Source organism: Microcebus murinus, chromosome 6 (assembly GCF_040939455.1).
Source record: "Microcebus murinus isolate Inina chromosome 6, M.murinus_Inina_mat1.0, whole genome shotgun sequence".
Classification (NCBI taxonomy): domain Eukaryota; kingdom Metazoa; phylum Chordata; class Mammalia; order Primates; family Cheirogaleidae; genus Microcebus; species Microcebus murinus.
In genome coordinates, this window is record NC_134109.1 from 77,935,073 (window position 1) to 78,223,430 (window position 288,358).

The 288,358-nt window shown below is 40.7% G+C and overlaps 2 protein-coding genes and 1 non-coding gene across 4 annotated transcripts; 2 read left to right on the forward strand and 1 right to left on the reverse strand.

Annotated features, from left to right (window-relative positions):
* Window positions 1-65,296: 65,296 nt before the first annotated feature.
* On the forward strand, window positions 65,297-102,858 carry FAM98B (family with sequence similarity 98 member B). The gene is made up of 8 exons (XM_076004237.1): window positions 65,297-65,400; window positions 79,967-80,112; window positions 81,713-81,847; window positions 86,061-86,239; window positions 88,845-88,925; window positions 89,810-89,926; window positions 98,390-98,557; window positions 102,125-102,858. The coding sequence occupies exons 1-8, from the start codon at window positions 65,330-65,332 to the stop codon at window positions 102,518-102,520; spliced, it is 1,293 nt and encodes a 430-aa protein (XP_075860352.1). The 5' UTR covers window positions 65,297-65,329; the 3' UTR covers window positions 102,521-102,858.
* A 3,005-nt stretch (window positions 102,859-105,863) lies between these two features.
* On the reverse strand, window positions 105,864-176,787 carry RASGRP1 (RAS guanyl releasing protein 1). 2 transcript variants are annotated; one of them, XM_012766377.2, is made up of 17 exons: window positions 176,511-176,787; window positions 172,034-172,215; window positions 138,627-138,732; window positions 131,597-131,659; window positions 130,524-130,655; window positions 128,420-128,573; window positions 125,049-125,222; window positions 123,924-124,040; window positions 120,681-120,956; window positions 119,142-119,222; window positions 116,163-116,267; window positions 115,260-115,369; window positions 114,438-114,582; window positions 113,753-113,789; window positions 112,860-113,012; window positions 111,071-111,456; window positions 105,864-108,711 (listed from the first exon to the last, which is right to left on the reverse strand). In XM_012766377.2, exons 1-17 carry the CDS (start codon window positions 176,543-176,545, stop codon window positions 108,577-108,579), a joined length of 2,391 nt encoding a protein of 796 aa, XP_012621831.1. In that variant the 5' UTR covers window positions 176,546-176,787; the 3' UTR covers window positions 105,864-108,576. The 2 variants fall into 2 exon arrangements, with proteins under 2 accessions (XP_012621831.1, XP_012621830.1); XM_012766376.2 differs by having other exon boundaries at window positions 114,438-114,585.
* LOC142871646 (U6 spliceosomal RNA) lies at window positions 144,321-144,430 on the forward strand. The gene has a single exon (XR_012919878.1). It is a non-coding gene; the product is annotated as a U6 spliceosomal RNA (small nuclear RNA).
* Window positions 176,788-288,358: the final 111,571 nt, after the last annotated feature.

Here is a 288,358-nt window from a genome sequence, read left to right on the forward strand (position 1 = left end):
AATTTCTAAGATCACTTAAAAGGCACCAGGATCTGAACCAAATTCTGTCTGACTTCAAAACACGTTTTTGTTCCTGATACAGTTTTGCCTTTCTGTTACAAGGGTTACAAATGTACTTCGTAGAATAATTATATTCTGTTAAAATCAAATTCTATTTATTATTTTAAGGTGGAGTAATTTTATAAAGGAATAATTTCTTAATTCCTACTCCTTTTTTTATCTCTGAGCCCCTCCCCCCCCATACATTCTACTAAGTTGTGGGGTACTATCCACAGTATGGCATGGGAAATCCTTAAAATTGGGATAATGCTTCAAGATACATCGACCGTGAGCTGATCCAATGGGAAGCACTAAAATGTACATAATCCAGTGTATGGTATTGTTCATTTTGTTCAATTGGTGGAATTTCCTAAGAGGGATTCTTTTTCACCAAAGTGGCAGCAATACTTTCCCTTGAGGCATCAGAAAACAATGCTCTCAAATCAAATGAGTATTTTGTATATGGTACTCTTAACCCTGCCCTTCCCCAGTGAGACAATCTTAGACTTCTACAAAGCCTGCCCTTGGAACCAGAATTGCATGTATTGTCGGGGCTACTTAAATGTGTCAGAATGATGAGATTAGCATTCCCTCTTTCCTCAGACTTAAAATGATTGATTCTGCTAATCTGGACATAATTTACAATAACCAAAATGTTATGTGCAATTAGGAAGGAAGGAGGACAGGAAAAATTCCATCCAGAATATTCAATATTGAAATGATCAAGATAATTATATCTGGACGATAAAATTTAAGTAGACCTATTTAACTTTCATTTCCATCACTTCTTGATTTTATATTTCCAAATCGTAGGATACCAATTTAAATGTGGGATCTTTTTTTCTTTAAAATATTTTGTATACGGAAGATCTGGTAGATTTTAATTGTCAAACAGAAACTTCATTTTTGTGCCCTCTATATTTTCCTTCTTCCTTTTTTTTTTTTTTTTTTTTTTTTTCTGTTATGGGAGTAATGTCTCCACCTTCTCCAAATCTGTTAAGGGGAAGAATTCATGGAGAAGAAATTTTCAACAGAAAACCTGGCTTTAAACCTGGCCCATCATCTTTAATTTTTCATTTTCCCTTACTTTTCACCGTTGATTCTCAATTTCCTACAGTTCTGTTTCTTAAATATCTCTCAAAGCCATGTTCCTCCATCTCCAGTGTCACTGTCCTCCTAGAAGTCGTCCCACACTGGGATACACTGGGAAGCAGGCATAGAGTGAATCGCGTGTATGCCTTCATTTTAAAAAACAGATGGTCTGTGTTTTTAAGTATGATTAGAAGGTGAAAGTACTTTATAGTGCAACAAAATAATGATAAAACATTGTGATCTTCAGATTTAGATGTCCCTAGATAGACAAAATGGTTTATGGTGGGATTAAATGATGGAGACATGAAAGAACAGTTCAGCACCTAGGAATAACTAGGGGATTAAGACAGTTGAATTATTATACCGAGTACAAACTTAACAAAAATGATAAATCTTAAACTGTCATGTTCACCTTTCCTCAACCCCAGTTTTTCTAAGTTTATCATCTTACTGTTTGTGGTGGTTGGTGGTGGTTTTCTGAGAGCTTGGGTGAAAGAGAACGGTCCACTACTGTAAACCTTTGAAATCTTACTACTAATAGCATTATAAGTTAATCAGTAGCTGTGTAATCAGGTGAGCCTATGTTGAGAAGATTGTCTCTGCTTTTTCCAACTCACTTTTTGCTAAAAGCAACATGAAAACTAGCCTACCTGATACAGATCTCTTCACCTTTCACAGTTCACATCTCCAGGCAAGGCTGACTACTTAATGGATGTTGGGAGGTACGGTTTTATGTACAGTAGTCAGCGGAGGCCACGCACATAAGTGGGGAAAGGACCATGCAGGTTAAAGAAGAGCACGTGCAAAGGCTCTGAATAGAAGGGAGCTTGGCTTGTGGAAGGAAAAGCAAAAAGCTAGAATGGCTGGAGAGGCTGGGTGAGGCTAAACTTGAAAGGAGGTAAGACAGCAGGTGCCAGTTCGTGTGGGAACTTAGAGGTCATGGTAAAGTAAAGGGTTCAGGTTTTATTCTGAGAATGCTAGAAGTCCACTGGAAGGTTTTGAACTGGGAAATTTTATGATCTGGCTGTTAGGTGGCCTTTTATTAAAACTAGAAATCCCGACCGGGCGCGGTGGCTCACGCCTATAATCCTAGCACTCTGGGAGGCCGAGGCGGGCAGATTGCTCCAGGTCAGGAGTTCGAAACCAGCCTGAGCAAGAGCAAGACCCCGTCTCTACTATAAATAGAAAGAAATTAATTGGCCAACTAATATATATATATATATATATATATATATATTAGCCGGGCATGGTGGTGCATGCCTGTAGTCCCAGCTACTCGGGAGGCTGAGGCAGCAGGATTGCTTGAGCCCAGGAGTTTGAGGTTGCTGTGAGCTAGGCTGACTCCACGGCACTCACTCTAGCCTGGGCAACAAGCGAGACTCTGTCTCAAAAAAAAAAAAAAAAAAACTAGAAATCCCAATACTGGTTTCTGGGCTTGATGGGCTGCTATTATATTAATTCAGGCTTTGTCCTAAGCATTTCTCTGAAATGAGCTCAACAAGGTCCCCCACTACCTCCACGTTTGTAAGTCAGGTGAAAGTATTTTAGACCTCACCTCACTGAGCAGCCTGTGACACATTTCCCTTGGCTTCCTTGGCAGTGTCTTGGTTTCCTCCTATCTCACCGGTTCCTCCTCTCTTCTCTTTCCAGTCTGCAAGCTGGAATTCCTCGGGGTGCAGTAATAAGAGTCTCTCTTCCTGGCAATACTCCCTTCTTAAGGGATCACATCCATTCTCATAGTTAAGTGTCACGTGTGCTTGTGGGCTCCTCTTAAGGCCAAAACAGAACTCTCCGATTTCCCCCTCTAAACCTGCTCCACCTCCAGTATGCCTCATTTTAAGAAATGATCATAATTTGCCAGTTGTTCAAAGAGTTAATGTTTTTGCCTCATGTTTCAAATCCAGACCTTCAGCAAAAGACTCAAGTTAAAAACATTTCAAGTTTGAAGAGTTCTCACCATGGGTACCACTGCTATCTCAGTCCAAGGCTCAGTGATCTCTTGCCTACCTTTCTGTACAGCTTCCTGCTTCCATTCTTTCACTCCCAGGGGCTTTTCTTTGTACAATGATTCATTACCTTATGTTCACTGAATATTTGTCTTTTCCATTATCATAGTTCAAGGATTAATTATTACTCTTTTTCTTGATTTGACAGTTATTTCTCCTACTCTGTTCCTTTCCTTCCCACTTGTGCTATGCACAAATATAATGAGGAAAGAGAACTTGGCACTTATTGTATGCCTGTTAGGGACCATGTACTGTGTTGAACATATTCACATATACGTGATTTAATTACTCAAAACCTTTGTGAAGTAGGTATGATTACTTTCATTTCCAGATGAGGAAACTGAGGGTGTACAAAAATTAAGAAATTTAATCATGTTCTTAATTAACTGTGGGAGCTAAAATTTAAACCCTGGGCTTTCTGACTCCCACTCTTTCCTGGCTTCTGTTCTGCCTCTGTGGGGTTTGCCTCCATTTGTCCCTTCCTTAAATCCCTTGTCTCTCCTCTGCCTTTCTTTCTATTCCTTTTGCTTTAGCTCAAATCTGCATTGTCTCCTTTTTCTTCCCCATCAAATTCTGCCTTGATATTTTCTATCATTCTGCATTTTCTCTTATACTCACTGACCTCTCTTACCTACAAATGTCACTCAAGTGATACTAAATTTTCAAAGGACAGTCTGTGGGCCTAGCTTCATGACTCTCATCAGTAACAAAGTCACCTAAAGATGTTAACTCTATGCTTTGAAATTTTTAGAAAGAAAATGACTAACTGCAAGGTCAGGGTGAGACTGTAGCACGTTTCTGCAATGCCTCATCTTGTAACAGAAAGGACTCTATTTGCTTCTTGGTAGTGGAGCAGGACTAAGTCTATTGTACTTAGCAACTGCTGGCCCTATTCATTACTTCTGTAGTTTGGTCTGCAAATGATTAAAGTCATCTCTACTTCTGATGACATAATATAAGTTTAAACCATGTGTATCTTAGCAAAAAGTATCTCCTCCTAAGCATTTAAAAATAACTTTCTTGTACATGAATGATGCTTTTCTTGGGTTATTAATTTTTAATTAAGGCAAACTTAATAATGAATGGTAGTATTTTTAACCAGGAATAAATTATTATTAGCAATAGTTTTATATAGTTTCCAAATTCACCTTTTTCTCCCAAGAAGTCATCTGATTCAGAAAATTATAAAACAAAACAGAACCAAGAGCAAGAACTCTAAAAATTATGTACAGGACAATAAGACCACCCTTGGACCACTAAACTTCCTCCAGCAAGACGCAGGCTGAGAAAGCTGTGCACCCTCCAAAGGCCCACTTCAGAGAGAGTTATTAGGATGATAAAAAAGGAATAGCCTCCTGCAGTAGGCTGAACAATGGCCTTCAAATACAACAGGTTCTAATTCCTGAAACCTGTAAATGTTACCTTTTAGAGAGAAATAGCCTTTGCAGGTGTGACCAAGGATTTTGAGCGATTATCCTGGATTATTCAGGTGGACCCTAAGTATAATCACATGTATCCTTATAAGAAAGAGGCAGGCGTGAGGAGGGCAGGGTAACGCACAAAGGAGAAGGCAATGTAAAGACGGAACACAGGGAGATTTGAAGACCCTGGCCTTGAAGATTGGAGGGATGTAGCCACAAGCCAAGGAATGCTGAGAACCACCAGAAGCTGGAAGAAGCAAAGAACAGATCCTCCCTTACCCAGAGCCTCCAGTGGGAGCCTAGCCCTCCTGACACCTTGATTTCAGCCCAATGATTCTAATTTCAAACTTTAAGCCTCTAGAACTGTGGTGCTTTAGAATGGAAAACGAATAAACCTCCCAGAAGGCCAGAGCATTGGGCCACAGGGAGCCATGAACAAGGGAATTTTTCTCAGCAGAAAATCAGAGGCTAATCAATATTCTTTCCCACTTTTAGGGTAGGAGACTTTCCTGGTATCTACTGCGTGGGATGTTAGAATTGCTATGGACTATTGATTGCTTTATAGCTACTATTGTTTCTCTTTTTGAGTGAGAATTTTTATGGCAGTTATTCTACTCTTGCCTCAGCAATGTATTTTGGATGTGTTGGAGGAGCAAGCAAGTAAGTTTACTGTTCATAAATCCCTGGAGAAGAGCCCTGTCTCAAGAGAAACACACAGATCCAGGATGTAAAGCCGGATACAACAAGATGGTACTTTAGGTTGTCTCCCTTGGGAATGGGTTGAGTGTGTTCTTTGTATGGTGTTTAAATAAAAAGAGTATTTCAATGCTCATTAAAGTAGCAAGGCAGACTTTATTCAGTACTATTGTGATCAGTGTAGGGACATTAGCAAAGGTGGTTTTGCAGTGGGGAAGAGAGGACTCAACTCTGAATACAAGGACAAGGTGGGATTTATTGTCAAGAAGTAGGGTGGGGGCCAGTGGATGGAAAATTACTAAAAGGAAACATCAGAAGTAAGGGGGATTCTGGCCAACCCAACTTAACAGAATCCTTGCTGAAGGCAGGCCAGAGATAGGATATTGAGGGTGAGGGATGAGGAATTTGATCAGATGTCAAGGATGGGGGATTTTCACTGAAATGTCACAGCAGGATTCTTGCTAAAATTGGATGAAATGGCCAAGGACAGAGCCCAAGGTTGGGGCCTGCTCCAGAAGAGGGCTCAGAGGAGCCTGACGCCAGTCAAGGGGTGAGTCTTTGCCAGTGAATGGAAAGAATCAAAGGACTAACTGACAACCTGATTGAGGCAGAACTTGCTAGTGCTTTCCGGTCTCCATGTGCTTCTCTACATCTGCAAGCTTCTGCTGGGGACAGGTTCAGGCCACCTGATGACTTCTGGCCAATGAAGTTTAAGGTGTGGTGACATGTGTCACATTTGGGGCAAGGCAGCTCGGAACCAGTGTGCCTGTGTTTCTTTTGCCCTGCCACAGAGATCTTGGAGGTCGTGTGTAACTGGCATAGCTACAAGGTGGAAGAGGACAACCTGAATTTCACTGAACTTTGCCTGAATAAGAAAGAAACCCTTGTTACATCAATCTCGTGATACTTTGGAGTTTTGTTGTTTTTGTTTCAGCAGCTTAATCTAGCATTATCCTAATAAAAGTGGTAAGGATTTTCCTGAATTGTTTTAGAACATTGATTTTGCTTTAGCCAGGGAAAGCAAGTTAGAAAGTGAATTTCTTTCTTTGTGCAATTTGTATTAGCAGACCAGTAATCTATGCCCATCCTTACTAAATAAATCCTAAACTTTAAAGAGGGTCTGTCTGAAGAAGCAGGAACTTTTTGGCTACCTTAGGTTGAGTTGTTTATATGACTTTGTCAAGCCTGAGTGCCATGAAGTGAAGGGCAAGATGCAAAGTTGGAAAGTCTGAGTTTACTGCCCTGTCTCCAGTGCCAGCCTGAGAGGTAATCAGACCTTCTGTTATGACGACTCCTATACCATGCCAGAAAGTTTACACCTTATCCTGGAGATTATGAAATTCCATTAAGTAGAGTGTGTGTGATGATGATCATATTTGCATTTTTGAGTGATTATTACATTATTCAACAAATATTTATAGAGAGCCAGGGGTTTCCAGAGTAAGCAAAGTAGATAAGTTGCCAGCTTTCATGGGGCCTCCATTCCAGAGGAGGGATAGGGTGTTCTTCGAGAAAGAAACAAATAAAACCAAATCAGAGTTGAAAATTAATATTTAGTTGAAACACTAGGTGGCCAATGGCAGCCAGAGAAGGTGACTTCTGAGATGAGACCTGGGTGTTAATAGGAAGCCAGGCACATGAAAATTAGAGGGAAGCACATTCCAGGAACAGGAAATCGTTCTACGGTGGAGACTGTGGTACTCACTCATGTCTGCCTTGCCTCTCCTTTTTGGCACACGGGAGGATTATGCTTTCCCACCTGTGAGGTAATGGAGAAGCAAGTTCTGGAAAGTGGTCTATGAGAGGAAGTGATATAAATAATTTCCAGGCTGATGTAAGATCCAACAGTACTTTCTTCCTCTACCACAACAATCACAGATGAAGCCTCCTACTGACATGGTGAAATCACAGGACTGAGGCAGCCCAAATTACTGACTCCCCTCAGGGACAACAGTTGCCTTGGAGAGCCGCCTGGCCCTGCTAGATACTTTGTGACATTTGGGGGTCGTGTATTACAGAACCCTACCCTATCCTGTCTCGTACAGGGTAGGGTAGACCCTCAGGTGGAAGCAAGCTTTATGTGCTTCAAGAAGAGGTAGAAGACCAGAAAAGGAGCAGAGTGAGCATGGGAGAGATTGCCAGAAGCCAGGTGATGTAGGTGCTTTGATTTTGTTCTAACTATGAGAGGAAATAATTAAAGAGTTTTAGCTGGGGAATGTCAATTGAAAAGATTACTCTGGCAACTATATGGAAAATTGGTTGGGGAAGAGAGAGGCAAAACAAAAAAGCAAGAAGGCCAATTTGGAGGCTATTGCAGTGGTCTTAGTGAGTTGCTTAAGTGTGGATTAGAGTAGTGATAGTGAGTTAAAGAGGAGTGGACAGAGTCTAATATGTTTTGGAGGAGACATCAACACGACTTCCTAATCGATTAAGTAGGGTGAGAGGAGGGAATCAGTGAAAGAGAATAATCTTTGATCTTAAGCGTGGAGAGATGTTGACGTGGGCAAGCCTGAGAATGAGCAAGTCTTGGTGGGGACAGGAAGTGGGAGATGACATTAGACATCCCTGTGGAGATGTTGAATAGGGACTTAAATATATGGGCACAGAGTCTGTAGGAGCAATTAGATCAAGAGATGTAAAATGGGTAAGTGAATGATTTTTGCCTTGATCTTCACTTTTCATTTTGTGAGTCTTATAGGATTACTAATTATTTAATTAAATAAGCTAATAACTACATATTGTATCCCCAAATTGCAGAACATACTCTATTTTTAAATAAACTTAGAATATTTACAACAATTGACTGTATGTTGGGCCATGAAACAAATTTCAATCAATTTTAAAAGATTGATCATAGACACATCTATGATCTCAGTGAAGTTAGGGAACAGAAAGATAATTAGTAAATATATATATATGTAAGGAACATTAGAAACACACTGCTCAATAACTTGTGGTTCAAAGGGGGACTTATAATAAAAATTTAAGATTATTGAGACTAGAACAATAAATAAAAATAACAGGCATCGAATGGCAAAACATGTAAGATGCAGCCACAATGGTACTTAGAGAAAAATTTATAGCTTTAAATTTTAATATTAGAAAGGAAGAAAGTCTTAAAATTAGCAAACTACTAAAGAACCAACATGGTAAGTTAGAAAAAGAATAGCATAATAAAGTCAAAGAAAGTTAAGGAAGGAAATAAGATTAGAATGTAATAAACTAGAAAATAAAACCTACAATGTAGAAGATCAAGAGAGCCAAAAGGTGGTTTTGAAAAGACTAATTCAAGTAAGGAAACCTCTGGCAAGATTGAGCAAATAAAGGGTAAGAGACAAGTAAGTAAGATTAGGGTTCTATATCCAGCCAAAACATATTTCAGAAACAAAGATGAAATAAAGACTTGTTCAGAGACACAAAAGCTAGAAGACTCCATTGCTCCCAGACCCACACCACAGTATATGTGCAAAGGAGTCTTTGAGCTATAATGAAGTGATACCAGATGGAGATCTGGATCCAAACAAAGGGATGAAGAGCGCGGGAGGTAGTAATGACATGATCACATAAATACTTTATTCATATGTAATTCTTTTAAAAAGAATATTGACCATTTAACCAAAAATAAAAACAATATACTATGTGGTTGATAACATATGTAGAAATAAAATTTATGATAACAATAGCTCAAAGACTGGGAGAACAGAAATGGAATTACAACATTCTTAGACTATATGTGAAATGTTACAATAGCAATGAAAGATAGACTGATAAATATTTATACTATAAACACCAACCACTAAAATCGCAAAACAGAGTTATGCAAAGGTTTTCTCTGTCCCCAAAAAGACATAGCCTCTTACATTATGAGACTAGGAATCCTTCATTCTCCTCACTGAACCCTGCAACAAAAAGAGCACTCCTTAAGGTGTTTTCTTAAACAAAAATGCCAACCTCTAGATCTTTGGCTATCATCACTACCAGCAAACTAGGTTTTAAAACAATGGTTTTCTTAGGTAGGGCTTTTACTCCTCCCCCCCAACCTCAGTAAAAGGAAGGAGATCAATAGAAAATTATATGGTCCCAGTCCAGAGCAGCCCTTTCATGTACATATCGAATCTTCCCCAAAAAGTATAATTTGCCTTGAGCAAGGACTGAATGTAATTTAAATGTTGTTTATCCTTCAGCCCCACAGAGTACTCCTCATTTTGATTTGTATCTCTGCGTAGAAGTTCACTAAATATTTGCTGAATAAATGAATGATTAGCTACATGTTATTTAAAGACACGTGGAAATGGTATACACAAATCACAGAGATGGGAGGATCACCCTATCCCCGCCACATTCCCACCCACCCCAGTTCAAAGTCTGCTCACAACTTGTCACATGACCGGAATGCTTTTGGTCCACTTCTTTTGAGCTACGTCAGGACACTCTGCCACTTTGTTTTTCTGTCATTTTCATCCTGACTTCAATTCACAAAACCACCTGTGCTTGCTCCTAATTACCTTGCTCATCAAATGTTACTGCTGTTCTGCACAGAACCTTTATGTGCCAAGAGAACTATCATTTCCTACCCCCAACATTAGATAAAAAGTACATTTATTATTTATTTATCCAGTGTTAGGGCCCCTACTCTGAAGAAGTTCTGAACAGATTTTTGAGGGACTAAAGAGGTAGAGAAAATATACCAAAATACCAAGAACAAATTCCCATCTCTTTCTAAAAGTCTTCTATTTAATATTGAATGTTTCTTCTACAGAAATGTATTTTCCTTCTCAGTAAGATACAAATAAATAATGTTTTCAAATACAAGTTCATGTGGTTAAAACATTTGTTGATCTGTTTCTCCATTTGGTAAATAATTATGACTTATAGATATCTATTATGCCAATACTCTAATATGCAATAATAATGCCCCCTAGTATTTCAATAACATGATTTTATAAATAAAGTTATTGTAATTTTTGTATGAATGAATGGGACAGAAAGGAGTGCGAAGAATGCCTCCTCCACATTCCAAATGTTACATACCTTACTCTCTACCCATAACTTTGGAAATAGTGTCTAAGTGTGGATGGTTTGGGTTGGGGGACAGAGAAAGGTACAAGACTGAGATTTGGGGTGGAGAAAGAAGGTGTGAGGGGCTGGCCTGTGGTCCTCCCTGACCTTTCTTCCTTGGCTTGTCATCTAGCTACCGCTTGGATGCTGGACTCCCAAAGATTCCATCCCAGAATATCTTTACTTCCCACTCAATGCAAACTTCTAGGGACATTTCATGGGCTTTGGGGGCTTCAACCACCATGCAAATGCAGGTAACACTCAACTCTATTGACTCTGACCCAGACATTTTTCATGAGTGTAGAACCTATGTTTCCATTTGCTAATGGACATACCCAACAGGATATCTTTGCAGAAGAGCAAGGGTTGGCAAATTACAGCCTGGCCTGCCTTCCCAGCCTTCAAGCTAAGAACAGTTTTTGCATTTTCAGTGGTTGAAAAAAAACTCAAAAAAATATTTCATGACATGTGAAAAGTACTGGAATTCAAATTTCATTGTCCACAAATTAGTCTTTTTGGAATACAGCCATGATTGTTTGTAGTGACTGTGGCTGCTTTCATGCTACAATGGCAGAGTTGAGTCGTTTGGAGTAGTTGTAACAGAGTCTGAATGGCCTGCAAAGCCCAATACATTTACTATCTGGATTTTTATGGAGGCAGTTTTCTACCCATGTTCTACAGTACAACCAAAGTGGTGCTATGTAATTTCCGAGGCTAGATCATGAAAGACGATGCATATGCTGCCCTGTTGACTAGAATCCTCAACTCTGAAGACTTCAGCCACCACAGGAGCAGTCTGAGTGCCCTGGGATCACCATGTTGTAAGAATGCTCCCGCCAGCTGACATGGAGAGTGCCGGAGCCCACCAGAAAGAGGGCTGCTCCCTCCCTCTGCCCCAGCCCCACCACGCCCTCTCTGCAAGTATGTTATAGACTCCCAAGCCAGAACTGCCCAGCTAAGCCCTTCCTGAATTCCAGACCTACAGAAACCATGAGCAACAATAAAATGGTGGTTGTTGCTTAAAGCTTCTACATTTTGGGGTGATTCATTATGCAGCAATAGGGAACTAGAATACTGCCACTACTTTTCTTTTCCTTTTTTTTTTTTTTTTTTTTTTTTTTTTGAGACAGTCTCACTCTGTTGCCTGGGCTAGAGTGCCATGGCATCAGCCTAGCTCACAGCAACCTCAAACTTCTGGGCTCAAGCAATCCTTCTGCCTCAGCCTCCCAAGTGGCATGTGCCACCATGCCCAGATAATTTTTTCTACGTATTTTTAGTTGGCCAATTAATTTCTTCCTATTTTTATTAGAGATGGGGTCTCGCTCTTGCTCAGGCCAGTTTCGAACTCCTGACCTTGAGGGATCTGCCCACCTAGGCTTCCCAGAGTGCTAGGATTACAGGTGTGAGCCATGATGCCCAGCCTCTGCCACTACTTCTCATCTGGAGTACTACAATAGCCTCTTCCTTCCCTGCACCCCAATCCATTGTGTTCTCATTTCCAATCATTTATTCTCTCTTCTGAAAGAATATTTTGCATTCCCATCCTTGTACGCCTTCCTGTGGGGGCACTGTACTTCCTTATTCCTTTGCTTGTCTCGGCCATGTGGCTGACACAGGCCACTGGGAATGGAAGTGGTTGTGGCGTCTAAGCAGACACTTTTAGAGATCTGGGGCATTTCCCTCATGCCCTCTGCCAGGAGAATGGCACGTCCTTCAGCTTGGGTCCCAGGATGAGGGGACATGTGGGGCTGGTGCATAGTTCCCCTGCAACCTAGAGCAGAACCTCAGCTGATCCACTGCTGACAGGCAGCACCAATAACAAACAACCTTTGTTGTCGTAAACCACAACATTTTTGAGATTGCTTGTTCCTCAGCGTGACTGTAGCAGAATGAGCTTCTGCTCTGTGCCAAGACCCTGAGCATATATGGAATTCGTCGCAGCGGATTGCTTCCGTGCTTTAGCATGGCTTGGAAGTCCTTCAGAATCTGGTCTCTCATCTCTTGTCATCACCTGACAATCTCTTCCCAGCAACTTCATGTTTCTGTGCCCTTTGCACACACTATTTCCTCTGCCTGGCATGCTTTTGGCTGCCTATCAGATTATATGTACTCCTTAAAGCACCACTGAAACGCTATCTCTTTTGTGAAGCCTTCCCCAATATCCTCCAATGGGGATAGTACCTTCTCTAGCACTCGTCCATGCCAGTGACCACCTATCTTTGCACCATGAATGTGTTTACTAGTCTGAGTCCCCTGCTAAACCATAAGCCCCTTGAGGACAGGGAGGGTGTTTTTTCATATTTGTATCACATCCCCAAACCCTAGCATAAAGCCTAGCATTGATCCAGGAACGTTTGTTGAACAAATGGCTGAAGCAGAAGTTATGAAGGTGAGCAATAGGATTCAAGTCTGGGGCAAATCCTATTTAGAACCTCTCTTATTTCTTACCTCCAACATTTTTCTTTAGAACTAATCAGATTAAAACCAACATCAAAGGCAAGCTTGGAGGGTAAAGAAGTCACAAAAATTCATCCCGAAGATGATCGTGGTCTTAGGGGTGTTGGGGTTGATTTTATGTATATAAAGCTTGGTTGGTTGCTTGGTTGGTCAGTTGGTTGTCCTCAAATTCCACAACCGTTAAATTCCAGGCAACCACCTAATTTGCAACACCCTAGAAATACCTGCAAAAAACTGCCCTGGGTCCCTGCCAGAGCAGGCATTTCTGATTCACGAACTCACTTGAACCCTCTGGTGGTCTATTTTGGGGTCCTGGGCATGGCTTTCTAAGAAGGGCAGTTGAGGAGAATGCCTAGTGAGAATCCATCCCCACCCAGGAGGGGCAGATATGAGGGGACTGAGCCTTTCCCATCATCTAGTGCCCACAGCTCATTGTGTTGAGGCACACGCCATTTGCTGGTGGATGAAGACTGCTGGTTAGCAGAAATGGATTGTCATGTTAGCACAATGCAGACATGCCGAGTGACTGCAGGTGACTCTTAAATTTTCCATTTACTTCTTTAAAAACCCTGCAGGAGAGTAACATAATAACTATCAGAGATTGTGAGTATTAATTGGATATGTACTTCTTTTATTTGACTGTAATCCTGGCTCTGCCTCTAGCTAGCTCTTTGGGCTTCAGCAAAATAAGTGGTTTGGAAGGAACTTAGAGCTAATGTTCCCTTAAACCTCTGAGAGTCTAAGATTTCATAATGGATTTAGCAGCTGCAGGATTTTGATGATGTGCCCAGAAATACACATCACAATTGGATCAAGATTGTGAATGCACCAATCTTTAAATAAGGACAGATAGGGGAACTGATGAAATTTTGGTGAGGATAAAATAAAATGCTGGATGCCAACATGCTTTGAAAATGTTTATGCATTTTACGCAAAGTTCTGCCCATACTGAAGAGTAAAACACCAGATTCAGTAACTTACTATCTCCTTAACAAAACTGATGATTATTTTGTACCAATGGTAGCCCAAAGAGGAAAGAAATAGCTGAAAACAGGTCCTATTGAGAGACACATAAGCAATAGAATGTTCCTCACATTACGGGTGGTCTCCCACTCCTTCCTTGCTCTGTGAATCACTGATGATCCTCACCATCTGACCAGTCTGCAGGCCAGAAATTCTGAGTCCTTCTGGACACACCCTCTCCCTCATTCCCATTCCTGGGCCACTGCTCAGCACTGCCCCTGGGTCCAAGCTGCCATCAGCTCTTGCCATGACATCTGCATTAGTCTGTTCCACCAACACCCATCAGTGCCCCAGCCCATTTCCCCTAATCCCTTCCTACGCTTCAAATCTGCTGCAATCCCTTCTGTGACTTCTCATTGGTTCTAGAGCAAAAGTGCCATCCCTTAATCCTGCTGAGTGGACTCCACTCCCCCTGCACCTTTAGGGCTCCAGGCACTCTGGCCACCTTGCAGTCTTTCAGTTCATGCTCCCTCCATCCACTGGGCCCTGGCTCATGCAATTCCCAAGCCTGACAGCAATTCCCACCACAGCTCCCCGCTAACTGAGCATCATGTCCTCAGGAAAGCTCTTCCTGGACTCCCCAGTGGATTTTGCGCTCTTGCTGCTCCTTGCATGCACTCGGCATTTATTCGTGTGATTGATAAAGCATAAACCGTAATTCCCATGAGACCAGGGACCATGTTTATTTTTGTTCATCACTTGAATCCCCAGCACCTACCAGAACAGAAGCTCAAAATATATATTGTAAAGAATGAATAGTGTTCAGCATTGTCCTCTTCCATGGTCCTCCCTTGAGGCACAGTACCCTAGAACAAGAACACCCCATGTTATCAGATATGCTCCCCTCAATGGTAATGACCACCTTGATGGGAAATTGTTTGATACTTGGTGTTGCAGGTAAGTCAGAGTGCAGAGTGAACCGCGCGGGGAAATGAGGAGTGCTGATGATTAGTGAGACACATCTGCTTCCCCTGGTGCCTAGCGCTGCTTCTGTATGTTGGTTTGTCTGATTAGAGATACTGCATGGGAAAAGGGCATCCTCCTACTGGTCCCTGAGCTCTCAGGGCGCTCCCAGTACTGAAAACTAAAAGGGAGAAAATTCAGGTAGCCATGGAATAGTTAATTATCTGAGAGTGACCAGAAAAATCACGGGCCTGGCCTAAATTTCACCCATGTGAGTGAGGCAAAATTAGCCCACTAAAATTGTGAGACAGGGATTAAAGTTGGTTTTTGTTGCACCCTTAAGTATTGAGTAAGTTTTTCTTATTCAATGAAATGGTTACATTTGTGTGTGGTATTTCTCCTATCTCCAAAGATACTCCTATTCAATCTCAGTTTCATTCAGGACAATGGACCAGCCCCTCCTTTCTGGAAATATTCTTCTTTTAGCTCTAGGTATGCTGCTTTCTGCTTTTCCTTCAGAATCACTGGCTGTTCCTTTTCAGACCCCTTGACTATCTCTTCCTCCCCTGATAAACTGCTAAATTATGCCCCAGGGCTCAGGCCTTAGACCTTTTATCTTCTCAGGGAGATTTCATCCAGAAACAAGGCTTTAATGATACTTTATTAACTGAAGAGCTCCTAGATTTATATCTCCAATTTTGACCTCTCCCCTGATTGCCAGATTTGTATAACCAAAAAAGCCCTCTTGACATCTCCCCCTGAGTGTGGTACTGGATATTTTCCATTTCCCCCTCTCCATTCACTCTCCATCCACCTTCTTCCTGTCCTGTGCCCTAAGAGGCTGACCCATAGGTGCTCATCACCAAGCGTTCTTGTCTCCTGGCTTCCAGCTGGGTCTGCCCATTGGAGACACTGGCCATAGCTGGGAAGGCAGGAGAGTGTGAGGTCTGGAATGCATTCCCTTGTCTTCCTCTTTGCCCGCTCATCACGGGTTAGATATTTCCCTCTTTTGGGGTCAGCCCTCCCCAAACAGCTACAGCTACTCTCTCTGGCTTCTGCCAGCCCATCCCTTCCTCCTGTTGTCCCTAAAGGCTAGAGGTGGTAACTATTCTGTGCTGTGGCTTGTCTCAGGGTGCTTCACCACCCCTTGTTGGGTTGCTTTGCCCATGCTTTTAAAGTCCCTTCGTTAAAGTCCCTTCTGTTGTCCAGTTTGGGTGTACATCTGTTTCCTGACTCATCCTGCCTGATATGGACATCTACGGGGCATCTCAACTCTAACACACCTAAACAGAACTTGTATCCTTCCTGAACCTTCCTGTCCTCCCCCTCACAGGACTTGGCACCAGCATGCATTCCTTCGTTCATGCCAAGAACCTAAGATTCAATTTTATTGTAGAATATCAGCATTTTTCTGGGTCCTCTGGGCTTTTATACAGAGGTTGTTCATCTGTGACTCTCCATCTGTAACAATTGACAATGTATAATTAGAAAATTGGGTTTGGCTTGAATGCTGTTTAGGCCATCTGCAGTGAGAATTTCCCAACATTACTCATTACACTTTGAACTCCCAATGGCACAACCCTATTCATCTTTGTATTATTACATAGCTTAGTATTTGAAATGTAGTGGATGCCCAAAAAATGTATGTTGGATTTATGAGCTGATTAAACTTTGTTAGGTATGGGTCTAGTTAATGGGACCCTTCTTGTTCTTGTGTATTTAAACTTTTAATACAAGGCTAAAACTTTTGCCTGATAGTGCTGTATATTTAGTGCAATCTTAACTTATTAATACTTAAAAGTAATTCTTTTTCAGCCTTAATATTCTATAACTTTTAGTTTGATTTCTTTTAAAGTGCAAGGGATGAAAAATTAAGTAGGAATGTTTTTGGCTTTTGAGTTGTTTTTGAGCTGAATGAAGTTTACAAAACTACTGGGAGACTTTTACATGAACAGCTGTTATGTGACCCTGCAGAAGGAAATGTGCATTTTTTAAAAAGGCAAAGTATAAACAATAAACATGCTGGGAGGTCAAATTGAGAAGAGGAAGAGGAAGGCTGGGAATAGGAGAACTGACACCAGGGAATATTTCACACTAGATCTGAAGGAGCTAAGCATTTTTCCTGATGTCTTTGAAAGAAGTTTTAGCCATTTTTGGAGAAGAGATGATTGTGGCTATTTATGAACCTCACGTTGCTAGGTGACACCATGGGATGAGCACCATGCTAACCTATCACTCACTGATTTCCAGAACTTGTACTGAGCGGCTCTATGGGGGTGGAGACAGAATCCAGGGAGGAATACATAGGCACTGGGATCAGAGGAGTCTGGGGTGAATGAATCAGCGTTAGAAAAACCTTCAATTTTCTCTCTTCATTCCGGTAAAATGATCTGTTCGAGATGTTAGCTCCAACCTTTCCCCTGCTTTCTCATTGGGGGGGGGGGGTCCTCGCTGCTAGCAGCCTTTTTCTCTATTATGACATTTGGCCTCCTCTGGGAGAAAAGCAGATCTGCTTCCTGCAGAAGCCAAGTCGGGAAGTCACCAGGGAGGAAGCCGAGGAGGCAGGCTCCCCAGGCGGCGAGCCTGAGAACAGGCATTTTCTTCAGAGTCCGTCCGCACGCGGCGCGGGGGAGCGCGGGCGGCCGGGCGTGCGTGCGGGGGCGGGCGCCGCGCGTGAGGAGGGCGCCGCGCGTGAGGAGGGCGCCGCGCGTGAGGAGGGCGCCGCGCGTGAGGAGGGCGCCGCGCGTGAGGAGGGCGCCGCGCGTGAGGAGGGCGCCGCGCGTGAGGAGGGCGCCGCGCGTGAGGAGGGCGCCGCGCGTGAGGAGGGCGCCGCGCGTGAGGAGGGCGCCGCGCGTGAGGAGGCTGGCCACCTGCCCGGCGCCAGCCGTCTCAGCCACCATTTAAATACATTTTTAGCCATTCGGAAATTATAGCGATTTGAGACGAAGTCTGTCACCATTTTGAAACGCACCTATTGAAAACTAGAGTCCTAACGTTTGTTTGCCCAAGGAGCGTGGATTTAGCTTTGGGATACACAGGTCCGTCCCCACGACTGGCGAGAGCCGGCGAACGGCCACTTCTGGGATGTTAACCGACATCCCGGGGGTGCAAGAATTTGTGAATGCTGTGGGGCAGGATGGTGTGTGGGCATGCGCTACGCAGGCCGCGTTTCCTGAGGCGACTCCCACTTTAAAGGACGAGAGCTTGCCTGGAGTCGCAAGGTGGACGCTTTGAGCCTCGTCCAAAGCGCTTACTGGAAGTGGAACGCCTTTGAGCCCCGCCCTCAGTGAGGCGGCCGTGAAGCTGATGCACCTCCTAGTGGCCGGGACTTCGTGCCGACCGGGTCCCTTCCTCTTGCTGCTGCTGCTGCACTCTGAAGAACTGGTGCTCTTCTGTCTCCCCTGCTCTCACCTGGCTTCTGCTGCTGGTGTCTCCTCTGCTCTGACCGCTCCACTGCAGCTCTGCAAATGAGAGAAGAGGTTGTCCTCACTGGGGCTAGTTCTTGAGTACCACCCCCGTCTACAGTCCCAGCAAGTCACCTTTATGCAAAATTAAAAAAAAAATATTTCCCACCATCAATAGCAAGCAGATGACCTCTCTGAAGGGAACATTGAGAAAGACATGTCCCTTCTTCCTGCTGACGCCAAGGACGAGCGAGACAAATGGCGCGGCAGACAAGACAAGGCTGGGCTTCTGACCACTTATCTCTCAGCCTGGCCGGTGCCCTCTGTAAATCGTATGTGGCGGCCTGTGTTTAAATGAGTCCAGGTGCTAATTTTCAAAAACGTTTTATTACGGAAAATTTCAAACCTGTACAAAGTAGATGGAATAAGAATTAGATAAAGTACTCAATATGCAAATCACCCATCTTCAACAACTAGAAACCTTATTTCTATATACTTTAACTCCACCTCCTACACCAAGTATTCTAAGGAAAATTCTAAAAGGATTGCACTGAATCTGTATCATTTCATCCTTAATTATTTCACTATGTATCTCTAAATGATAAAGACCCCTATAAAAATATAAACAATACCGTTTCATGCCTAAAAATCAACAGCAATTCCTTAATATAAACAAATTGATATATTACCTTGTTTGCCTCACAATTTTTTTTACCAGCCTGCTTGTTTGAATCAGGAGCCAAATAAACTATACATTGTGATTAGCTGATATGTCTCTTAAGTCTCTTTTAATTTACTTGATTTTTCCTGCCTTGCAAATTTTTGTTGAAGAAACAGGTTGTTTGTTCTGTAGTGTCCCGTAGTCTGGATTTTACCGATTGCGTCTCTGGGATGATTTAATGTGTTCTCGTATGTACTTTTCTAAGTTGGAAATCGGATCTACGGTCTTGGTCAGATGCAGGTTTGTGTTTTCAGGACAAGACGACTTCACGGAGGGTGGGGTTTGCCTCTATCAGAGGATGCGTAATGTGTGCTTGTTTTTCTTTTTATGATATTGTCAGCCATCAGTGTTCATTGCATGGTTCCATTAATTCCTTAGGGGCTGCAAAATGATGCTTTTCTAATTCCTTCCTTCCTTGTTTATAAACTGGGATGCTCCTATAAAGGCAAAGTTCTCTCAGCAGTTATTTAGTTACCCTGAGATAACTCATATAGGAAAGGCAGGATAAATACCCGATATTTCCCCGTCATTTATAAGTTTTCGAAACAGTGAGATGGTTTTCTACAGTCCTTCGAAAGGATCCAGTGAGAAACCCCACCTGCGCCCACAGCCGCTCCCCATCACTTTTATCTCCGCCGGAGCCCCGCCCACCATCAGGTCAGCTGGGGCATCCGACTCTTACAGGAGCGCAAACCCTACTGTGAACTGCGCATGCGAGGGATCCAGGTTGCACGCTCCACATGAGAATCCAACGCCTGAGGTGGAGCCGAGGTGGCAATGCTCCCCCACTCTCCCCGCTTTCCGTGGAAAAACTGTCTTCCATGAAGCCAGTCCCTGGTGTCAAAAAAGTTGGGGACCACTGCATTACAGGTATTAATTACAGGTATTATTTTTACTGATGTTCACATTATCCTGTTTTTGCTCAGTGGAAACTCACAATTTGGCTTTTTCAATATTGTCTTTTTGTTGTTGTTGTTATACTTTATTTATTCATTCATCAAAGTCGTCAAACCTACCCTTCTGGTTTTAACGTTCATTTCTACATTTATTGGTTGTTGTTTTTTTTTAATTATTTTGTTTCAGCATATTATGGGGGTACAAATGTTTAGGTTATGTATATTGCCTTTGCCCCACCTAAGTTAGAGCTTCAAGCATGTCCATCCCCTAGACGGTGGTCACCGCACCCATTAGATGTGTATATAGTGCTCCCAACAAGCAAAGTCATAACATTACAAGAAAAGTTTAATTGCTTGACATGTACTGTAGGTTCAAGTCGGCAGCTGCAGTGTTGTCGCCCATTTCAAGATAAATGAATCCATTGTAAGTACCATTGTAAAAAAAGAAAACGAAATTCATGAAACCATCACTGCAGCTATACCAACAGGTATGAGAACTTTGCATTTTGTTAAATAGTTTTTAATCTCATTTTGAAATGCATTTTATGTGGGTACAGGACTGCTATAAAAGAGGCATTTGTATAGACTCAAATGACTTAAGAAAAAGTGAAGTCATTCTATGACAACTTAAAGCAAAAGAAAGGTGAAGTATCTAAAGCTGGAGAACTTCATGCCAGCAAAGGATGGTTTGATAATTTTAGAAAGAGGTTTGGCTTAATGTCAAGATAATAGGAAAAGCAGCTTCTGCTGACTGAGAGGCAACAGATGAGTTCCCAGATACCATTAAGAAAGTCATTGAGGAGAAAAAATATCTGCCTAAATATTTATTTTTTTTAAGGGTGGAGTGTTGTGAGGAAGGGTGTTCAGTTAGTTGCCTTGTTCGTTAGTTTTTGTTGAGACAGAGTCTCACTCTGCTGCCCTGGGTAGAGTGCAGTGGTGGTGTTGTAGCTCACTGCAACCTCCAATTCCTGGGCTCAAAGCAATCATTCTGCCTCAACCTCCCTAGTAGTTGGGACTACAGGTGTGTGCTGCAATGCCTGCCGTTTTTTTTTTTTTCTTTCCTTTCTTTTTGGTGGGGTTTCACCCTTTCTCAGGCTGGTCTCAAACTAGCTGAGCTCAAGCAATCCTCCCTCCTGAGCCTCCCAGAGTGCTAGGATTACAGGCGTGAGCCACCACACCCCATTGTGAATTGGTTTTTAATGCAGGCAAAAGTGCCTTATTCTGGAAGAGAATGCCATGAAGGACATTTATTAATAAGGAAGAGAAGTGAGCACTAGGAATTAAAGCAGAAAGGGCTAAGCTAACTCTACTATTTTGTGCAAATGCATTCAGGTTTATGATCAGGATGGCCCTGACCTATAAAGCTGCTAACCCTTGAGCCTTGAAAGGAAAAGATAAACACCAGCTGTTAGTCTTTTGGTTATACAACAAGAAGGTCTGGACAATTAGAATGCCTTTTCTGGATTGGTTCCATCAATGATTTGTCCATGAAGTCAGGAAGTACCTTGCCGGTAAGGTACTGCCCTTAAAATTTCTTTTGATATTGAACAGTGCCACTGGCAATCCAGAAAATCCATGAGTTCAACACTGAAGGAGTTAGAATAGTCTAGTTGCCCCAAACACAATGTCTCTAGTTCAGCCTCTAGATCTGGGTGTCATAAGGACCTGTGAAGCTTGTCACACATGGGTACTCCATGGAAAGGATTGCCAGTGCTATGGAAGAGAGCCCTGATAGAACATCATGGAAGTCTGGAAGGATTACACCGTTGAAGATGCCATTATTATTATAGAAAAAGCCATGAAAGCTATCAAACACAAAACAATAAATTCCTGCTGGAGAAAACGCTGTCCAGATGTTGTGCATGACTTCACAGGATGACAAAGCCAATCAAAGAAATCATGAAAAAGGTTATGGATATGGCAAAAAAAAAAAAAAAAAGGGAATAAAGGGTTTCAAGATATGGATCTTGGAGATATTCAAGGGCTAATAGACACGACACCAGAGGAATTAACAGAAGACGACTACTCGGAGAAAAATGCTTCCGAACCAGTGCTGGATGATGGGGAATGTCGATGAAGCAGTGCCCCAAAACAAATTGATGTCAGACAATCTGGCAGAAGAGTTCCAATTATTCAAGACTGCTTTTGACATCTCTTATGACATGGACCCTTCCACGATACTGAAACTAAAGCGAATGATAGAAGAAGGATTGGTATCGTATGAAAACATTTTTAGAGAAATGAAAAAGCAAGAGACAGAAATCATGATGTATTTCCACATAGTCATACTGAGTGCGCCTACCTCTCCTGCCTCCCTTTTCATCTCCTCCATCTCTTCCGCCTCTGCTCCCTCTGAGACAGCAAGACCACTTCCTCCTCTTCCTCTTTAGCCTACTCAGTGTGAAGATGATGAGAATGAAGACTTTCGTGATGATCCACTTTCATTTAATGAATAATAAATATATTTTCTCTTCCTTATGATTTTATTGATAACATTTTCATTTCTCTAGCTTAATTTATTGTAGGAATACAGTACATAATATATATAGCATATCAAATATGTATTAAATGACTGTTTCTGTTACTCTAAGGCTTTTGGTCAACAGTAGGATGTTAGTAATTAAGTTTTGGGAGAATCAAAAGTTATACACAGATTTTCAACAGCACAGGGGGTTGCTACCCCTCACCCCTGAATTGTTCAAGGGTCAATTGTATAGAAGAATCTACTGTTCTTGGGTGAGCCTTTATGTAAAATTGTGTTAGAGAATATATGATTTCAACAGTAAATGACATTTTAAAGTTAACAAACATCTACATTCATACAAAATTTATTTACATGTAACAAGTGAATAGAATGGATCCTTTAACTAGAATAAATAAATAAAAGATTCTACAGTTACAAATATAGGACCATATGTAAAACTCATTCTCCTCATGATTCTTAGCAAGCTGTTGCTCCAAAAATGGGTGGAGCCAGAAGTTTACAGAGATCCCCTAGCTGTCATTAATGAAGCTAATTTTATACAAACAAAATTGTTTTAAAAGCATTGGTACTTCACAGAAGTTTTCCAATTGCCTGTGCCAAAAAGTACTTGAATCTGTAGCTTAATGTCTATCATCAGTTGTGGAAAATTCTCAGTCATTATCTCTTCAAATGTTTCTTCTGCCTCATTTTTTCACCCTGCTCTCCTTCTGTGACTCTAATTATAGGTTTTCCCCCCTTTTCTACCACACACCCTATGTCTCCTTTTTTATTTTCTGTCATTTCATCTTTTCATGCTTCAGTCTAAATATTTTCTTCTGATCAACTTCACCTTACAAATTTTTTAAAGCTGTGTCTAATTTACTGTTAAATTCATCCACTGAAGTCTCAATTTCATTTGTTTTTTCAGTTTTAAAATTTTCATTTGATTATTCTTTCCACTTCCCTGCCAACATTCTCAGACTTGTCTTTCAATTACTTTAACATGTTAATCAAATATATTTTAAGATTATATGTAATAATTTAATTCTCTGTATCCCTTGTGCATTTGTATCTACCATGTGTTTTTCCTCTAGATTTTTCAATTATGACTTGCCTTTTCATAGCCTGATTATGCTGAGATTTTGACATTGAAGAAATATTCTAAAACTGTGGATTATGTTATCTTTCTCCAAGAAGGTTTATTTTTGCTTAAGCAGATATCTAGGCTAAGAGTGTTAACAATTACAGATCATCTTAATTCAAATAGGGATTGAAACAATTTGAAGCTGGGAGGGATGTCCTTGAGAGGGATGATTTATTTCTAATCCACCTTACTCCTAGGGTTTATTTTTGTTAATTTATTTGTTAGAGACAGGGTCGCACTCTGTCACCCAGGCTGTAGTGCAGTGGCATGACTTTAGCAAATTGCATCCTCAAACTCCTGATCCTTCTGCCTCAGCCTCCTGAGTAGCTGGGATTACAGGCATGAGCCACTGTGCCCAGCTCTCCTGGAGTTTAGTTCCTGCAATAATTTTCAGAACCCCTCTTCTGAATTTTCCTCTTAGTCCTATGAATCTGTTGAAAGGTTATTTATCCTTTCAGCTATTACTTTTTAGAACATCAGTTGCCTTGAAGGGAAAAAAGTAGCTCCAACTGCTGTGCTCCCTTTTTTGGGCATTTCTGCTCTCTTGGATCTTGGTCCATAATTCTTTACCACCTTAATAGCTCTCTAATACCTTCAAACACATTTTTAAAAATTTTTTGTTGTTTAATTTTTCTAGTTGTTTTAAATAAGAAAATACTTCTGAAACAATCTAGTCCACCAATGCTGGAAGCAAAATTCCTTGAAAAGGGAAGGATGAACTATAAGCTTTTCTTTTACAAAAGATCACACTGTACCAAATTTGCTGATGTTTTCTCTGATGCCACACAGTTATTGATAGCATGCTCCCTAGCAGATTTTTTTTTTTAAATAAGCATTCTTGATCCATTCTTTAAAGGTAAAGGTGAAGTTCTTTTTGAAAAGGCGAGCCACTTTCCAAAAGAGATTTGTGCTATGGAGAGAGAATTTTGAAAGAGAGCATTTGTAAATCATTTCCATCATTTAAAAATTTTGTTGTTGCCTATGATAATAGGTTGTCACTTACAAAATCTCTCATCTGGAAAATGGTTAAAATTTAGAAATCATAGTTTTCTAATGTATTTAAATTTTTCTAGCTGAAAAAATTTTATTGAGTCTTAAAGCCATTTGTTAAAAATATAAAAATACAACACCTTCTAATTGTTTGCCCAACAGTAGCAGAAATGGAAATTTACTAACTAAATTCTCTCTCCTTCCCCCCCCAAAACTCATTGCATAATTGGTAGATGGGATTTAAAAAATAAAAACTGTAGTTTAATAAACATAGCCAATGATAAACTTTTTTCATTTGGATTTATATATCTTTGTGAATTTTTTCTAACCATAATAGCCATTAACATCATATCATAATGATTATAGCATCCATAACATCAAGGATAAAAATAAGCACTTGATAACGGTCTGTTCAGGAATTCTATTTCTTCCTGGTTGAGCCTAGGGAGGCTGAGTGTTTCTAAGAAATTGTCAATTTCCTCCACATTTTCCAGTTTGTGTGCATAGAGGTTTTTGTAGTATTCATAAATTATATCTTGTATCTCCATGGCATCTGTTGTAATTTCTCCTTTATTGTTCCTGATGGAGCTTATTAGAGATTTTTCTTTTCTTCTTTTCATTAATCTAGCCAAAGGTGCATCAATTTTGTTTATTTTTTCAAAGAATTAACCTTTTGTTTTATTAATCTTCCATATAGTTTCCCTGTTGTCAATTTCATTTAGTTCTAATTTGATCTTAATAATTTCACTAAGTGAAGTATCTCAAGAATGGAAAAACAAGCACCACATGTACTCGCCAGCAAATTGGTATTAACGGATTAACACCTAAGTGGACATATGGGAATAATATTTATTGGGTGTCGGGTGCGTGGGAGGGGGAAGGAGGGGATGGGTATGTACAAACATAATGAGTGAGATGTGCAACGTTTGGGGGATAGTCATGCTTGAAGATCTGACTTGAGGGGGGAGGGGGGAGCATGGGCAACATACGTAACCTTAACATTTGTACCCCCATAATATGCCGAAATAAAAAAAAATTTTTTTAAATAAGCAAATTGAGGACCAGACACTTGAGGCATATTCAGTAACTTGCTCATATTACTAATTTCTTAATGACATAAAATATGATTTTGTACTATTTTCATAAATGTTATTTAGAAATGTGAAAAATATTTTAGTTTTTCTTTTTTAGGTGTTAGACTACACACAATTAATAAGTATTGTAGCATACATATAATTTATAAGTAAACTTACATATATTATGAGTAACACTCAAAAATATTAGCTGATGGGCATGTAATAAAAAAATTTGGATGGTACTTCTCTAGGGAATATATATGAGGCAGCATATACTAAAAAAAAAATAGTGTTTATATTTAAAAGACAAAACAAAGTCAAACCATTAAAAAAAAAAAAAAAGACAGCTGGTTAGCATGGCCTTGAATTGCAGAGCCAGGCGGAAGTTGGACTTTCTGCTTCGACTACTTTTCCTCTTTGTTTTCAGACAGGCACCGTGGTTTCCACAAAGCTCTCCTGAGGCCAGCGGAGGCCAATGGAGGGCACTTCCAGCTGTTCTGAGGTAGTGAGGAGCAAAAGTTTTGAGTTCTGGTGAAGTTGTGTGTACTCAGGGAAGTTACAGAAATTTTACACACCTCAGTTTTCTCATCTGTAGGAGGGGCTGATAATAGTATTTTACTTATTTATTTTTTCCAGCTGACATCTGAGCACCCCGTCTGTTTACAGTTGTGGTCCCCTGGCCATTCTGGGAATCTCTATGAAAACCACAGGGTCCGGACGTTCCCTGCCTCCTGGGAGACATAACACAAGTGGCTGTGTTGGAACTGAATGCCCAGTGTTGATAAGGCCAGTGACAGACCCAGCCAGAGCATTACTGTCATCTTACCTTCCTGGTACTAGTTCTTTGCCTTTCTTGTCAATTCTGTGAGCCAATCAATCATCCTCAGATAAAACCCTTTTCTACCTAAGTGAGCTAGAGTAACTTCTAATGCTTACTTCCAAGGACCTTGAGAGATACACTGTGTTTTTGTTGTAGTTGTCATTCATTATATTCTCTGTATGACAATTTAAAATACATACAGTTCAAATACTTTTTTGGTGTACAATGTTATGAATTTAATTTTGTTTTTTTAATTTTATTTTTTTGAGACAACGTCTCACTCTAACCCAGGCTAGAGTGCCATGGCACCAGCCTAGCTCACAGCAACCTCAAAGTCCTGGGCTCAAGCAATCCTGCCTCAGCCTCCCGAGTAGCTGGGACTACAGACATGCACTAACATGCTCAGCTAATTTTTTCTATATATTTTTAGTTGGCCAATTAATTTCTTTCTATTTTTAGTAGAGATGGGGCTGGAGCTCTTGTTCAGGCTGGTTTTGAACACCTGACCTTGAGCGATCCACCCGCCTCAGCCTCCCAGAGAGCTAGGATTACAGGCGTGAGCCACCGCGCCCGGCCAATGATGTTATGAATTTTAATACCTATACGGATTCAGGCACCACCACAGTCAGAAGGCAGAACACTTCCATACCTGGTAAAAATCCCTCCTGCTGTCTATGTGGTTGTGAGTACTATACATTCACCCATGTGTGCGCCCACCAGCAATCGGTCTGCAGCCAGGGTAGTGGTCTACCCTTTGTTCAGTTCTCAAAGTCTTTGGTAGGCCAATTAGTGTCAGATCCACATGTGTACGACTAAAGGGGTAAACATAGTAATTCACATGGGGGCACTTTCCTGAGCTCATTCCTCTCTGCAATATATGGCGTTCTGGAAAAGGCAAAACTATGGAGACAGTAAAAAGATCAGTGTTTGTCAGAGGTGGAGGGGAAGAAGAGACGAATAGGCACAGCACAGAAGATTTTTTTAAAGACTTAATTTTTTAAGAGCAATTTCAGGTTCATGGCAAAATTGAAAGTAGAGATATCACGTATGCCCCATATCCCTACACATGCATAGTCCATAGAGTTCAGAGGATTTTTAGGGAAGTGAAAATACTCTGTGTGATACTATAACACTGGGCATATGTCATTATACATTGGACCAACTCATAGAATGTACAACACCAAGAATGCACCCTAATGTAAACTATGGACTTTGTCAAAGTCGGTTCATCAGTTGTAACAAATGCACCACTCTGGTGGGGGATACTGGTAATGAGGGAAGCTATATATGTGTGGGCAAAGAGGACAATGAGGTTGCTCTGTGCCTTCCTCTCGGTTTTATGGTGAACCTAAAACTGCTCTAAAAAATTAAGTATTTAAAAACAAAGCATACAGATCCCTGTTCTAGATGTGATTGATCATTTGGGCAAATAATTTTCTCTTTCTGGGTATGTCAACTTTCACATTTACAGAAAAAGAAAGAGCTGAATTAGGTGATCTATAAGATCCCATCTATGCCTTACGTGCTATGACTCTGCCACTATTATTAAAAGCCAACTCACCTATGACCTGACAGCAACCAGCTGGTTTATTTTATTTTATTATTTATTTTTATTCTTATTTATTTATTTATTTAAACATGCTTCCCAGGAAAGTACCAACTGGTTGGTGGATTTTAAACATTTACTTATGGAAAATTCTAAACACATACTAAAGTAGAGAGAATAGTATAACACACTGGTATATGCTCATCACCCAACTTCAAAAACGTGAACTCACGGCCAATTTTGTGTCGTCCGTACCCTCCTAGTTCCCCAGCACCACGACCTACCACCACCCTGCTAGATTTTTAAAAAGAAGATCCCAGACATCATTATTTCTTCCATAAATATAGTACATATCTCTAAGAGAAGTGTTCTTTTTAAAAATCACAATGCTATTTAAAACATTTTTTTATTGAGGTAAAATTTCTATAATATGAAATTTACCATTTTAACCATTTTAAAATACACAGTTCAACAGTTTTTAGTATATTCAGAATGTTGTCCTTCACCACTGATGACACTGTCTTTCACCATGGTGAGCATGGAAAATAGAAAATTCCAGTACATTTCTATCACTCTTCAAAAGGAATCCAGTCCCTTACCCATTAGCAGACACTTCCAATTTACTCCTCCTCCTCACAACCATTGGTCTACATTCTGTCTCTATAGATTTGCCAATTATTAACATTTCATATAAATGGGATCATACAATATGCGGCTTCTTTCCCTTAGCATAATGTTGTTAAGATTCATTGATGTAGCAGATATCAATACTTCATTCCTTCCTCTGGGTGAATAATATTCCATTGTATGTATATTTTGTTTATCCATTCATCAGTTGATGGACATTTTGGTTTTATCCTCTACTTTTTGGCTATTATAACTAATGCTGTTATGACAATTTATGTGTAACTTCTTGTGAAGGCATATGTTTTCATTTCTAAAGTATATACCTGGAGTGGAATGACTAGATCATATGATAATTCTACATCTAACTTTTTGAGGAATTGCTGAACTTTTTTCCAAAGTGGCTGTACCATTTTACATTCCCACCAGCAATGTGAGTGGTTCTGATTTCTCCACCTCCTTGCTAACATGTTATTTCTTTGTCTTTTGATTATAGCCATTCCAGTGGGTATGAAATGATATCTCACTGTGGTTTCAATTTGCATTTCCCTAATGACTAATGATGTTGAGCATCTTTTCATGTTCTATTAGTCATTTTCATCAGTGGTCCCCAACCCTTTGGGCACCAGGGACCAGTTTCATGGAAGACAATTTTTCCATAGACAGGGAGGTGAGTAGGTGCAGTTTTTGGATGATTCAAGTACATTGCATTTATTGTACAGTCAAACCTCTCTGCTAGTGATAAACTGTATTCACAGCCACTCCCAGCGCTAGCATCACCACCTCAGCTCCATGTCAGCTCATCAGGCATTAGATTTTTCATAAGGAGCACACAACCTAGATCCCTCGTATGCCTGGTTTATGGTGCATTCAGGGCTCCTTTAACAATCTATCGCCACCGCTGATCTGACAGGTGGTGGAGCTTATGCAGTGAAGTGAGCGATGGGAGCAGCTGTAAATACAGATGAAGCTTCGCTCACTTGCCCACCGCTCACCTCCTCCTGTGTGGGCCTGTTCCTAACAGGCCACAGACCTGGCCAGTGGAATTCCAGGCCAATGGAAATCCAACTCCACTGGTCCACGGCCTGGAGATTGGAGACTGCAGATTTATATCGATACTTTTGAAGAAATGTCTATTCACGTTCTTTGTCCATTTTTTAATTGGATTATTTGTCTTTTTATTGTTGCATTTAAGAGTCTTTAAAAATATATTTTGGATACTCAACACTGTCAGATATATGACTTGAAAATATTTTCTCCCATTCTGTGGCTTTTCTTTTTGCTTTTATAATGATGTTCTTTGAACTCCTGTATAATGATGTTCTTTGATGCACAAAAGTTTTAAATGCTGATGAAGTCCAATTTATTTTTTTCTTGTGTTGCTTGTGTTTTTGATGTCATATATAAGAAACTGTTGCCTAATACAAGGTCCCAATACTGTTATATATATTTACATCGTCAAATTTGTATTCCATGTTCAAATTTCTTGATAGTCTTATAAATGCCTTCCTATACAGTTCTTATTTTTTGGTTTGATTGATTAAAGAATCCAAACAAGGAACACAAATTTCATCTGGTGATAAGTCTTTTAAGTATTTTTAAAACCAGTCTCTCCTATCACTGTCTTTTTTCCTTGCCATTCATTTGTCTGCATAATTTCCCACATTCTGGATTTTGCTTAGCATCCTCAAGATAGCATTCAGCATGTTTCTTCATTTCCTGGGTTTCCCAGTGGATGAATAATTAGAGCTAGAAGTTCAATCAGATTCTGATTCCATATTTCGGCAAGCTAATTTCATAGGTGGTGCCACATAATTCCTACTGCTTCATATCAGGAAGCATGTACTGTCTGGTTGTCTCTTGTTTTGTGATGTTAAGATTAATCAGTGAGTTCAGATGTCAGCTTGACCCATCCATTATACAGTCCCTCATCTTCTTTTAATGGATGGTTTTAGCAAATCATTGATTATTGCCCAGAGTCATTAATTTATTAGAGGTTGTAAAATGCAGCTGATTAATTTGCTCAATGGTATTGTCTACTGAATATTGAAACTTCCAAATGGATTGTTTTCAATAATGTCAAACTACTGATACTTTTCTGTGTTCATTCTCCTCCTCCTCATACTCTGATTTTAAGCTCTTTATATTTTTTGAGCTCAGTTGTAGCTCTGATCATGTGGTTCATATTCCATAGAAGTATCTTGCCATTGCTTTACAACATGGTTTTGGTCACCCCAGGAAGTGAATGTCCTGGCCATTATATACATTGACAGTCCTTGGCATAATTATAAAATCTCTGTAGATGGTCTTTTAAATCTCTCGTTTCTCTCCTTCTTCAGACTACTCAGTTTCCATACCTTTGCCCCCTCCTCTCAACCATATATCTTTTATCTTCCAAAGACTTTTGTAGAATCAAAATGAAATGGCTGAAGGTTTATGCTAAAGTGTAAGGGACTTACACTTATTCCTTTCTTCCCTGAGTTTGCATTTTAAAGAATAAACTTAAAAGCATTTACTTAACCTAGAGAAATGAATCCCTAATGACAGAATGCCCAGATCCAATGCTAAAGATTTTTTTTAAGCCAGAATTTTTCCTGAAAATTATCACTAATCATAGGTCCTTTTTACCTTGAAAACAGTCTTGCTTGCATGTGTGTCTGCTCTTGGTTGGGAACCTCACTGCTCTTTGCTGTCCCTTCTCAAACACCTCCAGGTTTCTTCCATGTGTTGGGAGCCACAGTGTCAAATGGGAAATGGTAGGGAGAGGATGGTTGATTCTGACTGTGGCATCTTAACACCCAGGGTTAAGTTATAGATACCAGAGAATTATTTAGATTTCTTTGCCACTCCCTTGCAAAGACAACTTATAAAAAAAGTTTGTTGGTTAGGATTAGCTTTGGCTGCAAGCAACAAAGAAACTTAAAATAACAGTGGTTTCAGCAGGAAGGACGTTTATTCCTCTCATGTTCCAGAAACCTAGAGTTTGTTAATCCAGGACAATCTGGGCACTGCAAAGTGCCAGAGACCTGGGTTCCTTCCTCCTTGTTGCTTCACTACATGTGGCTTCCATTCTCAAGGGTCCCATGGCCCAAACTGATGACTAGGATGTCACTCATCACTTCTGAATTCCAACCCACAGAAAGGAGGAAGGGGACAGCAAGAGTATGCCCCCTTTTTTAAAGGATATGTTCACAAGCTCACAGATGGCTTCCTCTTTCCATTAGCAGAACTGGCCGCATGACCACACCTAGCTGCAAGGGAGAATATGAAATATCTTTATTCCAAGCAGCTGTGGAGGCAGTTAAAAATCATGGGTTTTATTACTACAGAAGGAAAAGGAAATGGATCAGTGGGTAACTAATATTAATATCAGATACAAATAAACATTAAAATGTCAAATAAGGAGCAATGTGATATTCAGTGTCCCCTTTCCAAATTAAAAAACAGGATACTTAGTTTACTCACTAACTCTAAACTATTATTAATTATTATTAATTATAACGATTATGACTTTACTTTCTACATTACATCAAATAGATGCTCCCTATTCCAAAAAAAAAAAACCACCCCACAACCCTAACTCTTTCTGGTGCCTTTTTGATGTAATTTGAAAGCCCACACTTGATAAAAAACCAAATTATTGTGGCCAGTTGTCTCTATTTCAGTGACTTCCCTTTTTAGGAGGAAAAAAACTTCTAAAATCGTTTCATGTGTATTATATTTTTAAGTTTGGAGTAAATGAGTGTTCCTTGAAGCCATTTAGTACTTGGGTTTATCGGCTTGGGTTTTTGAATTGGTCATGTGGGAGAGGAATTCCTTGAAATCTTTTATTTGTTTTCTGCTTTATAGAAAGCACATCATGTTCCCAGGCTGAAATGTTGTAAAAGAAATCTCCGCTTCCAAAACAACATATTGTCCAAAGTGGTTGCCCTAACTCATTCCTCTGGGTGATGGCGGCTGACTCATGCTGTGCTGGCCAGACCCGCACCTTCCACAAACAGTTTGAATTCTGTGGACATTAGGATAAGCTTCCTGTTTGGTCAGGCAGTAGCTAAGAATCAAAAGAGGGCTGTGGTTTATCCCTCTGCATATGGTATTCAAGATGGAACTCACTGTGGGAGAGTTTAGAGTTTATGGCAGAGAATGACCAGTCATCCCTTGAATTGCTCCAATGGCAAAAATCCACATTCTCATTTCTCACCAGAAGCTTTCCCCTGATCAACTTTCAAGTCCTTCTGCTTCATACCTTGAGTTTCTAAACAGGTAATTGCAAGGAGAGCATAAAAACTCTAGTGCTTGGCCTCCAGAATTTAATCTGTCATCAAAACGTCCGCATTTTCTCTAAGCTGTTCCCTTCCTCTTCAACAATCTCTAGATCCAGTCATATATTCTCACACATTTTCCCAATAAATTTTCTCCACCTTTTATCTCTTTTTTGTTATTGTTGTCATCATTGTTAAATTTGATTCCCCCTGCCCCCCTCTGCCCCCCATGCTAAGAACATGGCTCTTGTTTTGCATTTGTTTTGTTCTGGAATGATCTGGGGGCTACACAGTCTCTCTCCTCCATTTCTACAAGGGCTGTCTAAATTCTTGCCTCATTCAAAATGTCATGGATTAAGGTCAAAAGTCCAAGTCAAAGGGAATCAAGGGGTTGCTTACCATTCTTTGCCATAACTCTAGAGAATAGCAATATTTAAAGGATAATGCACATAAAATAAAAATACAACCCTCCCCTAAATTCTTTGATTCAGGGGAATGTTTCCAGTCCTTTTTTCTCCCCTGCTATTTTGCAGGGTTATGTTAGAGGGGTAGTAGAAGTATCAAGTCAGCTTCTGAATTTTTCTCTCTCTCTTTTTTTGGCCACCACATTTTTTTTTTTTTTTTTTTTTTTTTTTTTTGAGACAGAGTCTCACTTTGTTGTCCAGGCTAGAGTGAGTGCCGTGGCGTCAGCCTAGCTCACAGCAACCTCAAACTCCTGGGCTCAAGCGATCCTCCTGCCTCAGCCTCCCGAGTAGCTGGGACTATAGGCATGCGCCACCATGCCCGGCTAATTTTTTTTTATATATATATCAGTTGGCCAATTAATTTCTTTCTATTTATAGTAGAGACGGGGTCTCGCTCTTGCTCAGGCTGGTTTTGAACTCCTGACCTTGAGCAATCCGCCCGCCTCGGCCTCCCAAGAGCTAGGATTACAGGCGTGAGCCACAGCGCCCGGCCTGGCCACCACATTTTAAAGATTATAGCATGTGCCTATGCCTCTCATTTGATTTTACTTATTTTCAGGTTATTTTTCTTAGGTTTTGGGAGATGAAATTTAATATCCAGCTTCATTCGGCCACCCTATTCTGAAAGGATTTATTATTTCCCAGGTTTTTTATTTTTTTGAAGTGGGAGGATGATTGGTTAACTGATTACTTCTCAAAGTCAGTTTCTCAAGAAGACCCCACCAGTTCTACTACTTATATTAAGGTTGGGAAATAGTGATGATAGCAATAAAGATACAACAAAAGATCGTGGAATACATTAGTGTTCTTATTATCCACTCAAAAAACTCCCAGGCCATAGAAGAAAACAGGATTAAATTCCCCAAGGTAGATACTGATAAGTTACAAAATAATCTCAAGTCTAGCCACTCTTCACCTATTCAAGCTGAACCTTTCCCTTTTCTTTGCTTTTTTAATTGTGGTAAAATACCCAAAACAAAGTTCACCATTTTAACGATTTTTAAATGTACAGTTCAGTGACATAGAATACATTCACATTGTTGTGCAACCATCACCACCTCATCTCCAGAACTCTCTGTCTTGCAAACTGAACCTCTGTACCCATTAAATAATAAGTCCCCATTCTCCCTCCCTTCAGCCCCTGGCACTCAGCCGTCTACTTTCTGTCTCTATAAATTTGACTATTCTAGGTACTTCATATAAACAGATTCATACAGTATTTGTCCTTTGGTGACTGGTTTATTTCCCTTAGCATTATGCCTTCAGGGTCCATTCATGCTGTGATATGTGCCAGATTTTTTTTTTAAAAAGCTGAATAATATTTCCTCAGGTGTATATATAGCAAGTCCTCAAATAATGTTTTGTTCAATGTCATGTCATTATAAAGTTTTTTAAAAAATTGATTCCTATCTAGGGCCACTGTCTGTGTGGAGTGTGCATGTTCTCCCTATGTCTGTGTGGGTTTTCTTCCTAAATCCCAAAGATGTGCTTGTTAGGTGAATTGGCACATCTAAGTTTTCCCAGTCTGAGTGAATTTGGGCACGTGTGAGTGCACCCTAAGATGGGATGGTGTCCTGTCCAGGGTAGGTGCCTGCCTGCACCCTGATCTGCTGGGAGAAGCTCTGCCATTTGCAACTCTGAACTGGAATAAGCAGACAAATAATTATCTTACGTGTTCTTATTAAGCTCATATTTATTTAGCTCTTCTTATTAAGCTCTTCTTATTTATTTCATTGTGTAATATTAGAAGTGTTCTGGTTTTTATTTAGAAGTTTGGTGGTAATTGTGTGACCAGAAATATGAATCAGAAATTTAATTATTTTTATAGCGATTAGCCTATCGTAAAACTGGTTTTATTATGTTGTTTCACTTAAAGTTGTAGTTTCCAAAGACTTATCAACAATCTTAAGTGAGGACTTACTGTACCGTGAACATTCATTCATTAGCCAATGGACTCTTGAGTTGTTACTACCTTTTGGCTACTGTGAATAATGCTGCTATGAACATTGGCGTACAGATATCTCTTCAAGACCCTGCTTCCAATTCTTTGGGGTATATAGCTAGAAGTGGAATATAGCTATATTCTTGGGGTGTATAGCTAGAAGTGGAATTGCTGGACCATGTGGTAGTTCTATTTTTAACTTCTTGAGGAAGTGTAGTACTGTTTTCTATCAACTTATTCCTTTTAACTTAAAATCTCATGTTAGGGAGCAATTTACACTGGATTTGGGTTTGGTTTTGAAGGACTGTTGAAAACAAGATCTAGTGATGCTGGTAATGTAACAATAGCACCTCAAGTTAGAAAAACTGTGTGACAATTAAAATCAGCCTAATAAACAAAAGGGGAATAGAGCATATGAAATAAATGACTAAAATGGATTTAGCTATAAGTCCTCTTTCCCTTCTTGGAACTGTGCTATGGATAAATGCCTGCATTTCCCCTGCTAGTTCAAGTGTCTCTGAAGGCTGGGTGGCTAGCACTGGGTAGAACCTTGGGTGCTCTTCCCAGAGAAAAACTTCCACAGGAGTGAGACAGCAACAGTTTGGAGTCTATTCATCATGATTTGGTATCCTGTGGATTTCATGGAATGAGTCACTAAGTTGGGCTTCCAAGATACTACCCTGAGAAAAGTGGGCAGAGCTCTCTTTGAATTAAAAAATAAAAAAGCAAAGATCTGGAATACATCTTGTGTTCCCCTGCCAGGCGGAGGCTGTCTGCGGAGGAGGCTGAATCTGCAGCATGGTGGGCTTTCTTTCCACAACTGCTAGCAGACTTTTCTGTGAAATAAAAGTACATATTTGTCCAGACTGCAAACTTGTCACTTTTCATAGGCTCCTAGGTTTGGCCTGAGGTTGCCATTTTTCAGGTTCTAGGCTTAGTTTTTATTGACAAAATATAACTTTCAGCTTCATAAGTTGGGGGTGGGGTGGGAAACAGTATGCTTATAGAGGCTTATGTTTAATTTAGAAAAATAAAAGAAAGCACATCAAGCTTCTTAGACATCAAATGGTTCATCTAAAACTGCATTTTGATGGGTTAAGTGTAAGTGATCTCAAAACATGTGGGTTCAATTTTCCAGGAAGCACACACGGATTTAAAAATCAGGAGAAAGGAGACCCTGGAAGTGTTTGTTCTGGGCTTTCCCAGACTCCAAACACTTGGCTGTGCCTGATGGGTTATCATAACCACACACAGTTTTTTGTGATGATGGTGACGCAGAGGATGGTTGACTCAATGGTTGTCTCAAAAATGAGGCTTTGTCAGTGGCCAAATTAAGCACCTCAGACTGAGAACTCTACTTGAGCTCTAATTATTCAGGTTATCTCTCCATGTCATCAGATGTACCCATGGCTCAGCCATTCCTATCCTCTTTGTCATTTGGCACATCAACATAATGATCACCAAGATCTCTGCCAGCGTCACTGCTTCACTGCCACTCAAAGGGCAGCACACGGATGGCTGCACACTCACCTGTGTCCTGCTTCACTCAGCTAAGATGGCGAGGAAGGGGTCATGGAACAGAAAAAAAGCATAGACATTGGGGTTGAGCATGAGTTCAAATCTCAGTGCCACCACTTACTAGTTTGTCTTCCTTAAACTCTACCGCCTGATTTGTATCATAGTATTGTGAGAATAAAGGCAGCATGAAGTACTTTAGAGAGTGCTGGGTACCTAGAAGGTACTTTATAAACGGTAATTGGTGGTGGTAGGCAGGTCCTTATTTCAGTTTCTTTCTTCCTTTTTTTTTTTTTTTTTTTTTTAACAGAGTCTCACTTTGTTGCCTAGGCCAGAGTGAGTGCCATGGCGTCAGCCTAGCTCACAGCAACCTCAAACTCCTGGGCTCAAGCGATCCTTCTGTCTCAGCCTCCCAAGTAGCTGGGACTACAGGCATGAGCCACCATGCCCGGCTAATTTTTTCTATATATATTAGTTGGCCAATTAGTTTGTATTTATAGTAGAGACGAGGTCTCGCTCTTGCTCAGTCGGTTTCGAACTCCCGACCTCGAGCAATCCGCCCACCTCGGCCTCCCAGAGAGCTAGGATTACAGGCGTGAGCCACCGCGCCCGGCCTCTTTCTTCCTTTTTGTGTGCTCCTCTCTACTTCCAGGGGCCTCCTTAACAATTCACTACCTTTTCCCTGGTGTTCTTGTGGTCCTGCTCTGTTCCCCAGGCCAGAGTTAGGAAATGCAGAGGCGTGTAAAAATTACCCTGAGAGCATTTTGAAAATGCAAATCCCAGAGTCCCATGTTTAGGAGCTCCAGATTCTTAGGTTAGAGTGGGAATCTATATTTCAAATGACTGTCTTTGGTGATGCTGATGTGCGTCCAAGGCCTGCCCTTTGCAAACAGTTGCCTCTAGAAAATACTCTTTGCAGCTGTCAGAAACTGTGTGTCCGGTGAACTGTGCATGTGTGGTCACAAATAATAATGGCTCAAATTCGTGTCTTTCCAGTAACGTAGCACTTGATTACACAACAGAATTGTGTTGTCAGAAAATAAATGAGGGACACTCCTTGCCTGGATGGCAATGTTGACAGTGCTATCTGTGTGGAAAGGGGGCCGTCTGGCAGTCCCAGTAGAGGGAATCCTTGAGTGGGCCGTGTCACATCAGTGTCTGCGCTTGTCCTAGGCTCTGTTCTTCTTCATTAAATACACTTGAGTGGGAGTTATTGCTCTGGGACTTTGAAATACTCATTTAAAGCAGTGGTTTTCAAAGTATGGTCCCAGGCCAGCAGGATCAGCAACACCAAGGAATTTATTAAAAGTGCAAGTTCTGGCCGGGCGTGGTGGCTCACGCTTGTAATCCTAGCACTCTGGGAGGCCGAGGAGGGCGGATTGCTCAAGGTCAGGAGTTCAAAACCAGCCTGAGCGAGACTCTGTCTCTACTATAAAAATAGAAAGAAATTAATTGGCCAACTAATATATATATATAAAATTAGCCGGGCATGGTGGCGCGTGCCTGTAGTCCCAGCTACATGGGAGGCTGAGGCAGGAGGATTGCTTGAGCCCAGGAGTTTGAGGTTGCTGTGAGCTAGGCTGACGCCATGGCACTCACTCTAGCCTGGGCAACAAAGCAAGACTCTGTCTCAAAAAAAAAAAAAAAAAAAAAGTGCAAGTTCTCAGGCTCCTCCCCAGACCTACTGAATTAGAAAGTTTGGAGGTGGGGCCCGGCAATCTGTGTTTTTATAATATTCGAGGTGATTCAGATGCGTGTTCCAGTGTGAGAGTCATTAATTTAGAGGAAGAAAATCATTATCCTTGTAAGCAAATGTATAATTAATAACATATGAATATATGTAGTGTTTAGAACTGTGTCCCAAAATGCATTAAAATAATATAGATTCTTTGTAGTATGTTATACATGTACATACACACACACACACACACACACACACACACTCATGATGGTCCACACATAAAGGTATCTTGGACATATACAGAAGAAATCTCTAGGAATTCTGAGAAGTGAAACTGGGAGATGGGGCGAAGAGAGAGAATTTTACTTTTCACACTATACTTTTCTGAACTAGTTGGTGTATTTTCTTTTAAATATGTGCATATATTATTTTTATTTACAAATGTTAATTTATGGACAACTATGAAAGAAATAAAAAACAACTAACATACAAATAAATATTTATTAGATTTTGAGATGGGAAAATATACAAAGAAAGTAATCACAAAGAAAAACAGAATAGATTTACATAACAATATAAAACGTTTATAAATCAAAATGCCACCATACAGACAAATGCATGTAAAAGCAAAGTGACTAAAAAAGTGGATAGTCCCTTGAGAAGACTAATCAAGGGAAAAAGCAGACTGTCACAAATTACTAACAATAGGAGTGGACAGGGAGACATTGCTATCAATCATATAAATTCAAAAGATAAAAAGAGGATATTATACATTTTTGTGGCCAATAATTTGAAATTTTAGATGAGATGCACAAATTACTAAAATAACATGATTTACCAAAACTGATTTTGAAAAGAGTTAGCAAATTTGAAGAGTCCTATACCTACTAAAGAAATTGAATCCATAATTTAAAAGAAAACTACAGGCCACTATAGCATCACTGGTGAACTATACCAAACATTTCACAAACAAAAAAATCCCAATCTTAAAAAAACTAAACAACAAAACCAAAGATCTTCCTAGAATAGAGGAAGAGAGAATACTTCCCAATTTGTTTTATGAGGCCTGCATAATCTTGACATTAAAACCTGCCCAGGATTTTATTTTTAAAAAAATGTGTTTATAGGCCAATTTATCTCATAAAAGTGAAAAAATCATAAATAAAATATTAGTAACACAAAGACTAAAACATCACTGTAAAGTTGGTTTTATTCCAGAAATGCAAGGTTTGTAAACATTCAAAAATATCAATAAATATGTTACCACATTAACAGAATAAAGGAGAATCATATGATTCTCCTTTATTAATAAACTTAACCATCCCTTCATGATACACGTAGTAAATGAGAATTAAAATGGACCTTCCTCATCTCATCAATAGAGCCTACATTTTGAAAACCATCATCAAATGTTGTTTGACCACTAGCGAACCCAGTGCCAGAATCTGGAAGAATTGTACAATAGTACAGCCCGAGAAGCTGATTTGGAAAACACAATTGGTGCTCTATTCTGTGCTGTGCCTGCTGGAACAAGGATGGGACAACCCACCTTTTCGTCTGTCATTCAGAAATGGAAGATCTGTACCAAACAAGAAAAATGGACAACCTTCCCTCAATCTTGTGATGCTGCTTTCTCTTGAAGCAGTCAATGTTGCTCCCATCTCCCATCTGCACCTCTTGTTTTGCACTCAGCAAAATTTTCAAGAAACAACTGGGCAGAAAAACAAATGGGCAAAAAACACTTTCAAGAAACAACTGGGCAGGAAGTAAGGGAGGACTGCATTTCATCCTGAGAGGTTTGATTCCCAGAAACACGATGCTGTGGTAGAAGCAGTCAGGAAGCATTGGCGGTGCAGGGGGACTGTCGTGCTTTGACTCCATCTGTCCCGAGCATCATCCAGTCATGCATGCGGTGGGGCAGGGCAAGACTGCATTTCATTCCGGCATATGCCTGTTAGATGAAATCTTGCTGGAAACTGGAAACCAGCTAAAAGCTGTGTTCATTAACTCTTTGTACACAGACATCAGACATGGATCTGAGAAGGTGACTCGATCCACCCAAACAGATCAAACCACCCCACGTGGAGAGGGCCAAGTGAAAAGTATACATTCTATGTATGCGTTAGCTAACACACGATCTACCCAGAGCTCACCTCATTCTAGGATGAGAGAATAGGGTAAAACGTGAGCCTTATGGGGAAAAAAACTGCTAAGTAAAAGGAAGAAAGCATTATTCTCAAGACTCAGAGTCAAGGCAGACCTCTAAAAAAAAAAAAATGGTTTATCATAAGAACCAGGAGAATGTTGTTTGATGTGCCCCTAGGATGCCAGAAGACATGGCTTTAGAAAATGAATACAAAAAAATATAAAAGAGTGTAGCTGAGTTGAAAAAACAATGGCATTAAATGAAAAGATGCATATGAGAGAAGAAAAGAGAACAGAAAAACAAAAAAAATCCCATAGTAATTGTTCATTATTTATTCAGGAAACATTTATTAAGCATGTATGGTGTGTCAAGCACAGAAATAAAAGCAGTAAGGGGCAGAGTTAACATGGTAAAAATTGAACCATGGATATGGAAGACAAACTTGACAAGATTCTCAGAAATGCAGGGAGACACACCAAGAGGGGAAAATGAGAGAGAAGATGATCAGCATGGAGGACAGAAACTGGAGATCTAGGCCAACAGTAATAGATGCTTCTGGAGATAAAAACGAGGATAATTGGAGTGCAAATTATGATCAAAGATAAGGAAATTTGCCTAAGCTTAAAAAGTAAAAACAAATAAATATGCTATATAAAACAGAACTTGTTTAATACATTCCAGGCAAAATCAATGAAAAGTGAACCACCTTTAGGCAAGCATAACTTGAAATTTAAAAATTAACAATGATTTTCTTTTCTTTTTTTTTTTTTTTTGAGACAAAGTCTCACTCTGTCGCCCCAACTAGAGTGCCGTGGCTTCAGCCTAGCTCACAGCAACCTCAAACTCCTGAGCTGAAGGGATCCTCCTGTCTTAGCCTCCTGAGTAGCTGGGACTACAGGCAGCACCGCCACGCCTGGTTGAATTTTTCTATTTTTGGTAGAGGTCTTGTTCTTGCTCATTCAGGTTTCAAACTCCTGACTTCAAGCGATCCTCCTGCCTTGGCTTCCCCGAGTGCTAGGATTACAGGCGTGAGCCACTGTGCCTGGTCGTTTTTTAAAAATGATTTTAAAATCATTCAAGCAGGGGAAAAAATTGCCTACAAACAAAGAGTACCTAGGCACCATTCATGTGTAAAACAAAATGCTAGATGAAAATATAGCAGAATTGCCAAGGTTTTGATGGTAAATGGTTATAAATAAGTTTATATACAGCATAATTTTGTATAAAAATGCAAAGACATCCTAGCACTCTGGGAGGCCAAGGCGAGAGGATCATTCAAGGTCAGGAGTTTGAAACCAGCCTGAGCAAGAGCAAGACCCCGTCTCTACTAAAAAATAGAAAGAAATTAATTGGCTAACTAAAAATATATAGAAAAAATTAGCTGGATATGGTGGCGCATGCCTATAGTCCCAGCTACTTGGGAGGCTGAGGCAGGAGGATTGCTTGAGCCCAGGAGTTTGAGGTTGCTGTGAGCTAGGCTGACACCACAGCACTCTAGCCTGGGCAATACAGTGCAACTCTATCTCAAAGAAAAAAAAAATGCAAAGACAGTTTAAAATATGTTAGAGTTTGGAAAATAGAATGAAATACTATAGTATCCTGATTTATTAAGGGTTTGGGGTATAGTAAATAGCGTCCCTCTTCTCTGCCCAAGTTCTGAATCAATTGAGAAATAGTTGGGCAAATGGGCAAAAATACACCCCTTGTATTGCTGATAAACCTTATATTGGAGAATGTATCATATCTGTGAACAACTGGATTTCCTAAGTAAAACCTAGGACTAGACCACTGTCCCCAGACATGTCTGCCCCATGTGAGTGTCTGTCCTGGTAAACATTCTGCATGGAGGGGCTGAGCAGAAACAAATGCTTCCTGAAGGTAGGCTTGGTTCAGAAGGCATGGTGCAATTCCAGACATGTCTGATTTTTAGCCCAACTCGCTAGTCAAATAAGTCACCGCTCCACTCCCACTCCTACCCTGGGCAAAGGGGGCCCAGGAGTATTTCCTCCCGGTGCCATTGGGAGGAAAGAAGAGGCACCCCCTTTCCCCCATTACATCCACCCACACCTCCCCTCCCTGCCCTCCCTCTCCCCACCCAGTAATGTGTCTGCCTGAGAAATGAGAGAAAATGAAAAGCCAAAGATTGGGGAAGTTGTGATATAAAAGATCTGGCATTTGTGCTCCTTGTTGGAACCTATACTAAGGGGAAAAAAAAAATCTGAACTAAAGACAAAATTTACATTATTCATTACAGCATTATATATTATTTAAAAATAGCTGTGTACTATTTATAATGGCAAAATACTTAATGCAAATGATTTAAGTGCTCATCTTTAGGAAATGGAAAAAATCATTCTGCCTTAAAAGGGTTTTTTTTAAAAAGGGTTTTTAACAACATGGGGAAATGCAGGAATCATAATGATATATAGTACAGGAATTATAGATAGGTTTTATCTCATATGTCAACTTTAGAATTGACTGCAAGCGCTTTCTTTTTTTTAACGCCAGATAGATTTTTGGATTCTGAGGCCACGTCTGGGCCTCAAAGAATGCAATAGGAAGAAATGGTGTGGACAAGAGTTGATGTATATGGGCTGTGGTTGTTTGAGGGTCAGGGTAGGGAATGGTGTGATACCTGCCAAGTATTTGCCATCCACCTTATGGCATAGGTTCAACTGTGCAGAGAGAAGAATTGAATGCAAATTGAAAAAAATATGGAAGGAAGGTATATCAAACTGTAAATAGACATGGTCTCAGGGAGTTGGGAGCATGTTTTGTGTTTTCCTGCCTCCCCTAAGTGGTCATTGTGAATCTAGAGCTGGGCTCTCTTGGCTTGAGTCCTATCTGTGCCAGTTACTAGCACGTGTTACTTAACCTCCTTGTGCCTCAGTTTCCTCTTCCGAAGAAATGGTGATAATAATCACACCTACCTTGTAAGGTCACTCACTACTCAGGCAGATGGGCCAAAATTAAATATTTAAAATATTAAAATACATGATGTAATTAGGACAGTGCCCAGCACATAGAGAGCCCCATACAAATTTTAGCTATCATTATTATTAGCTGTAGTACAGTGAGCAAATATTACTTTTATAATGAGATAAAAACGAAAAATAGGAAAGAATGCAGATATACGAACAAATGCTTGATAAAATGGTAGGTAGCAAAGGCCTTAATATATGATTTCATGTTTAATTTGAATGTAGCTATGTGAAACTATATAGTTAAAATTGTGCGTGTGGGAAATATTTGAAAGGAATATTAAAAAATGAAAGACTTTTAAAAGACTGAAATTATGGGCTTTGGAAACTATTTCCTTTTAGGTCTTTGTTATTTAAAAATATGTGTGAGATTTTTAAACTCCCCGCCCCTCCCCCAGCCCAGGCCTTACAAACAAATGTCTTTATCTGTAGTAGATGTCTTTAATTTTGTTTGCTCAGCGTCTCTTTGCCCTTGTTCTGGGAAGAACAGCCCCCTTTGCTGGGCTTCATACTCCTTGTTAACCGTGGAGTTTGTACAAACCCTGTCATAGCTGATTGGCCCAAGGGAGGGCGCTTGACCCAAGCTGAACCAGTTAGAGCCCTTCCCTGGGGAATTTTGAACTTGAGTCTAGAGAGTATGATTCCTTATTTCTCTTGGGTGTTAGGAACCATAGTTTGAGAGCATTGGCAGCCATGGAGAGTGAGTCTTTTCTGGTGAGAAAGGGTAATGCTGCACACAGAAGCAAGAAGTGAGTGAGAGTTTTAATATGTATGTATATATGTGTCATATATATGTGTGTGTGAGAGAGAGACAGTTCTCTGATAACATTTATATCTTAGATCTCAATTGTTCCTCTATCCCTACCTTTTCTACAATTTCATTGCTTAATATATTTCCTTTATGGAGAAATCCCAATATCATTCCAAAAAATTTCCCTTTTGCCTGGGATAGTTTGCACTGGTTGCAACCAAGAACCAAAACTAATTTATTATGATAGCTTTACGAATAACAGTAAAAAATAGGGAGCAGTCCAAATGTACAATATTAGGGAATGGTTAAACTGTGGCATATCATGATGGGAAATTATACAGTCATTAAAATAATTCCATTAAAGAGTATTTGAGAAATCATTTGGAATATTATTAACTGACAAAAAAAAAAAGAGACTATATGATATTGGCAGAGGGATGGAGATTAGATGAAATCCAGGAAGAAAGACCAGCACGTGCAGAGACCTTGAGGTCTTATGAACTTGGTTTGTCAAGGTACTGACAGGAGGCTCCTATACTCTAAACAAAGAAAGCCAGGAAGAGCATGGAATGAGGAAAAGATGGAAAGATAAGTGCTGAGAGCCATTGTGAAGGGTTTGGATCCTGTTTCAGGGCAATGAAAAATCATGGCACGGTTTTGAAGAAGGGGAGAAACATGAACAACTTACATGTTTAGCTTCTGGGGAGAGGACATATTGGAAATGGATAAGAGTAGAAGTGGGAGAAATGGTGGGAAGGCTATCAGTTATATTCCAAATCTGGACAGTTCCAATCTGGGGACCTGTAATCATTATACCAGGACCACAGGTTCCAGCCAGGGCTTCCCTGGGCACACTGGGGTAGATGGCCACCCTCGCTATTATATTATAGTAGTAGTCCAGGCAAGAAAGTAGTCCAGTTCAAGTCCAGGACTTGAACTAGAGTGGGAGATTGGTAAGAATTTTAGCCATGGATGGTTTAAGGTTGAAGCTCAGTCCTGGATTGGCTACCTTTGGCATTATCTTCTTTTGATGTTCATTCTTTTGCCTTACTATGTTTCACAGGTAGTGTTTTTTTGGGGGGGGGGTTAAATAGTTTTAGATAAACGGTTCTCAAAATTTAGCATATATCAGAATCACCTAGTGGCCTTGTTGAAACAGATTCCTGGGCCTCACCCCTAGAGTTCATGATTCAATAAGCCTGGGGCAGAGCCTGGGAATTTGCATTTCCAATCAGTTCTTGGGTGATGCTGGTGATCCTGATCTAGGAACCCCACTTTGAGAACCATTGTTTTAGGTGTATATTGACTGTGAAACCTATTCGAGTTCTCTCCATACCAGCTTAAGTCCAGTTTCCGATATGCATGTATTTGTGCCTTTCTTGTGAGTTTCTGGTTTTTTGGTTTTGACATTCATAATGTATATCTGTTTCATTACATTCATGCCTTCATGCATTGCCCTACCCAATTGAGTGGGGAACACTTCTCAGGGTTGTTCTCTGTCAGGAATGCTACAACCAACCATTCTTTTTACCTATTGCACTTTGTTCTTAAATACACTTGGCTTAGTTTTATTGATGATGATGACTTTAAAGCTTTCCCTTGTAAATTATTCCGAACCCCCAATTTCCAGTATCCATTTTTAATAATTCTGCAGTTTTCCTTTGCCGGCCAATTGCTGACTAAGCTCATCTTTGGCTCTTTGTAACTATTCCTTGAAACTGAACTTTTACTTCAGCCATAGTACCTCAGCTCTTGGGCTCTCCCATGCCTGAGGAACCTCATCCTTACCTGCAAGGCTACAAACCCAATGACCTCTTTGGTCCTATCTTCTTGTAGATCTGTGTGGGCCACTTGGCTGCAGTGAGCATCAGACACCACTGACTGCAAGAAACCACCTGTCTGTCACAACGCTCTGGCCAGCTTTGACTCTCTGCTTTGTCTCTAAGTTCTCTGCTGACTTTGGGTCCCACAAAAACCTCTGGATTCATCACTCGTCAATCCTACTAAGTCCATGTAGGAAGGCATTATTACTTCTGAGAACAGTGTTGCTAGGGAGACTTTAGCCTGCAAATAGCAGCCACTTTTCTCAATAGTCTTTTCCTGTTCCCGCTTTCAAAATCTTTCCCCTTTTTCACAGCTTCAGGGTAAGAGACAAAACAGCTGTGCTTTATGTTTGAAAACTGCAACTCCCGCATTCAAAATGCTGCGATCCCAGCAGAAAGCCTGCTTTCAGCACTTTTTTTTGGAGAAGTAGGCAAAGCTTATTTTTTTTAAACGTAACTTTGTGTTTTAATTACACGAGTAATACTTTCTCATTGTTGAAAATTTGCAAGATGCAGAAAGCAAAAATCGGAAAATAACCCTGGATGATCCAAACAATATAAACCACCCAGAGATAACCTTTTCAGCACTTTTAAATCCTCTAATTTGTATTTTTTAGCAGCAAAAACTTTTTTTCAAATAAAATCAAACTGAGAAGCCCAGTATGGAAACTGATGAAGCTGGGTTGAATTGGAGGCAGGAAGCTTGGGCCCAGCTGCTCAATTTGACCCTCACTGTGCACATCAGGCCCCCAGGCTCCCTGCTGGGTGCTCAGCCTCCCCCCAGGCCCCTGTGAAGGCTGCTGCTCTAAGTCATGCCCGTGCAAAGCTTAAGCACTGCAGATGCACTGCCAAAGACATTCTGGGCTTGGTGCTCTGATTGCGTGGGGGTTGGAGCAGAGGCTATTTTTGCCCTGATGAGCCTTTCAACTTTCACATATTCTATCTTTTCTTAGAGCCCATGCTGCCCCCGGTCTAGATCTGTGGTGATTAACGTGGGGCTCCAACACTCTCCAAAAGTATATATCCATGGCTTTAATTAATGTAGAGTTCATGTGAATTATTTTTTTCTTGATAATTAATATTTTTGGAGATCTCAGCAATTTCTAGTTCAGCAATACAGTTGGAAACTTTGAATTTAAATAGTTAAATAATTAAAGGGTTAAATATTTAGAGACAAGGGAGAACATAACTTAAGCATATTTTCCCCTATTGCTCTTAAACTTGACCTTGATGTGTCCATCACATTTTTTTTTTTACAATTGATTGCTATTTGGCTCCCCCAACACCTCAATTTAAATTGAAATGTCTCACATCTAATATGTTAACACAGGCCGGGTGCGGTGGCTCACACCTGTAATCCTAGCACTCTGGGAGGCCGAGGTGGGTGGATTGCACAAGGTCAGGAGTTAGAGCAAGAGCAAGACCCCGTCTCTACTATAAATAGAAAGAAATTAATTGGCCAACTAATGTATATACAAAAAATTAGCCGGGCATGGTGGTGCATGCCTATAGTCTCAGCTACTCGGGAGGTTGAGGCGGAAGAATTGCTTGAGCCCAGGAGTTTGAGGTTGCTGTGAGCTAGGCTGACGCCATAGCACTCACTCTAGCCTGGGCAACAAAATGAGACTCTGTCTCAAAAAAAAAAAAATCATATGTTAACATGACCATTATGAGACAATCACATGACATGTAAAACTAACCTTCGAATAAAAATTAATGGTAATGCCACTAATTTCTTGCAAAGATGATGCTTTTTACCCCTATTGTTGGTATAACTCAGCAGGCCATATTCCTAAAAAGTTATGTTTTAAAAACTTTGGTAATTTCACTTATGTTAAATGTACGAGCAGTATTTCTTTGAAATAAGGTCCTACAATAAGTGCATGCTTTAAAAAAGGGATAGTGCTTTTGTCATGGTAGCTCTTCTAATGTGACTAGAGCTCTGTGTTTTGTTGTTGTTTAGGTTCTCATCTCATAGCTTGAATGTTCTGAAAGTTGGGCTTGTTGTGTATTTATTGGCTGTTCTTGATTAAGTGCTTGTTCATACGAAGGATAAGTCTCATTCTTAGTCTGATAGACATACAGCTAATATAAATTCCTCTCACTTCTAAAACATTCCCTACCCCAGCTAGCACACAGTTTGCTGAATTCGAACCTTTTGATTGTGGCAAATTAGAGCTGGGCCATGTTGCTGATCTCATGACTCCGCCTGAGCATCTTTGCCTCCTTAGAATAGACAGGACATTCTATGCCCCATTTGTCCCTTACTTTGTTTCCAGGATAACATTTATTACAGAATGAAGAGGACAAATTGTGATACACATGTGTTAACTTTCTAAATTTCCCTCTCCTTCAGGAAGACCTGTTAGTTTCATTTAATATACCTTTGCTTTTAATGATTGTTCTTAATGTATAATTGATGCATTGGTGCTCTCCTTTTAATGGATGTTCAGGAGAAGAGGCAAAATTCCACGGTTAAAAGTTTTAAAGAACAAAATTAACGTGGCAGGGAGCACCCCTGTGGCTTTCTCCTCCAGTCCCCAGGCGGCCCCCTCTGCTCCCTGGAGCTGCGGTCCCCCTAGTGGCTCCTCCGAGATGTCTCCTCCCAGGGCCTCTTATTCAGCCGGGCTGTACCGCCCGCCAGCTGCTCGCTCCAGTGTGTCTGTCACAGCAAATTCTGCATCTCTTTGAAATCAGTTGAATTCAGGGCTTTTTGTTCCATGCCGCATGACTTTAAATGGAGGGGGGGGGAAGGGAAGTCCCTGAAGCGTGGAAACAGTAGGTAATTAAAATTCTTCACTTCCCCCTTGTTAGATGCCTGCTCTCTTCAGATGAATCCTTTCTATGTTTTGGCTGAGAGAACCCAAGTGACATCAGGTGTGCAGAGACAGGGACACATGCTTGTTTAGGGTACAGCACCTCCAGTGGTCCTCTCTCCCAGCACGCCTCTGTGTATCTGCTCCACGGTTGTTATGCTGCAAGGAGCTAAGCAGTACTTTTAACCTCTTGACACAATTTGGAAATATCTTAGAGGACCCTGGGCCTGAGAAATTTCTTCTGTTGAATTGGAGACAAGCCCATTGAGTGCTAAGACCCCTTTGTCTTTGTAACCGTGGTTCTGAGCAGAAAATCTTACACATAGTATGTGCTTAATAAACACTGATTGACTAAATTAATGAATAGGTACAGGTGTGTATACAATATCCCATTTCAACTCAGATTTCACAGGAGAAATCCACTCTATCCTTTGGCATACTCTTTTTCTAGAATCACTGAATACTGGGGAATAGTTCTGGAAGAGATAAACACAGTGTTTAATAACAAAGTATTCCTGACTGTTTTTTACCCCTTCTTGAGGGACAAACTGAAACTCTACGGACATAGACCATGTCCACTTGTGGACTGTAACATTGTTTTAATTTAGGATGCAAATCTGCCAACAGTAGTGACATGGGGACATTGAACCCATTAATTTTGGGCTCTTATAGATAGCCCAATAATCTGATCTATACAGAACATGAGTGTGGTCCCATTTCAGGCGTGATATCCAACGAGAGGCTAGAAGAGCATCTGTCAGGGGTGGTGTAAAGAAAAATTCAGCACAGAGTGATGCAAAACTAGATAATCTCAAAGGTCCCTACCAGCTATAATGTCATAGAAGTCTGTGATTCTTATTCTAAATTCTAAAATATTCTGGTCTTTTAAATGGAGAGCTATAGGTCAGTGCAACTAAACAGCAGTGTCTGGCTCAGTCTCCACCAAGGAAATTGTTCCCATCTTAGGCTAGAACCCCTCACGCATGTCCCTATAACTAACTCCAGCCTTCTCCTCCTACCCTTTTGATGTCCTTTCTTTTTCTATTCTGTCATATGGATCTCAGATCATTGCCAGGCACTGCTTTTCCTGGATGAGATGCTCCACATGTGGATTGACATGGCTCCCCCCAAAACTCCTCTGCTGCAACCCCCACCTGTGTCTCTGACATTGTCTGATCTTCTGCTCCACTTTGACAGCTACCCTGCCAAACTGGGGCTGGGGTGGGTGAGAATTAAAAAATCACCCCCTACTACCTAGCAAACTCTGTCACTGCACCATAACATAGTTCTCCCTGTGTCTTCTGATGTTGTTTTTCATTTGGCTAGATATTCTAGTTGTTGCTCTTTGCAAACTAGAAGGAATCAGAACCAGAAAGCTAAGTAAAAGATAGTGCCTTATTTTCTGCTCAAGAAAACTTTTGTGTGTCCTGACAATTTTTGTTCACAGGACGAGTTTCTTCCCCATCTTCCTCAAAAAATGGTTGATGGGTGGCCACTGAACCTTGGCCATCCAGGGGGTCTAAGCCGTTGGGATCAGACATTAGTTCCAATAGAGCCAATTACTAGCTCTCCTCTTCATTAGGGCTCATTAGACTCATTGTAAACAGAACTCCTACTGGACAGGCTCAACACCTAGAATGATGCACCTGTGTTTGCAGTGAGTATGTACGTAGCTGAGGATCTGCAAGTGTATATGATACATATCTGTTTATGTAGGTGCACTGAGATATATGTGTGTATAAAGTGAAGAAATTATGCAAGTTTCTTGCTAACTTTGTAGGTGTGCGTGCGCGTCTGTGTGTGGGGGGGGCGTGCATAGGAGGTGAGTTAGGAACTGCTGAAATTTTGCTTCCCACGTCAAGTACTGACATTGCATCTCTTGTGTTGGAGAGGCAGCATAGTGACTCAAGGACGAGGCCAGACAGACCACATGCCAGCTCTGCCACTGATTAATCCGTGAACTCATCCAGAGTTACTTAACCTCCTTGAGACTCACAGGGCCGTTAGGAGAATTAAATGCAAAGTGCTTAGCCCAGTGACTGGCTACCCAGTAAGTGCTTACAGTAAGTGCTCGCTAAATTGAAGTGCGTCTTGGTGGTTGTGATAATTAGCTATAGACTGTGGAGGTGCTTTAAGCATTTTTTATCCAGGTGGCTTAAAATTTAAGATGCAGAGGGAAGAGTGACATGTTCATGTAGCAGGATACTTTATGAAAAATTTCACTCTTTTTAGGGAAAGACTGTTCTGGCTTCTACTCAGTGTTAAACAAATAATTGCTTTGAAACAAATTTTCCTGTTATTTGAATGGTTTTGATTTGTTATGGAACTCTACCCCAAGTGTGGGTAGAAACCTTGTCCTTGCTGAGTGGGTTAGCAGAAGCTATGTCACTGCGTGGACATGCAAGCCCCTGGGGATGAGGGTACCCATTGGCACAAGGAGGCCAGGTCTACTGGGATAGAAGGAAATGACAGCTCCCTGAAAGAGTCAGGGAGTCCTGACATCTTTGAGATGCACCATTGAGATGGATCCTGGCTAAAGGTTCTTTGAAATAAAATTGCCCCCAAACAAAAAGGAGATGGAATTAGTGGATAAGCACCTGGATCAGGCTCAAGGGAGGTGGTCTGGCTTTTTAAGATGGTTCTGGCCCTCCTGGGAGTGGCCATGTTATAATCTGAAAGGACTGGTGTCAAAGAGACCTTTAAGAGTCTGAAGGTGCCTCTACAGATTACAATGTTGGGAGGATTGTTTTCTTTCGACAAGCTGTTATAACATGATCAGTACCATGTATGTACTGCTGCAACCTGAATTTCTTCAGGTTTTTCTATAACCTAGCATGTGCTGGAGGTAGGATTAAAACAGAGATTTCCTCCACCATGCCAAGTTCTGAAACCATCGTGAATCCCAGAACTGGATGGTGCTGTGTTTTAATGACTGACACAATGTCAAGCCAAAAAGCTGGTTGTGGATGTCTGGTGGAATTCCAGAAGTCAGTGAGTGGTTGAGAATGATTGGGGGCTTGGAATAATGGAATGTTCCTGGCACTTCCAAAATCTAGATGGATAATCAGCGATTTAACATACTCTGTGAAAAATGGAGCTTGATAGAATCTGCATGTAACACGACTCAAAAATTTCTCCAAAATTCTTCTGTGACCCTACCTTCAGGGTGTCCTTTTAATGCTTCTCCACTTATTTCTGATTCCTGGATTGCAGCAAACAACGCCACATAACCCTATCACTCTCAGTGATGGTACCAGCATCTATTTCAGAATTTTAAGAAAACATAATCACTGAAAATTATCACAAATTGTACATAAAGAATGGACTAAGGGAACACCTATGATAAACTGATGCTTTTGTTTAATTCAGTTATAAAGATACTAATTCTGTTTTGAGAGATTACTTCATTTCCAGCAGTGCTAAATCTTATCTAATACCATAAATTTTTCTTAGCATGTGCTTTAGAATGACATGAAAATTACTTGGCTTTTAAAAAATAGCTTTAAATGATGGTTTATTGGAGCAAGGAATAATTTGATACTATGTATTTCTTTTGGGAAAGAAAAAAGTGTACTTTAAAAATATCAGACTCCAAGTAAAATTAACATACTTTCAGAAATCTTAATCATGCCCCCTTCTAGCTTAATGATCATTAAATTTGTCTTGCAATCAATTTGAAATAAATCACAAAACAATAATGAAAGGAACTGGCTATAATTTAGGAAAAACTTGGCATGCTGTGTTAATAATAATAGGATTTATGAGAATGGGATGAAAAATGAGTCCCAATATCAATGGTTTATGATTTACACAGGACTTGGGCTTGAGGGTACTTTGAAGTTATAGGTTAGAGCTAAAGAACTCTTGATAGAAGCTTTCTTTCCTTTTAAATGCATCCATATATTATTCTGTAGCACATATGTCAAACTATAATATTGATTTTTATCATAAATTTAGTTTCAGTTAACTATTTATTGAGTGATGTTTCCATTTGCTTCAGTTGGTTGCAAGCAACAGAAATTAACTTAAGCTAAAAATAAATTATTGGGAAAGTGGAGGTAGCTCATAGAATTGAGGGAAAAATCTGAAAGGGTCAGTACATAAAACCTTCCTCTCCAGAGTTTGGGAGCAGGTGAGAGGTATACATAGGATTTATAAAAATAAAGATTAAAAACATCACCTTTATTACCTATAAAGCTAATTGGATGGTACAACTTTACATGTGTGGCCAAGTGGACTTACTACTACATCACCCATGAATTAGGCCTACACACCCAGATGTTGGCACAGCTGGACAATGCAGGCTTCCCTCACAAAGGTAGGCTCCTTACCGCATGGCACAGAGCAAGCAGAATGCACTCTCCCCTTAGGCAAGCAAAGCTGAAAAGACAAAGTGGCTAACTGAGGCACATCAGGCTGCTTCCACAATCTCACTGATCAAATATTAATAACTCTCTCCTGCAGAGAAGTAAGTAAAGCAGAGCCCAGAAACTAATGGAAGTTTCTCTACATAGAAGCATAAGGCCAGGGAATCACAGTCCTGTTGTGTGGTTTGTACAGTGCCCACCCTAGGCAGCTGTAACATGCAGTCCTGTGAGTAGGTTCCCCTAACAGACCAGGCTAACATAAGAGCCTCATCCCAAAGAGCCTTTTTTCACCTCTGCCTTTTCAAGAGGGTGCTGGTTTTGACTACTCATTTTCTACCCCACCCTTTGGAAAGGATTCTGTCATTATTAGATAGGTTCTTACTGATTTATTTTAAACTTGACAAATATCATAACAATTGTATGTAGTGTTGGCAATGTAATGTTTTGATATATGTATACATTGTAGAAAGATTACATAAAGCTGGCTGGGCACAGCGGCTCACCCCTGTAATCTTAGCACTTTGACAGGTTGGGGCAGGATGATTGCTTTTAGGCCAAGAGTTTGAGATCAGCCTTGGCAACGTAAAAAGACCCCTGACTCTGTAAAAAATAAAAATAAAAAAATTAGCTGAATGTGATAGTGTACTCCTGTAGTCCTAGCTACTAGGGAGGCTAAGTTGGGAGGACACCTTGAGCCCAGGAATTTGAGGCTGCAGTGAGCTAAGATGATGCCACTGTACTCTAGGCTGGGCAACAGAGTGAGACCCCCCCTCACATACATACCTCAAAAATAAATAAATAAATAAATAAATAAAGCTAATTAACATATCTATGTCCTAAGCTTTTAAAATGCAGCCTTGGGAGTAAAGAGGGAACAAAATGGTACAAAGCCACAAGAGAATGAAAAGAAATTTGGGGGGAATTGGGGGAAAGTGGTTCCTGGAGAAGCTGAGAGGCAGGAAAGGAACAGATAGAAAAAAGGGGGATTTCTAAGAGTGTTTCTGAGAACTGTTAGCCTTCACAGTGTTTGAGAAATTCAATGAAGAACTTCAGTTGCTGTGAAATTATCTTTTGCTTGCTCGATTGTATTTCTTTGACTGTAATACACCCAGAAACTGTGTTGCCTTAGGTTGGATATGAAGGGTGAGCTAGGGGGAGGTACAGGGTTTCCAACTTGGGCTACTGAATGAATCATGCTGTTTTCAATTAGAATTTTTAAAAATCAGGAGAGGGAGTGCTTAGGGGACAGAGGCTACTGATTATTAGCTCTATTTTTGCTTTGGGTAACTCAAATTCAACATGTCTTATTATTTTGGTGGAGGGGCAGTTAACAGTTTTATTGAGATATGTGCAACATATACCACATACAATTCACTCAAGTGTTTCTAATATCTTCACAGGCTCATGCAAGCATCATAACAACCAATTTTAGAATATTTTCATCACTTTGAAAAGAAACTTTGCGTGCTTTTGCTATCACTCCCAATCCCCCACAGCTCACAGTTTCAAGAAACCACTAATCTACTTTTTCTCTCCATAGATTTACCTGTTTTGAACATTTCACATAAGTGGAATTACATAATATGTGGTATTTATGACAGGCTCTCTTCACTTAGCATGATGTTTTCAAGGTTTATCCATGTTATAGCATATATCAGTACTTTATTCCTCTTTGTGGCCAAATACTATTCTATTATGTGAATATATCACAACTTGTTTATTCATTCATCAGTTGATAGACATTTGAATTTTTTTCTACCTTTTGGCTATTATGAATAATGCAGCTGTGAACATTCATGTACAAGTTTTTGCACAGACATATGTTTTCATTTCTCTTGGGCATATAAACAAGAGTGGAATCGCTGGGTCTATGCTTACCTTTTTTTTTTTTTTTTTTTTTTAATTATTTTTTTTTATTTTGGCATATTATGGGGGTTATGCTTACCTTTTTGAGGAAGTGCTAGATTGGTTTCACAATGGCTGTAACATTTTATATTCCTACCAGGAAAATGTGAAGGTATCAATTTCTTCACATCCTTGTCAACACTTGTCATTATCTGATGTTTTGCTTGTAGCCACCCTAGTGGGTGTGGTTTTGATTTACATTTCCCTGATGAGCAGTGATGTCCAGCATCTTTCCATGTGCTTATTGGCGATTTGAAGATCTTCTTTAGATAAACATCTATTCAGATCCTTTGCCCATTTTTAATTGGGTTGTCTTTATATTGTTGAATTATAAGAGTTCTTTATATATTCTAGATATAAGTCCCTTATCAGATACATGATTTACAAATATTTTCTCTGTGTTCTTCAAAGTACAAAAGGTTTTAATTTTGATGAAGTCCAGCTTATCTTTTTTCTTAATATGTCTATTTTTAAGGACTAATCAGTTATGACCAAATGATCTTATTTTTGCATTTCTATTATGTACACTTTTTTAACATCTTGCCATTACTGAAAATCTTATGATCCACATATGCATCCTACACCATGATGAAACCTGCCGTTGGGTCTATAGTGCATCCTCTAAGCAGTGTTATATTTTATTAAGGAAATGCAGTACTTTAGAATTTTTCTTGTTAATCATAATTTATTATCAGTTATATTTTAATCTGACTCATGTTTTGGTTCTAGAGTTTTATTAGTATAGATCTTTATAACTTACACTAAATTCTATCAGACTTTTTCAGTTACTAGCACAGGCTTAAAATATTTTTTTATCTAGCATGAAATTAAAAAAAATAAATCTTTGTCCTTTTTCTCGTTTTCCTGAATGCAGTGGCTATTTCAGTTGAGGGACTCAATTAGTATATTTGCTGCTAAAGTCTACTTTTTCTTCCACGTTCCAGAAACTGAAAAATAAATGTTTGTTTAGATGTTAAGCCCTCAAGAAAACAAAATTCCCATTAATGATGTCTTTCCAATTATAAGTTCTACTTTGCTCTAAAAAGTGCGAAACCTTCCTTTTTTCAAAAGATATTTTCAGAAGTTACTCCTGGCTAGGCAGAATTTAAGTAAGTATATGACATTTGTTTTGTTTTTGTTTGTATACTTTTATTGCACCATGGTTGTTTCCTAATTAAGTCAAAATTCTCCTCTAAGCTATTCTGTAATGTAGCTTATTGCTAAATGAAGAGAGCTGCCAGGTAATAGGGTCTTTCCCAAAATGTTCAACTTTTATTTGCTATGTATATAATTTAAAATTAGGTGCACCCTAAAATTCTACACTTACTAACTTCTGAATATGGAATTTTTGTGCTGTGACGACACAGGGTATGGCTACTTTTTCTTGCCTCAGTCCTGATCTTCTAAGGAACTAGAAATGTTAAAAAGGGGATTGCCTTTTTGTTTTGAGTCCCTTTATCTTCCCTCTCCTCACCCTCAGTGAATCTGAGTCACTTTGGGGTAAGCATTTGCCATTTTGTTCATAATCCCTACAATTATAGCTGCATGACTGAGAACGGAAGCTACTACTGGCTGAGGAGGACAAAAAAGTACATGTGTTTCTGTTTCTCAACAGCACCATCCCATATAGTTTCAGTTGAGGGATATCCCAGGAAATTAGCAGTGGCAGGTAGTAGAGCCTATGTTTAACTGCTGTTGGTTTGCAAATGCTCTATGGAAGAAGGCAGTGACAGAATGAGGATGGCAGGAAGTCACGAGGACTGTGCCAGACCTGAACGTTCACACCTTGTCTAAAGAACAAAACTGTCCCTGACCTAGCCCAATGTTACCATGTGGGAATGTGGGTTCAGTATTGCCAGACCTAAAATTTATTTTTGTATTGATGCACAACATGTGTGGATAGTTTCTAGGTACATGTGATAACTAATACAGGTGATCACATGGTTTTTATTCCTGGTTCTGTTAATTTAATGTATCATGTTTATTGATTTGCATATGTTGAACCACCCTTGCATCCCTAGGATGAATCCCACTTGACCATAGTGAGTGATCTTTTTAATGTTTTGTTGAATTTTGTTTGCTAATATTTTGTTGAGGATTTTTGCATCTATGTTCATCAGTGCTTTTCATATATCTGGGTCCTCAGGTAAGATGACACAAAAGTGGGGGGTAATGGTGGCTGGGAGCAAATATCAGCTAGAGGCTTTGTCTTTTGCATGTCTGGCAGTCCATGCTTGCTGTGTGCTGGGACGTCTGTTGGAACTATAGGCCAGAACATGTACATGGGATCTGTTGTGCTTCCTTCTAGCATGGTGGCCTCAGACTTTTCACATGGCAGGTCACAGCACCAAGGGCCAGTATCCCAAAAGAACTGGTTGTGAGCAGTTTTGTCTTTGATGACCTAGTCTGTAATATAGCATCACTTCTACTGTGCTCCAATGGGCTACCAGCCGCAAGGCCTCCCACATTCAAGGGAAGATACGTGGACCCTACCTCTCCATGGAAGAGGTGCCAAAGAGTTTGTGGACATGTTTTAAAACTGCCACATTTAATAACTTCTGTCTCTCCCCTCTCTCTCTATTTCTCTCTCCCTTCCTTTCCCCTTCCCTTCCTCCCTCTCTGTCTTTATATGTATTCCAGTTATCCCAGTGATATCTGCCATGCATTTATGTAGTGGTATAGTGGTGTGGATCCCGGAATTCTTTCTGGAACCCATTTCTTGCTCTTGAGACATACCATATTTGGGATACTTTTCACCATTGGAGTAAATGGAATTCAGTTTAACTGGATTCAACTAAAGCTGAATTTAGTGAGAAAAGTATTCTGTCAAAAGGCTGGGTCTAATTCATATCAACTTTAACTGGAGATTGAAAAATAGAAGGTTGTGTCTTATAGAGCAATCTGAATACAGTCATCCTTGGCATCCATGGGGGATTGGTTTCCGGGATACACCTTCCCCACCTCCCGCAGATACCAAATACTTTAGGTCATCTCCAAATTACTTACAATACCTAATACAATGTAAGTGCTGTGAAAACAGTTGTTATACTACATTGTATATACTGTGTTTTTATTTATATTATTTTTATTGTATTTTTCAAATATTTTCAATCTGAGGTTGGTTGAATCCCTGAGGATTTGGAGGGCCAAGTGTAATGACATTGTCTTCCCTTCTTAGCCATTGCAATGCAATTTTAGTTGAGTATTGGGGTGGGGCCTAGGAAAAAAAGTTTATCTTTGCTGTTAGAAAAGCACCAATTAAAGAGAAAAAGGACTCATGTGTCAGTAACTCTGCCAATTTGAGCCAATAGTCTCCGGACAGTGGGAGAAGATTATTAAAGGATGGGACCAGGTGATAAGTGGTTTCAGGCTTGAATTACACAAGAAATAAAAGGAGAAAAATAACTGGATTTTCATACTGATTAATCAGATTGATTGATTCTGGGAGTCCAAGTATATTTATAATGTGAATAAATAGAACAAAAAGAAATGTCCAATGAGAGTCCTAGGGGAATGCTCTCCTGGGAGAATCCACTTTAGTGTCAAAGAATATTTTAGTGGTCTTCATCCAGAACATTTGAAAGCAGGCAGGGCTTTTGAATCCTAAGCATAAGGCTAAGTAAGCAGTTTGGTGGAAGAAAAATGTTAGGTTTTTTTTTTTTTCTCAAAGATACTCAAATCATTTTCTTCTGGGAAAACAGACTTGATCGGATATAATATGTCTGAGTTTGTTTACCCTGTTAATTATTTGTTAGTGTTGCTTAAAAGATAGGCATACCAATTCACCGAAGTCCCAGGGTATGGCAGTCACGCAACATTGTTTGTGAGAATTTTCTATAGTAGAACCAATGCAGGAAGGATACTATCCTCCATAAAAGACAGCTTTGAGATTTTGAACCCAGACAATTGACAAGCAGGAGGGTGTGCAATCTGACACAAATATTTTATATTTCATGATCATGATCTTTATCATACATGCTTGATATTAATAAAATATGAAGCCAATGTTAATGAATTAGGTAGCATTTAGCATTTTCGTGGCTGTGTGTTACCATGCCTACCATTTAAAATAAATCTGTGCTCCTAGCATTACATATGGACCAAAAAAAAAAAAAAAAAAAAAAGAGGAATGCTTGTGTTTTGAATTGGATAAAAACGAATGCAAAGCCAGTTAATAACTCATTCCTGTGTGAAATAATAAAATGGGGAAAAGGCAAATTTTAACTTTATGATGAATTTTTTGTCATGCCTTTTTCACACTTCAAAGAAATACAAGATAATGCCATAAACAATTGCTGACTTTATGTTTACTCATGTAATAAAGTTTGCCTTCATGTATGGGTATATATTAATATATACATCTCTCTATATATATCTCCTGTATTTGTACTAAAATTTAACACAAAAGCATAAATACAACACTGTTAAGGTAGATCTTTGCTGTTTGGGTTGCCCAGCATTTATTCGCAGTCCTCTCAGTAACAGTTCCCAGTTGTCATTTAATAATTCCCTTTCTACCTCCGTGTGCTCAGAGGATGCTAACTCTACTGTCAGATTCAAGGATGGGTTCTGATAGGCTTAAATCAATCAGCACAACCTCTTCTTCTGGCCACAGTGATTAGTGCAAGAACAGTTTGGACCAGAGAAAAGCAAGGAGATGTGGCTGGAATCTTTTTCCAGGCAATTTTCTTCTTCTGAGAGCATTATCAGAAGAAATCCTCCTTTATGGTGGTGTAAAGATGCAAAAAACAAAAACAAAAAAACAAACAAAAACAGAAAGTCTACATCAGGGAGGATAGAGCTGAAAGAATTTCAGAGAAATAGAACCAGGGCCTTGATAACATTGTGAAGCATCTCTGGATCAAACAATTCCTAAAGCCAGAAATACTCTTGGATTATGAATTCACTTGGGCCAACATATTCCCATTTTAGCTCTAGCCACTTTGGATTGAGGTTTCTGTACTCACAGAACAAAGCATCCTGAGTGTGAATAGGCTGAAACATCTAGCAAAAGGAAGAGCAAGATATTTAGCTGAATTGATCATCTTATGCACACATAAAGTTTCATAAGATAGAATTCATGATATTTCAATGTCATGTTACATAAGTAGCTTTGCTTCCTCACATCCTCCTTCCCTGGTTCCTAGTCAAGAAAGAACATTGGAACATTCTCATTTTGCCCTTTTGAGGAAAATTCTAGGGTCTTAATTCTGGCCAAAGCAAAGGAAACTGTCACCTTTTCGGGTTGTCACCTCTGATAGACTAACAGAGCTCAAAAATGAACCACATTAAAAATAATGAGCTCCAGCATAGGTTTAGCAGAGTAGGTGAAGGCCCAACTGTCAAAGTCTATGGGTACGCAAAGGGGGGAGATCATTCTATCACACCATGCTATAGCTGTGTTACATAAGTTAATTTTTAAAAACAGTTTTATTGAAGTATACATTGAATAATGAATGGCACATATTTAAAGTGTACAATTTAATAAATTTTGACATATTTATACACACACGAAACCATCGATATAATCAAGATAGTGAACATATCAATCACCTTTGCATGTTTGCTTGTGTTACTCTGTAATCCTCCCTCTCTCCCCACCCTGGCACCCCCTACCAGTCTCCAGGCAACCACAGATCTGCTTTCTGTCACTGTAGAGCCTTTGCTTTTTCTAGAATTTTATATAAATGGAATCATATATTACATGTTCTTTTTTGATTGGTTTCTTTTACTCCCCATAATCATTGCCATGGTTGCTCATGGATCCTCAGGTTGCTCATAAGTGTACTGTAGTATTATGCCCATGTCAAAGTCCTGTCATTTTCAACCCTGAGGACTCCATGTAGTTGATGAGTTGCTCATGTAGCCTGGAAATCTAGAGGAGTTGCAAACTTTGACAAATGGGAGACACGAGCCACCTGACAAATTCTTCATTCCTTGCCCAGAGACATGATTGAGAATGCAGTAGCTTCCTAAGACATCACTGAAGAGACAAAGCAGTCGAACTGTTACAAAGCTGTAACCAGCTTGGTAATTGCTATGGTTGGAATGTGTCCACCAAAGTTCATGTGCTAGGAACTTATTCCCCAGTGCAACAGTGTTGCAAAGTGTGACCTTTAGGAGGTGATTAGGTCATCAGGGCCCTGACCTCATGGGGGGATTAATGCCATTGTGTCTGGAGTGGGTTAGTTATCATAGGAGTGGGTTCCTGATAAAAGAATAAGTGTGGCTCCCTCCCTCCCATCTCTTGCTCTCTTGCCTTTCTGCTTTCTGCCATGGGATGACTGCAAGAAGGCCCTCACCAGAAGTGACTCCTCAATCTTCAACTTTCCAGCTTGCAAAACCATGAGCCAAATAAAGTTCCACTGTTTATAAATTACCCAGTGTGTGATATCTGTTATAGCAGCACAAATGGACTGAGACATGGATTTGCTCTCATTCCTGCCTCAGTTTCTCTTTCCATTCTTGCTTCCCGAGGATTGAACTTACCTAATATCTTGTTAACACCTAAGCTTTTGCTTCAAACTCTGTTTTCTGGAGGAGCTGGGCGAAGACAATTGATGCCATTTATTCAGTGCTTACTATGTACCAGACACCATTTTAAGCACTTTACATTATTCTTTTTTTATTGTGGTAAAATATATAAAATGTGTCATTTTAACCAGTTAAGTATGCAGCACTTGAAATTTGAAATTTGTCATTTTAACCAGTTAAGTATGCAACACTTATTTTTAAAGTAAACTTTAAAAAATAAAGTAAAATGTGTATAGACAAGGACAGAATTCATAAGTGTACAGCTCAATGAATTTCTGTAAATTGAGCACATCTGTTCAAGATAGAAGCACCAGAGAAGACTTCCTTGTACCTCTGCCAGTCATTATCCCATCTCATAGGAAATCACCATTTTGACTTCTGTCACCATTTTTCTGCTTTTAAGTCATGCAGTAGAACCCTTTTATGCTTGAATTCTTTTGTTCAATATTGTGTTGCTAAGATTCATCAATAATGTATATAGCAATGGATTGTCCATTTTCATTGTATATAGCATGTCATTGTATGATGATGTCATAATTTAGCCATTATATTTTAGTTAGAAAACATGCCGTTTTGATTTCGATCATTGAAGGCGATGAGACTTACTTTAGAATCCACTGTAAGGTCAAATTTTATAAATGACACATGTGCACTTGAAAAAAATGTGTATTCTGAAGTTTCAGGGGGCAGTGATCTACATATATCAATTAAGTCAAATTCATAAATCACATTTTCAAAGTCTTGTGTATGTCAACTTATTTTTTGACTGCTTATTATATCAGTTCATGAGAAATATAGGTAAAAAAATCTCTGATTATGGTCTTGCCTATTTCTCTTTTAAGTTGTTGTTTTTTAAAATTTATACATTTTGAGGCTGGTTGTTAAGCAAATAGACATTTAGGATTGTTATAACTTTCTACTGTTTTGACTCTTTTGTCATTATGAAATGTCCCTATTTATCTTTCTGTAATACTACTTGTGCTAATAGCAATTTTTCTGATATTAATATTACTTCCCAGGTATCTTATGATTTAATATCTTACTTTCCATTTGTGCCTTCTTTTAGATTTAACAAGTATTTTTCACTAGTTCATTTTCCCTTCTCTTAGTTGTTAGTTGTATAACATATGGTTGTCCTTTTAGTGATTATCCTAATCATGGCAATAAGCAACCTTGATTTGTCACCCTAAATTAGTTATTTTACTACTTCCTGGGCAATGGAAGAGCCTTATAGTTTAACTCTATTTGTTACCCTTCCTCCAAATTCTCTTTATATTTCAGAAGACATTATGATTACTGCTCTGAACAGTCAATATTGGTATGATTTTACTAACACTTTTACCCTTCCCTGTAGTTCTCTTCATGCACTATTGGACTTTCATCTTGGCATCATTTTGTTGCTGCTATTGTTTTTACCTGAAGACTTTTCTTTCATATTTCTTTTGATGTGGGTCAGCTAGAAACAAATTCATATCAGTTTTTGTTTATCTGAAAGCATCTTTATCTTGCCTTCATTTCTTCTTTTTTTTATCTTTTAGAGACAGCCTTTTGCTCTGTTGCTCAGGGAGAAGTACAGTTGCATGATTATAACTCACTGCAGCCTCAAATTCCTTGCCTCAAGCAGTTCTCCCTCCTTGGCCTCTGAAAGTGCTGGGATTACAGGCATGAGCTACCATGCCCTGCCATTTTCCCTTCATTTCTTAAGACTATTTCCACTGTACATATATATATATATATATATTTTTTTTTGAGACAGAGTCTCGCTTTGTTGCCCAGGCTAGAGTGAGTGTGTTGGCATCAGCCTAGCTCACAGCAACCTCAAACTCCTGGGCTCAAGCGATCCTCCTGCCTCAGCCAAGTTGCTGGTACTACAGGCATGCACCACCATGCCTGGCTAATTTTTTCTATATATATTTAGTTGGCCAATTCATTTCTTTCTATTTATAGTAGAGACTGGGTCTCACTCTTGCTCAGGCTGGTTTCGAATTCCTGACCTCAAGCAATCCACCCTCCTTAGCCTCCCAGAGTGCTAGGATTATAGACGTGAGCCACCGTGCCGGCCCATACATAAAATTTTGAATTTGTGGTTATTTAAAGCTTATTAAAGATGTCATTCCATTTTTTCCCATTGTTTCTCTTGAGAAGTCAACTTGCATTATTGTTGAAGTTTGATTTATTTTTTCTCAAGCTGCTTTTAAGCTTTCTCTTTGTCTTTTGTTTTCAGCATTTTTACTAAGATTTTCCTAAATTGTGATTTTCTTTGTGTTTATCCTATTTAGAGTTAGCAGAGCTCTTGAATCAGTGGTTGTTTTGTCAGGAAATTTCTAGCTAGAGTCTCTTCTTGCTTCTGTCTTATTTTCTTGGTGGTTTCTTTGTTGGAGTCCTATTTCTCTATTTACTATGTTAGAACTTTTCACCTTTCCCATATATTTGCCATTTTCTTTTTAATTCTTTTTTCTGTGGTTCAGTTTTGTTATTTATTTAGTTGGTATTTTTAAAGAAAAAACAACAGCAGGACATCAAGGTCAACATTAACAAAAAACAGTTGCCTCATTTCTTTTACAGAGAAATTTACAGAGTCTTTTTGCCAAGATTATTAAGAATAGGACCATCTAAGACTCTCCAACTCTTTGACAGAGGTGATAACCACTGAGAACATACATTCTCTCTCTCTCTTGTTTGGCAATGAATTCAGATACATTAAACTGCCAGTAATTTTACACTTAAGCCTTGTATGCCACTAAGATACATCATAGAATAGCCATTGTACAAATTTATGGGTAAGTTTTTGTTTCTAACAATGATTAGGGAGCTGAGAGCATTACTGGCCTTTATTGGACTAGAGCTAGGAATGTTATATATTCTGCAGTGCAGGGGAAAGTCCCTTATAAGAATCAATGGTTGTACATATTGCATGACTTTCAACAGTTTTGCTGGAATATTCATGTAGGTGACATACCTGCTAATAATGACCTAATCCTGTATCCTTATGTCCTTTTACATATGAACCCTAATTTTTTTTTTGCACTATTTAAATAGAAATTGTATTCTCCATGAGTAGTACTCAGAGGGAATATTGTGTTGCTTGTTTGGAACTTTATGGAGTTAGCCACAATTTTGGAAAATCACATGAACTACCTTATTCTGCTCATGGTATTTTTGTTGCTTATACATGTCATGTTTTGCTAGCAATGAAATACATAGTCCGAATATGTATTTGATGGGATTTTATAGATGCAAACATCTCATTACTTCATTGGTCTTCTACATTTCATGATGAAATAATATTAAATATTACTTTGTTATAAATTATCTTTCCTTTATTTTCTCTTTAAAGTTGTCACATTGTTGGGTATATTTATTTAAAAACAAATGTAAGTACATGATATTACTAATGTTAGCTCAATAAAATTATAATTTCATTGCAGGATTTTTATTAAAAAAGAGGTCTGAAGTCTGATAAATTGAAATCAACCTGGGTAGAATCATGATATTTGTTAAGCTTGATTTCAACACACTGATAAGACTCAATATAAAAAAAGCTCTTTTATTTATTTTTTATTTTAATTATTCTTTTAAAAAATTATTATTGTTACGTAAAGCGGTTGTAGGCACCATTAAGTGTCCATTGCCTTCAGGCCAGGAACCTTTGGGCCTTCGGTTGGAGTTGCCCATCGTCTAGACCCAGACGGGAACCTTGGTGCGGTGACGCTGGTTTCCGGCGGGCTCCTTAGAGCGCCGAACAGCTTTGGCCGAAGGACCATGAGAGGGCCGGAGCCGGGTCCCGAGCCAACGATGGAGGGGGACGTGCTAGACACACTGGAGGCACTGGGGTGAGTGTCCCTGGGGACACCTTTCCCCCGAAAACGTAACCTTTCTTTCTGCTTGGATCCTGCAACCGCCATCCCTTGGGCCTCCGCTGGGCCCGCTTGGCCAGGTGCAGGCCTACTTCCTTGCCTTGCTCCCTCCGGCGCCGACAGAGTTAAGCGGGAGGCGGGAGAGAAATCCGTTTTAGGGGTGGAGCAGGGCTGGAGAGCTGGGGTGCGTGGCCCCCTATTCCAAACTTCTTTCCTCAAAACTCTGCTGCCGGAACCCGCGGGATGGCGCGGAGCGGCCGGGCCAGCCCTGTGCCCGCAGGTGATATTTATGTTGACGTAGTTGTAGCGCGTGGAGGCAGGTGTTGGAACCTGAACTGCGGCTGAGGACTCTTACCTCCTAAAGTGTACAACTTGTGGCTTGCTTGGGACTCAGGAGCGAATCTCTCATACTTCTCTGGCCAGAGAGAGTGTTTTTAGCGCGGGTCCATTCATTCAGTCATTTCATCTGTTGACTAACAGCGTATATATTACCTTGTGTGACAATATTGTGTTACATATTAACTTATTTGATTCATGAATACACAAGTATGTAAATTTCCCCTAGGCAGGGGAAAATGGCAGTTTTCAGATCACTGTTAGTTTACATAATGGGGAGGCTACAAAGAATCTTGTGATATTTACCACTCAAGGTGGTAAATTCTGTGAGAACTGGCGTAGAGGTAGGGTGATGTTAATACTTAAAGTTGTGGGAATCCATAATCTCCTCCTCAGCCTTATCCTGTTTTTCTTCACAGCCCTTGTCTCTACCCAAATTATCCTTTCCTGCCTATTTATTTGTCTCTTGAAGTCCCCTTCTCCTTTTCTCCCTCCTCTGCAAATCAGTTCCTGGAAAACTGATGCCTTGCCTGTTTTGTTCGCTGATGTATTCCCAGCACCACTTCTAGAACGGGATCTGTTACAATAAATAGTGGTTGAATGAATGAATAAATGAATGAAGAAAAGTTCAAAGAGGAGAGTGCAGGGTGGTAAGCATAGGATCAGTTAGTTGAGAGTCAAAATGCACATTAATTAAGAAGTTTGGAGTCATCTGCACAATTGTTTACTTTGCTATGTGATGCAGTTTCTTGATAGGGTAAGGCATGCCTTTGCGGTGTTATTATGAACCTCAAACACCACCTGCTACCTGCTTTTTTCCTGAAATAGCATTTGCTCCTCTATCAACTGTCTCTTTAGATAGACCCTGATAATACCTATTTTGCAGTGACCCAGTGTTACAGAGCTTTACACTTAGCAGATCCTGAGTAAATATTTGTAGAATGAAAGAACAGAGCCATTGATTATTTAGGTGGCATTTTTACTTCTGTGAAATCCCTTGGAAATTCTGAAATAACTTGGTTAAGAAAGTAACCACAACAAGAAATTAAAATACTTAGTAGAAGTATTTAGGCCCCAAATCATTTGAGTTCCCAAGTAACTCTAGATAAGAATAGTGGGATCTCATAGTTTATGAAAAGGGAAAAGTTGGTGCCTTTTTTTCTTTTGTTCCTTGAACTCGTTTATATAATAGGTGTTTTAGAAAATGAAGTTTGTTATCTTGACTTTTATTAAGGAAAATTAGTTTCAGATTATTAAATATGGAAAGTAAAACAGTTTACACACTTTAGAAGCATTTTTTCATGGTGTAACCGAAAACAAAATTTTGAAGTAGCCACAACAAAAATAAGTAAATGGGAATTGATTAAATTAAAAAGCTTTGGCACAGCTAAGGAAATAATCAGCAGAGCAAATAGACAAAGTACAGAATGAGAGAAAATATTCGCAAGCTGTACATTTGATAGAGGGCTAACAACCAGAATCTTCAAAGAACTTAAGCAAATTAGCAAGAAAAAGCCCAAATAACTCCATTAATATTTGGGCAAAAGACACAAACAGAAGCTTTTCAAAAGAAGATAGACAAATGGCTAATAAATATGAAAAATACTGAATGTCACTAATCATCAGGGAAATGCAAATTAAAACCACAATGAGATACAACCTTACCCCAGTTAGAATGGCTAGTTAGAAAGTCCAAAAATAGTAGATCCTGGAATGGGATGCACAGAGAAAGGAACGCTTATACACTGTTGGTAGAACTGCAAACTAGTACAACTTTTATGGAAAACAGTAGGGAGATTCCTCATAAAACTAAAAGTAGACCTACCATTTTATCCAGCAATCCCGCTACTGGATATTTACCAAAAGAAATCATTTTATCATAAAGACACCTGCATTCAAATGTTTATTGCAGCGAAGTTCACAATTGCAAAGATGTGGAAGCAACCCAAGTACCCATCAATTCATGAGTGGATTAACAAAATGTGGTATATGTATACTATGGAATACTCCTCATTTATGAAGAAGGATGAATTAAGGCCTTTTGCAACAATTTGGATGAAACTAGAGACTGTTATCCTGAGTGTGGTATCTAAGGAATGGAAAAACAAGCACCACATGTACTCGCTATTAAATTGGAACTAACTGATGAGCACATGTGTATGGAAGGAAGTAAAACTCACTGGAAATCAAACACGGGAGCGGGGAGGAAGGGATGAGTGAAAACCTGCCTAATGGATACAGTGAACATTGTCTGGGTGATGAGCTCATTTATAACCCTGACTCAAGCATAACAGAAGTGATCCATATAACCAAAAACATTTGTACACCCATAATATTTTGAAATTTAAAAAAGTTTACATGGACTGTTTAGGGTCAAATCTGGATTTAAATCGTATTATCATTGCTTAATTACTTATCTTCTGATCTCACAGAATTGCATTAATATTAACTTAAAGTATTGTAAAGATTGAATGAATTATAAATAAATAAATATACCTTGCACTGTGCCTGGCTGGCTTCTTAAGGTGGGTATCCTAACCTTCTTAAGTCTTCATTTCTTTATATGCAATTTGGGGATTTGAAAATACCTGTACTCATCCTTCATTTGATACAACCAGAGAATTTAGAGAAAAAGAAATGAAAATGGCCTCTAAACATATGCAAGGATATATAGCCTTGCTCATAGGAGATATGTAAATTGAAATTATGCCAGGTGGTCAAAAATCCAAAACTTTGACAACTTTGTTGTGTTATGGGGGAATAGGTATTCTGATATCTTGATGGTACAATCCATACAGAGAAAAATTTAATAGTAGCTAGCAAAATTATCAATACATATCTATATATCCTTTGACCCAACAGTTCTGTCTCTGGGAATCTGTCCTAGATATATATGTTGACAAAAATTTGCCAAACTATAATAGCAAAACACTAGTAACAACCCATATGTCCTTCAGTAGATGCTGATTAAATAAGATATGGTGCATCAAGATAGTGGGGTAGTATATAACTGCAAAATTTGATTGAATCGTATTTCTAAATACTGATTTCTGGTGTATGTAAGAGTGTATGTGTGTGAGAGAGAGAGCAAGCAAGCAAGCACGTATGTGTTTAAAGCAAAGAAAAGAACGGTATGTAGTAGGCTACCATTTATTTTAAAAAGGAGAAAAAAAACGCTTATATTTACATGGAAGAACAACCTCAAACTAATAAATATAGTTACCTATAGGGAAGGTGGGGAACAAGAGTAAGATTACAAACTAGATTTGTCTGAATATATTTTATTTTTAAGGTAGACTTTGAAACTATATTAACATTTTACATAATTATAAAACAGAATGAAACGAAGTCAAAACAGAACAAGAGACAAATCCCTAAATCAGGGTTCCTCAAACTTTTTAAACGGGGCCAGTTCACTGTCCCCTCAGACCGTTGGAGGGCTGGACTATAGTTTTAAAAAAACTATGAACAAATTCCTGTGCACACTGCACATATCTTATTTTAAAGTAAAAAAGCAAACGGGCAAAAACACCCGCATGTGACCCGTGGGCGGTAGTTTGAGAACGCCTGCCCTAAATATTAAAAGCAAGTGAAACAAATGTCTACCACTATATTGAGTAGGAGGTTTAATAACATGGGAAGGAATTGTTTTTCTACACATTACTTGAATATATTCTAAAGATAAAAAAATTAAGCTGTTTTCAGTAAGTTTATTAGTAATAATGCTGGATTTCCTATTCTGAAACTATGCAATTTGTTTTTATATAATAGGATTATATAAATGTCATTAGAAACAAGAATTTTATTTTTGCCCTTGATTTATTTCTTTAGAAAGTACTAATTGAACACCTACTATGTTTCTTTTTACAGTTATGTAGCATTTTTTTTTTTTTTTGAGACAGAGTCTCGCTTTGTTGCCCAGGCTAGAGTGAGTGCCGTGGCGTCAGCCTAGCTCACAGCAACCTCAAACTCCTGGGCTCGAGTGATCCTTCTGCCTCAGCCTCCTGAGTAGCTGGGACTACAGGCATGTGCCACCATGCCCGGCTAATTTTTTTTTATATATATATCAGTTGGCCAATTAATTTCTTTCTATTTATAGTAGAGACGGGGTCTCGCTCTTGCTCAGGCTGGTTTTGAACTCCTGACCTTGAGCAATCCGCCTGCCTCGGCCTCCCAAGAGCTAGGATTACAGGCGTGAGCCACAGCGCCCGGCCGTTATGTAGCATTTTATTTTTATTTTCATTTTTTCAATTTGTGTAAATTTAAGAGGTACAAGTACAGTTTTGTTACATGTGTGAAGTCTGGGCTTTTAGTGTATCTCTCATGTGAATAATGTACATTGTACCTGTTAAGCAATTTGTGATCACCACCCCTCCACCATTCCGAATCTCGAGTGTGTATCATTCTACACTTTATGTCCATATGTACACGTTATTTAGCTCGCACTTATAAGTGACAGCATGCAGTATTTGACTTTCTGTTTCTGAGTTCTTTCACTCAAGATAATGGCCTTCAGTTCCATCCATGTTACTGCAACAGACATGATATCATTCTTTTTTATGGCTGCATATAATATTCCATTGTGTTTCTAAACCACATTTTGTTTATCAGCAGTCATCCATTGGTGAACACTTAAGTTGATTACATACCTTTGCTATTGTAGATAGTGCTGCAGTAAATATAAAATGCAGGAATCTTTTTGATGTAATAATTTCTTTTCCTTCAAGTAGATCCCCAATAGCTGGATTGCTGGATGAAATGGTAGTTCTATTTTTAGTTCTTTGAGAAATCTCCATAGTGTTTTCCATAGAGGTTGTATTAATTTACATTCCCACCATCGATGTATAAGCGTTCCCTTTTCTCACCATCTTTGCCAACATCTGTTATTTTTTCTTTTTAATAATAGCCATTCTGACTGATGTCAGATGATATCCCATTGTGGTTTTAATTTGCCTTTTTCTGATGATTACTAATGTTGAACATTTTTTATATGCTTTTTGACCATTTGTCCTTTTTTTTTTTTTTTGCAAAATGTCTATGTGTGTCCTTTGCCCACTTTTAAGGGGTTATTTGGGTGGTTTTTTGTTGTGGGTGTTGAGTTTGATTCCCTCGTGAATCAGTCCCTTGTCAGTGCATAGTTTGCATATGTTTTCTCCCATCCTGCAGGTTGTCTGTTCACTCTGTTGATTATTTCTTTTGCTGTGCGGAAGCTTTTTAGTTTAGTTAAATCCCATTTGTCTATTTTTGGTTTTATTGCTTGTGCTTTTGAGGTTTCAGTCATGAATTCTTTGCCTAGACTAGTATCCAGAAGAGTTTTCCATAGGTTTTCTTCTAGTATTTTTAAAAATTTTTTAATTATCATGGGTACATAATAGTTGTATATATTTATAGGGTATATGTGATATTTTTGATAAAAGCATGCAATGTGTCATGATCAAATTGGAGTAATTGGGGTATCCATCACCTCAAACATTTATTTCTTTGTGTTAGGAATTTTCTAATTCCACTCTTTTATTGATATTTACAGTATACCATAACTTATTGTTGACTTTGGTCATTTCGTTTTGCTGTCAAATATTATTCATTCCATCTAAGTATTTTACTATATTTTTGCACCCATTAACCATCTCCACTTTATTCACCCTTCTCTGATACCCTTCCCTGACATTCTACTCTGTGTCTCTGTGAGATCAATTATTTTAATATATATTTGGCTTCCACATATGACTGAGGACATGTGAGATTTGTCTTTCTGTACTTGGCTTATTTTATGTAACATAATATTCTACAGTTCTATCTATGTTGTTGTAAACGACAGAATTTTATTCTTTTTCATGGGTGAATAATATTCAGTTGTATATATGTACATTTTCTGTGTCCATTCACCCACTGATGGATATAGAGGTTGATTCCAAATCTTGGCTATTGTGAATAGTGCTACAATAAACATGGGAGTGCAGGTATCTTTTCAATATAATGATTTCCTTTTTTTTGGATATATACCCGGTGGTTGGATTGCTAGGTCATATGATAGTTCTATTTTTAGTTTTTTGAGGAACCTCCATAGTAGTTACACTAATTTACATTCCCACCAACAGGGTCTGAGCATTCTCCTTTCTTCACATCCTTACCAGCATTTGTTATTGACTGAATTTTTGGTAAAAGGCATTTTAACTGGGCTAAGATGATATCTCATTATAGTTTTGATTTGCATTTCTCTGACAATTAGTGATGTTGAGCATTTTTTTGTACACCTGTTGGCCATTTGTGTGTCTTCTTTTGAAAAATGTCTATTCAGATCTTTTGCCCATTTTTAATTGGGTTATTTTTCCTATTGAATTATTGGAGCTTCTTATATATTCTAGTTATTAATCACTTGTCAGATAGGTAGTTTGCAAATATTTTGTTCCATTCTGTGGTTTGGTCTCCTTATTGTATTGATTGTTTCCTTTGCTGTGCAGAAGCTTTTTAGGTTGATGTTATCCCATTTGTCCAATTTTGGTTTGGTTGGCTGTGCTTTGAGGGTATTACTCAAGAAGTCATTGCTCAGACCAATGTCTTGGGGCATTTCCCCAATGTTCTCTTTTAATAGAGAAGTGGAGTGGAGGATTTCCCTCTGACTGGGCTGGTCTGCATGCTCCCTCTGTGGGTGCTGGCAGAATTCTGTTCTGTGCTGTGTTCCTGTGAGTTTCAATGCAGTCCTACAATCACTTCACTCTCCTCCTAAGCAAAGATTCTCCACCCACCTCTGGCGGAGTACTGCTAAGGGATGGGGGAGGGGTGATGAAGGCATGACTGTCTTTCCTGCCCTCTTCAATGCCTCTTTAATTGGTATAATGTCAAAACTATGTACTGTGATCACTCACCCATCTTTGGTCCTTCTGAAAATGCTTTCTTGTGTGGATAGCTGTTGAATTTGGCGTTCCTGTGCAGGTATGATCACTGCAGGGTTCTATTCAGCCTTCTTGCTCCACCCACTCTTCTAGTATTTTTAAAGTTTCAGATCATACATTTAAGCTTTTAATACATTTTCATTTGATTTTTGTGTATGGTGAGAGACAGGGATCCAGTTTCATTCCTCTGCATATGGCAATCCAAATTTCCCAGTACTATTTATTGAAAACGGTGTCTTTTCCCTAGTGTGTTCTTGCAGACTTCATCAAAGATCAGTAAGCTGTAGATATGCAGCTTTATTTCTGAATTCTTTATTTTGTTTCATTGGTCTGTCTGTTTTTATACTGGTGACAATGCTGTCTTGGTTACTATAGCTTTGTATTAATAGTATAATTTGAAGTCAGGTAATGCAATGTGTCCAGCTTTGCTCTTTTTGCTTGAGATTGCTTTGGCCATTTGAGCTCTTTTTGTTTCCATAAGAATTTTAGGATTGTTTTTTCTAATTTTGTGAAAAATTATGTTGATATTTTAATAGGGATTGCTTTGAAATTGTAGATTGCCTTGGCTAATATGGTCATTTTGACTTCATTAATTCCTCCAAACCATGAACGTGGGACTTTCTACCCATTTGTTTTTGTCATCTATAATATTTTTCATTAGTGTTTTGTAGTTTTCCTTGTAGAGATATTTTACCTTTTTCAAATAAATGTATTCCTAGGTTTGTTTGAGTTTTTTTTTTGTTTGTTTTTTTAGTTATTATGAATGGGTTAAACTTCTTTATTTTGTTCTCAGCTTGATCATTATTGGTGTTTAGAAATGCTACTGATTTTTCATTTCTTTTCTTTTTTTTTGAGATAGAGCCTTGATCTGTCACCCTGGGCACAGCAGAACACACCTAGATTCATAAAACAAATATTATCAGACCTAAAGAAAGAAACAAATGCAGTGGCATCATCACTACAGGCACACACCACAATACCCAGCTAATTGTCTTGTCTTTTTTTTTTTTCAGTAGAGATGGGGTCTCCTTGTTGTTCAGGCTGGTCTCAAACTCCTGAGCTCAAGCAGTTCTCACATCTTAGCCTCCCAGAATGCTAGGATTACAGGTGTGAGCCATTGTGCCAGCCTGCTACTGATTTTTATGTTGATTTTTGTATCCTGCAACTTTGTTGAATTCACTTACAGAATCTAAGAATTTTTTTGGTGGAGTCTTTAGGGCTTTCTAGGTATAAAATCATGTTGCCAGTGAACAGAGGTAATGTGACTACCTCTTTTCCAATTTGGATGCCTTTTATTTCCTTTTCTTGTCTGATTGTTCTCACTAGGACTTCCAGTACTGTTGAATAGGAGTGATGAAAATGGTCATCCTTGTTCCAGTTCTTAGAGGGAGTGCTTTCAATTTTTCCCTGTTCAGTATGATGTTGGCTGTGAGTTTGTTGTAATTGGTCTTTATTATCTTGAGGTATGTTCCTTCTGTGCCTGGTTTGTTGAGGGTTTTTATTATTAAGGGATGCTGAATTTTATTGAATGCTTTTTCTGCATCTATTGTGATTTTCATATGGATTTTGTGCTTAATTCCATTTATGCAATGAATCACATTTATTGATTTGTGTATGTTGAACCATCCTTATGTCCCTGGAATAAAACCCACTTGATCATAGTGTATAATCTTTTTGATACTCTGTTGTTTCAGTTTCCTAGTATTTTGATGAGGATTTTTGCATCTATATTCATTAGGGATATTGATCTGTGGTGTGTGTTTGTGTTTTTTTTCCTCCTCTTGTCCTTGTCTGGTGTTAGTATTGTGGTGATACTGGCTTCATAGAATGAGTTAGTGAGGATTCTTTCTTCCTCTATTTTTTACAACAGTTTGGGAGGATTGGTACCACTTCTTTGTACATTTGGCATAATTTGGCTGTGAATCTATCTGGTGCTGGGCTTTTTTTTGTTGTTGTTGGGAGATTTTTTATTGATTTATCTCACTGATTGTTATTGGTCTGTTGAGGATTCCTTTTGCTTCCTGGTTCAATCTTGGGAGGTTGTATGTTTCCAGGAATTTGTCCATTTCCTCCAGGTTTTCTAGTTTATGAGCATAATACTCTCTGATGCTCTTTCGTATTTCTGTGGTGTCAGTTATAATGTCTCTTTTATTTTTAATTATGTTTATTTGGATCTTCTCTCTTCTTGGTTAGTCTAGCTAACTGTTTACCAATTTTGTTTATCTTTTCAAAGAACCAACTTTTTGTTTTATTGATAATTTATATTGGGTTTTTTGGTGTCTATTGCATTAAGTTCTACCCTGATCTTCATTATTTCTTTTCTTCTGCTAGCTTTGGCTTTTGTTTGTTCTTTTTTCTGCCTAGATCTTTGAGGTGTGACATTAGGTTGTTAATTTATGATCTCTGTATTTTTTTGGATATAAATAACACCATAAATTTCTTTCTTAGCATTGCATTTACTGTTTTCCAGAGGTTTTGGTATGTTGTGTCTATTTTAATTCATTTTAAAAAAATTTTACATTTCTGCCTTAATTTCATTGTTTACCCAAAGATTATTCAGGAACACATTGTTTAATTTCTGTGTATATGTGTAGTGTCTGAAGTTCCTTCTGGTGTTGATTTCTAGTTTTATTTCACTGTGGTATGAGAAGTTGGTTGGTATGATTTTGAGTTTTAAAAATTAGTAGGTACTTGTTTTGTGGCCTAACATATGGTTTATCTTAGATAATATTCTATGTGCTGATGAGAAGAATGTTTATTCTGCAGTTGTTGGGTAGAATGTTCTATAAATGTCAGATCCATTTGGCTTGAAGTCCAATTTAAGTCTTTTTATTGATTTTCTGTCTCAGTGATCTATCTAGTGCTGATTAGTGGGGTGTTGAAGTCCCCCACAATTATTGTATTTTTGTTTCTTTAGGTCTAATAATATTTATTTTATGAATCTAGGTGCTCTGGTGTTGGGTACATATATATTTTGGATTCTTATATCTGCTTGCTAAATTGATGACCTTATCATTATATAATGATTTCTTTGCCTTTTTTATTTTTGATTTAAAGTCTAGTTTATCTGATACAAGTATAACTACTCCTGCTCGCTTCTGGTTTTCATTTCTTGGAATATCTTTTTCAGTCCATATGTATCTTTATTTTCAGTCTATATGTGTCTTTACGGGTAAGGTGAATTTCTTGTAAGAAGCACATAGTTGGATAATTTTTTTTATCCATCCTGCTAATCTGTATCTTTCAAGTGGAGTATTTCATCCATTTATATTCAGGGTTAATATTGATATGTGAGGTTTTGTTTTTGTCATATTGTTAATTATCTAGTTTTATAAATTTGTTGCTTTTATTTTCTCTGTTGTTTGGTGGATTTCTGTCATGTTGCCATTTGATTCCTTTCTCGTCCTCCTTGGTGTAATTGTTTTATAAGACCTGTGATTTTGTACTTTCATGTATTTTTATGATGATGAATATTGATCTTTTGTTTCCATGTTTAGCACTCCTTTGAACATTTCTTTCCCTTAGCATTTGCTTATCTGGCAAAAACTTTATTTCTCCTTTATTTATGAAGCTTTTCTAGTTGGATATAAAATTCTTGTCTGACAGGTTTTTTTTTTTTTTTTAGCACTTTGAAAATAGCATCCCATTCTCTTCTGGTTTGCAAGGTTCCTGCTGAGAAGTGCGCTGTTAGTCTGATGGCATTTCTTTTATAGGTAACTAGATGCTTTTCTCTTGCTGATTTTAGAATTCTTTTCTTTGCATTGACTTTAGACAATCTGATCACTATATGGCATAGGGAAGTCCATTTTTCAATGTATTTTCCTGGGCTTCCTGTATCTAGATGTCTAAATCTCTTCCTCAATTATTTCTTTAAATAGGTTTTCCAAACTTTTTGCTTTTTCTTCTTCCTCAGGAATACTGATGACTCATAAGTTCGATTACTTTATGTCTCGAAGGCTTTGTTCATTCTTTTTTCTTTTTTCTCTATTTTTGTCTTACTAGATTAATTCAAAAGACTTGCCTTTGAGTTCTGAAATTCTTTCCTCTGCTTGGTGTACTCTGTTGTTGCAGTATTTTATAATTTCTTCAATGAATTTTTTATTTCCAGAAGTTCTGTTTGGTTTTTCTTTTTAAGATATCTATGTCTTTGGTAAATTTTTCATTCATATCCTGAATTGATTTTCAGATTTCTTTTTCATCTCATTGAGCTTCTTTACAATTAATAATTTGAATTCTTTATCTGGAATTTCGAGTATTTCTTTTTGGTTAGAATCCATTGCTAGAGAATTACTGTGTTCTTTTGGAGGTGTTATAGTACCTTGCTTTTTCATACATCTTGTATTATTATGCTGATTTCTTTGAATGTGGAGAAACAATTGCTTCTTATTTTTGAATTTACTTTCCCTGGAAGCAGGAATTTTTTTCTTGAGGATGTGACTGTGATGTACATGGAGTAAGGTCACTTGGCTTCACTTTTGAGTGCATTTAGTGGCTAAGACTGCATGATTTCCTTGGTTGTAAATAACCTCAGTGTGGTGGCTTTCTCAAATGCCATTTGTAGTAGCAGTGTACTAGGCAGGCGAATGAGATCATGTCTTTCTAAGTAGCTGGGTTAGCATGGGCAATGGGACAAGCTCTCTTGTTCCCAAGCACTGTGCACTTGTGTTAGTAGATGTTGTTATAATGGGCTGTGTGCGTCAACCTCCAGTCCAGTAGGTGGTGCTTGAAGATAGGAGCCAGCTGCAGTGGTAGCAGTAGGGTTTATCCAAGCCTCTGTTAACAGAGAAGTGCTAGGGAACCTGCAACCTTAAGGCTAGATGTGGCCTTCTAGATCCTTAAGTGTGGCCTTTTCACTGAATCCAAATTTTGCAGAACAGATCCTTTTATTAAAAGTAGTCCAGCAGAGAAAGATGAAGCTTTTCTTGCTCCATTTGGTACTTAAAAAAATCTTGAAATCAGAAAGCTTCAGGCCGGGCGCTGTGGCTCACGCCTGTAATCCTAGCTCTTGGGAGGCCGAGGCGGGCGGATTGCTCAAGGTCAGGAGTTCAAAACCAGCCTGAGCAAGAGCGAGACCCCGTCTCTACTATAAATAGAAAGAAATTAATTGGCCAACTGATATATATATAAAAAAAAAAAATTAGCCGGGCATGGTGGCGCATGCCTGTAGTCCCAGCTACTCGGGAGGCTGAGGCAGAAGGATCACTCAAGCCCAGGAGTTTGAGGTTGCTGTGAGCTAGGCTGACGCCACGGCACTCACTCTAGCCTGGACAACAAAGCGAGACTCTGTCTCAAAAAAAAAAAAAAAAAAAAAAAAAAAAAAAAAAAAAAAGAAAGCTTCAGGTTCCCCACCACTGGAAGCCGCTGGGCAAGCCTGCACTTTGGCTTCTCATTGGCAGGGTACGATCACCAGCCCTGAGGGGTTTGGAGTCTAGGCTCCTAGAGAAATGCCCAGGCAAGGAGTAGAGCAACTGCTGCTGTGCCAGGGTCTCAGCGCAGGAGGAGGGGGAGTGATCCTGCACCATAGCCAAGAGAGTGGGAGTGGGACATTCTCTCTCATGCCCTTGACCTGGTGGGGCTTAGCCACCAGTTTGTCTCTGTCATGCCCTTGACCTGGTGGGGCTTAGCCACCAGTTCCTTTCTAGTCTGTGTTGCTGCCACAATCTGTAAAACTCACTGCCTGGGTCAAAACCATGCTTTCCAGGCAAATCTGCTCTAGTCCTGTGAAGAGGGGAAGCCCTATTCTAGTGCCTGTGGCAAGAGCCCACATTTCACTTGTTTCTCAGTTTTGTCCCCTGCTTGAGACCCAGATCTCCAATCCCCAGCCCAAGTCTCTCTAATGCCAACAGCTGCTGCCAGCTTGCAAGATCCTACATAGCTTGATATGAACTAGGATTGAGAATGGCATCCTCCTCTCAGTACCCAGGTCTGGAAAAGTGGGTGAGATACTTCACAGAGTCCTTTCTTCTCACAGTCTCCTGGCTGCTCTTCAAGTTAGTTCCAGGGCTTAGGAAGGTCAAAGTGTTCTCCTGTGGCCTGCATTTCATGATTCCCTAGTGGGAGGGTGGATTGCAGAGAGACATTCACTCTCCCTCTTCTGTATTTGAGATTCACTCATGGTTTTCAGCCAGACCCCACCCACCACACTGCTTACCTTCTCTTTTCCAGTAGCTGAAATTTTATTTCACTTTTCTGTTGAACTCTCATGTTCCTTCTTGGAACCTTCTTGTGAATTAATGTAGTGTGAATCTTTACACAGTATTTTGCTTCTTCCATGTGAGTGAGGCATGCAGTTTTGGAAAAAAAATAGATAAAAATATCAAACAAAACAAGGTAAAAATCTGACAATTCTAAATTGAAATTGGAAATAGTAATATGAATTCCTGATGTGGTTTCTTTTAAAAAGGCATAGAAACAGTGACCAACTTTTGGTACCCGATCATGTACTCTGCATACCATTTAAAAGAATAAGGCGTTTTGGAGGAAAGCCCAATTACATGTCTAGGACAGGAACATCTTGTCATAGGAAACAAGGAAAGTATTCAAAGAACACCGGGGACAAGTCAAAGGGCTTATTGGCCTACATGAATGGGCTCCTACTAACCAGAGATAGAACAGTATGTGTCTCCAAATAATAATAACTGCAGTGGATTAAAACACATCAAATATGTTAATATCGATGAATTTATAATGTTAAAAAAGCTTGATTTTAGAAAGAACCATAGGAGTAGAAAACTGACATCTAATTCAATTAAGATTATATATAAAGTATTTTGAAAATTTAAATTTCTGATCAAATACAATTTATAAAAATGTTTAAAAGTATAAAATTATAAAATGGTTTAGGTTAAAATGATCTCATAAGTTCTTTTCTGCTTTAATTTTTTATTTGAAATTTGCATCTATACTTACTATAATTTTTATTATAACTAATATAAGGCTATTAAACTTTATGCTATATTTAACTTTGTGTTATTATGATATTTATCTTAAAATTGGTAGGTAATTTTATTGTGAAATGTGAATGTATAGTGAAAAAAAGCCAAATGTCAATTAAGTAGAGCAAATCAGTAAACAAATTTCTGGAAAAAGCCAAATAGTAAACACTTTAGGCTTTGCTGGCCATACCATCTCTATTACAATTACTCAGCTCTACCATTGTAGTATGAAAACAGCCATATACAGTCTGTAAATTAATACATTTATTGGCTGTGTTCCAATAAAATTTTATTTGTAAAAACAGGTAGCAGACCTTGATACAGATTATTGGACTTTTTTTGTTGTTTTTTTTTAAACCTTTATTTCTTTATTCCTAGGTACAAGGGACCACTGTTAGAAGAGCAAGCCCTTACTAAGGCAGCAGAGGGTGGACTATCTTCACCTGAATTTTCAGAGCTCTGTGTTTGGTTAGGCTCTCAAATAAAATCATTATGCAACTTGGAAGAAAGTATCACTTCAACTGGTATTGCCATTATGTTTTATTTACTTTTCTGTTTAATGATAAAATGAACTGATAATTTTTGATTTATAGTTTTATCAACAATGTGCACACAGTACAAAGAAAAATCACTAGTATTACAAAGAACTTCAATATGTGATACTAAAAATCTTTGGTTTAAAGGTTTATTAATCCAAAATTTATTTTTAAATGTGTTATAAAATGATAAGCAATTACTATTTATCTTCTGTCTTAACCTCAGTGTTGTTCTTTAGAAAAAGTAGAGTCTGAATTCAGTGATTTAAGAGTTTAATTTATGAAAGTTGTTCATGTTGAATTAAGGTGTTTTTTTTTTTTTTTAAATACATGTAATCCCAAATTTAAATTGTATTCCCACGCCTGTGACTAAGGACATGGACTCACATAGGAATACTTTTATTTTTAAAATACTGCCTTGCTAGCTCATAAAGCTTATTTAATTCATCACTATCTTGGTAACTGAGTCATAGGTCTTCATAGAATTTCAAATAATGTAATAAAATGAAAACTTAAAAATTATTGGGCATTTGTTACAGGGCAACATAGCTTTATTATTTTTTTAAAGAGATAGCGTCTCACTGTGTGGCTTAGGCTGGACTTGGACTCCTAGGCTCAAGTGATCCTCCTGCCTGAATCTCCAGAGTAGCTGGGACCACAAGTGGGAGCCACCAAACCTGGCCTATACTTATATTTAAATTGTTTTTTTTCCTTGCCAAATTTAACAGAATTCACTTGAAGCAAAGTAAAATAATCTGAATTCCAAACATTGACACAAATTCCTACATAATTGTATTATAAAATAGACATAAGCAGGGAGGCTCAGTTAAATGATTGCATTTATTATCTGAACATACAGAAACACAATAGAAATAGATTATTTGCTCTGAAGTCAATTAATAACTGTAGCCATAAATAATGCTTTTAATATTTTAGTTGCTAACATATTTCCAGCTTATCTGCTTTTATGGAGAGTCCAGTGGAAGAGATTTGTCAGGGATTTAAATATAAAAATATTTAAAATCTCATTAGATACTTATGTTTTTAAATTGATGTCTCTGTTTTAAAATTTGTGTCACTTTCTGTATGTAGAAATGTTTTGGTTACCTTTAAGCTTTGAATCACACATCTAAGGATTTAATATGAAAGTAAAAATTTAGAGCCGGGCGCGGTGGCTCACGCCTGTAATCCTAGCACTCTGGGAGGCTGAGGCGGGCGGATTGCTCAAGGTCAGGAGTTCGAAACCAGCCTGAGCGAGACCCCGTCTCTACTAAAAATAGAAAGAAATTAATTGACCAACTAAAAGTATATATACAAAAAATTAGCCGGGATGGTGGTGCATGCCTGTAGTCCCAGCTACTTGGGAGGCTGAGGCAGAAAGATCGCTTGAGCCCAGGAATTTGAGGTTGCTGTGAGCTAGGCTGACGCCACGGCACTCACTCTAGCCTGGGCAACAAAAGTGAGACTCTGTCTCAAAAAAAAAAATTTAGAATTGAATATAAAATTTGAATAAACTAGTAGTAGATTTTTATAGTGTCAGTTATATGGTAAATACTCAGTAAATGTTTTATGATTTTCCTTTTTTAAGGGAGAGATGATCTAGAGAGCTTCCAGCTTGAAATAAGTGGTTTTTTAAAAGAAATGGCATGTCCGTATTCTGTACTCATATCAGGAGATATTAAAGACCGTTTAAAAAAGAAGGAGGACTGTTTGAAACTTCTATGTAAGTTACCTTTCCTTGAACATTTAAATGCATATATTTGATCTGATTTTTGTTATTCTCAAGTCAAAATTTATGCAGTTTCATTAATGAAGCATTAGACATTTTGTATATTAAAAATGTTTTAATATTGACTGAAAATATGAAGATATTTCAGATATTTTCATAGAACATAGTAAAAAGTTCTAGTATACCCACTGACACTTGTGATTTATTTGACCAATATAAAATGCCCTGTGTTTGTGATTTATATAGTACTTCAGAAATTTTTCCATCACCTAATCTATTCTCATAGTGTTTATGACTATATGGCTAAAGTTGATGATCTCCAAAGTTCAATTTAATCTTAAAACTCTCTGAAACTAGGCTAAGTGGATTATTATATCTTATTTTTGGTGATAGGCACTGCATGATAGTTTGTTCAGAAATATTTATTGATCACCTACTCTTGTACCAGGAACTGCTCTAGATACTAGGGATATACCATTAAAAAAAAGAGATAAAAGAGTACCTAAGTTTGGCCTGTTTTCATCAGGGAGGGATTCAGAGTATAGATTACTCTGTATTCAAACAGTTACCATAAATAATAGATCCATTTGTTTGTATTGGGTCCTTTCAAATTATTTTTACTTCAGTTTAATTTTATTCTATTTATAAAGTTCTAGGGACAGTGGCCATTTTTCTAACATCTTCTGTTTTTGAAAATTTCTATTGTAGGTTGTACCATTTATAAAAAGATCCCGTGTGACATATTCCTCCTAGTCTTTAGTGTTAGTAACGTTTGTTTCATTAAAGTGGAAATTGTGTGTGTGTGTGTGTGTGTGTGTGTGTGTGTGTGTGTATGCATGTGTTTAGTGGCAATAGAAGTGTTGGCATTTAAATTATCTTGTGTTTTGAGGGAGCATAAAAGTGATGTCCCTTCCCCCCCAACCCCCCCAGTTCTTATACTGTTTCTCAATCTTCCTCACATTTGGTTTGAGTCACTGATTTAATGAACCACTATTATTAACGGGAGGTCACAGTAACCCTTAAGTATGTTGGGACAGAAGAACCTAGGAAGTACCAGCCTAGAGGAACTCGTATACTCTTATTGTCAGTCAATGAGAACTAAGTAATTCATCATGGTTCCCTTTTTGCCTTAGCTGCTAAGAAGCTCAGCAATAATAGTGATATTAATTTCTGGTACAAGTAAAAATAAAGAAGAGATATAAGATATAAAAACAGTTGATATAGTTATTTCTGATTATAAAAATTCATCTCTGGGAGGGTAGTGAAGGGGAGTTAGTGTTTAATGAGTACAGAATTTCAGTTGGGAAAAATGAAAAAGTTGTAGAGATGGGTGGTGGTGCATAACAGCATCAATATATTTAATGCCACGGAGCCGTACACTTAAAAATGGTTAAAATGGTAAATTTTATATGTCCTTATCTTAGAAATCTTAGAAAGTAGATAAAATATAAAGAAGAAAAGCATTTATAATCTCACTCTCTAGAGAGAATCATGAATAACTTTTTGGTATACTTCCTTTCTCTTTTCTGTGTACACACACACACACACACTCAAATAAGATTGAGGTCCTGTTATAGATGCAATTCCTTCTCTTCTTCATTATTGTCCTCCTCTTTGTTTCCCCATCACTTAATATTTTTTGAATAAATAATTTAAAATGGCTACATAACATTTTATGTTACCAACATAACATTTTTATTTAATAGACTTCAAATTTGGAGGTATCTGGATTTTTTTCCCTATTTTAAAATAATTTCTTTCTTTATATTGTTGGTTACTTTTATTTAGACAAAGATTATGAACATTCGCAATATCTCTTATCTACATATGTATTGCCATATTTTGCTCTAGAAAGGTTATAACAATTCACAATCTTACCAGCATTTATTTCTTCTTATCTTTAGTTTGACTGTTTTAATCATATTGGCATAATAAGCTTCTTCATGTTATTCTTGGAAATGTTTGCAACATGTATAAAATAAAAAGGGCCAAATTCCTTACTGTGTGAAGAGCTTTTATAAATCAAGAGGAAAAGAGAAAAACTCACTGGAAAAATGTGTAAAGTACTAAGGACATGAACATGGATGCTACAGAAAAAAAGTTTAAAAAAAATTGCTTCTGGCATGAAAAGATGCACAGTATTACTAAAAGAGTTACAAATATAAAATGACAGGATACCATTTTTTATTATACTTATCAGGCTAGGAAAGACCAATAATAACAACAAAATGTCATAATACAAGTTTGGGGGAATAAGCATGTAAATATTCTCATATACTACAAGCAGTAGACTATGGTGGGAGAATAACTTGTACAACCTTAAGGAGTGTATATTTTTAATGTTACAGTTAAAATTCACCTGCCTTTTGACTTGGTAATTCTGTGTCTAGGAATATATATCTATTCCCCTAAGTGTACAAAGATATATGAAAAGGATGTTCATTATTACACTGTAGTAGCAAAAAAACTAGAAACCTGAGTGTGCATAAATAGAAGTGGTACGTTTATGCAGTAATATCACTAGATAGCTATTAGAAAGAGTGAGATTAGACTGGTCTGATACGGAATGATCTCTGAGATATGTTGGTAAATAAAAAACACATCGAACATTTATAGTATGCTCTTTATATAAAAGAAACAAAAGCTTATAGATGGTGAATATGTGTACTGAATATATACACACATATATGCCGATTTTAAAAGATACCCAAGAAACTAATAATAGTGATTGCCTCTGGAGAGGGAGTGTCTAAGGATCTGTGATGGGAAGAAGACTTACTTTTTCCCTATATTATTTACTGCCAGTATGGATTAATATCTTAAATAGACTAAACTGTGCCATTATGTAGAGAGAAAGCTTGTTTCCATAGAGCAAAGGTAGACTTCAGGTAAGGTGTTATCCAAAATATAAATTTTTCAAGAACTGATAATCTGTTTTAATGAGGTTTCTAGGTCAGAGGAACCTTAGCATAGTCCTCATGAGCAAAGTTTGATAGAGATTGATCTTAACTTTTTGGTACTTGGCTCTTTAGATTGTCATGTGTAGATTGTGTGAGAAAGTCTGTAAATAAGTGGCTCTCAGTCCTGCCTGCCAATGACAATCACCTTGGGTCTAAAACAGACCATGCAGATGCCCAACTCCTACTTCAGATCTATTGGCTCAGCATCTCTGAGAATGGGACCCTGGCACCTGTACTTTCAAACAATTTTTTAGGTATTTCTTCTGCTTAGCTGAAGTTAAAACTGCTATATTAAGTTGGGCACACGTGTGTGTTTTAGATAATTTTAAACAAATAAAAAAATCTTAACTGTAGTGCAAAGTTAATTTAAAGCAAGACTATAACCATGTAAGAATTTTGAGTAATTTTCTTAAATATGGCTGTTGAAAGAATTAAATGAAATGGTGAAAGTAAAGGGACATGTAAATAAACAGCTTGAGGTGATCTTTCCTGACTTAAATTGCTCTGCTTATAGATCACTTAGAGCTGTGTTTCCCCCCTGTCCTGAGCACTTTGTACATATGAGAGAGAATATTTTACCACGGTCTTATATATTCTTATACATTCTTGAATTGTTGATTTGCTGGTGAATCTCACCTACTGGGTTTTAAACGCTTTGAATGTGTCTCTAATTTGACTTTGCATCCCCATTGTCTACCCGGTGCCTGGCTCAGAATAGGCCCTTGGTAAATATGTACTTAGTGAATAGCAATCTAGATCATTTAATATGTTAATTAAAATGAAACTGAAATCAGCTAGTGTAAAATTAAGGAGAATGAAATGAGCCATTCATTTATTCTCTGATAGTATTAAATAAATGTATTTTAGTTAAACCTCTGTAGGTAAAGTAGGTGAAAGTGAAGCTGCTGTTACAGGTGCCTGGATCCTTATGTGCTTAACTCTAGTGGGAACTTCTCAGGCTCCTCCAATGTGAAAAACAATCAACCATTTAAAGTATAGCATAAATACATTTATTTTTGAGTATCTACTTTATATAGCTTTAGTTAATTTTTTTTTCTCGTCTCATTTTAAAGTTTACAGCGTTCTACAACTGTTACTGCTCTTTCGATTTTCTAAGTTGGTATTGCTATTGGTGTTCTTAATATTTGTTTTCAGTGAATAATTTCAGTGAAATATTTCAAGAAATTCTTGTGCATGTATTAACATTTGATTTTCTCTTTATTATTTCTCTTTATTCTTTGTTATAGTATTTTTAAGTACAGAACTTCAAGCCTCACAGATATTACAGAACAAGAAATGTAAAAATTCTCAATTAGATAAAAATAGTGAAATTCATCAGGAAGTTCAAGCTATGTGTGATACCCTTGGTGTACCCAAGTCAACAACTTCTGACATTCCACTTATGCTAAACCAAGTGGAATCAAAGGTATAATATTTGTTTTACTTTTTAATTTCTAAAAAATTCAACTAAATGCTAAATGTAAATGTTACATTAAAAATGAAAATATACCCTTTAAGTGATATACATTTCATTTCTTGAGAAATTTATTTTATGTAAACTGAATTTTGGATTTGAGCTTAATATACATGTGACCTAATTTGTCTAAAGCTAATGTTCAGGAATCAAATCTTAGTGAGTGAGTGCCCTTAGACTTTGCTAGGGTTTGCCATGATAGAAATCATTTTGCAAATTTAAGGATCACTTTCCTAACCAGGATTATAATAAAGTGTGATGAAAGAAGCAATGTTATCTATCCTACAAAGTCAAAAGGCAAACTATTCTTTTTTAATGGATGTTAATATTAATAGAATTGCAATGTGGTTTATTTGGCAGTGAGCATGCATGGTTTCTGGTGGATAAGTGTTTAGTGAATATGTATTGTGTAGAGAATGGATGATGAATGTATGAGTGTCCTAGTGGAATAGTTAAAAACAACCACAAACTGTGTACTTCATGCATCTAAAAAGATTTTTTTTTAAATTAATGAAGTACCCTTGCTCCCAGTTGAGCCATGTATTAGAGAGCATGCTACTCTTGCAGACCGAATTCTGGCCTTGTTCCTAGGTTTCATCTGTTAAATATGGAGTCCTATAGGGAAATAATATAAGATCTATTGTAAAGGAAAATAAAATTTTCCTAACCCTCAAGAATTGGTACTATAACTCCATTTTTAGACACATTGCCTTAATTAAATCCTTGTTCAATAAAGATCTCTTTTGCATTGATAGTTAATGAACCAGAAAATAATATTTGTCTTAATGAATGTAAGAGAATTTTATTATTAAGATGAAAACAGAATATTAAAATTTTATTTTTTAGAACTTGCAAACCAGAGAATAAGTCTGTGAATCTTATGAAAAATGAAAAACATTTCTCTAGAGTTAATTTACCTTCAGAATATTTGCCTCCTTTCCTCTGGATTAAGAATGATCTGGGGTTGGTTAAAATTTCTGGAACCATTTCATATTGAGATGGATTTCTGGGCTCTTCCTAATCTTCCAGTGCTTGCACATATTGATCCAAAAGAGTCTTTTTCCTTTTATTGTTTTCAGTAATTATTAACAACATCTCAAATCCTTTTCCTTACTTGAAGCAGGCTGTAAGGCCTATGTTCAAATACTGGCAGACTATAATAAGTAATTCTCAAACTTATTAAAACTGTTATCTAATGTTGAAATTGTAGGAATGGAGCTGAATGTGATTATATGTAAGAACCTATAGATATGCATTAAGAATTCCTCGAGTGAGGAGTTACAGCTAACACTTTTAGCAATATATGAAGTAATATAAAATTGGAGATATTTAAAATAGTTAAGGAATCCACAGAAATGATCTGTTTTAAGAAAATAAGTTAGTTCCTTAAAATAGTTGAGGAATCCACAGAAATGATCTATTTTAAGAAAGTTGGTTCCTTAAAATATATAGAAATTGTTTGAGTATAGTAAGTATTTCACTGTTATAGAGGTAGATTTGCTATGAAACTACTAAAGCTTATTAATTAAGCTTTGGAGAGCCTCATTTGCACCAGTTCTTTCTAAGCTACTTTTTTTTTTTAAATATCTTTCTCAAAATAAAATCATGCCATAAAATTCACTCATTTTAAGTGTATAATTTAGTGAATTTTAGTATATTTATAGAATTGTACAACACATCACCAAAATCTAATTTTAGAACATTTCCATCATTCTCAAAAGAAACCTTGTGCCCATTTACAGTTGCTTTCCATTACCATGCCAGTGTCCAAGCTAATTTTGAATTCTTTTTCTTAAAGAGAGCCTCCAGTATTAAAGATGATTCATACTTCTCTAAATCTGAATTGTTCCTGATTGTTTCCCCTGGTTACCTTATTTATTTATTTATTTAGCTAATGAAGGATTCTCCCATAGGAGAGTAAATTATTGTTACTGGAATGCCCTCTGATAATGCTAAAGGAAAAGTAAACACCTAATATCTTGTTTACCAAAATAAAAATATTTCAAATAATTTAAATTTGTGACTTTGCAAAGGTAAGGAAAGTGTGTATGTGATGACTGTAATTGACTATAATTATTCCCTTCTGTTGTCTTGCTGAATAATGAAACCAGATTGTATACAACTGGAATATGTACATAGTATTATTTGAGAAAAGTCATTGTGCTGATGGTCAAAGGTTTAGTATCCCTCTTGAAAATTTTCCAGGAAGAGTGCCATTTTAAGTAGAAACTCCAAAATTATTTCCTTAAGTCACAGATTCTCATAGTAGAAACTTATAATAGGTACTTCTTCAGTTATCTATGTACATTATTTCTTATTTTGTAAAAGAAGGTGTTCTGTAACTTGATTGAATGCATTTAGTGCTTTTTTTGAAAAATATATTCTGTTATTCCATAGTGTAGTAAATTTCTTTCCTGGTGTATGAAGGTATATTTTAATTATTTCACTTAACATTTTATTAGTACTTACTTTCTAGTGTTCAGAACCGTACTTTAAACAAGAATAAGATTGTTTTAAATTAGGGATATACATTTTCACATCTTTTATTTACTTTTAGGTGAAAGATATTCTCTCAAAAGTCCAGAACAATCATGTGGGAAAGCCACTGCTGAAAATTGATTTAAATCCGGAACAGGCGGTAAATCCCCTTCTTATTAGTTTTATGTAATTAAATTAGTGAGTATGACTTAATTTTATAAATGAACATCTAGATTTTATAGTATGTAGCATGCATGTGTTATTTTTGAGAATTAAAATGGATTGATATTCTGAAATAATATGTCCTAACATTTCTTCAATCAAATTATTAATTTAAAAAACACCTGGCCAAGAATATTTATAGTCCCCAATATTTTAGCACAGTTGTGATTCGAAGAGCATAGTGTCTCAAAGCCATAAGATGAGAAGTTACTGGTATTTTCTATCCTTATTAGTCCAGACTACTTAGCAAGTAAATGTTTTATTTATTTTACTTATTTATTTATTTTTGAGACAGGGTCTTGCTCTGTTGCCTGGGCTAGAGTCCCTTGGCCTCAGCGTAGCTCACAGCAATCTTAAGCTCCTGGGCTCAAGTGATACTCCTGGCTCAGCCTCCAAGTAGCTGGGATTATAGGCACATGCCACCATACCTGGCCAATTTTAGCAGAGACAGGGTCTTGCTGTTGCTCAGGCTGGTCTCAAACTCCTGACCACAAGTGATCCTCCCACCTCAACCTCCCAGAGTGCTAGGATTACAGGTGTGAGCCACCTTGCCCAGCTGTAAATGTTTTATTTGAATTAACATGTTTGATGGAAGATAACTCTACCAGTAGTAGAGTTTAATTTATATGTTTAATATCTTCTGAATATCATAAATGTTCTATCAAATACTCTATTTAAATATTTTTATTCTAATGTCTCATGGGATCAGAAAAGGGTCATCAAGTACAGTATCTTTTGAATCAGTAGCAAGTATTTGCCACAGCTTTCAAATTTCTGTGCAGAATGAAAAAAATCTATGATTTTTGTTTCCAAATGCTTTAGCAACAGTTGGAAAGAATCAATGATGCTCTTTCCTGTGAATATGAGTGCCGCCGGCGAATGTTAATGAAACGACTAGATGTGACAGTACAGTCCTTTGGATGGTCTGATAGAGCAAAGGTAAGGCTGTTTTCCCATTTGTGTCCTGTAGGTGGTAGCCTGTGACAGCCCTTCAGGCTTGCTTATCTGTTATTATGTAACTATGCCACATTTGCACTTTATCACTATCTGAACCGCATACCTAGGCCAACTACTGGTCTTATGTGCTAATCTCAGTCTTATATAAATCCTTGTTGCAAATCACTTAATTTCTCCCCAAATCTGTGACATTTATTTTAAACTCATAGGTGTTGTGATTTATGCCAGGATATGCATAAAAGAAGGAGCATCACGTGAGGTAGTGACATAAATACAGTGAACAACTTATATCAAGAAAGCAGGGTATAGGAATAGTACTGATGCCAGAAGGTCTTTTTTCAAAAGTGTCCTTAAGGCTGGATGAATGTGGAGTACGTTTCAGTTGAAGAGGGGGTTGGGAGTTGGGGGCATTCCTAGTGAATTTCATCAGATAGCTTTCTAGAGATCTGGTCTCCCATTGCTCCCATTTTATACTTTAATCCAGGCGTCCTCAAACACATGCCGCATGCTGCCTGCCTAGGACATTTATCTGGCCCGCTGGGTGTTTTTGCCGCTGCTACCTGTCCTGCTTAGCAGCCGACTCATCCCAGGCCCACAGTGTGTACTCTCCAACAGTCTGAGGGACAGCCCCCTTTTTAAAAAGTTTGAGGACCCCTGCTTTAATCTGTATCAGGCTTAGTTTCAGATCACCTCCCACCCCTGCCTACCTCAGCATGCATTATAGCTTTGAAACTCTTTGGGCAGTAAGTTGGGACGATTATAAGGCTTCCCCTCATTCAGGGATCACTGTCCTGTGTTCCTTGATGTCCAGTGTCTTAAAATCATTGGTTCACATGGGTTGTTCAGTTTTTCAGTTGCTTTAGGTAGGAGCATAAATCTGGTTCCTTTTACTCTATCTTGACTACAAGTAGAAGTTCAGGTATTATTATTATTATTACATATTTTGGATTAACTGGGCAGTTCTTATGCCCCATGTTGTATCAGTTGGGGTCACTTATGCAGCTTCATTCAGCGGGTCCCTGGGCTGGGCAGGAACATCCAACATGGTTGTCTTACATGACTGGGTTCTTGGTGCTGACTCTCTGTTGTGCTGCTTCCATTCTCCTCTTGGCTTTCACATGATCTCTATTTCCATGTAGTGTCTTGTATTAGTTTCCTGTGGCTGCTATAACAAATTACCACAAATTTAGTAGCTTAAACAATACAGATTTATTCTATTACAGTCTGGAGATCAGAAGTCCTTGGCAGAGTTGCATTCCTCCCAGATGCTTTAAGGAAGGAAGAATCTGTTTCCTTACATTTCCTAGCTTCTAAATGCTACTTTCATATTTTGGCTCTTGGCCACATCTTCTATCTTCTAAGCCAGTAGCATCTAAGATCTTCTAGTCATTCTTTGCTTCCATTGTCACATTGCCTTCTTTTGTCTCTGACACTCTTGTCTCTCTCTTGTAAAGATCCTTGTGATTATTTTCAGCCCACCCAGATAATGCAGGATAATCTTTCCATCTCAAGATACTTAACTTAATCACATCTACAAGGTAATATTCACAGGTTCTAAGAATTAGCACGTAGAAGTCTTGGGGAGGGTCATGTGACCTATAGGTGTCTCATCTCCCTTTCTAATTGAATTTTATTTATTTATTGCATTAAATTTCTGCAATATGATAACATGCTTAGTTTTATTTTTAAATATTATTTTAAAAATTAGGTCTTCTAATGGGTTCTCCATTTTCTATGTGCGTTCCCTCTCAGAAACTTGTATCCTCTTACTGCAATTTGGGCTGTTTGCGTGGCTATCCTTGACTACTCCACTATTTTTTGGATCCCCTGGTCTGTGCTTTCATTGTTTTTCTCCTCATTATACTATAGGAAATGTACAAGTAACTTCCTCAAAGGGTACATAGGAGGTGATTTTTCTGAATCTCCTGGCATTTTGAAAATGTGTATTTTGCTGTCACATTTGATTGAGAGTTTAGATAATTATAAAATCCTAGGTTGAAAACATATTGAAAGCATTGCTTCATTGTTTTTAAGCATTTAGTGCGGCTGTTAAGAAAACTGATGACATTCTCTGTCTTTTTGAGTGACCTTTTATTTTGGGGGCTCTTTTCTCTATCCTTGGAATTCTGAATTTTCACAATATGTGTTGAAGTGGGTCTTTTCATTCATCGTACTAAACACTAGGTGGACCTTTCAATCTGTAGATTTTCTTAGCTTTCATATTTTTCTTTATTAATTTCTCTTTTTTTTTTATTTGTTCTCTGTTTCTGAAACTCTTGTTAGTCAGATATTGGACATCCTAGATGATAGATCCACTTAAGTTGTTTTATTTTTTTCTCTCGTTTTTTGTCTCTTTCTGTTTTTGATTCACTTTTTTGGATGTCCTCAACTTTATTTTGTGCTTGGTGTTGAATTTTTGTATCTGCATTTTTGAAATTTTCATTAATGCTTTTTAAAAATGAGTTTTTTTAGAAAGAATTTTAATTTCCAAAATATTAGGGAGTACAAGTGTTCTTGTTACATGGATGACTTGTATAATGCTTAAGTCAGGGCTTTTAGTGTGCCTGCCACCAGAATAGTGTACATTGTACCCAATAGGTGAGTTTTTATCCCTCAATTTCCTCCCTCCTCCCCCTTTCTTAGTGTACAATGTCTTTTACACCACTTTATGATCATGTGTACTCATCATTTAGCTCCCACTTATTAGTGAGAACATATGGTGTTTGTTTTTCCATTCCTGAGATACTTAGGATAATGTTCTCCAGTTCCATTCAGGTTGCTGCAAATGACATTATTTCATTCCTTTTTATAGCTGAGTAGTACTCCATGGTATATATTATATACCACATTTTCTTTATCCACTCATCAATTGATAGGCTCTTAGGCTTTGCAGTTGTCAGTTGTGCTGTGATAAGCATTCTGGTACAGGTGTCTTTTTGATATAATGACTTCCATTGGGTTTATACCCAGTAGTGAGATTGCTGGGTAGAATGGTAGGTCTACTTTTAGTTCTTTGAGGAATTTCCATACTGTTTTACAGAGATTGTACTGATTTACAGTCCCATCAACACTGTATAAGGGTTCCTTTTTCACCACATCAACACCAACATGTTGTTTTTGATTTTTTAATCCCATTCTGATAGGAGCAAGATGGTATCTCATGTGATTCTAATTTGCATTTCCCTGATGATTAGTGATGTTGAGCATTTTTTCATATGTCTGTTGGCTGTAAGTCTTCTTTTGAAAAACTGTTCCTATTTTGCCTACTTTTTAATGGGGTTGTTTTTTTCTTGCTGATTTGATTGAGTTCTTTGTAGATTCTGGATATTAGCCCTTTGTTGGATGTATAGTTTGCAAATATTTTCTCTCATTCTGTAGGTTGTCTATTCTGTTGATTATTTCCTTTGCTGTGCAGAAACAACTTAAGTCCCATTTATTTATTTTTGTTGTTGCTGTATTTTCCTTTTGGATCTTAGTCATAATTTCTTTGCCTAGACCAATGTTTGGACGAGTTGTTCTTATAATTTCTTCCAGAACTTTTATGGTTTTAGGTCTTATATTTAGGTCCTTAATCTATCTTGAGTTAATTTTTGTATATGGCAAAAGATAGGGATCCTGTTTCTTCTACATGCTATCCAATTTTCCCAGCACCATTTATTGAATAGGTCATCCTTTCCCCATTATGTATTTTTGTCTGCTTTGTTTTAAATTTTCATGAATTCTTTTTAATTCTTGGGTTCTTTTTTTCAAAATTTTTCTCTTTTTGGATATGCTGTCTTCTTGAATGAAGATGGGATTTTTTTTTTTTTACTTTCAATTATCTCTGTTTCCTCCTGGGTAATTTTTTGTTTGCTTATTTGTTTTTCTTGGTCTCTCTCTTGGTGGCTTTCTTCAGAAGGCTTCATGGTAGTCCTTGGTTGTCCGTAGTTAAGGGTAAAGCACTGAAAAACCTAGTGGGAACATCAGTCATTGGATTGTTAAAATCAGGCTTTGGAGCTGGCTGTTGTGCTGTGGAAATTCTTAATGCCAACATGCAGAAATCTTTTCTCTGTAACTACTTATTTTTTCAAGAAGGGAAATCTCATTTTTTTCTATGTCCCTTTTTACCCATTTGGCCGGAGAAGAAGTGGCAGCATGGCACCGGAGGTTAGATAAATAGACTGTTCTACAAATGGACTTTGAGTTAACTCTGTCAGCTCCAGATTTCATTTTCTGAAATTTTGGTTTTTTTCTTTTAAATATCTCTCTCTTTCATCCTCTTTGTTGTAGGATATGTGTACCTTTTTATAATTTAGTGTGTTCAGTCTAACTTGCTTACCTAGAAATCCTCCCTCATATATTTTTGAATAGAGTCTCTTTCTAAACACCTGTCAGACAGTTACAGAAAAGTGATGAGTGACTAGAACTGGATTGTATTAATATAAGGTAGAATTGAAGATGGGTCATTCATGTATTTTCTTTCAATGAACATTCAGCACCTTGTATATGTCAAACTATGTACCTGATTCTGGATGAGCCTCTCAGTACTCTCTATGATTAGGTATAGAACATTTTTAGGAGATTTCTTTGTCTGTAATACCTAATCAGCTTCTCTGGTGGTTAAAGTCTTACTCTCTTTTGCATGTGCACCAGGTTAAACTCTAGGGATGTGGCTGTCTGTGTCATTGGAGTAACTGTTTGATTGCTCACCTTAAGAAATGGAATAGAGTTCAGATGTGTGGGAATTATCAGTTTTATTGACCTCCATAAACTTACTAGAGGTTGTGTATTTGTTGGGTCTCTAATCTAATAGAGCTATATTGAGAAAAAGAAATTTAGGAATATAAGGCAAATTGTGAAATGTAGTAGCATTAAATTTGTTTTAACATGCTAACTGAGAAGATGTTTTCAATGTTGGTTTTAAGATTACAGAGAAATCCAAAACAAATGAGTTTTGACATATTCTTTTCTTTGAACATAAAGAGTGACATGTCTTCATGGGCATGTTGATGGCCTTAAATGAGAGCTTTGGGTAAATATTCCTTTAGGAAATATCTTGATATTTTATGTTCCTCTCTTCTTGGTCTTTTTCATCATGTTTTAGGACAGGGAGGTTGTGTGTTCTTTTTTCCCTTAGTCTAGAAGATTTTTTTTTTTTTTTTTTTTTGAGACAGAGTCTCACTTTGTTGTCCAGGCTAGAGTGAGTGCCGTGGCATCAGCCTAGCTCACAGCAACCTCAAACTCCTGGGCTCGAGCGATCCTTCTGCCTCAGCCTCCCGAGTAGCTGGGACTACAGGCATGCGCCCCACCATGCCCAGCTAATTTTTTATATACATATCAGTTGGCCAATTAATTTCTTTCTATTTATAGTAGAGACGGGGTCTCGCTCTTGCTCAGGCTGGTTTTGAACTCCTGACCTTGAGCAATCCGCCCGCCTCGGCCTCCCAGAGAGCTAGGATTACAGGCGTGAGCCACCGCGCCCGGCCTAGAAGATTTTTTAAAGTATTTTTTCTTAGGCTATTTACAGATGAATTTTGACCTTTTGTTTGGTCTTTTTCCAGTTGATTGTATGATTACATGTATTCTCAGTTGTCTTATTAAATTTAATTTATCTTTATCATTCTTTACCTATTTTCATGATAGAAAAAAGTATCTGATATTATTGAATGACTATCATCAGATATTTATTCTACAGCAGTTTAAATCTTTGTACAGTATTTTATCATATATGTGTATACACACACACTGTATCAATAGACTTTGAGGTTTCCTCTAGTTTTCGTGTCTTGTTTGACCCTTTAATGAAATCCTTGGCAGCTAAATTTTTGTTCAAAGTGGTATCTTGATTAAAAAATATACATGGTTTTAAGGCTTTTGATGATGTATACTCCAGAGTTGTTAAAGATTATACCCATTTATTAGTAAGGTTAATCTAATTTCTTTTCTCTATTATTTTGCTAGTATTGAAGTAATATTGTGAATATAATTTTATAGTTTACTTTTTTCAGTAAGTATTTTGTGACCATTGTCTGATATCACTAAAAGTTCTATTTAAATACCCTTTTTAAAATTAAAATTTTTAATTTATTTTTTGAGATATGATTCACATAACATAAAGTTCACCATTTTAAGGTGTACAGTTCAGTGGTTTTCTTCGTCTATTCACTATGTTGTATAACTCCTACCGATATGTAATTGCAGAACATTTCCTTCAACTCAAAGGACCGTTGACCACCTCTCAACGGTCATTCCCAATACTCACTACCTCTATTCCCTGGCAACCATTACTATAATATGCTTTCTATCTCTGTGGATTTGCCTATTCTGGACATTTCATTTAAACAAAATCATATAATACAATATGTGGCTTTTGTGTCTGGTTTTCAGTGTCCTTTTTATGGCCCTATTATATTTATCACATAGTGATTCAATAATTTGCCTAATGCTCTTATTTTAAACATTTTTTTCCTATATTATCTAACACCAGGATATTTCTATATATAATTTTTACATGTAAATTTCAAAATATATTCTTATCATGGATTCCTAAAAGGAAATTTATTATGTCAATGGTTATGACTCTTAATGCTCTTATTTACCTTGACCAAATTGTTTTCCAGAAAACTTAGATGAATTTAAACTCCTAACAGTAGGGTAAATGATATTTTGTCTCACTTTAGCCTCTTTAATATTTAGAGTTACTGACTTTATTGCTAACTTTATGGTTTAAAAGACTAGTTTTAATTTGCATATCATTATTGGTAAAGTTGAACTATTTTTCATAAGCTTATTAGTCATTGAATTTCTTTTTGAAATTTCTATTTGTCTTTTTTTGTGGTCTATAGAGTCCTGTTTTCCTTTTGCTTGAGCTTTTTATTAATATATATGAAGGAAGTTTGCAAGTTTTATTTGTTGAAAATATTTTACCTATTTATCTTTTGATTTTGTTTTATACCTTTTGAAGTATAGAAATTTTAATTTTTACCATGTGGTTAAGTTTTTCAATTTAAAATCTCAACTATTCTCTTTGGAATTCCCTTTGTTATAGGGTGTGCCTTTTTATTGTTATTACTTTTTACAGATAGCTATCCATTCATTCCAGCACATTTAAAAAATAATCCTTTTCTTTTCTCGTTAATTTGCGATGCCTCTTTTATAATTTATTGCATTCATACATTTATGAGATACTGAGTCTCAGTTCCTGTCTATTTTGTTTTATTATTATTTTTTTTAATTCCCAAGTTCCAATTAATTAGACTGAAGTAGGATAGTACACTGTTAGCTGTATAGCTATGTTTTAGGCTCAGCTGGGCCTTTATTAGTAATTGGGCAGAGCTGGGATTCTCTCTGTATTTTGGGGAAACTGACTTGAACTTTATATGCCTCATTTTTTCCCCCTGTCTACAAAAAGGGATAATAAGAAACACCTACCCTAAAAGGATGTTTTGAGGATTAAAGAAACAATGCCTACTAAGTGAGCATCCTTGTACATTTAATAAATACTCAATAAATGCTAGCTGTTAAGACAATAATGATAATTTCATATTGCATGTTAGTATCTGGTAGGACTACCCTTTTTCAAAATTCTTCTAGTCATTCTTACATATTTAGTTTTTCTGAATTAACTTTAGATTCATCTTTTTTTTTTCATTCTCCCAAAAACCATTTCAATAGGATTATAAATTAATTTGGGGGGAACTGACAATAATATTCAATGTCTCCATACAGAAACTTGGTATTTCTCACCATTTATAAAAGTTTTCCTTTTGTTTTTACAAGATTTACTGATGTTTTGTTTTTAGAGGTCCTGTATGTGTTTTTAATAAACTATTTTTAGGTACTTAGGTTTTTGTTAATATGAATAGAATTTTTTTTGTTATATTTTTTTCTTTTCTTTTCTTTTCTTTTTTTTTGAGACAGTCTCGCTTTGTTGCCCAGGCTAGAGTGAGTGCCATGGTGTCAGCCTAGCTCACAGCAACCTCAAACTCCTGGGCTCAAGCAATCCTCCTGCCTCAGCCTCCCAAATAGTTGGGACTATAGGCATGTGCCACCATGCCTGGCTAATTTTTTTCTATATATATTAGTTGGCCAATTAATTTCTTTCTATGTATAGTAGAGATGGGGTCTCGCTCTTGCTCAGGTTGGTTTCGAACTCCTGACCTCAAGCAATCCACCCGCCTCGGCTTCCCAGAGTGCTAGAATTACAGGCGTGAGCCTCCGCGCCCGGCCTCTTTTTGTTATATTTTTTTAAATAGGTTGTTGCTAGTAGTTCTGTATTCTGTTAGCATTTGTTGGCTTATTTTGTCATTCTACATATAAATTATGAGATATTTGGATGTTTTTGCTTTTTTCTATTTCCTGGCTTATTCATTATCTCATTATTTTCTTTCTGAAGATTATGATTGCTATTGTTCTTTCATTAAAATGTACCTTTATTCCTTTTTTTACCTAACTTTTGTCATGTAGGTAAAAACAGATGACATAGCAAGGATTTATCAGCCTAAGCGTTATGCTTTGTCCCCCAAGACAACAATTACAATGGCACATCTGCTTGCTGCTCGTGAAGATCTATCCAAGATCATTAGGACAAGTAGTGGCGCTAGCCGGGAGAAGACAGCATGTGCCATTAATAAGGTTGGTGTTTCTTTCAGCACAGTGGAGAAGGAATTGATAATATCTTCATTTGATGTTTTTACAGATTTTAATCCACATTTCTTTTATGACCTGGTAAACTCCTGGAAGAGAGTAGCAGGGGGGTCAGTATATCTAGGCTTGGTTTTGTTTTTTGTGTGTGTATTTATTTGAATTTCTGTATTCATAAATCAAATTGTTATCTGAATTAGAGGAATTAAGAATTGTTTTTATCAATAGCTTTAGCAAGAATTATCTTCTTCCCAAAAAGTAATCATTTTTTTGGGGGGGGGGTCAGTAAGAATTTTAGGAATTGCTTCAGATACTGACTCCTCATATCCTTAGTGTAAAGGTTAGAAGAGTACATGCTTTGGAGTCAAACTAATCTGGGTTCACATTCTAGCTCTATTATTTTCTTAGAGGAATCCTCTAGGGCAAGTTACTGAATCTCTTTGAGCTTCTTTTTCCCAATTTGGAGTATATCTTTTTTTGTAGAGACCAGTGAGAATAACAATCAAGAAAGACTACTTTTTGGATTTGTTAGGACATTATTGCTGACTTAAAAGAATGTTTGCATATTTAGAACCTACAGTGAGGATGTTGTACTTTTTGTCTTTCATGTATGTCATAAATTCCTAAATATGGTTTGATTAGAAGATTAATAGAATTAGAACCCAACTGATGCATTGGTTATTTTGGTTGAGGCAGTTACTGTTTTACCTTCTTTCCAAAAATGACACTAGAAAGAAGCCTTGGCTTCCCCTTGGCTGTGTTGGGCAGATTTTGTCTTTCCCTCTACTCATGGGCTTATAAAAGTAGCTGCTTTCTATAGAAGTTTGGATACTTAAACTAAACTCTTCCTTGGTTTATTTTCCAAAGCTTTGTAGGGCATGGTTAAGGAAGTATATCAACTCTTTATTTTCCTTATAATAATACAGTAACTAGTATCATCAATGAAAGTAAGTGAGCTTAAGTTTCTCAAAAGAAAGGAATATTTGGGAATCCTAATATCTCTTTTCAGTGATAACCTGGAATCGTAGTTATTAATCTCTGACCTCATTACATCCCCATGTTATCATATATTCCTCATATTTTGTCGACATTGTGCTGAGGAATACAGTCTTTTTTTTTTTATTTTGGCATATTATGGGGGTACAGATTTTAAGGTTTCAATAAATGCCCCTTTGCCCCCTCCCCCCAAAAGACTGAGTCTCCATCATGACCATCCCCTAGATGGTGCACATCTCACTCATTATGTATGTATATACCCGCCCCCCTCCCCCCTCCCACCTGCCCAATACCCTATTACTGTAGTACCTATGTGTCCACTTAGGTGCTACTCAGTTAATACCAGTTTGCTGGAGAATATATCTGGTGCTTGTTTTTCCATTCTTGGGATACTTCACTTAGTAGGATGGGTTCCAGCTCTAACCAGGAAAATATAAGATGTGCTATGTCACCATTGTTTCTTAGAGCTGAATAGTACTCCATGGTATACATATACCACATTTTATTAATCCATTCTTGGATTGATGGGCACTTGGGGTGTTTCCACAGCCTTGCAATTATGAATTGTGCTGCTATAAATATTCGAGTGCAGGTGTCTTTTTTGTAGAGTGTCATTGGATCATTTGGGTAGATGCCCAGCAATGGGATTGCTGGATCAAATGGTAGATTCACTTGTATCGCTTTAAGGTATCTCCATATTGCTTTCCACAGAGGTTGAACTAGTTTGCAGTCCCACCAGCAGTGTAGGAGTGTTCCTCTCTCTCCGCAACCACGCCAGCGTTTATTGTTTGGAGATTTTTTTTTTTTTTTTTTTTGAGACAGAGTCTCGCTTTGTTGTCCAGGCTAGAGTGAGTGCCGTGGCGTCAGCCTAGCTCACAGCAACCTCAGACTCCTGGGCTTGAGTGATCCTTCTGCCTCAGCCTCCCGAGTAGCTGGGACTACAGGCATGCGCCACCGTGCCCGGCTAATTTTTTATATATATATCAGTTGGCCAATTAATTTCTTTCTATTTATAGTAGAGACGGGGTCTCGCTCTTGCTCAGGCTGGTTTTGAACTCCTGACCTTGAGCAATCCGCCCGCCTCGGCCTCCCAAGAGCTAGGATTACAGGCGTGAGCCACAGCGCCCGGCCTTGGAGATTTTTTGATAAAGGCCATTCTCACTGGGGTTAAGTGATATCTCATTGTGGTTTTGATTTGCATTTCCCTGATGTTTAGAGATGTTGAGCATTTCTTCATATGTTTGTTGGCCATTCTTCTGTCTTCTTTAGAAAAATTTCTGTTCAAGTCCTTTGCCCACTTTTTAATGGGGTTATTTGATTTTTTCTTCCTAATTTTCGTGAGTTCTAAGTATATTCTAGTTATCAGTCCCTTATCGGATGCATAGATGTGAGAATCCTGATATAAAACCATCCTCATATAGCCATCTAATCTTTGACAAAGCAGACAAAAACATACGCTGGGGAAAAGAATCCCTCTTCAATAAATGGTGCTGGGAAAACTGGATAGCCACCTGTAGAAGGCTAAAACAGGACCCACACCTTTCACCTCTCACAAAAACCAACTCACGCTGGATAACAGACTTAAACCTAAGGTATGAAACTATTAGAACTCTAGAGGAAAAAGTTGGAAACACTCTCCTAGACATTGGCCTGGGCAAAGAGTTTATGAAGAAGTCCCCAAAGGCAATCACAGCAGCAACAAAAATAAATAAATGGGACATGATCAAACTACAAAGCTTCTGCACAGCCAAAGAAATAGTCATGAAAGTAAACAGACAACCTACAGAATGGGAGAAAATTTTTGCATCCTATGCATCCGATAAGGGACTGATAACTAGAATATACTCAGTCTTTTATTGGATTATCCATTACCAAATCAATGGCAATGGAAAGTCCAGAGTTGTTGTATGAATAGATATGAAGTTAGTTAATGTAGGGCATGTAGTTTATGTAATATTCAAAATGTTTTATTAAAAAACATTTCTTAGTGAGATGGGTACTACATTTGTTATGAATTTGTTAAACAAATTTAAATGAGAGAAAATTAAGCCCTTGCAGAATACTCTCCCAAATTATTTAAAAATAATACCATTCTGAGGAATTTGTCTCATATCACACTTTTTTTATATTTATTTTTTTAATTGACACCTACTAATTGTACATACTTATGAGATACATAGTGATATATATTGATCAGATCAGGGTAATTGGCATTGCCACCATATCAAATATTTTTCATTTCTTTGTGTTGGGAACATGCAATATTCTCTCTTCTAGCTATTTGAAAATATATATTATTGTTAACTATAGTCAGCCTATACTGCTATAGAACACCATAACTTACTCTTCCTATCTAGCTTTAATTTTGTATCCTTTGACAAATCCCTATCCTCCCATGCTTATATTTTTAGTATTAATTTGTACTGCTATGTCCAGTACTTTCATGTCCTTAAATATTTGGCTTTGTTATTAAGAACAGTAACTTTACTATTACTTGAAACCTTTATGTAAATTTTAATTTCTAAAATATTAGGAACTAAAAGAAAATTTTTCTTCACACAGGTGCTGATGGGAAGGGTGCCTGACAGGGGAGGACGGCCAAATGAAATTGAACCACCGCCGCCTGAAATGCCCCCTTGGCAAAAGAGACAAGAAGGCGGCGGAAGGGGTGGTTGGGGTGGTGGAGGTGGTGGTAGAGGAGGAGGTGGTGGGGGTGGAAGAGGAGGCTGGGGAGGGGGTGGAGGGTGGGGAGGGGGTGGGGGAGGAGGAGGAGGGTGGGGAGGAGGAGGTGGAGGAGGTGGTGGTCGAGGTGGTTTCCAAGGCAGGGGAGATTATGGTGGGAGGGGAGATTATGGTGGAAGGGGAGGCTATGGTGGAAGAGGGGGTTATGGTGGAAGAGGTTATGGAGATCCATATGGAGGAGGAGGTGGTGGTGGTGGTGGATATAGAAGATATTAAAAATCACAAAAATTAGATAGCAGTGCTTACTTCTGGATACATTAGACATAGTGTTCTAAATAACACTTGAATATCATCTTTGAAGTAAACACCATGTTAGACTCCCTGATGGTATCATTCTTGAATTGGGTTAATATGTAATAACATTGTTTTATACTACCAGTTGATCTCTTAGATGAAGTGATAATTTTTCCATATCTGTATCCTTAAGCATGTCGTGACTTTTTAAAAAACAAAAAAGGAACAAAAATTATTTTTAAAAATGTAAATATTTATTACCATCAAACTTGGAAAATGGAAAGTATTTTATTGTCATGATTAAATTTAGACTGTTACCTGTATTTTGTTCAGGTTTGAAACACATAAATGACCCCACCTCTAATGGAAAGGAATATAGACTCTTGCCTCTTCTGTATTCCTGTGGATGTGTTTTGTGTTTTTTAATTTTACTTTATAAAATAGGGAAAGGAACTGATAGTTGTGTCCAATAGGTAGTTATCGTTATTTGGTTTTTTCTATTATAGGAAGAGATTCCTTTGACCAGGTTTCTGTTAAAGTTCTATTAATTGAAGCCCAAGTTTGCTTTTTACTGTGCATATTTGATTTATTTTCTAATTGGATTTGAAATCTATGAGATTTTGTTTGAGAAAACAAAGTTTAAGATTGAGGTCAGAATTTAACAGGACAAAGATATGTTCTAATTTTACATGATGGTGTGAAAAATATTCTTGTAAACGGGTCTCTTCATCATTTATGCCCTCACTTTTGATATCTGAATGTTAAAAGGCAAGCTGAGCTGTATCACATAGAATTAAAGCAGTAATTTTCAGTTTGAATAGATCAGGTTTAGGCCTCCCTTGATAATTCTGATTCACAGCTAGCTTTAGCAAACACAGGTTAGGGAATGGCTATATGTAGTTTGGTGGTTGGAGCAGTCAAAGGCTTGGGTGTCAGGAGTTGTGAATCCAAATCATGGCACTAGGCCAAGGATGCTGTGAGTTGAAATGACCTTAGCTCTCAAGTATTGATTTGTCCTCATTTGTTAAATGAGGAATGAGACACTTGCCACCTTCTCAGGTTGTTTCATAAAGGCCTAAGTACAAATGCAATTTGTTAAAAATTTGTAGAGGGCCTATTTGAATGATTTTAAGAGGTGAGCTAAGTAATGTATTTTTCTCTTAGTGTAGAGAGGAAAAGAGCTGGTCACACACATTTTTTTTTAAATCCCACTGTAAAATGTGTCTCCATGTAGGCTCCTGATTAATACCTGTGCATAACAACTTTCTGTGATCTAAGCAGCTCAACAGACAGAAAGCTGAATTGTTACCAGTGGACAAATGGTTTGATATTTGGCAGGGTTTTGTTGTTTTGTTTTATAGTAAACCCTGTGGTAAAATCTAAAATTATGTTAAAACTTTAAAAGTAAACATTGTATATGCTATAGTCCTCGGACATGTATTTTTCAGCTAATCCTTTGAAGAAATGTGTTCAGGATAAATTTTTTAGTTATTTGTAAATTTAGTTTTTTGTGTGTTTATATTTAATGAAAAGACTTTATTGCATTTGTGATAGTTGAAGAAAAAGGCTTTCCATTATTAAAATACCTTCATCAGTAGCTACAGACTCTGAAAAGTAATTTTTTAAAAATATGTAAGCAAAAGGTCATTTGAGTAAAACATTTTAAGAGAGTTTAGTTTAAAAATACTCATTTAAATCATTTACATTTCTGCTTCATTTCTTTTTAGGAGCATTAGTTGCTAATACAAAAAGGAGATTTATAACTACTTTCAACTTTTTTACCACTAAAGGTCTGTGGTAAATATGGCAGAAATAATAGTTTATCAATTACTGTAAGATTTCTCAGTACCTTCACAGGAGTGCTATTTGGGTTTTTCACTGCAATCACTATAAGTCTTATCTAAGTTTAGTATATACTCTTGGAATCATGTTGGAGCTGAAATCACTCCTGTTTACACATTCCTGTAAACCCTACTTAGATGAAAAACTAAGTCATCTAGACCCTAATATCTTATTCTTTCCTGTAAGATGGGATTTTCATGATAATCTTTTCTTAAGTAAAAATTTCTTGTGTAGAACAGTTTGCTGAGCAGTATCTAGAATAGCAGTGAGGTGATTTCACGTTTTATAAATTAAGTGCAATACTAATATGGAATATGGTGTGTGGCGCTTCACTGCTTCCTAAAATCCAACACCTTTTTTGATACTTCCTCTTCATTCTTTTTTGCCTGGTTCTCAATTTTTTTTCCCCCTATTACCCTGTTTTCCTTCCCCTTTTTTTCTTCTATATTTGTTCAGCCTGTGGCACATATAGACATGATCTTACTGGGAGTTTCTGGGTTAAAGTAGTAACTGACTTTTCCTCTGGACCATATAAAGAACTATGTCCTGTCTATACAGAGTCACCAAACCATTACTCATAAGCACTCATCAAAGGGGAAACAAGTATTTTCTTTGAACCTATGCCCTTATGTTCTGCAGATCAGGGAAACCTTGCCTGTTTAAACAGAAAAAAATTTTAAACCCAAGACATTTTATTACCTGTATTTGTGACAGAAGAAGGTGTGACAACCTAAAAAAGATTTGGGGCCAGAAAATGTCCTGAGTCTTGATATTATCTATACATTGTAAGGAGCACACAGTACAGATATTTGGGATGGGAATTGGAGTAAGAGGTGAGGAGGCAGTTTCATTTCTCCTTGAGGGTTACATTGTCAATGTGACTTCATTATTTTATATGAAGTATTATGAATTGCCAAAATACACCCTATTCAAAAGTACCAGAATGCACTCTACAGTGGAATTTAAGTGACTGAAATCCCCTGCTTCTTCATTGATCTGGTTAAATAAAAAAATTGGGAATTCAGGGGAAATCATGGCTATCTCTAATCACAACCACAAATGAATTGCTTGGGGTGGGTCTGTACATTGGAACGAACCATCTTCTACCAATATTATCCATAGCTTCAAACTTTCTCTTCTTTACTTGCTTGAATGGGACCGTGGAAAATTAAAGATGAAAGCTATAAAGAAATGACAACCTCAAGTTTGTCTACTTTAATGTTAAGTATTTACAGAATTAATATTTGGGGATCACTGTAAATTATTATGAATAAGAGGGAATAGGTTGAATATTTCTGTACTGTTACTTCATGTTGTCAAAAAAATTTAAGCTAAATAATCTAGTTGCTTTAATTTTCCTTCCAGAAAAAAAGCAGAATAGGGGAGTCTATTCTGTGGTCTCAGCTATGGATTATATTAATAGTAAAAAGTCAGATGAAGTTTCCATATATCCACATAAAGTAGAAATAAAACACAAGACATGTTGTAGGGATCCTAATGTCTTTTATCATATAAATATTACACAAAGAAAACTTACATTAAGTATCAAAAAAACCTTTACAATCTGTACATTTTTTTTTTCTTGCAGTTCTCTTACATTATACATCTTTAGACAGAAATTCACAAAGGTGAGTCAGGAAAGAAAACAAGAAGTGACTGCTGTTAATAAAAAGTTATCCTTATTTTGGCAGATAAATATCTGGCCAAACTTATTTCAAGGTCAGTTTGAGATGCAAAAATTTGCATTCTAGGCTTTATTAACAAAAACTTCTTTCAGATCATTTCTGTAGATTCCACTAACCCCATGTAGCTCAACACAAATACTATTATACACTATTTCTTTGGCCCTTGCTGGACTATAAAAACCTGTGATGAAACTACTTCCTCCTATAATTTCAGTGATAAATTCTGCAGTGCTTGAGACTGTCTAGCCATTGTTAATTTGACTAATTAAGGGAACTATGACCTTTTGAATTCCTAGATTATAGGTTATTTATATAAAAATCTGGGGTCTTTATTTTGGATGGAAGGTAAGAAGAATGAAAAAAATTGTGTTTCAAGACTGTTGAAAGAAAGTGAGCTATACCTTCTTTGGTTTACATCAGAGGAAAAAGAATAATAGAGAAGAATAGGAATTTGAAGGTTTGTCATAATTCATATTTGTCCATATAGAGCAAGTAACAAAGTGCTACAGTAAGTTTGTATACCAGGTGATGGGACTCAGCAGCCCTGCCTTTTGGAGATTTCTGAGTTTGGAGTTAGAAAAGGGTAAATACATATATAAAATGATTCTTTAAAATTTAATGAAACATTAACTACAAGCTAGTTCTATGTCACTAAAACTCAGTGTAAGGAGGAACACAAATGGGACCTGGTCCTTCATCAAAGAAAATTTTTAATGGATCTGAATCCTTGAAGCAATGCTGTAAATATACTTTGTATTCTTATGCAGACTTGGTGGTGTTTGCTTTAGATTTGGAAATTGGTCAACCTATGGATGCATTTCAAGTCAACCTGGTACCAGACTTTTTCCAAGCATGGAAGCTAAGTCCCTCATAAAAGGAAAATGATCATATGAATTGTTTTAGAGAACTATAAGGCTGACAAAGGAATTTGTGAGTAGGTGCCCAGGTAACTTAATGAGCCCATTTATCATTAACTTTCATAATAGAAAACTCACAGGACTGTTACTTGTGATTTTGCCAAATAATGCGTTTTACCTCGTGAGCAATTTCCTCATCTTTGTAACAAATTGAACTTTATATTTTTGAATTTATGTAATGACTAAAAGTTTAATTAAGTTTCACATTTTATGAAAGAGGAAACAAAATTCTAAGCCACATGCATGCCTGATATTGTATATACATATGTACACACTGTCAGCTATTATTTAAGCCACTGATCCAAATAGCTTATTTCTAAATAGTATTAATGGTGAAGACAGTTGAAGCACAAATTCAGTTCAAAAAGACTTTAAAAATAGTTCAATTCAAAAGATGAGCCAGGCGCGGTGGCTCACGCCTGTAATCCTAGCACTCTGGGAGGCCGAGGTGGGAGAATCGTTTGAGCTCAGGAGTTCGAGACCAGCCTGATCAAAAGTGAGACCCTTGTCTCTACTAAAAAAATAGAAAGAAATTAGCTTGACAACTCAAAATATGGAGGGGAAAAAAAAATTTGCTGGGCATGGTGGTGCATGCCTGTATTCCCAGCTACTTGGGAGGCTGAGGCAGGAGGATCGCTTGAGCCCAGGAATTTGAGGTTGCTGTGAGCTAGGCTGACACCACGGCACTCTAGCGTAGGCAACAGAGTGAGACTCTGTCTCAAAAAAAAAAAAAAAGATGGAACATGAAGAGTTAAACAGATTTTCAGACTCAAAAATGCCATCAATTCTTAATTCTATCCACAGTAGAATATATGATGACAAACATGTTTGCATTACATTTATTTTAGCTAATTAGCCAATCATGTATGACATGGTAAAATAGCTGTTTCCAGGTACTTAATTTGATTACTTATTTTATGATAACAGTAATACTACAATTGTGAGTTGACCTGCAATTGGATAAGGTCATGTTTAATAGGCCTCTAAGAAGTTGTGGCTACATCTGTAGAAATTCACTTCTAGGTAGATATGCTCATCTGTATATGAGTGTAGTGAAAAAGGGGACAGAGGCTAATTGATTAGATCTGAGGTAGTGAAGTAGGAACCAGATTCACAAAGAATGCTGGGATATTGAAGTAAATCTACTTTTGGAGTATGAGTATGTTTCCATTATAAGCAAGCTTTGGATGGAACAAAGTTAAGTCCTTCAGTTTGCAGAAAACCTTAAGAAGGAAACATTCCTTTTCCAAAGATTTTAGCTCTAAGGAAGAATCAGCTGGGGAGACCACATGAAAAGCCACCTTGTCAGGAAACTATAGTCATATTTTACATACTTTTGGTATTAATCCTGGGCAGAAGGAATTAGTGGTATGATTGGTAAAACTTTTGCATTCTTTAGCACACTTGACTGAAAGAGAAAACAATGCTGCACATTAGGAATCTTTTAAGTAAACACACAGTAGCAGGCTTTTCCTTTCAGAGTACTGTTTTAAACACTGGTCATTCTAAGGTTCCCAGGTCTTTGTGTTAATCAGTTGAGAAATTGAGATCTCCAGTATACTCATCTACAGATTGTGTTCCTTGAGTTTCTGGGCTAAGAACAGTCACTCTGCTCCATTTGTGCTAAAACATGATTGCTCTTTTCAAGCTGGAGGGATTCTATTTTCTTCTGTGCATATTTCAGTTGGATCTTTAGGGCATCATTATCTGCTTTCAGGGCATTTATTTCCTAAAGGAAAGGAAAATGAGGTATGTTAATAAAGCAGCCATGAACAGCAAATCTTTACAATATTGTAAGTACTATATTTGATTGGCATCTCCTATTCACTATGGCTGAGAATTAAAAACTATTTTCAAGACAGTTATTTTGCCCTGAATAGAAAATAACAAGTTAAATATCAAGTGAGTCTTTGCAAATAGCAATTAGTCTTTGTGATCATATCAAGGATGTGAGTGGCTAGCAGGCAGAATAATCCATTTCCCTGGCAATAGGTGTGTAATGGTGAAACCTTTGGATATTGTGTAGTAGGAGATCTTAACTTTGCAGAACAAAGAGTCTCTGGTCAGGTCTGAATGATGAAAGCAGTGACTGAGAATTCTATATGAGATGTTATAGTGCATTTAATATAAGTTTTTTCCTCCAAATCACCAAAAACTAATGTACCTTTTTGACAAAGTATTTTACCCTACTCCCTAAAGTAGGATTTCGTGATCAAACTTGGGGTGTTTTAATTATAAAGCCAACGGTTGATTTTCTAATGTTCTGATTTTGAGTCCAGTGTTTTTACATTATACCACTCTGGTTACTCCGAAAGAATACTGTATATTACCCAGGCAATGTCTGGGTAATTTGGGATACACTGGATCATTTCTCAACCTGAGTTACCAAGATAGCTGTCTATTGGCTACCATATAATATTGAGCACTTGCTTATATGCCTGGTGCTGTGGTACATGGTAATAGAAATCCCTTAAACTTCACAAACACCTTGAAATAGGAGGTATATCAATTTTATAGAAGCAGAAAATGTCATATAGTATCAGATTAGATACTTGAACCCAGGCATATCCAACCCTAAGAGCCTTTGTTTGGCTTTTTCTTTTGTTCCATGTTGGTTCAGAGGTATATATACAACCTAAAATAATATGTACTATTTATTAATACTTTAAATACTGACTTAATTTGACTAGCTATTATGACAGGACTGTTGAATCACACAGACAAATCACTGTAAGAATTTTACTTAATGGGAAAGTGGGACACACTTTTCCTATAAAATGTACATATTGAATTGTGGACCTTAGTTCTGTTTGATAATGCTAAAAGTAAAGACAGGCTACTGGGAAGATGGTAAGTGAATTAACTGGCTCCGATATTACTAGATAGGAATTATTCTGGGACTGACTCATCTGAAATCTTTTTGTAAGCCACTTCATTTCTGAAGCATTGTTGCCAACTACATTGTTCTTTTCATGGGTGTGTAAAATGTCACTATTTGAGGCAAACCTTATCATAGCATGGAATCTCAGCCCTGTATCTTACAGAGACTAACAGGTTGCAGAATTTAATAGCTGTTATAAGAAATACCAGGGACTGAAAATACAAATCATTGCTTCCAAGACTAAAGTTCATTCTATTCATTTTTCAAGGTTTCTTTCATTGTTCTTAAAAGTTGGGTTTGGTAGTTTATAAAGAGAAGTGTTTTTTGTAACCCACATTTTGCCACCTTCTGATTGACTTGATTCTTAAAGCACCTTTCATCCTTTTAAATATGTCCCTCCTATTCAATTCCTAGGCTATTGATAGCATAGGGAATCTTGAAGCTCCCGTGGACAGTTTTACTATGTAGTATGTAAAATTATATTAGGAATTCTGGTTAGATGGATGTTGGTTTTGTGTTTCTGACAGGTCTCTAAAAACACAGTGCAAACCTTGATGTTTTGGGAAAATTCTTTTCTTGGTAACCTTTATTTTTGTCTTTTCCAATACCTCCAGGGGGTGCCTGATAATTAGGACATTGTGAGCCTAATATAAAATATGTTAGGAAAGATTCGCCTTGTCTATATTAAGAAGGAGGCATTATCTGTGGTGATCTACAATACACTTACCTTTTCTTTTTTGTTGCTGTTGTAGCACTAAGATCCCCTACCTTCTTTTAGGAAGATGCCTAGGCAACCATGAAGGTCCCAGCCACAACCCTGATAAACAGGTTAATAAAGATCTCTAGGGAAGTAGGATTTATTCAAGTTCATCTTGGTTCCATCTAGAAGAAGGGAATGGTGTCAGCACAGTAAAGTGCCCAGTAGAAACTGGTTTTTCTCAATGAGCCTACTGTGAACAGAGCTTTGGGCACTGACACCAGCACTCTGAAATGGCACCTGCACGGTGATAAGGGAGCCCTGTATATCCCGTTCTGCCTGCGTAATGTGAACAAGGGCCCCCACCAGGTTCTTTGTGAGAAAGCTGGAATCCATCCTTCCTCCCTCCATTCTTCTTATCTTTAGAATCTTCAGTTCACATGCTATTCCATGCCTTAGCCTCACTTCTCCAAGAGAATCTGAACAGAAGGAAATCAAAGAGGAAAGTACCTGTTCCAACTCTTGGTAGGTTGGGAGTCTGAGGTGGCGGAGCTCCTCCTTTGATCTTATGAAGGATTCTTTATTCTCCCACTTGACAAAAGCCCGCTTTCTGACCAAGACTGGGCTGGGGCATGGAGATGTGGGACTTGGAAGCACATAAAGAGTATCCTGGGCTGTCTTCCTTGGAGAAGACAGCATGAAAGGACCTGAAGGGCTCTCACTGCCAATCCAAGGCAGTGATTCAGTCTGAGTGGCCTTGTGGGCAACAGTCCTCTTCAGCCGAACAGAAATCTTCTGTGAGGACACTCCCATCAGCATGATGGTCCGATCTTTACTCTCCTCACTATGTTCCGCAGCCTCCCCATTAGGAAATGTAAAAGGTCCTTCTTCAGGTGCTATACGAAGATACACGATAAGTTAGTACTTAGCAGAGACTTAAGAATGACACACATTAGTTTCAAATGAGACCTTTCTCATTGTTACAGGAGTTCTAGACTTCCAAAGAGGATCCATTTTTTAGGCACCCAATGTAGGGGTTACGTGGGCTATATCTACCCTGAGGAAAGGGTATATTTTTTCTGTGTGCACAGAAGTTGTTTAGAGGATTGTTTCTGGAGATTCTGTTTGCACAAAAGTTGCTTAGAGGGTTTCTGATGATAAGTTGAAGCCCCTGCTCCAATGCTGTGAAGTTTCATAAAGAAAGCAGGATCAATACTTTCTATGGACCCTGGGGTTTGGGAGCTCTCATCCCTTAAGTCTCAGTCCTGATACAGGTGCCCTATGGCAGATGGTGGGGGGCCCATTTTTGTACAGTGGGTACAGTGAGAAGGAATACTGATGGGGAAAAGGCAAATCCATTCTGGTTTTCTTCCTCCAACCAACACCCTTGCCCGGGCCCCAACCTGGTAACATTAACCATAAGGAGTAATTTCCTAGAAAAGTAGAGTAAGAACAAATGTATTTGAAGTGGGTGGTAGGGAGGCTTTAAGATATAAACTATAGATCATCCAAGTTTACTGTTATCTAAAGACTCAGCAGTAATTCTGACATTCAAGACTTTGGATTGATATAGTTAAAATGGCTTTAAAAAAACTTTTTTTTGTAACCTGACTCAAAAGTTCTTATACTAGAAATCTTATAAAGACCCTAGTTTAATTTTTGCCAAAGGGAACATAAGTTAACATTTAATATTTATCCAAGTCTCAAAATTATAATTACACTATTATTTAAGGGCCAGAATATCTAAATTATTATGTCTACCTACATTGTCTTTTTGGGGGGAGAATTATGGGTTATGATTTTTTGTTATCTCTATTTTCTAACTTAGACCAATAGCTTCAACATCCACTCCTTACAGTGTATTTTTAATATATTTCTGAGTTACACACATGTTTACCTTTGTTTTTGAATGTTACTATGCCTTATGTTATATATTATATTCTATATACACAAACATGCATATACATATTTCCCTTATCATTGTTTTGGGTTTGGAGCTGGGGATAGTTAACTTGAGGCACCGTCTTGGCCATTAGTATCTGCACTTGGTGTAGGTGCTCAATAAATACCAGCTGATTTTTATGCCAAACTTCCATTCTGCTATTTTAGCACCCTTAGGTCTGAGGCATAGGCAGGGAGCTGAAATCCAGAACTATGGTAAGTGTCTGCCCTGGCCAAGCTACTGAGGTCAAACTTAACTGAAACTCAGGACATAGCATCACAAGGTAATCTTTCTTCTTCCCAAACTTTACCCTTCCCACTTCACTTTCCAAGATGAATGTTCCCAGTGCCTACTTACCATGGAGCAGATCTTTGGCTCCTAATGAGCAGAGGTTGGACACTGGCCCCACAGAGGTGCTGTTCTCTGTGGGAGCTGCTGGGTTCTTGGCTCGCTTCTTACACTCGAACACAACCAGATCTTTGCATTGTTTGTGGCAGTTCATCCCGCAGTCTGTGGATAACACATCCCAGTCAGGAAGTCCTCCACTCTCTCTCTTCTCCAGAGTCTCACTACCAAATTTATGCAATGCTCTCATGTCACACATCCTATCTTCCTAATGAACCTAGCATTCTTATTGGTAAACCCTGGATCTCACACCCTTATCAGTGAGTCTCAGCATCAGAAGCAGTATCCTGTTATCTTGGAGGGAAGAGATGGTGGCCTGGTATCCCACACATCCTGCCTACTCTAGGGAAGCCCTCTGAAGCTCCAAGCTATTAGGACTTACTCTTTCTTCCTTGCAGTTAAAGGTCTCCTTTACTTCACTCTTAAAATTTTCCTGCATGGGAAGGACAATTATGTCCTGAGTTATCTACTGATGAAAGGAAAGCTGACAAGGCCCTTTGGTAATTATTTGTCTTCTGTTCCAGAAGTGATTCTATCCTTTTCATTGGGGACCCACCCTTACATGACTATATGAGAGCACAGTCTCCTACCAGCCATCCCCATTTCCAGGGCAACCAAGGCAGAAAGATCATCTTGTAAAGGGGAACTACATAACTGGTCACCCAGGCATTCCTCTCTCCTGTGTGGTGGCAGTCATTCTCAGGGGGAACTCTACGGAAGCCAGTTTGGGGATGAGGCTCCAAACTCTGCTGTGGACTGAATGGACAACTTCTTTGGGTAAAAAATGCTTTAGACAACAGTCCCTAAGACCAAGGAAAACAACGCCATCAATGATGCTGTCTTACCTTTACATCGATAGCCTTGTTTGATCACTCCCCAGAGCTATGAGACAAACGAGATAGAAAGCACCACAAGTCATTTGTCTGGTGTGAGTCTACAAGTTGACATTCATTATTTTCCCTCATGCTACTCCCTAGCTCAAGTGGGAAAGAAACCTCACTTATATCTCATGGTTTGTTCCTCCTGATGAAAACAGAAAAAGTTTGTGCTGATTAGAGTCAAATTCACTAGTGCCTTTAAGCCCCAGGCCTGAAACGGATGAATTCTAGGACAAATAGGCTCCCCCTCAGGACACCAAGCTGAGGAACAAGTATATGATGTTAGGTTTAAGAGGTGGGACAGAGGAGAGGCAGGTCCAGGTAACCTCTAAGGCAGTTCCTTTTGAAAGGGGGAGGAAGGTATCTCACATTTCTTTTTTCTAACATTTGAAACAGTATTTTAAAAAGTATATCCACATTTCCAGTACCCTTTATCCAAGGCTTCATGCACCAGAGAGGAAAAAAAACAAATCAAGTAGTGAGAGAAAGTAAATGCAAGTAAAACCCACACACTCGGGCACTAGGTTATTGTAGGTGTTTGCCTGGGCACTAGGCTGGGATAGGTTTGTGAGGTCTGTGCCTGTCTTATTCATTTAAACTGTCCCATACCTCTCCCCAAGTTCAATCCTGAAGCATCCTAAGAATAACTTACAAATCCAGCACAGTTGTCACAGAAAGTGGGCTTCAGGTACGTGGTCTCCTGGAAGTTGTGAGGAAAGCCCAGGCCCAGCTTGGAGTAGATTGAGCTGGCCCTCATGAAGTAGGCTGTGATCTCGTCCCTGCTGATGAGGCCTTCCCTGCTAGCAAATGACCAAGGCAAGGATGTGAGGGCGAGGGGAAGCAAGGCTGGCTTCTAGCCTTAGAAACTCACCTTTCTTTTTATCCTCAGTGGTAGTATATTATGTGTTACCTGATGATTACTTCCATGAGGGCTACACTTAATAAGGAAACAGGACAGTGTGTAATAAGTAGGTGAGGTAGCATTACTCATTTACACAGAGTTGTTCTTGGCCAAACTGGTTTTTCCTAACTAATTTGACCACTATCTGTAACACTTGAGGAAAAAATGATGTAAAATGTGTGTAGAGGGAGGGACACGCCTTATGCTAGGGTTCTGACTTTAGACAGTACATAACTGGAATCCACTGACTATATAATTGGTTTTCTGTAGAGAACCAAGATAGAACTTAAGTAACCTTGAGAAAAGTAAATATGAAAAGTATTAATAAATATTAGTTGTTTCCCATAATCTGTAAGGACAAAGCAAGAAGGAAGACTAAACTTTTTCTTAGAGTATTTCATTGTGATGTAAAGACAGGCATTTACTTGATGATTGCTCTTTTAGCCCCAACATTCATTAAGTGATCACAGTAATAACACATTCAAAAATTTACAAATTCTTCTAGTGTCACACCTATAAACCTGTTTTCACCAATGGGCCCATAACCACACAATCATATACACAAATCCTCACCTGTCTTTGTCCATCACACAGAAGGAAAATGGAAAACTCGCAGCAATCTTCTCAAACTCTTCCTGAGAAATGTATCCATCCTGGTCATGATCATAATTCTTGAAGACAGACTGTGAAAAAAAGAGTTTCTTCAATGATTACTAAAGAGAAACCAATCATCTCACTCTCTCTAGCCAAATGAGGAAGGGCTAGGGCCTCTAAACAACATTAGTGAGATGAACAAGGAAACATGCTCCTAAACTGTGGCAAACTGCTGGTCCCAGCATCTGGAAGGTGGCCAGGTACTTTCAATTCCATCCATTAGCATATTATGCCATCGCCCTGGCTACTGTATACTCCTAGTTCATTGCAGAGGGATGTTCTCCCTCCACTCACTGCTCCACTCAGATTGCACCTCTGAGAAGCTTCTACAAGCAGCCCAGGTGGAAGTGTGCCTTCTGCGTCTTATTGCTCTACTCTTAGTTTTCTGTTGTTACATGGGAATTGCCCACAAGGAAAAATGCAGAAGTACAGGAGTATATACCCCCTCCTCGGCATCTAGCACAGAGAACTGAATCAAAGCAGTGCCAACATTTTCAGTTTTACATTCACCTTATTACCCTTACAATACTCAAACCTTCCCCAACACCTCTCTGCCCCAAATCAACCAACACCCTTAAACATTTGCTCTCCTGCTAGGTCTTTAAGAGGAAGCACACCTGAGGCCAGAGAGTTTTGTCAAAATATAACTTGTGAATTGTTCCACAGCCACAATATGAGAAGTTGTTCCCTGTGCTCACACAGGAACGAGTGTCAAGTATCTCCTTGCCTTCATGTCTCTCCCACTGTGCTCTCCTGTCCCCGTGAACAAAACTAATCCAGGCAGTGCTTTGCTTTTGACCACTGAAACACAGCTATACTTACATCCACCATCCTCTGGACGTGTTTGCTAATGGTCTTTGGATCAGGTTTGGGAGATACTCCGGAGGCCCAGTCCACTACTACTGGTGGTTTTGAAGGTGTTAGTGGCTAAAATGAAATATTCAGAGAGAGCCCCATGACTGGAATGCAATATTATAACCTATAGCTCCTTTCCCACTGCTTGACAGTTGTATCTATGGATAACCCTCAACTATGTGCAATGACAAGGAACAGCCCACATGTAATTGAAATTTATAATAATAATCTTGGCTAACGCAGGTATTGTGCTTTACAGTTTCCAGAGTGCTCTTTCTATGCATTATCTGCAACTACAGGTAATTTAAAATTCTCAATTTGCCCAAGTTTCAATTCTCTCTCCATTAAACCTTTTGTCAGAGCTATCAGCAAAGAGTAAAGTGGATCATTTCTATTTCCTCTCTGTTCTCTAGTCATTTTATAGTAGAAATGTGGATAAGGGGGAAAAATAGCTAAAAGGCAGGAAGACACACAAGAAAAAAATCTGAATCCTGGACAAGCTGAAATGGAATCCTTTTCTAAATACAGTCATGCCTCGCTTAATTACTGAGATATTTGTCGTCAGGCTATTTTGTTGTTTGACCACCACAGAATGTTCTTAACACAAACCTAGATGCTGTAGCCTACTACACACCTAGGCTATATGGTATAGCCTTATGCTCCTAGGATACAAACCTGTGCAGCATGTTACTATACTGAATACTATGGGTAATTATAACACAATGGTAAGTATTTGTTTTTTTTTTTTTTTTTTTTTTTTTGAGACAGAGTCTCACTTTGTTGTCCAGGCTAGAGTGAGTGCCGTGGCATCAGCCTAGCTCACAGCAACCTCAAACTCCTGGGCTTGAGTGATCCTTCTGCCTCAGCCTCCCGAGTAGCTGGGACTACAGGCATGTGCCACCATGCCCGGCTAATTTTTTATATATATATCAGTTGGCCAATTAATTTCTTTCTATTTATAGTAGAGACGGGGTCTCGCTCTTGCTCAGGCTGGTTTTGAACTCCTGACCTTGAGCAATCCTCCCGCCTCGGCCTCCCAAGAGCTAGGATTACAGGCGTGAGCCACAGCGCCCGGCCAGTATTTGTTTATCTAAACATAGAAAGGGTAAAGAAAAAATATGGTGTAAAACATAAAAAGTGTTATACCTATATAGGGCACTTACCATGAATTGAGCTTGTAGGACTGGAAGTTGCTCTGGTGAGTGAGTGGTAAGTGAATGTGAAGACCTAGGATAGTACTGTTCACTATTGTAGACTTTGTACACTTAGGCTACACTAAATTTATATAAAAAAATTACCTTGGCTGACTAACTTTTTTACTTTATAAACTTAATCTTTTAAAACTTTTTACTCTTTTGTAATTAACAGAAGAGCTTAAAACACAAACATATTGTATCACTGTATAGCTGTACAAAAGTATTTTCTTTATATTCTAATTCTATAAGTTTTTTTCTATTTTTAAAATTAAATTTTTTTATTTTTTCAACTTTTTTGTTATAAACTAACACATGAACACACATACTAGTGTAGCCCTCCACAGGGTCAGGATCATTGCTGTCACTGACTTCTACCTCCACATCTTGTTCCCCAGGAGGGTCTCCATGGGCAATAACATGAATGGAACTGTCATCTCCTACAGTAAAAATACTTTCTTCTGGAATGCCTCCTAAAGTACCTACCTGAGGCTGTTTTACAATTAACCTTTTTTTTTTTTTAATAAGTAGAAGACGCACACTCTAAAATAATGATAAAAAGTATAGTGTAGGAAGTACATAAACCAGGAATATAGTTGTTTATTATCATAAAGAATTATATACTGTGCATAATTGTGTGCCCTAGACTTTTACATGACTGGCAGTGCAGGTTTGTTTATATCAGCATCACAACAAACGTGAGTAATGTACCATGATGTTATGATGGCTATGATGTCACTAGGCAACAGTGATTTTTCAGCTCCACTATCATCTTATGGGACCACCATCGTGTATGTGGCCCATTATTGACCAAAATGTCATTAGGCAGTACATGACTCTATTTGAAACCTGGCCCAAATTAAAATCTCTTTCAAAAACAGGAGAAGGTACCCTTTCCATTAAAATGCCTCTAACACCCTGAAAGTGGAACATACCAAATAATTGCAGTGGACATCTTTCACTGCAATAGGAAGCTATTTAATAAAACTTGATCTCTCTGTAGAGAGACGATGCATTTTAGCCACCTGAACAGATAAGCTGGATTTCTTAAGTGTGGGCACCTGTGCCCTTGAGTACCACCTGTTTTGGGGTTGGGATGCTTCCCAGGAGACTCAAATGATTTAACTTGCCTATAGGAGAGGCAGGGCCAGATAACCTGTGAAGTTCCCACAGTGCGTAGTACCAGGACCATGTGCTATTCTGAGGATTTGTCAGCATAAGAGGTCAAAAGACCCAGCAGACTGCTCTTTCAGACTCAGAACATAACAGAATGATGAGACTTTTCTACCTACCAAGCTGGAAATCTTCAGGTTTCTGATTGATATGCATATTGCTCTGATTATCATCACCAAACCATAAAAAAGAAACAACTTATATGGGCATACTTTTTAATAGGAGAAGGATGTGGCTACAGTCCACAATACTATCGCCCTTCCCTAATTTGCAAACCACTGACTGATTCACTCCTTCTGACATTCTAGTGGCATGTAGGTATTGTTGAAGGTTCACTAGTTATTTACTGTTCACACATTAGTCTTATCCCTTCAACTAGATCATGGCTCTTTGTGGACAAGAACCATTCCTCACACATATGTTGAGAAGCTTCTCTGGTTCCTAGCACAACATTAGGCACTTAGGAGAAACAATATGTTTATTCAATTGAACTAAAAGTCTGTTCCTTAAGATGAATGCATTTGAGGAGCAGCTGGTAAAGCACCTGTTACATACGAGACTCTTAATATGAAAAACTCACTGGGGCTCTGTGGTTCCTTGGTTCTCGGGCGTAGGAAAGCTCATAAATTTCATCTTCAGTGTAGTAGAGATCCAGAGACAACTGCAGATCAAAGCAGAATAGGGTTGGTTCATTGCTAGGATGCTATTTGCCTTTCCCCAGTTGATATATTTCTTGCTTGCTTGCTTCTTCCTCTACAGTTTACTATTCTGAAGTTCTTAGCAGTTTGTTTTTAAAATTCAAAGAGTTTGGTAGGTGTAACACCTAGTATTGCAGTAGGGCAAGCATTAGTTCTTGTTAAAATGTTTTTTTAATTTTGGAGAAGTCCCTGACAATTTGGGCTGGATGAAAGGAAAGAAAAAGATTTGAAATATAGAGAAGTCCCAAGGTTCCCTCTTTTTATCTATGGCTTAAATCTATGCCTCTACATAGAGAGTATAGGCTAAAGGCCTTATCTGGCCAGATGTTCCCTATCTCACTTGTTGTCTCCCAAAGCAGACAGACAATCCAAAAGGATGGTTTGCATGGCCTGATGCTATTAAAATTTGAACCCAGCAACAGAATCCAGTGTAAGTGGATGGGCTTCAGGGAGTTCAGAACTCCTTGAAATTACTTGCATACTTTTAAATATACAGCATATACACATTTTGGGGAGAAGAAGGTTCATAGCTTTCATCAAGGAGTTATGATCCAAAAAAGTTAAGAATCAGTGCATCTTTTTACAAATGATGTTTGAGGCAGAGACCTGCCAGGGATACCTGGCTAATTAGCAAAAGGGCTAGGATCAGACCCCAGCCAAAGTGAACCCTGGGGTACCATGAAAATGCTCCTGTGAGGCAGGAAGAGGATATGATCATTATTCCCTTCTGTAAAAAAAAAGCATATTAATGTAATTTTAGAACTGAAAGAGAAATCAGAAGTCATCCCAGAGACTAACCCTTCTGAGTTTACAGAGGAGACTTGGAGAGTTACGTGCCTACAGTCACACAGCTGGTGAACTACAGAATCAGGTCTGGGAGGGAGCTCATCTGATGTCACCCCTCACCCAAAGTGCAAATCCTGGACTCCCTCATCACTGACACATGTTCACCTATGCTTGGCTTGAATATCTCTGAGAATGAGGATCTAAGCCAGGACTCAAAGAATAAACCTGGCTTTTTAATCACTGCCTTGCCCTTTTTTACGAGAGCACACTGTCTCCATATGTTACCAAGCCTCGTATCTTGATGTGTCATCAGCTCTTCCCAGAGAGCTCAGGAATGCTTTTGCAGGGGTGTAAGGAAATGGTCTTAGAAGTCTAGAGCGCATACTGCTTAAGAGCACAGCCTCTGGAGTCCCACCCACTTGGGTCTGAAACAAGGCTCTGCACTTAATAATGTGTGGTCCTCTGGTCAGTTATGTCTTTGTACCTCAGTATCCCCATCCATAAGATGGAGATAATAATAGTGTCTGCTTCATAGAGTTTTCATGGGGATTAACTGAACTAATACTTGGTGAGATGTACCCAATGGTGCCTGGCACAGAAAGTGCTTAGTAACTGTGCTTCAGTGTGAACCTCACCGTCAGCAGGTGTACCAAGTCCTTGTTGGCCTCTAAGGGTGGGGCCACCTCTTGCAGTTGGACCAGTTCATTGATATGATTGTAAAGGGCCAGCAGCTTGTGGACGTTCACCTTCCCATCCTCCAGATAGTCAGGCATGGCTTCGTATAGGGAGATGAGGTCCTTGAGATGAACCCCCAGGATGGGGATCTTGAAGTGAGTGCACTCTCCGTAGGCTCGCCGGTAGTTGTCATAGTTTCTGCAGGAGGACAGCAGCTCAGTCATCTCACCCAGAACCTACAAAGCAGAACAGACCAATCACAGGTACCCGCTGGCAGGGTGTGTTGTCTGTAATGGCCCCCGGCCACCTTGCATACTCCCACCTCTACCATGATTTCACCCCGCCCAGAATTTGTTGGGCAGGGGGTGATTCCTCTAAAAGGTACAGATACAATTCTGAAATTAAAACTTCAGCTATGTCAAATGTCACAGAGTATATTTACAAATACAAGCTATGCTTTACTGAAAATTTTTAGATGGGTTTTTTTCATTTTTATGTTAAAATTTCTTTCTTTTCAAAAAGAAATATCACCTTATACAAAAATTAAAAAGGTACAAGAGTATACGGTGAACAGTTAAGTGTCCCTCTAACCCCTGTCCCCGAGCCATGCTTTTCCCTGGTGTCTTCTGAATGTCTCCAGAGACACTGCATTGCTTAACATTTGAATCGTGATGTCAGGAAGTGCGGACTGTTGCTGGCATGGGGAAAAGCATGTGTTTCAAGAGTGGAGCTTCTGCAGTCCAGTGTGTGTTCTTATTCTCTATGAGGCGCTCAGTGGGCCTTACTTATCTCTCAGGATTCTTAAAATGGGCATATTTCTAGGAAGAAAGTGACATTCCCTTCAAAGACTGAACCCCTGAACTAAAGGAACTGAATAAAAGATGACACAGAGGACATCAGAGCGCAGAGGCTGCCTCCGCCCTGGAAATGGGCATGGCTGCTCACCAGCACAGAAAGGAAGCAGCCAGATCTGGTGCTTTTCAATCACACCTCATTGAAGTCAGCAGGCAGTGGACAGAATCCCATTCCCCATGTGTGATAGCCCCATTCCCCAGCTTTTTCAGAAGCAGAGATGTCAAGTGAAAGCCTACCTGCCAATCATGCTACTACACAAAAGAAGTAGTCCCCCCTTATCCTCAGGGGACACATTACACGACCCCCAGTGGATGCCTGAAACTTCGGATAGTACTGAACCTGAATGCCATCAGTCAGAACACGTCTCTGTTCTCATGTCTTCCACCTACAAATTTAATGCCTTTTCCATCTTAACTAAGGACTTATGATGCACTGTGGCCACAACTTTTGCAGTTTGAGGTGCAACAGCAAAACTAGAGTGAATTTCTTATTTCTTTTTCACAATTTCATGGATAGGAGGTCTTTACCTTAGATCTTAGCAACCTCAGCATTTACTTTTTTTCTTTATTTAATAGAGAACTTTCACCTTTTCACTTAAAGGAAGCACAAACACTTCATGGTTTCTCTCTGGCATATATGAATTGCCAGCATCACTACTCTTGTGCTTTGGGGCCATTATTAGGTAAAATAAGGGTTACTTCAACACAAGCACTGTGATACCGCAGACAGTTGGTTTGATAACTTAGACGGCTACTAAGTGATTAACAGGAGGATAGTGTCTGAAGCCTGGATATGCTGGACAAAGGGATGATTCATGTCCCAGGAGGGAGGGAGGGAGGGATCAGGACGGCCTGAGATTTCATCACGCTACTCAGAACAGTGTGTAATTGAAAACTTACAAATTGTTTATCTATGGGATTTTCCATTTAATATTTTTGGACTGCAGTTGACCTCAGGTAACAAACCATAGGAAGCAGAACCATGGATGAGGAGGACTACTTTAACCATGTTAGGCACTGTGCCAAATTCTTTTGATAAAATGGTGGCCTATGACATACCATTTCTCCAGAGTAAGAACTTGAGGTTTAGAGTCAGCCCCCCACAATCACTTGGAGATGGCAAGACAGCCGCCTCCTCACACAACTCTAGCAAGAGTTGAGGTGCGCATTAGGTGTAGAAGGTACTCTCAAAACAAGAGATTAACAGCAAAGATGAGAGATTTTTATTCCCCTCAGAAGGTGAAATCAACTGCTTGGGGGAAATTTGCTTCAGCACTGGACTTAACCAATTCCCTGTGCAGACCACCCTTTGGGTCAAGTAGCTATAGACAGGAAGCACTGCTGTGGGGGACCCCAAGCTGAAGAGGAGCAAGTGCTCTCTTGTAAGCCAAATGACAAGAGGGCATATTCATCTTTGTGACTATTTCCCTCTGTCACCACAGACATGAGCAATCTTTTCAACTGTTCCACCTGGTCTCAGCAGAACTGTTAGGGAATGAAAAGGTCACTAAAGATTACCCTTTTGACCCCAGAGGCCTAGCATTATGATAGAGATTATTAATAGGAGATTCCCCATAAGGGAGCTGAACATCTGGGAAAACTGGATAGGGGCAGTGAACTAAGGTCTTTCTCCCTAGGAAGAGAGTTGTTCCCTATGCCAGTTTGAGAGGATTGGGGTTTGAGTATAGTAAGGTCCTCCTGCATGAGCTGGAAGTGCTCTAAAGGCCATATATAGCTGCATCTATATCTTCAGTATATACATAGTAGCTTGTATTAATAACAAGAGCCATATGTCATAAAAGATTAAAGTATATTCTGTAAAATCTAATTAATGATGAATGGAAGTACATAGGACATTTAAAAAATATATTCCTCAATAAATATTATTGCAAAATAGTATCTAAATACTCATCTCCAACTATGTGAGAAAATTCAACTATCCAGAATGTCATTCTCCAAGGGTTCTGGATGGCTAGGTTTTTAATGTATTACTATACAACTATATAACCTTACCCAACATGCAAACTGATCTATGGTCAAATGAACCACTATTGCTTTGGGGAGAACATTTTTAAACAAGGAGCTGGAGCAAGGGAGTCAGTGTTTCAACTGGCCTACCAGGAATGTTTGCAGTGGACAACTAAGGCTAGATGGAATCAGTCATCGTCAAATCTGTAACTTCCCCATTCTGTGGGTTTCCTAATGGTTTACCTCCCCACTACTTTGCCTGGTTGACAAGGGGATGGTGTGGTTTGGAAATGCTCTCGGGGTCTCCCCTCTCAAAGAGAAATCATTGTCATTGGTCCTAGGAATGCTGCTAAGGGCCCCAGAGAAGATGGTAGCACTGACCTTATTGATTTCATGCGGGACATGTGAACTTGTCTCCTTGAGCCTGGAGATTGAGCTGTGACATAGCCCACCTATCACAGCCATCAATGTATTGAAGTTCTGTAGTTGGTGGAGCTTCTGTGACACAGAAGAAAGATGACAGCAGAATCACCATACATGTCTGTTACTTGGAGAGCTTAGAGGCTGCCTCTCATCTCTGTGCCTTGAGTCTTCCTTATACTGGTCATAGACTAGACTATCGATCAGGTGTTACATTTTTCTGTCCATTTTTCCCCTTCCGCTTAATTCCAGATTGGTGGATCCCAAGCCTAGCAAGGTGTCATGTCTCCTTCCCTTTGTGTGGACTACCATATAGATCAGTGATTTCTAAGAATCACCCAAAGTACCTGTGTAACACAAAGATTTCTAGACCCAAACTGGGGTTGGGATTAACCTTTAGATGATATCAGAACAGGTGATCCATGTACTAAACTTTAAGAAACACTGTTCTATATAATCCAGAGTTGGAAAAATATATCCTTAAGTGTAATCTTTTATTTCCTTTATTCCAGGTTTGCCAGACTTTTATTTTTGAGGGTAAGGACTTTGTCTTATTCCCCTGTGCAATGCCAATGCCTATATATGACCAAAACTGGGACAGAGAAGCTAGAATCTGTGGGGAACTTCAAATATGGGTTCATAGTACTTGTTTTTGTCTTACCAAATGCTTAAACTCTGCCCCTGAAACATTAAATGCAATTATTCAACACAGCATGGGCTCAAAGACCTAAGACAACCCTGGCCGGTCCAGCTCTAGTAAATCTGAGAATTGCCCTTTCCTTTGCCATGTGGGCCAGATTTGGGAGAATAATATAGGATGGTAATAATCCTCTGAAAAATGTTAAAAATCTAAACAGATCTAAAACTGTATCCCAACCCCTGAGGGTCTCACAGGCCTTCTCCACATTGACCTTGTATGGGAGAAAAGTCACCATATCTAGAACTGGGGACAGTTGAAGGCACATAAACCCCCCCATCATGATTCACAAGGGAAAAACAGCCCTAATTGATAGACTAAGCTTGGGGAAAAGGGGACAGAAAATTTACTTCACAGCCCAGGCCAAAAGTCTTAATTGGGTCACTAACCTGAGCCACGTGGATGAACTTGATGAAGACTTCTGCTCGGAGCTGTGGGGTGGGGCGGCTGAGAACCATCAGCTGGACCCACTGGGAGATGCCGTTGCACAGGGCAATCGACCGCTCCATGGTGGGGTTCTCTTTCACACAGCTATTTACAAGGTAATTCTGATAATCAGAGAACTGCAGGGAAAGAAAATAAACATCAGGACTGTATTCTGGGAGAACTGAGGGACAAGTTAACTCTGCTCAGCAGATGGCTAGGAACAGCCATGAGACAGAGTCCTGGCCCTCCTCTCCTGCATTTTTGCCACTTGACCAACAAGAATGACGGGAGGGACATCTTTCTTATTCCACCCACAGCATGCTCTCTCTCCATCAAAAGTCATTAGGCACAGTGGATGTGTACACATACTAGTTAATCCAAATATTGTATTTTAGCAGATACTGTCCATCTAAATTCTAAAAAATATAGTATAGAAGAAAAATCTCAGTACTAGTTCCAGCTCTGCTGCTGAAGTTAAGGGAATAAAAGATAATTATCCTAACAAAAACAAATCTCTCTCTCCCTGTTTTCTTACCTTAAAAATGTGATGATAAAAATCTGCCCTATCTAGGGCATGGAATTATTATGAAGATGAAACAAGATAATGTGTGAAAGCCTTAACTTTTCAAAGTGCTACATAAGTGTAAGGTGGTACTAATGGGATAATTGTGGTACTAATGGGATAATTATTAATCTTATGTGAAAACAAGTCTGTTTGGATTTCCTTCTACTTGCCAACTTGAACAGAGGCCAACTGAATGAGGTACATGAAACTTGCTTAGCTATATAATCAGTGACCATAGTTTCCCAACCTGATGATGGCATTCACTATGCTTGGCAATGAAGCAGCAGATTTGAAACTGGAAATGTCCTAAAAGATGTGGTCTAAGTGGAGATTGTAGCTATCACGTCCCTGTCATTAAGAGTCTCTTGTTCAAACAGTATAACCAGGAGGGAGGAACAGTCTGCTCTTCTCCCGCACTCCTCTGAGAGTCTTTGTTGCTGCTGCCCTATTATTTCCGGGTCTCCCCTTCTGAACTTTTCCCTTTGAAAGCAGGTGTGGCCACAAGAGAGATCAGCCAGTAGAATGTGAGTGGAAGTGATGTGACTTTGAAGGGAAAGATTTAAAAGCCAGTGAATGATCTGCCACATTGCCTTCCCACTGCTGCAGACTCATGGAAATTTCTGTCAAGATGAGGCTTCCTCACCCTGGTCCCTGAGCAACTCTGATCAGCCCCTGCTGATCCATGCTAGACAGGTAGTATGAGTGAAAAAATTTTGCTGTAAGCCACTGAACCTGTGCAGGAGTGAGGGGATGAGGTTGTTATGCAGTACACTTTAGTCCTGCTTAAACAGTAAATACACTCATGGGAAGAACTCATAACCTAAATTAAATGGCTGCGATTTTTTTTTCTTTACTCCCTCCTACTCCAACAGCTGCAAATTAAGTGAGCCCCACTTTACTACTGATGGGTAGAAAACTATGAGTAAGACCAAAATTACTCCTTAAGAGATATATAAAGCACAAATCTTACCTTTTCTAAGAGAAAGTGGCCACAACTCATTCCAATAAATACATTATATATCACCCCCCACTATAAATTTGACATTGAATCCACTTTTTAAAAGAATTATCCCAGTAATCTCCTCATCACCCCCCAAGTGTTGTAATAAACACAAAATATCAAATGCCTTTTAATTCACAGCAAAGATGAATTTCTCTCCAACCTCATGTTGGAGAGAAAATTTTTGTTTGGGAAAACTGTTTAGAACTGTGTAGAAAAAATGAAACAAAACAATCCACCAGTCCTGTCTATGAAGGGACCATGCCACGCAAAAGAAATGAAAGTTCAAACTGATGTTTCCACTTGCAAATAGAACACTGATCCACACCCGCCCTACCCACCCCTAGGGGTGTGGGGGAGATGCTGATTCTTTTGCATGGGTTTTTCACTTCTGCCTCCACTGATGTGAGCACTGGCATGAAGCAGACATCTCACAGGCCTGACGGAGCAGCCCTGCCAATTTGGCCCCAGCAGAGCTCAGATTCTAGTGTGATAATGGGCTTTTTTCAGTGGCTCTGAGCTCTGACTGGTGTCCTGCCCTGTGATAGGGGACGCACTGCCAGATGGAAACTTCCCAGGGTGGAGCCTCCAAATTTGGGCCTGGGATTCTGTTTCAGAGGTGTAAATAAGGGGATTTGGGGGGGTTAATGCTTAGAGACTTATTTCCAAATGGAAACTGGGAGGTTCCTGGCTGACTGGCCACACAGCTGGGTGAAAACAGGAGGGATATCAACATCATAGAAGAAAATATGAAATAACCTCTGTAAGCCGGTTTGCAAGTCTCCTTCTAGATACAACCAAGTTTAATAACTTGGTGCTGAGTGATCCAGAGAGGCATGCAGTTCTCACCCTAGCTCTGACTCTAATAAGTTGTGTTGACCTTGTTCAAGCCAACCCTCTGGGCCTCCATTCGCTTACCTGGGGAACATAGGTCATTCTAAGAAATGTTTCCGGCAACTAGGAAGTCTATTTTTAGGGCAGAGTTAAAGACTGCATCTGTTGGTAGGGGCAGGGGCTAAATGGAGTAAGGGTCTCACTTCTCAGGAAAGTACATTGGCCAGTGAGGGTCTGTTGGCATCTGCCATGTTGACAGATTCCCTTGTATGGAACCAATGTTCTTTGGTATCACATATGGAGTTTCAAGGACTGCAGTGAGGACGGGATGTACTTGTGTGCTCTTTCTTTTCTTGATGACAAATGGAAATCTCTTTCCCTTCATGTCTCTCCCCTACCATACCTTTGACTCTGCTTAGTTACCCCAGGAGCAAGGTTTGGGTCAGCATAATTTATCTCTGGAATTATGGTGATTGCAAGGTTTTAGGTGTTCTGGTCTAGACTTTATTTTGGGATTTCCCAGAGCCATTCCAAACCTATCCTAGAATGAATTCAAACTCTGTGAAGACACATCATTTTTTTTTTTTTTTTGAAAAAGGTTAAGAAAAATTTTTAGAAGCCTAATGGTTATCAGAGGTAAGAGGGGTGTGTGTGGGTGTGTTTGTGTGTACTGTGTGTACACTCATATGCATGTGTGCAGAGTGTCATGTGTGCCCACAGTGTTATAACTTGAGTGGGTGATGGGGTGGGCATGGAGGGAGGGAGATGAGAGCAGCACGGCAGGCACAACCAAAGGAATTCAGATGGTGCCGATTTCCCAGACTATTTGATGCCTGATGGGAAAGCCTACCAACCCTGGGATGGACTGTGGAATTTCTCTACTTATTTTTAGAAATATCTCAGAGAAGTTTTTCTCCTGCCCTCTGGGTACATACAGATATTCTTCGAAAGGACTTGAATTCAAGGTAGGTGAGGTGCTCCGATAGCTCTTCTGGTTCCAGGTGGTCAAAGAGCAGAGAGACTTTCCGTTTCTTGCTGGTATTTGATTTTATCCTTTGAGTAAGTTTCCTGGACCAGTCACGGGCATTGCTTTTGTGGGTGAACATGAAAGGAAGAAGAGAGGGAAAAAGAATAAATTGAAATTGCTTTTTGCAAGTAAAATTCATTAACGTTTCCCACAAGAACATACAAAACACCATTAGCTAACATGCCTTGGATAAAACAATGCATTATCATAGTTTCCCCAAATCAGTATTTTCTATGGCAGCAACCAAGAAGTCTTGCTGGTTGTCAATGAGCCTTTTAGATGTGCAGTGGGGAAAAGAGTAGATGAGTTTACTTTAAGTGGGAAGGACAGAGTCTCAGGCATAGGTCACAGTTTTCTCGCCTTTGGTCCTGGCTCCTTATGCAGTCTCTGGTATATCTACCCTCTCCATTCCTCCTGTATGGTCCTTCATTCTCATGAGGGTGACAGGGACTCTATCTGGTTCCCAGGTAGTGGGGCAGTTTCCATGCCAGAATAACTCGGCCCCAGAAAGAAGATGTCACGTTGCAGGGAATCACGCGTAGGAACATGTGGTCAACTCCTGGCAGAATTGTGGCATTTTCCTCAAATGTTCCTAACCACTGAAATGACCAAGGAAGCATAGCTGGCACTAGAGTGTCTCCCTGCCTCCACAGTTTCTTACGGTCAACCCGTGTTTCTTACTCAGTTTCAATTTCCTACAGTAAGGAAGCAGCCCAGTTTTGAAAGGCAACAAGATGCCAATCTATGTTTTCCAAAGTGGTATTCCTGGGAAACTTGTCTCTTAATAAAAGGGTCCTGTGGTCAAATAAATTTGGGAAATGCTACAAATTCTGCAGCCTCCTTGGCCAATGAGCATATTACTGACTCTGAAAAACATTACAAAAGGAAAGTTTAACTCATTATTCCTCAAATATATCTGATCAAGTAGTATCTCAAAGACTAATAATTCCTACACAATATACTGTGGAAAATTTCGATAGAGGAAATTCAGCTGCGATATGTTGAGACAAGGAGACCTGGGTTTGACCCTGGGCTCTAGGTTCCTCATCTTTAAAATGCAGAAACTGTTATGTTGAAAAATCTCTTATCTCTGAAGTTCTATAATTCTAAGCAAAGAAGTACAGAGAATCCAAACTGATAAAAAGATTAACTTGAGGCTATGGAATGTGATCTTGAAATCATTCCTGCATGACCACGGCATAGGGCGTTATGAACAAGGCTTCGGAGTCCAGTTTCTGCTCTGTCACTAACTTCACTATCTCTGTGACCCCACACGAGTCACAATCTTGCTGAGCCTCCATGTCCCAGTCAGAAAAAAATCAGGATGTTGGATGAGATGATCTCTAGAATGTTTCAGCTCTAGAATCCTCTGTCGTAGGGATTTTTACTATTCCAAAATAAAGAGGCCACATTGTGAAAACCTTAGCAGTGAATGTGTGCGACTCCTCTCCCCCAAATTAGGAAAGACACTCATTTTTCCAGAGTGAGCCAGCCTTATAACTAAGAAATCCAAGGAATGATTTGAAATATTCCTGGGATCTCTTCCAGCTCTGAAAGCCTAAGTATCTTTCACAGACATCCATATATGTCACAGACCCTCTGCTCAATGCATTTTTTAGGAGCCCCTCCCCCCTTTACAAGCTCAGGGGGCCTCCTGGCACTCGCTGCGGAAGCAGCACGAGTTCAGTCATTACATTTTCAGTTTCTCATGTTCTGGGCACATTTTAGTCAGTATCTTGGCTACCTGATTTCTTTTTGACTGGGACTTATTTTTTTCTGCTCTTGGGTATTAGTCACCTTCTGCTTTATCTCCAGGGGGGCTTCTCTGCTTGTCTGTGAAATGTCAAGCTTTCACTTTGGTGAGGTGGTTGGACCTGCCTGTCTGAGGGGCTTCTCAAAGTGCTGAAAGGAAACAGCAGTCATGGCTGAGATTCCGAAGCCTAGCAAGCAGCCTGGATCGCGTTACAGGAGGGAGGTGGTTTTGAAAGATTCGTCAAAACCCTGACACTCACATTTGAGTTGTGTCAATCAGGCGGCAGTGTAACTCCTCACCCTTAGCTTTCACCAGTTCCTGAAACTCCTCCATAGTGTCTGTCAGGCTGGCATCCATTTTAAACATGACCCAGAATTCTGTTATCCAATACCTACAAGGAGGGGGTTAAGAAACACAATCTAAAACTGACGCCAAGGACTCACAATAAGGTGGGTTCCCAAAGGAATCTGCTGCCACAAAGAGAACCCAGAAAAAGACAGAGGCTGATTTGTCCTTCTGCACTGAAGGAGCTGGGATGAGGGCAGGGAGGGAAGAAAGCCACCCACTGACAATCTTCTGTCCCTCCATGCACACAAAATGCTTTGGTAGGATAAGGCATATTCTATTATAATCAAAAGAGCCATGGCAAAAATTTAGGCACAATCATGTGAATCAGAGGTAATCATAAAGGAGAGAACTACAGACAAACCAAATGTTCAAAAATGGGCAGTGTATTCCTAAGTAATGCTTTTTCACATTAGAATATTATATGGCTATAAAAGTAAGGCTTATAGAAAGTCAATGACTGGAGAAGATTCTTATATAATGTTAAATGAAAGCTGTAGGATATAAAACCGTATGTATGTTTTGATCACACTACGTTAAAAAAATCAGCATGGAAAAAAGACAAAAGAAGAAGTATGCCAATATAGGTAGTTGGATATGACTGACTATTGTAGCTATATTCTTTTCTGAATTTTTAAAATGTTATACAATGAGATTTATTATTTTTAATAATCAGGAATAAAAATAAAATAACAAAGATCTTTTATCTCTGTATCCCTCCCCTTATATAATTTGATAACAAAATGCTATTTAGACGGAAAATAACATTGGTATAAAATATTAGCTCAAGTACACCAGATAAAATTCACTGTGTTCTGTTGAGGAATTTCCACTGTTAAGGAATGCCTTTTTTGGTCTGTCCAAAGTGTTCTATAAATGGTTAGGAAGGGAGAGGTAGGGAGGACCAGGAAAGAACTAGAGCCCCATGCTTCAGCCTTTCATTTTATCCTGCTCCAGGAAGTCTTCAAGTACATGAAGAAATATTACCTTATGAAATAGCAGATCTTCAGGCAAAGCCCTGGGGAATTCTTTGCCAAGGCATCCTTATAAGTAGGACTGTGGTTAAGGGAAATGGAAATCTCTGTTACAGAAACCAAACTTTTCCTCTTTGTAAGTATTTGCTAAAAATATCTTCCAACATAATTTTTCTGAAAAATGAAAATGTGATGCCTTATCTTTCTGGCCATTGGATAAAAAGTAACTTGATTTGTACAGCTGTATGCATATTTATCACCTACAAGGGTGATGATGGTAATTGTCTCTCTAGCCTATGCTAAAATGGCTTATGGAAGAGGGCTGCAGCATCTCCTTTGCAGAAGTAGAACTAGGAAGTTATTATAATAGTGGGAAAATGTCCCTGCACAGGTGACTTATAAGAAGTGAAGAAAGGGCAAATGACCCTTTGTCTATGCCCAGGAGACTAGGAGTCCAACTGAAACAAATTAAAAAGAGCAGTCCCTTTTATCTTTGAAAATGTTTCCAGTAACCGATAAACAGTGTGTGCAGTGAATTAGGAGAGGAAGTAGTATATATTCAGATATATTGTCATAAAAATTAAGAACGTGAAATTATAACACATACACATAGAGGATGTCAGTAGATTGACTTTGTAAATTGAGATGGCAAGTTAGACAAAACCATGTGACTATTCCAAAATATACCTTGAAAAGGATCATTATTCTAAATCAGGGGTCCTCAAACTTTTTAAAAAGGGGGCCAGTTCACTGTCCCTCAGACCACTGGAGGGCTGGACTATAGTTTTAAGAAAACTATGAACAAATTCCTATGCACATTGCACATATCTTATTTTGAAGTAAAAAAAAAAGGGCAAAAACACCCATATGTAGCCCACGGGCCGTAGTTTGAGGACGCCTATTCTAAATATACCAAGAATGTGAAAGACTAGCAAGATCTCATCACGTTCACGTGTCTTTAGAGATATATGGAAAGAATATTCATTTAAGAGTCAAAGAAATGAAATCCAATCCAGTGATTAAGCGGTGGAAGTGGAGGGGGGGCAGGGTCCTGCCATCTTCTGTCAATAGACTGAGGGGTCGGGCCATAAAGGCTGTGTGCCCTGCAAGGGCATGTCCTCTTTCCCTTCTGAAAACTGTGCCAGAATAACTGCAATGTGGAGTCCAGTGAATTCCAACTGGGCCCATGAGAGGAATCCAGTGAGCCAACCAGTAGAAATCTCAATCAACCGGGGCAAGAATAGTCTTCCTTCAGTGGGTATGTGTACTTTAACCCTTAGAAAATTTGGAGTTAAATATAGAAAAGTAGAAGGGAGTCAAAATCATAGCACTGACTTTTTTTATTAGGAAGGAATCTATACATTTTGAAATTTTATATGTCTGTAATGTTTAAAAGCCTATTAGAATATTCTTGAAACTTCCATTTGAAATATATAATTAAGTGCTTTAGACTTGTGGCTTTAAATTGAAACCTTATTAAGTTTAGGCATAGCTTTGGAACATCTGAGATAATGTTAGCTTTACTGTTTATAACTTTAACCTATTAGAGTTATAAAAAACTATTTAAAATTCAGGAAGGCATCTGGAGCGTTTAAAAATAATCGAAAATATAAAATGCATAATTATAGTTTAAAACCATTGGAAATAATTAATATTATTCAAATTAACCAAGCATTTTTCAAGGCTGCTTAAAAATGCTTGCTAAAACATTCTACACTTACAGAAAGAATAATAAGATTTGCAAGCTAAACTTGAAACCCTAAATAAGAACTACGGTCATCAAGGGGGTGGATGCCCCAATTACCCTGATTTGATTAATTCACATTGTATGCCTATATCAAAACATCACATGTACCCTATAAAGATATACATTATGTATTCATGATAATTAAAAATAAAAAAATTAAGAAAAAAAGAACTAACTGGTTTTGAAATTTGTAATTTTAATAAAATAACTTATAATTTTAAAAATGAAATTTTAATAGATTTACTGCCTATAAAATCTGTCCTTGAGATCACAGCACAAAAACAAAACAAAAACAAAAACCGAAAAACACTAAACCCCGCACATCAACAAAGGTAATCGAAATAAAAATAAGCCGAGGCAAATGGCAAACTCATGAAGTTAACAGTTCTGATGCCTGCATCTGTTCAGATGGAAAAGGCAGACATAAGAATGAGATGACTTTACATTTTCTTTATGCCACATCACTAAGAAAATGCATCACTTCAATGCAAAGAGATTCAAGCACAGGGCACATTGAGTCTATACTTTTATTTGTTCTACTTGTTGAAATTTTTATTCCTCTTCCTTTTTAAAGAAGGCACAAAAAAAAAAGCACACTTCTCTTTTAAAGCACTAGATAGATTAAATCAACATAAGTTTTACTGTGGCCTCCACTTCCTCCCAGTGGCTCCTTCTCCATCCCTTCAAATGTCTGTTCTGTGCACGTTGGCTGCATGTGCTGCAGCAGCATCGACGTCAGTCCAGCCGGTCTCCACATGAGTGCTGAGCCTGGAGCCATCCAGAAGGGCAGAGCCTCCTGAGGTCATTCGAGTCCCTATGCCATGGCAAAGGCAGCCTCCCAAAGGCAGGCAGGGCACCCTCTTTCTCCCTTTATCCAGGAAATGAGACAAACCCCCAGCAGGTGCAGGCTGAGTAGTAAGAGGTTCGGGCGTCTGCTGATCTGGGGTCAACATAAATGTTTGCTGGAACCTTCAGGCTCCACACCTTTTTCTTCTTTTCATAGCTAGTCCTGTGGCTATGAAGTACCAGTACAGGTCTGACTGTGCTTTTCAGGCGTCTGAACTATTCAGAGAATGTTTTTAAATTTGTCTCTTTTAACAATGGAAAAACAGGAAACCATCTGAACTTATTAACTAAAAATTCTATTACTTCCAGGTCAGAGAACAGGGAAACTAAGCATGAAAGGGAGAAAAACATTTTGCGATCAATGTTTAACTTGGCTTCCCGTTACAGGAGTCTTATTTCGTACTCCCTTCTTAGACTGCCTTCCCCAACCCCAGGTTACTCCTTAACCTGAGCCAAACCCAGATATCACACCTAAAAGTTCTGGTAGATATAAAAAAAATTATCCTAATGTTTAACACCCATTACTATGCAACACTGATTGTGTCCTACCATAAGATGGCCACTAACCTAAGTTCTAGATACAAAGATAAATAAGCCTCAGTCTCTGCCCTTAAGGGACACAGAGCCTAGTGGGGGAGATGATACACAAATAGGTAAGTTACAAGACAGTGTATGTACTTTTAAAATATATTTTTTAAAAATTTTTAAGTAATTTGTAATTAATTTTTCAGTACCCTTGCAACCTTTTATATCACTAACACAATTCAAACCATAGCCGCTAGATACGAAGGTTCTGTAGTTTACTTGAAAGGGTCTTCTACAGAGACCAGAGTACATAGGTATTCCACCATAAAACTTACGGACTGAAGTTCACGTAGATACATTTATTGAACTAACAGAACAAACACACTTCGTACTTTCTATAATCATAGATGAAAAGATTTTCAAGGCAGATTGCATCTGGGCCAAAGATATGGGAGACACACTTTGAATTAAGCAATCCAAGACTAAAGTCATAGGAATTAAATAGATTTTTCAATCAAAAATACTATTTTAAAACACTATAAGTATTTTTAAAAGTGGAGGAGGGCTAGAAAAGTCAAGAAAGGCTTCGCTGAGGGGTCCTGAAGGAGAGTTTGCTAGGCAAAGAGGGGGGAAAGGGCTTTCCAGGCACAGGAAGTTTAAAAGGCCCTATTACGTCTGGTGTGTTGAGAAGGTCGGTGTGGAGGGGAAGGGGTTTCTGAGAGAGCTACAGGATGAAGCAGGAAGGAGTCACTATGGAGGCCCTTTTCCTGGCAAGCTAAGGAATTTGGCATTAGCCCCCTAGTTTGCAGAGTCTCTGAAGCAATGGCCTAACCTATTTTCTTTGTAGGGAAGAACTTCAGGGGTAGATAATGAATTAGGGAGGGGGCCTGGAACAGTGGTCTAGAAGACAGACAATGGGGCCCTGAACTCAGGCAGTGGCATGGGAATGGAGAGAAGAAACCAGAAAAGAGTCATTTCTGAAGCAGTGACCCTAGGATTGGGTGCCAGACTCTGTAGGAGGTGAAAGGCAGGGAGGAGTCAAGAGAGCTTCTGATGTTTCTGGTTTAGGTAACTGGATAGACAGATAATGACAACATTAACTGGAATTGAACATGAAAATAAAGTCATGCACCTTTTGATCAACACTGGACCACATGTACGGTGGCGGTCCCATATTTATAATGGAACTAAAAAATTCCTATTGTTTAGTGACATCCTGATGATCCTGACCCTATGTAGGCCTAGGCTAACGTGTATACTTGTATATTAGTTTTTAAAAGTTCAAAAAGTAAAAAATGTAAATAAAAAATTTAAAAACAGGAAAAAAGCCTGTAGAATAAGGATATAGAGAATGAAATATTTTTGCACAGCTGTACAATGTGTTTGTGTTTTAAGCTGAATAGTATAAAAGAGTCAAAAAGTTTTAAAAATTAGAAAGTTTATAAAGTAAAAATGTTACAGTAAGGTAATTTACTACTAAAGAAAAAATTTTTATAAGTTTAGTCTAGCCTAAGTATACGATGTTTATAAAGTCTGCAGTAGTGTACAATAATGTCTTAGGCCTTCACATTCATTCACCACTCACTCACTGACTCACCCAGAGCAACTTCCAGTCCTGCAAGTTCCATTCATGCTAAGTGTCCTATACAGGTGTGCCACTTTTTACCTTTTACACTGTATTTTTACTATATCTTTCCTATGTTTAGATGTGTGTAGATACACAAATACTTACACCATTGTGTTACAACAATTGCCTACGGTATCCAGAACAGTAACACAGTGTACAGACTTGTAACCTAGGAGCAACAGGCTAGACCATATAGTCCAGGTGCGTAGCAGGCTGTACCATCTAGGTTTGTGTAAGTACACTCTATATGATGGTCCCACAGTGGGGAAATTACCTAATGACTGATTTCTCAGAATGTATCCTGGCTACTAAGTGACGCATGACTATACAGGTGTCAAGGCAGAATTAACGAGGTAGTAGCTGGGGATAGGGATAGTGAGCTAATGAACATATTAAAGTACTTGAACATATTAAGACTGAAGTGTCAGCAGCACAAGCTAGTCCAAACATTAAAAAAGGGTTTATTTTCTGCCATTAATTTACAATCATAGATGAACAAAAAAAGGGTTTAGAGGAATATAGACTTAAAAGTCATCATCAGCACAGAAGAATGGTGGTGGAAATCCTGGTGAGAAATCACCCACAGAAAGGAAGGTGAGTGAGAAGAAAACCAGGACCAGGATGTTACCACCATACTTAACTGGAGCTCAAAGAAGAGGCCAGATGAAAAGCTGGGGAAAGGACAGCCCAAGAGGTAGGAGAACCAGGAGGATGCAGTTCCGGGAGTCCTGGAGGGGCAGCTGGGAGAGGCAGGGGGCTGCCAGTAACACCCAGTGCTTCCTGGAGGTCAGTGTAAACAAGGATGGAAAAAAAAACAAAAAAACAAAATTAGGCTTCACAATGAGGAGATCACTGCTGACATCAGAGGAAAGAAAGTTCAAGTACTGTGGCAGGAGTCGCAGTCAATGAAGAGTGCGAGTAGGAGTAGAGACTTGAGATAGTGAGTGCAGACTATTTTAAGACGTTTCACGTAGAATTTCTAACCCTAACAATGGAATAAAGGAGAAAGCAGGGTTAAGAGTCTATTTTTAGATGGGCAGACCTAGTGTGTTTTAGGCAGATGAGCAGGTGCCACTGAAGAGACGGAGTGTGAGAGGAGAGAGGAGATGACTGGTGGAGTAAGATTCTGCGAGAAGTGGGAGGGAGGACGGGCAGGGTAGAGCGGGGCCTGTCCCACTGTGTGTGCCCAGGCACCCAGTAGTGCACCAAGGGCAGGCACCTCAGGTGCAATTTAGTCCTTAGGCCAAAAGCAATTTTTTAGAGAGAGTATTTAATCACTGACATGGTTTAGAATCGCTGGTACATGGAGTTAATAAAAAGCAGACAGACCTTGAGTTGGTTTTATTATGGTTCTAGAATTCTCTGTGGATGAGGCACCCACTTATTACCTGCACCTCTTATTACATGGACCTCTCCCAACGCTCCACCCTTACTGTGCCACTGGAAACACCTCCTTTAAGATGAGAGGTAGAGATTCATGAGTAGGTTTGGAGAAGGGATTCAGTCCTGATGGCTTTTATTTTTTCTGTGTGCCATAAGACAAAAATGAGGGGGCGGTAGTGAAGAGAGTGGTAAAGGGATTAGAGCAGACACCAGCCATGACTCAGTACCAGGGACCTGCACCTCAGGTGCTAAACGGTCTCACCCCACCTACAGCCCTTTTTGCTGGGGAGCTGCAGCTTACGGTGTCATCAACAAGAAAAAGCAAGCAAGCACTTTCTCCACTCTACTCCATTCACAGCCCTTAAAAAGGCTAAAATTTAGCAGGGTTTGCCTGGCACGTTGTCAATGCCTCTGTCTGAAACAATAAGGCATCAACAGATTCTCCAGGCGCTGTGGCATCAGGAAGCTTTCTTCAAAACCTCGGCAAGGTTGAAGAATTAGAAGAGCTAGAAAGAAATTTATCCTTTGAGTCATGCTTGTACCTTAGTCAATCTGTACAGAACAAATATGAATTCTGACTACTCTATAGAGGAAAGTGTTTTTTTTTACCATCAAGAGATATTGAAGGAGACTGTGTTTGCATATTGATTTCTCTGACCACCGCCCCCCAGAGCAATCAGCATCAGTAATATTGTCCCATCCAACAGAATGTACATGAATATACACACACACACACACACACACACACACACACACACACACACCCTCTACCTGCATACCCCTAAAAGGACATATGAACCCATTTACCACTCGGGTTATTCCAAACCAATTAAAATAAATTTTTTACTTCAAATTTCAAGCTACTTCTTGAATCCATCCCATTTGGGGCTTGCCCGTCACTATGCTAAAGGATATAGGATGACAACTTTTTGGAGCAGTTCTGCAGAGGAGATGATGATTCGGTGCATGGTCAGCATGACTTGCAACAGTTGGTTACTTCGACACAGGTTTCCATCTGCATCTGAAAATATTAAGAGCAGCATTTGAGTTAGGGCCCAGAGATATTAGTCACCTGGTAGGACACTTGACAACCCTACGTTATTCAGTGGTGGGTGGCCAGGTGCAGTTCTTCAGGCACAGTACTTTTCTTCCACTGTCCCTAGCACCACACATCCCTTCTTTGTTTTTCTTTATCCTCCTGCTGCATTTTCCCCGCTTGCCAAATGTCCATTTGATGCTCGTTAACCACCCTGCCCCAAAGGTGGGAGAATCTTGGGAAAGGGATAAAATCTGTATCAGTACACTTGAGTCTCGCTGAAAGCTGAGGCCGATCCAGGTTTTGTGGGGTGTAAAGTTTATATAATTGGTGGGGGGTGTGGAGAGACCTCTCTAGGGTCAGAGTGAAATCTATTACAGTTTTAATATCTTCTACAAAGTTAAAAAAATATGACCATAGGAATACATTTCTAGGGCCCTCCCATGGAAAGGGCTCGTGCAAGTGAGGGGCCCTGAAATGCACACTTCCCTGGTCTTATGGTTAACATGCCTCTGCCTGGAGATAAAGGGGAAAGACCACGGGCAAACATTATATTTGAATATTGCTGATGGTTTACAAGTATCCATGATTTAGTGACACAGCATGGTGAGCTAGGTTTTCCAAAACCCCAGCTGGTACCAAATAAGATACATTTTTATATATCAGCATACGGTATAAATATTCCTATTGGAGTGGTTTTCAAAATCTTTTCAACATTTATGGCGTGAAGCATCAGGGCTGTGCTGGTTATTCCCTGTGAGGTCTACTGTCTGTCTTTCACAGCGAACTCCATCGCCCAGCCCCCCTGCCAGAGGGGCTGTCCCAACCCTGTCCCAACTGGGTTCAGCCATTGGGAAACGCCAGTAAGACATAGGAGGAGAGAGCAGTCACCATATTTCTTTGTCATTCCTCTTTGCTTTGACACCAGTTCCCTGACAGCAGCTATACGTCTCTTCGATGAATGATCACACTGGACTGGGATCTAACACTATTAATCTCCTTTGACCCACTGGCCTTTCGTGTGGAGTGACTTCTGACTGTTTGACACTCTTGGGGTGCAACATCCCTTAATTCCACTCTCATCTCTGTAACTGGTCCTTGCATTAACGTGTCTTCATTTATACAAACGGAATTATATTCCCAGCAGGGAACTTGAATGATTCAGTGGGTATCGAACCTCACTGGCAACACTCTCTCACCTCCCATTCCCCTTTCAACCACTCCATTTGACTTCTATCTCCATCATTCCACTAAATCTTTTGTTTTCAAGGTTGCCAAATCAGCCCCACACTGCCGAGTCCATTAGCTACTTCTCTGTCCTCATCTTACTCTGTGACTCAGCTGCATTCAACCTCACACAACCAAAGTTGACTCTCGCCTTCGAATGAGAGAATATCCATGAATTGTTTTGTCATCTGTGTTGCTCTTTACACAATACATTACACAAAAGGGCTTATCATTTTCATTGTTCTAAGTGTACCCAATGGTAAATGAAAGACACAGTGCATTTGGCTTCACGATTCACAAGTCCTGGCTCCTCAAATGATGACTTAAAGTCATAGTTCACTGAGGAAATATATGTACGCTGACAGGACCACACACTCTGCCATCACCAGACCCACCAGTTCACTCTATGGCCCTTCCAGCCTGTCCTCCTGCTACCACAGAAGGCCTGGCAAGGGTGACCCCTCACTGTGCTCTGGGTCTCCTCCTTTCTGAAGGACCTCGATCCTGCAATTTGTTCATTTCCTCTCGTGCAGTAACAACTTTTCTCTCTCTCTCTCTGGGTTTATTTGCATTGGCATTTAAATGTGCCTCTGCACCTCCAATTCCAAACAGAACTCTCATCCTCTCCTGCTACCTAACTTCTCTGTTCCCCTTTTCAGCAAAACCTCACTGGCAACACTCTCTCACCTCCCATTCTCTTTTAAGCCATTCCATCTGACTTCTGTCTCCGTCATTCCACTAAATCTTCTATTTTCAAGGTTACCAATCAGCCCCACGTTGCCAAGTCCATTAGCTACTTCTCTGTCCTCATCTTACTCTGTGACTCAGTTGCATTCAACCTCACACAACCAAAGTTGACTCTCGCCTTCCTGGAACACTTTCTTCTTTTGGCTTCTATAACATCACACTCTGTCAGCTTCTCTCTCAGGCTCTTCTGTCTCCTCTTCCTCTGCTGAGCTCTTAAATGTCAGCCTGCTCTGTACTTAGTCCTCCCACTTCTTTTTTTTTTTTTTAAACAATTTTTAAAATTTAAAATTTCTTAAATTTTAAATTAAAAAAAAATTAACTTTTTTTCCCAGGTGAACTGATCTAGTCCTTTAACTAAAATGTCATCTACAAGCTGGTGACCACTCAGCTTGTTTCTTCAGCCTTGACCACTAAATTAGTTTGTCCAGTGGCCTACTTGGCAAATCCACTTAGATGTCTAAGCTCGAACTTAAGTGATTCAAACAAAACCCCGACCCCTCCCACCCCCCAGTTCAATCCTCCTCCATTCTTCCTCACTTCCAGAAATGGCACCATCAACTTCTCAGTTACCCAAACTAAAAACCTAGCAGTTATCCTTCATTTCTCACATTCTCTCACATTGAATCCATCAGGAAATCTTGTTTCTACTTGAAAACATTTCTCAAATCTGTTCATTTCTCTCCATCCTTTCCATCACCCTAGTGGCAGCCCCCATGATGCAATAACCCAGCTGACCTCCCTGCTTCCGCTCTTGTGCACCCACAGTCCATTCTCCACACAGCAGCCCAACACACTTCAATGGCTTCCACCATGCTTGGAATAAAATAAACTCCTCGCAGTGGTCAACAGAGCTCCACATGTCCTGACTTCTTTTACTATTGCCCACTTTGTTTCATACTGTGTTACTCCTCTCCACACCTATTTATAACTCAAACCCTCCAAGCATCTTCATACTTCATGGCCTTTGCATCTGCTATTCACTTCAATATGGTCTTTCTTCCCTTGGCTCATTCATGTCATTTAGGTCTCAGTTCCAATGCCACATCCTCTGAGAGGTCTTCCCTAAACTCCCTAAGGTAGTCATTGCCCTGCCTGAGTTTCTTCATAGCACTTATCACGATCTGAAGTTACCCAGTTTAATTTTTTATTTTCTGAATCTCCAATAGAAGCTTCATGAGACCTGAACCTTGTCTGTTTTTTTTCCACAACCATATTTCCAGAGCCTAGAATGGTGCTGACACATGGTAGGTAATTGTTAAACAGTCAAGTCAATGAGTGAACTGTATCAAATAGGAACCCTCTCAACTTTTCATGTCTCTTTGGAAATTGAGTTCGGGTTTGTCATTAGCTATTTCCTTGATGGTATATAATATACACATTTACTTTCTTCTTAGCCACAGTTTGCAAAAGAAACTCAGTTACAGGTTGGCAAGTCACATTTATGATGTATTTGTCTAGTCTGGTTATAGTTTTATAAACCTTTCATTATTTCTTTAAAACATATCCTCTGTCGAGTTAGGGTTAGTATTGCTTTATGTTTTCTGGCCCACATGATTTCTATAACAATTATCTCTTGCCACAAAAATTATGAATAACAAATCACCCCAAAACTCAGTGACTTAAAACAATAATCATTTATTTGTGTTCAAGTTTCTGTGAGGCAGGGGGGGGTCAGCAGAGATAGGCTGGGATTTGCTGGGGTGCTGCCCCACATGCCTCCCAGCTTCCTTGGACCAGTAGGCTAATGGCGGTAGGCTCTTCTCATGATGATGGCAGGACACTGACGGGTAACTAGAAATATCCAAGGTCCCTTAAGCCTAGGCTTGGAACTGGCTTGCTGCCCCTTCTGCCTCCCTCTGTGGCCAAAGCAAGTCACACCGCTGAATCCAACGTCAAAGGGCAGGAACTTCAAAGTCACATGGAAAGCATCACTGACACAGAGAAGGTGATAGACTGGGGAGCAATAATGCAATTAAACCTACAACAGTTACAGAGGGGTGCTTCTCAATGCAGCATTTGACAATAGTTTTTATATTGTACCCTTCCTCAGTAGTGTTTCATATTTTCTTGAACACTATGGGTGAAAAGCAGGAAAAACTGAAATATATTTGCATTGGAATATGAAAGTATGCCTTAGAATGTTCACATGAACTGTGGACAAAGGCCCAGGCTTATTAAGCACGGACAGCACCCCAGACCTGCTATCTCCACTTTCCTTTATGGCTGCCTAGCATCTTCCCACAGATGCTCACGTATGAGGGAAAGGGGCTTACAAGTATCCCCGGTAAGGTTAAAACCAAGTCGAATGTGGAAGGACCCAGGGAACTATAAGGACTTACCATGCAGAAGACTCAGGGGAAACATTAAAATTGTCTTTAAATATCTGAAGTGTTATCTGTGGGAGAAGGTTTAGACTTGCTCTGTAGGGCCACAAAAGGTAGCACCAGAGCAGATGGATAGGAGTTATAGGAGCCAGGATTGGGTACAACATGTGGCAGAAAATCCTAACCATTAGGACTGTCCAACAGTGGAAGCATTCTTATCATAGAGCTATTCAAAATGAAGCTGGGGAATGATACTTAATAAGTTCCTTCTAATTCTCACAACCACCCTACACTGTTGGCATTGTTCACAACTTATAGCTAAGGAAATTTAAGGCTAGAGAGATTAGTTTGTTCTAGGTCAAAGAGACAATGGGTGGAGGAGCTAAGATCTGGCCCCAGGTCTGTTTGATTCCAGAACCCCTGCTCTTTCCACTACACCTAGCTGCGATTCGTCAGAGTGGGGGATCCACATACTACATGGGAGATACGCTTTAAGAACTCTTCCAGTCCATATGCCTACAAGTCTGAGAGGTGCCACTAGGATGCTGGGTCAGAGCCAAGGCACATTTGGCAGAATAGCTTCTGTACTCTTGTGATTTTTTTTTTTAAAAAAACTCTTGTAAGCTTTGGTTGATTAATATTATTCTTGAAAGTTGCCTTTAAGATAAGAACTCAGGGTGCTGAGCCTAAGATTCACAATCATATTCACACCTCTCTTTTTACCTTCCACTGCCTCTTCCACAGAGTTTCAGGGACATTCCCACACTATGGCTTGTTAATCCTCACATGCTTTCTGTGGGGGTGAGTGCTTGCAAATGGTAAGGCCAGGAGGAGATGACTCACTCCGCAAAGGGAGGCAGAGATGGGGTGAGAGAAAGAACAGAGAGAAACGCTCTATCTCCACACCTAGCCCATAACTCCATTTCTTCTCCCTTCCTGGTTATCCGTGTTCAATAAGAGAGTGGCTCAGTGTAGTCACCTGCCCTCATGCCCACCACCATTTCTCCCCCATGTGACTTTCAACCTCTATACACCTGTCAAGGATGCATTCCCTACCTGCCTTCATCCTACAGAGCATGCACTTCTCCCTTTGTGAGAGGAAGAGCCCCACTTTGGAAGACAGCTTTTCGAAGTGGGTGGTCAAGGGGGACCCACCTTCTAGGCTGCTGGATTTTATTTTGATATTTTGATACAATTGCTGTAAGCTGATTTAAATATTTCAATAAATAATTCCATTTTGTTTTCATCTTAAGCTTTTAAAAATGTAGCATGTCTGTGCTCGCTTCGGCAGCACATATACTAAAAAATTGGAACGATACAGAGAAGATTAGCATGGCCCCTGCGCAAGGATGACAAAAAAAAATAAATAAAAAAAAAAAAAATAAATAAAAATAAAAATGTAGCATGTCATGTTAAAAATTCTAATAAGTAAAATGTGCGATGCATAATAAAATGTGCATATTTTTTCATTACCATCTGCTTCTTACACTTTCAGGGAAAGACTCCTTTTAAAAGGTTGGAACCTCAGTGGGGCACATAATGTCAATCTTCCATACTCGACCACTCAACTTGGGGGGGGGGGAGTAATGCATGCTGCTAGAGAAGTATACTAATTAAAGACTCACCCAATCTGTGGACCATTTGCTCAACACACAAACAGAAAAGCCATGTGGGTACTGGAGTCATTTGTCTATGAGCCAGCACGATCCATGTTCCACCGTGAGACTTGGTGCTGGTGATAGCTTTACTTTATGGAATCACAGCATCTCAGGGTGGAAAAGGCTTTAGCCATCTTCTACCTCTACTTTCTATCCAATGCATTATTTCCTCCTAAAAACATCACAGGTAAGTGGCTGTCGGGCCTCTACTTGTGCCCTTCCAATGAGAAGATAGGGCTTCCTAATTATTCTATAAGAGTGACTTTTCATTCTTCTTCAATTAAAAGAATTTTTTTTTGACATCATTGGCCAATATTGATTATGAACATACTCTGTGGAAAGCACAGTCCTAGGCGCTAAAGGAGATATGGAGAACTATATGAAAACCCTTGGCCCTAAGGAGCCTGCAACTGAGTAGGGGAATACAACACACACTCAAGACACCTAATATCAGGCAGCAAATGCTAAAAGAGTAAAACTCACGGAGACCACACTAAATGATGGTAAGGTTAAGAGAAGGAAAAGATCCTACCCAGTATGGTGGTTCAGGAAGGATCTCATGGTATCTGTAGTGAGGTGACCCAGAACTTCAAGATTCAAGAAGCTATCTGGTCCAGCTCTGCCCCTAGGTCAGCCTGGCAACTCTTCTCTTCCTTTCCTTGGCTTAGTCTTAAATACGCTGCTTGCCTCTGAGAGAGAACTGCTCCCAGATGATCAAAATCCTGTAAGAGGAAACTGGCCAAGGGCTCTGGTCTAGACCCTGCTTCTTGCTGACAAGAGGTAGGGGCACCTTTCCCCCAGTGCAGGGTTGTATGGGGGATGAGATGGAAATGCCTCACTACAGAACAGACACAAAACATGAAAACAAATGTCCAGCACCAGACAGACACTCCAGAACAGAGTCTTTCCTTCCCTTTGTTTTGGTTTCCATGGAAATCTCTTGATGCGTAAAGAGATGTTAAGTATACCAAAGGCAGAATGTCAGCAATTGGTACGTTAAGGCAAGCTTCAGCATTGGGGGCATAACGAGAAATAGCAGGTTTGTTGTAACCAGGGGCCAGAAAGTGGTCACGGAAAAGCTAGGGTCAGAAAACCCCAGGGGCAGGGGTGGGGTGAGAGTGTACGGCAGGGCTGAAGCTGACAACGGAGGTCAGTGGAGAGACTGGATCCAGGTAGAACCTGATGGGTACAAAGAATTCTAAATGTACACTAGTGTGATAAATGTTCCAAAGAAATAAAACCTACTTGTTAGCAAGACTACAATATTCATTAAATCTTGTTTGGAGAGTGTATGAAAGAAAACAGGCAAGCTGAAAATAAGCTTGCTAGTTTGTTTAGTTCAGTTTTCTAGCACTGACAGCAGCAGCTGAGGCAGGAAGTGCACGTGAAGAAAGAATGTGGTGATACGTACTTTGAATTCTCATAACTTCTACTACCTGAGTGACTTAAAACACACAACCAATGCCACTTTGATTTTTTTTTTGGCCCCAGCCTCTCAAGACTAGGGGGAGGAGAACAATTAGGAGAACACAAGTGATTTGCTAAGGTCCCACTTTCAGGGCAAGTTTGAGAATCAGTATGATTGCCAACAGTAGTCTGCTTGTAGGAGTTTAACAAAAAGCTCTCCTGGGGGAAGGGGGGGCGAGAGGAGCCCTGGTTTGTAGTGTTTGCATATTTCTGTGGTATAAGTACTTCCACTATGATCAATTTCAAGCTAGCAACATGAAGTCACTGAAGGTGGAGCTGGGAAGAGATGCTCACAGTCAGCTCCCAGGACAGGGACAGGCCACCTCCAACATGCACACCCAGGAGCTGCGCCCTCATCAGGAGGGCTGGTGCTCGCTGGGCTTCCTTTTGTACTTCCTCCCTCTTGGTCTCCTTGCTTCCCAGGTGCTCCTGAACCTGTTTCGCGCCTCCCCTCATGCCTTCCGGGCCTTCCCTGGTGACTGACTGCACAGTTCATGCAGATCAACAAATTCCTCTAGAGGACAGAAGGACTTCAAGGGTGAATCCCCTCAGAGATATCTGCATTGCAACAGTGATTTTTTGAAATGATTAGTCCTCTAACCCAAGGATAAAAATTTTAATGTAGTGTGAGAACTTGGGAGAAGGGAAGGTAAGTTCCTTATAAAGCCTAGTCTTGTTCCTGTACCCTCTGAGACAACCTGGTATGTCATACTCGGGGCCACAGTGTGGAGCCCGCCACATAATGAGAAGATGTGCGTCTACTTAGACTGGTATCTATTTCTTGGCATAGTACAGTGTCCAGGAATGTATAGAGCTCTGAATATCTTGGTTACAATTAGCTTTTGATTATTTATATGCAATGACTGGAGGACATCATGACATGGACAATACATGAGCCTCAAATTAACCTCGACCTGCAATTTCAAACTTCAACAGGCCTTTAAGCAAAGCTTTACCAACATGGGAAAGAGGCTGGTCGGGCTCACTTCTCTCTGCTCCCACTCAACCCCTGGGGGGTGATGATAAGAGATACCAAGGCCAGGGACACAGAGAAGGGAAACACCTGGCTAACCAACCCCAGACGAGATTATTTGGTCTAACCAGGCCTCCCTCGACGCTGTCCCTGAAGGGTCAATGTAGAAAACACTTGGTGAAGGAGAAGAGCCTGTGCTTCCTCTCTCCTTCCTATTCATCCTTTATTCACTGTCCCGCTGGGGTCAGGGTGGTAACCAGGAAGGAGGAGCCGGCCTTTCAAGTTGCATGGCATCCAGGTACACACGTGTTTGCGCAGACCTGCACAAAACAAGCACATGCCCACAAAAGCCACCCTGAAGCCAGCTAGTGGCTGGAGAGCCACACTCTTCTCCCTAGCTGAGGACACCTGATAGCAATATGTTATGTTTTTATGACACTTAGGCCCAACATACGGCTTCACCTGTGAAGTTGTGAACATCTGAGTTGTGCAACTCCTCCCTGCAATAGCAGGGATCATGGGCTCAATTTTAAAGATGGAGAAACTAAGGCAACATGCCTCGCCATAGTCACAGAGCCCGTGAGGGGAGGCACATCCACAAGAATGACCTTTAGGCTCCCAACCCAGGGCTCTTTCCTTGGCCTGTGCTTCCCCTCAGGGATTAGGAGGTAGGTGGGACTATACTGGGAAGAGCCCTACCATTTGGCCATCTATGATGCAAGGCTAAACCCGTCACCCACAACCCCACTCCTTTTTCCTCCCCAAGAAGCCATACACCCAGACAGACCAACCTAGTCCTTCTCCTTGGAATTATGGTACATACCCTAAAAATGGCCCTGGAGAGCCTAACCCTTAAACCCACCACTTTTTATGACATCAACACAAAGCAGCTATTTATTGGCACCATTTAGCTAGGACAACTAGAACTCAGAGTCTGTGAATGGGTGGCTGGCCAGTGAAAATGCCAAGTCCCCTGAGAGCTCACAGCACCCAGTGTCGGCCTGTCTCTCCCTCCTCCTACAGGAGCACTCCCCACTCCCTCGGCCAAACCAGACGTCAACAGTCAACAGAGACGTTCCTCCCCAGGCACGGCTTTCCTTCTGAACCGTGAGGCTCCATGTAAAGAATGACCTAGATTTTTTGGATGAGCAATTGAAATCTATAAATGTCTAACCAAGCGCATGAATTGCCTAAAATGAGAAAGAGCTTTTAGCTGTATAGCCTCTGCTGAGCAAGACAGCTGGCCTTCCTTGGGGACTGCAGCCTCGATCTGGACCAGTCACGTCTGAAGAATCAAGGGGCTGAGAAGTCGTGAGGAAACTTGTTCTCTTTAATTTTGTAAACTGGACACAATTCTGTGGGTGGGGGCTGGGATTAGGAGCTAAACACAAGGGCAGGGAGGAGGCAGGATGAGTCCTGGGCAGACCCAGGGAGCTGGCTCTGGGACAACGTCATGCCTTCACACTGTAAGAGTCATTGCTGAAGTTAGTGCCAACTAAATATATATATCCCAGGTGGCTACTTCTGGGGCCCCATCAGGCTCCCCAGGGAAAATCAAATTATCTGTCTGGGTAGTTACACTGCAATTTGATTCTTTGGTGAGCTGTCGTCAATTTGCAGACTACTTGGTTCACAGGCAGTGACAATTCCCACTGCAGAACAACAGGAATGTGCCCAGCAAGAGGAGACGGAGAAGCAAGGCCCTGTCCTAGATTCCCAGAAGGACACAGAGAGCTGCCAGTAGGCTGGGTGGGGGGCCGACCAAGGGCCAGGGGACAGACACAAACAAGTCAAGAAGAAAATCTGGGGCAGCGTTCTTACCTTGCTCATTTGAGCACATTCCTATCACTCCATTCTTGTCTGTGAAATTCTGGGCATTTTATTGCATATTTTTAGACCTGCCAAATAGGTGCTAAGAAGGGGAACTTCCCAAAAACTTACACAATAAAACAACATAAGGTCTATGTGAGAATTACTGGTTAGTTATGACCTCAGCTTTCTTTAGAAAACTTTTCTAAATGTGTAACTTGATTCTATCAGACTTACAAGCCTAGATGACAGATAACCTTGTTGCAGTGCACGACAGAACTGCAGCAACTGGTGTATGCTGACATAAAATAGCAATACACTGAATACAGTCTTACCACAAAACACGCTTTTCACCACAGAAACTGTCCTGTGCTTATAATTCTCTGCATTAAACAGTCCTGTACAAAAAACATCATATCCACTATATATAGTAAAAAGTAACTGAGCAAAGTCTTTTGAAATAAGGTAGAAATTATTCTGAAACTCTCTCTTCCCCTTCTTTGGTTGTAGTTAGGATTAGATTATGTTGAATTAAACATATAAAAATGCTTAGTATACTGTGAAGCACTACAACATGGTGAACTGTTTTTATTTCTCTTGTTGCATTTAGAACACAAGTTTGCTTTTTCATTGTCCATGTTAGTCCTCATCTATTCCAGACTGGGGCCATGATTTTCCATCAACGCTTAACTACAACCATAACTCAAAGAGTGGCCGTCCACTGTGGTTAGTCACAATGTTTATGCCAATGAGATCGAATTTGGTTTCCTCTCAAGCATAGTGTCACTCCTTGGCAGTTAGCTGGTGGCCTTTCTAAACTTCCTTTCAGTCATAGATTTTTAAGCACCCCCTTCCCCAAGACCCTCATGTCAAAAGAATTTCTTCGAGTTCACAGAGATGCTCAAGAGGAACCTGCAGCAGGACCTGGAGAAGCACTCTGAAAAGACAGAACTGCACAGGTAAATCTCTTATTATCTCAAAGAAAGAAGAAATTGGACTCTACCCAGAAGTCAAGAGCCAAATAACAATGTGTTTCAAAATCTCCCACGTCATGAACTGATGTTGTGCCACTGTTCTAGAAAAACAGCCAAAATACAACATTGAAACTCGTAATGTTGTTACTAACTGGCAGATGGAAGAGACCAGGAGAAATATTTGATATTATTGGAGGAAATGCAGCAACCAACCATGTTCAGAGTTTAGCACCTCCACCTTCTCTCTCTTGCTTTCTTTTTGCTAACATACTCGGATCACTTCCTGTGTACCAGACAGTGTTCCAAGAGGGCCTTGATGTACATTAACCATGAGAGAGGTGGCATTATTGCCAGTGAATAAATGGAGGCTAGGGGGTGAGGTAACTTGCCCAAGTTTACACAGCTAGTAAGTGGTAGAGCTGAGGTTCAAACCCAGGCCACCTGGCTCTGGGATGGCCTGGATTCTTTCTGAGTTCCTATGTGCTCACTTGTAGAGCGAGAACTTTATGATGTCTCACGCCCATCCCTCCCAGCAGAGAGATAATGAGGAGATAGCCAAGATAGGAAAAATTCATTGATATCTTCTGGGGAAAACAAGGCCCTGAACTGAATTTAAACCACTGTGATGTCTGGTTGGCCTGTGGGTCCCAAATATCTAGGCTGCCTCACTGTTGTCACGTAGACACGTGAAACCTTCACTCTGTTGTAGAAGTACTAATAACCTACATTTATTAGTGTTTTATGGACAACCACTCCCTCCTTGCATGTTATCTCATTTGAGCCCTACAGCAGCTCAGTGGGATGGGTATTATTTTCACTATACCCATGTGTGGCGTGTCCTGCCCAAAGTCACCCATGCAATGAGTTGCAGTGCCGGGACTCAAGTCTAGTCTTTTAACTTTGACCCTGAGCTTTCCACCAGACCTCACTGCCTCTCACCGTGAGAGTTGTGAAGATAAAAAAGGACATCCTTTACTCGGCCATTGAGGGTTTCCGAAGCTAGCCCACATGCTAAAAGAGAATACTAATAACAATCATCACCACCCTATACCAAGCCTCTACCATGTGCCAGAAGTGGCCTAGGCCAGGTTACAGACATTCTCTCTAATCTTGACTACAACTCTGCATGGTAGACGTTTTCCCTGTTTCACACATGAAGAAAGAGACTCAAGAGAGGTAAAAAAAAAAAAAAATACCTTGTCAATGGTATTTTTTTTGCCACATTTTTCCCAAGCTATGAAGTAGCAGGAAGGGACTACGAATTATCCTGGCTATTTTGTAATTTTGATTCTAGGTTTTTAAGTTGTTCCTATCTACCATAGTATTGCATTGTTTTTTAAATGGCAGTCCTTCAAGGGTAAGTCTAAGGGTTGTGTCTACTTTCTGTCAGTTCCCTACAGTCTCTAGTACCCTGCTCTACACACTACACTGGGACCATTTCCCCCATTTAAATCAAAGTATGTAAGAACAGACCTCAACTAGCAACTACCAATAAACACAAGGCAGTGACTGGCCACTTAACATGGAGAAAGAGTTAACTGCCTCTGGAAGGGAGAAGTCCCTACAGATTCATATCCCCAGGATCAGGAGATGTGAAGGGATGCAGGCAGGTGATGGTAAGGAAAATTAAGATAGTTTTTGAGAAAATACAGTAAAAGGAAAAGACAAGAAACTGTAAGGACACAGGAAGATGATTTACTGTTTTCTTAATCTATGTTATTGTCTCTGGCATTTAATTCCACTTACATATCTAGGCGGGGCAGCCCCTTGCCAGACAGTGACAATCAGATGAGTCTGAGATTCTCAGATATCTTTAAGGATCCTGGAATTTCAAGGTCATTGTGCAAAAAAACAAGGTATCTTCAAGTGAGGAAAAACTGAGACTAAAATTCTAAAAGTTTTCCTAGGCTTTTGACTATCTAAAACTTATCTACTGAAAAATTGGTATTTTTCAGGTCAAAAGAAGTAAGAGGCCATGCTTGAAGAGGCTGATATTCTGAATTCCTTTAGGATCTAACAGGCTGATTCCAAGACTTCTCAAATTTGTGGTGTCCTGCTCAATTACTCAACAATTCCCTGGTTTGCTCTGTAGGCAGAGCAGTGCAGGAGGTGATGCTGAGGGCTGTGCAACCCCACACGTGGCCTCTGGAAATACCACCAAAGGACCCTTTCATTTGCATAAACTTTTCACTTTACAAAGTACTTTCCTCCTGTTTGACCAACACAACTACCTTGGGAGGTGCGTATGACTATATCCACTTCACAGATGAGAAAGGCACAAAGAGAGGGCTGAAATTCAATCTGTCCAACCGGCGTCTGTTCAGATTGATGACGGCTTGTGCCATACCAGTTAATGAATATTTTGAATACCACCTCTGGATATATAACTGGCCCAGGGATAACACCACCACGAAGTTGCAGAGTTGGAGTTCCAGGCTTGAGCTTTTTCATCAGAAGTCCAAGGTTCTTTGTTCAAAGAGCACCGGGACAGGGTTGCAGATATAGGAGGCATCCTGCCCCAGCCTCAAGAAGCTACAGGCAATAACACAGTGCAGAAATAGCAAGGACCTGGACGGCGATCCAAACAGGATGCCAAGGCAGTTTAGAGGAGGGAGAGGCCAGGTTCGACTAGAACAAACAGCTAAACCTTCATAAACAATGTGGCATTTGAGGTAGGCCTTGAAGGGGCGTCAGAGTTTGACAGGCTCAGATGGAGGTAAGGGCTGCTCAGTTGGGTAAAAAGTGGTTTCTGGGTTTGGAGATGACAGAGTTAAAGGTATATTTAGGAAAGGATGTGACACTCAGTTCGGCTGAATTAAAAAGTACTTGTAGGTAGAGAGAGGAGTATAGAAATGCAGTGCAGAGTCAGAGTGTTGGGACCTCACATACTAGATTGGGAGTTGCCCATATTCTGATTTTTTCCTTAAAGCTGCAAAGCAGAAAAAAAGTACTGAAAGAGGAAAGCAGCACCCTTGAACTTGAACTTGGCATTCTGTTAAAATTGCCAGGTTGTTGGACCAAGGGCTCTTTTCAAGGTGGATCATTTCTTAAGAACCTTGAATCTAATTTTAATTTCTACTCGTGTACTTTTCCCTAACTACATAGCCCTGAAGAGAGACAACCACCAAGGGAAGGTCAGAGGCTGTGAGTGCGTGTACACTCATGTGCACTAGCTGCACATGAAACAGAGTTCAACTTCGGCTAAACTCGACTGATCTTGTTATTATTAGGAAGCTCGGTTACTTGCAGTTAGTATTTTCCTCCCTCATTTTACCAGCATTAGCATCTTACTCCTCAATTTCCCTTCCCTGTCTACATCCTTCTCTGCCTTCTTAGAAGCTGAGAAACTGTAATGGAAGGACATCCGTGATTACAGACGAGCAAGAACTCTAGGGCTTCCCAGATCTGTCACGGGGATGCTGTATTACTCACTTCTGGAAGAACTCCAGGCCTCCGAAATGTACGAGAAGTCAGCAAGGATGAGGCTTAAAGTTGGCAAGGCTTTGGCTTCGCCTGCTTGGCTGAGGATTTTATTACAGTGGGATAAATATGGTTATTTCATCTTTTGTCTCTCATAAGCACCACCTGGCACATCTGCCTCTGATCCGTGCCAATGTTTTAAATAAAATTATAACCCTGTAGCCAGCCAAGATTGGGCTAGCTAGAGCAGATTGTAAAGTAGGTAAGGACTTGAATGCTTTCCCCTTTTGGTAGGCTTTTTTCCTCTTTTATCTTCCTTGTTTCAGCAGTGTAAAAATGCCCACCTGTGCAAACCCCAGGAAAGGTCTACCCATGTTAAGGTATTAGAGACTTCAATCTTCTTCAATATCATAGAGGAAATAACATAATGAAAAGAAAAATTCACAATAGGTAAAATTTGGGGCCCTAGTGGGTAAATTTTTTTCCTAGTGAGGAGGCCTTAATAATAATTAAGACCACTACTCACCCTTTGGAGAGTTTTAGTGGAAAGACAGATATTTTTGCTCTTCTAAAGAATATGTCCATCAAGAAGCAAACGGACAAATTAAAGCTGACTTTTCAAGACCTTCTGAGTAGCTTAAAAACAAAACAAAGGCTGATCAGAGAGGAGAGTGGTGTTTACAACTAATTAATCACAACCAGTTACAGATTTCTTTGTTCCCCTACCACTCCCACTGCTTTACTTGACTAGCCTAAACAAAACAACAAAAACCCAAGACGGATTCCAAGGCCTTACATCATACCTACTGCATTCAGAGATCCAGGCATGGAGCATGGAATCTGCATTCTTAAAAACTCTCCAGGGATCTGATGATCCGTCATGTTTGATTAGGTTGACTTAGACCATTTAGTTCATGCTTTGCCCTGGGGTAGGTCTACAACCTACTACTAAATGACCCCTGGAAGACCCTTCTGATTTCAGAAGTCAGTGGTGAAGTCTTTTAGCTGTGTCCAGGGCTAGATGCAAGGGAAGCACTTAACAAATAGGTGATTTGGTACGAACATTACAGACTCCCTGGGGGCGGGGGCTTAGTTAGTCCTAATTCAAAAAGCACGATCAGAGATCAATCTGGTGTGAGCCAGAGGATCAAGCTTAATTTATCTGAGCCACAGGGAATTTCCTGTTGTATATTAGCATAAATAAAAGTTCTTGTCAGAGATATGTATTGCCAAGTATTTTCTCCCATTCTGCGGCTAACCCATTCTTTTTTTTAATGGTATCTTTTGATAAGCAGAACAAGTTTTTGATTTTTATGAAGTCCAGTTTGTTAAATATATTATTTATGGTTAGCCTTTTGCATCCTATCTAAAAATACCTACCCCAAGCTTGCAAAAATAGTCTCCTAAATCTCCTTCTAGAAGCATTATTGGTTTTTTGGGTTTTTTTCTAATATAAGTAGAGAGTTTATTTGAGCCAAGTTTGAGGACTGCAACCAAGAATATAGATTCAAGTTGCCCTGAATATACACTCTGATTAGCAACAGTTGCAGCATTATTGTTTTAACTTGAAATTCAGGTTAATGTTATACAGGTCACGGTTCATCTTTTTCATGCATATCTTCTGTTCCATCGCCATTTATTAAAACGGCATTCCTTTCTCCATTCACTTGCTTTGAAGTCTTTGTTGAAGATCAACTGACCATATATGTGGATATATTTCTGAATTTGCTATTCTGTTCCACTGATATATTTGTCTATCCTTATGCATATACCACACAGAAATTACAGTAGCTTTATAGTAAGTTGTGAACCCAGGTAGTATAAATTTTCCAGCTTCATTTTTCAAGATTGTTTTGGCTATCCCAGGTCCTTTCATTTCCATATAAACTCTGGTTACATCATCTGAAACTCTGGTTTTGGGGTTATCTTTCTGGTCAGCCTTTTCTCTCTGAGATATTGACCTGCCTTCAACTTCACAAATCATTCTTCAAGCGATCCTCCTGCCTCAGCCTCCTGAGTAGCTGGGATTACAGGCATGCGCTACCATGCTCGGCTAATTTTTTCTATATATTTTTAGTTGTCCAAATAATTTCTTTCTATTATTAGAGACGGGGGCTCAGGCTGGTCTCAAACTCCTAAGCTCAAGCGATCCTCTCGCCTTGGCCTCCCAGAGTGCTAGGATTATAGGCATGAGCCACCACATCCAGCTGCTGCCTTTTTTTTTTTTTTTTTTAAATAGCAGACAATGTAGTATTAAGCCCATCCAGTGAATTTTTATTTTTCAGTTCTGGAATTCCATTTGGTCCTTTTTATTGTTTCCATTTCTTGGTCAAAATGACTCATCTATTCAACCTAGTTTAAATCCTCCAACATGTTTATTTGCAATAGCTATTTTAAATTCTTTCTACTAGTTCAAACATTTGTGTCATCTCTGAGTTCATTTCTATTGATCTTTTTTATTCTAGTTATGGGTTACATTTTCTGACCTTTTCTGCCTTGTAATTTTTTATTACATGCTTGACATTGTGGATGAAATAGTGAGAATCTGGATTATGTTCCTTTATAGAAGCATTTAAGCTATGGGAGCCTTAGATTGATCAAGGATTAGATTTAAGCTTTGTTAAGAATAGCTCTTATTCTAGGGCTAGAGTAGCCCAACTCCTACACTGTAGCCTTTTCCACATCCCACCTGAATGCTAAAAGTGTTATGTCTGTCCACTCTGGCTGGATGGAAAGGCAGTATTTCCCAGACTACAAGACATCCTTTGGTACCCAGTAAATTTTTGGTGTCACAGAGTCTCACATATCCATACATACTTAGTCTCAGAAACCCTGAACACAAACTCTGTTCTCTCTTTGCTTTGGTTTGAATGTCCCCTCCAAAACTCATGTTGAAATTTAATTGCCACTGTAATAGTATTAAAAGAATGGGGCCTTTAAGAAGTGATTAGATCATAAGGGCTTCACCTGCATGAATAGATTAATGCCATTATCTTGGGAGTGGGTTAGTTACTGAGGGAGTTTGGCCCCTTTTTCTCTCTCCATGTGATGCCTTCTGCCATGTTATGGTACAGCAAGAAGGCCTGGACCAGATGTGGCCCCTCCACTTTGGACTTCCCAGCCTCCAGAACCATTGATGCTTCACAGCCAACTAAATCTTTTCATAAATTACCCAGTCTGTGCCATTCTGTTATAGTAGCAGAAAACAGACTAAAACAGTCTGCAAGGCAAGAGGCTGCGCTCTGGGCTCCAGTTTCCTATACTACCATGATTTATTAAGTGTTCCCAGGCAAAAAGCCAACATGAGTTTTGAGTTCAACTCATATCTTTTTGTTTTAATCCACAATCATAAGGCTGCCTTGTTTTCCAATACCTGAAAATAGTTGCTTCACATATTTCATCTAGTTTTATAGCTGTTTACAACAGGAAAATAATTCTAATACCCAATATTCATTCCACTATGGTCATAAATAGAAGTTTCTGTTTTGGAAGTTCCTGTTTTTAATACCTTAAAAAATGGGAAGTCCCAGTTCTTTGCTGAATTTAAATCCATGTACTCTTTATATGTCCTCTTAGAGGTAAATAACTCATACTAGCTCTTCTATGCTTAACACTATCAAGACACACATATATAATTAACACTTCAAAGACAAAGAAGAAAAAGCCACTTGTTTGTTGTCATCTTATATCCTCATAGATTTTATTTCTATATCATTTCTTAACTATTTATCTCTTCTACACTCTCTCTAGCCTTTCCATTCCCATCATAAAAAACCAGAGACTGAACCTGAATCAATAACATGCTGCACTCTAGTGTCTGGTCAGATCTTGGTATAACAACAGACAGATACTGCTTTGTGTGCCCTGCACATCAGCCTTCCTCTGGGAATCATTCCTTCCCCAGATTCAATCACGTGCTTATGGAGAGAAATGCTGCATTACTAAATGACGCCACTCCTGTGACCACAGTTGATTGACTCGAGCAGTAGCCACTTGGCCCATGTGAACCTATTAAGGTTTTTCCCTGGTAGTTTTTTTTTACTGAACTTGAGGAAAAAAATATTAAATCTCTAATGGTAAGAGATGCATGATTTACAGCTGTTAGTGCCATGTTTCCCACCTATGGAGGGAACACATCTTCAGTGTAAGAGAATGATTAGCTCACAAGCAGAGAAGTCAGAGAGAGAAGAGATGCACATAGACACACACACACACACAGAATGAATACATGCTGGAGTCCCTCAAGCCTATTCTATTCCCTAATTCCAGATGTACCCAAGGCCTACAGGCATCTTGTACTATTCCTGTGTTTTAGTAACATGAAATATCTCATATTCCTTATAATAAATTTCAAAAGATAGTTTATGTTGGATTTCTGTCATTGTCCTGATTAATACTTTGAAAAATGAGACCCTTTTGGGGTCTTATTTACTGAACACTAAATTAATATAGCTCAAATCCATGTAAATATTTAAATTATAATACTACTTTCTAGTCATATACATGCTTGTGTCTATTATGATAACATCCTGGTAATTTTTTTGACACAACCATTCCAATCATTTTGTATCTCTATGATGTGATTTTTGTATCCTATGGCCAATTACATTATTAACCTGAGGGAGTGATACACTAACATTCATCAAGTTTATACTAATAATGATTGGTATCATCTTTGAGTATCTACTATATAATGAAATTATGATAATATTTTACATAAATTCTTTTTTTTTATTTTTAGAGACTCTGTCACTTAGCCTGCAGTGCAGTGATGCAATGATAGCTCATTTCAACCTTGAACTCCTGGGCTCAAGGAATCCTTCTGCCTTAGCCTCTCAGGTATCTAGGACTACAGGCATGTGCCAGCATGCCTGAGTGATTTTTAAAATATTTTGTAGAGATGGGGGTCTCATTATGTTGCCCAGGCTTGTCTCAAACTCCTGGGCTCAAGGGATCTTCCTGTCTCAGCCTTCCAAAGCACTGGGATTAAGAAGTGTAAACCACCGTGCCTATCTAGTTCTATCTTTCTCGTAAAACACCCACTTCACAACAATCCAGGGAAATATTTACTAACTTTCACATTGATAAAAAGTGAGTCTTAGAAACATTCAGAAACTTCCTAAGAGCACAAAGTTACTATGTATAAGAATTAAGGCTGGAACTCAGAACCGAATGGGAGCATTAAGTCTTTAACATGGCAAATCTATTTATATTAATGCAATCTCAGATTATTTTAACTTTTTGAGGATACATATGACATTACCGACTCATATTGAATTTGCAGTCTACTAAAATCCCTTGATATTTTTCACCAGAACTAGTAAGTACCATGAATCCAGTTTTTCCTCCATCTAGAATATATAGGAAACAATATTTTTAAACTTAAGTGCAAAATTTTGTTTTTACTGAAGTCCTATTTAAGTTCATTGTTTTATATTATTCATCTTCCTGAATTTTGATAATTATCTAATATACTTACTATTCCCAGCAGTGTGTCTAACAAAAACATAGATTGTGTTTAAATTTGATGAAAATGTCCAGAGCCACTCATAAATGGTTATACCTACAGAATGACACCTGTCCATACTCATATCTGTATGTATACACTTTGAGTTTGACCATTGACCAGTTTCAAATCTGTTCATCTGGATTTGTATGTAGCCTATATTTGCCCATCTAATGAGCACTTGCTTTTAGACTTTGTAGCAGAGCTTGTCAGTTCCCACCCACATACTTGCAGACCTTACCCTCGCAGTGTATGCCAACCCAACTTCCACCTGCTTGAGAATTTTCTAGAGGCCCTTCATACTTCTACCTGTGTGCAAGGCAGGCCAGGAGTGCTAGAGAATTAACACCCTCTAGAAGCAGCTCCCAACCAATAACTGATAGGACTTGCATATATTAATAAGTACCCCAGCTCCCTTCCCTTGGGTAAGAGTTCTAGTTCCAGAGTTCTAGTTCTAGACTTAAGTGACTCTAGTTCTAGAGTCGTCTACCCTGACTGCTAGAGTAGTAAATTGATAATGAAGCCTTTATGAGCTGCCTTCCCTACTCCCCACCCCACCCCCTACTAGTTTTTCCTAGGATCATCTTCCATAGTAAACTATTTGTACTCAAAACCCCTTGTCTCAGGATCTGCTTCTGGGGAAAACCCAAACTAAGACAATCTTATTTAATTTTCACCCAAACTAAAACAACCTTTAAGATTTTTCACCTTTATTCTCTGTTTTGCTGATGAGAAAACTTCAGTAAAATAAGGTGCCTAAGGCCAACATTTGGTAAATGGCAGAGTAGGTTTTGCATTCCCAAGACCACAATGCTATTTGGCCTCCCAGGGCTTCCTGCTGAAATCTCTTCACTGCCTTGCGGAAATCAGTCTGTGCCATGGCCATGGCATTTCCTTGCTCAAAATGAGGTGTGTGTGGGTGGAAGGACAGGGTGGGGAGGAGAGTATCACATTCCCTCACTCTCTTAACTCTAACTCCCACCTCTAACAGTAGGATGGAAGATTAAAGTTTCCATTATATTTTCTTGTCTTTTTGGATACTCAGGAATTCAACAACCAGCGTTGAGTGGGGAATGGGCTGGCTGTGACACAGGATTGTTAAGCACAAGATACGAATAAGGTATTTCCAGGGTGTGTAACCGAAGTACCTGTTTTCATTCTTTCCTTTCCCCCCTTTAAAACACAGCCTATTTTGCCATTCAAGAAAATTAGAGCAATAGATTCTTTTAATTTTTTTGTAGTTCTCAATCATCTATTTTTCTTAGTTTTGAGGACACTTTTGTTTTTAATATTTTATTATGTAAAATTTTAAGCATATACCACAGTAAGCAAAACAGTGTAAGGAACTCCCATGAACTCACCCGGCTGCAACAGTGATCAGCATAAGGCCGACTGTGACCCATCTCCACCCCACTCATTTCCCCTCCTGTATTATTTTAAAGCAAACCTCAAACATGATATTTCATCAGTAACTATTTCAGTATATATTTTTGAAAATAAGAAAAAAACAAACAAATGCACCATTAACTAAAACAAAACCAACAGTAATTTCTTAATATCATCAAATATTCAGTGTCCAAATTTCCAAATGTATACAATTATATGAGTGTGTGTGTATATACACACACATAATTTTTAAAACGAAGGTTCACCCACTATGACTGGTTGAAATGTCTCTTAAGTCTCTTTTAATCCAGAGGATCCTCCTCCATCTTTTTTTCTTATAATTTTGAGTGGGCACTTTCTCAGTTAACTGGAGTTTAGTCCATCTCAGGTAGGCACTGGTGGTTGCTGACAAGGTAATGGAACTCTACACCACTGGGGACAGAGAGGTGTGGGGACCACACGAACAGTAAGCATACGGAGTTTTTCCTTTGAGGTTCAAAGCAGGGCCAAACGGTCAGGTGAACCCCTGAGTCAATTGCTAAGACCAAGCACTCGTCCTTGGCAATAACTGACAACAGCGTCCAGTGGCCAGCAGCGTGGGTGCGAGGGCTATCTTCTGGGAAGCAGCATATCAGAAGCTGGAACAAGTCAGAGTCTGGCCCGAACTCCCTAGGATTGGAGGTACATGGTGAACTCACCAAGGCAGCTTTGGATGGAGCAAACCTGGAATTCATAATGCTAACGAACTGGGGAGGAAGGAGGGAATGGGAAAAAGCCCCTATGCATTTGGCTTTAAATAGGTGAATGCAAAATTAACCAAAATGACTAACCACTCATCAGATTTTAGGATGGTCTGTAGCAGGGGTCCTCAAACTTTTTAAACAGGGGGCCAGTTCACTGTCCCTCAGACCGTTGGAGGGCCGGACTATAGTTTTAAAAAAAATCTATGAACAAATTCCTAGGCACACTGCACGTATCTTATTTTGAAGTAAAAATACAAATGGGCAAAAACACCTGCATGTGGCCTGTGGGCCGTAGTTTGAGGACGCCCGGTCTGTAGTCTCTACATTCCAACAAGACAGACTCATAAATGACAACTGGGATGTTTCTTGGCTTCCTAAATGCTCTGGGTTCCCCTTTAGCTGTTTGCAAGATTACAAAACCAAGTCCTAGACCATGGCTCACATAGATCAGAGAAGGGGAGACAGACATAGTTCTATTTACTCCTCCACCCGGAAATTCTCACTTTCTGGCTTAAGGACGTATCTTTTATAAGTTCTCACATGGCTTCATCCATGACTGCCTTACTACTCTGGTTATTGCATTCTCTTCTACACTACGAAACTGACAATCTCTGCTTCCCTCTCCCCCTTCCAGGCTCTACCCCTTTTGTCCATTTCAGTTAATCACTGGTGTCCCTCCAAGTTCATCTCCACCCTGGCAGCATCTTCTGCTTGAAGATTCTAGTAAGAACCAGCAGTCTCCCCAGGGCCTTTGACCACTCTCTGGAAAAAAACCAAGTAGACAACATGGCCTCCCCCACACCACTGCCCACCATCTCTTCTATGCTGAAGAAGGATCCCACAGGTACCAAACGGTGGTATCTTCACGTTTCTGCTATGTGTCTCACCCCAGTTGCTATTTCTTAAGATTCTCTTAGAAAACTTCTCTTCAACAACCCCCATCTCACTTTCATTGTAGACAGAAAAAGAAAGCTCACACCTAGAATTTTAAGTTAGTGGAATTTTTTTTTGTTTGTTTCCTTCATTTACTACAACTATAATCAGCTAGTTATTGTAATTAGCATTTAGCATTGGAAAGATTTGAGTACTCTTCTTGTAATGCCTTTAATTCCTTATTAGCATCATTTCAGTTGCCAAGCAACCTTGCCTTTTATGTCCGCTATTTGAAGGGATTATGCCAGAATTATTTTCAAATCAATTTTAGGATAGAATAGCAACCTTGTGTGCTAGCACACCTCTTCATAGATACTAATGTTGATTTCAAGTTCTTAATTGTTTGAAATGTAAATTATGGAAAGCAGAGTTAATTATAGTGACTCTATTATCAAAAAGTTAATGTGATTATAGAAAGATACACCCAGAGTGTTGATAATGCTTATCTTGCTCTTGGTGATAGGATGGTGACTGTAGTTTTTTTTCTTTTTGCTAGTCTGTATTTTCTAAATTTTCTATAGTGAACAAGAATAATTGTAAAAGTTATTTAAATTTAAAAAGTAAGTACAAGAGGTAAGTTACAGTTAAATCTGTATCAATATAAGAACTTATAAAATACTGGGAATTAAATGAGACTATGTATATAATACAGCAACGCTGTGTTGTTTATAGTAAATACTCAAAAGTTAGCTATTACTAAAATATTTTAAAAGCTTATGTAAGTCATTGATTTTACAGTATATTTTACCACAATGAAAAAAGTCTATGTAAGAATAATATAGAGTCCAGTCTGTATGAAATAATTTAGAAAAAATGGATTTAAACTTGGTTGGGTTTCTAAGACTCCACCCTAAGGATATTGGCTCTTTAAACAGATCAAAAGCACCACCTTTAAATATACAAATTCCTGAAGGACTTTCTTCAAGTTCATGTTCAATACCATGATTGAGCCTTCACTACATCTTTTCCCACACATTTTTAGTCTCAGAAATCATTTTAACACTATCACAATGAGGGGAAACTGAGGCTCTGAATTACAAGGTAGACCTATCCAAGCCCTGTGGTTTTATGCCAATAACAATCTCAGAAACAAAACCGAAGGCTTCTTTTTCTCTAGCAATAACTTATAGACAAACTTTTACTGATCATCCACAATAGTATATATTATGGAATTATACACTGGATTTAATAAAACTTTGACTAAAATGACAATGGAATAGTCCCCAAATCTTTGGAATATGGATATTTTTAAAGTTTAGAATAAAAGATTCCTTAAAAAAAAAAAAAAAAAACTACATGAAAATATAAAATTTCTACACATTACAATACTAAACCCAACATAAAAATGGAAATGGGGAAAAAAAATACCTGTAGAAAATGATATTCAAAGGGTTAACAGCTTTTTATTTAAAAAGCTTTTGCCAACCGCTAATAATAAAAGCAGTAAGCAGCAACTGATAAAAAGGCAAAGGATATGAATAGGCAGTTCATAAAATTGGTAATATGGTTAGCAAACACACTTATGAAACACATTCAACAAAAGCTTGGTTTATGCTTCAATAGTGCCTATTACCATGTAGTGGGAAATGAAGGCAAATGATTAAACAGATGGAATCAGAAACAAATACAGATAACATATAATAGTGAAGAACAAAAGTTCACAAAATTGAGGTTTGGTTGGTCAGAAACAGGGATGATTTAATCTTAGAGGTGAATTAAAGCAATAAAAACCCAGCATGATAACTTTGACTCCAGAATGAGAATCTCTCAGTTTTAGTTTGTTTTAGTTTTTAAGCTCCATTGTCACTCTAAGAAAACATCTCAACTGCACTGATATTTATCTCTAAGGTGCATTGTTCCTTTTCTTTGAAGAATACATGGAGAGTTTGTTTTATAAGATACACAGGTGAAAGAAGCAAAACAAGGGCAGAATTATTACTTTTTCCCAATTAGGTGATATCAAATTCCCAAGTTTCTAGTTTCCCTTCCCACCTTAATACTTTGCTATGGAAGCATCCTCAGTATCTGAGAGAGAGTGGAGTGCTGGTAAATGTTTAACAATGGGCTCTTCAGTGGTGGGATTAAAGAAGGATCCATGATTATCAGTGTTTGTTGATTTCCACGGTATAAATACGCCCAACATAGGCAGTATCAAGCTACTAGCATGACTTCACTGAACACAGAGCTGGGAAAAGATGCACAGTAGCATACCATTATATAGCATTTATACCACATAGAAATGTGGTATAAAACAGACACAGCCTCAAAAGCAAACCTAATAGTAAAATGTGGTAATGTATCAGGAACATCTGATGAGTTTTGAGTATTTCATACCTTTATTTTTAATATAATTTAATGTAAGTTCATATAACTTTTAATCATGGCTGTGTTAAATAACAGACTTACAAAATTCCTGAAAATGTAACAATCTGCCCTTCTGAGTTGGTATAAACCAGTCCAGCACACCACTGCTAGAAGATAATGACACTTTTTTTCCCCCACAATTTCCCCTCTATATAAAGAAAAAAACAGTAAGATGTAAAACCATATCATTCTATGTATCTTTAGCACATGGCAAATTACTTATGCCTTCTGGTCTTGTGACTCTTACACTCACCACTTACTACACAGTTGGTGGGACACAGTGCGATGCAAATGGGGGTACCCCTCAATCGAAAACTATTAAGAATTTCAAGACTGCAATAGCATTAAACCAAATGGGGGGGGGTGCATGTGTGTTCACAGGTGGTGTGCCTGCACAGATGGCCCTGCTTACACTCTTGCTCTTGCCCAGTTCTTTCCCTCCCAAGCACTCCAAGGGCAAACCCAACGAGCTTGCAAGCCCAATCTCACCGTAACTGCAGAACAAGGCACAAAGTCTAGCAGTTGTAACTGGTCCCGGCAGAAGGAGACATGTTCTAACAACAGCAGGGTACACGTGGGACTGTACTTTAGATGACCTTCTCCAGAGGTCTTAGGGTCCCAACCACTGCTGTTTCTGTCAATTATCAAACAGAGTGTTTTTGCTTTCACACGGTTTCCTAATGTGTTTTCATCACAGACTTAATAGCCTTTACGCCAACACACTGTCTTAAAGAATCTGTTGGCAAAGTGGCACTTCTGGAGGAGTACTTAGGCAAAGCACAGCTCCGGTTCCTCCCCAGCTAGGCCACTACTTGTAGGCCTCCGACCCATGGGGGATGGGCGTAAGTTAAGGAGCAAGCACCTACAGCACCACAGGAAACAGGAGTGTTGCATAAAGGTGGAAATGCACGCAAAGGAATGCTGCCTTTGAGTGCAAAGAACCCAACTGTAGTTATAACAAACATCCACGTTTTTTTTTTTTTTTTTTTTTTGCGACAGAGTCTCACTTTGTTGTCCAGGCTAGAGTGAGTGCCGTGGCATCAGCCTAGCTCACAGCAACCTCAAACTCCTGGGCTTGAGTGATCCTTCTGCCTCAGCCTCCCGAGTAGCTGGGACTACAGGCATGCGCCACCATGCCCGGCTAATTTTTTATATATATATCAGTTGGCCAATTAATTTCTTTCAATTTATAGTAGAGACGGGGTCTCGCTCTTGCTCAGGCTGGTTTTGAACTCCTGACCTTGAGCAATCCGCCCGCCTCGGCCTCCCAAGAGCTAGGATTACAGGCGTGAGCCACAGCGCCCGGTCAACATCCACGTTCTTTTTAAGTCCATGGCAAAAGACAAATAGGCTACAAGTTTTGCAGAGGGTTTACTATAGTGAGAAGCAACGGAAATGCAGGAAAAATCTGATAGAAGTGGTCCCAGGGTTTCAAACCTGCCCACAGGTAGAGCCTCTCTCTAGTTACACCTGGTGGGGTTACTTTAGGGATCTCCAAGAGGCTGGCTTCACCATGTGACTTCCTGGTTCAGAAAGCTGGAAAACAAATGCTCTATTGCTCCTCCAGAGATCTGTGCCCTTCAGATGTTCCTATGTTTTCCTAGAAAGCCTGGGAACATGCTATGGGATGTCCAGGAAACCAGTGTGCTGTAGGAGAAGATTTCTCAAAGCCAGTTCATGGGTCACCTCCAACAAAACCACAGTGACTGCTGGCTGAATACAAATCTCTAGGTTTGACTGTTAGGAATCTGAACATTGAACACACTCCCCTGATGATTATTCCTCATGCTAATGTTGCAGAATCTCTCGTGTAGCAGGAAGAGAACATGAGCCTCAGAGAAAAAAGTGACCAGAGTTCAGACCTCAGTGGCTCTCTCCCTAAAGAGATGGACCATTTTGCACGCATCATTTAACTTCCCTGAGCTTCAATTCCCTATTAATTAAAAGGGCAAAATAATATCCAACTCGCAGGCTTGTTGGGAAGATTATGTGGGTCAATTCAGGTAAAAACTCAGGACCCTCCAGAGCCATGGTAAGTGACTGTTCAGCCACTGTCAGCCTACTGTCTGCCTGCCTGTCCCTCTCTTTCTCTAAGCAGTAAAACTCATCTCTCTGGATGGATTAACCAAACTAAAATGCTGAGAACTCCTGAGACATTGTCTAACTTATGCATAAGCATTTCTGAGACTATCTCTGTTCTCTGCAGAGGGAGGGCTGCTATTAACAGCATCACACAGGACAGTACAGATGAGAGACAAGGGCATTTCCCATCTCCTCCTTTCTCAGGCTGGCAGTCACTGAAACTCATGCTCACGGAACAGACACACCAGCCAGAGGCACAGGGTGATGCCAGCCTGTCAAAGATGCAGCAGAGGGCTCCTCAGAATAAACAGCATCCAATCACACAATGCTAATTTATTCTACAGGGCTAAGAAAACCTGGGAGCTGCCATGATGCCTAGAAGCCTTTAGAATGTGGGTGCCCAAAAGACCATCCTTCACATATGAAACCCTGTGATCATGACTCACAGTGACTGAGGGTTCCACTGAGGAGGCTTCTGGGACAGCTGAGCTCTTCTTCACATAGCACCTGTCATCAGTGGCTAAGGCTTCAGGCCCCTTCCTGACACTACGTATGACTTTGTTCCTTGGAGATGCCTGTTATCCAGTCTACATGCCCATTGATGTCATGGACCTTGGCTTCTGGTTGTGTGCTCCTGTTGCCTTTGGGTACCTTGCTTTGGTGCACAGACCAAGTTGCAGAGTGGTAAGAAACACCTAATCTTTCCTTTCCCACACAGGGAACTGTGGTCCCCGCAAGTGTGCGTTTGCCTTCCTTGGCTCCAATTTTAAAAACAGATGTAGTATTTTACCTTTAATAAGCTGAGGTCTACACAATGCTTTTAACATCCAACTATTCCATGCTGGAGAAAACATACCTATTATTTTGGGGGTTATTTCTAGTTTTGGAGGTCGTTGGATAGAAAGAGTACAATGCACACAGTAATCCATTGATTCATACTTTGCTCAACAGAGAACTTCAGGCAGATGCCTGGTATATACACGGAGTCCAAAAAATATTTCTTACGCATGGAGTTTAATTTCTAATCTGGGGGAGGCCAGGCCTGCAGAAGGGTGGGCACAGGGTGCAGGTCTGTCATACATGCACTCAGGTCTCTCCTGAGCACAGGAAGGCCTGTCTTAGGGGGGAGGTCTGAGCTTGACCCAGCTCAAGTTGCTAGGGGCAGGGGAAGGGAAATATGAGCAGCATGTTTTGCCCTGTCACCGGGAGCATGAGGCAAGTTGTTTCAATTCTCAGAGTCTTGATTTATTCTTGTTTTTTTCCAAGGAGATGATAATATCTGACCTATTACAGACTTGTTTGAGTATTAAAGAAAATCAATACAAACGGAACTCCAAGAAATAAAAGATACTCCATAAATATAATAGAATGGATTTCCCTTTACACTGACAGGTAAAATGAAACACTGAGTTTACTCTCATACCCCCATACCCCACCAGGAGGTCTACTTGCTGAGGGTCCCTTTCTGGAGCAGGTGTGCAGTTGTCTTTATGATGCTATCAGAAGTTGTCTTGCATTTAGAGGGGGACAAGGAGAGAGCTCTGCGAATTTGAACACTGGAAGCCTTCCATTCGGCCCCAAATGCTGGCAGCCCTCTCACAATCGAAACTTATGTCAAAGTGGCCACAAGATTGTTTAATAGGAGACGGACAAATGTAACTCCATGTTTACTGCTAGAAACCAAAGCTTTGTGTGAAATCTTGAATTTATGGGGAGGGAGGGTAGGAAAGCCTGTACTTGTCTGTTCTTTTCCTGATCCCTTCCCCTTATTCCTGAACTGCAGGAGACTGAGCCCCCTTGGGCTTTGGTGACCCCATCCTGGGGTATGTTTATTTGATGGTTGATTTTGCTGTACTGGGTACTTCCTTTCCCATTTTCTAATCATTTTGTAGCACACATGCTGACTCTTTTCCCTTCCTTTCTACTTTCCCTGGGAAAATACAATGAATAAAGACTTATTGGTACTGAAAAAAAAAAAAATTTAAATGCCCAGATGATCTCACAGGTCTTTTCTACCTCTGAAACAGAGCGTGTGATTCACATATATCTGACATGTGTAACAGGTTGTGATGATTTGCCTCATTTGCTCAGCTGCAAAGTGGATTAACCAGCAATAATATGCTGAGAATGTAAAGCCTGACCTCTGATTAAAACAGAAGGTGGGAGGAGGTTGTTTCCCGGTTAAAACAATGAACTATGACCCAAGGCTCTAAGTTTCTAATCACAGATCTGTAACCTTGTAGTGACATTGGGAGGCTTGCTAGAGGCCTTCAAAAGTACCCTTAATTTGCACATACTGGCTACCTGTCCTTAAAAACATTAGAGTAAGTCCTTTTTCTGAGAACAATGTGGGTGGTCATTAATGGTTAATAATGCTAAAGAGAGAACCATCAGTAAAGACTCCTGAATGCCCATGATGCTTTAAGCAATATTCAGGCTATTACCTAACAATGCTAGCAAAATGCAAATCCCCTAGTTTCCAGAAAATCTTTTTTCTGGAATGTATTGCTTTTCCCCTTCAAGTTAATCATCAACCCTCTCCAGCACTGTCCAACAGACTTTCCACAACAATGGAAACAGTCTCTATTTACTCTGTCCAGTAGTAGCCATCATGTGTGGCTATTGGTCACCTATGTGGCTAATGAGGCTTAGGAATTCAATTTTACATTTAATTTTAATTAATTGAAATGAATATGAAAATAGCTACATGTGGCTAGTGGCTACTGTACCGGACAGCACAGCTTTAGCCAATTCAAACCTCCTAAAAGCAAGAAAGTAAGGCTGAGAAGGCAGTAGCAAGTAAATTAACAATTCATTAGCCAGTCTTTATCTTCAAAATAGTTTTTTTCTTCTTTTTTTCAAGTTGGTGGGTGTAGTTGACATCAGGGTCTAAAGCAAGAGAGTACCAATAATAATAATTTTTCCCCACACTTCTGTATTGTCTCCTTCTCTTTCACAGGTATTAAAATGAGAAGACACCTAAACTCATTAACAAAATAACTAAGCTAGACTGCTTTCATCTAAACCAACACTTTTCTATACAAACCTGTGAAAATAAACCAGTAAGATAAGGTTCAAGAGAAGCATCAGCCTCACTCTGTCCTAGTCCCAGATCACCCACAAGGAGTCCCACAGGCACGTCCTCTGCCATGGTTTCTCTGTCATAAGCTCTGCTGCTGCTCCCGGCTCCGTCCCCCCTATAGCTCAGCGCCAAGCTGCAACCCCACGCACACAGAGCAAGAGGAGAGTGAAAATCACAAACCAAATGTGCTCTCTCCCTTTCCCTCCAGATGAGAGTGTCTTTTCTTTTTCACCTCTTTCCTGTAAATTCTGCGACAAGAAACTGCAGTACATAATACACAAAAACGCAGAGCTCTTCCCTCACTGACTTCCCACAGCATTCGCATGGCCCAAGAAGGACATGAACGAATGGAGGCTGTCTTCCTCAATCTACGTCCTCACCCATGAAGACTGCACTTACTCAAACTCTACACGGCATAAAAATACTACTTCCTGCACGTCTTTGTGTATTATCGCCCTGTGCTTCGTACATATTTTTTCCTGAACAGTGCATTTTTCAGGTATTCTAAGCTCTAACGGAAGAGGTGTTTGGTCACTGTAATTCCCCTTGTGCACTGCCCGGCGCAGTGTCAGATGCAGCTAGGGGAGTAACCAACGCTTCCTGATAGTGGATAAAAGACTCAATGGGATTTTTACAGCTCTTGGATTTTAAGACACTTTTTTCAGTTCAACATATTCCAGAAAATAATTGTATCATTTCCCTTATAGGATTTGTTGAGAGGAGTGAATTAGGCTTGGTTATTTTGGAAAAGGACTTCAGAATCAATCATGTATTTTTCAAGTTGGATGCCACGATTATTCAAAGGCTAGGAAAACAGTCCTGAACTCAGCCAGTAGCTGTACTATTGGCACGAGAGGAAGACAGATAGTGTGACAAATAAATACACTTTTGGTCTCACTTTTTTCAAATGTGAAATAGAATAAAAATCCTTATTCATGAAATAGTCGCAGTGTCCTGCTAAAGCCCAGTAAACAGGACCACAAAAAGGTGAAAGGAACTTTGTGGTTCCTTTGCAGTTTATTAAAGTAGCGAACTAGGTGCTGGTAAAGGACACGATGAACATGGCTCCTCACCTGCGGCGCTTACCCTAGTCCCCACTGTCTTCTAGTTTATCCTCCTTCATGTACATTTTTGAAGGAGATTATTTTAAAAGAGAAGAAATTCATTCATTCTTTGCCCAAATTCATCCTTAACTGAAAGATTAAGTTGTAAATAAATTTAATTAAAATTTAATGCTGAGCTAGTAATAACAAAAATTCTCCCTCTCTCCAAGTTAAAAAGTCTACAACAAACACCACTTCAAAAGCAGTGACCTTCAAGGGGGGGCTTGTCTCAGCTGCATCAGCATCACCTGGGAACTTGTTAGAAATGCAAATTGTTGGGTCCCACCCCAGACCCACCAGAGCAGAAACTTTGGGGTGGGGCCCAGTAGTCTGTGTTATTTTGGGGAAAAAAAACAAAAACACAAAAAAACCTTCACATGATTCTGATGCACTAATGTTTGAGAACCATTACTTTAAACCATTGTTGAAATAGTTGAAAATGTTCAATATACTAAATTGTACTAAATGCATATCCCTAAAATGTCAAATGTTTCCCAATTCTATAAATAAGGTCTGAGCAAGCACTAAACATGTCCAGCTAATAGTCCCCAGTTCTGAGATCTAATCTTGTGCTGCCTGGGATCTGATTAAGCCTCCCCTTGGCTTCCCGGGAGGCTGGGGGGGGTGGGTGGGGGCTCAAGGGCGTCACAATAGGACAGAGAGAACACAAAAAGCAGCACACTGGGAAGGTGAAGCTGGAAGTCTTTGAACTCAAAGATTTCACTGAAAGCCACCCACTTTAAGCATTCCTTTTCTGGAAGGGAGCAAATATTAAGTATGTACTTTTCAATCACTATTTCACAAATAACAATCAAAAGAAAGTGCTTATAAAATTTTAAAGAAATCTTTTCAGATAATGGCTTGTCAGCTGCACTAAAGCTGCACATCCTTCAAGGTGAGTGCAAAGTGCGGTTCCTGAGTAAGCCACACCGAGGCGTGTGGCTGTGGGCTGGCCTCCTAGCCCCTGGCCCTCACCACAACATTTAGAACCACTATCTCCTAGGCACAGACATTTTCGAGTTACCCAGTCCCTTCCCTATGCAGCCACAACCACCTTCCGGATTGTAAGGGGAATTACTGAGACTTTATTTCTCCATATGATTCAAATTTCTGTTTGATAACATTTGCTCAAGTAACAGTCTTTACTTGCCCCAAGAACATAAGAACAGAAAAGTGTCAAAGCACCAGATGCACAGTATCATTTTATGATATTTTTTCATCACGAGAAAAAACTCCATCCTAGGAAAAATGGAAACGCAAACTCTCCTCGGTAACTTTTCTCACTTTAAATTGCACTTCTCATCACGACCTATTACACCCACATAGTCATGTGCGATAGGCTCTGCAGGCTGTCTCCAACATTTCAAAGGCTCAAAAGCTATTTTTAAAGCCAAAATACAATCCAGGTTGCTATTCTATAAAGCACTTTTTAAGGAAGAACAAAGTAATATAGCAATTATTATGCATGTAGGCAGTTAGCCAACTCACCGAAAGATTGAATGCAGCTGTCAATGAGATCGTCCAGGCTGGCTCCTTTGGCTAAATGTCCCAGAGACACCATCATTCGGAACTGAGTGATCTGGGCCAGGCTGGGATGGGAGGGGCAGGGGCTGTTGGCGGGCTTCGCCTCTAGTCTTGCTTTAGGGGCAGCTCTGCAGCCATGAGGCTTCCTGGGGGGAAGAGAGAAGGCAGTAAGGGCAAGCAGAGCTGCAAGGGGACAAACTGGCAGCTCCAAGCTCTGAAGGCAGATTGGAGAGGAAGGGAATGGAGATAAGACAATTAATCCTGGGAGTCGGGCTGATAGAAGACATACCCCTCCCACTTAGCATATCCATCAAACGGACTGGTTGGCTGTTAAAGAGACATGTCCCCAGCAAATGACAAGGTGAGATTTCAGGGTTACAACTAGGGCTCTTCACCCTCGCATTAGGATTGCTACATTCTACTGTCTCCCAGTTCCCCAAGGGAAAAAGCAGAGGCAAGACTGTATCTTGGCAGTTTTTATCTGCTAGCAGTAATTTTCTACTTTAGGTGCTAGGCCTCTGACTTGGTTCTTAAGAATTGTTTATGTTGGTCTCATCTTCAGCTAACTTCATTTCATCTCGAGCAATATCAGGGATGCTACACAAGCTCAGGCAGCCTTGGAAACATCTTTAAGGACCTTGGGGGAAAAGTCTAAGACTAAGGACCCATGTGCAGGAAGTGAGGGGTTATGGTGGTGGTGTTTAGATTTTAAGTGAGTCCTGCCTTTCTTACAAATCTTGGTTGGTTTTAGGATCCTGCTTTTCATTATTGATAATACGAGTAATCATTATGAGTCATCTTTATTACCAAACATCATTCTATCAAGTCTTACTTAGGTCCTTAATGATTAAAAAAGAAAGCAGTGCTATGAGAACTTTGTTCCAGAACCAAATATAAAAAAAGACAAGTTTGGATCTGGAAATGGCTTAGGAGTGCAATGGACCGTCATTCACTCATACTTAGCTTTATCGTGACCTAGCAAAGAAGAAAAAAAATATACCTCAGATCCATAACTTGAGCTGCTCACTATATATTGTGATAAACATATAATGGTATTGACTAATAAGTGCTTATGATCACAATGTCTATGAGTAAGACATTATCATAGACCAGAGGGGACCACAGTGAGATAGACTATATGAGATTACTTTGCAAACTATAAAATATTATGTTAGTTGTTTTTGTTATATAAAGGCTATCTAGAAATCCCTTAATGTAAAAATCTGGTTGGAGAATCAGACTGACATAATGAAAATGTATCTGAATAAATCTTTAGTGTCCTATGAGTGTCAAGGGTAAGCAATGTGATGTTCTCAAGAGGCAGGAGAAACAGTTCCAGGGGGAGTGTTCGGGAAAGCTTCTACCCAGAAGGGGCTGAAGAAGTGCTAAGATTAAAATAAAATGCTAGGCACACGTGGGTTTGGGAAACCAGCCTGCTAAAAGACAGTGTGCTACAGAACCGTGAGGCCACTCAGCCAGACTCGTGGAGGTGCTCCCCGGCCATTCGGGATCTAGTTCAAACTAGCTCTAGGGTGTTGATCTGCTGCGGGGCTCTATTCTTACCTGGGGCAGGTCCAGTGAAGCTAAATCGACAACTGGCTACTGGGCATCTGCTAACTCAAGGCAGTAATTCCTGAAAGATCAAGTTGGTGGTGGCACAGGACTCAATCAAGTTTCTGGCCATTACTGATTTTTTGCCCAGACTCTGTGATAGCTCCAAAATCAGATTAGTATCTGAGAACAAAATAAGAACTGGAAAACAAAACAACAATGGCCACCATGAATTCAGTACCTATGCTGTGCCAGGCACAATGCTGGGGATTTACACTGCCTTTGAAGCTTACAGCCCAGAAAGATGTTATCTCCATTTCATGATATTGAAACAGAGTTTTAAAAAGACTAAATGACATAGCCAAGGTTATACAATTCATATGTGCTAGATCTAGAATTTGTACCTGGCATCTCTCTGGATTTATTCATTTAATAAATTTTTACTTTGCCTGGAATTAGTAAGTAGACCATCATAGAGAGGCTTTTAAAAAGGTCAATTCAATTTAAAACAAAAGTGAAATCCTTCAAAAGCACAGCTGATAACATAAAGGCTGAATCTCAGTTCCTGCTCCTTTTGTAGGTCCCCAGAACTATCCCCAGGACCTCAGAGCTGGATGGACACTTGATGGTTATTTTGCAAACCCCTCACCCATAGATATGGAGGCCCAGGCTCAGAAGAGTGACGTGACTGGCCCCTGGTGCAGAGGCCCGCTAGAAGCCAGCCTCCTTGTGGCCTACGCCATGCTCCCCAGCTTGCCTCCTTTTTCTTCCTGGAATCACTGATAATGCTCTAAACCTGGGGCTACTTGTCCCGAGTTGGGATTAGTCAGCTTTCTGCCTCAGCTGCTGCCTGTTCACCATTCAGACCTCCACCAAAGGCAGAGTAGGGAAAAGATGAAAATACAGTCATTCATAGCAGAAGTCCCTTTCAGGCCTTCCACAGTACTTCTCGCTAGACCCTTGGGAAGAAACAACTGTAACAAGAGGCTGCATCTACCAATAGAGCTCTTCCTGCTGGGGCTGAGGAGGTGGCTGCAGATCCGAGGAAAACTCCATTTTCTCTCTTGGTTGGTGGCATTTCCCATTTAGGACTCATAAACCTGCACTGCTCTCTCATACTAGTAATGTTTCCTACTGTCATCAGTAAAGGAAACCACTTTGGTTCATAAGGGGATTCTCAGAAGTAGATTCTTTTACCAGAACTATGAGACTGGGGTATAAAGAATGAACCCGAAAGGAGTAGTTGGGAAGGAAAAAGAGAAGGAAGGGCACAAGAGGTAATCTTGGAAGTATAGAGGTTAGAGAGACTCAGAGGGTTTGGACAAGAGAAACCTGGAAGAGGAGAAGGTATTAAAAACCAAACTGCAACCTAAGAGGTCTAGGAAGATAGGGCTTATTTGCACCATAAGCTTAGGAATCTCGGCTCTCTTGCTGTGCAGTCTCTTGACTGGTTGCTTTGTCTATTCAAGTGAAATGATGGTAGATAAAGATTTATAAAACCCTTTATGATAGACAAGTCTAAGGGTGTTTCATCAAGCCATAGAATCAATGACCTCTCAGTGTGCAAGGGCATGCAGTGTACTCTCCTTTTCAAAGGAGAGTAGCCAAATGCTTCCTGGCCAGTTTCCTTGTGAATTAAAAAAGCAAAACCCTGAGAGAAACAAATTAACTTGAAGGTGCTTTCTGAGCCTACAAGTGACCTTACTGAAAGAGACTGCCAAAACTCTGGACTAGTTTAAGGGAAATCCTCTGCAGGCACAGTTATCTCAGTGGAGGTCAGTTTTAGGCTGACCTTTTTTATGAAATCCTGCCTAAAAGAGTAAGGGATGAAATGGAGAGAGAGATCTGGAACTTCCACAACTTCCTTTGTAGTGAAAGGTGACTTTTATTGGCTTCCAGTGAGGATTCCTTCTAGTTCTGTTCTCCCCACCTCCAAAATAGTGCAAAGTACCTGGTGGACCCTCAGGGGATACAGCAGGGGTAGGGAAGGGAGTGCCTAAGGGACCAAGAACCTTAGTTGGGGGGGGGGGGATTACAAATACAGAAAGTCCAGCATGGCACAGCTTCCTGTCACTACTGGGTATGGTCGTGCAGGCTGGGTAGACACAGTGACACCAGTGTCTGTGTGAATGGGGTTATGAAGTGTCCAGACATATGCCAAGGCCAAGCCACTGTCCAGACAGTTGCCCGGTTCTGGTCCTTTGACGACAAACTCAAGAGTCTCCTGGCCCCTCCAGGCCTCATTATCCCTCCAAGAGCCTTTTGACAGACTGTCATTCTTCCTTCCATTTGTCATCCAATACTCCACAAATCTCTAGAATCACAGTGAGGGAGGGAGGAGTGCAGGCGCCCACCCAGAAGATTACACGGCTCGCTGACCAAAGGGTCTGGAAACTACTCTGGAGCAGCGGCGACCCAGCGGAGCCACCTCGGCTTGCTCGGCGCAGACGCTGCCCGCCGTCCTGGGCAGGGCCGGGCGAGAGCGCCAGGTGGCGCTGCCAGCGGCCCGCGCCCCGGCAGGTGCGGGCGGCGCGGGGAGTCTGCGAGTGGGAGTCCCGGGTGCTGGCGGCGAGGATCCGGGGGAGGAGGTCGGCGGGCGGGTGCCGGCTCCGTGAAGCGCTTCGGCCCTCGCGATTCCGGGTCTCGCCGGGCGAACTCAGCCGCCCCCACAGCCCCGGCTCGCTCCCTCAGCCCCCGCGCGTGGCGCGCTCCGACGTGTCGCCCTCCGTGCCCGTCCCGCCCGAATTCGGCGGAGACCCTGGCCCCCGGCCGCCCCCCCAGCCGGGCCGGCAACTTCCCGGAGGAGACGAAGGGGACGCCTGTGCCTTCGCCTCTTCCCCAAGAAAGGAAAGTGGCGCTCCCGAGGGCCGCCGCCGCCGTCTCTACTCACCGCGGAGCCTCTCGCGCCTTGCCCAGGGTGCCCATGGCCGCAGCCCGCGCTCCTGGAGCCGGCTCACCGAGCGCGGCGGGACGGGCCCGGCGGGGCGCGGCGCATCGCCTCCGCCGCCGCCTGCCGGCCCTGTCCGCCCCGGGCCTCGGCGCCCCCGGCCGCTCTCCGAGCCGGGCGAGCCCGCACGAGCGCACCCGCAGGCACAAACTTTGTGTGAGCGCGCCCCCGGGCCTCGCGCGCGCGCGCGCGCACGCTCTCTCCCTCGCCGCTCGAGCCACCTGACAGACGCTGATGTTATCGGCGGGAGGAAGCGCGCCGCGCTCGGCGCCTCTTCTCCGAAACCTGCCCCCCTTCCTCGGCAGTGCCCAGAAGCCCGCGCCTCTCCAAGTTCTCTTTTCGCCCCTGCCTGGCGTCGGCCTCTCACGGCCCAATAATTCGCTAAGTCCACGGGGACCTGGGGAGGGGGGGAGGCTCGCAGCTGCCCTGCATCCCACCACGCCCCCGCCTCCACCTGAGCCCGGGAGATGGGCCTCAGCTAGCGGCTCTCGTGGGACGCCCCAGCCCGCGGCCTGCCGCCGCTGCCGGGGCGCTTCGGCCTGGCTCCCGAGGACCCCTTGCCCCCTCCCAGGCCTCTCCAGTATATGTCAGGGCGCCGAGGCCGTCGGGGTGAGGAACTGGTGAACAGTTGTGGAGTTGCCTTAACCTGCGCATTTGTGTCTCTGGGTGGCAGCCTGCGAGACCCGGCGGTGGATGTGTGCACCGCGCCTGGAGGAGGGCGGCCCGTGTGGAGGTGCGCTCCGGAGGCCTGATCCATATCGAGCGAGGCGCAGCTGCCCGGCGTGTGTGGGCGTGGGAGACGTGGGGAAAAGTGGAGAGGAGGAGGGTGGGGAGAGCGCTTTCTTACAGCTTCAGTGCGAGCGGAAGACCTTGCCCAGAGCGGCGGCCCACCCGGTGCTTGTTCAAGTGATAGCGTTGGTAGTAACAAGAGCTAGTGTTGATTGGGTGCAGTTGTGCTAGGTGCTTTCGCAGCCGTACCTTGTTTAATTCATCCTCCCTAATAAAGAGAGGTCACTGTTTTAGAGATGAGAAAACTAAGGTTTTCTCTGATCACACAACTAGTAGACAGCAGCGAGAGGTATGACTTGGATTGAGATCTGTCTGACTCCCTGTAATCACTGCTGGACTGTCCTAATAACATCCCTTGCCATGGCTGTATACCATAACTAGCCACAATCATAGTTGTTTTCCTAGCCATAATGTCATAGGCTTAAGGAGGACCTTAAAGCCTCCTTCTGCTATTTCATTTATATATTTCCTTATAGTTATAAGCCACCTTGTCCTAAAAAAAAAGAATTCAAGATAGCTTACAAGAATAGATACCCTACAAAAAGAAGTGTGTGAAATGAAAAATAAGGCATTTAAAATGGAACAAAAAATGAATGCCACTTGAAAAAGGTGTACCCTACAGAGTCCAATACACTTGCTGCAAGTGGGACCAAAATTTGACTGCTTGAATTTCTAGCAGTCAAGTTCAAGAGAGAGGCCTTGTCTAAAATTCAATTCCTGTCACATGCAAGACCAAAAAAAAAAAATGCTCAAGAGAAGAGCTGCTGTTCTTGATACTGAGTGAAACCAGCAGAAATTTCTCCAGAGAATTCTAATAGACACTGGGTGATATAAACAATCAAGTTCTCAGTCATAGCCTAATATAAAGAAGGGGCAGGTATATGTTGGATAAATATTAGGTAGTGCTACTCTTCCTCACTCATGGGCTCAAAGGCTGAAAACTTTTCAGAACCATCTATTAGACCCCCTCTCTCATGTAAGCCCTGCAACCTAAACAACTAACTCAGTGATGTCTGACAATGGTGAAGATTCGTATCTATAGCTATATCTGTATCTACCTGTCTCCCAATAGTCCTAAGTTTGCAGTCTTTGACTTGGTTCATAGAGGAGACCTTCTCAAATTACCAGGTGAAAAATTACCTTTCACTGACCTATCAACCCCAGAATAAGCTCGTTATTTCTCCCTTCTCAAATACTTACATCTATTTCTTTTCTTTTCTTTCTTTCTTTCTTTTTTTTTTTTTTTTTGAGACAGACTCTCACTTTGTTGCCCAGGCTACAGTGAGTGCCGTGGCATCAGCCTAGCTCACAGCAACCTCAAACTCCTGGGCTCAAGCGATCCTACTGCCTCAGCCTCACGAGTAGCGGAGACTACAGGCATGCACCACCATGCCCGGCTAATATTTTTGTGTATATATTTTTAGTTGGTCAATTAATTTCTTTCCATTTATAGTAGAGACGGGGTCTCGCTCAGGCTGGTTTTGAACTCCTGACCTTAAGCAATCTGCCCGACTCAGCCTCCCAGAGTGTTAGGATTACAGGCGTGAGCCACCACGCCCAGCCTACATCTATTTCTCACACTTTATATTGCCCTATAATATTCTTTGTCTTATCTCCACATCTAAACTGTAAATTATTTGAGGTAATAATCAGGTTTTATGCTGCTTTAGCTTCTACAGAATAGCCAGCTTTGGGCAATACATGGGGGATATTATTAATAAATGGCTGTTAATTTGACTTTGAAATATGGAAAAAGGTGACTTCAAAGAAGAAAATTAGATCCTTCAAGATTATTTCTGGAGAAAGGATAAAAGTTTTCCTTTTATGTCCTCTGTTTATGGCAGAGTTGATCAGCTTGCTGGCATTGTACCCTCTAGCTTTCATGGGATCCCCTTCATGGGGCTATCCAAGGCCTTCAGCATGTCTCTATTGCTTCACCCTTGAGAATAGGGCCTCTTCCATTCCATTCATTGCACTGAGTCTTAGAACAGTAAAGGGCTTTAATGAGACAGGAGAATAATCTAGACTTATTCTGTACATGCATGTGTATCTATGCCAAATGGATAAACATAAACCCTTATGTAAGTACATAATCATATGTCTATATATACACAGACTATTCAGTGTATACGCATAATACTAAACACACATGTAGGCAGTTACACCTACACACCTGCAGTCCATTATATTATATATAAGCAATAGAAATTGAGGTTATTAGCAAATGAGTCTTGCTGAGTTTTCTAAAGAAAGGGACCTACATATGCTCAGAAAACATCTTTCTCTTGCGCTTCCTGAGGACTCTGCATATTACTTGCATCTGATTCTGTTTCTGGGCTCACCTGTGCTCTTTTTGTGAGGCTTTCTGGCTATTCCTGCCTGAGCAATATGTCTTCTCCAAACACCTAAAATATTAGAAGTTAGATCTCTCTCCTCATCATCTGCCATGTGCTTAGCCTCCTTGGTGTTGTTTTAGGCACCTCAAGAACAAAGTTCTTTTCTTGTACCCTCATCTTACCTCTCTTTTGCTTCTCCTACCTTTCTGATAAGCAATAATCAATGTCTCTGTAGCAGCCAGTTGGGAACCATTGTTTTCCTCTGCTTAGCCCTTAGGTTGGGCCATTCCTCTGGACTCTTTCTCCTGTCATTCTTGCTCTTCTCAATCAGGGGTTCTTAGTTAATGTCCATGGACCTTTTGCTTGGATGGTGGGAGGGGGGGTGCTGGAGGACAATATGTGAAGCCTCTGAAATTACATCCAAATTATTGTATATATTTTTTCTGGAGGAAAGGTTTTTACCTTTCACCAGATTTTCTAAATGATCCATTACTCAAATTAGGTGTTTTTTTATTTTCTGCTATGGCTTCAACAGGACCCATATGACTCTCCTGTCTGAATATTCAGACCCACAATTCCAACCACCACCTCCTTTCATTGTTCCCCATGGCCTTCTCTCCATCTCTAAGGCCAGATGCTGGTCTAGGCTCCCATCATCTCTTTCCTGGACACATGTAGTAGCCCTATAACTGGCCTTCCTAATTAGAGAGCCTCCTTTTGTCTGATTCTTCCTTGATATTGCTTCCACAATTCTCTGCTTTCTCTGCTTCCAAACTGCCTAGGAATCCCTAGTTGTCTGCAGAACAAAATGCAAACTTCGTGACATGGTGCACCTTCCTGACTGTGGCCTCCAGCCATGCCCTCCCAGGCACCTGGCCTCTTAGGTCATACCTTGGTCACTCCTGGAAATTGTTGTCCACTATGCGTTCTCAAGCCCCGGTACTTTTGCTTGTGTGCTTTTTTTCTGTATCCCATCTCTCTTCCCTTGGTAAGCACCAAACACATCTGAACCAGTGGGTCACCTTAGAAGGAATACACGGGGCTGCCTGCAGGTGCGAAGGGATGCAAACCCGCCTTTCAGAATCTGCCTGATGACTGATTGTGCTGGGAGAATCTATTGGCTACCATTGGATACCATTGATTCATTTAAGATATACTTACTGGATGCCCACTTAGTGTCAGTTGCTGTTCTTGCCACTGAGAATCTGGTGGAGAAGAAGACAGGCAAGATCCTTGTTTACATGAGCTCACCCATCTAGCAGACAGATGGTAACCAAGTCAACAAGCAAACAAATATGCTGTGGTTGTACACTCTGATTTCCAAGGGTTGCCATTTCAGAGTCAGGATACCCCTGCCCTCAGGGGGACACCATGAGAGGCCAGCTGAGGCCTCCACAGGGACCTGAAAGGACAGAGCCACCGTGTTTAGGGGCACACAGCTCCAGAGGAGAGTGAGGTGACATGGAGGGAGAAAAGGAGGGAGGCCGTGGGCACCATCCTTTACTCTCCTGCTGAGTGCTGCTCCTATTCTGAGACAGGGAGAATTGGCCTCATTATTTTCATTATTGTGACTGGCTTTCCCACACAACAGCGCATGCCATACCACAGCTCCCTGCTTCTGCTCACCCTAGACCAAGGCCATGAAGAATTGCCCACATGGGAGTATCTCCTTTTGCCCCCGCGCCTTTAGTTGGGGGGTTGTGGGTGGACTCCTGCTTGACTCCTCATCCTCAACGTCCTTCCCTGTGTGCAGCTTGACTCTCTGGAAGTCTCTCTAACTTCAGCCAGTTGTTCTGGAGCATGCTTTCTCTCCTTGAGGTACCCCCAGGATTCTCCAAAGGAAATGCTATGAATGTCATGCAAAATTGTATTTTGAGCTAGATCACCCCAAATATAGAGCCATAAAGTGAAAATTCATTCTTGTGTTTAGCTGCTCTGAAGGTTGCCGCCTTCTCAGAGCCCCCTAAAGTCATATTTATTTGCATCACAGAGTCCATATTTTCGGTCAAATTGGCCTAAATAGTCTCTCCAAGTTTGATTAAATTTGATCTTGGTATTTTTTGCAGGATGCTAACACAACAAACAAATAGACATGCTGTCTCCTGGCTTTTACTCCTAGTGAGAGGGGAGTTCTTGCAGGGCTTTGAGCAGACGAGGGATGGGATTCGATTTCTGCTTTAATAGACAGGATCACTCGGCTGCTGAGAGGTGAGCATGGAAGGTCCTCAGTAGAAGTAACCGTCATAATTTATGTGTGGGTCTGCCAGGTCCATGGCTTTCCAACCACTTTGAACATTACTCCGCAGTGTGGAAGCCGTTTTACACCCTGTGGCTCAGCCGGGCGTACGGCTATGGTACCTGTAAAACTGAAACCCAGGCTGCTTGAAGCAATATCTACCCTTACTACATGTGCTTCACTCTGATCTTTCAAATCTATTTTTTTTAATGACATAAAAATATGCTGGTCAGAACGCCCTAAATTGACCCACAGCTGGATTGTGATCGTAGTTTACAAAACACAGCTCTAGGTCTATCCCCCATGACAACAACAGATATCAATCATCACTTCTGGAAAAGGGAACTCAGTGGCTCTGGGGCTGGGGACTCTTAATTTTTCATTGTCTCCCTTTTGTTACTTTAATTTTTGTATTATTTGCATGCATTTGTTCAATAAATAAATGCTATTTTGCATCATTCTGGCAGAGAACTTCTTGCTTTCTGATCTTGCCCTGAATGGGCTTAAAGAAAAAAAAACAGAGCCTGGGGCCAGCAGGGGTAAGTTGGTAGTGAATTACTTTGTTCAAGTTGGTAAAACAATATCTTTTTTGCAAGTGTTTGGGTGGCAGAATGGCACTGTGGTTAAAAGTGTGAGCTTTGAAGTTAGATTGAGTTGGAATCTCAGCCCTCATGTTTCTCAGTAATGTGGCTCTAAGCAAGTCAATAACTTTTCTAAGCCGATTTGTAAAATTAGGTACAAATGCCTACCTCATCTAACTTTGCCAATGATTATATGCTGGGATCTCCAGCTTGCCTGCCCTCAAGCAGTGAAGACAACATTAGGGTTTTGAGTGCTTCTTTTGTGCCAGGTTGTGGAGCTACGATGGGGACCGTTTCAGTAACTTAGTAAGTGCTACACGATGACATCCAAGGGGGCACCTACCCTAGATCTTGGTTGATGAAGGGCCAACTTCTCAGTGGAAGTGAGGTCTAGGCTAAGATGCAAAGGGTGAGATAAAGAGTGAGCTGAACAGAAATGGGGGGAGAGAGTGTCTTAGAGAAAAGGAATACACAGGGTAAGAAGAGCAGAGTGCTTGGCAGAACCACAACACCCAGGAACTTACTCTTATTCTCCAGCCTCCACCCCTGCCAATATATAAATAAAGTCCTTAAATCCGACTTAATCTTATTGCCTTTGAGTCTGAGAGGTTTCACACCTTGAGGAGTCCCATGTGAGTTCCTTAAATCCCTTGCTCCATTTTGGATGTGATTAAATTAACACCACTCCTTGCCTTTGGGTGCTGGAGATGAGCGGCTGAAAAGAGGGCTGAGTTAATTGAAATTCAACACTGGGCCTCTTTTCAAAAGGCTGGCATTGCAATCCAAAGAGCAATAATTTAAATGCTAAAACCAGTTTCATAACCCAAGCACTATTTTTAAAACTCCTATTGTGCACCCAGCACTTTACTGCATTATTACTACTTAATAATTTAACACCTACAAAAGTACATGGGTAAAAGCTGGCAAAAAAAAAAAAAAAAAAAAAAAAACAGTTCATAGAAAGATTCAAATAGCTGGGACCAGCCAACCAAAGGATGTGGTTTTCTGGGTAAAAAACTGTTAAAATGCATCCAAAAAGTACTATGATAAGCTCAATATTGAAATGAAAACTCTTGACTATTAACAGATAAACTTGTACGTGAGCAGCGGAGAAAATCATTAGGAATTAATGTGGGCAGGTGTTTCTCAAACCAGGGTCATCTGCAGATGTATCCTTAAGGTCTGCAAGAAATTTTTTTTTTCCTTTAAAAGGGGTCATACTTTACTCATATTAAAGGAATCATAAAGTAGCCCATTTCATACAAAAGTTAAAACAAGCAGTTAACCTCTAGATTTTGACAGCTATCACACTACCCCTGTGCCAGAGCACAACCTTCCCCATCCCACATAGGGCTTAGGCATCTTTTCTTCAGTCTGATTCTTTGTCATGGGAATAGGGCGTGAAACCCTCGGGTCAGAGGGCAGCCTTATGAAAGTGTAACGGGATAGAATAGTCCGTCCTCCAAGGAAAGCGAGACTGTCTCAGCTAGACTAAGAAGGATGTGTCTCAACCCTGTGGATAACTGTGCTTTCTGTGAATACAGAGTTTGTGTTTCACAAGTGATAAAGTCACACAACAAGAGAGCATCATGAAAATTAGAAATGCATTGATTGAAAAGCAAAGCTGAAAGCTTACATTTGCTGCAAGTATGGATCAAGATTGGTCCGTATGTGTGTCTAATTTGCAACTGACTCAAATATTTGATCAAAACGATTTCTCAGTATACATCCATAAGATAATCTAAATTTACTGTAAAAGAAAATGCTCTCTTGTTTTGTTTTGTTTTGTTTTTCTGTACCTTGCATCAAAGGGCAAATGCTTGGCTCCAAATAGAGCGTGCAGCTGGAGCATTCTGCATTATAGCTTCACAAGGATGGTCTGAGACCTACCGTGTTTCCCTGAAAATAAGACAGGGTCTTATATTTATTTTTCCTCAAGAAGACACCCTAGGGCTTATTTTCAAGGGATGCGTTATTTTCCCCTCAAAGCCTCAGCTTGCAGCACGCACAGGATGGCTGGGACCTGACAGGGGGAGCCTACCTTGTTGGTGGGGCTGCCCACACCTTTCTGGTCACCTCTGGGAAAGTAGCAGTCACGATGGGGCAGATGAGAAGGTCTGCTCACCTCCTTTACCGCTCCACGAGGAAATGCATGGGTTGTGCAGATACGCTGCATAGCCATCCCCATCACTAGGTCTTATTTTCAGGGCAGGGCTTATATTGCGCAAATGTTTACAAATCCTGCTAGGGCTTATTTTATGGGTAGGTCTTATTTTTGGGGAAACACGGTAACTCTTGACTACATAGTCAACCAATTATTCAGCGTCATTGATTTTAAATGATTTAATCAGCAAAAAGCATTGCTGCCTGTTGTGATAAATGTAATCGGTGCCCATTTATGTGTGATTTTCCAGTGCCCCAGAAGTGAGGCTTTGCTCCCAGAGGAGGATGACCTCATGCCGGATCTCAATTTGGCCCATGCAGGTGTGATCCTGCTATAGTGTTAGTTGCTTTGACGTCATTAGTTTGTATTTGGATTGGGGGTGTGAAGAAATCCGGGTTAGATTTATGATGCATGTGTGAAATAAACAAGTTATATATAATCACGGTTGGTGGCTGTTTTAAAAATCTTCTTCAAAAATCAAAGTTGCTGTGACTCTTGCCCTGTTCAAGCCAGAGGAAGTAAATGGGTGGAGTGGGGGGTAAGGGTGGGAGGTAGAGGTGGGAGGAGGCACCCCTTCTATTGAGACCTGTCTAAACTCAGCAGGAGTGGTAGGGCCACATTTTGACATTTGTGTGCCCCTTCCTTCACAAAAATACATTTTAAAATATATTTTATGACTGTGTTGGCATAAAGATGAATATAATCCAGGTTAGATTCATTATATATTATTATTGTATTCATTTTTTTCTTCTGATTTTAAGTGAAATTAAATTAAAACACTTTTGTGGGTCCCTGTTTGTGCTTTGGACCCTAGGAACTGTACCTCCTCGATAAAGTAGTGCTGGGAGGTAGGCTCGATGCAGGGGGTGCCCCAACGAAGGGAGGAAAGCCCCCTGCACTCGCCAAGTGGGTTCTTGCAAGAATGAATCTGAGGCCGGGCACAGTGGCTCACACCTGTAATCCTAGCACTCTGGGAAGCTGAGGAGGTTAGGATCGTTTGAGCTCAGGAGTTCGAGACCAGGCTGAAAAAGAGCAAGACCCCATCTCTACTAAGAAAAATAGAAAGAAATTGGCTGGACAACTAAAAAGAAATGTATATATATATATATATATAATTAGCTGGGCATGGTGACGCATGCCTTATAGTCCCAGCTACTTGGGAGGCTGAGGTAGGAGGATTGCTTGAGCCCAGGAGTTTGAGGTTGCTGTGAGGTAGGCAGACACCATGGCACTCTTGCCTGGGCAAAAGAGTGAGACTGTCAAAAAAAAAAAAAAAAAGAATGAATCTGAGAGTAAGCCAACTGGCTACAGTAAGGTTTTATTGAGACAGAGATAGACGACAAACAGATCCTACCGCACAGAGTAGGGGTCTTTTCCTGGGCAGGAGAGTCACTCCTTAAGGGGCAATGATAACATTTTTTAAGTGTTACACAAACCCCATTGGTGACCAGTATTGTCTTGAGGTCAGACCATAAAGGTTAATCATAAACTGCTGGCACAGAAATGTAAGCACAGACAGTTTGTAAGGCGTCCAGCTTAGAAATTCATCCATCTTCAGGTGGTCCTGGGTTGAGCTTGTTGGCTATTACCATTGTGCATGGTGAAGCACCGGGAGAGGTAAAGACAGTAAGTAACCGGCTCTAGCTATACTGTTGATGGTCTCTATGAAGTGCTAACCTTTTCACTGTATTGTCAACTGCAGGTTACAAACTTGGGGTACAGCCAAACAGAGTTTTAAGTCAGTGGCTTCTCCTCCCCTGACCAATGGCTAAGTGACTAAGAGCATCACAGGGGTCTGAATTTTGGTCTAGTTACAAGTTGTTCCTTGGCCAAGTTCAAGTTAGGATTGTGCCTAAAGTCACTTAGCCATTGGTCAGGGGAGGAGAAGCCACTGACTTAAAACTTCGTTTGCTGTACCCCAAGTTTTCACTTTCAAGTTATTTGAAAAGTGAAAGTACAAGTGTTGTCAATGTGCAATTAATATGTCAGTCAGGGCCATGTTACCTTAATATGTCAGTGCTCATGTGACAGGTATTATATGTGTCATGTGCGTGTGTGTTTCTATGTTTGTGAGAGTTTCCTTAACAAATTGGGCCAGAAATGTGGTTCTTGCTATAATCTCTTCCCCAGGAGGCCTTTTATTGAGGGCTTTGGTCCTTTCCTTTAAGAAATGGGGAATTATTAGATCAAATGATTCAAGCATTAGGTCTTTCTAACCACAAACCAAGAGGTTTTATGTTATTAAGTTATTTTTGTAACAGGGCTTTTAGCTTATTCTTTTACTTTTCTTATTCTTATGACTGAATTATTAATGGAATTGTGCTCCAATCTCTAAATCTACTTTCAACAGATATGAATATTTTTCTGAGATGCAGACATAAATTCAGACATTGATCAGACCTGGTCAAATTAGGACTTAAGACTGATTTTGACTTTTCTCTTTTTAGGATTATTTTGTCCAGTCCCTCAAATTCCCAGCCTAGGCCATCCTTCCCTGGAATATCCCAGAAGCCCAGTGTTCTCAGTGTCTTCCTACCTTGTCCCCCTACCCAGCCTTATCACAACTTCTTTTTCTTCTCTCTCTCTTTTTTTTTTTTTTTTTGAGACAGAGTCTCACTCTGTTGCCCTAGCTAGAGTGAGTGCCATGGCGTCAGCCTAGCTCACAGCAACCTCAAACTCCTGGGCTTAAGCAATCCTCCTGCCTCAGCCTCCTGAGTAGCTGGGACTACAGGAATGCACCACCATGCCCAGCTCATTTTTTCTATATTTTTAGTTGTCCAGCTAATTTCTCTCTATTTTTAGTAGAGACAGGGTCTCGCTCGCTATAGCTCAGGCTGGTCTCAAACTCCTGAGCTCAAACGATCCTCCCGCCTTGGCCTCCCACCTAGCCTATCACAACTTCTGATACAGATCTGAGCACCTTTGAAGTGAAGGGCTCCTCACTTGCCTTGCTCTCAACATGTGGCAAATCATATGCTGGGACGTTCCCTGACTCAGTGATGCCACATTTCTTCTGGGTCCCTAGCCCCTCTGAAAGATAAGTGACATAGCAACTCTTATTTATTCCTATTCCACCAGCGTCTTAATTTGCCTTTTACTCTTCTAGGACAGTTGAGTACCAATTTTTATTTTATCTTCTATTTAATGCAGATGACCTCTCCCAGCCCCACACAGTGAATAGCAAATCCTGTCCTTACAAACACTGGATGCCTATAAAACAGAGAGGGGGCTAGAGATAAGGTAATACAAGGAAATGCAAGCAAGTAGGGTGACTTGCCTACTTTCTAGCTTTGCTAAAAAAGAAGCAGGATATGTCCAGGTTCCTGAAAAATTATTTAACTGTGTCCTGCCCTACTTCCTCCTCTGGTACAGGATTTTTTTTTTCTCTGCTAAGACCTATATTTTTGCCCTAGTGACTTGGAGGCAGTGAGTTGAGTTGCCTGAGATTGACAGTAGTCTTAATGTTTTGTATGCCATAGCTTTAGTAAGGTTGTGGATAACCCAAACCGAGGGTAGGCTCCTGAGAGTCAGGAGTGGCTTTTGGATCAGATTCTCAAGGTCCAATGTTTTTGGCAGATGCAGCTCTTTCTGAACAGTAAGTCATTGTTGAGTGACATGAATAGGACCAGCGCTAAAGAAAATTAAGGTTTCAAAAGATTGTCTAAAACAAAAGTCCTTTCAGTCCCTGGTATTCAGAGTTTCACCCCTCACTAAATCAAAGTTGCTCACTTTGCAGGGAGAAGGCACATGAAACCGTGCTGTCTGGAATCCAGGCAGTATGGTACTTTGATTGGCAGGTCAGCTGCCATCTGAAGATACTTAGTGCCATTGCTCATCATAAAGTCCATCTGGAAAGGGAAGAAAGAAGTAACCCTTTCCTGTCCTATCTGCACTTATTCTCATCTTATATTTCCTGAAGGTTTTGGCTGAAGTTGCATGTACAGTTCAAACAAAAAACAGTCATATCGTTCCAACAGGGAACAGAACTCAGGGAAATGGTTGTCAGTTTACCAGGTTCCTTTTTCCCTAGGTCAGTTTGTTTCTTTTTAATCCCTTTTGAAAGCCATGATTTAGTTGCATGATCTAGTTGGTTTCTTAAGTAGGTTTAACTCAGATCTCAGGCAGTGCTTGTCTGGAGGACACAGAAGAGTCTTAATCAATTCTGGCATTGACCTTAAGAAGTGAATCCCGTCCTGGGGCATGGCCAGGCAGGCCCTGCATTCTGAGACCACAAAGAATACGAGGGACATCTACAGATGGACTGATTTTGGGGGAAAGATTTAGAGTCATAAAACTCTCCTGGAAATGAGCTAGAATGAAACTTCATAATTGGGGACTGTCTGGAACAAGGCAGTTTCACGATTTCGGGCCAAGGAGTGAAAAATCCCAAACCCTCCTAATTTTCTCCTGAGATTTGAGTAGACAGGTGGTTAATTCCTCTTAGTTCACAGAGGACTTTCCATTCCTGTTCATTGTTCATTACTCACAAGAGAGATAAGCGCCACGGGGTGAGTCACCAACAAATTGAGAATTGCATCATGTCTTCAAAGTCTAGCTTGGCCTTCCCACCAAAAGAGTTTCTAGTTTTTCTTGAAAAGATTACATCACAGGTGGTAAAGGATTTGTCTTTGCCTTCCTTCTCGTCATTTCTGTTTCCTGGTTTCTAGCAGGTATCATCAGAAAAGTCTGATTAGCCTTCATAATTGACCCACATGATGTTACATGATACTATATGATTATAATACAGTTTGACTTTTACATGATCCCTCTGTGCTATTTTGTTCTTTTAAAAAGGCAGAAAACTATGCAATTTTAAAAAAATGGTTTATGAGAATTTTCTATATCCTTTGCGACCCTTGTTCTGTGCTGTACCTGGTCTTGTGGTTTAGGAAGGCAAGTGCTCAGCTCAGTCTCTAAGAATTTTAGTGTTGGCCTTAAATATGTTGTTTTTATTTATGATCTGGGACTTGGAAAGGTAAACTGAAAATATACATAAGTTTTTCCTATGTATATAAATGTCAAATATCCTCTGAATTTCATAGCTTGTTTGGTGAGAAAAAAATTATAAGAACATTGATTAGGAATATGATGAATTTCTGGAGAGGCCACATGATCTCAAAGGTCTATTGCCTTTCCCTTCTCCTTCCTCTCTGGAGCTACCCCAGCCAGGACACCCCTAAACCCTAAAAAAGGTGGGATCTGGAAAGAGGTCAGAGTCCTTCTTCACTCAGAATTGACTGAGCTCCATGCTCTTCAGTTAGATAAGTGATACAACAAAATGTCACTAATCCACACTCACTACTTCTAAAGATTAGTAATTGCAGAGGTATGAGAGGAAGCTTACTATATTTTAAAAACATATTTATGAAGAAAGTGTTTATTAAGCCTAAGCATATGATTATAGAAGCAAATTGTTAACCTGCTAAGAAGAATACTACCTTTGAACATTTACATACTTGTTAAAATGCAGCTGCTACTGATTACAGATAAGTTTAGCAAAGTATTAACAGATGGGTAGCATTCTAAAAGAATCTTTAATTAATGTATGCCCTGTGAAGTTGAGAAACAAAAACAACATAAAAAATTCATATCCTTAAAGATATTCTACAGATCTTTGTTTTCTTTAAAAAAAACCATGGCATTAGTCTTCTTCACACCAATTGGCCCAGACTTGAGAAGTTTAATAAGATGTCATACGTTTATGAGGCTTGGGTGACAGGACCACAACTTTCTGAAAGCAATCTAATGACCTTTGGGCTTCAGATGTGGTATTTCTGTCTCTGGGTTTGTTTAGGTGCACGTGTTCATATGTGCCTATGAGCAAGAGAGACTTCACAGTATGTATTAGTAAAAAGAAGGTGGAAATAAGAGCCTGGTGTAACCTCATCATAAATACTAAGATCTTTTAGTAGAATAAAAAATGGAACCCACTAGCATAAAATTTCAGAGGTAGATGGTTATTTTCCATTTGCATGGTGTTTATGTCTGCATATATAATAATAAATGAGTTTTGAAATGTATATCTTAGAACAAGAGACTTGTATTCTATTCCTGACCCTGGCAGTGAACAACAACAACAAAAATTCAATGCAATGCAACCATTTGTTTTGTTTTGTTTTGGTTTTGTTTTTTGAGACAAGGTCTCGCTCTGATACCAAGGCTAGAATGTAGTGGTGCAATCATAGCTCACTGTAACCCCAAACTCCTGGGCTCAAGTGACCCTCTTGCCTCAGCCTCCTAAGTAGTTGGGACAACAGACCCACACCACCACGCCAGGCTAATTTTTATTTTTTAGTTGGCCAATTGATTTCTTTCTGTTTTTAGTAGAGAAGGGGGTCTCGCTCTTGCTCAGGCTGGTTTTGAACTCCTGACCTTGAGTGATCCTCCCGCCTCAGACTCCCAGAGTGCTAGGATTATAGGCGTGAGCCACCTTGCCTGGCCTAATTTTTATTTTTTATAGAGGCACGGTCTTGCTGTTGCCCAGGCTGGTCTCAAACGTGTGTGTGTGTGTGCTTCCCCAGTTTTTTATTATGAATTTCAGAGAGAGAAGTTGAAAGAATAGTACCTAGAATATTCATCTACCCTCTACTTGGATTAATAATTAACAATTTGCCATATTTGCTTTCTTTCTTTTAAGAATATTTGCTTCAAGAATAATTTGCAGATATCATGACTTCAGCCTAAATCTCCTAAGTGTAAGGAAAATCTCCCACATACCTGTAATATCTCACCTAAAACCAACAATAACTCCAGAATAGTATCTGGAGTCAGATGTGCTGCCATTACACCACGAGGTCACCATAATATCTAACAACCAGTTGATAGTTATGTTTTTTCCAGTTGTCCAGTCCAACTCTTAAAAAGGTTCCCAATTGCCCTAAGAATGTCTTTTATAGATCTTTTCTTTAGAACTAGGATCCACACTAGAATCACTCAATGACTTGGTAATGGGGTCTCTTTAATTTTTTTAAATCTAGAACTGTACTATTTAGTACAGTAGCTACTAGATGTGGCTATTGAGCACTTGAAATGTGCCTAATAGGAACTGAGATGTACTTTAAGTGCAAAATACACATCAAATTCTGAATTTGGCATAAAGTAATGTAAAATATTTCATTAATGTATTTTTAACATTTTCTACATGCTAAATTAATATTTTGGCTATATTGAGTTAAATTAAATACATTGTTAAAATTAGTTTCATTTGCTTCTTTTTATTTGTTAATGTGATCATCACACTATTAAAAATTATGAATGTGGCTTGCATTTTATCTCTATTGGACATTGTTGGTTCTAAACTGTGCCCCCTTCCTTTTTTCTCCATGACGTTGACTTAATGAAGTGTCCATGACAGTTGTCTTTAGAATAGGACAGGTATATTTTGGTGGAAAAGAAGGGGTTAGGAAAAGTCTGCAGAAAGGGCTATTTCTTAGGAGGGCCTGGGTGGAATATCCTAGGGGGAGCCCTATGGAACCTGCTAAAAGAAGGTCCTGTGAACAGGTAGGCCAGTCAGGTGACCTTCGCTCTGTTGGCCTCCTTCACACAGATTTGCAGAAGAAGGGCTGCTCTTTATTGTTGTAGAGTGTCTGGGGACTCATTTGCATCTTCATGTAATATCTTGATTTTTGCCTACTGCATTTCTTTCTCGTTTTTTTTTTCTCTTTCTTTTTAATTCTTCCTGTGCTTGCTCACTCCTAAATTCATTCTTTCAGTTTATCTTTGGAAAAGGCTCATGTTCCGGAGTGCTACTTAAATCATTGCTGAAGAGTTCCTGGACATCGTGGGCCTGGATAAATCAACGGATGGGACAGACATCCCAGACTCCATGCTGCAGTCTCCTCTTTGACTCTTTGCCCCTTTTCCCTGAGCTGCATATGTCTGATTCCAGACATTTCCTTTCCAGGACCTTCACGCACAGATCCATCAGAGTTCTCTTTTTGAAAATAATAGCTTTCCATTTTTATCACATAAGATATACGTGCTCATTTGAATAAAGATCAAAAGTATAGATAAGAAACAAATTCTTACCCTCATCCCAACCACTATACATTAAGATAGTTTGGCAGCTCCTACCATAAACAACCATGTATTTCCATCTGCTGCTGCAACAAACTATCCCAAATGTAGTAGCGTAAAACAATACAAATTTGTTAGTCTACCCTTTTGGAGGTCAGAAGTCTGAAATGAGTCCTATCGGGCTAAGACAAAGATGTCAGCAGGGCCACATTCCTTCTGTAGGCTCCAGGAGAGAATCCATTTCCTTGACTTTCCAGCTGCCAGCATTCCTTGGCTTGTGGTCCCTTCCTCCTTCTTCAAAGTGCAGCACTCCAACCTCTGCTCCTCTCATCACATCTCCTGTTTCTGACTTTGTCTCTCTTACCTCTCTCTTATAAGGACCCTTGTGATTACACTGGACCTCCCAGGAGAAGCCTGGATAATCTCCCGACCTCAAGATCCTCCATCTCCATCTGCAAAGTCCTTTTTGCCATGTAAAAAAGCAGATGAGGCTCCAGGGATTAGGATGTGGACATGTTGGGGGATCCATTATTCTGTCTAGCATACCTCCCCCATCCCAACACACATTCCCCTGTTGGTCTGCCTCCATTTATGTGCATGCAAAAGTTTATTGCCGTAAATCGAGGAGGAGTGAGGAGGTTTTTGCTGGAGGAGGGGAAAGTGAGAGCAGAAAGCAACATGGAAGGTTCTGTGGTGTCTATTCCAGTTCTTGCTGAACTGGACTCAACACCTGCTGGATAGGGGTGGATGGGCAGAAATGGATGGAGCCATTTAAGAAAGACTGTGCTGTTCTGGGTGTATGCCTGGTTGCTTCAAGATCAAGGAAAATGTGGTTCAGAGTTATTGGTTTTTGCCAAGAACCCAGCAGAGTTCTGACACACCAGGAATGGAAGCAGTGGGGCACCTGGAGAAGACAGCGTGGCACCTGGGGAAGATAGCATGGCACCTGGAAAATAGCGTGGCACCTGGGGAAGACAGTGTGGCATCTGGAGAAGACAGTGTGGCACCTGGGGAAGACAGTGTGGTACCTGGGGAAGACAGTGTGGCATCTGGGGAAGACAGGGTGGCATCTGGAGAAGACGGGGTGGCATCTGGAGAAGATGGCGTGGCACCTAGAGAAGACAGTGTGGCACCTGGAGAAGACAGTGTGGCATCTGGAGAAGATGGCGTGGCACCTAGAGAAGACAGTGTGGCACCTGGAGAAGACAGTGTGGCATCTGGAGAAGACCACGTAGCATGGACATGCTTCTCCTTGCTGGGGCAGTGGCAGAGCCACTGCAGGAGAGCAGCAATGGGTGAATGCCCCAGGCCCACTGCAGACCATTGTGGGCACAATGACACTCCCTTTAAAGACTCCCAGAAGGTCCTCCTATGACACAGATGGAGATGTTACATAGGCAGAACAAACCTGCCTGTGTGTGTGTGTGTGTGTGTGTATACCCCTGAGAATTATATTGTGAACATTTTTCCTTACAGGTAATTTTCTTCTATAATAGACGTGACTTCCCAATTCTCCATGTTTAGGAATATGATATTTATTCAACCACTCCTCTCTCTTGCTGGTGTTTCCAATTTTTTTTCCCCTCTATTATAAAGCATAGTGTGATGAAAACTTTCACAAATCCATAATTGTTTTCTTAGGACCAACTTACCTGAAAGTGGAATTTTTGCATCTAAAGGGTATAGGAATCATTCTGAGGCTTTTGCGGTACAAAATGCAGCTTCCTTATATATAAAGTGAAAGGGTAAGATGAATATGGGGACTTTTCTTTTTAGCCAGGAGACCCTTCCAGCAGAAACTTCCACAGAAACCTGGGAAGTAGATGAGTCAGAGGCAAACATGCTTTGGGGAACTAGAGCTGGGCCCTTCTGCTTCCCTCCCTCTCTGCTGCCAGGGACTCTGAGGAGCCTCCGGGTCTCACAGGCACACAGCCTGCAAACCACAGAGTGAGGTGACCTTGCATTCCTTTCTACTGACACGTTTGCTATCAGTCACTTTGATTGAACTGCTGGCTGTCTAGACGGGTCTGGCGGCTGGATCCTTTGGAGATTACTATCGCTGAGTGCCTGCCATGGCCCTTCCTAAGTGGTCAGTGGGTTCTTGTTAATCTTAGATAGCAGCCTTTTCACAACACATCAGAAGCAGGAAGGATCCTGCAGGCAAGGCTAAAGGGAAGAAACTGGACCGCGCCCGGTTGAGGGAGATGACCCAGGACCCTAGATGTGGCAGGTGAATTTGGGGAATTCCTGCAACTCAGAACTTAGGGAATGTAGACATTATATAATTAAAAAAATATAATTTGAAATATACAGGAGTTTTTGAGACTATAGAACTCAACCTCTTCTTTTTGTAGATGAGAAAATGGAACAGAGATAAGATAAAGGACTCCCTGCAGGTCACAAAGCAACTTAATGGTATACTCAGGCATCATGAAACTACACAAATGCTTTTTTGCTTTTGAACTTTTTGCCAATCTTTCTAAAGAGAAAAGGACAGGGAAGGAAGAAACTAACATTTAAAACACCAATTATGTGCCAGACAATTATCTAGATGCCTTCCTTATACCTTTTTTTTTTTCTTTTTCAAAGAAACCCTGTTAAATAAAGAGAACATTGTGCTGTCTTGCACAGGAAGACTTTGCCTCAGAAATTTAGTCCTGACTCCACAGGAACCTGGCACTGATGGACAATGCTGTGATTTGGACTCGATCTCTGACTCCAAAGATCATCCTTTCCTAACCTGGTTCTATTTTATTAGCTTAGAAAGGTGCTTCATGCCTAAATATCAGACTGCAGAGAAATCTGGGAAGTAATTTTAAGAATAAATAAAGTAAATGATGCTGAACAAGAAACAGAACCCGTTAACAGACAAGTCCCTAAATAGGATATAGACATCAATTTGACTGAGACACATCAATCTAGGAACAGACTCTGACCCAAAACCCTGCCCAGAGCATGTCCTTGGAGGTCCTTTCTTGGCAAGAAGGTTGGTGTTACAGGAAGTGGTGTAAGACATAAAGAGAAACCTTCTTTCTCAAGTCAGGAAATACCACGTAGGTGTTCGGTATTCTGATGTCCTCTCTAACTGGGAGACCTGCAGGTCCACATCTCCAGAGTCATTTGGAAGACTCGGGCACCTGTACCACAGGCGCAGGGACAGAATCTTCGGGGGAGACAAGGGGATGTGAGAAATGACCATATGTGCATGGTCACCTTGGGTTTGAACTCTAGCACCAGATTTTATTCAGTCCACATCTATACAAGGAGATCTTGCCATGATTTTGGTGGGGTTGGCGGGGAGTTCTAGCCTCATCCACCAATGTTACATTTTTCTTGGATGTTCGTAAGACTAGATTGAGGGCTAAGAAGCAGTAGATATGAGAGGACACTGGGAAAATTCTTGAGTTTATCAATGGCATTAGGCTTCCCTTGCACAAAAGTTTTATGATTCATGAAGTCCACTGTCATACCGCTTAGGAGCCCATTGTTTTATGAAGTAAGTGGCCTTCAAAATCTCTCCTAAAGCCAAATGCGGCTGGACCTCTCTCCCTGCTTTTTCACTCCTCCGACTAGCGGATTCCAAGGTTCAGGTCACACAAGAGTAGCTTCCTTCTGGTCAAGCCATACAAAGTGGCTTTTTATTCCTGGAAACTACAAGCTGCCACACCAGTCTGGCACGCCCTCCATGGCCTCCCCAGACTGACGCCAGAACCACGGCCCAGGGCCTGTTGTCCTGTTGCCCTGGCTGCTGTCCTTCCCTGCACGCTCCGCCCAGCACACTGATCACGTCTCTCTCCTGCTGCTACACTGAGAGCATCACTAGCTGCTCTCTCCTATCATTCTCTCGTTTTCCTTGTGTGTTAATCCCGCTGAACCTAAAATGTATACATTTCTTGAGATTAGTGTAGGGATGAGATTAAGGAAGGATGATACAGTGAACTAACATCTCAGTACAGGAAGCCTGAGAGAATGGGTGCATGGGAGTCGGCCTTTCAAGCCACGTTGCCTGAGTTTGAACGTAGACTCTGCTTGCCCAAGTTACTTAAGCCACCCATGCTTCAGTCTCCTTATCTATTGCATAAAGTGGGCATAATGATGGTGCCCACCTCACAGGGTACTAATTAATCAGATAACTCATAGAAAGTGCCTGGCATATTATCTGTCCTCCCAAATGCCAGCTGCTATTATTATCCTCATAATCCAGGCACTGTAGTAGGCCCATCTTCACTCGCCAACTCAGCTGCTCATCACAGGGGTTTGGCAGGTGGTGCAGTAGACGCAGTTGGTGGCCTCCACACCAGCCAGCTATTGCTGCCTTCTCATTGACAGTCCTGCTTTCGGTTCAGCATTTGTCTTCCTCCCTAACACCCTGTCCTCAGGGAAGGCGATTCTGTCCTCAGCACAGGGGTAAGTACTGCGTAGTCTACACCCACCACACAAGGTATCACCAGTGAGCGGGTCAGAGGTGGTCATGTGACATAGTTCCAGCCAGTGAGGTAGGAGGGGAAGCCTGGCCAGGTTGGTTGGGGTGGTGGAAGATTTCCTTATTGGTGCAAAAGAGGCACACGGGAAGACATCCCTCTTCCTTACCTTGGGCTTTGTGGGGTCTGGACGTTTGCCTGGCATTGCTACAGCTGTAGAGAGAGCCAACGCAGAGGCAAGAGGCCACAGCCAAGGAAAGCAGAGGCAGGGCCCGCTGCCTGGCACACCTGTGCTCACGCCTGAGCGCTTTCAGGTATGTGACATGGGACTTGCCACGATTATTAAGCTTTTTCTACAACTTACAGCCAAAACCCATCCTAATGGATATAGTTAAGTATTTTGCTCCCTGCATCCCAGATGAGGAACTGAACCTCCAAGGGATTTGCATTATTTACTTCAAGTCAGATAGGTAGCAAGGAGCCAGGTAGAGCAGTGCCTATTACTAAATACATCTCCTGTGGCCTGCAGTGCCTGGGGCGTCACGGGATGAATACTTTTGTTTAATAAGTAGGCTGCATCAGACACTCATGATGCCAACCTAGCTGCGATACCTGGGGCAGCCTAATAGTTACGCTGCAAGGTGCACTGCAACGTGACATGCTTCAGCCGTTTTAATGACTTTCCAACTCAGGATGCATGGCGAGTGTCACGAGTTCTCTCAAAAGCAAAAAGAGTAATTATCTACTGTGATTCTCATTTCGAGGGCAGACTTCAGCACACTCAGCTTCGTGACAAGGAATGCTGGCTCTTTATTTAAGTAACAGACTTTGGTTTGGTAGTTGCCACTTCTTAATGTCATCTTCTTTTAAAGAGACAAGATTCATGCCATAAATGCTTAAGAAATCTAGTTCTTCTTTTCTGCAGCAGATTGTGCTGAACTGATCTCAGCATTTCTCTTCACTCCAAGAGAATCCCCTACCTGGGGATCGTGGAGGAAAGCTTGGGGTGGGGTTTATAAGAAGAAGATCAAATTGGGGTGGAAGGAGGGTGACCTGACTTTATCTTCACTGTGGGGCTTGTGCCCTGTTTTAGTAGATGCCACTCTGATTTTTATCAGGGGAAGAGGCATTAAAATGCACCTTTAATTCTACTGAAAGTTGACCAAAGGGAATGACATACTGCAGTTGCAGAGGCAGGCTGAGTGCTCTTTGGCGTCTTGGACGCAAATGGTTCTGCACTACCCAAGCTCAGTCCTCACTGGATCTGCATCTGGGCAGATCTTCGAGGGCAGTGACCTTGACTGATCTGGCCAAGTGAGGGAGTAATGGGCCTTTGACATAAGAGTGTGACTGGGCGATTGCTCTTCAGTATTCCACCCACAATAGCCAAATTAGTGGTTAAAACTCCTCCCATCTTAAGCAACAATCAATCACAGGAGAGAAGCCAATAAAAATAAGGGTGACAGTTACTGAGCACTTATCACGTCCCAGGCTCTGTTTAAAAACCCTGTGTGTGCATTACTATTTGAATTCTCACAATCTGTCTTAAACTGTCACACTTGTATTAATTAGTATAACTCTTACAAAATTAATAGTAGATAGGGAAGGAAAAATAATTTTCTCTCTACTCTTCTTAATTGGGACTCCCTGTAACAAAAGAGAGACTAACAAGAGAAAACTAAACAGGAGTTTATTAACATTTAGGTTTCATGTATACAAAGGAGAAAACCCAGAGAAATAGGTAAATCTCTAGGGTAGGTCTCAAAGAAAATGCATTTGACTTCAAATTTAAATACCCTTATTCTCTGAAACAAAGAAAGAAGGGCTTAGGGAGAAAGCCTGCTTATGATATGATGGCAGAGAAAGCATCCTAAAACCAGGGCAAGTTTTGTTGGGCAGATTTCAATCCATGTCTTCTCCATGGTTAAAGTCTCTAATGATATAGTCCTCCTGGGGCAGAGAGGGAGACACCAGTACAAATGGAGATTTCCTTTATAAATGTAAATTTTCCTTACAAAAAGGTAACTTTTCAGAGTTACTTCTGTGTCTGCAGTTTCTCAAAATAACCAGCTGGAAATAAGCAATGTGCCCAAGAGGCATATTTTGGGGTGGCACATTCTGAGCCCCATCAGATGTCACTATAGATGACGAAACTGAGGCACAGGGAGGATAAGTCACTTAGTCAGAATTTCATGGCTTAGGAATTTAAATCCTGATATTTTGGGTCCAGATTCCAGCTTTAAACACCACCCTACAGTGCCTTAATAGCCAAAATAGTTCCTGACAAGGAGCAGATGGTTTGGAAATGGTAGACAGATGGTGAAGAGCAAAACATTTTTACCAAGCTGGTTTCATCTCTCCACCTCAGCTGTGCCTGACAGGCAGCAGGTCATGGGGGCCAGAGCCTGCGCGATGGAGTATCTAGAGCCCAGGCCGCCTCTGCCCAGACCAGCTTTGAAGGTCCACAGAGGATGTGAAACATGCTCCTATCTTTTTGATACTTGGACTGAAGTTTAATGACTTACAAACTATAGAAGGCACTAGAATCGCCAACTGATTCAGAATCTTTAGGAGCAGGGAACAGGAATCTGCATTTTAATAAGCTGTCCAGGTGATTCCGATGCAGGTGGTCTTTGGATCATGTTTGGAAACCACCTGCTCTTTGGGTCTCTTTTCTGTTCCTTATTTAATGACACCAGGCTACAGTCAGCACTCCATATGCATGGGTTTTGCATCCATGGATTCAACCAACCGGGGCTCAAAAATATTTAGTAAATAAAAAAATAATAATATAATAATAAAAATGCAAATTAAAAATACAGTATAATAACTGTTTATATTGTATTAGGTATTATAAGTAATCTAGAGATGATTTAAAGCATACGGAAGGATGTGCATAGGTTATATGCAAATACTATGCCATGTTATGTAAGGGACTTGAGCATCCCAGGATTTTGGTATCTGTAGGGGGTCCTGGAACTAATCCCCTGCAGATACCAAAAGATGACTGTACTTGCCTTTGTGGTAGTGTTTCTGGTCTTCCCTTATCTAGAGAGGCAGCAGGGACGGTGGGAGAAGCAAGGCATGTGGAGTCAGGCGGTTGGTGGCAATGGGCCACTTACTACCCACTGCCTCCAACTCTGTTTTCTCTGTAAAGTAGGATTAAAGGAGACCAAATAGAATGGGCATGGATCGGTTTATGTTGTTATGTTTAATAACATTGCCGAGAAAAGCTGGATTCTAAAGAGTCCAAAGTTCTTAAGTTACTTAAGTTACACTTTAGAACCATCTCTTGCTCACTTAATTTAGTTTTCCTCACCCCTCTCTCTAAGGAGATGTTGTCCAAGCCCCCCTACTTTAGGTCTAGCGTACACGTGGTGTGCTTGTAGACATGTCCCCCACATCCTTTCTTTAGCAGACTTCGCTGGTTGAGCTTTCTGTGTAGGCCACGTGCAGCCTCAGCGTCCCAGGCAAGCTCGGCCAAAGATGGCACATGGGGTCCTGGTCACCTTGCAAGGAAATTTTTAAACTTTTACCTATTTACTTTTAAACCTGGCTCTACTTGAGAGCCGGCATGATCTGGCATCTGCTCTAATTTTAGGGTCATACTTAAGAGCAGAGGAGTGAGAAAAGATTTTATTGTTAGCTACCAAATTGTGGAGTCCCTATCGATAGAGAATAATTTCTTTAAAAACATAAAATCATGACTCTCATATGACGGGGTTCAGGACACTGTACCTCAAAATACAGCACCGTTGCATGTGAGAAGACAGCAGAAGCAGGAAGGCCACCCTCACCTTTCCCTCGCCCTTCTCCCCTGAAGCAGGTCATAGGAGTCTCATTCCAGAGAGGCCCTCCCTCTACGCGGAGGAAAGGAATATCCTTATCTCTGAAGAAAAAGGGACACAGAGAAAAATCTGAACAAACAGACCTTGCTAAGTTATGCCCACTTTATTACCATTAGATCATACCTCTTTTCCCCCAATCGTGCTAACCCAGGACTGTCCACTCTTCATCAAACATAGCATAAAAAATACACAGGTTTCCCCGTTTCTTTGGGTCTTCCTTCTAGAAGACTCCTGCATCATGCAATACTTACATTAAATACATTCGTATGTTTTTCTCTTGTTAATCTGTCTTCTGTTATTAGGGCCCTCAGCCATGAACTTAAGATGGGAAAAAGAGATATTGCTTTTTCCACTACACATACAAATATAGAATTCACACATGTCAAATGTTTTATTTAACTCATTCATATTGGGAGAACTAGTAAGATGTTACAACAAGGTCAAAGGAAAACCCCAAAAAAGACCAGTCATTTATATAGGAAATCAGGAATGCTGAAATTAATTTTCTAATAGATGCAAAAACAGCCAGTGCCAAAGGGTGGGAAATCAATTGTCACTTTGCAGGACAAAATTGATTTAATTTCTTATGGATGGGAATCATCTCCATCACTATTGGTCACCCACGTGTTACTATCTACCTCCGCAGAGTTGCAAAATAGCAGATGACACGGAAAGGCACAGACCTCTGCGGAATCAGACAAGCTTGCTCCGGCTGTGTCTAGCATTCCATTGAAAGAACATCTTTTTGCTCATTTCAAATTTTTCCAGTTTTTCCTAACCCTGCTGTGTGCTTAAATCTTCAGGGATGCTAAACATCCCCTGTCTGAAATCATGGCAGGATATGCTTCATAGCACTCCTTTGCCCTCTTGTAACATTGCCATGTAGTTGAAAACCAGTCGAAAAGCATTAAATATGCCTCTGGATGAAGGAGTGGGTTTGCTTTGACTTTCTTGCCTCCTGTCCCTCCTGCAGTGCTCCCCTGGACCGGGCCCACCCAGGAGACCTACTGCCAATGCTTGGCGATGGCTCTGTTTGGCCTTTCCCCATGTGAGAGACCAGAATATGCCACCCCATGCTATGAAGGATTTTTGAGCCAGATGCAGGAAAACTGTTTGCCCTCCCTCTGTCTAAAAGCAGGACATAGATTTACAAAGACAAAAGGTATCCCACCCACCTTCTATACCAGGGAGAACAAAGGTTAACCACTGTGACATTAAATTTGGCCTGAGGTTGGTTTTGTACTCGAGTCCCTAGGTGATGAACTGCAACCTAACTTAGTATGCAAACTAAGTGAAAGTCTAATTTAGGAGTACATATTTGTAACCAATGGCTCAGTCTCAGCCAATCACAGTAGCTGCGCTTCAGTCCGGCACAGGTGTAACATTCAGGCTGTTTCTATACCTCACTTTCACTTTCTGTCCACAAATTCTGCAAAGCTCTCTGAACCTTCACTGGTTCTGAGGGCTGCATGACTTGCAAATCGTTCTTTGCTCAATTAAACTTGGTTAAATTTTTTTTTTTTTTTGAGACACAGTCTCACTCGGTTGTCTGGACTAGAGTGCTGTAGCGTCAGCCTAGCTCACAGCAACCTCAAACACCTGGGCTCAAGCAATCCTCCTGCCTCAGCCTCCCAGGTAGCTGGGACTACAGGCATGTGCCAACGTGCCTGGCTAATTTTTTTTCCATTTTTAGTTGTTTGGCTAATTTTTTTATATTTATACTAGAGATGGTGTCTCGCTCTTGCTCAAGCTGGTCTCAAATTCCTGAGCTCAAGCAATCCTCCCACCTCGGCCTCCCAGAGTGCTAGGATTACAGGCATGAGCCTCCGTGCCCTGCCTCAGTTAAATTTAATTCATGTAAAGATTTTCTTTTTCCTTTCTTTTTTTAACACCACTGAAGACAACATCAGACCTTATCGGCCCAAAGATGATACCAGAGGAATCTACATTTTAACAAGCTTTACTAACTAGCCTTCATCTGTCATTGATTTGCTGCCCCTAGAGACTCAAAGTCCTCTTCATTTCTCTTGTCACTTCTCTGAAAATTTTCTATGCTTTGTGGAAGATGTTGGATAAGCTGAAATTCATAGTCACCTCTTCTGAGAACTCCTCATTCCCTGGGTAGCTCTCATGTGTATGTGAAATATACATGTTAGTTAATAAACTTCTGTTTGTTTTTCTCTTGTTAATATGTCTTTTTTTTACAGGGGCTCATCCCAACTAATCACCTTTGGGGGTTGAAGAAAAAATTATTCTTCCCCTACAGCCACCATTGAACACTTTCTCCAGGAGTTCCACAGAAAAAAAGAATGCCCGCTCAGCTTATCTGCACTGATCCCAGGTTTCAAGGCTAAAAAGTGAGGCAGCACTTAGAAAGCATCAAGCTTTCTAATCATTAACTTCCCCCAATTTCTTAGAAAAGGAATAACACTAGGGGGACTGCCAGGGGGCAAACTGGTGTGTGTGTGTGTGTGTGTGTGTGTGTGTGTGTGTATGTATGTGCACAAAGACCCTCTCCTTGACCAAACTGTAGTCAGGGTCCTCAGCCCTCTTCCAGACTAGACCTTAACCTTGGACCCAATACCTAGCCCAGTTTTAGCAAGAATCCTGCTAAGTGAGTTTAGCAAGAATCCCTTCACTCTTGCTATCAAGTCACCTTTGATAGCTGATCAAATTCTTCATTCCCCACCTTTGATGTATGAGTCCTTGACCTGGCCTCAGCAAGAATCCTGTCAAGTCAGTTTAGCAAGAATCCCCTACACTTGATGTCTCCTCTTAGTGCTTTTCTGTCCACTGGCATCCTCCCCCTGCTCCTTGGCTATAAATCCCCACTTGTCCATTTATTTGGAGCTGAGCCTGACCTCTGTCCTCTACTGCAATCCCCTCCATTCAGTAGCCTTCAATATAGTCTTCATTGTAACAAGTGTCTGAATAATTTTTTCTTTAACAGTGTGTGTGTGGGGAGGGACAGAGAAAGGGAGAGGAACTTTCTAGAGGGAGTGAAACCTCTCAGTGAGGGGGACAACCAGGACAAAGAGGCTGAGAGGAAAAAAGTAAAGTAGCACCAGCTCTTCGATTCGCTATAATATCCATGTAGGGAATTTACCTTTCACTCCCTCAGTTTTCTGATCTGTACAATGGAGATAATGGTACCTATTGCATGGCATTGTTATGTAAGCTTATTAATATTTATGAACATTAATTATATTTATACAATATATGCATTAACATTTATAAAGCCCTTAGGTGTATTTCAAATGCATGGTTTGTTTTTGTCATTTAAATGACAGTATTTATTACTTATTATTTAAAAGTATTCTCACCCAAGTGCAGCAGCTCACACTTATAATCCTAGCACTTTGGGATGCCTAGGTGGGAGGATTGCTTGAGGTCAGGAGTTTGGGACCAACCTGAGCAAGAATGAGACTCAGTCTCTACTAAAAATAGAAACAATTAGCTGAGTGTGGTGGTGTACCTGTAGTCCCAGCTACTCAGGAGGCTGAGGTAGGAGGGTCACTTGAGCCCAGGAGTTTGAGGTTGAAAGTGAGCTAGGCTGACACCACAGCACGTTAGTCCAGGCATCAGAATGAGACTATCTCAAAAAAAAAAGGTGTTATTCTTAACCTTTAAGAAAAATACCATTTTTAACTAAATAGAGTGCTATAAATGGTACAGTAAACATTACAACATTACAAACAGCTAAGAAGAGGCATCATCTGAACAGGGCACTTTTCTGCCCTGGGTGGGGAAAGTCCTCAAGAAAGAATCCTTCACTCTGGAATATCTAGAAAGTTAATTTTGCTCTTTCTCTGAGGGCAAGAGAGATAGAAGAGATGACAGTGTGCTGGACTTCCCAGAAAGGTGACTCGAAAGTGCTCACGGTTGGCCGCATTGTCCCGACCAAAGCAAGCAGTGGAGTGTGGTGGTCTCTGCTCCAGCTGAGAACCACAGTTCTCAGCTGCTGTTTCCCTGGGAGGGACCGTGAAGGAGTGCACTGTCCCTTTGGGAAACATCTGCTGCACATAATGGGGGCAGAGAAGGTGGAAATGGTGGTGTCTCCCAGTTGGCCCTCAGGAAGGTGCTAACCCACCTAAACTTTTGAGAAACACCCCCTAAATAAATGTGTGCCCTGTTGTGGAGAGAAGGCTGGGCCACTAAGGAAGTCAATGTCTGCAGCCTAGGGGCCAGAGGAGAGGCTGATCCATGCTCTCTGGGTCACTTTGTCTTAAACTTCAAGACCGTTTCCTGGAAGCACTGCTCTGATAGTAAAGAAGAAACCTTAGAGATGAGAACCTGAGTAGGAGAAAAGTCTCAGGAAGCCTAAGGTATTTGGGAATCCCATGAGAAGGAAAACCCAACTTTGCAGAAAGCAACCAGGATGCTAAACTCTATCACTCGTTTGAGTGAGATCAGTGTGAGGCCAAAGAACAGAGAAAACATCTTAAAATGTTTTTACTGCTTCTGGGAAAGGTCATAGGCAAGGAAGCTCACATATTTCTCCAAGTGGGTGCAGGGGAGAAAATGCAGTATCTTTTCCACCCCCATTGCACGTTTCATGGCTGAGACCCCTATAACAGAAGACAGATTAACAAGATAAATATATACAAATATATTTAATACAAAGTTTATAGGACACAGGGACCTTCAGACATGAAGATTCAAAGAAACAGGGAAAACTGCATATTTTTCTGCTTAGTTTTGGTGATGAGTGGACAGTCGTGTAGGACTATGATCAGAGGCGGTGTGATCTATTGGTAACAAACTTGAGGACTCCGCAAGGCCTGTTTGTTTACATTTGTCCTGGCAGCTCTGTGTCTTTGGCTCCTTTCCTCCAGGTGTAGGGAGGACCTCTCTGGCCTGAGAGAGTCTTGTGACCTGCTTCAGGGAAGGGTCAGCTCAGATTTCATGGCGGTGCCAGGGTAGAAGGGAGGGAGGTGAGAATGATCTTCCTGCTTCTGCTGCTTCCTCAAATTCCAAAATGCCGTATTTTGAGATAGCATGTCCTGAACCACATCATGAGATACATGTGCAATAAATAGGCAGCTTGGTTCAATGAAATTAATATAGGTGCAAAAGTACGGCGTCAGTAGGAGTCAAAATTAATTCTTCAAGGGTAGGTGCTTTAGTGGTGAACTGGGGTACTACAGCCACTGATAAGAAGGTGTGAAAAAGTAGCTTAAGATAGAAAGGACTCTCACTCTGTGCAATGGACTTTAATCGGTTGGTTAATTAACATTTGATAAAGGTTTTTGGAGGGCATACAAGTTCCTTTCCCTTTTTGCTTAATGCCATGCTGGTCATTGTTCCTTGCAACCACAGGGTGACTCTTCCATTTTATAGGTAAGATGTTGATCTCAGGAAAGGCAAAGTTTTCGTCTCCCTGAGGATTAGAGAAAGTTCTTTGTGTGGAAAAGCCATAGAAGAGGAATGGAAGGAGAAATACCTTATTCCTCAAGACACTGACAAAGCCCTTGATAAATGAAAAGCTAGGTAGGTGGAGAGAAAAAATGAAGTGTGAAGGCTGCCTGGAGTTTCTGTAGGCCATTGGAAGGTTGGAGGTAGCAACTCTATTTCTATATTAATCTGCCCTCCTAAAACCTGCTTTAATTATTTAAAGTTTCATCTCCCCTCATATGTTTCCTAATAGCACATTGCATGTCTATATATCTTACTTAAAATTAGTATTACTTCTAGAAATTAGTTTGGGCCCAAGATACTGGGGGGTCAGGCAAGGTAGAATGAGGCATAATTTTTCAGTTAATTTACTTGAGTCACTGAAGAATTATTTTTAACACAGTTGCAAATATCTTCCAAAGAATACTGCTCTGTGTGATATTAATAAACAATACACACAAAAAGAGTTTTGTAGTCAGATAAGTTTGGGGAATACACGGATAATATAAGCTATATAGGTTTCTTTGTGATAGAGTTGCTCAGTGGTTTTAATAAATTAACCTGCATTATAAACCAAGGTGAGCGACAGGGTGAGCAGTAGTTCCCAGGCTGATTCCCAGAGTCTGGTGACACTATGGTGATTTAAGGGGCACACTTTAAAGGACACCAGTTATTTCTCAACCAGTTTGGTTTTGTAGTCAAAGTTTGAAACCAGCACTATAGATCACAAGTGCAATTAGGATTTCCAGATTTCACACTTGCCAAGTATGCCTTGATAGAAGGCTGAAAATCAGAACTGGATCTTAGAAGGTACAAGACAGAGAAACGAAAGGGGGAAGCATTCCAGACAGGGAACAGAGAGAGCAAATGCAGGGAATTTGGACTCTGTGTGGCATCTGTTAGGGCTTGGGGGCGGGGGATAAAATAATGAGGCCTGTGAAATGGAAGCAAAGGTCCGAAAGGGAGAACCGCTATGGCAGAACATCATGCTTAAATTTTGCATTTACCATTTGCCGATTCAGCATCACCTTGGCCTACTTTTGCAGCAGTCTCTGTGAAGTGTGGATCCTACTGGCCACTGGTTGTAAAGCTAGATAGACTCTGGTTAGCTGAACGCCTCATTTCTACTCTAGTCTCCACTGTCAGTGCCATAAAGCAAAACCAACTCCAAATGAGAGGAGAGGGTGAATGGTGTTTGTTACAGTGATACCTCATTTTTGCGGGGATGCTCTGGATGGGCTAGTTGAGTCAAGAGACCTGGAAAAGCCTGTTCAGTCCTGCCTAAGCCCAGCCTCAGGCTTGGTGATGGCCTTCAGAAAGTTGGCAGCTCTGCTGATCCACAATTTGGTTTTATGGTACTGACACCCTCTTTTACAAGAAAGGTTTACTGTGGACAAAGGAGCTTTTGCTCAGGAAGGCTTCTGAGAAACTATAAAGACTTTAGCAAGAACCCTTGCTAAGTCTTTACTATATATAACGTCATGTTTGAACATAGGACTGCTGCCTCCCTTCCTCCCAGGAACTGGCAGCCTATGCATCGATCTGATGTGGAGTTTGTCTTTTCTGAAACATCCCCTCCTCCAGAGCCCAGCCTTCCACAGCTCTGCCTCCCTGGGACATGCTCTTCTCTGCGCCAACCCAAAGTCTGGACATGGCCCATCAACTTCTCTCCTGTCAGGTCTCCCCTATCCTGCATCCTTTGAGGCCAAGCCCAGGCATTTGACAAATGAAATCTGCAGAGAGTAAATCCTATGGTGTTTTGGACTCTACTCTCTGAATCAAAATGGTTAGGGCCCAGGGACCTACATCATTAACAACTATCACTGGCGTTTCTTTATACCCACTGCCCTGCCTGGCTATCCAAACATGAAGCTTCTACAGACGTCTTACCTTAGTGGAAGCTCCATCTTGAGACTTTCTTGCTTTATGGTATAGAGTATAGGGAGAATGTTCTTTGAGTAGAAGGGCCTTTCTAGGCCCCACTGCCCTTAGGTCACTCTCTATGAGGAGACTGTTGCTATCAATGAGTTTGATCACAATATTTGTCAGCACTGATAGATTTAGTCTCAGATGTTGCTCACCTCCACTATTCAGGTATGATTTGCTTTATTTTTGTTGCCTTCCCCACCCCACCCCCCAAGAGAGAAGTGCAACAAAACAGTAATCCCATAACCTGGAATCTCAGTGAGCCATCCTCTCTTATGGGAAGTGAAGGCAAGAAACTTTGCTGTGTGAGCATTTTTTTTTCCTCCCTCTCTGCATGTGTGTCACTACTGGGAAGCCCTGGGCTGGGTGTGTACTCAGGTGACTCAGGGGAAGGACACGCCCCCTGGGGAACATCACATTTCTCAAGGGGCATGAAATAGCCCTCAATATTAGACTTTCAGGACTTCTACCAGGCCTTCATTTGAATAAACTGTGTCACTGAATGGGCGAGGCCATGTGAGTGGAACAAGTTGGAGCTCTCCAGGAGTGTCTGTGGCAACTGTTTAGAAGTATGATGGGTACTATGAGAAGGGAGGATGGTCTCCCATGGCCTCCATGAAAAGTAGTTGAGAATCTCACTGTGCCTCTTCAATGGGCTGTACCTGTGTAGGGCCTGGCACAGATGAGGACCTCAGTCAGGGGAATCCTTGAGGGGCCACAAATGCATTTGTCCATTCTGGTTCCATGAAAGCGAATGTTTTGTCTGTCTTGTTCACCATGGTGTCTTTAGTGCCTGCTCAGCAAACATGTGCTGGATGGATGAACTGATTGCCTTCAATGGATGAGTATGGTGCTAGGCTAGAGGTATGATTTGACTATGATATGGGTGCTATTCTTGCAGAGTTTTTAGGCTACTAGTTAAAGCAAATGGTTGGGGAAAAAAACAATAACACAAAATGTAGTAACGATGTATGTAAATGTCCTAGGGAACTCTGAAGGGGAAGCTGACTGTGTTGAGGGCATGTCAGTGGATTAGGATTTTATGGAGGAGACAAACAGGAAGGGGGCATGTGAAAGATTGAGAAATATTAACCCATCAGAAAGACCTAGAGAGACTTCCTACTTCACCAGAGGAGTGGGAGGTGAGCTTGGATCTTGAAGGTTGTGAAGGGATGGATAGTGATGGAAGAGAAGATCAAGGTGAGCATGATTTCTACTGCTGAGGAACTTGCTGTATGAAGGGAGGGTCAGGGCAAACCTCTGGGAGGGGGTGTTAGAGAGCAAATGCGGTGGGATGCTATGATGGCACCATTCTTGCTTGTTTGACTGAGGCACCAACATGATGGTTATTAGTTATCAAAACAAATGTGAGACAGAACCCGCCTCCTCCACACCCTCTCCAGATTTACAGAAGAAACAGCCTTGAGGACCTCTGTCATGTCATGACATGTCAGCCCCCTCCGCCAGATCCAGGCCTTTTCAGGTCAAGGTTGCCATAAGTGTTTCCCCATTTCCTGTGGAATAGATGAAGGTCCCTCATGAGACAGGAGAGGTCGAGCTGTGTTGAGTCCCATGCAAAAGGGCACGTCCTGTCTTGAGAGGAGAGGGAGGAGAGGAAAAAGTCCATAGAAAAGGGCCAGAGGTGTATCATCCAATGCCTAGGGAATGGGGAGGAAGTTGCAAGAGGCCACCAAGAATAGAGATGTATTCCCCAGGTCAGTGGGGACTGTAGGAGAGCTGGTCCTACCAGGGGACCCACAAAGAGCCACAGAAGCGTTACATGACAGCAGTCAAATCACAGAGACAGAGAGTAGAATGGTGCTTGCCAGGAGCTTGGGGAGGGGGAAATAGGGAGTTACTGTTCAATGGGTATGGAGTTTTAGTTTTACAAGAGGAAGAGAGTTCAAGAGATGGATGGTGGTGATGGTTGCACATTATAAATGCATTTAATACCTCTGAACTGTATGCTTAAAAATGGTTAAGATGGTAAATTTTATGTTATTTGTATTTTAACACAATAAAAAATGAGAAAAAAAAAACTTCACGACAAGAAGGAGTTCCCCTACCCAGGGACCACAGCATTGACCATATACTAGGTCCAGAGAACACAGACATTCAGTCAGTTAGGTGCTATCATATGTCCCCATCTCTGTCCCCTCCTCTTCTCCTGTAGACCCTTCAGAGCTGGCAGTGAGGGAGCAGGGAGGACTGTGATGGACAGTGAGGGGGGCCTGGTGCCCAGCTCCTCTCCCCACTAAGAGCTCCTAGTTTGCCGCAGGACTGAGGAGGGAAGAGTCAATGCCAAGTCAAGTTCAGCCTCTTGATTTAATATTACATGGAACTAGACATTATTGTGATTAAAGTGAGAATGTCCATGTGGCTTAAGGTGCCTTGATACTCTTCTATTATCTAGGAATGAGCAGAAAACCCACAGAACTGAGAACCCACAGAACCTGCCTGGGTTCTGATATGGGAGCAGGGATGTTTACCCACTGAAAAATCATCAGGGGACAATGGGAGACAGAAACAGCTCTGAGAACATCACAAGTCATACTTATTCAACACACCTGTTACATTTGCAGACCGTGCGTGGTGTGCAGTGAGAGCTCAACAAGTCTCTTTTGGCTGACTAATGCCAGTAAGTTTATAATGATCGCACCAGAACTCCCTACATGGAGATACAGAAGCCACAAGAGCACCAAAAGCCAAACCTAGGAGTTGTGGTTTAGGTAGCTATGGACTATTTAAGGACTGTTAACTATTTGACCTCACAAAAGTCATATTTATAGGGTGGCATCAGTGACCTTATGACATTCTGAATGGGGTAGAGTATCTAGGAAGCCAGAGCCTAAGGTTGATGTCCTATTGTGGATGACAACTAAAGACCAATGGCTCCTTTTTTTTTTTTTTTCTTTTTTTTTTTTTTTAGATCCATAGAAAACTCACAAAAGTTATTTTAAGTCTCTTCACAAGTGAGGGTACAATCTACCTTAGAAATTGGACTGAAGATACTCAGTTTGCAATTGATAGAATATAAGCAGATAAGACCTTCTCAGAGGTTTCCTCAAAGGGGGGTTACAATGGAATGGCTCATTCCAATCATTTTGCCCTTCTCTTAGGGTGCTTTCTTCTGTCCTGTAGGGACTCGAAGTCTGAAAACTACATTTTCTCAACTCCCTGGCAGCTTTCTGAGGTGATTTGACTTTGACCAATCAGGTAGCAAGACATGGGGTGGAGCTATGCTTCTGCAGCCAATAAGCACGCAGAGGCGTTTGGCTTTTCTGCAGCGGCACTGCCAAAGGTCCCGGAGGCTATTTGCTCCTCTCACGGGTGGTGAGAGGCAGGGCGTTCATCCACGTCGCTGGGGTGCGGTATTATCTGGAGCTGGCAAGGGTAGAGGATTCCCAGTCTTGGCACTTCCTGGTTGCTGCAGCAGCTGGGTGGTTCTGCAGGAGGTAACTTCCTGGTTGTGGAAGAGGCAGCAGCTCTCTCGGTGGTCCAGTCCTGCAGTGTGCTTCCGGAGTCTTTCCTGACAGCTCAACCTACACTTCGTTTCTTCAGCACGCCAAGTAATTCTATAAACCATTCAGTTTCCTTTAATAAATCCCTTGCTACTAGTTAGCAAGGGAAACTAGTTGGAAAAAATTCTGTTCTCTACCAAAGAACCCCAATGGATACAGCATGGTGTGTGAAGAAAGTACAGAAAACAAAACCAAGATTATAATCGTACGTCTGAGAATCTAAACACAGGGAGGAGGTCTAAGTGCTAGAGAGAAATGCTTTATCTGGAGATGGTGGGTAACATTCATCTGTTTATCCACTTGTCCATTCATCCCAATTTTATTGAGGGTCTCCATGTGCCAGACACTGGGGACATCTAGCAATTCACTTGGGGGAAAAAAACCGAGGGGACCCTGCACTCAATGTGTTCAAAGTCTAGTGGATTATTGCTCTTTCCCTTCCCCTTGCTGTCTTTCTGTCTGGCTAAGAACTTTGACTTACAATTCTTTTCCTTTAGTGATCAGATGACTGGTCTGCTCATGGGGAGCAAACCACTGGGGAACTTTGGTTCATAGAGAGCTAAGAACTCAAGGCTCAAAGATTTACCTTCAAACAAGACCAGCCATGAATCTTAATGATTGAGTTTTTCCTGCCAGGTATACCAATAATTAACTGGTAAATACAGACTATAATTAATCTGTTATCTTAAGATCCATGTTAACCCCCTACATACCTAGAACAAGTTTCCACTATCCATCAGCAGTAAATTCCTCTCTAAATTCTTTTGCTCCCAGATGACACAGCTTGTGTCGTGGCTTCATGGCTTCAGCAGCTATGAAGATGTGCTGCTCAGGTCCCCCTTTAGGAAAGAACCCACTGTAAGATGTGTTGTCAGTGGTGGATGTTGAACTGAAGCCATGCCCTTCCCAGGTAGCCAGAGCCAGTGACTGAGCTCAGCAGGGTACAAGGCCAGTCGTTTGTGGGCAATCTTTGCACTCAAACTTCCTACTCAATCCTCTGTCCTTTCCCCTTTCTTTTTGCAGGTGTCAGACTTCTGTTATGGTCTGAGGCCTTCCCCATCCACTCCTGCTTTCTCTCCACTCTATTTTTCACTGGTCTCACCTCTGACAAGTCTCTTACACTTCTAACTCCATCTTGGAGAACCCAACTGACCCATTGTGCAGAAATACTTCTTGTTTTGAGAGGTTACCCACTTATTTCTCACTTAAGAGCTTTTCTTTTTTTCTGGATCAAACTGTCCATATTTGAGCTTCTGGTTTCTCTTATCTAGACCCATCTTAATCCCAGCAATAAAGGAGGTAATGGGGAATACTTGGAAGTAATTGATATAAAACAAATAGATTAGGGAAGATACTGAGTAACTGATGTTTGGCTCAAAAATATCCCTGACTCTTGCACAGCTTGGGACAGTCCTTCATGGCTGTGTTGGCTGCCCTTCATGGAGCTGCATTATTCATTGTGATGAGAAGACAGTCACCAGTGGGCACAGGTGTGCAGCCTTGCCTCCAGCATATGCTACTGAAACTGTCTGTGTGGAGAATGAAAATAAATGATCAAGTGGGGGTGCCCTTCCTAATACCCGTCTACTTAGTGAGCTGCTCATTCTCCAAGACCCAAGTCATCTTTCCCCTTCTTTGTGAATATTTCTATGCCCTTCCGGGGTGCTCCTCCTCATCCTAGGGTGCTCTTACAGCAGCATGGACATGGTTCCCATACTGCATGGCAACTACTTGAACACATGACTCCTCCCTAGCTAAGTTGTAGACCTTAAAGTTGGAGTGGTGTCTGTCCCAGACATTTGAATATCCTCCTTACAGGTGTGAATCCAACACTAAGTAGGAGCCCAATAAGTTTCAGGTGAAGAAAACATGCATCCTTCTCTGGAAACAAGGTGATGGACGAGACTAGAGACTTATGAAGAAGCTCTTTGGCCTACCATTCCAGTTCTAGTCTCAGATCAGGGCATTCCTATGCCTCCGGTTGGTTCAGTGAATATTGGCCCTAATTCATGGCATGGTGAGAAGGAAAGAGCCAAAGGGAGGAGTCCAATCCAATTACCTTATCCATCAAAGAGGAGATCTAGTTATATAATCTGTAAGTATGTGCTAGCCCTATGACTCTAGGTTTCTATGTCTGAGGACATGTGGCCATGTCACCTGCCAGCCCATTTGCTTCCAAGGTGTACTTGGCTGACCTGGAGATGGCACCTCCCTCGCTGTTGCAAGAATATTCTCCCATAAGTGCTTGCCTCGTTCAGGGGAGGGAGAGGCTCCTCTGCCTACAGTAGTAAGGAGTTAACATTTGTGCTCAAATTTGAAGGATAATAAAAAGAAGGGACTGATTCATCCTGGGTACCCGCTATGCTTGGTGTTTTTATAATGTGATCCAACTTTATCTCTATGACTCTGGAGGTCATAGAGCATAGAGATATTATAATCCCTAATTTTTTTTTTTTGCTATTCTATTTTTTTTTATTTTGGCATATTATAGGGGTACAGATTTTAAGGTTTCAATAAATGCTCTTTCCCGCCTCCCCCCACAAGTCTGAGTCTCCAGCATGACTATCCCCCAGATGGTGCACATCTCCCTCATTATGTATGTATATACCCGCCCCCCTCCCCCCTCCCACCTGCCCAATACCCTATTACTGTAGTACCTATGTGTCCACTTAGGTGCTGCTCAGTTAATACCAGTTTACTGGTGAGTATATGTGGTGCTTGTTTTTCTATTCTTGGGATACTTCACTTAGTAGTATGGGTTCCAGCTCTAACCAGGAAAATATAAGATGTGCTATATCACCGTTGTTTCTCAGAGCTGAATAGTACTCTATGGTATATATATATATATACCACATTTTGTTAATCCATTCTTGGATTGATGGGCACTTGGGCGGTTTCCACAGCCTTGCAATCATGAATTGTGCTGCTATAAACATTCGAGTGCAGGTGTCTTTTTTGTAGAGTGTCATTGGATCTTTTGGGTAGATGCCGAGTAATGGGATTGCTGGATCAAATGGTAGATTCATTTTACAGATTTGGGGAAATGAGACTCAGTGGTTAAAAATAATTGCCATAGGTCACACAGCTAATGAACTAATAGAGATGCAATTTAAAGTCAAGTGTCCAGACTTTTAGTCTGGTCTGCCAACTGCTATTCTTCCAGGCAGCAGGAGTGAAGGTACAGAACTAGAGAAGTATGGAGAGTATTTGGGAATTAGAAAACAGTTCAGGCAGAGGGTGTTTAAAGGGGAATGATGTGAGACAAGGCTGGCATGTAGATTGGGCCAGAGTATCAATCAGTGACGCTGGAGTTGACAAACAGTATGCACTGGGGAAGCATGGACGGTTGTGAGAACAGATATGGCTGACCCATATCTGTTCACATTACAAAAGCTAATATGGCTTTGAAGAAAAGGATGGATTGGGTGGGGAGAGATGAGCGACCTCTTAAGAAAGCCCATGGGAATATCAATAGTCTTCCTCCCCAGTGAGTCATTCAACAGACACAGTGCCTCTCCGTGCAGACCACCATGCTCCACACTGTGAGAGACACGGTGATGAAATAGGCACGGGTCCTGCCACCAAGGAACTTACTCTCTCAGAAAAGAGATAACCAACCATGAGGAATATTAGAACATGTGGTCTTATAGATGTAAGTGCTAAGGAGGTGCAGCTAAATCCCTGCCTTTATAGAATTCTCACTAGCTTTAGAGCAATCAGAGTGAGTTTTTGGATCCCTCTTTGTACTAAAAATTGGGTTTCCTTTCTATTTGCCTCGATGTCTGTATGTCTGCCTCTCAGTATAAAAACTCATTATGACCAGCTGCCTTTCCCCTTCTCCTTTAAGCCGCACTCCTTCACTCTCCTTCCCAAGCGTGAGTCACTGTATCGGCCACTGCGCAGGTCAGGTTTCGGACAGCAGTGCAGAGGTGGTGTCCGGCGGAGCTTTCCTTTGCTCCTGTCTCCACCTGGAACTAAGTATTCTCTTTACTGGCCACTTCATCCTTTTCTGCACGGAGCCCAGGACGTCTAAATCTCCAGGTACAGTGAGCTAACTACAGACCTCACATCCCTAGCCTGGGCAACGTGGAGGGGCTCTTATTTCTGTTCTGTCTTTGGCGGCTTACCTTACTCACTGCTTTTTGCTTTAACAACAGTGTTACTTCACAGGTGAAATGCACATTATAGACTGACCCACCTTCGGTCACACACTGAGTGCTTAAGGACCAGTTCTTGGATGTTTAAATAACAGTTTCAAAAGGGACATGCCTAGCTTTTAAATAGATCTTCTTTAAACTGGACATATAGGCAACAGAGGAACTGACACATTATTTTATTTTCTACTTGTTTTTCTTTCTTTTCTTTTTCTTCTTTTCATTTTCTTCTTTGCATTTTGCATGTGTAAGCCTCTCCTCTGTGCCTAGACTGTGTTATAAGAGATAGAGCAGGAAGTCGAGTTATTTATTCATCAGAATTTTATAAAATGCCCTATGCCAGGCATTTTCCAGATACCTTCCTCTTTTGGATTCTTCTGGGCAGTTCTATAAGGGCTCCCTTTTTTTTCTGTCTGCTGCTTTCTTTTCTCTTGCACCCACTCCAGTTCCTGAGCAATGAGAGCTACCACGGGTTAGATTAGCGTCCATGCCATCAATCCTGAGTGGCTGAAAACTACTCTTCCATTTGTTTTTAGACATCTCCCTCTCATCCCAACAGCCACCTGCATCCTACACAACAGCTATTAAGGAGAAAACCCCATGGAGAAAGAACTCTGAAACCGGGAGGAGTTCCAAACTAAAAATAACATGACAGATCTCTGCAAGGCTCTATACCTTGGCTGTTTCCCTTGTCATTGACTTTTCCTTATTGAAAACAACTCAAGGACCCGAGGAAAGCTTTGTGTTAATACTGATGTGATTGCTCTTATCAACACCAGCTGGGTGCATGTCATTTAGTATTTATAGAGGTGCAAGGTGCTATGTACGGTTCAGTTATACCGAGAAACAGAGTTTCTCAAAATCCTCAAAATCATAAAGTAACAAAGCAAATGTGGGGGAAAGGACTCTGAGGATCAGAAGAGCTAGGTCCTGGTCCCTCCTCTGCCACTCTGCCTCAGTCTCTTCATGTTTTAAGAGATGATTGGAAAAAGGAATTTATGCTTCTAGTTTGGGATTCTGTGATTCTGAACTCATCACTTCATTTCTAATATTCTTTTATCACTGCTTTTTTTCTTTCTTTTATTTAACCATCTTCTCTCTCCTCCCCCTCTTTTTTCTTTCCTCCCACCTTTATCTCAATCCCTCCTCTCCTCCTCTCCTCTGTCTTTTTCTCCCCTCTCCCCCATCAGCACAGCTCACCATCAACCCTATTGTCTTAGTTCACAAGTAACAGCTTCTGGAACATACTGTACAAAGAAATGACTGTTATTCCAAGCTCCCAGAGGAATGAGGAGAGGAAAGCCATTCTTTTCCTTCATTAATAAGTCCCTGGGGAAACTGAGTCCCTTTTCTCTTACCAGCCCATGAACACAAGTGGGCACCAGGGCTGAGGCCCCAAACTGCCTGTTCTCCTCTTAGCTGAAGAGTTTAATGAGGTTTTAGAGAAATAAATGAAGGTATAAGAGCCTTCTGTTCTTCCAGCCTCTCTTCTTGTCATGTAGTTTGCCTGAGCTATTTGTTACGACTTCTACCCAATATAGTAGAAAGAAATTATGAACAATGGCCATTTATTAAGTTCTATATTGATTATAGCATCTTGCTCAAAACTGCATTAGATTGTGAGTTTTTTGAGGGCACCTGGTACAGGCCTGACACTTAGTAGGTATGCAGTAAATGTTTTATTTTGAAGGAGTCAATGATGTACAAAGGTACTCACACCTATTGCAACTTTCTCAGAGGTATAGATTATTTAGAGTGATTGCTTTTGAGGAAAAAATTTGATGTCGGGGCTTGACAAGTAGTTTTTTTCTGATTTTGGAACATACATGAAACTAGAAAAATATAAAAACAAAATGTGTTATACATTGAATAGTATTTATATATTGAAAAGAATATATAAAAATTGGGATGATCTCAGAAAACTGAACATGTTATGACATGCTCATGGTTTGCAAAATCAGAAGCTGTAACATGTGAAGGACTGAAAACTATGGTGATACTTTAGAAACAGTGAATGCAAACGTTGTCACTTCATGAAGTCACAACTCGAGAGTAGCTATGGGTTGAGGTGGGTACTGGCTAAGGCGTCTGTGGACATTCTGGGTTCAAGGGAGGGGAGGAATCATGAGCAGCTTCTTTCTGTTTAATCTCTGAAGGCTAGAGAGGATGACCTTGCCAAAATATTTGAAACACGAACAAAGGCAGTTAATAAATATTAATCAGCTGGTGTTATCAATTGTTGCTGGAATTCAATGTGGTATTATACTCAATTTCTGCTGCAGTAGCTGCAGACCAGACCTACTTATGGCCAATTTGAATTTTGGGTCAGGACCCTGGAAGATTAGGGAAGGAAAAGAAGTATCTCACAGTCACATGTTCTAGATATGAAAAGTTATTTGGGAAAATTTTATTCTAATCTTTATCATGTAAATGCAATACAATCAAAAGGACCAAAGACCTGGGGCAATGTTCTGCTCTGTGAAGGCCTAAATTAAGACAGGTATTTCTTCAAGTGGAACTACAAGGGCTGTGAGGATGTCTGACTGCATTTCCCTGATGGTAGGAGGGTGGAGAGGACAGGAATCTCCTGTCCATCTCCTCCCACCTGGACTGTTGCGTCAGCCTCCCTGCTTCTGCTTTTCTCTCTCTACAATTTGCTTCTCACACGGCCAGAGTCTTCTTGTAAAAATGCAAATCGAGTTGTGTCACCTCCCACATTAAACTGTCCGGTGGTTTTCCATAGCAGTTAGGAAGTAATGTTATACTCTTACTCTGGCCTACAGAGTCTTATGAACACTCAGCCCTACCAACCTCTCCTGCTTCATCTCAGGCCACCTCCCCTTGAGGAAGGTGCACCAAGCACAATGGCCTTCCTTCTGACCCTTGAACCTGCAGAGCATGTCCCTGCCTTGGGGCCTTTGCATTTGCACCCTTAGCCACTCTGATCTCAGTTTTTCGAACAGCTGCCTCCTTATCCTTTGAGTTTCAACCCCTTTGTGAGGCATTACTTGACCTCCTAATTTAAATTAACTTAGAAAGTCACTTAGGATCACATCACCGTATTTTATTTTCTTCATAGCTTTTGTCACTTTTAAAAAGTATCGTGTTTAGTTAATAGTTTAGTGTCCATTTTCTACAGGATAAGAAACCATAGAGAGAGTAGTCTTGCAACTGTATGATAGTATATACTGCTATATTTGCTGACTAAGTTCCTGGCACATAGTAAGATTAGAATAAATAGTTTTGGTTGTTGTTAATGAATGATGAGATCTAACCCATTTCCTTGGGCCTCTGGCACTGACATTCCATGGATAGGACATCCCTTTCCTTTGTAAAATGGGATGAAGTACTTGTTTACCTTAGAGGAAAAGCCAATCCAGGATACATGTTAGAGCACTTAGAGTTTAGGGAGAGATCAAGCACAGAGTCTAAATTTACCCAAAACGGGCAGTGTGGTAGATAGTCTCCAAAGATGGCCACCACGCTTTCCCTCTCTCCCTGTATGTGCATGCCACTTCACCCATCAGGAGGTGGAAACCAATTCTCCCTCTCCTTGAATGTAATTGGCCTTGTGGTTTGTTTTGGCTAATGAGTAGAATGCAGCAGAAGTGATGATAATCTAGGACTTTCAAGCCCAGCCCTTAACAGAATTGCCAGCATCTGTTTTTTCCATCTTGGAAGCCAGCTGTCATGAAAGAAGCCAATGCTCTAGAACACTACTGTTTGAGGAAGCCCAAGCCCTAGCAATCCTTGTAGGGAAGCCCTGCCGAGGAACACTGAGGCACCAGATATGCGAGTGAAACCTTGGAAGTCCAACCTGCCAATGCAGCCCAGTGATTGACTTCAGTCCATGCCACTTGGAACAGAAGAACCTACCAACTGAGCCAAGCCAATGTATGAAATCATAAGAAAGAAATCATTAGTATTTCAAGGCACAGTAAATTTCAGGCTGGTTTGTTATGCAGCAGACAGCCAATGTTAGGTCTATAGTTGTATAGAATTTTGTGTAACCAGATCCTGAAGCTTAAGGAAATTTTGAGCATGTCAAGTTTTCATCTGCATGTAAATCATCGGGACATGCTGTTAGGAGACAGGTTCTGATTCTGTGGGTCTGAGGTGGGGCTGAGATCCTGCATTTCTCACCAGCTTCCAAGTGATGCTTATGCTGATGACAAAATGCATGAACTGCACTTTGAGTAGCAAAGCCAATCCTTAGCATCCAGGAAGTTCTGTACTTAAATCATCTTAGAAAACCCCAGGCTTTCCCCAAGTATATTTGAGGAAAGAGTAGTTCGAAAAAGGGTTCTGGTCAGATAAGTTTGGGAAACACCACCTACTATATTTCACTATTAGAGTTTCATAGCACACATTAGCTAATGAAGCTCTTAGAGCTCCTCCAGTAAAGAAACCTGTTTAACTCTATTTAGCACAACATTTCCTGAGTGTATTTGATCATATCTGTGAATTGCTTAAGGAACTAGTCTTCTGTGAAATACACCTGGAGAAGCACAAAACCACCCCCTCCCTTTTTAAAATTAACTTAGCTGGTTTCTCATTGTCTCTTAACAAGCAATACTTATGTCACACAAGGTTGCAGTTCTAGAAGGTTTTTTTTTTCTTATATTTAACCTAATTCCTTTCTTCTTGCTGCAGTGTAAGAAATCTCTGTTTGTTTCTAACAGAGATGGAGAACAGCCCCTTCCCCCCATTATTAAGCCCATTCTATGCTTAAAGTTCTCTCCTCCCTATCAAGGTCTTCTAGTTCTTTCCATTTTTATTTCTATTTCCCACCACTGCATTGCTCTTTTTCCAGCTCCACTACTTAACTAGCTGGTTGACCTTGGATTAGTTTTAGTTAGTATTAAATTAATTTAGTTAATACTAAATTCCTCACTTAATCTGATAACTACATGATGAACACCCCATTTCTGTATATCCCCAATTTAGAGTTCAGTAAAAATCCACTTTAATTTTTCTTTTTCTTTGCAGTTGACCAAATTAGTATAATTTTAGAGTTATTAATATTTGCCTGTTTAGACTATTAAATGTAGAAATTTTCCCATGAGTCATATAATTCTTAGATTTAAATTTTTCAAATCTCCCAAATATTGTATACTAGTATTTAGAACTTGAAAGCTTGATATCTCCAAGTATAATTATTCCCATTTTTAAAGTGGAAGTACTCCTAGTATTGGGGTAAGTATTAAATGAATCCATCTTTGTGAATACTTAGCATAAGGCCTGCATGTCCTAATCATTCAATAAATGGCAGCTCTCATCATCATTGTTCTGGGTCTAAGCCCTGTCTCTTATAGCTCCAACTCTCCAGCATTGTGGGTGTTCGTGATCCAGTGAGGCTGGAGAGGAGGGGAAGAGACTGGGGGCCACATGACTGATTGAAACTCATCTAATTCCACAGTCTGATTTGAGCTGCTATTCTTAGCCTCCTTCACACCAAATCTTTTTCCTGGTACTGCTGAGAAGCTTCAGAAAGTTCAGGCTAAAGTTAGAAATCTAAATCTGTGTCTCTGGAAGTCCACCCACTCTTCATCTTTGGAAGCTGTTCTTTGGGGCTGACACTGGAATTTCAAGGGTTATCTGCTATTTTTACATTTTTATTGTCTCTTTGCTGAAACAAGTCAGAGATGGGCACTCAGCAGCCAGACTCGTTACCGATAAGTTCTGCACTGAAACGTGGCTCAGAACGGTATCAACCTCTACCGTCTACCAATTTATCCCAGAGACCACCTGGGAAGAGGTTTGGATTCCTTGCTTCTCTCATTCTTCGTTTGCTTAGGAGAAAGCAGGCAGCTTCTCATCCATATTAAAAACCTATGGCGCTTTTTCCTTCACTGGCTCCTCTCCCCTACCATTTGTAGACCTCACTAATAGCACCACCCTGCAAGTCTCTGCCCCTAGAGAGGGTACACAGAGTAACTCAAGCTGTTAGGTTCTTTCTACCCTGGTCTCAAAAGGAAGTAGCTCTGGTCACAAGACAAACTTCCCTTACCATAAAGAGGGAGAAAATCTGTTGGACTTTGTTTTCCTTTAAGCCTGATCCGTTTTTTTTTTTTCCTGTATGCAGATAATGATGCGACTATTATTGTATTTCTTTGTGGGCACCAATTATTGTGCTTCACACAGGATGGAATCAAAACCCAGCACGGAGGGCATCAGGACTTTGATCTGTGCACCATCTTGAATGATGCAGTTACGCTTCTCTCTGTAAGTGACACCAAGGCTAGTATTTCCATCTAACTTAGAGAGGCAGGAGGGCCAATGATGATAATAACAGCTAAGATTCAGTGTTACAAATGCACCAGGCACAGCACTAACTAAATACTTTATGTATTAACCTCATCTAAATGTCCATTCGTGTTCCTGTTTTGCAAAGAATACCTGAGGAATCTAAGGCTTAAAAGAGGTGATGTAACTTTTTCGAGGTCCCAGATCTGGTCAGTGGGAAAACAGAGATTCAGACCAGAATCTGGGGAGCTCCTGTCCATTGCAAAATGGAAATTTTGCTTGAAAAGCCGGCCTGGGCTGTTTTGGGGAGCAGTGTGGAGTTATGAACCCACAGGGTTGCAGGGCCCTCCTGAGTCCATTTAGCCCACTCCCCTATTCCCAGGTAGCACATGGCACAGCCATTCCTCTAAAATGTTGCTGCTCCCATTTGTACATAGTTGTAAGTTATTCCACAGCCAAGCCTGGCCAATTTGTAAGGCTTTCATGACCCTCAAGCAGGAGGTTTTTAGCCTGAAGTTTCTGACTATTCCTGGCTGCAAAAATATCCGTCTGCTAAAACTTGAACCAATGTTATTTTCTGTTTAGCTTCCTACGGGTAGGAGATGAATCCAGAGAAGTTGCCACTTGAAACTGGAGTGCACATATGGTGCTAGTCTTAGGACTACTGTGGATCCAAAGAAAGTTTTTATTACCATTCTCATTACAATATTTATTTTGCCTATTATAGGAATCATAAAGCAAAAAGTGGCAATGACTTTGGTTCAGTCCTTTTTATTTTTATGGCTTTGCTATGCAAAATGTGTCACAAAAACCAGCATCATCTGGGCCGGGTGCAGTGGCTCACGCCTATAATCCTAGCACTCTGGGAGGCCAAGGTGGGCGGATTGCTCGATGTCAGGAGTTTGAAACCAGCCTGAGCAAGAGCGAGACTCCGTCTCTACTATCAATAGAAAGAAATTAATTGGTCAACTAATATATATATATAGAGAAAAAATTAACCGGGCATGGTGGCGCATGCCTGTAGTCCCAGCTACTCGGGAGGCTGAGGCAGAAGGATCGCTTGAGCCCAGGAGTTTGAGGTTGCTGTGAGCTAGGCTGACGCCACGGCACTCACTCCAGCCTGGGCAACAAAGCGAGACTCTGTCTCAAAAAACAAAAACAAAAAAACATCATCATCATCATCTCCCAGGAGCTTGTTACGAATGTAGCGTCTCAGGCCCTACCCCAGACCTGTGGAATCAGAATCTGCATTTTAACAGCATCCCAGGCTTGTCCGTGTGTACATACAACTGGAGAGGCACTATTTTATGGAACTTAAACCTTGACAGTGGGGTACAAGAGGCCTGGGCGTTGAGGTAATTTCTCATAGTGCTGGCTGTGGCGTGGGATCACCTGGGGAACGTGGGAAAGCCGGGGCCCTACTGCCGGGGAGTATGGATTAATTTGTGTGGGGTGGAGTCTAGGCGTGGGTATGTTTGAAAAGTCTCTTGGGTGATTCTAATGTGCTGCTGGGCTCAGCACCACTGCCCAAAGGAAAAGCAGAGTCATAGCGCTGGAGCACTGTGTCCGTCGTCATCCAGACGTGGCTTGTGTGAGCATAAGGCACCGTCGGCCTTTCTCTGTGGGATTCTCTAAATAAGGCGCATAGATGCAATGCTAGACAATGCTAGAGGCAAAACAATAGAATGAATACTAAAGCATATGATCAAGCCTTATCATGTGTAGACATGTCTTTGAGAAGGCTCTGGAAGGGGAGCCATGGGACTGTATTTGGCTCTGTGGACAGTCAGGGTTTGGAAAAATGCACCATCATTCTTCCAACTCAGTGGGCAGTGTTCGTGGAGAAGATGTGATGTCCTTCATCCAAGATTTTAGCATCTTTCCTTCAGGACATATGCCTGTTTTAGGGTTGCCAGATTTGGCAAATAAAAATACAAGACGCTCAGTTACATTTGACTTTCAAATGAGCAAAGAATAACTTTTTAGTATAATTTCTTAGTATGCAATATATGGGACAATCATACATTAAAAAGTTTTTCACTGTTTACCTGAAACTCAAACTTAACTGGGTGTCTCCTGTATTTTTACCTGGAGTCCCTGGCCTGTGTTAGAATAGTAAGTCTCGATCAACTCAATCAATCCTCAGGCACTGTGGTATAAAAAAAAAAGACTCCCTCTGTGAATTGTGAGGGGGAGCAGGTGTGTGTGTGTGTGTGTGTGTGTGTGTGTGTGTGTGTAGGGGACTGAATGGGTAGGTGTGGGAAGGAACAAAAGTTTCAATAAGGGAGAAGAGAGAATCATTTTCCCTCAGAGCATGTCAGAGAAAATTTACCTGTAAGTTATAAACTGGAAAAAATTGAAGAAGACTTTATGAAGGGAAATCTTTTTTCCATGAGAAATTGATTGTTTTGGCAAAATCACAGAAGGGAGAGCAGCTTGTTGTAAAAGTTTCAAACCATACAGAAAGGTGTAAAATGGAAAGCAAAAGTATCACAATCCCTTATTATCACCTCTAGAAACTGCCATTCTTAACTTTCACTGTGTATCCTTCCAGAACTTTCTTGGGCATAGATTAATAAGTGTACACATACGAATATTTTTAATTTAAAAAATGAAAATATATATTACAGACTTTTGCAAATTGCCTTTATTTTCACCTAACCATATTTTAGATACCTGTTCATAAATGTACCTATAGATATACCTACTGCATTCTTTTTTAACCATATTATAATTTATTAAATTATATTTTTAATATCTTAGTATTGTATAAGTGCTTCTCATCATTCAATACTCAATTCATCATTAACACTTGGTGTCAGTTCAAATACCTACTCCTCAGATGGGGCTTTCCCTATTTCCTAGGAAAAGTAGTTTTGCCCCTAACCAAATTCTCACCCTTCCTAACAAATTATATTCTGGTGGTGTTCCTTTTTTTTTTTTTTTTTTTTTTTTAGAGGCTGGATATCTCACTCTGTCACCCTGGAGTGCAGTGGCAGGATCATAGCTCACTGCAGCCTTAAACTCCTGGCTTCAAGTGATCCTCCCGCCTCAGCCTCCTGAGTAGCTGGGACTACAGGCCACTGTGCCCAGGTCTCTGTTGTTTTTAAAACGGCATTTATGTCTATCTGAAGTGCTTTAATATATTGATTTGCTTGTTTATTTATACCTGTCTCTCCCCACTGGCCTGAGGGGCAGGGACACTGCCTAGTCTATGGCTGTTTCCCCGTTGCTGAGAATGTTGCAAAACACATAGGTGAATGGATGAATAACTGAATGATCAAATTGAACATACTGTGGCATATATATAGATAAACAGGGGAAGACAAAGAAGCATTTGATTTATTGAGTTGGGTAGTGAATGGGATTCAAGGCATACTGTTTTAAGAGAGGGATAAAATCAATTGTCTGGGAGCTCATTGAAGGGACCAAACCATTTATTGTAGGCAGAAAGGAAAGGTGTCATGGGAAAGTGAATTTGAGGGGACAGTGTGAGAATGAGAACGACTGATGGGAAGGGACTGTGGGGATGGTGGCATAAGGCAGAGGATGTGTCTAGACACACTTTTGGAGGCAGGCGATTGATCGCCTGGCATATTTTGCCAGCATGGTAGAGCTCAGGACGTGTGCGGGGAAGGCAGAGTGGGCTGGGGAGGGATTTGAGTGCCGTTTCCAGGGATTCGAATTTTTCACTCTAAGCATGGGGGAGCTATTAAAGGTTTTTAAGGTGGGAAGTGATGGGTTAATTATATATCCTAAGAGGGTAATATTGTCAATGATGGAAAATATTTGTTGGGGAAGGGAAAGATGGGTTAGGAATAGGCATTAAGAGAGATGATGAGGACTTGAACTAGGTTAGGACCAGATAGATCAGAAGGTGTCTTTCCAGGAAGGGAGAATGAGCAGTGTTTGATGTCATTCATCAAGACCCGTAGTTAGCTCACGGGTCAAATCTGGCCCACTGTCTATTTTTGTAAATAAAGTTTTGTTGGGGAATAGCCACACCCATTCTTTTACATATTGTCTAGGGCTGCTTTGGCGCTACATTGGCAGAGTTGAATCACTGTGAAAGAGACCACGTGGCCAGCAAAGCCTGAAATGTTTACTACCTGAATTTTTACAGAAAAAATTTTCTGGCCCCTGATCAAGATTAATGGTATCTATGTATCTAAGTACATTTTTAGGTCTCAGATGCTCAGATCATTGCCATCTTAAAAGAGAGCAGGGTCGACCTCTGTCCCCTGGGAACAAAGGGCCACACTTTCCCATCAACCACCTGTTGTTCTTTGCCTTCAGCTATGTCCTAAATTCCCGTGAAGTTAGGAGCCACAGAACCCCAATCTCAGAAGCCACAGGAAGCAGCCTTGAAATGTTGTTTGGCCCAGAGCCAAACAGCTCAACTTCCTCAAGAGCTTTTCTTTGCCTTTGCAGGACCCACCAGATTGCACGTTTTAGGATACTGCCTCCTTGTCAGGCCTGCTTGCAGCCCAATCTCCTGTCCTGGCTTGTACTTCTTCCAAGGACAACTTGAACTTTTCAGATTTTCATCAGCAAAAAAAAGAGCAGCAGCAACATGACACCCTTTCAGAATGCTGAGGCGACCATTGCATTCACATGCGCATGGAGACCTATCCCACACAGTCTCAGAGTGGGAAACCTCCAGTTCTCTTGTTCTCAGCAGATGGCCTTATATCAGCATCCCTGTTGCTAGGATACATGTTATCTGATTGATGTTTCTAAATCCTGGTTGAAATCCCTTTGTTTCCTTAGTTCTTAAGGATATGTCTTCAGGCTTTATGTCTTAAATTGAATCGGTGGTTGTGTCATATAAAATGGGTTGGCATTTTTGACAAGTTAGAAATTCACCGAAATATCATTCCTCCATTAGTAATAGTGACGCAAACTTTCCATTTGGTGAATGGCCCTACAGTTCCTCACTTCAAGGTACTGGGCGAAATGGGAGTTTCCTTGCTGACTTTTCTCAGCTTGTTTTTCCCCTTGAACTACCCACTTGAAAATTGCTTGCCTATAAATAGCTCCTAGTTATTTCTAAAGTGAAGAGTTTGTTTGTAGCTTGTTTACTGGGATGTCATCAGCCAAACTGCAATGACCAGGCTGCTCAGAAGAAAGCTAATTTCCTTTTGAAAATTGCAATTCTGAAAGCTGCACATATTTTATATACATCATCAATAGGAACCAAAGTACATGGAGCTTCATGCTGAGTGATGCACCAGCAAGCTAAATAAAAATGATCCCACTCTTGCAACTAAAAATAGGTAACACTGGTGCAAACTGACCGCAATGTGGCACACACAAAATTAACTTTCACAATCTCTGAGCCATCATCCTTCAACAAGAGGCCTGGGTGACTGCCAATCAAGAGAAGCAAGCCATATGTATTAAGATATCTTTGAACAGAGGAAAGAAGCAGTAGTTTCAAATAAGTTCCAAATTGAAAGTGACAAGGGCAGATGCTTCAATTTATAGACAATGATTTGCAAGCGAGCTGTTTGATAGACAGGCAACTCTAGGTATCATGCTTCAGGTCATATAGTCTAGGGCAATGGTTCTCTACAAGATCATTTCGCTGCCTCCCTCACCCCAACCCACCCCCAACAGGGGACATTTGGCAATGTTCGTAGATATTCTTAGTTGTCATGACTAGAAAGGGAACTGCTGTTGGCATCTGGTGGGTATGGGCCAGGGATGCTGCCAGGCATCCTACAATGAACAGGACAGCCCCTACAACAAAGAATGACCCACCCCTAAATGTCAATAGTGCCAGTGTTGAGAAACCCTGTCCTTATGGATTTCATTCTGTGATGAAGGTCCGTGATCCTCCTGTGCAGTGCCCAAGTGGCCAGGTAATATTATATTAAAACAAAAGTATTTGTAGTAAAGTATCTGTGACTCCAGGACTTTATCTTTGGTCCTTAGTAGATAGTGAGGCCTGTGCCATGCATGCTCAGGTGGGTCTCACTTAGAAGAGGAGGTGGGATCCGGGAGTCCTTAGGATGGTGGAAGGGAGAGCCTATGGGGAGCTGGAGTGGGGCTGGGCTTTCCATGTGGAGAGTTGTGGAATGGGAAATTGGGATGAACTGAAGAAAACAATTGGAAATAAGTGATCCTGTAGATGGGGAAGCGGAAGACCTCGTGATTTGGTGGCAGGTGGAGAGTTTCTTACTAGTGCATGTCCCCGGCCTCTGCTCTCACTGGTGCTCATGGTGCAGCACTCCTCAAAGCACCCTCTCCTCTGCCACTCCTGGTGCATCGCTCCTCCCTCTCGTTACTGCTCCTTCCTACATGCCTTCCACACAGGCCCGCAGGAAAGCAGCAACACACTGTTCCCTGAGGAACCCCGGGGCAGCTCTCAACAAGTGAAGGGTATTTGAGCAATGAGGTCCTAGACAGTGAGGAAATCCTTTTCCAAAGTTATAAAATAATACAACCTTGATAAAACCATTCCAGTTAAAATCTAGATGAGATTGCCTATCATCAGTCTTACTTAATATTTGCTTAGGGATTCTAGTGAATGTAATATTTTTAAAAAACAGAATAATCTGTATGAACTCTGGAAGAGATAAAATAATCTCTTTTGCTGGATCTGTAATTATATACTTAAAAAGCAGTATATAGTAAGAACTACTAGAAGTATTACAATAAAAGCATTATATAAGTGGTTATTGATAAGATAAATATATACAAACCATTAACTTTTCTCTCTGTTACCATAAACACCTAAAATGAACATGGAGAAAATATTCCATTCCAGTAATAATAACAAATATAAAATATTTATAAAGACATACTTTATTCTTGGCTATGAAGGCTTAGAATTGTAAATAAATTTTCCTAAAACTAATGTAAAAATTTAATCAAATTTTAAAGAGAATCTCTATAGGATTTTCCCTTTAGAATTGGGTAAAATAATTTTAAATGTCATATACAAGTACAGTGTCCAAAAATAGCTGGAAAATTGAGATTAAAAAGAAGAGAGGGTTATACTGGGTTGGATTTGCTTTACCAGATAGCAAAACAATTTCTAATCACATAAATATGCAGTTGTCACACAATAGAGAAATAGACCAGCACAATGGACTAAAGAAACTAGAAAGCAATCTTTGCATATAGGAGGATTTAATATACTACAAAGGTGATTCAGTAAGAAAATGAAGGATTTTGGTATAAATGGTGTTGGCACAACTCTTTCTTCATCTGGATAAAGATACAGTTAGAATCTGTCTTGTTATTTTGAAATATATTCAAAAATAAAATATATTTCAGATGGATTAAAAGCATAAAGGCAAAAAATAATACAACAAAATAAAATTAAGTAGAGGAAACTTCATGAATCCTTTAGGATACTTTCTTAACTAAGACAGGAAAACCAGAGGCTTTGTGTGTGTGTGTATGTGTGTGTGTGTGTATATATATATATATATATGTATATATATGTACAAAATAACAATGAAGTCAAAGGAGACTATAAATAACATCAAGAATCAAATAATAAATATGGAAAAAATACTCCAAAGTAGAAGACAGACCAAGATTTTGTCTACGATATTTGAAGAGTTCTCATAAAATAGCAAAAAAAAAAAAAAAAAAAAAAAAGCCAGACAAGCCATTTAACAAAAATAAAGCAAAGGATACGGAAAATAAATTCACCAGGGAAGCCACTAAAATGGTAACAAATGACCTGAAGAAATGTTTACTCTCACTAGTAGTCAGGTAAATGCACATTTCAAAGTAATAATGAGCTAGCACTTTAGTCTCACCAGACTGGAAAAATTTTCTGAGAGCCAGAATGCTTATTCTCTTTGAGCCAGCAATCCCTTTCCTGGGCCCACAGAAGCGAAACTCTGAAATATGGAGGTGTATCTGTAGATCTTACTGAAGCTTTTTTTGTAGTGCTAGAAAAATCTGGAGACAAGTAAGTGTCTGTGAAGAGGGGAATGGATACAAAATTATGGGTCCATCCACATCATAACATATAGAACTGTACCATTTGACTTGGGGGAATCGCTATGCAATATTGTTGAGTGAGAAATGCATAATGCCAAAAAGCTTGTATAATATGATTTCTATCATTGTTATGTATAAGCAATGGCCCACCCTAAGGATAGGTATGAGTATGCATGAGAGCAAGGAGAAAAGATACGGCAGAATACCTACCAGGTTTTCAGCACTATAGGGGTAGGAGGTGGGGAGGAGGCTGCCACAAAAAAGGGGGAAGAAAAGATGTGACTGCCTCATCCCCTCCCCCTCATATTCATGACATGATTCAATTTGTAATTTTTTTTATATGTGTGTATACATGTGTACCCAAGTTAACTGGTTGGAAATAAAGAAATTAACATAAATGATGGTTTTCAAAAATATGCTAATGCTATCTTGAATTGATGCAGTAGTTTTCTTTCAAAGAATTCTTATGCTTTGATGTCGACCATTTGTTTCCTCCTGACAACTTTCCTGGGAGCTGTGACCTTTAAATGTCAGCCCCTCTAGGGCCCTCTGCCTGGCTCCAGTGAGGGACACCTGGAGCGAGATGCCTGGGACAGCCCTTTTCCTTCTTTGTGTGAGACCAGGCAGGGAGCTGGACTTCACTGCTGTTGCTGCCCTATGCCTGTCTGCAGGGCTCTGGGTTTCTCCAAGCTCCTCTGTGATTTGCCTACCCCTACGCATACAACCTACCCTCTTAGAAAAAGAGAGGGCTTCAAGGCTTTCCCAGGTGCAGGTTCTGGAGCCCTAACCAAAGCACAAATGAAGAGACCGGTCAGTCAAGGAATGCCCTAGAAACAGCAACTGACCTAGCAAGACCACTGAAGGAGGCAACTGGCTTTGCTAAGCACTTAATGTTTAGTACAGTGGAAGCCGTAGGCTCTTCCTTACAGAGGCTCTATGGGGTGGCGAGAAAGTCATGGCCTTGGAATGCAAAAGTCAAGGATGGTTTTACTGCATGCTGGGAAAGTTATTTAACTCTTCTGAGCTTGAAAACGAAATCCTTCCCAGATAATTTTCATTTACTAGATTATTGTGAGGATTAATTAAGATAATGACTATAAAAAGCATGTAACACCTGCCTGGCACATAGGAGGAGCTTCACCAGCAGGTAGCAAGGAAACAATGTGTTGAAAACCGGTCCAGATTTGGTCCTGTGTTTCCCCTGTTTCTCTTAACCATGCTTAAAACACTTTATTGAGTCACTATGATACCAAATATTGGGGCCTGGAAATCTTATAGTCTGATGAAGGAGACTGAGAAGAAAACAAATGCTCTACGGTGGGGTAAAGGCTTTGGACGGCGGCACGTACAGAATGCTGTGGACACACGGGAGAAACCTCGCAGGTGTCCAGTGGCCAGGAAAGACTTAATAGAAAAAGTTATATCTGAGAATTCACCTGGTTGAACAGAGGATGGAGAAAAGAGCGGTAAGGGGTATGTACCAGTGTGGAGAAAACTTATAGACAGGAAGACAGATATGTATAAAAGCCAAAAGGTGAAAAACCATCGACACTGGTATTTATGGCTACTGTTTTTGGCATAAAAATTAACCTGATTTGACAAAGGATTTTGTGCAATTGCTGTTGCCCTGTGTTAATTACAATGGCTTAGGCCCAGTAGTACTGAAATGCCGGAACATTTTTGCAGTTTGTAAGGATAACTAAATAAGGTGTTTTAAAATCAGAGCTGTTATCCCTGGTCTTCAAACACTTGTGTAGTCCCTCTCTCCGTGTACCAGGCTTGGTCTGTGTGACCCATCGAATACAGAAGATATGTTGGCATATCATTTCCAAGGTGCAATTATAAGATTCTGCGGCTTCTGTCTTGGGCTCTTCTTTCTCTCTCTTGGATCGCTCACTCTGGAGGGAGCCTGCTGCCAAATTGCGAGGACACCCAGGCAGGCTTTGGAGAGGCCCACGTGGAGAAGTGAGTCCGCCAAGAACCGTGGGAGTGAGCTGGAAAGCGCATCCTGCAGCCTCGGATGACTGCGGCTCTGACTGACAGCTCCACGGCAGCCTCCGGACACCCCGAGGCTCAGCACCCTGCTGAGCTGCGCTTGGAGCTAATAAATATTTGCTGTTTCAAGGATAATTTATCATTCAGCAATAGATATTTGTTTCCAATTCTTTTTCTCTGCTTCAGTGCCCTTTGCTGTCTGATACTGCAGTCTCTCCTACTAGAGGTAGGATATATTAATGTATGCCTGCCCCATTATGTTGAACTTGGCCATGTAAGTTGCTTTGGCCTATGGAATGCAGGCAAGAAGGACGGTGTGTCTCTTACCAGCTGTCTAGGCCTCACGATGTATTGTGTACTTGTGCTCACCTTTCTGGAAGCTTTCCTCCTCTATGAGGAAGAGCTGGTAGCTACCACCCTTGTATTAATAGCGTGACACCCCTTCAGTCTGGCCATACACATTAACAGGAACAAATGTGAATGGGGCTGCTCCAGCCACACAGCAGACTGGGAACCTAAGAATAAATTATTGTCATTACAAGCCACTGAGTTTAGGATGATTGTTATGCAGAATTAATGTGGCAATGAACAATTGATACTACCCTTTAGACATGTCAGGAGGAAAAGAGACATAAAGATATTTGGCCAGTGAAATTGGAAATCCATGTTGGAACTATATTTTGAAGAGTTTTCAGTACCAAGTTGCTGAGTTTGGATTTAACTCCTTGGGTCACCCATGACAATAATTTTTGGAAGGGCACCATGGTGGCAGTGCAGAGAATGGACTCAAGAAGGCAAGCCTAGAGGCAGAAGTCTAAGTAGGAAACGTGGCAAGAGCCCATATGAGACTTGTGACAAGAGCCTGAATTAGGGCTTGGGCAGTGACAATGAAAGAGGAGGATAGATAGAATCTTGAGACTGTCTCCTGAAACAAACTTGTCTTGTTTACCAAAGGAATGTGTAAGGAAATTTATCCCTACATTCAGCCAGGAAACCTACAGGTTGGAAGAGTTGGGCTAGATTAAGTTTCCAGGCAGATCGTATTGTTTACTCTTCCTGGATCTATGAAAGAAGTACGAGTTATTCCATAGGATGTTGGGCAAATCTAAAGCCCAAATGCATGCCAGGGCACATCTGAGCCTAAAGTGGGTGTTCAAGCATCCATCCTACTTTTAAGAGAACACTCCTCTTGCATACATATAGATAATTTCACTTCCTCTCCTTGACCTCATTCTAGCCATTTCCTCCAAAGTTAGGGGAGTATGGGCTAGCTGCGGGTTTCTTTAGTAGATGAACTCACAGGTGAAGTTCATAGGTTGCCCATGGAAAACTTAGAGCAGGGCCAAAGGCTTCCTGAGAAACCTATTCAGTTTTTACTACTAGATCTGATTTAAGGTGAGTTTTCTAAGCAGGACATATTTCGGAGACTTTCCTTCTCACTCGGAAGCCACAAGTCTGGCTAGTAAAATTTGCATCCATCTGGTAGTTTATGCATATTAACATATTAACTGGTAGGAGTCTTCTGTTACTGCCTAAAACTGGGAGATGCCATAGACTGATTGTGATTATCATTCTTACATATCAGTACAAAGAAGTGTGTGTTTCTGACAAGTAGGAGTATGCTAAACTTGATATGCAATGTTCATAGAATGAGATTGACTGGTCCATATCTGTCTGGCAGAATTACAGGGATACATTCTTGGCTGTGAAAATGGAGTCTGGGAAATTTCTAAATGGATCAGGGATTTCCAAATATGGGAGACTTAGAGCCATTGGAGAGAGTATCATATCACTTTGGTGTCTTATGATCTAGGCACAGGCCAACTTGTGATGTTGTAAAGGGTATTTCATGGGTTTGGTGTCTCAGGTTTGTCATATGGAAAAACTGTTTCCTACAGAAATTTCCCTACTGGTCTTTTGAGAGAATTAATCAGCATTTGCAAATAATTTACAAAGACTTTAGAGAACTTAAGAGCAGCTAAAAAGTGCAGTTATAGCAGCCATTTCCTTCAAGTTAGGGGAGTATGGCTTAGCTGTGGGCCTCTTTGGTGAAAGGACTCTGAAGCCTGGGACTGAAGAGATTAGGAACACTATTTGTGGTGTTGTGTCAAGAATGGGTCTTACAAGTGGTGGTGAGATCCGGACGTCTGTCATCTAGGAGACTGATAGGACTTGAAGAGAAGTTTGAGGAAGTTGAGTATAAAGACCCATCCTGAAACCACAGCCACCTGTTACCTTGAACATCACAGCAAGATGGCTTTGCAGTATCTTCTTTGGGAACAGTGCCGTTAAGTCCACAAGGGCTGCCAGAGCCAGTGATGGCTAAGGCCACACTGAGTCATGCGCACACTAGCCTTAGTGCTGAGAAGCCAGGGTCTGTGAGTGCTGGATGGGGTCACTCTCAGAGCTAAACACAGCCTTTCTACTTGTAAACCATAGTTAGACATCAGGACTTGTTGGGGTTTAGAAATATTGTTTCTGTTGCATTTCTTGCCTAGATCCAGGGGCTGCCCCAGAGCACACGGCACAGTCTGTGAAAACTGGAAAATTCTCCAGAGGGCTCTCACTTGGAGGATGAGGAATGAGGCCAGAGAGGTGAATGACTGCCCCAGTGACTGACTAGACAGCTAGTTTGTGGTCAGATTGGAGCCCAGCCTCATGTCTTCTATTAATAACACCCAATCTATGAATTATTTCCACAGTTTTACCACTTTCTTCTCCTTGACTTTTTGATATGGATCATATCCCACTCTCAAAGGAAGAAGCAGATGAACCTGCTCCCAACTTCCTTTATTCCTTCTGAGCAAGTCCGTGAGGGTCTCCCTGACTCCAGGTAGAGGGCTAGTCCCTGTCCTTGGTCTTCTTTTCTGTTGGCCTCGTCAGGCCTGTCCTTTCTCCTCCACAGTCTTCCCCCTCTCCCAATCTCCCACCAGTAGCAGAAAATCTTTCACATCTATATTTGATGTCACCTTTCTCAAGGAACATTTGAATTTCACCAGCTTGTTGTAATATAAGAACCTAAGGAGTGATTAATGGTAGAAAGCAGGCACTTAGGGAGTCCAGTGGAGAAGTTCAGTTGGTTTTGATTTTCCCGTGCTCCTGAAAATCACACCTTGTAGCTGGCCCCTTACTCTATACATCCAGTTGAGCTTGGATTCCATTAATTTGCCTTAACGGCAAATGTGGTTCATAGTTTTGGGGCATGCTTTAATGGAAAGTAAACTGGTAGTAGGTGTTGTAGTTATAACCATTCTGTGAGATACTACACAGAGAACTAGAGACAGAGACAGGCAACTCTTAGCATGATGGCTAGCCTATAGTGAAAGGTAAAGAAAGTCAGAACATAATTTTTAATATCTTATTACCTACTTTGCAAATGTCTACTAGTTAAATGGGGCATGATAACATATCTGCAGTGTAATCACACCTTACTTTTGTAGCTCATTACATCAGAGAATAACAACTGTAAACTTTCTAGTATCATCCTTTGTGACCCAGGACAAGTAAATTGTCTGCCTCTTGTCTGATTAATGTCGCTATCTGTAAATAGGGCTAATACCACTGATCACATCTAAAACTCAAACCTTTTAAATTTAACTTCCCTCTAAATAATGTTTCAAATTTTTAAAAAATTGACAGATAAAATCGTATGTATATATTGTGTGTAACATATATAATACATATACAACAATATATTTTGAAGTATATATACATTGTGGAATGACTAAATCTAGCGAATTAACATATGCATTACCTCAAAAAGATATTTTTATGGTGAAAACACTTTATATCCATTCTCTCAGCACTTTTTGAAAATACAATATATTGTTAACCATGTGAGTATAGTTGTACAACAGATTTCTTAAACTTTTTCATCCTATCTAACTGAAAATTTATATTTTTTGACCAACATCTCCCTAATCCCCCACCCCTCACCCCAGCCCTTGGTAACCACCATTCTACTCTCTGCTTCTATGAGATCAACTTTTTAAGATTCTACATCTGGGTGAGATCATATAGTATTCATTGTTCTGTGTCTGGCTTATTTCACTTAACATAATGTCCTCCAAGTTCATCTGTGTTGTTGCAAACGACAGGATTTTCTTCTTTTTATGGCCGAATAGGATTCCATTGTGTATTTATGCATTTTCTTAAGCCATTCATTCACTGATAGACATTTAGGTTGATACCATATCCTGGCTATTGTAAATAATGCTGCCACAAATGTGAGACTGCAGCTATCTCTTCAAAATGTTGATTTATTTCTTTTGGGTACATGCCCAATAGTAGGATTTCTGAATAATATGATAGTTCTGTTTTTACTTTTTTGAGGAACCTTCGTGCTGTTTGCCATAATGGCTGTATTAATTTACATTTCCATTAACAGTGTGCAAGACTTCCCTTTTCTCCACCTCTTTGCCAACACTTGCTATCTTTTGTCTTTTTGATAGTAGCCATCTGACACGTGTCGGCTTCCCCTAAATATTCTCAAATCAATTATATCAGTTATCAGTCGCCACAATAATATTGCATGATAACCACAAAATATTGATGACATACATTGATGCTTTTGTCAGGGGTTAGGGTACCCACTGGGACTACTGTGAGACAGACTTGAACCAATTTCATTCATCACCTGACATCCATAACATCCTCCTGACAGTTGGATTACAGTGGTGCTTTGGATCTACAGAAATTAGTGAATGTCCAGTAATCACTGAAATGTCTAATTATGTTTCCATCCCCAAAGCACAGTCGCCTTGATAAATGACAATAGGTCCCTTTGGGGAAAGCTAAGAGGAAGATTTACAATGTAATATTTTTTGTTTGTGTAGTAGGGTCCTTCTTCAAAAAAACTCAGTTTCTTCTTCATTCAAGCTATGCTGTGTCCCTGAACTGGCTCAACTCTGGGAAATGGTTGTTACATAGATTTTGATGTGAACTGGCAAAATCACTCAATTCATTGTACTTCCTCTTAAGACACATTTTGTATCTTGACCACTGGAGTCTGCTGGAACCTGAGTCTAGTTATAGGAGCGGTAAAAGATAGAGGAATTAAGTCTGGAGGAAGATCAGCAGTTCCTTGAAAGGCAAAATTTCTCAGGGGAGGTGATTATAGGCTCTTCAGATAAGAGGAGACTTACCTCCTTAGACAGGGGAGGAAGGGCTGCTTCCAATGGCTAAGAGAGTTTAGGGGCTTGAGTTGCCCAGTTTTATTGGGATTTACTCCTTAATCCCCATCCTAATAATCAGAATCCCACTCTTCATTAATTAATACTCTAACTTTAACATAGGAGACTCTGTGAGGTAGGGATGTCAATTTCCATTATAATTCAGCCACCTGCAAGGCCCAACTTTGGGTGTGGCTTTTGAAAATCTTGGCTCTAAGGCTGCAGGAGATAAAGGTTTCTATTAGGGAAGTCATACATATTTTAGGCCCCTTATGCAAATCCTGAGCTGGGGATTTAAAGCACTGAGCTCTTAACTTTCTCCAATTTCTCAAACACGTTTAGAAGCAAGCAACCAAACTTCTCCCAGTACCAAATTTTGTATTTGTTGGGTTTCAATCAGTAGTGATGGCTCTTTCACTATGAGTGATTTTATATCATTATATAATAAAAATTTTTATACAGAAATTTGACTGTATGCAATTAGGAGACCAAATAGTTTGTGTGCAGTTGTTGCAGTTGTGTGTGTGTAAATATATACACACCACACACATGTTGCATAAATGCTTTATATATTGTAATATATATAAAATATATACTACTGTGCATATATATACCTCCCCCTCCCAATTCATAAAAAATCTGTAGCTTCTGGCAAAAGAGTAAACTAATATAACCTGAACCTCTCCCACTATAAATTCTGAGAAAGGCCAAATAAAATGTGCAAAAATTCTTTAAACTGTATTTGCTGAGTTTGCAAGAAAAAAAAGGGAAATCCCTAGATCCCAAAATTGAAGAAGGAACTGAAAAAAAAAAAAAAAAAAACAGGTCCGTAAGCTTGTGATCTGACACTGACTTCCCTTGGAGTGGGGATTATGGTTTCTGCAACCAGGGGCTTAGACTTTAAGGACCACAGTATGTGAAATAAGGAGCTAGAACCTACATGATGTGGGGAGCGAATCTGGGGTTTCTACAAAAGCCAAGACATTCAGAAGCTGAGGCTGTACCTTCAGTAATAAGGCAAAAAAGAAAACAAAACATCTAAATAGTGGTGAAAGATACTAAAAGGAAACCTTTCTGTTTCTTGGTATTAAAAAAAAAAAAAAAGTCGGACCTGAGAAATGAAACGACAGACCTACGCCTTTCACGGGCTTGATATCCAAACTTACATTGCCTACATGGTCTAGGAATCCAAAATGCATAATAAATAATATAAAACTTAGTGATAAGTTGATAAACAGTGATATAAACAATAACTATAACGGTACCAACAAAATAATGACTATTTGGGGGTAGTAATTTCAAAGTGGAATTAATATAGAAGAAAATTATGACATGTAAGAAAGAGTTTACTGATTTGAAATGTTTTAATGTTCTTCTATTATTTAGGAGAAAGCTAGAAATATTGGTTACATTAGAATTTTGCCAATTAATCATATGTAAGAATTTTAAGGGAAATCTCAAAATACAGAAATAGAAAATATAGCTTTAAAACTAGAAGAAGGCAAGAGAGGAAATAGAAAACATGGTAAATTCAACAGAATTTAAGAAAAATAGTGGTAAGAAGGGCAAATAGAAAGCACAAAATAAAATTATAGAAATAGGTCCAAACAAATCTATCAGTAATCATGGTAAATGTAAAGGGGCTAAATTTATCAGTTCAGATACAGAAACTCAGATTCTATTAAGAAAAACCAACCTCATAATCTAGAGAGATGATGATTTCAAAATACATTAGTAAAGTATAATATCAGAAGAAATTGAAAATAAAATAATAGTGAAAGACATACCATGAAGACACCAACATAGAGAAAACTGGGGGGATGCACAAATATCCAATAAAACAGACTTTAAAACAAAAACATTATTATGGATGGAGATGATCATTACATAACAATAAATAGCAATAATTTTTGAGGAAGAAATTACAGCCCTGAGGTAGCAAGTATCTAGCAACACAGTGTCAAAATATATAAACCCCAAACTGAAGAACTCCAAGGAGATCTTGACAAATCTACAACCACAGTAGAAAATGTTATTGTATATATTGCTCAGAAATCAATAGATCATGAAGAAAAAAAACAAGGGTATAGAAATGTTGACTAATATGGTTAACATGAGAGATATGATGAATATTTATAGAACTCTATTGTCAGTTCAAAAATATATTCATTTTAAGGGTAAATGTAACATTATCAAAATTGACCACATGCCTTGCATTGGCTTGGGGTGAATCTCAGGGATCAGTCATTTTTAAAGTTCCCCAAGCAATTCTCATGTACAGTCGGGGGTTGAGAACTGCTGTAATATAGCAATAAAAAATGGATGAACTGTATTTTTATGTAATGATGCGAATACATCTTGTGAAAGCTCAGGTTGAAGAAATAGGCCAGTTGCAAAAGAAGCATAGAATGTATTCCTGTCACTTTATAAACACAGAACAGTAGTTTGTGATAGAAGTATATGTCATAAAAACACAAAAATATGTACGAAAAGATGAATTCTAGGGATAAGAGGGAGGGAAAGAGTTGGGGGAGGACACTAAGTAGTAATTCAATTATTTCTAAAAATAAAATAAAATAAATATAGCAAAATAACATGGTCAAATCTGGTGTTAGTTATGTGGCTAGCTACTATATAATTTTGGTACTTTTTATATTTGAAATATTTTATATTTTAAAAATTGAGCAAAAAATCAATTCATAGGTGAATTAGATATTATGTCCACTGTGTAATGCAGAGAGGGTGTTTATTGATCAGGGAAGGAGATTTTAATTGGCTTTTTCTTATAAGATTTCATACAATGGCATTATCTTGGTGATTCCACCATGGACCTGGATCTTTCAGACTCAAAACTGTGATTTGTTAGCACATCAATTCAGTGAGGAATAAAAATTTTCCAGGGACCTAAATATTCTTGCTTGACGGACACACATTCTCAGACTCCTACAGTGTTGGAAGAGAAATCCTAAGGAGATATTTGCTTAGTGAGCATCGAATTAGACTCAGTGGAATTGTTCAAACAGTAGCATGTTTAACAGCATCAGGCTCTGATAACCCCTGAGACAGCCATCTCATAATTGGATTGTCCTTGGCAATGTGATTGGAAATTCTCAAAGTCCATTTGCTGAGTTTCTTTCTGCTCTGGACAGAGTTGAATGAGCAGAGTCTCTATCTGGCTCTGTGAATTCATTGTTTTGGGCTTTCAAGGCCTTTGCTACCATCCACATCTTTCATTCTGGATTCACCACCCTCCCTCAGCACTCCCATAGATGCCTTTGCAGACCTTGGTGTTGGCACTTAGCACACAGTATCTGAACATTTCTGCTCATGTGTCTGTCTCCCCAAGTAGATTGGTTGCTCCAGCAGAGGCAAGAACCATGCCATTTAAACTCTCTTCTAAGTCCTTAATGCTGGTCACTGACTGTGCTTCTGAGCACCTGGTAGGATTGTTCTTCTTGACACCCTGAAGCTAGGATGCTAGTTCCGGCCAAGGAGTTCTGTGTGAATGTGATTTGCGTTAGCCCTGGGCGAGGGACGTTGACTGCTGGTGGGAAACCCTCTCAGCCCTCTGGCTGCCCCCTGGGCTGACCAACAATGTACAGTAGTGATGGCTTTGCTGACCCAGGACCCAGAGTGAGGACTGACGGAGATGGTGAGCAGATTTCCAGCCAACCTGTGGTGCACATTTAATATGAGTATGAAGTAAACCTTCTTGGTTTTAAGTCACTGTGATATGGGGTTGCCTGTTACCACATATATAAGCAAGTCCCTACTGTCTGATACTTATCCCTGGCATCTGGTATGGTGCTTAATAAATGCTTACTGAATAAACTAGTCTAGGAAAAAAATTAAATAAAACAGTGTCTGGGAAAGTGCCAGGCACTCACTAAATATTAATCAGATCCAAGGAAGACATCTTTTTAAATATGTACTTCACTTGTATGTGGAAATGCATGTCTATTAGAATGAAAATTAAATTACTAAATGAGATATAGTTATCAAAAAGAGGAATATCATTTATAGCTAAAGATAAAAAGTGATTGGGGAACACATTTCTCAGATAGAATATTTAATATCTCACATTAAACAAGCACCCCATTAAAACAAGAGTCAGCATTTGAAATCTTGTCCTAGGTCTCTCGTACTCCTGGCAGGCTTTGTAATTTGTTTTAGAATTATTCATTTAGCTCTTCACTGCCCTCTCCAGGTTCTACAGGTTTTCCTAAGGTAGGGAAAGACTCATTTATTATCAGCAGTGGGGGGTTGGGGAGAGGGGAGATAAAGGGAGGCTAAACATAGGAAATGTTTATTTTGGATAGTTTTCTTGGCTTCTCTAGTTATTGCTACTGCCTCCAATGCGCATGACAGCTCAGATAGGCCTCTTAATAGCTAAACCCCAAGCAAACATAATCAGCAAGTAAGCAGCCACTGACGTTTACTGAGTATTTGATGATGTCCTAAGAATTGACGAAGGGTGCAAAAAATAAATAAAACTGCCCACAAAGAACTTACAAAGTACCTGGATAAACTTTGCACAAGAAGCAACTTGCAAATGTACAAGGGATCATTATTGATCCATGTTGGGCAAAGCCCAGGTTGTGTGTGTCAGCATGTGTGAACATGTATTTCCCTTCTGTGTAGAGAATGCATCGACTCTTGTTTAACTGTGCTAAAGGAGTGCTTGTGAATGTTAACTTCTAACATTCACACTGTGTTTCTCCTCCAGGAAGAATTGCTGCCAGGTCTCAGGAGAACAAGAGCAGTGCTTGCTCCCAATCTCAGAGGCTCAGATAGGTGGAGAATAGCAGTGAATGATGGGAGGGAGGGCTAGTGCCCATGTAGTAGAAACTGAGACAGAGTGAAAATAATTAGCCCATGGGGGAGACAAATAAATAAACAATTGGACTCAGCCAGAGGCAAGAGAAGACAGTTAAGACCCAGACCCCTCACCCAACCTGCAGAGTCTATGTCATCTGGCCCCGGCTGTCAATCTCATCTGCCATCGCTTGCCCCTTCATCCACAGTGTCCCACCTATGCTTGCGTGCCTGCCGTTCCTCAAACATTTCAAGCTTTTTCTTTCTGGGCAATTTAGCACTTGGTATTCCCTTTGCCCAGAAATCTCTTCCCTAGATCTTCACAATAGCTGGCTTCTCTCTCTCTTTTTTTTAAGGTCTTAGTTCAAATATCACCCTCTCAAAGAGACCTTGCCTGACCTCCACTATCTAAATGGAAGGTTTCTAGAATAAATGAAGGTACTGAACAAATGAAAGAAATGGAAACAGGGTGCTCTGCTAGGGGTTTTGCAGAAATGGAAACCAAAGGCATCAAGCATTGAGGTGACATGCCCAAGATTATCCGGACAGATAGAGACTCTGGCATTCTGAGTCTAAATGTGCTACTATCCAGGTTGACATGGAGAACCAGTCTGAAGATAGACCACTGGTAGTTCATAACTGTGCACCTACGGTCTGGTATCAATGAAATGTGTGTAGCTTTTTTTCATGGCCTTGGGCAGCTTCCTTAAATTTTTTGTGTTTTAGCTTCTTCATCTGAGGATAACAAAATAAATATATGTTTTGAAAGGTTATAGGAACTGAAAAGAAATTCTTACAACTTCTATCACAAAGAGTTAATAACCATAATATATGAAGAGCTTCTAAAACCAGAAGAAAAAGGCCAACACACCTATGAAAAATATGTTGCAAATGTGAGCAGATAGTTCATAGAAAAAGAAAAGAAAATGGCTCAAATATATGATAGGAAAAGGTGGTCAATATTACATATAATAGAAATACACTTAAAACTTCACTGAGTTATATTTCTCACCTATCAGACTGGTGAAAATTGAAAAGATTGACAACATCTTGTGAGACAGTGGTGAAGTGTACGTATTTGATGTGAGGTGGGAGTTTAAAGCAGTTAATTAAGTTATGGCACCATGGAACTCTTTGTAGGAAATAAAATCCTTTTTGTGTCCTATATGAATGAGTTTTAAATCCTGTGCTCCAAATGGAAAACAAATGGAAACAGACATCAGAAAAGTACTCCCATACATTGCTAGTGGGAATATAAAATGGAACAAGTCCCATGGAGTTGACATATCTAGGAAAATTACTTATGCATTTGCCCTTTGATCCAGTAATCCAGCTTTTAGGAATCTATCCTAAAAATATGCTCTAAAGTACAAAAAGACTTTTGTATATGACTATATATTGCAGCATTATTTATAATAGCAAGACATTGGCGATCCTCTCAGTCGAATCTGATACAGCTATAGACATGAAGATTATCTCTGTATACTGCCATAGAGTGTTCATCTCTGTAAGATATTTAGTGAAAAAATTCCTGACCCTTTATGTTTTTTCTTTTTGTCTGTAAGTTATCTGCATTTGAGACAGGGTCTCACTTTGTCATCTAGGCTAGAGTGTAGTAGCGTCATCATAGCTCACAGCAACCTCAAACTCTGGGCTGAAGTGATCCTCCTCCCTCAGCCTCCCGAGTAGGTGGGATGCATGCCACCATATCCAGCTAATTTTTTAAAAACTATTTTGTGTAGAGATGGGTTTTGTCATGGTGCTCAGGCTGGTCTCGAATTCTTGGCCTCCAGTGATCTTCCTGCCTCTGTCTGCCTCCCAAAGTGCTGGAATTACAGGCACGAGCCACCCCGCCTGGCCCTTTTGTTTTATTTTAAATTACCCAGGAGCCCGTGGGCTTTCCCAGCCTACTTAAGGTAGTAGCTCCTTGACCAAAATCTCTTCCTGGGAAGTTTCTCACTTGAGAACCTGTGAAGTCCAATCCATCTGTGTGTAAGATTTATGCTACGGGATGTGGACAGCCTGGGGAAAATGATCCAGCCTGGTGAGACGCCTGCCTTTACTTGAGAGGGTTTTGGTTTGGAAAGGAGGGTGCTTTAGAGGCTGCCACATCCCTCTGAAAATAATCTGAAGGTTGGACCTGCTGCCATTAGGCCGTTCACCTGCCTACGGGATGGCTTCTGGCTGGGTTCGCCCAATTTGCCATGGGGGGAGGTCTGCACCATCAGAAACAGGCTTGCTACCCCACTGTGCTTTTGACCTCCAGACTTTTAAACATTTAAATGATATTATTTTCTCAATAGACAATCCATTTACATTTTAAAATGCAAAGAGTATGAAAAGATAGGCAGTGAAATGTCTCTTTCTCATCCCTGTTTCCCAGGCTTATTGAGGAGGACTCTGGGCACACTTGGGGCTCTACCATTCTGGGACACTGAGAGTATAAAATCCATCCTGTCTTGTGGATTTTTGGTCATCTGTGTGTGGGGAGATATTTTATACAGTGGTAGCAGACTGTCCACATTGTTCTGTACCTTGTTTTTTTGTCACTTAATAATATATCTTGGTGATTGTTCCACATCGGTGCCCAAAGAGCTTCCTCAATCTTTTTTTTTCTTTTTTGCAACTGTTCAATTTTCCATTTATAGTTACACCATATTATATTTAACCCATTCTCTACTGATGTCTGTTCCTGTTTGTTTTCCATTTTGAGTCTAGGATTTAAAACCTCATTCTTACAGGACACAAAAAGGATTTCATTTCCTACAAAGAGCTCCATGGTGCCCTACCTTGGTTAACTGCTTTAAACCCCCCACCTCACATCAAAGGCGTACACTTCACCACTCTCTCCCGACAACAATCGAATCCAGCAGCTGAGGGGGAGGACACACCCCTGGAGTGTGGGTTTAGGTTTGTTTGACTGGGGCGGGTGTCGGGGTGAGCAGAGCAGTATGAAGAGTTCGCCTTCATTGTGTGTTGTGTTTGAAGTCGCATCTTCTTCCCTAGCTGGGGCTGAAGTCTTCAAGCTTCCAACAGGAGTTTCTAGAGCCACTGCATCTTTCAGGGAACAGATACAAAAGCTCCCGGCAGGTGGAAGAGCAGTCAGAGGAAGCGCTTTTACAAGGGGCTGCTTGGCGGTGGAGGCAGGCTGCTGAATAAAAAAGTGCCAAAGCAGAAAAGGGCCCAGGGTATTTTTAAACCTCTTACAAATAGGAGCAAGCCCAAATTTAACACTGGCTGGCTTTTTAATGTGGCTTTCTTTTTCACCCACCTTCTCTTCAAAGGGATGCTTTTTTTTTTGTCTCCTTTCTGCTGAAATACATGGCTCAGGTAGCAAGTACTCAGCTCCAACAAACAGGGCAAGTTAACACTTGTAAGAGCTACGCCCAAGTAGCAAAGGAAGTGGAGTTAGAATAAAACTACACCTCCTTCCCCTCCAGGTGACAAAGATAACCATACCCCGTCTGGCCTCTATGCTCCAGCAATAAGCAGGCTGAAATGAAGGGCAACTGGGCAGGAAAGAGAAGGTGGAACTCCATGCCGTGCACACCCACCCGATTCCCTTGCTCCTCTCTCTCCTGGCCTCTCCACGTCCCCTCCTTCCCAGCCGCCCCCCAGCCGGCCTGATGCAGAAATGGGGGGGGGGACTCACTGCACCATTTTCTGTCTAAAATACCTTCTCATGCACCTTAAACTTCTGTTCTTTCTTCTCCCAAAACAGCTCTCGGAAGGCGTTTGACACTATGGCATCATCTATACTATAGAAAAGTAATGAGCTTAATGTATTAGTCCTTCTAGAAATGTTCTTACCCTTAAGCCAAATGATTGTAAAGGTAACAGGGCATCTCAGGCAACAGTGATTCATGAATGGGAGGTGGTGAGCACAGAATGTATGCTCTGGATCATAAAAATCACATCCTATGGGTGGCTTCCTACTTGTAGACGCAAGATCACAGCAGTCTACATCCCTACATATAATTCAAACACACTTAAAACACTCTTTCGTTGTTAAACAACCTGCATTCCCACACTCCTTTGCAGAAAAGCAAAGGGCCTTTGACTTGAATGAAACTTGCACATATATGCAAGGATGGAGACCCAGCTGTTTAGCCCATCTGAACCCAGCTTGCTGCTCTAGTCTCCAGGCCTGGAGGTTTAAGTCTTGTGACATCATACCATTGAGCTGAGATCAGAAGCTTGGGGATACCTCTCATCACAAAAATATTCATCCATTTAGTTCACTTATTTATTTACATTCACAGTTTTATTTGGCTCAAAGTTCAGTGCTACTTATTTGGGTCTGAATCTGAATTCAGATTCGGGGTCCGATGCGTGTCTGGAACTCTGTGTTCTGGAACTCCCCAGTTTGGGACAGAGACTATGCCAGGTGCACTCAGGTCATGCCCTGATGATTAGTTCATAAAATGGATGCCTCCCTGACTTTAGTCCCTGGGGGTAATTAACATCAAGGGTTGGAATGAGAAGGCACTCCAGCTGTAAATGTGTGCAAAGCAGCAGCAGCAGCAGCAGCTTAGAGCCCAGCAGATGAAAAGTAAGTAGGCAGCCTGCAGAGCCTCTTGTGCATCCCCCTCAGCCTTGTCTGGAAGCCACTTTGTTGCAGCCTGGCTTTCTGTAGCTGTCAAAACCCCAAACTTAAAACCATTGGCTCAGTGATTAGGCTCTGGGTTTTGGGGTCAGGAAGTTAGCTTGGGGAGGGGGTGGAGTTTTTCTGCAGCTGTCTGAGCAACTGTAGAAGAATTGTTTGATCTTTGCAGGCTTTGGAAATGACATCTTGCTGCACTGTCAGTGGCCTTTGGTAGGCTATAGGCCACGGTGGGGAGACGTTTTACTTGCCTTTTAAGAACAACAGACTGGGTCAGCTATTTGACACCTAGAGGGGAAGCACCAGAGGCCAGATAAGTATCTAATGCAAAGAAGGTAGTGATAAGAGTCTAGGCCTTCATCATGCTAGCTCCTCCCCAGGCTCTAGAAGATCCTAAAGGCCTATTCTAGTGACCAGGCTTTAAACCATTCAGGATCCTTTCAATCTTCACTGATTTCCAGAGAAATCAATGGATAGACCCAAAAGCGACACCACTCAATGCCATGGTTGTCCAACAGAAGTCTTTTACAAACTAGCCATTCTAGTGGGAAAATGTGTCCAGCAGAAATGTATTTCCAGAGACTCGTCCAAGAAAAACAACAGATTGTACCAAGTCTCTTCTTAACAGGAGAGAATAAATGCTGCCCTTCCCTAAAACCTACCTTAAGAGCTGATAGGTACCTCTTCCCCCTTCATCACCCTACATTCTTATACCCCCTGTGATAAATACAGGGGTATTTAGTAATTTCCTTAAGGAAAACATTATGGAGGTATCTCAGAATGATGAGGTCAGGATGCACAGGCACATAGTGTCCAAGTAGGACACTCTGGAAGTAAAAAGGACAGAGATACAGGGAAACAGGAAACTAAGATGCAACGTCCCAAGGAAGAAGGGCTGGAGAAGGCCCATCAGCAGGACTGAGAAAGCTGGCCTGAGAGAAGAGACTAACAGCATAGAATTCCCAGGGGAGAGTTGGGCTGTTATAGCAAGTGTACAGCTGGTGTTACAGCTCTTGACCGAAGAAAGAACCCGAGCGGCACATGAAGTCTGAGAACAGTCTTTAGTCTTCCAGCAGGCTCAACCCAGCAAGTGTTACAGCTCTCTTTGCATCTTCTAATCTTTCGACCCCCCCTTCCTTGTTCTCCTCCTGATTGGGTAATTCAAAAATTACCCAATCAGGATCACACAAGCAGCCTGGCCGGAAACAGGTGGTGGCATGTGGGGCCAGGGGCACACAAGGGCCCTCCCCTGGCACCATGCCTTCCAACCCACCTTGCACAGCCCCGGCCCACAGGGATGTAGAGCGATGGGGAGGTGCAAGCTGCCTCATCCCCGGCACCCGATGTTTTCTGCGTCAGGGCAGGACTTAGTGAAGCACAGAAACACTTCTTTCAACCATTAGCTAATTAGGAATCTCTTGAACCATCAAGGGAAAACTTACTCCTATAGAAACTAACGAAAGTTGACAGCAAGTTCTACATGGGGTGGGAAGATAGAAGTAGAACTGGAATAAAGATTTATAACCCCAAGGATTAGTTTCTAGATCAGGGCCAGTCAATAGAAATAGAATGGGAGGTATACATATTCAAGTTTAAATTTTCTAATGGCCACATTAAAAAAGGTAAGAAGAAACAGGTATAATTAATTTTATGAATATATTTTATTTAGCCAACTATATCCAACACATGCATCCCAATATAAATATTATTAACAAAATCTTTTATATTAATTCTAATGTTGAATCAAAATTAGATAAAATTAAAAATGTACTCCCTCAGTTGCACTAGATACATATTAAGTGCTCATTAGCACCTGTAGCTAGTGGCTGCCATGTTGGACAGCATGGACCCTCAGTTGTGGAACCTTATTAGCACCGTAAATTTGGATCTAAGACACTTCAGTTATGAGAATATATGTGTTTTACCTGAACTTGAGGATCTAATCTCTCTTGTAATATTTAGTTGTGTGCACTTGAACAGCCATGCATGTGAGACTATGGTGTCCAAGGTGGAGAGACTGTATCTTTCACAAGATCGCAACAATGTGGGAAAGGGTCAGAGCCTGTAGTGGCTGCCTTTATTAGTCAGGGTAGACTAGGTTTTGCCTCAGGAACAACCCCAAAATGTTGGTGGTTTTACCCCCAAAAAGTTTATTTCTCATTCACGGTGCATGTCTGACCTGTGTTGGTGAAAGAGGGGGTTTTGGGGACATGGGGTGACTCTGCTCTTTCCTTGTTCCATGACCCAGTCTCTCAGTGCTGTTACCAGCTGAAACATTGCTGACCACCAAGCCAGAGGAGAAGACTCTGGATGGTCTCACAATTTAATACTAGACCCACAAGTGACACCAGTCACTTCCTCTCATTGGCTAGAACTAGTCTCATGGCTATAACCAATCCCAAAGTGACTGGAGTGTGCACTCCTACCATGTCCCCGAAAGGCAGGCAGACAGGTGGAGAACTTGGTGAACAGGATGGTTGATCATCTCCCTGTCTTTTTGACCTTGGCTGGTTGTTGCAAAGTTAACTCAAATTATGTCCAGGACCCAGAATGGAGTACATGTTGAGCTTCATTAAAGGAGGTAGAGTCCACGTCTGTTTTGTTGAGGAAGTGCTGCCTATGAGTTTGAACTGTTGTGATGAGGGGAAGGCCCAGAAAGATAAATTTTCAGGTAGATGAGATTCAAACAGGAGAAAGACATGGGGGAGCAGCACAGTATTTTGTTCCTCACTCTGGCAAGAAATCAGCTTCTCCATTGGTCTGGGACAAGAGCAAGAGTTTCTACTCAGACACTGGACATTGGAAAGGAGAGAAAGTAAACACAAAGGGATCGCCTGTGTTTGGGGAACAAATTCACACTAAGCATTAAACAATGTAAAAAATAACCAAGACCAAATGTTTTTTCAAAGACAGTGAGTGTGAAAACATCAATAAGAGGAAAAGAGATTATTTAAGATGGAAAATATTGCCTTGTTTATTTTTGAAATACAGAATCATCATTTTTGTGGCAGGAAATCTTAACCTCATTTTACAAAATAAAAAATTAAGTAAATGAGGTTAGATGCATTATCTGAGATTAGTATATTGCAAGTCAGTGGCCTAGTTGGCTATAAGAGCAAGACTCCTAATTCCCTGAGTAGTGTTTTTTCCACCCTGGTGAAATGATTTGTGTATCGGATGAATTGAGGGGCTCCTCATCATTTCCTGCCTTTTTCTTCATTTTCAGCTCGTCTCCAAGTCTTGGTGGATGAAGATATATGTGAACTTCATGGGATCAAGGACAACAAATCTCTCCCTTTAATTAATATTTTTCTTTGCAGACAAAAATAAAGCTAGGGACCTGTTATAGACTGAACATGTCCCCCCACAATTCATATGTGGAAGCTTTGACTCCCAATGCATTGGGTATTTAAAGATAGGGCCTTTCAGGAGATAATAAAGGTCAAATTAAGGTCATCAGGATGGGGCTCGACTCCGATAGAACTGGTGTCCTTATGAGAAAAGGATGAGGCACCAGAGACCCTTTCCTTTCTCTCCATATGCACAGATGAAAGACCATGTGAAGACACAGCAAGAAGGTGGCCATCTGCAAGCCAAGAAGGGAGACCTCACCTCAAAGCAACTCTGGCAGCACCTTGATCTTGGACTTCCCAGCCTCCAAAAATGAGAGAAAATAAATTTCTGTTGTTTAAGCAACCTGGTTTGTTGAAATTTTGTTATGGCATCCCAAGCTGACTAACACAGGATCTATGCCATAATTATTTCCTCTAGTCATATAAGATACCCAGCAGTGGTTGGGTAGAACTTTTTCCTTCAACTCCCAAATTCCAAGTTCTCTATTTATATGTCATCTACACACCCATGCCACTTCTCAGTGAAGCCAACATGGGTATGTTTATCAAAGATAAAGAAACATTGATTGAGTACCAACTATGCGTAAAGCACTTAACATATTTTATTTCATAGAAACCTACAACATCCTGATTTTATATGTTTATATCCACTTTGTAGATGAGGAAGCAGCCATTGGGTAACTTGCCTAAGAGGATACGCTTATTAGTGACTGAACTGGGATTTGAATCCAGATCTGTTTGACTCTAAAAAAATAGGACACTGCATCTGCACAGTGACAGATATTGTTGCTACATATCTCAAATAGCTCTTTCTCAGAGGTCAATTAATTGATGGACTTGGCGTTTCATTTTACCTGTAGGTTTATTGATTTATCTATTTTAAACGTAGATGTTCTTGTTCATCTACATCAGGGACTGTTGTGTTTTCCACTGATGTACCCTAGGGGCCCTAATCAGTGCCTACATGGTAGGACTCAATAAATATTTGTTGAATAATAATTGCTTTCAACTCATTAAAAAAGTATAAGCAGTAGCTTTTGGACCAATACATAGATGGCCGTCCAAAAGATCCCTTTACTTGGCTGAAATACAAAAGGGTAGGATGTCTGAAGATGGAAATTGATGAAGAGGTTTTTCAGGCTGATTAAAGTTTTTGAAGTTGTGAAATTTTAGGAGCCAGGGAGATATGAGGTGCTATCCAGCTAGCACCTGGAAAAGTAAAAGATATGTCTGTGGGCCCCATCTCAGAGGGGATAGCTGAGGTTATGAACCTACAGAATTGAGGGTGAAACTGGAAGAAAATAAAAGTCTAGGAGACTTCCTGTTTTTAGGAGGCCAGTATTTCCCAAACTGAACTAGTATGCCTTTATTCCTCCCCACTGCTAGCTCCTAGTTTAGTCAGATCTGCTAACTTTCTTTCCTCTGTGCCTTTGTTGACACTTTTTCTTTCACTTGGACTCATTGTGTCTATGCACCTCAATCTTTCAAATCCAGGACTTGTCCCTGAGGTCTCATCAGAAGAAAGAGGACAAGTGGTTTGAGGAGAAAGAAAGAAGAAGTTTATTACTTTGTTGGCAAAGGAGGAAAAATGGCAGACTCTCATCTTGAAATTCAAAACTTTTCCTGAACATAAGCAGAAATACAGAGCTTTTAAAGGGAGAGCCCTCAGATGTAGGCTATTGCCATTAACCATTCCAATTTCCCATCTATGCCAAAGACAAAGCCTGTGATCTCCTTACCTGGGAGGTCCATGCTGGGCCTGGAATGGCTCAGCTATCTCTTGTAACACAAAGAACAAAACATATTCCCCTGTCCCTCCCGACCACTTGCCTGAGGAGGGATGCAAGCTAGGGTGCAGTTCCCAAAAAGAGGAAGTTGTAAAGAGACAGAAAATATTTTTCTCTTTTTTTTTTTTTTTCAGGCCATTCCCTCTGTTACAGTTCTATGAAACCCTACCTAATGCCAGCACCTACTGATTTATCTTCCTATGAATTTCTACTGCTCTGCTATTAAACCAGTGATCTCTGCTTTTTGGATTACTTATCTCTATCAGCTGAGCATTTTTGAGCACGTCTCCTAATTTATGTACTTATTCCTTAAAATATATACCTTCAACTGCTCTAAAACATTATGTAGAAATGAGAGAAATTAAAACATTTTAAAAAATTGTAATGATTATGTGTACATAACTGTTATATATCTTTATAGGGTAGAAGTGAAGATTTGATACAGGCATACAAAGTGATTTAATCAAATCAGGATTATTGGGGTATCCATCTTCTCAGGCATTTATCATTTCCTTGTATTAAGAACATTCACATTCTACTCTTTTAGCTATTTGAACTAACTTATTGTTGATTATAGTCACTTTGCTGTGTTATTAAATATTGTTCATTCTATATAACTATATTTCTGTACCCATTAACCATTCTCACTTTATACCCCACCCCATCCTCTGGTAACCATCATTCTACTCTCTGTCTCCATGGGAATAATTGATTTTAATATTTAGCTCCCATATATGAATGAGAACATGCAAGATTTGTCTTTCTGTGCTTAACATATTTAACTTAACATAATATTGTCCAGTTCCATCCATGTTGTTGCAAATAGCAGGATTTCATAATTTTTAGTGGCTATATAATATTCCATTGTGTATATGTATCACAACTTCTTTAACCATTCATCCATTGATGGACACTTAGGTTGATCCATATTTTGGCTATTGTGAATGTTGCTGCAATAAACATGGGAGTGCAGGTATCTTTCTGATATATGGAATTCCCCTCCTTCACATATATACCCAGTAGTGGAATTGCTGGGTCATATGATAGTTCTATTTTCAGTTTTTTGAGGAACCTCCATACTGTTCTCCATAGTGGTTGCACTAATTTACACTCCCACCAACAGTGTATGAGGGTTCCCCTTTCGAAATAAGGGAAATTTTAAAAGGTAATATTAAAAAATGAAATAAACGGTATTTCAAAATATGTTAATTGTGATTTCTTCATGTTTTTACTAGCTTAAATCTCAAAGGAAAATATTCACTTAGGGACATGGCTCATTATTAATAACAGATGTAAATTTATATTTCAAGTGTTTTCTCATTTTTGATAATTTCAAAAGTTTGACACCCGCCAGATCTGAAACGATCATCCTTTTGCCTGCCTGATACTGAAGCTGAAGAAGATCTTGTACCAGGAGAGGGAGAAATGCCAGCCCTGCCACTTTCTTGTTGTTAATTTGCATTTAAGTTATCAATATTATTTTTAATCCACAGATAATTCACAGAAAGTTTTCATGACATTTTGTCCATTTTGTGGGAGCCATGTTATCTAGTTTTTACTAATTGATAAATCCATTCAATTGGGGACAAATAAGACAGTTTGTCACAATTATTGGAAAGTAGGGCAGCCACTATCCAACTCTTCCTCCTTGTGAAAATTCTACTCCTCTCTCAGGACATGTGGCTACGTGACATGGGGTCCAGGTGACGATCCCAGTGTCACCCCTCCCTTCGGGGTGTAAGCATCCCCTACCTGAGAACTTTGGTCCTATCTTTATCCCAAAGCACTTGATTACTTAATGGTTTGAATTGTTCTGTTTCAAATGTGCTTGTATCCTCACAAATTTGTTAATAAGCCCTTTCAAAGTCAAGACAGCCATGCTGTTTGTCTCTGCCGATGGGTTGGTAACAGGTATCAGCTCTTCCCTCCTCTATTCATGTCACCTTCTTCATGAAGTTTGAGTCAAGGGCAAGCTAGGATCTGAAATTTATTCGAGTGGGCTGCATTTCTATGTGTGGTCTATGTGAACAAGCCACACGCGTTGAGTAGAGGCCCTGCACCAATGTCTATTGTCGTTTCTTTCTCAATTTTCTAATTTGCATCTCTTTTCAAGGAAGGTTACTCCCCCTTCAAAGCACTGCACCGTTCTCACTTTATAGCTTTTAATTGGAATGTTCTATTCTCGTCTGTCAGTCTCCCCTCCTCCTCCCTCCGTTTCCTACTGTACCCCCAGCTCCTTCTGCAGTACAAAAAAAAAAATCCTCACCTGATGAAATTGACAACAAAACAAAACCCAGAACCAGGGAAATTACATTTCAGTTAACGTCCTCTCCCTAAGATGGCAATTCAGAAACAGCACTTTCTGTTCAGCTGCTTTGAGAGTACCATTTCTTGCTCTGAGTCTCAGCGTTAGCTCCTTGCTGAGAGCTTTCTGGTCTGGCGTGCCAACTGCGGGCAAACTCACCTGAACCTTCACTGTGTGCAGGAAAGTCACAGGAAGTGATTGGCATGGGTTGAAAGAGCCTTCACCGTGGTGACACGGGGTCGGTCTCGTCCTGGTTCTTTCTATTCATTATGATGTGTGTATATTTAAGTGTAGATAAAAACCCTACCCACTTCCTAAGCCTGTTTTGAGGATTGTTGAGAAATGGTACAGTAAACATTCTCTGAAAACGTGTAAGATATAATGCACCTGCAGGATGTCATTCTTTTGCTCTATAACCCTCGCAATAGGTAGTACTTAAGTTTCTCTCCAGGAAGAGGTGAGATGCATGGAGAAATTGTTTCTTTTTAAAGCAGTGTTTAGAGAGTGATTGAATGAATGGGAATATCAGTGGTGGCTCAGGGTGGCATTTTAGGTGATTGAGGATGATAGGGAAGGATGGGGATGGGAGCTCCCTAAATCCTTGTTTTCTTATTGATCCTTCGTCTCTTAGCCCATTCTTTAACAGTTCCTGTGTGCTCACTTATGCTGCATATTGGCAGTTTTGGTTAAGGAAAATGGTTCTATACCATACCATATATAAACTCATGGCTAATTTTTCATTCATGTTAATTCAGCAACATTTACTAAAAACTTATCATGTGCTAGGAATCACTTAAGTTGGTGGAAGAAAACAATGTTTATATCAAATAAATTTTCCCTGTCTTCAAAAAGCCCCAGTTGGTGATTTTTGCAGGCCTTCAATATAAAACAGGTGTAACAAATTGCTTATTCCTAAATGCTGAACTCCTGCAAAAGTCAAGTTATCAGGCTAGATGTCTCAGTTCAAATATGGGTTGTAGGGTGCATGAAGGAGTTAAATTTATTCAGATACTCTGGGAAATAAAACCTCTTGTATGTAAATTGAATCAGTTCCTACACTTCTGCTTTCATGGTGCTCACATCAACCTAGCTGAGAACTGTCCTCGAGAAATCCCCATTGCATCACTAAGTTAGGAAGCAATCAGCATGTTGACTAAGATGGGCAATCTCTCTTTGGGTTGGGACTCTAAAGTTGGGGGGTTCAGGGTGGGCTTGCTCGAGGGTGTCTGATTTGTGTTTCTTGCTAGGAATTTGTTTACAACCCTTAGAGTTCTAGCTTATAAAATATGGTACTTCTGTTTTTAAAGCACTTACTCTAGTCTTGAAACAACCCTTTGATGAAGGCAGGGCGGGTCTTATGCTTATTTCATCATGGAGAAATTGAGGCCTGGAGGAAGTAAATGTTTACCCATTGTCTGAAACACCTAAATTGTGAAGACTAAAATTCTCAGCACAAGAATTATTCTGTAATAATGTTTTGCTTCTCTTCATTCGCTGACTGCATTTCATTCTGTGTCGCTCCATGTCATATCATGGCATGGCATGTCATGCTAGTTAATTTCATTCTGTTAACTCACAAATATTTACAGAGCACCATTTTATGTAAGGCAGTGTTTTGATGGTGGAAAGATGGACATGATGTCATGTTCCTTGAGTTCATGGAGCTTGCAATCTACTTTCTATAATTTTATTTATGCTCCCAACTCTAACTTGAGTTCAGCAAAGGCACTGCTCTTGATGGCGCAGTTGGGTCATTCACAGTGGTGGTGGGATCCAGAGTCCAGCAGCAATCATAATGGTGAGTGTCCAGTGGCAATGAGGCCAGACATGGTGACAGCAAGTGTCCAGAAGTGGTAGCATCAGCAAAGCTTCATAGATATCATGCCTTGCTTGTGTTTTCTGATCCTGGTTCTCCATTGTCTATTCTCTGATGTACCCACTAGTTTTCCATAATTTATTTTTCTTTTTAAGTTAGACAGTATAAGTTTCTGTTGAGTGTTTTCCTTGATATATCTCCCGATTGTATGTGTGTGTATGCACACACACAGACATAAAGAAATTACACTCCAAAGAAAGATTCTGATACAAACCTGTAGAGTGCAGGTTGCATGGTCAGTTGCACATAGAATGCCACCATGGGTTACCTAACTCAACTCTGTCCTCCTTGCCCTCTGTCCTCATCTGATTTCAGAGTCTCCATCTTGCACTCAGCAAAGACTCAGTTTTCAGAGTCAAGGTGGAGAGAGAGACTACTGAAGGCAGTGACTGGCATCATGTGAGCTTATGCTCTCTTTTTGAGAGCAAAATGTTGCCAACCTAGTTCTAACCCTAGGCTGTAGGCAGGTACACATTGTATCTATTACCGGATGCATCCAGCTAGAGCATACCTACTTTGCAAAACGAGTACCAAGGCCCTTGTGAATGGGTGGAGTTTTTGGTCAGTCTCTAGGAAAATATTTTGATAAGAGAATCTCTTAGAAAACCACATAATGAGGCAGAAATGTAGCACTTGCACAGACAAGCCAGAGGGCTTGTTCATTTTTAAAAAAGGTCCCAGACTTGAATTACTCAATTCTGGAATTTGCTGTGGACTCTAAAGTCATCCACTGACATCTACAGGTCTTGAAATAGGCACCATTGGTTTCATGTCCCATGTTCACATACTCAGAACTTCTGACTAAATGAATAGGCAAAACTGATTTTCACTAAAGTTTCTATAGAATGATCTTGTTACATTGTCTATAGCAGGAGTTCTCACTCAAGAGTGCACATTAGAAACATTCAGGGAGCTTTTCTAAATACTATGGCCTAGACTTAGAGATTCTTATATAATTAGTCTTGGGGGCAGGCATTTTTTTTTTTTAAAGATCTTCAGGGGATTCTACTGGGAGGCAAGGTTGGGAAGCATTTATGTACAAGAACAAAAACATTAACAACAAAAGATAGTTGATTCAGTCAAAGGGAAGGTAAGGAACAGAAAAATGGGAGATCTTAAAGCAGGAATTTAAAACTCAGAACAACCCTTAAAAATAGTATCTTTGTAAATCATGACTCTCTTATTATAGGCATGGCAAGATCCAGTAGCTAAAACCATTGGCTTCCTCAATTCTATAAATAAGTCTTTGCTTTCTTGTCCTTCCAAAAATGCCCAGCATAATGCTGTGCTCAGAGAGCTACTTGGATAACATCAATACTTTGCACTTTCTCCTACTTTGATCCCTTTGTTTCTGGCATTCTTTTCCATTCACTTCTGGAACACACTCAATTGCCTCTTCCTCACAATAAGCCTCATCTGCAGGTGGACAGCTAGCTTAGGGCAAATACATTCAAACCAAACACCTTCCAGAAACCTTGGGGGCATCTTCAGATGTGTTGAATTTAGAGCTCTCTCTCTTTTTCCTCAAGGATCCCACCTTAAGGGCAATACCTACATGTACATATAAAGAGATTTTGGTTTTCCTTTTCTTTTCTTTTTTTTTAATTATGGGGAAAAGGATAGCAGAACTCTGGATGAACACTTTTAGCTCCACAGTTTGCCTAAGTATGCATGCATACACATGAACCCTCCAATGTTCATAAATTCCCGTCAAGAGCAGAACTATTTAAAAATGGTAATGCTCTCCATTGACACCCCAGCTGAAGAGCAATTTTATAGCATAATTATAATGCATTGCATAATTTGGATAAGCTTTTGTTCTCATTGTGATTATCTTCGGAGAGTTTCTTTTTCACCTCCCCCTTCCCACATTGACTGAATTAAGAATATCCAACCTTTAAAGGCTGTTATTCCTTCAAAGAATAAAAATGAAGCTTTAAGACGAAGTGCATTAGAAATGATGGGTGGGAGAGAAATTTTGGTACATGACTCACTTCTTTATTGTGGTAAAGGTAATTTTTTACTGTTTTTAAGAACTTTCTACCTAAGATTTCACTAGGGTAGGGGGAGGGCAGGGAAAGAGAACATAGGTATCAAAATAGCTGGCCAAGGTTGTTATTAAACCATGTATCATAACATTTTTCTTTAAAAGGGTCAGAAAGAGGATGGCTGGTAGTTTTATTAACCTGTTTATGCCCTTGGGCAAGTCACAGAACCCTAAGAGACCCAGTTTGCTAATTTTTATGAGGAAACCTTACCCGATAACTCTTAAAATCCTAGAATTCTATCATCTGGGAATATATAATACAGTAGGGAGATACGAAGATGATTAGAAACCAAATATCAACTTTTTGTGGACCTTGGGAAAATGAAAAATTTTGATTTACTTTGGATTTATTGGTTTAACAATCAGAATAAAGGATTTTAGAATGGTAATATTTCCAAGTCCTCCCTAAAAGCTGATTTTTCTCTAACTGAAAGCCCCTAATTTTACTATCTGGTTGCAATCAGTAGCCCTTAAAAATGAACTAAGAAGAGCGCAGGCCTCAAAATATACTATAAGTCATCAGGTACCCTATATTGAGACTAGGTTAGCGTAAAAAACATATTAAATAAAGAACCCCTGAAGCTTCTCTTTTCCTTACTAAGTACTGGATTTTAAAGGAGCTATTTTTTTTTTCCAGACATACCTAGCATGCTTAGGAGGTCATCATAGATATGGTAGAACACACAGGAATATTTCAAAGGCACTTGGAGGATCAGGGGCTGCCACTGTCGTTACAAATTATCAAGGTAATACACGTGGTAAAACATCAATCAAGACAAGAAAATTCAGAATGACAATTTTTATTTGACTCCTCCCTTCTCCTAGTCTCTTTAAGGATTTATAATTTTAGTTGTTCTGGTGGTTACCTCTGTAACTAATTGATGGTTTTGTTTCTTGATTTCTTTCCTTTAGACAATATTTATTGTCTTCTTGCTCTAAAAGGTGAGGATTTAGATCATTCTCACACCCCATGCCTTTTCCAATTTTTGATAATAATGCTATTGATTTTTGCTCTTCACTTCATTACTTTTGTAATTGCAAAAACGGTGATTTTTATCTCCATTTCTAGTTCTGTGAAACCATAGACTTCTTAAATGGTCTGACTCCATCAAGTTTTCTGGCCAGTCCCTGGATGGGACTTCTCGATCCCTGCTCTCTGCTGTTAATCCCCATCCACCGCCTCCTCCAATATACTATTGTAAAATGTCCTAATCCTCAAAGATGTTAACCAACATATAAAAGATGGCCATCCTTTTAATCATTCTTATATCCCATGCACACAGCACTGATGCAATGTTAATTTTTATGTGTTTATCAGTATCCTTTACACAGTAATCCTGGTCCTAACATCCTCCTTAACCTGACCAACTGCTTGAGGGCAGAGAGAATGGTTATTTCTTTATCTCCCCGCAGAGATCTGTACCTAAGTGTGCTTAGTACATGTTGCTAAATAAAATAACTAAGGAGACAAATTCTCCCATCCAAGTCCTAACCAGGCCCAACCCAGCTTAGCTTCCGAGATCAGACGAGATCAGGCGTGTTCAGGGTGGTATGGCTGTAGACTAAAGAGACACATTCTCATCTCCTAAATTACTGTTGACAATTTTGAAGTGTCAGTCCCGAGTCACAGTTTTAGAAGAACATGAGATTCTTTCCGGCCTAGGACAGCACTTCTGTTCACCTAGAGGGAGTGTTAATTAACTGATATCTCGTGTGTCTGTAACATCCCTTGAGAGTTAACACCTTTCTTGGCAGCAAACCAAGTAGGTTGGCAATAAGCTTCGCAAGGATTCGGTAAAGGCCAGGTGTTTTTCATATTTTTTGGGGGGTTATGGGTGTGGGTTTTGTTTTTGTGTTGTACAGCACAAGATCTGATGACTCTTGGTTTCTGATCTATTTTTTGATCCGGATAGAAGAAAGTAAGGAGTACAGATGGGAGAGAAGATATTCTTGGGAGAGAGGGAAAACGATGGTGCAACCTTACTGTGGTTTTCTCCTCTTTCAGTCAGATGGTGAGGCAGCACCTAAAGACATCGGAAGGTTAGGAATTTTCTGGGATGCAGGGTAGGCATAGCACGCTCTGGCTGGTACAATTGGCTTCCGTTGTTTTGAGCTCTCTATTAATTAGCTCTTACTCTTTGGTCAGGTTTGTTATAAAGAAGTAAAAGCACCAATAGGAGTCTCAAAGATCTTTTTAAAAAATCATACAGTAAGATTAAATTCAATGCAGCCCTTTAGTTAACAAGATTGGTTAACAAAAAGCATTCCATTTCCTGGTGATGGCAGATCATACGTTTAGCTTATAAGCTCAGAAAGGAAGTTGTTTTTCCTCTGCCTTCATCATTTAATCTGCCGTGTTCAGGCCAGCCGTGTGATGAAGACGAGCACTGCTCTGTGGTGAGCCCACCTCAGCAGCCCACGATGTGGCCCTGATTGGCTCCCCCTTGGAACCTGGTCCCAGCTCCAGCATGGGTGGGAGTGGCCCGGCTGCTCCCAGGGGGAATGACACACACACACACACACACACACACACACACACACACACACACACACCCAGGATGGAAAGCAAGCCCCACGCACTGAACGGAATTCTACTGGGCAAATACCTATGGGCTGTGTATGTAGCATTTTAAATTTTCCTGGGGTGGGGCAGGGGACCAAAGCAGGGGCCTGCCGGGGGCTTAGCCACTGAGACTGCAACTGTCAGCTACTGAAGGAGGGTGGCGTTATCTGCGACAGGGAGCGGCTTCTGAGAGAAAACCTGCAGCCTCTTTCCAGAGTCCACCGCACCGCCTCTTCGCACTCGCCTTCTGCTAAGTGCCAGGGAACGTGCGGTGCGGGAGGTGGCACGACGCCCCCTCACGACTGCCGCAGGAGAGCTGGGCGCAGTCGCCCTTAGTGAGGACGAGCCAGTCCCCAGCCTCTGACTGAAGGAGGAGAGACAGGCTTCTAGCACATTCCAGTAGGAAAGCACAGAGATGGGAATGGGCGTTTATTGACTTCTAATTCGCTGTCTCTCTTAATATTTGTCTGAGATGCAAACACGACAGAGGAGGAGCATGTCTTTATGAAGGCTGTTTGGTTTTGCGCCTCTAACCCCGGAGACCTCGGACAATGGGGAGGCCAGCAGCTCCTTTGTGAAAGAGGTCACCCGGAGGGAGCTGGCGGGTCAATGCCTCTGGCTGTGCGCTCCCTGTTCCCAGAGTGATTGCCCAGGATGCTGTAAAAATAATCTCTTCTTTTCACGCGGAGTAGATTTGCAGGTCTGGAGTCCATAAAGCCAATTTTCATTTTTTTTTTTTTTAATCCGGTTTGAGCCCATCTCATTAATCAGTCAAGGCCTCCTTTTCACACTTGCCTTGGGACACAAAGGAGCCCAGTTATGAGCTGTTAATTAGCTATTAGGGGACTGGGAAACTTCCAAGGGGTCATTATTCACAACGAGGCGAATACTTATTTAATTAGAAGTAGTCCTTTCCTGTCATAAATCCCTAGTTAAAATAAATTTTGCTCGAAATGTCAGCTCGGCTTAAAAGAAAGCAGTGGTTAATTCAAATTCTGCTGATTTTTTATGGGACAAATGTTTGAACAATTGCTGCAGTCCTGCCAAGCCAAGCACACTGAGAGTAGTAGAGACTAATCAGAACTGGCACTTAGGGGATGTATACGTGTGTGTGTGTGTGTGTGTGTAGATGGATAATGTTCATGAGACCAAAAAAGTGGGTGTCTTTTGATCATATACCACTCTCTCATACGCTTTCTTTAGTCTTTTGAAGACTTTGATAAGGACTTGAGATCTGATTGAGGTAGAGCAAAACAGGAAGGAATGGGATAGAGCAACACGCTTATGCATAGACACTCTCGTGCTGTGTGCACGCATCTTATTGAATATTACACGGCCGCACGCCCCTACAGCCGGGATGAACGGGGGCAACTGTTATTGAAGCTTTTGAAAGAGGAGTTTTTATGTTCCCGTAGTTTCAGTTATCTCTTGCCATATAAGAAATTACCATAAAAGTTAGTGGCTTTGAAGAGCTTTTATCTGTGAGTCATAGATTTGGGTAGGGCTCTGTTGGACAGTTATTTTGCTCTATGTGGCTTCTGCTGGGGTCAGTTGGGTGCATTTGAGAAGGTTTTATCACATGTCTGGGACCTCAGTGCTATTCCACAGGGCGCCCCACTCTCTGACTTATATCACGGCCAGCGTGGGCTTCTTCACAGCACAGTGATCACAGGGCAGGTGGACGTCTTACACCGTGGCTAGGGTTCAAGAGGGAATGTTCCAAGTCCCACGTGAAAGCTGCAAATCTCTTAAGGCTCGCCCTCAGACATTACCAGGTATCCCTTCCACTGCATTGTATTAGTCAAAACAGGCCACATGGCCAGCCTGGATTCAAGAGAAGGGGAAATTGATATCAACTCTCAATGGCCTCCTAGTGACAGAGAATGTGCAGCCACCTTTAGTATACCACACAGAACTGACCATCTGCGAAACCTGCATTTTGTTTGTTAAATGAGGGTTGTGTGGTACCTCCAGATCATCATTTAAGATGCAAATGATGATTGCATAGTTCTGTAGATGTGGGAAATGTGGCGAGTACCGGTATCAGTTTAAGATGCTTTCAGCTGTGAAAAACAGAAAATCTAAATCAAATCTATTAACGCCATATGCAGTTTATTTGCTTATAAGTCAGGAAGTCCAGGGGTGGGGGATTGCCTCCAGGGTTGCTTGCACCAATGCCTTAGTGATGCCATTAAATGTTGTCTCAGTGTTCTCATTCTATTCTGTGACATTCCCAGGCTTGGCTTCATCCTAAACCTGGCTCCCCATCTTACGGTGGGACGGCTGTCAGCAGTAATTGTGGCTGCTTGCTTCTTTGCTCACATTCAGTGAGAGAGACACTATTCGTGGTTCTTCCCCAAAAGAAAGAAAGAAGTTTTCAGAAGACCCCATCAGATCTCTCCTCTAGCCCTATAGGCCGGGATTGGCTCCCGCGCCCATCACTGCCAAGAGGAATGGGATTATTCTTTAGCCAGTCTGTGTCCCATGCTTGACCTGAGGGTGAGATCAACTTCTCTGAGAACAAAAACCAAAAATTGGGGTTATATTAGTAACAAGAAAAATGGCAATAGATTTTGTGTATGCAACCAAGAATGTCATTGTATTGCTTTAAAAATAAATCCATGGCATCAATTTATTTTACTAAGAGAGAAGATAAAAATTCCTTTGAATTGAGGATTCAGTTTAGGGGGAAATTATAGTAGAATGGGCAACTTTATGGAGACAAACCTGGTTAGAACTGCAAGAGTAATCTCCCTAAAGTCTGTGTTTTTCCACTCTAAAACCAGGATAGCAGCACTTGCTTCTTGGGGTCAGGATTAAAAGGCAATAATGTGTGCAGGATGCCAAGACAAAGGAAATAGCCTCAGTCTGAGAGTTTCGGAGCACACAAATGGAGGGGTCCGAGAAGACAGTGGGGTATTTCCGAAGGTCTGGGGACAGAGGGGATGCAGAGCACTGCAGTTTTCAAGGCAGAATATAAATGTATCTGAAAGCCCAGCATGTAAACTTGCACAACTAGAACCATCTGGAGCGGGAAGGGTAGTGATACAGAGCTGGGGCAGATTCCTCTGGGTGTTTCCTGGTGTTTCCACCCCCACAACATGTTTTTAGAAGTGAAATCAGGTTACCAAGAGCACTAAGGCAGCTCTGGGGAGAAGTCCTGCAAGGACAGGCTACACTTGGGGCTGTGAGTGTGTGTCCTGTGCTTGCCGGGGATGGGGCGTGGAGAACAGGCCCACCTACTTGGCCTTGCCCGATGGCAGATTAGCTCATTAGCTGATGGCTTCGCCTCCTCCGTGCCTCCTGCCTCTCTGAGCCACCTCTCAGCCAGGGAACGTGTGGGAATGTTCCAATGCCAGGCTATGCTCTGGGCCCATTCCTCCAACCCAAAGGATGACAACTCTCCATCTCTCTGGCTCCCGTCCTTCCCCACCTCCTACAAACAAAGAGCAGGGCTCCCTCCCTCCTGCTCTCAACACCTCCCCACCCTGGCTGGGCCTTTATGTTCTACAAGTGTGCTTGGAAATTAAGGTAAGAAATTCTCAAAGCGGAGAAGCTTCCATCCAGGCATCATCCAATCAGGAATTTTTTTTTTTTTCACATGTTATCTTAGCCAATGTATTTGATGCCTGATAAGGGGTAAAATTAAGACATGGTATGTTGTTCAAAGGTGAAAAACAGGCCCCAGATGTTTCAAACAGCAGCTGAGTCAGAAAACACTTTCAAAAATGTCCTCTAACTTTGTTTGACTCTAGCCCAATCTTGAAAGACAACGCGAAAAATCTTTACCTTAAAAAGAGTGGGATTTCATGTTGCCCGTAGAGTTAACTAAGCATCTTATTGCAAATGTTTGAGACAACTTTTGGCCTGTTTTAGGGAGATGTTACTCTGAAATGAATGCCAGAGGCTGGCTGAATTGCAACCACAGGGAAGGAAAATCGAGGTAGTGAATGCCAGTAAGCAGCAGGCCACCCACACACATCGGGCCCTTTTTATCCTTTACAAAAGCTGTAAGGTAGATATGAATATCCCATTTCACAGATGAGAAAACGGGTTCAGAGAGGCAATGGCAGACAGGTAGTAATCAACCAAGTCAGTACCAGTTCTTGTGTGTCACACCAGTTTCCCACAGACACAATAACCTTTCTTTATCCACGTTTAGCTCCTTGCATAAGGTGAGTTAATCGCAGATTGGGAAATGTGGGTTCCTGCCCTAGCTCTGCCCCTCATTAACAGGAAGGCATTGGATGAATGCCACTTCCCCTCTCTGGGTGAACGGCCCGCTAGTTGGTCTCTGAAAGCAGAATTAGCTCTGAAAAGCCCAGATTGCTATTAGCTATTTTGCATGACCATCTGGGTACTTACTTAGCTCTGTCCTGCCTAGTAGTTCTCTTGAAGGGGTGTGGCTGGGGCAGAGCCTCATATGCAAATGATGTGGGTGGGAGGACAGCCCCATCAGATCTTTCTGGACTGAGAGAGCCTCCATCAACCCAGCCTCCTTGGGAGCAAACACTGGGGCTGCCCTGGGAGGGCTTTTCTGCTTTCATGCTAAAGATCATGTGGCCAAATGTCTGTAGATTAAAAAATAAATGAGGTTTCTGTTGAGTTGAGGTATTGTGAAACATTACCAGTATCCCTACAAATGACTCTGCTGTGTGGAGAAGGCGACGCATAAACGAGGTCACACTGACATGCCCTAGCTGTTTACAAACGGAGAGAGGTGGAGTCAGGGAGTGAGGCAAGTGGGTGGGGTTCACCAACAGGCTTCTCAGAGATGGTGGTTTTGACAAAAAGGAGGGGAAGTTCTAGGCATGGTACAGATGTTTAAAAATTTCCTACTGATGGATTGGAGCTGAAAAAGTAGCAGGAGGAGGGAAAAATGCAAAGGACACAGTATGAGGACAATGAAGGTGCTTGTTAAAGTTGGGATTTGTAGGGGATAAGAGGTCCACCTGGGGTCTGCTGGATGATAACCAACTTATTTCCTCTGCTTTCTTTTCTTCTGAGGACAGTTGCTTTGAGTGGAGTTGACACTGAGATATCTAAAGCAAAGGGCGGGATCTAGGCTCATAGGCAGCGGGCTGGGAGATGGGGGAGGCCGGCTGGGGGCAGATGCTGCAGACAGATTAAGGAGACAGTTCAGCTACCTGAGGGACAGCCACCTTCCTTACAAACATTTCCTCTCTCCTCATTACTTCCTCTTCTGCATTTATCCAACTCACTGAGGGTGACTTGAAAAAGATTTGCAGAGATCTGCTTTTTAATTTTCCGTTGCAAGCTGGATCTTAAAGGAGGACAAGCAAAGCCTTTGGTCCCATCTGCCCTTGTGGATGCCGTGTTCATGTTGATGAGAGATGAAGGTTTCACACTGCCTGTGTCTATCCAGCGGGTCCTTGGGGAACAAGACAGGGGAAGGACTCTTTCTTATAGAGAATGCTTTGAAAATAATAATAACACAAAATCCACCTAAGTCCTGATTAATCAGGCTTAGTAACTTTTCATGGCAGCAGCTGGTTATAAGGCACTTAGGGTGAAAATCATACTACCTTCTTACCAGCATCAAATCTACAAGATAAAGAAAACCACACTGACCAACTACTATTGACATAAAGTGGAGATAAAGCCTTTGTCTACATTGAAAGCCACAAGTCATAGGAAGATGTTCTTTTCCACCTAATTGGGGGATTTCCTTTAACAACATCCTTGGCAAATGGCTATTTGCCTCTTCCGGAGCAATCCGTGTGATGAGAAACTTAACCATTAAATAGCATTCGAGGTACCCCAATGACCTGTTGTTGAAAGAGGTTCCCTTTTATACAGAGCTGAACACTGACTGCCTCCCAGTAATTTCCACCCACGGGTTCTAATTCTGGAACCAGGCACAAAAAATCTATTTCCTCTTTGAGATGACAGCCCTTCGAGTATTGTATGACCATGTTCTTGTCCCCCTTTTTCTTCTCTCTTCTTTCCCCTGAAAGTCTGTTTTCTAGGCCTCAATTCTCTCATCTGTTTCTCTGTCTTAAATGGCTTCCAGCCCCTTCTCCTGGTGATGCCCTAGATTGTGAGTGTCCCAGGAAAAGAGAGTTATCCGGGATGAAAAAAATATTACAGATGGGCCTGCCTGGCATGACGGCATTGAACTGCTATCAAGGCTGGTTAACCTCAAAATATTATGTTATATGAAAGAAACGAGACACAAAAGCTTCCAGACAGTATGATTCCATTTCTATGAAGTCAAGAATAAGCAAAACAAACCCTTGGTGATGAAAATCAGAAAGTGGTTCTTCTAGAGAGGAGAAAGGGTGAATTAACTGGAAAGAGGCACAAGGGAATTTTCTGGAATGATGGAAATGTTCCTTATTTTGTTTGGGATAGAGAATACTTGGGTGTACTGTTCTCAAAATCCATCACATTCATCGCTGATTTGTGTATTTTACTGTGCTATATCTCAATACAAAGAAAACTCGTATTTTTCATACAGCAAACTCCTTTTGTTTCCTCAAAATTTTTTTTCATTTGTTTAGCTTGATATATTTATAACAAAAGTGCCACAAATGTATATCAAGAAGAGCAGCTGTAGGTTTTCTATTATGAGTCAATTAAGTGTGCACTGATTTGCTTTCCCCATCACATGCTTTCGTTTTTGTGTTGAAAGAGAAATAAAATAAAAAAATCTCAATCACAAGTAATGTTTTAATTCCAATTACCTTCATAAAAACTAATTGCCCCTTGGTATTTTATTAAAATGCAACAATTAAAAAGTGATTTAAAAAGTCTCAGTGGAGAGGAAAATCTGCCGGGGAATGGGGGAAGAGTACTTTGCAGACAAATTGTTAAATCAAAGCAAACGATAAAGAGGGTTCTTTGTAGATTCTGCTGTGCAAAGAGTAGGTCTTTTAAAAAAGCAACTATTCTGAGACTTTTCCTTTTATTATTTTTGACTCAGAATTTGAACATTAGCACAACTTACTAAAGCGTCAGGAGACTGAGGTCTTCCAGGGATGAGAGAGAACTCTCTCTCTCTCCAAGTCAGTAATGACACCATTGTCAAAATTGGTCCCGCAAGTGGTCCAAAACAGGATTTGTAAAAAGCCAAAGGAGTCCCATAAGCCCAGTCTTACCATGGGAAAATCATCAGATAAACTCCATTATCAGGGGCATCCTGCAATACAATACGCCCAACCTGACCAGTGCTCCTCAGCACTACCTAGGTCATCAGAACCAAAGCCAGTCTAAGAAACTTGCCCCCATGAAGAGGAGCCTAAAGGGACAATGAAGACTAAAGTAAAGTACCCTGGGTGGGATCCTGGAACAGACAGAGGACACTGGGGACAAACGGAGGGGGTTGGAACAAAACATGAACTTGAGTTCATAACAATGTATCATATGGGTTCATTAATTATAATAGAACTATCACACTAATGTAAGGTGTTAATAATAGGGGAGACTAGGTTAAGGGGTGATACCATTTGGATATTTGTCCCCTGCAAATCCCATGTTGAAATTTGATCCCCAGTGTTGGAGGTGGGGCCTGGTGGGAGGTGCTTGGGTCTTGGGGGTGGATCCTCCGTGATAATGAGTGAGTTCTTGCTGTATTAGTTCATGGGAGAGCTGGTTGTTTAAAAGAGCCTGGCACCACCTCCTCTGTCTCTTGCTCCTGCTCTCTCTTGCCAAGTGACAGCCTGCTCCCTCTTCCCCTTTTGCCTCGATTGGAAGCCCCCAAGGCCCTCACCAAAAGCAGATGCCGGCGCCATGCTTCTTGTACAGTCTGCAGAACCTTGAGCCAAATAAACCTCTTTATATATTACATATTACCCAGCCTCGGGTATTTTCTTTATAGCAATGCAAATGAAATAACACAAGGGTTATGTGGGAACCCTCTGTACTAGCTTCTCAATTTTTCTGCAAATCTAAAGTTAAGCCTTAAAATTAGGTTACTAAATAGTTTGCACAGCATGGAAAAAAGTCTGGAAGGTTACACACCAAAGTATGTTCAAAGATTATATATCTTCAGCATGAGATTAAAGGCTTTTTTAAATATATGGAGAAAAAAAAAGACACAAGAGCAAGTGGTTATAACGTGAATCCTTGGTATACTTCTTCGGGTCTTGGGGAGGACAGTACTAGCTTCTGATGTACACTCTGACCCTGCCCACGTCTAACATTTGATGAATTTGAGTTTTGATCCCCACAGCAAATGTTCCACATTTTGGCCAACATTTGGTAAAATCAGCCTTTTTGATATTAGCCATTTTAGTGGGTAGGAAATTGTGTCTCATCTTGGTTTTAATTTGCATTTTTCTGGTAACAACTGATGTTAGCCGCTTTTCATGTCTTTAGCGTCCATTTGTAGATTTTCTTTTGCAAAGTCCTTTCTTCTGGGAACCCGGCTCCTCCTTCCACCCCTGTTCTGAAACCTGGGTGAGGTCCAGGAACTGGGCAAGGGATCATGGATTTTTAATTGGGTCAACTGCCCTCCACTTCTTGATCACCCATTTTTGGTTTATTCTGATGGTAAGTTGAAGAGTACCGTTGCTGGCTGTCCATCTATTCTGCCCCTAGGGATGCTGTTTCCTGTTTCCTATCTCCCTAACTCCCCTGGCAAGGCCCTCCTGACTGCAACTCCAGCCTTGCCGCTCATTATGATAGTTGGATCCACCTGGTTCCTGACAGTTCACCACCATCATCTGGCCTCTATTCCCCTCCCCCCCAAAGTGGGGGTAGGGGGATGGTTCCCATCATCCCTATTGCTATCAGCTAGCCTGGTTCTGTGACCACCTTTCCTATCATCACCACTGATCTACAAAGGAGGCCACCACTGAACTTACAGTGACACTGGAGTGCCTCTCACCAGGGGACTCCTTGTGGCTTTCCTGTGCAATGGAGTCCTTGGGTGGGTGTTCTGGCCTGACCTGACGTGGTGTATCTACTCCAGCTTGCCCACTTCTCTGAGTCCTTGAGTCCCTCTCGAAGTATCTGTTATGGTTCATTCTGGCATTTTACCCTCACTTAGTAGGAGCTGTTGCTTTTCCCATGTATGTAGGGAACAGCCTAGTAGTGAGTATATGCTGTGTCTTGGTGTCTTTGCCAGGGTGTAAAAATCTGTACTGCAGAAGCATACTCCCCAGTCTGCACACTTTCCCTTGCTCGGTATTATGTTCCAGCCTCCACGATCAAGGGCCCTCTGAGTCCAGTCTCACGTCTGTACATGCTAGATAGGTCTTGTAGCCCCATCTGGGGACATAGTTCTTCTCCCGTAATTGGCCCAACATGCCTGCAGCTGGGTTAAGCTGCAATTTAATCCTAGTTAGAAAATGTAGTTATAGGCCAAGTAGCCAGGAGGGGAGATAGGGGCCTATGCATTGCCCTCAATTAAAGGAGTGGGCCCAGCTCTTAACAGAGAGGTGTGTTACTTATATATTCGGACACAGAGGATTTGGCGGAATCTGGGAATTCAGGAGATTGGGGGAATTAACCCAGACGTCCCGTCCTATGCATCAGGATTCATTTTCCCTCAGTTGAACTCCTGACTTTGATTGGACCTACCTTGGTTGGGAGTTTTAAGCTTCACTGGAGTTTGGGCAATAGTCATCATTAAGACCTGGGTCTGCACTTTCCCTGCCTTCCCTCATCAGGTGAGGAAAGCCTCTTTGCTCTCCTGGAGACCCTCTGGCCTTAACACTGGCTTTCAATCTCCTGTTGTCTGCTCTCAGCCTTTTGTTGGGCTATATTCTTTTTTGTAGAGTTTCAACAGAGTATAGCAACAGGCATCCTATCTAACTGTCCTTAAGGCCACTCTTTCCCCACTGTTTCTCTAACACCAAGTGCATAGCACGAGCTATTGTGTTCCCTTCCCACAATGACTATCCTAATTCACCGCAAGTTTTAATGATTTGACTGGGACTGTTTGTTCTGTTCCACCTCCAGGGATGGGGTCCTCATTGCCAGCCAGGTGGCTAGTGGGCCGGCTCCTAAACATCATTTTATTGCATGCTTTCTTGGGCCACTATTAGCACCAACCTTCAGAGGTTGGATTCTCTGGGAAGCAGACTCTGAAAGGGAGTTTAGTCTACAGGATGGTTGTTGGGGGGGGGGGAAGGTTGGGACCACCCAAAGAAGGGCATAGAAGAAAGCAGGATTAGGTAGTGATAGAATTCATTTGAAATTTTATATTACAAGAGTTGCATGATCATTGCAGAAAATTTGGAAAATAAAGAGAAGTAAAAGATGCAGAAATATCCCACAATCCCAACATTGCTAATCTTTTGAAGAATATTTTTAAAAATAAATTCTTATGTCTATAATATATAATTTCTTTTTAAATAATAGTTTCATACTGTACTTAATGTTTCATAATCTACTTTTCTGATTCACATATTATGAACATTTTTTCATGACAGTGAATATAAATCTATTTTGTCATTTTAATGGCTGCAGAGAGAGGCTTACACATTGTGTGGAAGGCTGTATAATGTATGTGTAGGAGAGCAGACTTGGGTCAGACGGCCTGGGTGCAGGGTGTAGGTGTCAGGCCTGCATTCACTACCTATGACTTGGGACAAGTTAGCAAACCTCTCTGTACCTCAGTCTCGTCACCTGTAAAATGCTGACAGTAATTGTAATACTTATCTGTTGGATTGGATGAGTTAATATATGCAAAGTATTAAGAACAGAGCCTGGCATTTAGTAAGTGCTATGTAGGTGGTGTTAGCACTTTGTACAAAACACCATTATTTAATTAACAAAAGTCCCTCCTTTTTGATAATTTCTCTGATAATGTTTTGTTGAATACCCTTCTTTTTGGGGGAGGGTCAGGGGTACTTATTTGCCTATATCACTGAGATAAATTTCTAGATTAAAATTGCTGTGCTGAAAGGCAAGTGCATTCTTTTAAAAATTGATATTTATTGCCAGATAAGCCAATCAGATAATTGAACCAATTTTCAGAATCAGCATTAATGCATGAAAGCACCTATCTCCTCGTACTATCTCCAATACAACTATTATCATTCCTATAAACCTTGTCAGTCTGCTAGGTGGAAAATGAGGTTTTAGTTTATATTTATTTAATTATCAGAGAGGTTGAATTTTTCTTAGTTTTGCCAATTCTACTTTTTTTTAAAAAATCAAATGGCTACTTATGGCCTTTGCCTATGTTTCTAAAGAGTGTTACTTTTTATGTATGGATTTGAAATAACTCTTTATATATTAAGGTACTCTATCATATTTTACAAGTCTTAAATATAAAGCTGGCTTATGAAACTTTAACACTGAATTTTGAGTTAGGCATTAAAGCTATCTTGGACATGAAAGAGATCAATTGGTTTTTAGTAATTTTTTCTGAGTGGATTAATGACTCTGGGTGAAGGGTATATGAGGGTCCTTTCTTTCTATTATTCTTTCACTTTTTTCCTTCTAAGTTTGAAATTATATCATAAGAAGGGTTTTTAAAAAAGCTAATTTGTGGGGTTGCCGGTGTCTGGCTAACCCAACCATTAGCTACCTGACTACTTTTTATCATTATGTTTGTGGCTGCTGTAAATAGAGTGGCCCTATGGCCATGTCTGTGGGCAGCCTGGGACAGTCTATGAGACCAGCTACCTCGAGCTCTGCTCTGCCCTGGCTAGAGCCTGGGTCTGCTGAAATAATCGTACCTTTTTGGTCTGTTACCATGTGCACAGTATCCTGAGTGCATTGGCAAGAAACATGACCTTACCTAGCCTCTTTGGTTAAGAAGCCTCCCCTTTCTTCCCGCTGGTCTCAGGAGGATAGGAGATGGCAGTGCAGCTTGCTTTTGTTCCCTCCAGCCCTCATAAGTCTGCGCTTCTTCTTGTACAGAAGGCCACTCACTCAGAGAAAAATACCCCATTCTTAGTTCCAACTCTGCAACTAGATAGTCCTTAGACTGACATGCTTTACTATGATACATTGCAGAAACAAATTAATCGCCAAACCTCCACGACTTCATTCAATAAAGATTTGCGCTACCTTTCCAACATGAGCCGTGGATGTTTGGGGTCAAGCATCACTGAGGTTAGTGACAGCTTTTCTCTACATAGTTACTCAGAGATTCAGGCTAGCAGAGGCTCTGCCACCAGCTACCACAGCAAAGGAAGAGAGAAGCGTAGAGAAATTAATACTCACTCTTCTCTATGTGGGTCTAAGGGGTCGCACGTGATTCCCACTCACATCTCTTCAGCCTGAACTAGTCACACGGCCCTGCCTAACTGCAAGGGGGCTGGAGAATGCAGGGAAGGCCATGGAGCAGCTTTGATGAGCTTTGATATCTCTGCCCCCTCAACAGAATTAGTCTCTGGACACTTCCTCCTAGCATTGTAATTTAACTATTTATAACATTTTGTTTAAAGTGCCTTCCTACTAGACTCAGAGCTTTTGAGGGGTTGAGACCCTGTCGTTTTTTGTTCACATTGGATTCTTAATACGCAGCAAGGTGTCTGGCAAGTAATATAGAACTGTGACTTTTGATGCCATCTGGTGGCAGCATATATGTATTACAGAAAGAGTCACTTTTAAATTATTTACTGTGTTAAGACTAAGACTCCAGTTCTTTTGGAGGGTAGCGGGCAAGTGGGAATGTGGGAAAGTGACACAGAGTGCTGGGAAAAGAAAAGATTCCCCAAAGTTTCGGTAGGCACGTACCCTGGAGTGCGAATCTCTGCATGTCATAGGGCGGTTGTCCTTTTGTATAGTTCTGGCTCCCTGAGGGCTGCTTCCTGGATTTAGCTGGGGAAAGAGCTGCTGGAGCAGCCTGGGTTTTCAGAGTTAGGACAAAAAATGGGTTGAAATGACATACCAAATACAATTTTAAAGATCTACCCTATAGCTGCTAAATCAGTTGCAAAACAAACCGGTTTACTGGGCTACCTTAACTCCCCTGGACTGCCTGCCCCCTCATACCAGGGAACAGAAAATAGATAAAGCTAGAGACTTCTGTTTTTCTTTTTTCCTTTGAATACATTCCTTTTTAGGGACCCATGTTCAAGTGACTTTTGTCAAGGCTGAAAAATATTCAAGGTAAAGAACCATCTTAAGGAGGTTTCTAAAAAAAAAAAAAAACCACATTATCTGGCCCCAAACCTTGGGGTTTCTGAGAAGTGCCGGGCCAACGTGGCTGCCAGCTGCTGAGCCAGATGAAAGCTAATGACCCCAGGGGCAGACAGACTGAGGGCTTGGAAGAACAAAGCTTAATCGAAGGTAACCGTGGGAGACAGAAGAAATGGGAGGGCAGTAATGGAAGGAGTGCATTAGTGAGGTTTCTGCACTGTCACCCTTTACTGGCGGCTCGGGGCTCTGCGGTGTGAGTGGCCCCTTGCTCTCTAGAATCCATTATCTCCCCCGCACGCCCCATTATGTGCTTAGTGAGATGGAAACCGTGGAGCCCAATGCGGGGCTCTGGGGAGGAGGAACCTGAGGAAAACAACATTTCCCAGAATATAAGAAACAAAATAAAACTCAGCTAAATAATGACAAAAGCAAGCTTTTGATATAGGGACTTTTGGCTGAGAAGTGTGCTCCGTATATGATAAACTGGATGTGGAAATGGTTTTGGTTTTTTTTTAGTGGTGAGTATAGATTTACAAACCTATACCTTGCAAATGCCATTTCTGGGATAATAAAGGAAAAACTATGAGAGAAGGTTTACTGATGTGACAGACATTTTGGAATCAGGGAGGACAAACTTGAATTTTTAATTAATATAATTAACATTTATCCAGTACTCGTTAGGTGCCAGATACCAGGGTAAATGTTTCTATTCGGTTCATTCTTCAATGCTCATGGGTACTTCTGTGTAGGGTCTCAGAAAATAACGTCCAAAATTCAGTATATCAGAAGGATATCTGCACTCCCGTGTTTATTGCAGCACTGTCCACAATAGCCGAGATATGGAATCAACCTAAGCGTCCATCAGTGGATGAGTGGATAAAGAAATTGTGGTACATACACACAATGGAATATTATCTAGCCACAAAAATAATGAAATCCTGCCATTTGCAACAACATGGATGGAACTGGAGAACATTGCGTTGAGTGAAATAAGCCAAGCACAGAAAGAAAAATCTCCCATGTTCTCACTCATATATGGGGGCTAAATATTAAAACAATTGATCTCATGGAGATTGAGAGTTGAATGCTGGTTATCAGAGGCTGGGAATTGAATAAAGCGAGGATGGTTAATGGGTACAAAGATACAGTTAGATAGTGAGATAGAATGAACAATATTTGATAGTGCAACAAAGTGATTATAGTCAACAATAAGTTAGGGTATACTTTAAAATAACTAAAAGGGTGGAATTGGAATATTCCTAACATAAAGAAATGTTAAATGCCTGAGATGATGGATACTACAGTTACCCTGATTTGATTAATTCACATTGTATGCTTGTATCAAAACATTACTTGTACCCTATAAAGATATACAAAGGAGCCGGGCGCGGTGGCTCACGCCTGTAATCCTAGCTCTTGGGAGGCTGAGGCGGGTGGATTGCTCAAGGTCAGGAGTTCAAAACCAGCCTGAGCAAGAGTGAGACCCCGTCTCTACTATAAATACAAAGAAATTAATTGGCCAACTGATATATATAAAAAAAAAAAAAAATTAGCCGGGCATGGTGGCGCATGCCTGTAGTCCCAGCTACTTGGGAGGCTGAGGCAGAAGGATCACTCGAGCCCAGGAGTTTGAGGTTGCTGTGAGCTAGGCTGACGCCACGGCACTCACTCTAGCCTGGGCAACAAAGCGAGACTCTGTCTCAAAAAAAAAAAAAAAAAGATATACAAAGGGTACAAGTAATGTACCCTTTATAGGGTAGATATACACCCATGATAATTAAAAATAAAAAAAGAAAGATATTTTGAAGGCCTCAGAAGCAAAAGTTTTTCTCTGACCTTCTGCTGCCCTATCTGGCCTCTCCTTCCCCCCAGAGGCTAACCATTGACACTAGAATCCCTCTTCCCCAAGGCGAGCCATAGAAACCAGACCCCCTTTCCCCAAAGCCAGCCATAAAACCTGAAAGTATTATTCTACCTCCAACCCCTCCTCCAACTTTCTGTGTAAAAAAAAATGACCAAAAGAAGTTATCTAACCCAATTTATTTGACTGTAGGGTTTTGTTTTGTTTTTGGAATCAGAATCTTGTTCTGTTGCCCCAGCTAGAGGGCAGTGGCATCGTCAGCTCACTGAAACCTCAAACTCCTGGGCTCAAGCAATCCTCCTGCCTCAGCCTCCTACGTAGCTGGAACTACAGGCATGTACCATGTGCCTGGCTAATTTTTCTCTTTTTAGGAGAGACAGGGTCTCACTCTTGCTCAGACTGGTCTCGAACTCCTGACCTCAAGTGATCCTCCTACCTCAGCCTCCCAGAATGCTAGGATTATAGGTGTGAGCCACTGCACCCAGCCTGATTGTAGGTCTTAAGATCCCCATTCCAGAGAGGGTCCTGCCCCATACCCAGAAGGAAGGGCTGCATGGTCAGGCCAAGAAAAGTCTAGGCAGATAGGCCTTGCTGGGTTTCCCTACCCAGTCTGTTGGCATTAGAGCACACCTTATTTTGTCTAATCACATTTCTGCATGGCTGTGCATACTTTGTTAAACCTCAGCATAAAATGGACAGTTCTCCCTGTATCTTTGGGGTCTTCATTCTGAAGGCACCTGCGTCATGTAAAACTATAATCAAATAAATTCGTGTGCCTTTTCTGCTATTAATCTGCTTCTCAGTGATTTTCAGTGAATCCTCAGAGGGCAATGAGAAAATTTTCCTTGGCCTCAACACCTGTGAGGTTGATGTTGCTATGATCCCTGTTTTGCAGAGGGGAAATGGGCTCAGGAAGGTTCTGTAACTTGTCCAAGGTCATGCTTCTAGGAGAAGTAGGATCAGGACTCCTTCCTCGGACTGCTGCCTCTAGAGTCCTGGCTGAATTCCCTCTCCCTCCTTCCTTCCTTGTCTAGTTAGGGATCTAAATGAGCTATAATCAAAGTACATTTATTGTGCTGTGCTGGGGACTGGGACATGGCCATGTATGAGGGAGGGGCCCACTGTCCCTAGAGGTGACACACTTGGCTAACCAAGGCTCTGCATGCCTGGTTCTTCCATCCCTTGGTTGCCACTCCTCCCTGTCCTCCTCCCTCTCTGCAACCATTTTTCTTGGCCCTACCTAACATCAAAACTCTGAGCTCAAAGGAGACCCAAGAGAACAGCTAGAGGCCCCTGAGCCACCCTTTCCTGTGAGGAGGTTCTTAGAATTCTTCAAAAGATACACCGAGCATTATAGAGTTGCAGGGTATAGCTGAGGAGCTCAAACACCAAACTGAAGTGTATATTCTTCAATGAGATGCTTTAAACTTATTGCAACTCAGGTGCTCAGTTTGCTGAATATTAATTATTGTTTGTTCTGACTTGGAGAGGGAAACTACAGGAGGAGATTCAGAGGACCCTGGAGTGACAAAGTCAGTGGGGCTCTGGATTGTCTTTCTTGCTGTGAAAATGAGTATTTGCACCTGCAAACATGGAAGATACTGAAGGTGGCAGAGGTTTCTCTGCTAAACTGTGGAAGAGACAGCTCAGAGGTAATGTAGCTCAAGTAGGTGTGGCCAGGGTGGGCGTGAATAGCTTTCTATATTCTAGCACAGGATTAAGTGTGCCCTGGCTGACAGTTTTCTTGGAGTCAAATATGAAGGTCACTGTTAGGAACAGAATTCAGGACCAGGAGTTTGAAGATTGAGACAGGAGGCTTTGCTTTGTGACTAACAACCCACGATCCTAAGCATATGGTTTAAATTCTCTGCCCTTAGTTTCCTTGCCCATACAGTGAGAGTAAAAGTGCTATTATCCTTTCTCATGGGTTTTATTAATTAACTCAATCCATCAAAAGTAGCAAATTATTTTGAAATATCCTGGTCAAAGGTCTTAGTAATAAGTAGAACTAATCATATCAAAACTCTACTTAAAAAGCTTTGGCACACAGGCTAACCTGCCATATTGTAGCATGGTCTTGTGGGGACCCAACCAGACCCTAAGAGTCAGTATAAGGATTATTTTAAAGTGAAAAGATTTGAGCTAAAGAAGATGCAGAAAGAAATATTATTTGAACTTCTATTATCTGATTAAAGCAGACCTTCCTCCAAAATATGTCTGTCATTCAACACCCTCTGAGGTGTTTTCTGTGAATTCAGCTGCCAGGGAGATAGACTACTGATACCAGTAGCATCAAAAAGCCCAATAGAATCTTCCATACCTTCCCACTGAAGCTCTGATACCCACCCACCCACCCACCCCCTTGTTAGGCTCGGTATATAAACTCTTTACCTCTGTCTGTTAAGTGAGCTACTCATCACCAAGTATTCTTTGGTTGCCTGTGTAAATAAACTGCTTTTTTTTTCTCTTGCTAATTGGTCTATTACCAGTTTAATTCACAGGCCCCTAGAGACTGAACATGAGAGGGTAGAGGAAAAGATTTTTCTTTCCCTACGGCATACAGATTCCTTTGCCACCCAACTGCTCCCCACCACGTGCCGCCCCATACTCCCCCCCACACACTGGTCTGGAGTTCTTAATCTGACACTGCTTCAAGCTTGCCTGCGATGCCCTCACCTACTTTGTTTCCCCTGGAGCCAGACGCTGGGTCTATACCGCCCTGCCTTCACCGTGACTTCTTCCCTTTAAGCTGAGTGAACTTGCGCAAGGTATTTAGCTTGTCTGAGCTTTGGTTTCCTCATTTCTAAATTGAGAGCAATAATAATGCACAGTGGCGTAGCTGGAGGTTCTGGGTGGAGGAGAGAGGGAACACGGTTATTGTCCCAGACACGACAGGTTGTCAGGACTCGGACGAGAGGACCTTATAGGGAGCAGTGGGAAGGCTGGGTCTGTTCAGCATGCGTTGGAAACATCAGCGGCCAGAACAAGAGACAACAGCGCAGGCGGTCAGGAGATAGCGCCTTTTTCACATGCTCACTCCCCTCAGTGGTAGAACCCGCCTGTGCTTCTGATGTAATTTTCATACCAGCTGATTCGAGGATTAAAGGAGAGAAAGTTTATGCAGCACTTGGCCCAGGGCTTGATACACAGAGTTCAATAGATATTTAGTTATGACCATTTTCTCGTTTTTTTTTATTATTATTAAATTGCTATTTTACCAGTGTCCCCATGGTGCTTTATGCATAACTCATGTCCCTTATTGACTTGGGGAGCTGCTTCCCTCTTTGTATCACACCTCAGGGTCCTCGTCTGTAAGAAGGGGACGCCGACAGCACGTCTGGTGGTGCTGTGGAGACTAAGCAGGGTGACACACAAAGCAGCCTGAGCAGTAGGCGCCCAGGAGGCACCAACGGCGGCTGCTACACTCGTTGTTAGGGAGCCAGGCGAACCCGGGTGAGTGGCTGGGCCTGGTACACATCAGGGAAATCCTATACATTTGGCAAGAACAAGTACGTTAAGACTTGCTCTGAGAAGCATCAGGAGAACCAGTGGCGGCCAGTGGGTTGTTGGGCAGCCACTGTGTGATTTAGGGCACAGCCACCTGCGTCCTTTGAGAAGTGGCTCTTCTGTGCCTTGCTTACCTGATTTCTGGGGAAAACAGGAGGATTTCAAATGCAAAGGTAACAAAAACTACTACACATCCTACGTCCTAACAGCAGGTGTGAGTTTTGCTTGCCTTCCCTCTTGCTGTGACGTTGCTTGTGAAGGGGACACTGTGGGCCGTGCCTTTTTCACAGAACTCGCCAGACAGTAATAAAGGTGCAGGTCCGTTGTATTCAAGTGAACCCTTTCAGCCAGCTGTGTGTAGTCTGGGTAACATGTATCGATCAAGAGACTTTGGGAATGGTGTTCTCATCTATCTAACTCAAATCATGCATGTGGAGTAAAGGGACAAAATGTGGCCCTAGGTGGGAAAATGTATTTTCTCCACCAAAGCCATTTTGGTTTCTAGGGCTTTCTTGGTGGCTCACCCCTTTCCACAAGTCTGCCTTTTAATTTCCCTATTTTGAACTACTTCTTCCCGCTGGGGACAGCCCTGGGAGGATGACTAACAACGCTAAGAGAAAGAAGCCCCAAGAGGGCAGATTGTAGAAAGTCAGGCCAGGCTGGGGAGGCGGCGAAGTCTTATGGGAGCTGCAGCTGTAGAAGCCACAGAAGGCTCAGGGCCAACCCGTGCCTCCCGGCAAGCTGTTTCCAGCAGCCCCATCCTGGCCACCTTTCTGCGTTCACGGCCCAGCCTGGTTGAGGGTCTTTGAAGCTGTGAGGGGTCAGAGAAAATTGTCTTCTTAGACCTGGGAGGGGGTGAGAGGTGGCTTTACGTAGGTGAGGTGCACTTCAATTCCTTCCTCAAAGGAGGTCTCCTCAGGAGGATTTACCTTGCTCCTCAGGGGAGCAAGCCAAGAATGGGCAGCCTCAGCTGAGGGGCTGGGGCCTTCTGGAAGCAGGGGTGTGTGCCAGGGTAGAGCCGTCCCACGCTGCTCTCACCCACCGGGGGAAGGTTTGGGGTTGGGGTGGTGGTGACATGGAACCAGGAGGAAGGAGGTCTGTATGGGTCGGCAGTTCCTATTCTCAAAGCAGCTTACTCTCTGGGACACCAGGGCGCATCCTTTTGCAGAGCTTCAAAGGGAAGAACATGAGGCGGCCAGAAAGGAGGACGCAAGCTCAGGAAGTAGGGCAGAGAATCCAAACTTGGTGGCCCTGTGGTATCGTCTAGACGAGCGTGTTTTGTACTCTGGAGCCTCACGGACCCAGTGTGAGGGGCAGCACCGCTGCAAGGTGCAGACCAAAGCCCTTTCACCGGGCAGCGACTTCAACACCCAGCAAAGTGTAAAAAGCATATTTTACTCATGTGAATGTACACACGAAACAAGAGTGGGAAGGGTGGGACTGAAAAAAAAATAACAAAACCAGTAAGCGTCAAGCAGACGTGTTCTGAAGTAGAGAATAGCAGATGAGTAATTGCAGACCAAAAAGCTTTCTCCTCTCCAGAGCCGCGACGCGAGTACAGGCTTTGTTCCTCCTTCAGAAACCTCTGAGCCCATTAGCGCTGGGGAGCATTTATACCTATTAGCGCCTGATCATCACGCCTCTCGACAAAGCCTCCAAATTACACCTTTTCTAATTTTGTTATTCTTTCTGTGCTGCGAAGTCTTATGCTGTGCATGAATGCAAGGCAATTAACTTTATCAGGAAGAAAAGACAGGACTGGCTTGACTTCTCTCTTTCCAGATGCTGAAATCGCCGCGTCAGGGGCTTGGTTAGATCACCCTCGGGCGCCACCTTCAGGCAGGTCCTTGGTCCTGCAGCTGAAATTTCTCACCTCCGTGCGGCGTGTGAGACCCAAGGCCTGCACCCTTCCTTAAGCCGCCCGTCCGGAGGTGATGCAAGAACCTTCCAAAAAGCACTTTTAATATTTCTGGCGGCTGATTTTCCCTGGAGATTTGATTGTTTTACAATATTTGATTGTTTTAGAAGTTTATAATGACCAAATAATAAAGAGGCCTTTCTGACATGTTACGTGGGGCCCCTGAGTGGAAAATTACTGAAGTCGCAATTCAGTTGAAAAATGATTTGACTCATGAGTCACTGACGTTATTGACTAAATGAGTAGATTTACTAGATGTGTTACTGAAATCTAAGACAATCCAGATTCCTTATTTTAGCTATTAATTTCAATAAGCTTCTAAACTTAAAACCTGGCCTTCCCCTCCAATTTCAGTTTTTTAGACCTGGCAATTAACTATATAATAAAATCTAATGTTTTTCATTTTCAGAGAGGGATTCTAATGAATAGGAAAAAGGAAGAGAAAAAAAATCAAGATAATATATCATAACCTTAACAAGCTACCGTTTAATAGTAGAAATTCGACAATCTGATTCAGATCACCTCCCCTCACTCTTAGCTTCTGTTGGCCAACTCAGAGTGGGACTTGGCATGACTTCAGCTCTGCCACTTTTCTGTGTGGCCATATCACCTAGGATGCTCTCAGCTCAGGTAATGAACAACCCAATGGAAACTGGCTATATCCACCTTTATTAACCCACTTAACAGAAAGTCCAGGGAGAGGGCAGTTCCAGAATTGGGTAATTCATTTGCTTTAATGACATCTTAAGTATCCAGGCTTTGCCCCTCTTTTTTTCTCTGCCAATCTTAGCGTACTGGCTTTTGTTCTCCAGATGGTGTCCACAGTTCCAGGTATCCGCATCCAGGGACAACACAGCCTGTTTCATCAGCACAATTTATTTTTCAAAGAAAGGAATTCTGCTTTCCCAGAACACTTTCCCTGCATGCTAATGCAGAGGGAAATTATCATGAATAGTTTAGATCGGCCATTCCCAGCCCTCACTGCATGTTGGAATCCATGGGGGGCTTTGTGAAACTACTGAGACCTAGGCTCACCTCCAGAGAGGACTGGACAGAGGTGCTTCTAATGGGCAGCTGGCACTGAGACCCCTGGCTTGATGATTCCCTGACCTGGGCTGGAGGAGGGGCTGAGCCTCCCCTGTGCACTGCACACCTCATGGCTTTACAAACCAGGGTTCTAATACTGGGAGGTGGAGAAGCACACTATCTATCACTGAACAACTACACTTGGAGTATTCCATTGTTTTTCTGGAAAATGCGAATTATAATATGTGTCTTACAGGCATGTCTGCAGGAGTTGCAGCTCAGGAAACTCTGGGATGGGGCAGGAAGAATTCCAATCTTACCTACTGCTCAGATCTCCAAACCTCAGAGATACCATTCGGTCTCTCCTTTTTTCCTTTGATCCTCCCTCTCCCTGACTTCAGACAAGCCCTCAAGGTTGGAAGGTGGGAGGGGGAGGCTGCAAGTTACTTCTCACGGCACTTCTAAAGCAGCATTATTCACAATAGCTGAGATATGGAAACAGCTGAAATGTCCATTGGCAGATGACTGGGTAAAGAAAATGTGTTATATAACTGTGTACACACACATGCGTGCACACACACACAGGAATATTATTTAGCCTTTAAAAGGAAGAAAATCTTGCCATTACAGCAAGATGGATGAAGCTGGAGGACATAATACTAAGTGAAATAAACTAGACACAGAAGGACAAATACTGCACCATCTCTTTTACATACGCAACCTAAGGAAAAAAAAAAGGTAGAAACAGAGAGTAGGACAGTGGTTACCAAAGAAACCATGGAGAGATATAGGTCAAAAGTACAAAGTTGTAGTTATGTAGGATGAATAAGAGATCTAAGGTACAGCATGAGGGCTCTAGTTAACATTGTATTGTTAATATTGTATCAGATACAAATGCAACTCTGATATTGTAAGTTGAGGCAGTTGTGTACTGAATGTGTATCACTTTCATACCATGGTAAAGTTGAAAAATCATGACTTGAACCATTGTTAAGTCAGGGACCATCTGTATTAAAAATTTGCTAATAGAGTAGCTTTTAGGTGTTCTTACCACACATACACACACACACACACACACACACCCTCTTTAGCCTCAGATTGCAGTTTCCAGGTAGATGTGGCTTCTGGTAGCAAAGTTACACAATCTCCCTCTTGCTCCCGATCCACTGTATTAGTAAAACTTCTATATAAGGACTTCGCACCTCTAGAAATGGATTCTAGAGCTGAAGAAGGCAGAAACCCTACTAGCTCCCTCACCTTTCATGTTTGGCCTGGACCGAAGAGCCTGAGTTGCTGGGGTCCAAGTGCCAGCCTGTGCTCATCAGACTGGTCTGATGACTCCCTTTCTGGGCCATCCCTCCCCTCTCACGTCATGGCTTTGGGAAGCACCGCACTCGGCAAGGTGAATTGCTGTTCAGGTGTGTGATAAGGGTGCCAGTCAGTCCAGGAAGGGCCAGGACTGGAAGGGACGCCGAGACAGGACCACAGGTTGGGCTGATCAGGAGGCTGGCCCATGTGGAGTTCTGCTGAGCGTTAACCACTGAGCTGACTCACCGTCCTCGTGGTTGAGAAAACATCAGCAAGCTGGTGGCTCCTGTGAGCACCAGAGCTGCAAAATATAGGCCAAGGAGCCTCAGCCGGAAGGGGCTTCAGTTAGCAAGAAATCAACCTTTTTCTTTTATGATATGGAGTTACCAGGGGCCCGTTCTAGTCCCCTGAGGGACCATGAAACAAGGTTAAGGGTAGGAGAAGCATCTGTCTGTAGGGGCCTCTCTGGGATTCTGTAAATCCTACCTTGCTCTGACTGGTCTCTCTGCTGTGGCCAACCTGGATCTAGCAGGGTCCCTGTCTCAGTCCCCTAGTGAGCTTAGCTCCTGCTTCTCAAAGAACTGGAGTGACCTTATCCAGAGACCTCCAGCAATTCCAGACCAGGGCTGCAACCTGCATAGCTCAGGGTTGAGGGTTGGGGAGACAAGCTGGGTAAGGCAGTGGGAAGTGAGGGGGGTGCCACAATCCACATTGTATTTTCCATGTGCTGTTTTCCCCATAATTCCATTTTCTTAAGGGCTGAGTTTGAGCCCTTGTTTTTCCACCCACAGTCTTAGCTGAGCTTCACCCGTGGTCCATGTCTGCCCCTGATGACTTGAAGGAAAGCCCCTGCCATTGTCAAGCTGATCACGAGGAAAGTGAAACTGCCACCTAGTGGTCATGGGAGGTGTGTCTGCCTGTTGATGAGCTCGCTTGTTGCTGGTAGCTGGGGAAAACTCAAGAGTTGATGGGTTTCTTTTAAAGTAATTTAGAAGCTGTGATATGAACAAGTCCAAAAGGTGTATCTGCTTCAAACCCTTATGGTAAGAGGTTGAATGTAAAAGAGTGTTTTCCAATAAAAATGAATAGTGGAACAAAAATCACATTGACGTGTACAGGTTTGCCAAACTTATGAACGCTACATAAATTAGAACACTTTTTTCTTGGACTAAACTTAGATTCAAATGAAGTTCTACAAAGACAGAACAAAACCTACTAAAAAACCACCTAAATTAAACATCCCAACAAAAAATGGGATGGTCGTTTTCATTCTGCCAGCACAGACCTACTTAGTGCGGGGCTGGCTCTGCACCTACGTGTTCAGTGGGCATCTAAGCAGCTCATTACAGTACAACGTGGTGACTTCCAAGCAGGTAAGAAGAATGCAGAGGCAGGGCACAGAGAGGACCTGCTAGCTCTGTAAGCAGTGAAAGTTGAATGAAGTTGTCAAGGAAGATTAGATTCTGTCAGGCAGGATTGGTAGAAAGCAGGAAGGGAATTCCAGCTGTCTGAAGACAGACAGGTGCAAGGCTCAGCGGGATGGAAGAGAAGAAGGAGTTCATGCATCTGGGAGAGGCTGAGTCAGTTTTCTGCTGCTATCACAGAATATCACAGACTAGGTAATTTACAGTAACAGAAATGTATTTAGCTCATGGCTTTGGAGGCTGGGAAGTCCAAGACTGTGGTACTGGCATCTGGTAAGGGTCTTTGGGGTAGGCAGAAGGGCAAGAAAGCACCCACAGGCCAGAGAGGAACAGAGCACTAAGCTCTCAAGGTAGCTCACTCACTGCTGTGATAACAGCATTAATAACAGCATTAATCAATCCCCAAGGGTAGATCCCTCACTACCTAATCGTAAAGGCCCCACCTCCAAACACTGTAACAATGGCAATGAACTTTCCACATGAGTTTTGGTGGGGATGTTCAAATCATAGCAGATGTGTAGTATGGCTGAAAAATATCATTCAGTCTAAAGCCTTTTACTAGTATTGCATTTATTAACCACTTATTTTTTATAATGATTGGCTATCTATTTTATTCAAAGTAGATATACAAAGGTATGAGACATGGAGAAAAATTCAAGAAGACAGAGTCATGCTGTAAAGATGTCAGTGCTCCCCAGATTAGCCTACAGATTCAAAACAAACCCAGTAAAAATCCCATCAGGATTTTTTCTTTTGTGGAAATTGACAAGCTATTTCTAAAATTCATTTAGAAATGCAAAGAGCCAAAAATAGCCAAGATTGTCTTGAAAAAGAACAAAACTGAAAGACTTATACTATCAGAAATCAAGATCTTTAATAAAGCTAGAGGAATTAATTATTGCAAAACTGGCAGTATATACTAAAACTGAATATATACACACACCCTCTGACCCAGCAATTCCATCCTAAAGTATATGGCTAATAAAAATGTATATACATTCAACAGGAACACATACCAGATTGTTCAAAACAACACTATTCATGATAACTATCCAAATGCCCATCAACCTTGTGGTGTCTTTGCACAATGGGATTCTATACGGCAATGCAAATGAAGGATTTACAACTATACACGACATTATGTGTGCATTTCACAAAGTAAAAGATACCAGACTCAAAGGAATACATAGTGTACAATTCCATTTATATAAAGTACAATAATGGCCAAAATTAATTGTGAAAGATTGATTATATCAATAGCTCTCATCCATCTCTCCTGATATTCATGCCCTTTGTCACGTAACTGCAGCTCCTCTCACTAAAGGTGTGGGGCAGGGGTCCTCAAACTTTTTAAACAGGGGGCCAATTCACTGTCCTTCAGACCGTTGGAGGGCCACTGGAGAGTACAGAGCACATTCCACACATGTACACTATGGGCCCGGGACGAGTTGGCTGTAAAGCAGGACAGGCAGTGACGGCAAAAAACATACGGCGGGCCAGATAAATGTCCCCTGCATGTGGCCCGTGGGCTGCAGTTTGAGGACCCCTGGTGTGGGGTGTATTTACCCAGGAGGGATGGGACTATGGTGAGACAATGAAAGTGCCTGCCTCAGCCTTAAAATTAAAGGGGTACCAGAACCCTCAGGAATCAAGAAAAATAATATTCTAATGCAATTTTTTTCAAAAATAAAAATTAATGCAAAAATTCATGAACAAAATATTAAAATTTTTATTGAAGACAGGAGCTGACTCTGGATTTGCATGACTCACTTTTTCTAGTCTCTCTCTAATCCCAACTCTGTCAGATCTCATCTTGAATAGATAGGAGGCTTGCACATTTCTGTTTGTTCTCTTGTCCTCTGCTGTCACCATGGCTATGCCCTGGCCAGCCTGCTGCAGGGGAGAGCCCAGCCAAGAGGAGCAGAGTTGCCTGTACAACCACCCCAGGTGAGCAAACAATAAAACACTGAGGTTTGTGATCATTTGTTATGCAGCAATAGCAAACTGATATGCTACACTGTGTAATTCAAAGTCAGGAGAGAGGTTACTCTTGGGAGATGAGGTGTGACTTGATGTGCTGGTAAGTTTGTTTCTTGTCCTGGGGGCGAATTACGCAGTTGTGTTCAGTTTGTGAAAATTCACTGACTTGTATGTTTATGATCTGCACACTTTTCTGTATTTTTATTATATTTGAATAAAAAAATTTTAAAGGGTAGGAGACTTGGCCCCTGGCAATTTTTCAAGGTCAACTTAGCTGGGATAAGACACTCAAAAGTTATATGCACTAGGGACTGAAACAAAAATCCAGAATAAATGGAATATGAACCAATATTCAGAAAATCTGTGAAAATATTTCTTTTGGACTCTCCCCACAATTATTTATGAGAAAACACTTAGAATCATCAGACCATTATTTGTAAATTCTGTTAGGTTAGACAAAATCACAATGTAAAAATATTCTCTGAACCAGTATTTTATTTGGCTTGAGTTTTGCCAAATTCATCTTTACATTTGGTTTTACGTTGCCATCATTTCAATAAAAAGAATTATTATTATGGTCATAATTTTTCAACCATATGTTTAATGTTGACATCGGAAGCCTCGGCTTTTCTATGCATGGAGGTTAGGTACATTAATAATTATAATTCATCTTCGTTCCAGGAACAACGTATTCTCTACCAACCTACCTATCCATCTATCTACCCTTACTCCTACTGGAAAGAAGCTCAGCATCTAGTTAGAAATGTAATTTCCCTGCAATTTTTTTCCTTTTCTAGCTGTTGATAATGGACTCTGAAGTTAGTGGGAACATCCTGCCATCAATTGGATGTCAAAGAGAACACACCTCTATTTTGAGATTGAGCTAAAAGGGGAAAAAATATGTACTTAAATAATAGCATCTGTGATTTTTTTCCTCCTCCATCTCTTAAAGGAATAATTTCCAGTTCCTTTTCAAAAAGACATACAAGAATGTACGTATGATCTCTCTGGAAAAAATTAATTTCTATCTAGTACCAGATTTTCTCCCTCTCACCTGGCCCTGACCGTGTCCTGCCTCACTTTCCACAGCAGATGAGGGCCAGGCACGGTGCCAAGGTGCCAAGGACTTTAATGACAGGACCTCATTTAATCTTCGTAACCTCCCTATGGGGAGATACTATTGTTACCTCCCTTTTGCAAATGAGAACCCTGAAGCAAGAGATGTTGAATCACTTGCCAAAAGTCACACAGCTAGAAACCAGCAGAGTTCATGAGTGTGTGCTGTTTTTTTATTTTATTTTTTAAATAAAGACAGAGTCTCACTCTGTCATCCAGGATGGAGAGCAGTGGCATGATTATAACCCACTGCAACACTGAACTGCTGGGCTCGAGAGACCCTTCCACCTCTGCCTTCCCAGTAACTGGGACTATAGGCGTGTGCCACCATGCTGGGCTAATTTTTAAATTTTTTGTAGAGACAGGGTCTTGCTATGTTGCCCAGGCTGGTATCAAACTCCTGAGCTCAAGTGATCCTCCTGCCTCAGCCTCCCAAAGTGCTGGGATTACAGGCATGAGTTTCCCTACCCAGCT

Coding starts and splice junctions, on each gene's coding strand:
- FAM98B (XM_076004237.1), top strand. CDS start 65,330: ATGAGAGGGCCGGAGCCGGGTCCCGAGCCAACGATGGAGGGGGACGTG. Junction 65,401..79,966: donor GACACACTGGAGGCACTGGG/GTGAGTGTCCCT, acceptor CTTTATTCCTAG/GTACAAGGGACCACTGTTAG. Junction 81,848..86,060: donor GGACTGTTTGAAACTTCTAT/GTAAGTTACCTT, acceptor TCTTTGTTATAG/TATTTTTAAGTACAGAACTT.
- RASGRP1 (XM_012766376.2), bottom strand. CDS start 176,545: ATGGGCACCCTGGGCAAGGCGCGAGAGGCTCCGCG. Junction 130,656..131,596: donor AAGATCTGCTATTTCATAAG/GTAATATTTCTT, acceptor CCCTCCTTGTAG/GTATTGGATAACAGAATTCT. Junction 114,586..115,259: donor TGTGTGATGGACAAAGACAG/GTGAGGATTTGT, acceptor GTCATTTGCTAG/CAGGGAAGGCCTCATCAGCA.